General features: G+C 44.1%; 9 protein-coding genes across 23 annotated transcripts; 1 reads left to right on the forward strand and 8 right to left on the reverse strand.

The window, feature by feature from the left end:
• The first annotated feature begins 802 nt into the window (after positions 1 to 802).
• HOOK1 (hook microtubule tethering protein 1) lies at positions 803 to 68732 on the forward strand. Of its 3 annotated transcripts, none has more exons than XM_005284799.5 (22): positions 803 to 928; positions 26436 to 26521; positions 31925 to 31997; positions 32373 to 32423; positions 35385 to 35517; positions 37018 to 37085; positions 39140 to 39202; positions 40223 to 40306; positions 42542 to 42708; positions 43634 to 43774; positions 45213 to 45414; positions 46144 to 46254; positions 46635 to 46722; positions 46801 to 46861; positions 48405 to 48545; positions 50257 to 50344; positions 53052 to 53086; positions 62250 to 62332; positions 63563 to 63663; positions 64013 to 64114; positions 65254 to 65322; positions 66636 to 68732. In XM_005284799.5, exons 1-22 carry the CDS (start codon positions 818 to 820, stop codon positions 66801 to 66803), a joined length of 2226 nt encoding a protein of 741 aa, XP_005284856.3. In that variant the 5' UTR covers positions 803 to 817; the 3' UTR covers positions 66804 to 68732. The 3 variants fall into 3 exon arrangements, with proteins under 3 accessions (XP_005284856.3, XP_065409996.1, XP_065409997.1); XM_065553924.1 differs by lacking the exon at positions 803 to 928 and adding an exon at positions 13772 to 14011; XM_065553925.1 differs by lacking the exon at positions 803 to 928 and adding an exon at positions 15482 to 15536.
• A 21102-nt stretch (positions 68733 to 89834) lies between these two features.
• LOC103305685 (cytochrome P450 2J4-like) lies at positions 89835 to 119796 on the reverse strand. 3 transcript variants are annotated; one of them, XM_065553926.1, is made up of 10 exons: positions 119677 to 119796; positions 104399 to 104635; positions 101848 to 102010; positions 101109 to 101258; positions 100221 to 100381; positions 98433 to 98609; positions 97719 to 97854; positions 96489 to 96676; positions 94614 to 94752; positions 89835 to 91736 (listed from the first exon to the last, which is right to left on the reverse strand). In XM_065553926.1, the coding sequence occupies exons 2-10, from the start codon at positions 104606 to 104608 to the stop codon at positions 91561 to 91563; spliced, it is 1500 nt and encodes a 499-aa protein (XP_065409998.1). In that variant the 5' UTR covers positions 104609 to 104635; positions 119677 to 119796; the 3' UTR covers positions 89835 to 91560. The 3 variants fall into 3 exon arrangements, with proteins under 3 accessions (XP_065409998.1, XP_008166126.2, XP_042707348.2); XM_008167904.4 differs by lacking the exon at positions 119677 to 119796 and adding an exon at positions 108265 to 108543; XM_042851414.2 differs by lacking the exons at positions 104399 to 104635; positions 119677 to 119796 and adding an exon at positions 103214 to 104342.
• On the reverse strand, positions 106822 to 119814 carry LOC101931915 (cytochrome P450 2J2-like). 2 transcript variants are annotated; one of them, XM_008167902.4, is made up of 10 exons: positions 119677 to 119814; positions 118263 to 118499; positions 117691 to 117853; positions 116783 to 116932; positions 115814 to 115974; positions 114530 to 114706; positions 113821 to 113956; positions 112713 to 112900; positions 110843 to 110981; positions 106822 to 108753 (listed from the first exon to the last, which is right to left on the reverse strand). In XM_008167902.4, the coding sequence occupies exons 2-10, from the start codon at positions 118470 to 118472 to the stop codon at positions 108578 to 108580; spliced, it is 1500 nt and encodes a 499-aa protein (XP_008166124.2). In that variant the 5' UTR covers positions 118473 to 118499; positions 119677 to 119814; the 3' UTR covers positions 106822 to 108577. The 2 variants fall into 2 exon arrangements, with proteins under 2 accessions (XP_008166124.2, XP_042707349.2); XM_042851415.2 differs by having other exon boundaries at positions 118263 to 118580; positions 119677 to 119787.
• Positions 119815 to 122794: 2980 nt separating this feature from the next.
• LOC101937882 (cytochrome P450 2J4) lies at positions 122795 to 136358 on the reverse strand. Of its 3 annotated transcripts, XM_065553929.1 has the most exons (10): positions 135758 to 136139; positions 134927 to 135089; positions 134058 to 134207; positions 133172 to 133332; positions 131425 to 131601; positions 130711 to 130846; positions 129493 to 129680; positions 127616 to 127754; positions 126414 to 126630; positions 124980 to 125119 (listed from the first exon to the last, which is right to left on the reverse strand). In XM_065553929.1, exons 1-9 carry the CDS (start codon positions 135989 to 135991, stop codon positions 126458 to 126460), a joined length of 1521 nt encoding a protein of 506 aa, XP_065410001.1. In that variant the 5' UTR covers positions 135992 to 136139; the 3' UTR covers positions 124980 to 125119; positions 126414 to 126457. The 3 variants fall into 3 exon arrangements, with proteins under 3 accessions (XP_065410002.1, XP_065409999.1, XP_065410001.1); XM_065553930.1 differs by lacking the exons at positions 126414 to 126630; positions 135758 to 136139 and adding an exon at positions 136149 to 136358 and having other exon boundaries at positions 122795 to 125119; XM_065553927.1 differs by lacking the exon at positions 126414 to 126630 and having other exon boundaries at positions 122795 to 125119.
• Positions 136359 to 139968: 3610 nt separating this feature from the next.
• On the reverse strand, positions 139969 to 152156 carry LOC135972138 (cytochrome P450 2J2-like). Its single transcript, XM_065553931.1, has 9 exons — positions 151591 to 152156; positions 150341 to 150503; positions 149472 to 149621; positions 148586 to 148746; positions 147504 to 147680; positions 146791 to 146926; positions 145573 to 145760; positions 143696 to 143834; positions 139969 to 141346 (listed from the first exon to the last, which is right to left on the reverse strand). The coding sequence occupies exons 1-9, from the start codon at positions 151798 to 151800 to the stop codon at positions 141171 to 141173; spliced, it is 1500 nt and encodes a 499-aa protein (XP_065410003.1). The 5' UTR covers positions 151801 to 152156; the 3' UTR covers positions 139969 to 141170.
• Positions 152157 to 155272: 3116 nt separating this feature from the next.
• Positions 155273 to 168215, reverse strand: LOC135972982 (cytochrome P450 2J2-like). Its single transcript, XM_065553932.1, has 9 exons — positions 167700 to 168215; positions 166449 to 166611; positions 165580 to 165729; positions 164705 to 164865; positions 162972 to 163148; positions 162258 to 162393; positions 161040 to 161227; positions 159163 to 159301; positions 155273 to 156827 (listed from the first exon to the last, which is right to left on the reverse strand). Exons 1-9 carry the CDS (start codon positions 167907 to 167909, stop codon positions 156652 to 156654), a joined length of 1500 nt encoding a protein of 499 aa, XP_065410004.1. The 5' UTR covers positions 167910 to 168215; the 3' UTR covers positions 155273 to 156651.
• Positions 168216 to 171456: 3241 nt separating this feature from the next.
• Positions 171457 to 196863, reverse strand: LOC101939779 (cytochrome P450 2J2-like). Of its 6 annotated transcripts, none has more exons than XM_065553939.1 (11): positions 196700 to 196863; positions 184474 to 184607; positions 183138 to 183247; positions 182103 to 182265; positions 181234 to 181383; positions 180350 to 180510; positions 178601 to 178777; positions 177887 to 178022; positions 176669 to 176856; positions 175378 to 175516; positions 171457 to 173013 (listed from the first exon to the last, which is right to left on the reverse strand). In XM_065553939.1, exons 4-11 carry the CDS (start codon positions 182233 to 182235, stop codon positions 172838 to 172840), a joined length of 1260 nt encoding a protein of 419 aa, XP_065410011.1. In that variant the 5' UTR covers positions 182236 to 182265; positions 183138 to 183247; positions 184474 to 184607; positions 196700 to 196863; the 3' UTR covers positions 171457 to 172837. The 6 variants fall into 6 exon arrangements, with proteins under 6 accessions (XP_065410011.1, XP_065410006.1, XP_065410009.1 ...); XM_065553934.1 differs by lacking the exon at positions 183138 to 183247 and adding an exon at positions 186670 to 186934 and having other exon boundaries at positions 184474 to 184710; positions 196700 to 196744; XM_065553937.1 differs by lacking the exon at positions 183138 to 183247 and adding an exon at positions 186670 to 186934 and having other exon boundaries at positions 196700 to 196742.
• Positions 196864 to 199229: 2366 nt separating this feature from the next.
• CYP2J19 (cytochrome P450, family 2, subfamily J, polypeptide 19) lies at positions 199230 to 214600 on the reverse strand. The gene is made up of 9 exons (XM_024104853.3): positions 214206 to 214600; positions 212450 to 212612; positions 210795 to 210935; positions 209348 to 209508; positions 206447 to 206623; positions 205173 to 205314; positions 203966 to 204153; positions 202316 to 202454; positions 199230 to 201419 (listed from the first exon to the last, which is right to left on the reverse strand). The coding sequence occupies exons 1-9, from the start codon at positions 214410 to 214412 to the stop codon at positions 201241 to 201243; spliced, it is 1497 nt and encodes a 498-aa protein (XP_023960621.2). The 5' UTR covers positions 214413 to 214600; the 3' UTR covers positions 199230 to 201240.
• An 18666-nt stretch (positions 214601 to 233266) lies between these two features.
• C8H1orf87 (chromosome 8 C1orf87 homolog) lies at positions 233267 to 263740 on the reverse strand. 3 transcript variants are annotated; one of them, XM_005284923.4, is made up of 12 exons: positions 263488 to 263736; positions 261666 to 261823; positions 259204 to 259423; positions 255068 to 255196; positions 253104 to 253367; positions 251482 to 251603; positions 249193 to 249331; positions 247416 to 247513; positions 245707 to 245777; positions 239464 to 239507; positions 236964 to 237162; positions 233267 to 235516 (listed from the first exon to the last, which is right to left on the reverse strand). In XM_005284923.4, exons 2-12 carry the CDS (start codon positions 261779 to 261781, stop codon positions 235356 to 235358), a joined length of 1563 nt encoding a protein of 520 aa, XP_005284980.2. In that variant the 5' UTR covers positions 261782 to 261823; positions 263488 to 263736; the 3' UTR covers positions 233267 to 235355. The 3 variants fall into 3 exon arrangements, with proteins under 3 accessions (XP_005284980.2, XP_008166083.2, XP_008166084.2); XM_008167861.3 differs by having other exon boundaries at positions 253104 to 253364; positions 263488 to 263621; XM_008167862.3 differs by lacking the exon at positions 255068 to 255196 and having other exon boundaries at positions 263488 to 263740.
• Between the last annotated feature and the right edge of the window lie 23106 nt (positions 263741 to 286846).

Below are 286846 nucleotides of genomic sequence, written 5' to 3' on the forward strand. Positions count from 1 at the left end.
AAATATCTAGCTTGTTTTAAAGCTGACTTTAAAAGTGGTATCAGTAGAAGTTAGATATCACGAGGTTAAATCACAGCAACTGCTGACAGTGCCAAGCTACTCTTCCCCCTATCTGGAATGTTAAGGTAGGTCAAGGTGCCTATAATCGTGACTGGCACAAAAACGTAATCTGCTGATATACTATCACATGAGCTGCACCTGCACCACATGAAGAGGTTACTAGCAATGTCTATGGCCAAGGAAAAATGGGGTTTATCTTTTCTCTTAATGATTAGAGTACTTTCTTTACCATCATCACTTTTGTCCCACTGCCCTGTTCCTTCACGAACTACAGCCTGCTAGTATTGCTGTCTCCCTAATGCATACATGGGGAATGGCCACTGGGATGATAAAACATAGCTGCATAGTTTGCCAGGCAGAGGGAAACCATTTGAATTTGTAATTTTGTCTCTCGTTTCTACCTGCCGAGTTCACACATCATACGTGCAGAGTGCCTAATAATCTTGAAGGAGAGACTGTGAGCTAATGGGGGTTTAAGGGTAAAGAACTGACAATCCTATACAGCCCTGTCTCCTATACAGCTTTTTGACTCGGTTCTAGTGCCTCAGGCAGTCTCCCCTTGGAAAGTACAGTCCTTAACAGATTTCCAGCATAGCCCTCACCTATCACAGTTACAACTAATTGCCTGACTTTCAGACATTTCCTCAGCCTCAACTTTAGCAGGGGAATTGGTGCTTGGCTGTTTCTGATTAACCCCAGCCTTCTCCACACACTCTGCTATGCCACACAGCTCTGTGCAGGGCTGCCTTTTGTACTCATGGGAACAGCTGACCTGCAGAAAGACCCATATGCAGCACAGTCCCAAGGACGGAGAAGACAACACAAGGAGGCAGTAGAGGCGTCAGGCATGGCCGGCTGGAGAAAGCAGGTATATCAGGGGCTAGGGCAGGGGTTGGCAACATTTCAGAAATGGTGTGCCGAGTCTTCATTTATTCACTCTAATTTAAGGTTTCGCATGCCAGTAATACATTTTAATGTTTTTAGAAGGTCTCTTTCTATAAGTCTATAATATATAACTAAACTATTGTTGTGTGTAAAGAAAATAAGGTTTTTAAAATGTTTAAGAAGCTTCATTTAAAATTAAATTAAAATGTAGAGCCCCCCCCAAACCGGTGGCCAGGACCCAGGCAGTGTGAGTGCCACTGAAAATCAGCTTGCATGCTGCCTTCGGCACGCGTGCCATAGGTTGCCTACCCCTGGGCTAGGGTGACCAGATGTCCCGATTTTATAGGGACAGTCCCGATTTTGGGGTCTTTTTCTTATATAGGCTCCTATTACCCCCACCCCCGTTCCGATTTTTCACGTTTGCTGTCTGGTCACCCTACCAGGGGCTGACCTGGGCAGAGTGAGAGGTAAAATCTGGAAGCTGGCGGGAGAGATGGGTGGAAAGAAAGTTTCAGTAAGAGCAAAAGTGGTTAAGAAAAAACAGATACCAGCATGTTACACTTATGGCAAGGGAAAATGAATGGACGTAGAATGACAGAGAAGAAAATAGAGTAGTGAGCATATAGAAAGGGGGACGTGGCGAAATTAGCTAAAAGACTGAAAATAATTACAAAGGAGAACAAATCTTAAAACAGATAAAGGAAAAATACTTAAAACAAGGACTGTGACAGAGGATGAGGAACAAAATAAATACAAGGGAAAAACAGAATCACAGAAGGAACAAATCTATAATCTGTAAGAGAAGGGAAGACAGGAACTAAAGAAAAATAAACTAAAACATTGAAAAGCTAAGCATTTTAGAAAAAATACTGAAGAAAAATGTATGTATAGAATGGAAGAGGAGGGAAAAAAATCAACAAAATCAGAGAGATTAAGCTGTTTCAACATTTTTAAACATTACTTATACTGTTAATCATTTTCAATATAGTTCATGAAAGGCAAAATCATTTTATGTACATTGAAAAGTGTTAAAGTGCTGTGTCTCATTATTTACACATTTCACCTCCTCCCCCCTCCTAACAGCGACCCCCCCATACTTGCTCCCCTTCTCCCAACATACACACTGTGACACTCTGGTTGGGTATAATGTTAAGAGGTGTAATTTCCAGCTTTCCCTCTATGCCAGCGGTGAGCAAACTACAGCCAGGGGGCTGCATCCGGCCCTTCAGACATTTTAATCCGGCCCTCGAGGGTCTGGGGCTTGTCCCGCGCTGGCACTCCAGTCAGGGAGCAGGGTCGGGGGCTTGCCCCGCTCCGCACATACTATGGCTCCGTGCGGCTCCCAGAAGAAGCGGCTTGTCTCCCCTTCCGCTCCAAAACATATGGGCAGCCAAGGAGATCCGCATGCTGTCCCCACCCCAAGCGCCGCCCCCGCAGCTCCCATTGGCCGGGAAACAGGGAGCTGCGGGGGCGGCATCTGCAGAGGGGGCGGCATGCAGAGCTCCCTGGCCACATCTCCGCGTAGGAGGGGGGACAAGCCACTGCTTCTGGGAGCTGCTTGATGTACTCCCTGCCCCAGCCCTGATCCCCCTCCTGCCCTCCAAACCCTCATCCCAGCCCCACACCAGAGCTCACACCCCTAGCTGGAGCTCTTCCCCCCACACCCCAACCCTCTGCCCCAGCCCGGAGCCGCCTCCCACACACTGAACTCATTTCTGGACCCACCACAGAGCCAGCACCACCTCCCGCACTCCAAACCCCATTTTGTGAACATTCATGGCCCCCCATACAATTTCCATACCAGATGTGGCCCTTGGGCCAAAAAGTTTGCCCATCCCTGCTCTATACTCTAGTACAGCGGTTCAGCCCCAGGCAGGCGGCCTATAACCTGAGCCCCACCACCCCAGGCTGAAGTCCTTGGGCTTTGGCTTTGGTCCTGGGCTTCAGCTTTGGCCCCAGACAGTGGGGCTCGGGCTTTGGCTTAAGCCCCTGGGCCCCAGAAAGTCTAAGCTAGCCCTGGCGACCCCATTAAAATGGGGTTGCGACCCATTTTGGGGTCCTGACCCACAGTTTGAGAACCATGCTCTAGTACTTCTTCCCCCTTTCCAGGATTGATCAGATCAAATTTAAACTTGTCCTCATCTTCAAAGCCCTATATAACTAGGTTCCTTTCTACATAACTGCTCTTGTCTCATCACATTATTCCCTCACCTCCTCTACTCCACCAGCGAGGCCCCATTCATCTTCTACCACAAGCCCTTCTCTGCCTTTCTTCATGCTGCCTTACTGTAGATGGAAAGCCCTTTCTATTCTGATCTGACAAGCTACTGCTCTCCCCTCATTGAAAAGTAGCTCTTGAAAACTCCCTTCTTTTGCAATGCTTCCCTTAAGTGAGTTAGTTATTTTAACTATTTTATTTGTATACTTTTTTAAATGATCAAAGTGCCTTAAACTGAATAATCTTGTAGTTATATTGCGGTAACCCTCTTCCTTTCCTGTCCTACAGTCTGGCCTCCTCAGTTATTGCATCAAGGATAGTTTAAAATGTAAGTTATTTGGGGCAAGGACTATGTCTTCTTTTATAAAGTGCCTGACATGCCTTTGTGTTCTGTAAAGTAATAATTAATAATAGCAATCATTGATGCCCCTCTTTTGCCCCCAGAAGGGTAATTACCAGGTACCAAACACTACTGGGAACTCCAAAACTATGAACCATGTCAACTAATTAAAAATTAATATCCTAAACCCAGCACCATCTGGAATCAGGCCAGGACATGGGACAGAAACAGTTTTAGTGGTTCTGCTGGGTGATTTCCTGCTGTCAGTGCAAGGAAGGCAGACGTCCATGCTCATCCTCCTGGACCTCTCTTCAGCAGTCACCACTGTTGACCACAAGCTACTGTTGTCCTGGCCGGGAGAGATGACAGGGATCCCAGGGAATGCGCTGAAGTGTTTGGAGGGAAACACCAAAAGAGCAGTGATGGGAAACTGCACCACCACCATTACAAAACCTCTTATGTGTGGAGTCCTGCAAGAATCTATTCTCTGTCCTGTCCTATTCAATATTCATGTGCAGCCAATAGGTGAACTAGTCAGAATGAGCAATATGCAGATGCCCAGGGACAGCTGCTGGTGAGCCTGGTGCCTGCCCCAATGTGCAGGGCTGGGGGCAGTACAGTCACGCTGAAGGAGCTGCCTAGGTTGGGCGCTGGCTCCTGCGAGCAGCAGCCTGACATGCTGCTGCTTTCACCACTGCAGTTCCTGACCCGGTCACTGACCATGGCCCTGGTGGTCTCGCTCATTGTTAGGAGAGCCCTGCAAATCTGCAGATATGCGCTTTATATCTGTGGATTTCCACATCTGTATACATATTTAATGTTTAATGAAGACTCATACTTTGGGCAGCTAGCCTGTCCTACTGCTTGTACTACATGTCTATTTTTAGCACTCTAGCTTGATCAGTCCTATTGTGGATTTGTCTATTTGAACTAGAAATTACACCTTCAGCTCTAGTACAGACATACCCTCTGTTTTATCCTGGCAGTCAATGACCTGTCCTTGATTACAGATGCTTTCATCACCCTCCCATCTGGACTACAGCAATGCAATATACCTGGGCATGAAGCCATCAACCCTTAGGAAACTTCAACTAGTACAGAATGCTGCAGTACAGTGAGCCTCTGCAGATCTGTCTTCCCCTCTCCAGATTGGCTTCCTACAGAATACAGAGTAAAGTTCCAAGTCTCAGTCCTTATCTTAAAGGTGCTCAATGGACCAGGTCTCGCATATCTAATTGATGGCCTAAAGCTCTAAGATTAGGACTGTAGTTGACACCTCCGCTCTATAGGTACAATGGAACGTTCTATCATAAGTACTTGTGGCACCTTAAAGACTAACACATTTAGCTGCTACTCTGAAATCTATCATAAGTATATAAAGCTTGTCTGGGCAGGAGATAAAGCTTTCTCAGGGATCATGCAGAGACTGCCGAATGAACTTCTATCACAAACATCACCTACAAGTGCAAGGCACTCTTCTTCAACCTTGCCTTCTCTAATATAAACACATAGAAACTTGTACATCTTAAAAAATTACAAAAACAAAACACTGCAGTACACACAATTCTCCCTTGACTACAGATGAAAGAACAAACCATATATCACAGCTGTTAGTCAAGTCATTTAGGGTATGTCTAAACTGCATAAAAAAACAGCGAATCTCAGAGCCCAGGCCAATTGACTCAGGCTCACAGGACTCACCCTACTGGGCTAAAAATAGCAGTGTGGACAGTCCCACTCAAGTTGAAGCCCAGGCTCTGAGATTCTCCTCCCTTCCTGGGTTTTAGAGCCCAGGCTCCAGCCTGAGCGGGAATGGCTACACTGCTAAACCATAGCACAAGCCTGAGTGAGTTAACCCAGGCTCTGAGACTTGCTACCGCAGGGTGGGAGGTTGGAGTGTAGCTGTACCTGTAAAGCACTATTGAAAGGCACTCAGATATTATGATGATGAGGGCACTATAAGAACCTATGTGTAATACAATAGAACCAACTGACACATAATTAAATGGTAAACAGTATAAGAGACTGTGGGAGATGGCAATGCCTATATTCCTATGGAAAAAAATCATAGCTAAGGTCATGGGGAGTGAATACATCCTCCTTATACCTGTTCATTGAAACAACAACAAAAAAATCAATAGCTCCTAAATTTTACATATCTATGTGTGCACAAAAAGTATGTAGTCCCAGGTTGTTTTGAAATCTGTATGGGCAGTTATTATACAGCTCTCTGTGGTGACATGGCTGGTTGCACCAGCTATTACCATGTGGAGAGGAGTCTTGAGTTCAAGAGTAGAAATTCAATTCTTCTCCTCTCCAAACTCTGTCAGAGAACATTCTCTGTGGGCAACGAGAAAGTGAACAGATTGTGTCACCCTTGAGACCCTACAAACTGACAGTCTTTGGAGTAGCATTAACACCAACCGCTGAAGAAGATAAGGTATCTGTCCTCTGGGCTATACAGTGATGCTGAGTACTTGATTATAGACATTGAAGAAAGTAAGAGGAAAAAATGACAATCCAGAATGAAAAAGAGATGAGAGCTCTGTAACTATCCTCAGACCTCCCTGCACTGTTTGGGGGAAATAAGAAACAATATTAGACTTAACTAGAGTAATTCATCTATATTTTACTTCTTCAAGTATGGAATTTTTCCAACAATACTTAAGAAGCAAATTTTGTATTACATTTTGAGAAAATCTTCTATTTGCTGCTAAAACAATTATACCAACTCAACAAAACCTTAACTATTGTTGTACCACTAAGACATAATATCCAGTCTTTAGTCTGTTATGTCCGTGTTAGGTCCAAGGAAAATGGAGTACAGAACACTGTTTGGCCAGCTTAGCCAAAGTTAGGCTAACTGTAGTTGCTGGGCCATTCCTGTCTCTCTGTGAAACATGAGGACATGCTTGCTTGGGCTACAAAGAATGAGATAAAGGGGGGGACCGTATTCTTGTACCAAATGTACTAGGAACAGTTTGTTTGGACATATGGAGACTTGCAGTCTTCACTCCCTGTTTCTGTTCTTAACTCCCTACTTTCTAGTGCATGACGAAAAAGCTGATAAGCTGCTGAGGAATCATGAACTGTTTGTACTGTCAAAGAACATAGATATGCATGAATATTAGAAGCTTTTAACTAGTAAAGGGGGGTTTGGGGGTTTTAAGTTGCTTAACTATGACGCGACGGGACTGTCTATATAATCTCACTAGTTGTTGTAGAGGTGTGCTGGTTCTCCCTGGAGACGGGCCGCTCTCTATTGTTGTGTGCACTCTTCAATAAAGAGCTTGTATTGGACCTTGCTGGTGTTGCCTGTCTCTCACTCTGCGGTCAGACAACGAACCTTGCCGTCTGGGTTAAAAAGTCCCCGACAAATTTGGCGACTCCGCCGGGACTCGTCTGACTCTCCGGTGCGGGATCAGACTCCGAAGCAACGCAGCGCGCATCCTCTGGCTTCGAGGAGCCTTGCCCGGTAACCTGATCCCTGCATCGGCGATAAGGCGAGTTCTGTGAACCAGCTGAAGCCCGTAGAAACCCAGCAATGTCCACCTACCCATTGAGTAGGATCCAGGTCTTCGGGGTTCGAGTCCCTGGGGAGGTCAGGTCTTCGGGGTTCGAGTCCCTGAATAAGGTAAGCGATCGCCGGCGAGGGGTTAGAGTCCCCGGGAAAGGGGTTAGAGTCCCCAGAGAGGGGTTAAAGTCCCTGGAGAGGGGTTAGAGTCCCCAGTGAGGGGTTAGAGTCCCCGGAGTAGGGTTAGAGTCCCTACAGGCTAAATGGGACAAGTCGGCAGTAAATGCCCGGGGGACGCCCCGTTGTCTCTGGTACTTAGAAATTGGAAGGAAATCTCTGGAACAACCAGTTTGACTAAATCTAAATGAGAAACTTATGCCAAATTCAATGGCCTTCCTTTACTACTCATTTGTCCCCGACTAAAAACTGGCCAAGGTGCGGAACCTTTTCTGTTGACAGGATGGATTCCCTCAGGAATATCCTGGTTGATCTTAGACCGGGACAAATGGATTATTTATTTGTATGGTATAACTATAAACCAAAAGAAAAACTGTTTTCGGCCCCAGCTGGCTGTGAAAAAATATAGACAGAGGCAAACCAAAGGCAGTACAAGTTACAGTGCTGAGATTACATTTGCAAAGCTTAACTGTCCAGTGAGATCCAACAGTCTGCCTTTGAGACCCTGGAGCTGGTGTGGTTTGGGGACGCTGAAGAAGCCCCAGGCAGCCGGCCTGGACTAGAATCTCTGAAAGAGACACCGCAGGAGACCCCAAGGTGTAAAAGAACAGCCCTCCCAAGAGTGAGAAGTTAACTCTATAGTTGCTAGAGGGAATTAAGCAGTGAAACTTAGTAAGAATTTCTGTAAGTAATCCAGGCAAGAAGTTATTTAAGTGGAATTATTCGACTATGAATACGTTAGTCTAATTTGCTGAAGAACACTCCTGCTGTGTACAATCTGTATTTTATAAGTTTAAGATGAATTGGTATTGTTTAAAGTTGCAAAACCGAGAATACTTTTGCCAGGCACAGGAAACTAGTGTTGTTTAAGGTATTTAGCATTTAATCCTTAAAGTGACTTAATGCTACAAGATTTAAAATGTTTTAAATAAAGACCAAAAGTTGTGGCTGCAGTAGGGTAGTCAAAGCCAGAAGAATATAAGATTTAAATTTGTTTTTGGGTAACAAAATAGCAGATAAAAGATCTGGTATAGAGAAAGAAGGACAGTGCCCCTGGCTCTGTGTAGTGGAGCTGACACTTTGCTGTGGGGGCATGGAGATTTTGTAAGCATAAAAGAAACAGTTACATCTTGTGTAGAAATTGATGTGGCTAGTGTTGTGGAAATTGAATTGTGGAGAGGATGTGCATTTTCCCCAGAACATGTGCAGTGTATATTGTAGCAGAGGTAAAAGAAATGCAAACCTACCAATATAGGTTGTGTTGTCTTTTTCAGAACACTGTGCGTTTGAAAGCAGGAGTTAGAAGTAAAAGGCAATCAAAAGTCTGGGAAAGTTAATTGTGTCTTTTTTTAAAAGTAAGAATCTTTAAGCTGTGGATAGCTTTGGATCTGGAAGCAAGCCAGAAAGCATCTGTATTAATGCAATTTTCTAACTAATAAGGTAGAAGCCACTGAAACCTGGGCTGCCTATGAAACAAATACAAGGAAATATAGGGCAATTCCTTTGTTTTGTCTAAAATCAACAAAAGTATGTGTGTATATAAAAGAAATATTTTAAGTAATGACTGACTACCCAGAAGGGGTAGACCTCTGTTCTTTTGTCTTTCAGGTCATCAGAGAAAATGGATGCCAGCTGAACAGCATTAAATGTACCGTGCATTTACTGGTACAATAGGAATTATTTTTGTGATCTTTGTCCTGTCTTGTGGTGTTTGTCTTGTGGCCAGAATTGTTGGGTTTAATATTTTCATAAGACAGTCTAGTTCAAAATTAAATAAAAAGGTTAAATAAAAAAGCAGATACTTGTTTTATTCAACTTGGAATACAAAGTATTTAAATAAATCAGAAAAAATGTGATATCAGATCTTTTAATTGAAAAAAAAATGTTGTTAAAATTTGCATATCAACAGTCTTTAGAAGCAAGGACATGGAAAGTTAACCCATTCCCCATATTGCCCATGGAATCCTTCTGGCTACCTCAGATTTCTAGCCAGAGGGCTGGGGAGGGAGGAAAGCTATTGGACACAAGAGGTTGTACCGAGTGGACTCCTCAAAGGTGGGTGTGCTTGTCCTGGTTTGTTGCTCCAAAGCTCTGTAATAAAGTTATTTTACTGGAAGGGTGTACATGGCATACATTGAATAATAAGACTAATGTACTGTATAATGGCAATGTGTATGTGTTCATTGTTGGAAAAAGTGTATGAGTGAAAAGTGGAAGTTTCCTTTGTAGGTTAAAAGAAGCCAAAAAGGAAAGAAGGAAAAAGAACAGAACAAGTTAACTAGAAAAAAAAATAGCTAGCAAGCTCAGTCTAAAGATAAGATGCTGGCCCATCCAAGGGCACTGCCCACAGCTAAGACTTGGCTGACAGCCAAGAAAAGGGGGGGCCTGAATGTGCCCAAGCAGCTGGAAAATCTGCAAAACACTGCCAGGCATTAATGAAATGTGTTAGGTTTTTCTCACAGGTAAAGAAGTGCTACCTAAAGACCGTAGCAGCCCTGCCATTCATTGAAACCAGGAGACTGAGTCTACGTAAAGTCCATCAACGAAAGACTGCTTTGACCATGCTGGAAAGGCCCTTTCCAAGTCCTGTTAACCACCAACACTGCTGTAAAGTGCCAAGGACTGCCTACCGGGACTCATGCTTCTCACTGCAAAAAGACCCCTCCACCCCAGGAGGACTCTCCGACTGATGATCAGCCTATTCCTCCTTCTAACTCTGCTGTGCCTTCTGGACAGCAGGGAAAAGAAAAAAAAAGACAAGGTGAAGTGCTAGTAACCTCTCCCTTGTCCACTGACAGACCTACTGTGCCTTTGAATTTTTTTCTAAAAAAAAAAGCAAAACCCATTACAGGGTAATGTGCTAGTAACCTCTCCCCTGTATGATGCTGAACCACACTGTTTCAGAAAAAGAGAAGAAGGAACACTCGCTCCATTAAAACCACCAAAGTCCAGGAATTCCTGACTACAAAAAAAAATTTAAGAACTGACCCTGGTGAAGAAACAAAAAATTATACACTGCAAGAAGAAACTTGTGGGACCCATGCTTGGGAATGTGGTTTTGATTAGATTTTGGGGTTTATTCTACAGGCTGCGCCCTGTGTTTTGAATAAGTCCTTCAGCATGTATTGCCCTCCCTAATTGGATTTTAAATGTAAAAAGGGCTGCTACTAGATTAGCACAATAGAGGGTTTGGGTTATTTCCTCTAGAAAGAAGAGAGACTTGACCGGATCCCTATGGGATAGGGCCAATAGTACAGCAGCAGTTTAAAATATTTTAAGAACCAAAAACATGATAAGAAATTAGGGCAACTAAAGAAGGCCACAAGCCTTATTTGTGGAGCACAGCTAACCCAGGTACAGGCTGGAGTTGGTGAGTTACATGTTATCTCCGCCCTTAGTACTATGACCCAGAAGTTGCTAATAGAGATGGTATTAAATATCACTAAGGCTGAGAAGGCATTGCAGTGGGATCTAGCATGTTCAGGCTTGGCCCACTGCCCTTACAGACACATCAGGAGTACCATCTGATCTGTGGCCATAAAGAAATACTTGGAGACTTTCCTGGTGAAAGTGCGGACATTCTCAATGCTCCTTCCAAGCATATGGACCGGTTAGAGAGGTGTGGGCTCCCACATACCGAATCCTGCCGGGTCCATGGGGAGGATGCATGTGGGATTGGGTAATTCACCGAGACATCTGGGAAATTAGACTAACGCCGATGCCCTGGTGGACTTGGCAACCGCACAGAGAAAACTAAGGCAGATGGTTCTCCAGAACCACTTGGCTCTAGATATTTTACTGGCCTCTCAGAGAGGAACATGTGCATTAATTGGACAAGAATGCTGTGTGTATGTCCCAGATGTTTATAATGCCACTTGGGAAAGAGCAAACCACCTTATGGAGGTAGCAAAGGACCACGGAGGGAAGTGAATTGAATCCTGGTGGAGTAACCTGTTCAATTGGATTCCAGATATAGGTGGTTGGCTCCATAATGTACTCCGAAGCGCCGTTGTAATTATATGCGGCTTACTGGCCTTGTATGTTATAATAAAAGTTGAACATTGGATGGGCGCCAAGGTGTGTTCTGCCCAAAAGTAACTAACCCCAGTCTTTCTGCTCAGTAGTTGTCCCAGGAGTCCCTCCGAGGTACTCCAGGGACAAAGGGGGGACTGTTAGGTCCAAGGAAAATGGAGTACAGAACACTGTTTGGCCAGCTTAGCCAAAGTTAGGCTAACTGTAGTTGCTGGGCCATTCCTGTCTCTCTGTGAAACATGAGGACATGCTTGCTTGGGCTACAAAGAATGAGATAAAGGGGGGGACCGTATTCTTGTACCAAATGTACTAGGAACAGTTTGTTTGGACATATGGAGACTTGCAGTCTTCACTCCCTGTTTCTGTTCTTAACTCCCTACTTTCTAGTGCATGACGAAAAAGCTGATAAGCTGCTGAGGAATCATGAACTGTTTGTACTGTCAAAGAACATAGATATGCATGAATATTAGAAGCTTTTAACTAGTAAAGGGGGGTTTGGGGGTTTTAAGTTGCTTAACTATGACGCGACGGGACTGTCTATATAATCTCACTAGTTGTTGTAGAGGTGTGCTGGTTCTCCCTGGAGACGGGCCGCTCTCTATTGTTGTGTGCACTCTTCAATAAAGAGCTTGTATTGGACCTTGCTGGTGTTGCCTGTCTCTCACTCTGCGGTCAGACAACGAACCTTGCCGTCTGGGTTAAAAAGTCCCCGACATCCGGATCCAAAGAAGCCAATCATGCCTTCAATTAACAAAAAATATTTTCGTTAGAACAAGAAACATCAACAGAAAAAATTAATTAAGTTACCACAACATAAGATTTCCTTGTTGCAGGCTACTATTTATTCTATTCCTTGCTGCAACCAAGTTACAATGGGCAAGGCTTTTGCACTGTACCACCCAGACTGTACCACACCCGAAAGATGCTGTGTCCTGATAGTAACACCACTCATTCTTAAAAATTCCAACTAGGTCAGCCTGACTCAGCTTTTAATTAAGTATATCCCAATTTTCTGTTCACAGTATAGTGGAAGACAGTGTGGTCCAGTGGATAAGATACAGGTGTGGTTTCTATTTCCTTGTTCTGCCACTTACTTGCTGCATGACCGTAGACAAGTCATTTTGGACAGTTGTAAAGTTTGGCATCTGATTTTTGGTTGTCCCACTTGAGACACTTATGACCTCATTTTCAGAGATGCTGAGTATATACAGCTCCCACGGACATCAACTGGAATTGTAGGAACCTTAGCGCTTCTGAAAATCATGTCCAACAGTCTCTGAGTTGGCACCCAAAATCAGTGGCCACTTTTAGAGAATGTGGGCCTTGGCTTCCCTGTGCCTCCCTATCCCAACCTGTAAATTGGGAATAATGTTCGATGAACCTTTAGAGAGAGATGAGATGGGTAAAGATGGACCAACTTGTGTTATTGAGAGAGACAAGCTTTTGAGCTACACAGAGCTCTTCCTCAGGTCTGGAAAAAAGTATTCAGAGTGTCACAGCTAAGGTCAAAAAATAAATGATCATAACTAGTTACCACATATTCTAAGGGATCATTCAAGACAAAGCATGGGCGACCAAGCAACTGGTTTCACCCACAACAGACTGCTGACCATACAGAGCGGTACAGAGCCAGGTTGTAACAATTATTACTTTATAGTTAATGCTGGGAAACAGTTTTGTGCGGGGGCAGTGGCAGAGTGGATGGAGATGAGAGGATGAAGCAGTGTAGGCTGAGGGCATGTGGATGAGGTGGCAGAGGCGGTAGTGGCTAGTGGCTCCGAGGGGCCTGGTGCTGGTGAAGAGGTGGAGGGGTGTGCACAGGGTAGTGGCAATGACAGGTTGGAGGTGCAGTGGCGACTGATGGGTTGGGGGCCGATGCTGGGGCTGCAGTGGTGATGGAGGCTAGTAGGAGGTGCTGATGGGGCCGGGGCCACAGACTGATGGTGGTGGGTGATTGGTGGCTGCGGCAGTGGCCGAGGGGCTGGGTGGCGGTTGAGGAGACGGAGAGGCAGAGGGAGCTGCGCGCAGGGGGACTGGGCTGTGGTGCTTTGGTGATGGCGGCAGTGGCAGTGGCCAAGGGGCTGGGTGGCGGTTGAGGAGACGGAGAGGAAAAGCGGGCTGCGCGCAGGGGGACTGGGCTGTCGTGCTTTGGTGATGGCGGCAGTGGCAGAGGGGCTGGGTGGCGGTTGAGGAGACTGAGAGGCAGGGGGGGCTGTGATGCTTTGGTAGTGGCGGCAGTGACTGAGGAGGGGGAGGGCTGGGCGGTGGCTACAGCAGGAGGCCGGGGTGGTGCGCGCGCTGGGGCGCTCCGACGGGGTGGTTGTTTCACATGAAGGAGAATCTCCCGCTTAGACTCGCCGCCCACCCGCTCTTAGAACCCCAGCCAGCAGCTCTCCCGGCCTCCCTTGCGCGACCTCGATCAGCGCTCGCTCCCCGGCCGAACTTTCCCCGCCTCTGGGTTTCCTGATTGGTGCAAATGCGTGGTGGGCGAGGTGCTTGGAGTCCTCTCCGCCTTCCCTTGCAGTGATTGGAGGACTCCCATGTCAGTCAAGGCCCACGACAGTGGGCGGGAGTGGCTATGTGACAGTGGCGCTGCAACGTGGGGGAGGAGGTGTTGTCACGTAAACTGCGCATTGTTTTGGGCGTAAGTGAGATTAGTGAATTGAGCTGGATACGTAGCGCTCCTGAGAGAGGAGCCGGCCAGCGCTCAGAGGAGCAGGCCGCCGCCGCCGCCATGGAGGCGAAGCCCAGCGAGCTGGTGCTCTGCGACAGCCTCATGCTCTGGGTGAGTGCGCGCGGGGCGGGGCGGCCTGACCCCTCTTGGGGCGGGCGGGGGCTCTATCCTGTCAGCACGCTGCCCGCTATCCTGTATAAGCGATCCCCGTAATCTCCCCCTGCGCCCCGCATAACGCCCCTTGTTACCGTCACCAGCCTGTGCACCTGCCCCCTGTGTTCATCCCCATGCCCGGTTAACACCGCATCCCAGTTAGTGCCCCTGGACCGCGGTCCCGCGCTGTATCCTTGCCCCTCGCCCGTGGGCTCCTACCTTGTATAATCCCCCCCCTCCCCCGCTATAATGTCCGTGCCCGTCGCTGTGGCGTTCGCTACATTAGCAGCGTGGCTTGTATCTGTCACGAGTGGGTCTTGTCCCCTCTCCTCTCCTCGGGGTTTGCAGAAGGGTGTCTTTTTAAACTGCCCCCTTTATTATCTCTCTCCCTCCTATGCAATGCCTCCTTCCCCTCACGCCCTGTGTAATATCCTCTCAGCTTACACACCCTATATAGTGCATCCACGCCGCCTACACAAACAACCGGTTGAATTCTTGCTTATGACGGTGTGGTTTTTTTGTAATGTGACAGAAGCTGGGAATACCTGGACAGAGCTAGTTCTGATTTAGTCTTTAGATCTGAGGCAAACCCCCAAACCTGGTTAGTGTCCTCATCATCGTTCAATATTGTGTTAGTTTCACACTGCGATTTTAAATCCACAAAGAGTGAAATTTACCTTTACCAGCATTCCGGAAGCATTAAGCTCTTCTCTCATGCTTTAACCTGCTTTGAGGTTTGGTTTTAACTCCAGACTCTCTTGATCTGTGGCATCCAGAATCGTGTATTTGCTTTTTATTTTTTTGAGGGGAGGGGGTTCCTTTCCACCTCTTACAACCGCAGACCACAGTCCAGCTTATGAGGGTGTGATCAAAGAGGCTGACCTGCGCCAAGTGTCTCTGTCACAAGGAGAATTACACCTTCATTCTCAGGTTCACTTTAAAGCAATCTCTCGCCCTCTGATGAAAGGCTATGCAGTTCCGTGTTTGACTAAACATTTATAACTATAGCTGCTTCTAAAATAAAGTCCCACAGGAGGAAGTTTTATGTTTAAAAAAATGGAGATTGTAAATATACCTCTTAAACATATAAACATTTTGCACCCCAGATGAGGAGAGACACTGTTTAAAATTAATTCTCCTTCTCTCTCTTTAATCTGCTCCTCTCTTTTAAGTTTCTCTCCACAGCTGAGTGTGACTTATGTCAAGTCTGCCTCATCATTTAAGTTGTCCGAGATCTGCAACAGTCTTGGCTAAAATGCCAGTGGTTTTGTGCATGCCATTAAAAAACAAACAAACAAAAAACCTCTTTGGCCAGTGTCTTGAAATAATACCTGTGCAGAGTCATGTTAATTTTAAAAAAATAGTAATTTATACTTTATAATGTGTGTGTGAGAGAGATAATATTTTTAATTTTCTCTAACTATTCAGTGGAAAGAAATAGAAATCAGACTTGATATGTTCTTTTACCGGCTTCCTGATTATGGTAAGAGACTGCAGACCTCTGAATTATGCATCAGTAAGAATCATGGTTTACAGGAGTGTTTTTGTGCCCTTTTAATATGCAAAGGGAAAATACTGCTAATGCTTACCCCTCTGACCTAATAACCAAGGCTGTAAGAGATTGGGAAGGGAAATCTTAGAATCATAGACTTGTAGGACTGGAAGGGACTTTGAGAGGTCATCTACTCCAGTCCTGTTCACCCATGGCAGGACTAAGTATTATCTAGACCATCCCTGACAGGTGTTTGTCTAACCAGCTCTTAAAAATCTCCAATGATGGAGATTCCACAAACTGCCGAAGCAATTTATTCCAGTGCTTAACCATCCTGACAGGAAATTTTTTCTAATGTACAATCTAAACTGCGCTTGCTGTAATTTAAGCCCATTGCTTCTTGTCCTATCCTCAGAGGTTAAGGAGAACAATTTTTCTCCCTTTTCCTTGTAACAAACAACCTTTTATGTACTTGAAAACTGTTATCATGTCCCTTCTCAGTCTTCTCTTCTCTAGACTAAACAAACCCAATTTTTTCAGTCTTCCCTCATAGGTCATATTTTCTAGACCTTTAATCATTTTTGTTGCTCTTCTCTGGACTTTCTCCAATTTGTCCACATCTTTCCTGAAATGGGGCACCCAGAATTAGACATAATACTCCAGTTGAGGCCTAATCAGCGTGGAGTAGAGCGGAAGAATTACGTCTCATGTCTTGTTTACAACACTCCTGCTAATACATCCGAGAATGATGTTTGCTTTTTTTGCAACAGTGTTACACTGTTGGCTCTCATTTAGCTTGTGATCCGCGATGGCCCCAAGATCCCTTTCTGCAGTACACCTTCCTAGGCAGTCATTTCCGATTTTGTTTGTGTGCAACTGCGTGTTCCTTCCTAAGTGGAGTATTTTGCATTTGTCCTTGTTGAATATCATCCTATTTACTTCAAACCACTTCTCCAGTTTGTCCAGATCATTTTGAATTTTAATCTTACCCTCTAAAGCACTTGCAACCCCTCCCAGCTTGCTATTGTCTGCAAACTTTATATGTGTACTCTGTAGACCATTATCTAAATCATTGATAAAAATATTGAACAGAACCAGACCCAGAATTGATCCCTGCAGAATCCCATGCGATATGCCCTTCCAGTTGACTGTTAACCACTGAGAACTACCAGTTTTCCAACCAGTTATGCACTCACCTTATAGTTGCTCCATCTGGGTTGTATTTCCTTAATTTATTTATGAGAAAGTCATAGGAGATGGTATAAAAAGCCTTACTAAAGTAAAGATATACTACATCTACCACTCCTCCCCCCCAATTCAGGAAGCAAATTAACTGGAACTTAAATTTTTTATAGGTAGAAAAATTGCTATTATGTATAATTTGCATAAGAACCAAGTGACATTTCTTGTAACCAACAAGTCATTGTTGCAATAACAATGGTTTTGGAGCAGTGGGCAGGTTTGACCATTCTCAATACCAATATCCTATGAGTCTGATCATTATTTTTTCAGGATTAGCTTTGGTTTGGAAGCCTGTTAAATTATTAACAAAAAACAATAAAAGGAAACTTAGACCCAATTAACACTTAAAGTGCAGACTTCAGTTGACAAAAGCAAAAACGTCAGATCTTAAAATATTTAGTACAGTGATTCTCAAATTCTTCAAAATGTGCAGGGCTGCATGTGCGACAAACAATTTGATTAATCGAAATTGAACATTCCCCTTCAGTTTTGCTCATATTTTGGTTGATTTCTTGTCTCTGTAGTTCAGGACTTGCAGGTTCAAAGTGGCTTTGTCAAAAGATTTTTGGTGGAACTGTATTGTACCAAATACTGAGAGTCTTGCAGTAGGAATTATATAAAGCCAGTGTTAGGTTATACCAGGGCTGTCTGGTCCGGAATGTTTCTTTGGAAATACTAGCCAGTTGGTGGGTGCCAAATGGGAATGGGGGAGGGGAATTAATCACTCTTTAGAAGTAATTTAGAAATGCAGGGATAAAAAAATAACCAAGATAGAGACGGTTTAGCAGTACTTATAGGAAGGGGAACCCCATTTTTTACTCCTTCAACAAATTCAAACTGTGTGCATGCATATACGGAGTAAAGTATTTGTAAATATATAGGTATGTTTTATTACCGGGTCATGGAATTCAGAGTCTTATATAATAGTTTAAAAATAACTTCATGCTTTTTTCTTCACTCCATTTTTTTCTGCTAGTACCCGCATAGTGTTTTACATGTTCAACATGTTGTACAAAAATTAAATTCTGTATCTTTTCTCAGTCTCCCTTTCCTTCATCTTATCATAGTTTCAGGGTTTTTTAACTTTTTCCATTAATATACAAATAAAAATAGCCTATCCTAAGGCTCGCCGTAGCATAGGTAAGAACAACTTGAGCATATATCCAAATTCCAGAATTTTTTCTTAGTGTGGAAATGGGTGTGTCTAACTTATTTTTATTAGTGCTGCTTTAGACATTATGGGCCTAACTCTCATTTATACCTTGGCTGTTTATACAGATCTAATCATGGAAAGGGATCATAAAGTGAATGTAATTATAATTTATTTCCACATAAAGGTCCCTTTAAACTGTTAGAGCAATGTAAAGGGGCCTTAGTGAAAATGAGAATCAGGCCCCGTATGTTCATATTGTTTGTGTGTTGCTATTGCAGCATGTATGTATTACCATATATGTATTGTTGTTGTTTGTTATATTTGTTTTGTTTTTCTGGTCTAACATCTTATTTCACTGATGTAACTCATAAGTTAGTGAACGCTTAATGGTATTAATAGCCATATGCTGCTACAGTCTATGCAACTTTAATTTTCCATAACTATGTTTAATATATAATTCACTTCCAAAATAGCAGTGGGGTGGGGAGAAGATGCTTTGTATTGAAAGGAATAGTTAGAGACCTATGAGCTATAATTATCTATAATATTAAGTGGTTTCAATTATTCTGGGTAGTCATGAGAGAGAAGCTCAAGTGGTTTGTATTATCATTAGTATTACAAAGGGATGTTCACCTTATGCATAATCTTCCTTTTGGTTATGCATTTTTATTGATGCAATCCCTGTAGTATAAATACATATCCTCCATTGGGGGAGGGGAAAATGTGAATTACAAGTGTTAACTAATATTTGTACATATTGGATGCCTTTTTAATATTTCAAAGGCATCACAGAATTAGTATGTTCTTCAGTCTGCTGTGTCATGGAATGCTGTATTTTCAAATATTAAAAAGTTAGCTTACTCAAATTAACAAAAATATATTTATAAGTGCCCAGGAGAAACTGAACTTCTGTTGTCTAACACTATTACTTCCACACTAGTCGTCAAACTTAGATTTTCTGAATTGTCCCCCCAGAAAGAGAGCCTTTATTCCCTTCATATTAGGGAAACCACAATACTTTCCATTTAGATAAGAATAGAAATAATACCTGCAGCAACAGTCAGGGGGAAGCTATCTTTAGAGTAGGCTTGTGTCATGGACACCTGTGTCAGTGTCTTAGATATTTAAGTGCCTGGAACGATAGTGTATACGTAGATTCTTAACATACTAAAGCAGTTCCTTCTCTTGAATTTCCTTTAGCATTGTGCTTTATATCAGAGGAAGCATGTGGCCAAATTATGCTTTTACATAGAGTTACTTTAGACTTACACCAGGATAACAGAGCAGAATTTGACTATTTTTTTTATAACATGACAAATACATACATCCAATGCACTGACGTGCCTTTAAGATGTTCAAGCATTACTTACGCCTCTGTCCTGCAAAGACACATACTTAACTTCAAGCACATGTGTAGTTCCATTGTCTCAGTGGGACAGCTTATGTGCCTAAAGTTAAGCATGAGTGTGTTTATCTCACACTGAAGTCAAGCACTCAGGATCACGCCCATAGTCAGTAACCTACTTTCCTAGTTATGTTGACAGGAAACTTTTTTTTCCCCTCTGTTCAGTATGTACACTTCTTATAATGTCTTTTAGAAGGCTTTCTCAAGCAAAACATACAAAACTTAACTCCTGTGATCCCAAAGTAGTATGTCCTTGAGACAGTAAGTACCTAAGGAAATAGCTCGTAGCCAAGCCTTTGAGTGCTTCTACTACCCTTTATAAGCAAAGGAGGAAAAAAGTCTTGGATATCTAGAGGAGCTATTTCATCCTCTCAAGTTCTAGTAGATAGTATTGCAGGTCTGGAATAACTCCGGCAGATGAGATTGATCACCATATTCAAGCCATCTATTTGTTGTTGTTTTTTTAATTATCGTCAAGAGATTTATTTAGAATATATGGAAGTTGCAATCTTAAAATCTTATTTGGTCCCCCACAGACCCAGGGGAAGATGCAGATATATTCTGCATTATAGAATGTTGAATGGCTGCCTCTGGGGAAGAAATCCTTATTTAAGATATTCTGTACAGTAACTCCTCACTTAATGTTGTAGTTATGTTTCTGAAAAATACAACTTTAAGTGAAACAATGTTAAACGAATCCAGTTGTCCCATAAGATTTAATGTAAATGCGGGGGGTTAGGTTCCAAGGAAATTTTTTGGAGGCAGACAAAAGTCATTATACTGTATACTGTACAGTACTGTACTGTGGTTGGGAAGTGCCCCTGGCTTACCCCACACAGGCACAGCCTGCTGCAGGCAAGGACGCTAACTAGGAAGCACCTTTGCAGCAGTGGCGGCAGCTTCCCCAGGGTATGTCTATACTTACCTCTGGGTCCGGCGGTAAGCAATCAATCTTCTGGGATCGATTTATCGCGTCTTGTCTAGACACGATAAATTGATCCTGGAAGTGCTCGCCGTCGACGCCGGTACTCCTGCTCCGTGAGAGGAGTACGCAGAGTCGACGGGGAGCCTGCCTGCTGCGTGTGGACCTGCAGTAAGTTCAAACTAAGATAGTTCGACTTCAGCTACGTGAATAACGTAGCTGAAGTTGCGTATCTTAGTTCGAAGTGGGGGGTTAGTGTGGACCAGCCCCCAGAGAACAGGCTCGGATTTTGCCAGGAATGCTCCAGGCCCGCCTCTTCCTGTCCCTGCTCTACTCCAGGCCCACCTCTTCCCACCCCCACTCCACCTCCTCTCTGGAGCACGCCACATCCCTCCCCCCTCCAAAGTCCTAAATGCCGCCGAACAGCTGTTTGGTGGCAATTAGGACTTTCTGGGAGGGAGGGGGAGGAGCGGAGACACAGCGCTTCCCCGCTCCTGCCCCTCCCTCCCAGAAAGTCCTAAGCCCCACCAAACAGCTGTTTGGCTGTGTGGGAAGCGCTGGGAGGGAGGGGGAAGAGGCAGAGAAGCGGAACTTGTGCAATGCTCCTTTGTAAAGTCGCTGCTCTTCCACAGAATCTTACAAGCAGGCAACCAAACAACGTTATAAGGAAGCATTGCACAACTTTAAACGAGCATGTTCCCTAATTGAGCAGGGACGTAACATTGAAACAACGTTGAGTGGGACAATGTTAAATGAGGAGTTACTGTACTTATAGTTTCAGCCATTTGGCAGTGGTAAACATTCTTAGTGTTGACTTCCTCTCCATGAGTGGCTGAATAATGTTAGTTTGGACCATGATCTTTTCTTTCCTCCCACTTGTAAAAAATCTGTAAACATTTCTATTCAAAATCACTTTGGAGGCAGAACCTGTCTTCATAGCTTATTTAGCCATGGTAGCAGCTGGAGAGCCTCCAGCCTGGATCCTCCATCTAAGCATAGAAACCTATCTGACAACTATATATGTGTATGGTCCTACTTTAAAATGTATAGCTATTTGGTGACTGAACATGCAATATCTTAGGAGAAATCACATTAAGAATTATGTCGTAAGATGTGTACTACACCCTTCAAAGCATATGCAATGCATCAGCCTAATAGTTGTGCTTCTAAGGCAGACAGTGTTTGCCCCACCCAATGGGGTGGAGAGCAAAGGTGATTTAAACTGGATTCTGGGCTATACTGGGTGCTGAAATGGGCCCCAGCTCCAGTTAAAGCTGTTCCTGCATGCTTTAACTTGCAGCAGCCTGTCAGAGATTGCCTATGGACTGCAGTGCTTGTGGCAGCCCTACGCTGCCCCGGTCCTTTCCAGTGCCTTTGACTTCTGTAGGCTATGGGGTAAGGGATAGTATTTTCCTGGGATATATTTCTCTTCATTGTGTCAGTTTAGCAAAGTTCATGTCACTTTTCTGTAAATGATTCTACTGCAAGTAATGGATCCTGCTTCCACGGAAGTCAGTTGCAAACCTCCATTGTCTTCAGAGGTCCAAAATCAGCCTGTAAATCTATGAAAATTGCTCAGACCTGTATTATATATATATAAACCACTTGCTATTTGCTTTCATATTGCCATTACCTGCAATGATGAGTTTAAAAACACACTGCAGAAGTACCAAGTATGAGAGGGGTAGCCGTGTTCGTCTGTATCCACAAAAATAGCAAGGAGTCCGGTGGCACCTTAAAGACTAACAGAAGTAGGCTCCTCACTAGGCTGCTCTTAAACCAAACTAAATGTATATTAGCATACCTAGAAGTAAATCAAATGACAAAGATATACTTAGCAAGCACACAAAAAAAGTTCTCAAGCAAAAGTGAGCATAGCCTCATAATAACATAAACAGCTTATCTTGGTTGCCTATGTTCCTCACAGCTATCAAAAAGTGACCCTGGACAACAAAGAAGAACAGAGAGCAAGTTCTTTCTGGCGAGCGCTTCTTTCCTTTTAATCCTAATTAGTTGCTTCTATTCCAGGAGATACCAGCATGTATAAAGTAGCACTACATGTCAGAAGGCTCATAAAGGCCTTATTTACTTGGTTAAACAAGGGCTGAAGATGTTTATAGAAGTAAAGTGGTATGGCACATTGATGTGCATAGCAATCTTTAGGTCTGAATGCCCATAAACTGAAAATTTTATTCTCCCAGTATAATGGCACTGGAGGTCTGAATTCAGATTTGCCCGAGTGTGATCCTTAGCCTTCTAAGCCCATCCTTATGTTGGGCTGCTGTGTGTTGAGGGCTGCTCTGTTACAAGCTGAGACTAGTCCACAACTGTTCTAGGGCTGCTTCCTCTAACTTACCTTTTATGCTACCAGGGATTACTGACTTTTTGCTTACCTACCTATTGTAATGTAGGATAAGAAACACATCTTAATATAAAACACTCCAATTATGTCCTCTTTGTGCTTGGCCCTTTTTCTGCCTGCTTATTTCAACTTAAATGCAACATCTGATGTTCTGGGCACGTGGACAATCTTTATAAAACATAATGCATAACAGTCGTCTCATGCTTCCATAGCTTGAAACAGGGTCTCCCACCAACCCAGCTTAAATAATCACCCAAATCGTGGGAGAACAGATGACTGAATCAATATTATCCAAAGGCCGGCAAATCCATGCTTTGGAGAATGGATGGGAGAAGCAAATTCCACCATTGATAATCCTTTCCTGAAACGGCTTTATCATTTGTAAAGAGGTCTCCAAGGTAACCAGGACCTTGCATATTTTAGGGCTTTATAAATTGAAATCAACACCTTAAACTGTACTCAGAAATTAACTAGAGGCCAATCAGAGCATGGAGCAGAATTGTTGTCTGTGAATCTGTAGCAACAGCAAGAATCCACAAAGCAGGTGATCAAACACTTGGCTACTGTATCCTGGACCTTGCATGCAAAAATGTCTACTGCAGTGCTGTATTTGGCTTCACTCTCCGTGTTGGAGGTATGCCTGTAACTTCTAGGAATTTTTTTAAAAGGCTCCAGAAGCGATCCCGGCAATTACAAGCCAGTAAGCCTAACTTCAGTACCAGGCACATTAGTTGAAACTGTAGTAAAGAACAGAATTATCAGACACATAGATGCATATGATTTGTTGGGGAAGAGTCAACATGGTTTTTGTAAAGGGAAATCATGCCCCATCAATCTACTAGAATTCTTTGGGGAGGCCAACATGCATGTGGACAAGGGTGATGCAGTGTATAGAGTATACTTAGATTTTCAGAAAGCCTTTGACAAGGTCCCTCACTAAAGGCTCTTAAGCAAAGTAAGTTGTCATGGAATAAGAGGGAAGGTCCTTTCATGGATCAGTAACTGGTTAAAAGATAGGAAACAAAGAGTGGAATAAATGGACAGTTTTCAGAATGTAGAGGGGTAAATAGTGGTGTCCCCCAGGGATCTGTACTGGGACCAGTCTCATTCAACATATTCATAAATGATCTGGAAAAAGGGTAAAGAGTGAGGTGGCAAAATTTGCAGATAACTTGCTTGAGCAGTTTTGTAAGTCCAAAGCAGACTGCGAAGAGTTACAAAGGGACCTCACAAAACTGGGTGACTGGGCAACAAAATGGCAGATAAAATTCAATGTTAATATATGCAAAGTAATGCACATTAGAAAACATAATCCCAACTATACATATAGAATGATGGGATCTAAATTAGCTGTTACCACTCAAGAAAGAGATCTTGGAGTCATTGTGGATAGTTCTCTGAAAACATCCACTCAATGTGCAGTGGCAGTCAAAAAAGCGAACAGAATGTTGGGAATCATGAAGAAAGGGATAGATAATAAGACAGAAAATATCATATTGCCTTCATATAAATCCATGGTACACCCACATCTTGACTGCATACAGATCTGGTCCCACTGTCTCAAAAAACATATATTGAAATTGGAAAAGGTACAGAAAAGGGAAACAAAAATGATTAGGGGCATGGAATAGCTTCCATATGAGGAGAGATTAATAAAACTGGGACTTGTGGGCTTGGAAAAAAGTTAACTAAGGGGGGAAATGATAGAGGTCTATACAATCATGACTGGTGTGGAGAAAGTAAATAAGGAAAAAGAACTAGGGCTCACCAAATGAAATTAATAGGCAGCAGGTTTCAAACAAACAAAGGGAAGTTTTTCTTCACACAGTGCAGTTAACCTGTGGAATTCTTTGCCAGAGGATGTTGTGAAGGCGAAGACTATAACAGGGTTCAAAAAAGAACTAGATAAGTTCATGGAGGATAGGTCCATCAATGGCTATTAGCCAGGATGGGTAGGGATGGTGTCCCTAGCCTCTGTTGGCCAGAAGGTAGGAATGGGCGACAGGGGATGGATCACTTGGTGATTACCTGTTCTGTTAATTCCCTCTGAAAGCCCCTGGCATTGGCCACTGTCGGAAGACAGGATACTGGGCTAGATGGTCTTTTGGTCTGACTCAGTATGGCTGTTTTTATGTTCTTATGTTTTGTGCCTCTTCTGGTGGAGCATAACAGAACACTGTCCCTTACCCTGGGCTCATGACTTTGCAACGATTGAGCCCTTAGATTGTAAACTCTTAGGGGCAGGGATTGTCTGTCACTATCTTGTGTGTGTAGCATTTAGCACAATTGGACCTTGATTCTAATTGGAGCCTCTAGGCACTACAGTAATATAAATAGTAATTTCATTCTAAAATACACTAAAAGATGTCTAATTAGGTTGCAAACTCAAAATGGAGGTGTTAGAGCTTCTTAAAAGGTTTCAAGACATTTTTATAATGGAAAGTGTTAGGTTGCCTAACACTTCCATCTCCCCATATCAGCTCCTATAACACCAGTTTTCATAGGAGAGATGAAGGGTGGTAGATGGAATATGGGGCTGTGATGTTTATTCTTAACATAGAAATATATGAACAAAAATAAAATTATAGTTACTGTGTATCCAGCCATGAGAGACTAAATGGGAAACACTTCTTTATATACAACCATTAGGAAATTCAAATGTTCATTGTCTGTTATGTACCTTTCTCCTGGTCTTGTATTCCAGCTCTTTTGTAAAAGCTTCAAAGTACTATTATATGTTAAAGAAGGGTTTCGTGAATTTTAGTTATATGTTTGATAGGGAGTCCAAAATGTAAGGATGACTTTGGAGTCTCCCATGTTCCAAGCAAGTATATTTCCAATATGCAACACTTGCACACTCTAAGAATATGAAAACAACTAAGAATGATTGAAGAATGCGATAACTGTTCTGTATCTGTACTTTTTTTTCCCCCACCCAAAAGCACACATCTCCATCTGTTTTTATATAACTTTTTTCCCAATAATCTTAGAGGTCTTAAGGGAGGTGGACATTTATATTTAACACAGGGGTCGGCAACCTTTCAGAAGTGGTGTGCCGAGTGTTCATTTATTCACTCTAATTTAAGGTTTCGTGTGCCAGTAATACATTTTAACGTTTTTAGAAGATCTTTCTATAAGTCTATAATATATAACTAAACTATTGTTTTATGTAAAGTAAATAAGGTTTTTAAAATGTTTAAGAAGCTTCATTTAAAATTAAATTAAGATGCAGAGCCCCCTGGACTGGTGGCCAGGCCCCAGGCAGTGTGAGTGCCACTGAAAATAAGCTCGCGTGCCACAGGTTGCCTACCCCTGATTTAACATATACATTATGAAGGATTGAATTGGGATTGTTTGAAATTAGAATATTTCTCTTGATGCCTCCCTTTTTATTATTTTTAAGCAAATTTTTGATGAGGGCTTTAAACGTCCAAAATGAAAGCTTTGTCACCTAATTTAAGAAACAAGTAAATGTTACACCAGTCTCTCAAATTGATGTTAATTCACAAGTTGAGTTTACAATGAGAGATAGGAATATCACGACTATGGAAAAACACTGGGTCAGCATATTTGAACATTTTAAACCAATATTGGCAATTGCCTTTCTGTCAAAGTATTGAGCAGGAATAGTTTATTGGCTTAGTTTACAAATTATTCAGTTTGTGGAAGAGATTTTGATGTTCCAGGCTACTTAAAATAAAGAGGCATTTTACTAAAGGTTCATACTAAGGAAAAATAGAGAATTGCATCTAATTCCCTGTCTCTTTCTATGTTGAACTGGAAACATATTGTTTGCCTTTCTTTAGTTGCAGACATTTAATACCTCTGGACCCTGCAAAGATGTTCAAGACTTGACAAATGGTGTTGCAATGGCACAGGTACTTCATCAAATGTAAGTTGACAGTTGAGTTCAAAAAGTATATATCAAATTATTCTACATTCTTATTTAGGTTTCACACTCTTTTTCCAAAGTACCAGATATGCAGAATAACAAAGTATATCTTCCTAGAAAATGTTACATATCTCAACTTGTATGATACGGGTGTTATAATTGAGCGAAAAAGATGCCTTTACAGTGTCACTATGACTGAATATCAACAACACGATAGAGTGGATGGTTTGGAGTAATTTCTCCTCTCTCTTATCCTCAGAGCCTTTGGTTTGGCTTTTTTTAGTATAAACATAGTTGAAGCACGGATTTTCCCTTATATCCCGTAGATTGTTCAGAACTAATTTGCTATGGAAATTTGATTTATTACAGAATATGTTTGCAGTATTGTTGTAGTTGTGTTGGTCTCAGGGTAAGAGAGAGTCAAGATGGGTGAGTTAATATCTTTTATTGGCCCAGTTTCTGTTGGTGAAAGAGACAAGCTTTTGAGCTCCACAGAACTCTTCTTTAGGAGTTTGAAAGCTTGTCTCTTTCATCAACAGAAGTTGGTCCAATAAAAGATACTAACGCACCCATCTTGTCTCCTTATTACAGAATAGTCTAATGGGAAAATGTTTTGGGAGCATACATCTAATCTTTGGTGTGTCTTGTTCATGGTGGAAAAAATGATATGAAATACAAACTTTAGGATCATCACTGTTCTCTTTTCTGTCTGTGTCTTCATGAATTGTTTTTGTTTTTTCAGTTAATTAATTGGGATAAACTATCCCTAAATTCCCAATAGCAGTATTCATGGTGCAAGGAGTACAAGATCATCATTTCTCTTTGACACCATTTTCATGGATATCAGTGCTTGAGTCCTTGCTCTACTTTCCTTTTAGAGAGAGGAACTGGAAATGCAACCTACATGTCTTTGTGTAGTACTGCTATTGACTTTGCCCAACTCCTTGACCATTATGTTTTAAGGGTAATTGGGAGCTTTTATAGTTCAAGTATTGAAGCTGTCATGGGAAAACCCCTATTTAAAAAATGGGAGGGATATTGAAAATATTTTTCTGTCCTGCTAAGATTTCAACAGCGAATTGGGGTTGAAGTGGCAGAGTGGAGTTAAACACTAGTGGACATGTCACTTTGGTGGCATGCCCACTGTTTGAAACTGCAGTCAGCTCAGACACAAGATCAGAACATCTGACTGTCACTGAAATAGTGATATGTCTCTTTACCACTGGCTCAGATAAGAAAAGAAGGGTTTAATGCGGAGCCATATCCTGTTTTAAAACACAGCTTTGATTATTAGCAATTTGATAAGTGTAAGCAGGTGCTTTTCCCAGTGTGCTCCAAAACATAGTATGTGCATGTTATATAAGGGCAAAGATAACCACCTTCTTAGGGTTTGGCTGTAACAAAATGATTCAACGTGAAGTTACACAGCTTTAAGCTCAAAATTACTCCTTGGGTTTGGCTGCTCTTAGGGTTGCTCCCTGAGGACTGTTTTGCCTAGATCCTCTGACCAAAGGGGCAGCACCCATCTCTGTTTCTTGTCTGGGTTAACAAACTGCACCTACCACAGTCAGCAGAGATTAATTAGCATCTTCCTGCAGTAACTACATCCTCGCAGTTTGACAACGAACTATTGATAACTGCTCTTTGAGTATGGTCTCTCAACCAGTTCTTCACCCACTTTATAGGAGTTTCATCTCAACCACATTTCCTTAGTTTGTTTATGAGAACGACTTGTGAGACTGTGACAAGAGCCTTATTAAAATCAAGATGTATCATATATCCTGTTTCCCCCTCTACACTAGGCCAGTGACCCTGTCAAAAAAAGAAATTAGGTTGGTTTGGCATGATTTGTTCTTGACAAACCCATGCTGGCTATTCCTTATAACACTGTTATCCTCTACATGCTTACAAATTGATTGTTTAATAACTTGTTCCAATATTGTTAAAAGGTTCCATTGGTAAACTAATAGCATGCATATGGACTGGTCCTTTAAAGTCTCTAAATGTCTCCTAATGAAAGCAAAATCCATTCAGTGGGACAGCTTCATATTAGTGGCTCTAAAAAGAAATACAAAAAGTTATGTAAAATGACAGTCTAGAACAAATAACTTTTTCTTTCCTAATTCTTTTGACTAATTAAATTGTTATAGCATAAGTGTATAAATATGTTAACTCTAACTGTAATTGCTGTAGCTGGCTTTTGTCAGTTCAGATTTCTTTTAATTGTTTATTCTAAACATAAACATGATTTTTTTTGTCTGATGTTACAAAGCACAAAAACTAGGCTCAATAAAGAAATATTTTAGATATTTATGTTTTAATTTTAATTCACTATATCAGGGGCGGCCAACCTGAGCCTAAGAAGGAGCCAGAATTTACCAATGTACATTGCCAAAGAGCCACAGTATTATGTAATGATTATATATGTGTGTGTGTGTGTCTCTCTCTCTCTCTCTCTCTATATATATATATATATGCACACACAATCATATAATTTGATAATGTATATTTATTATGCATTTATAATATATAGTTAACGATAATAAAAACAACTTGTCTTAATGTTTTACTTAGTGGGACTTCTGGCAATCTTTGCTTTCAGCAATTCCCTTGAAGTTTGGTTTGTGTTCAGTTGTGCTCACACGCAGCAGTCCTCTTAAGTGGCAGTCTGTCAAAACGGATTGGTGCTTGGATTTCACATGTTTGAGTGTTGAGAAAACAGACTCTCAAAGATAGGTCAAGGCAAACATCGAGATTAATTTTAGGGCCGCACTTCTGATGTTGGGGTATTTATCCTTTGGCACAGATTTCCAGAAAGTAAGGGTCCCCTCTGTCTTCGGAACAAATTTCAATCTGTCATCTTTCAAAAGTTTTATTATTTCCATCTGGGATGTTGCTTTGTCAGAAACTAAAGGGGGCTTCAGACAATCGGCTTCAGCACTAAAAGGGTCAATCAGAAATCTGATTTGAGGTCTTTTCTGCTGCAAATCTTGGAATCTTTCCTCAAAACTGTCCTTAAGATCTTTAATCATGCTCGCATATCTAGTTGTGCTCTGTTTTAGGGGTTCTTATGCATCTTCTTTTGATCTTTCTGGAAGTTATGACATTGAGGGAAAGTGTGTCAGCTCTCCCTCAAGCATTTGTCTGTGAAACACCTGCAGTTTGTTCATGAACGCAAATACACTTTGCACTAGATAAGACAGCAACCGGAATTTTCGTTGTAAGTCCACGTTTAGTTTATCCAAATGCAGCAGCATGTCTGCAAGAAATGCCAAGTCTAGAACCACCCCCAGGATCTGTAAGCTCAGGATGTATTCTTTGCTTCTCCTCCATAAACAATTTTACTGGTTCCAGGAGCTCGAAAAAATGGGAAATAACTTGACCTCTCAAGAGCCATTGAACTGTGCAGTGAAATGGCAAATCAGCAGGGAAGTCGTCTTCATCCAGTTCTTTGACTAGATTTTGAAATTGTCTGTGATTGAGTGCATTTGAGCAAATGAAATTCACAATGTGCAAGACTGGTTTCATGACATGATCAAATTTGAGATTTTTAGATACGAGTTTTTCCCGATGAATAATACAGTGAAATGTCCAAAATTTGGGAAAGCTCTCGTCAGACTTACAAAGCCCTACTAATCCATTCACAGATCCCCACATGGATGGAGCCCCATCTGTTGCAATGGCAGTGAGCTTCTGTAAAGGGAAGTAGTGTTTTGCAACTAGCAACATCAATGCCTCCTTTAGATCTCATCCACGAGTTCCTTCCTTTAGTGGGACGATATCCAGGGGTTCTTCCCTTACAACACAGTCGTCAGACACAGTCCGGACAAATACCGATAATTGAGGTTTATCCTGTACATCGCACGACTCATCCAAAGCGATGCTCAAATACTCACACTGCTGAAGTTGCAAGTGCAGTAGCCATTCAGTGTCACTGTTCAGGTTGGAGATTCTGCGTTCTGTTGTGTGGCGTGAAAGCTGCAGGCCAGAAATTTTCTTCTGTAGATTCTCGTTCTCTGGTGACAAGATTGAAATCACATCAGTGATGCACATTTTTATAAACTCGCCTTCAGAGTAGGGCTTTTTTATACGGGCTATGTGCCCGGCCACATAATAGGAGGCTAAGGTTACAGTCTGCAATCGGTTGGCAAATCTGGTGAAGAATTGGGCTTCTACATCTGTTTGTTTTTTCAAAATTTTCAGTTTTAAAGTGCAGAGTTCAGAACCTTGTGGGAATTCTTGATCCATATGTGCATGGCTAGAAGCGAAATGATGCTGCAAGTTTGAAGATTTGAACTGAGAGACACACGTCTGGCAAAGAAGACACATGGCCTTACGATTATGTTCAACGAAAAAGTACTTATGCTCCCACTCCTGTTGGAAGCTTCGATTTCATCTGTGTATTTGCTTTTCCATTTGCACTTGCTTTCCATTGTTAGATGATGTAAGAAAAATTTTGATTAAAAATTTCCACACCAGCTAGTAGTCACTGTGTACTTTATTGAAGGAGACCAGGCTCCAGCCAGGGGTTGCTGGACACCTGGCTCTGCCCCAGGCCCCGCCTCCCACTCCACCCTTTTCACCAAGTCCCCACCCCAACCCTGCCCCTCCCCTTCCTGCCTCATTCCGCCCCCTCCCCCAATGAGATGTGTCCTTGCTCCTCCCTGCTCCCTCCCCGAGCCTCCTGGTGCGAAACAGGGGCAGCAGGCAAGGAGACAGAGGAGGAGGTGACAGGGGGGAGGCTGTGCACCAGGTCCTCGCTCCTCCCTCCCCCAGCGCCTCCCACCGCGATCAGCTGTTTTGCAGCGTTGAGGTGGCTCAGGGAGGGAGAGGGAGGAGTGAGGACGCACACCCAGCCCCCTCCTACCCCCCCCCCCCCCAGAGCAGCCTCAATGCCACGAAACAGCTGATCATGTCGGGAGGTGCTGGGGGAAGAAGGGGGGCTGGGTACTCCTCCCCCTCCCTCCCAGAGCCGCAATGCCATGAAACAGCTGATCGCCGTGGCGAGCGAGCAGGAGGGGCAGGCGCTGATGGGGGGGGGGGGGGGAGCGGGCATCGGCAGGCAGGAGGGGCTGGGGACTGATAGGACTACCGCTGGGTGCTGAGCACCTACCATTTTTTTCCCCAGAGTTGGCTCCTGGCAGGAGCCGCCGGTTGGCCACGCCTGCACTATATTCTTGAAGCCTCAAAATTCCTTCTGCCCAACAGAGTGGAGTGTCTTCACTACCTAGCTTTGATGTCTTATTCAGTAGAATTCACTCGCCAGGACAGAAAATTTCCAATAATGTACCTCTTCGGATACTGTAGTGAATTTTCTAATATAAAACTAACGCTGGAGGTCTGATGTTTCATTTGAATTATGCCATTTTAATGTTTAGTAAATACAGTTTACTTTTATTCTAGAGATGTTGCCTGGTTTGATGAATCATGGCTAAGCCGTATTAAAGAAGATGTTGGTGACAACTGGAGAATAAAGGTACCAAAAATGAAAGTTGGCAAAAGCTATTTGCGTTCGCTTAGGACGATGTTTCCCGAGTTTATCTAATATTACTATGTTATAGTGTTGGGGGGGGAGGGTGTCAAAAAGAGCAATAATTAACACACACATTCAAATTGTATGTAACTGACTTAAACATATTTTACCATGATCTATACTTCACATGCAGTTCCTTTCTCATCTTAATTCTCTCCCAGCATCATTACATATTTCTCATAAAACTACTGTGTAGATTTTTAAATGAAAATAAAATGCAGTCAGATTAAACTTTTTTTTGTTTTGTTTTTTAGTCGGAGAAAAGTATCTATTCTTAATAGTAGCATATAACCAATGTTATCTTTTATACACTGTTAGGCCAGTAATCTGAAAAAGGTTCTGCAAGGAATTATGGACTACTATCATGAGGTATGGAAAAAGCAGCAGTTTTGTTGGTTTTGTTAATATAACAAATAAGGATTGGTCTTTTTCGCTAAAGTTAATCCCAACTATAGAATAATACTAAACTCTTCCTATAATGATACTCTTTTTGTGAAATGTGTGTTAGAGCGTGATATAAATGAAAATTCTCTCAATAGAAAAATACTGAAGCTACATGTAAAACTTGTTTGGGTGGAGTGATGGGTATTTCTCAAACATGCTGTGACTTGACCAAGTAATGGCAACTCTGTGGAACTCAACACTGTGAATTTACACTGTCTAGTCCATTATGTTTTTAGCAGCAGACATGTTTGGCCAGCTGCAAGTGAAATTCTCCACGGCCTGATTCTGCTTTTTTACTATGACATTAATAATTGTGTATCCTGCAGAAACATGCTTGCTGCCATATAAGAAGAAAGTGAGGTTTTTGATATTGCATATTTATAAAAGCATCCTTTTGTGGGAAAGTATGCAACCTTATTTGGCTTTAAAAGCTAACCAGGGCGAGGCCTTATAAGTATTTGGATGAGAAATCCCTGGGGCGAAAACATCCCGTGAAAGATGTTGTGCTGCTGCTCTTAGGTTCTGCTAATAGAAAAAACAGATTCGCTTAGCTTTTAATGCAGCATTCTCAATATATTTTTTGCATTTTTTTTACATAAGCGAGGATAATCTTATTTGACATTTAATCACTTAGTTACTTTTCTCCACAGTAAGCTTTCAAAATCTGTATTTATTTTTGCCAGAATCCACTTACTCCTTGGATAATTTTACTTTACTCGTGACTGAGATAGTCTCTCCTATTTAAAGCTCCTTATTGTCACTTTCCAAAGCAATCTCTTAAGCTGAAATTTCTAATCTCTGTTCTAAGACCCCAGGAAAATTGTTTTGGAAAACTTGCAGGGAGGGGGCAAAAAACTTGAATAAATTGATCAGACACTTAAATAAATGCACATGCAGCTTTTGATAAAATAATAATTTGAACACAGTGCTTTTTCTGTTTGTTTGATTGTTAAGAAAAGGATACTAAATGACAACTGTTAATACACCACCCAATCTTGAGCCTTGAATTGCTATAAAGTGAGGCAGTTTAAAGTTAGGATTCCCAAAATAACCCTAATTCTGCCTGCTTGAACACCTCTTTTTTTTAAACAAAAAGATACTTCATTCTGTGATTATGTGCAGGATAACCACCTTCCATTTGACAAACACAATATAATAATGCAAACAGACTACTTTTTTATGTCCTTCTCTTCTACTAAGTTCGTAAATTGTGTTTATCTAAAACAGTGGTCACCAACCAGTTGATCATGATCGACTGGTCGATCCTGGAGGATCTCCCAGTCAATCGTGATCTCCAGCTGGGCTGCCGCTAAGACAGACTCCCTGCCTGCCCCGGTCCTGGAAGTGGCCAGGGCGGCCTACGGCCCTGGGGGCAGGGGTCTCCCTCCACACACATTGCTCCTGCTTGTAAGCACCGTCCCCGCAGCTCCCATTGGCCGGGAATGGGAGCTGCGGGGGCGGTACTTGCAGAGAGGGGCAGTGCGCAAAGCCACGTGCCACCCACTCTCCCGCCCGCCCCCAGGGGCCGCAGAGGCACATTGGCCCTTTCCGGGAGTGGTGTGGGGCCGAGGTCAGCAGGGAGCCTGGCTTAGGGGCAGCCATGCTGCGCCACCGACTGGGAGCCGCTGGAGATAAGTGCTGCCTGGTGGGAGGCCGCACCTCAGCCCTGAGCCCCCTCCCGGAGCCAGCACCCCACACCACCCCTGAGCCCCCTCCCAGAGTCAGCACCCCATACCTCCTCCTGCACCCTGAACCCCCTCCTGCACCCCAAGCCCCAGCCCTGACCCTCCTCCCAGAACCAGCACCTCCACCCCCTCCTACACTCCAGTCCTGAACCCCTTCCCAGAGCCAGCACCCCATACCCCTTCCTGCACCCCAACACTGTGCCCCAATCTGGAGTCCCCTCCTGCACCCAAACTCCCTCCCAGAGCCTGCATTCCTCACCCCCTCCTGAACCCCAACCCCCAGCCCCAGGCTCAGCCCAGAGCCCCTCCCACACTGTGAAACCCTCAGCCCCAGTCCAGAGCCCGCATCCCCTCCCGAACCCCCGACCCCAGCCCAGTGAAAGTGGGTGAGTGTACGGGAGAGCAAGTGACTGGGGAGGGAGGGGGGGAGGGAGTAGGGCAGGACTTTGGGGAAGGGGCGGGGCCTCAGGGAAGGGAAGGGGTAGATCCTGGGTTGCTCTTAACTTCAAAAAGTGATCTTGGGCGTAAAAAGGTTGGAGACCACTGAGCTAAAATTCAGAAAAGGTATTTTGTATTACTGCACACCTGTTCCACGAACATATAACTAGTGATCATATAATATTTATGTGCAAGGGGCTGAGCAGGTATAACCCCCCTGAATGTTATGCAGTTAGTGCATTGCTAATGCATATCTGTTTTAAGGAACTCATGACCGTAGTATCTAGCTGTAATGTAGGCCTTTTTGTATTAATATATAGTATGGCATATTTTCATTGGTGGTGTAAGTGTGTTTTATGTGTGTGTGTTGTTTTTTTTTAGGGGGTTTTCCTGGAGATACTGCTTTAAAGCTATACATCCCTCCAGCTATTTTGTTTTTCGAGTCCTTTTCAAATTTCTTACTATTTTTCTTCATAGTCTTATTTCCTTAATTCAGTATTGCTACCTGAGTATTACCATTAGGCAAAAGGCTGTGTGACAGACTTAACTAGTTCTTCTGTGTATAGTAACCCAAGGTAGTGTCCAGGGTCTCTCCTCATCTGTCTCCAAAGTCATATTTACCTCTAGTAATATCTCCAGTTTTTTGTCCCGACTGTGTTTCCCAGGCCAGATCTTTTTGCAGGATGGATGAATATATATATGGATGCTAAATCTTCATCATGCATATAATTGAAATGCCAAACTTACCTTTTATATTTTACAGTTTTTAGGTCAGCAGATTTCAGAAGAACTTGTTCCTGACTTAAATCAGATATCTGAACATTCGGATCCTACAGAGCTGGGCAGGTTACTGCAGCTTATTCTAGGTTGTGCAGTCAACTGTGAAAAGAAACAAGGTACATGCTGTTTTCACCTGTTGAAGATATACCTAGGAACAAACAACCTCCTCAGGCCACGCTTACTTTAGGAAATAGCAAATAGTAGCATGCATAGAGAATAAGATGGAATTGATGTCTCATTTAAAAAATACTTTCTGTTCCTGAATCAAACAGTAGGTATTAGCCTCTTTCTGCTAATGTGTTTATACAATATTATTATCATAAACTCTTTTGAAATTGGAGTTTGTGAAAACTAATAATAACTTTATAAAGTGTGTCTGCATACAGGTTCTTAATCTGGCGTCAAATATTTTTCGTTAAAAGTGGACTGGAAAGTGGCTTTTACATTTATTACTTATACTATATAAAATCCCAGATTGATAACAAAATATGTGCCCAGGCATAAAATTTACAAATGAATACATTTTAAAACTAATAGTTTAAGCTACCTCTTATTTATCTGTAAAGGTCTACGGTGGTTGCTTTTTGTTTGTTAATGCCCACATAAGCACCCATTACAGTGCAGGAAAACACTTTTTGATTATTCAATAAAAAAATAGTCATTTAATTAAAGTCTTGCATCAGTGAGTATTTAGAAAGCCAGGTGGTATCATCCTGCATTGAGAATTAAAGCATTAGTGATGACATTTTGTCTATCGCACTTTATGTGCTATCTCAGTGACAAGTTTTTCTCCACCAAAAAATTTGAAAACTCAAACAAACCAAATAAAGCTGACATAATAGGGTCAAATGAAAACTTGCAAAATTTTGGAAATGTAGATATTTAAAGGCTTTTCACTCCTTTGTATATACTGTAAATTTTAGAAGTACTTATGGAAACAAGATGTTAAATTGTTTTAATATGTCGTGTTGCACAATTTACAACTTTCATACTGGAGTGAAAAGCCTTAGTTTGAATTTTGGTCTCTTGTGAGTTTAAACGAAGCCCTTCTGTCTTAAATAGTAGTTTAATTTTGGGTTGTGAAATGCTGTAAATAGAAATTACAGCTTTTGTTCTGCATAACATAAGCTATGAAACAACAGGTGCCTTTGTGGAAAAGGTTGCATTGTAAAGCTTTAGAGCTGGTCATTCTTTCTTCTTTTTTCTTAGTTAGCAGTCAAAAACATTTTGCAGTAATATTCTAGTCCTAGAATGTTCAAAGGGCCAAATTCTCTCTGAGCTATATGCCTCCTTCGGAAGGAAAAAATTGTCCTTAATCTAATCTTGCAAACTTCCATATGATGCAACCTATTGAAATTATGTGAGTAAATGTATGAGAGAATTGGGCCTACGTATATAGGGCCTCACTCCATATTTACTAATATGTGAGCATCACTGAAACTATTCTTAATAAGAGCAATAACTTTTTTGGAAATGATTTGTCATAGAATTATCATGTTCTTTATTATCCGTTGATATCCGCTTTGCGGAAAGGACAGAACATATGCCACTTCAATCCATTTTACAGTAAATGTTGTCATAAGTAAATTATTGGAAATACTTTTTCTCCATTACAGAACATATCCAAAATATAATGACCCTAGAAGAGTCTGTTCAACATGTTGTTATGGCTGCTATTCAAGAGGCAAGTAATAATTCATATATAAATAGCCTAAAACTTTCAACAGGAAAGCTTGAATGTAAATATATAGAGCCAGATCTTTACGCCCTGCCCCTCTTCCCTCTCCTGCTGTTTTGCATTGATCACCAGCAAAAAGGAACCAAAAAGCTTCCTTACAGGCAGTTGGGCATTCCCCTTGTGTCTTGTAAACAGCTCTATGCTTCCTGTTCTCAAGTCAGCTCTTGTGCCAGAGCACACTTTGTGTTCTGAGGATTCTCATTTGAGTGTTGGTCCTTAGGGGCTGTTAAAAGCAGATGGAAGTTAGGGCAGCCCTTAAGCTGCTCTGACTTCTGCATGGGACCAGCTCTCCTGAACTTTTTCCCATGTTACCTTACCTACCAGTTCTCTGAGTTTGGTGAAGTCTGGTTTACTTGGAGCTCTTTGATTTATTTGGGGTTGGTCCTGATTTAGTTGGGGTTGGACCTGCTTTGAGCAGGGGGTTGGACTAGATGACCTCCTGATGTCTCTTCCAACCCTAATGATTCTATGATTCTACTAACACCTATCCTGCACTGAAAATATATCCAGTAATAAAACCTAATACAACTTTAGTTTCAATAGTTAAGAAACCAGTTGTGTTTAAGGGTACTAAGGTTTTGTGTGTAGATATAATTCTGCTAATCAGAATGTTGTTTGCTACATATTTTGACTAATTGAACTTTTCTTCTGGTTAAAGTCTGGGTCTATCACTATAACTTTTTTTTTTTAATCAAAAGATTTGAGTAAGAGGCAGAGCTTATTAGCTGTGATAGTTGCCAAACGCAGTATCCAGTACTCTATACTAGTCTTCCAGTTGTTCCCTCCATGACAGTTGATCTAAGAAACACTGGAGTGTGACAGCTGCTAATGCTGGTTAAACTCATTGGGTGAACATTCGTCCCCGTTGAAATTAATGAGAGTTTTGCCATTGATTTCAGTGGGACCAACGTTTAACCCATAAAGCTACTACAGCTGTTTCGTTAAAAGGACAGAGTACTTTCTCTGGGTACTGTAGATTTGAATTAGTAGTAAAGTGTAACAGTATAATAGTCAAATACTAACTGTCACAGTTTCAGAGCAACTGCATCTGTATTCCCCCTCCGTGGTCCACCAAGGGCATCTACTCTAAGCTCCCAGCCATCACCTCTCTAGCATGAAGACCCTCATCACTCTCTCCTGACTGGCGGTTCTTTTAGGCTTCATGGTTCCCTGCCTATACTGTTATCCCCAGCAAGACAGTGTCTGCACTTCGGGTTTTTTTTTTTTTTTTCCAGAAGCTATGACTAGTGCATGGCTCGCAATCATAAGTTACCACACCACTCTTTCTTTAGTCTTAATGTGAAAGCATTACAGAGAAAACATATTAAATAATAAAAGAACCTTCATGCATGCTAAAAAGTTTACCAATGGTCACTGCCAACTCCAGACTCGAGCTCTGGTAGGTTTCAGTCCTTCAGAACCCACACCTGGATTTTCTCTGGTTACAAGTTCATAGCTGTCTTAGATTCAGAACCCTGGCTTGGCAGTTCACCGTTTCTTGGTATACTTCGGGCCTTCCAACTCCTGTCTCCGGGAACAGATACTCAGCAGACATGGCCCACTCCTTAGGGCATAGTTTCAGAAGGCTGAGTTTTTGCATAAGCAGAGGTGGGAATTTGCATTAACCTCTCCCTACGTATTCCCCAGGAAATCCACTTCATACTTGCTATCCCAAAAGTCCATTCTTGTGTGGCACATTTTCAATATAATCCTTTGTACTCCCAGGCCTCACATCACATCTCCCCCTTAGAAAAGTTATGTACAGTCCTGGTTCACAATAATACATAAACCATTAATTTAATACAATGGACCCCAAAGATACTTAACCTTGATTCAATAAGGTTTCCCAAGGATATGCAGGAAACTGCTGTATCTGTCACACTAACAACTACTGAAGTTAAATTGGGGAGAGGTGGAGTCTAATTCAACACCAGAAGCCACTCACGCTATAGTATATCTATTTGCACTATTTTAATCTATGTGCCATTTTTGTTTTTTAGCTCATGAGCAAGGAAATACTGAGTTCTGTCACAAATGATACATCTGGTGAAATGGAGCAACAGGTAATTGCCTTATGTTTGTTATAATAGTCAAATAATGTTAAGAGTTTCAAAAATAATTTATTCACATCGTACCGTGCTTGTAAATTCAGAGAGTAGACACAAAGGTACCTCTCCCATCATCTCCCAATGAAAGAAGATTCAGTCCTTCATCCATACAAATTAACTTGCTTCTTGCTTTACGAGCCAGTTGTTGTTGTTTCCCTCAGACCAGCTTACCAAAATCAATGCCCAGATTTGTATTTCACAAAGGGCAGAGCAACATGCTGATGCTACACTAGGAAGTTAGAGTAAATTTAACTCTTATCTTTCATTGTCACCCATAGTGCTAGAGGTAGGTGAATGACTGAGTAAAGCAGTGCACATAAACTTAGCTTTTTTTTAAAAGACGTGAAATGGCTGATCTTATCATCTCTGTTGCCTGAGTAGAGACTGCAGGAGGATGTGACAGGAAGAGCAAAGAGTAAGTGCTATCAACCTCCATTAAGGTTAGAAAGTACAGATGAGTGCATACTGCAGAGTGATCTTAGAAAATATTTGAGTTCTGTGTCAACCCAAACACCCAGAGTTCTGTTCTTGAAGTAGAATTATCGTTAATTTAAAAGCAGTCTTTCCCCCAAGAAAGAGCTCAGATGCTTCCCCTATGATGACATTGACCTTCCTATAGCTATCAGAGGAAAGATGGTCAGTAGCCTGGTTGCTAGTCTTGTATGCTGGAGTCTCAGGTTCAATCCTCTGCCCTGCTGCAGATTCTCTCTGACCTTAGGCAAGCAAGTCACTTCGAGTACGTCTACACTGGAGGGGAAAAAAAAATGCAACCAAACAAAAACAAACACTCCTGTGGCAGCAAATCTCAGAACCTGGTTTTACAGTTTTTCTGTCTGTTTTTGCAGCAGAGATGTGCCTTACTCTCTCTGTCATATCTATCTTACATGTCCCTCCTCATACAGATAGGGAGCATATAAAATAATCTTAATTTCAATATATCTAACTTGCATGAAATCTTTTTTTTTTTTTTTAAAGATGAAAAGAGCCCTTGAAGACCTTCAAGAAGCACTAGCAGAAAAAGAAGAACTGAAGCAAAGATGTCAAGAACTAGACCTGCAGGTAAGGAGACACAAACATACTTTTTCAAATATGTGACATTAAGAAATAGAAGCTCTGTTAAACAGTTGCAAAATGCAATGTCTTTAGAGGTTAAATTTCACCTATAAGTTCTTAGCCTTTTCAGTTTGTACTGAAACAAAGCTTCCCCATGCTGAAATGCTTCATACATGTGATTGTTGGAAATATTATCCTTTAATGTAAATCCATGCTCAGCTCCCCTGCAACTATTGGAAAATATATTGCTCATCCATAGTATGAAAGATTTCTTGGTGCAATAACTTGATATCTTGCAGTTAGTAATCGGTCATTGCAATACTATAGCTATGAATAGTAAAAATGCTTATAAAAATGTTCCATGCTTATTTTCAGCTAACAATAGCTTTAGCCCTTTTAAAAATATATTAAGAACCAATTCATTATAATGGACTGATTACAGTCACTGAAGGTGAAATAATAGCACTCACTGTAAATGTATGATTGTGCTGAATTTACCAAATAGCAATGCTAGGGAAATATTTTAGCCTGTAACTTTATGCCAGCCATTTCTGCTTCAGTCCCAAATTGCCCTTTCTCCTTCTGCTATGATACCTATCATGCATCGTTTTGAGAAGTCAGAACTACCACACAGCTGTTATAGACTTCTGTTTGGAGTAGTTAACTTGATGGCAGTTCACACAAATCTGGTTGGTCTATCCTCTTTGCATGTCATGACCAGGAGTAGTCGTTAAAAGTGTGTATAGTTGAGCATGAATGTACAAATGGTAACTAAAGTTAATGGAAAGTATATTTTGTAAAATAGGTGTCCATATTTTTGAAATTACACAATACATATTTGTTCATTTCATCGTCCAATGGTGCACCATGGTTTCAGCATAATGTATGTGGTGTTGAAAAGAAGTAGGAGACAGCCAATGGGACTCTGAGGGACCTGAAATGAGGATGAAGGAAATGAATGGGACATTCAGTTAATAAACATCCTGCCTTTTAAAAGTGTTTACTGTCTCCATGATTGAAGACTGATTAGGCCTTGTACAGGGAATAATAAAAGACTCTTAAGGCACAGATTTGCTCTAGGTCTGCAAATATACAGTAAGTTGGCTTCCCAGATATTCAGAGAATAGGACCTTAAAGGCAGTAAGTACTCAGTGAAGAGGTGGGAGAGTGCTGTTGGTTTCTTTTACATCTATTTAATTATAGGCACTTGAATTGTGTATAATCATGGATGGATAAATAAAAAAATCTTTTAATATTGCCTCAGATTATTATGCTAACTTTATATCTTATTAAATATTGCCACCATGGTATGCTGCATATGTATTGAAAGTCATAATAATGACTGACCGTTCTCATTTAAACTAATTCTTAATAAATTCACTTGTAAGGTCTCAGTCTTCCTTGATATTTTCCAAGAATATAAGAAAGGTAGGTTTCCTTTATGATTCAGGAAAACATAACCCAAAGAGCACATTCTACTGTTTAAGTGCCAGTTAACTAACACATGCTATATGCTCTGATGTTTGATGAAGTATTAAAATTAACACATCATCTTTCACTAGAAAGAGCTTAAGGGTTCCGTCTTTTAACCCTTGCCCACTTTATGGCTGTTTTAATATACTTACCAACTTAGTGTAATGTTATGTTCCCATTTGCTTAGCTGTGAACACTTTCAAAATCAAACCAGTTCAGTCACTTCAAAAATGCATGCCCTATATGATGCTGTCTAGGATTTTTTGTGTGTCTGCTTATTAGCTTATGGCTCTTGGACCTGCTTTTTGCACAACCATTCATGGCTGAACGCACGGCAGTGCCGTGTTAGTGTGCTAGCCAATGCCATTCTGCTTTTTATTGTTAGTACACAAGCCAAATGGGAAATACTCTTCATCCTACTGTTATTGTTTCTGTTCAGTTTCTAATAACAACATATTTGTTTCCTTTTGTTTTTATAAAATCTGGAAATATCAGTTGCCCCCTGTATTTATTACAATGCCACATGCCCTAGAAGATAGTTTTCATTTATAAAACAAAACAAAAAGGCACACTTCCTTGGTTGACAACTTTCATACTCTAAAGCAGCTAGGTGCTTAAGGGTATTTATAAATCACTCCTAAATTTTTCAAATGCTCAACTTCTATGTAACAAACAAATTATTTGGTGGCATCTTATAATCTATTATTTTGTGTTCTTCTTGGCAATCGGATGGGACCTATAAACTTGATGTTGTGTTATGTGCACTAGGTAGCTGCCCTTCAAGATGAAAAAAACAGCTTGATGTCTGAAAACGAGGTCATGAATGACAGATTAGACCAGTTAGATGGCTCTCTTGATGATCCAAATACCGTTGTTGCAAAAAAGTATTTCCATGTACAGCTGCAGCTAGAACAACTGCAGGAAGAAAACTTCAGGTATGAAATAACTTGCAGCTTTATTTAATCTCTCAAAATGTTGTTGTCATATGTGATGGGAGTTTCTTCTAAATATGCAGGATTTTCCTTCTCAGTTCACTATTCTAAAAGCTTCTCTGTCATTGAATTAATATAAACTATATAAGGTACAGTTTAGTGTTTCCCCTAAACTTCTTCCATTTTGGATGATCATTGAGACCATTAATGCTTTTCTTTCCACCATTTTCTAAAACCGGGGTAGGCAATCCATGGCACAAGTGTCAAAGGCGGCACACGAGCTGATTTTCAGTGGCACTCACACTGCCCAGGTCCTGGTCACTGGTCCAGGGGGCTCTGCATTTTAATTTAATTTTAAATGAAGCTTCTTAAACATTTTAAAAACCTTATTTACTTTACATACAACAATAGTTTAGTTATATATTATAGACTTATAGAAAGAGACCTTCTAAAAACGTTAAATATATTACTGGCACGTGAAACCTTAAATTAGAGTGAATAAATGAACACTCGGCACACCACTTCTGAAAGGTTGTCAACCCCGTTCTAAAATATTGTGGGTCTGATGGGAGGGAGAAAGGCAGGACCAAGAATAAGAACTGAAGCACATGTTTCATGTGGTGATTTGTACTAATAAAAACCCAACATTGTCTGGGTCTAAGTGATTCATACGTTCTTTTAGGGCAGTTATAAATTAACCAGAAACTCCTTTGAGTAAAATATTAACACAGTAAACTAACAGATCTGTTCATATGATATGGTGTGGTTGTAGTAAATAGCCTTGTGACAATACTTTTTTATTGTGTGTCTGCTACGTTTATGTATTTTGAATATTTTTTTACTGTTTCAGTAGAAAGCGGATCATATTAGTTACGTGAACAAAAGATAGGAAAATATATTTTCTTAACAGCTTCTTATTTACAAAAAGGCTTGAAGCTGCAAAGGATGATTATCGTGTTCACTGTGAAGATCTGGAGAAACAACTGATTGAGCTGCAACATAGAAATGATGAGTTGACCTGTTTGGCAGAAGAATCTAGGGCCCTAAAAGATGAAATTGACATTCTTAGGTATGTAGTAGACATAGTTACCATTCAGACTGAAGGTTCTGAATGATAATGCCAAGGATCCATATTTAAAGATAGACATTTCTGTATAAAATTACACAGTTTATGTGTTACTACAAGCAAACTTGAAACTAAATGGAAAAAAGGACCAGAGTGAAAAATAAAACTGGAAGGTGAAATGTAAGTTTATGACCACAATAAGTACTCTGCATATCAACATTATTCTGCAAAAGACTCCCACATGAAGCAGGACTTTCTCCTCCTGATATAGAAAACATAAAATACCCTAGGAAATGAGAATGTTGTAATCATAATGGATTTTATTACCAACAGGATATTTTTATTGGCAAAGGCCCGCCTTTTCTGATACAGAAAAAATGTAATTGCCCAAATATAAGTCTCAAAACCAAGTGAAAATGAAACTTAACTATTGCATCAGTATTTTAGTTAGATTGTATGTTCAGGATTACAAGACTAAGTAGGGGCAAAACACAACAAGCATGATGAGAATTTACCATATTGAGTTCAGTTCAACATATGTAAACTAAACTGGTTACTAAAAAGTACAGAAAGTAAATATGGTGCTATAATATTTCTAGAAATATAACCATGTAAAGTCACTTTTTTATTGTTATAATAGATAATTTAATATAGAATAAAATATATTCCAATCTTACATTATATCAAGGTTCATAGAAGAGCATCAGGTTAAGGATAAGAGACTGGATTTTGCAATTACTTCTATGCTAATTTTTAATTTTGTAAGATGCCAGACAGTAAAGTGACTCAATGTTTAGTTTAAAGGTTTGTTAATTCTTTAGTGCCAGTAAAATGAAGATCCATTTCTGTATCAAAATACCTTGATATCATTTGGACAGAACACTTTCTGTCTTATATACCTTTTAAAAGGAACTGATCAATTTGTCTTCCTTGGTCATGCCTCCTGGCAAAAATACCCATAGGATAATGATCTCCAAAACCTATCTGTGTAGTAATATACCTTTGTACCTATTCCTGCTAGATAGAGGCACCGGTATTTTGCAGGCTTACTCAGCTGCAGGATCAATCTGTAGCCTAGAGCATAGTTCACTTGTATTAATTCCAACGCCATCATGAATGTGTGGGGGCCATTTCATATACTGTCTACAAGGCATATGTCAACACACAGTTTTGTGGGGCTGCACCTCCACAATGACTACTTTTAAAACTAAACTTTGCATTTATGAGTCTATATCAACCCTACAGCTAAGAATTAAAATAATGCATTAGTTTTACACAGAGGACGTAACTCTAGCCTTGGATATATGCATGCATCTCCCTGTCTAAGCTAATTGGAACCATCCTTGCAGATGAGGGCAGAACTTATTGATTTGCTTAGTTGTAGTTTGTTTGTGTGAAAAATGCATCTTACTGTTTATGTAATTCATTTTTATTCTTGTAGAACTTTTGCAGATAAGGCAAGTAAACTGGAGTCAACAGTTGAAGTGTATCGTAAAAAACTGGAGGACTTGAATGACTTCCGCCGACAGGTGAAGTCTCTGCAAGACACCAACATGATGTATATGCATAATACAGTCAGCCTAGAGGAAGAGCTAAAGAAGGCAAATGCAGCACGTGCTCAGCTGGAAACATACAAAAGGCAGGTAAGGCAACAACTGTACTCAACATCTTAACTATTCTCAGGTGTATTTTTATAAAATATGATTACAGTTGACTGAAAAAAATTGGGCTGTTTGATCTAACAATTGTTGAGCTGGTGTCAAGACTGTTTATAAGGAAACTTTCAGCTCTGCAGTGTACTCTGTCTCCCCTTTTCCCTTCCAAACTCTCACCAGCTGGCTTAACTGAGGTCATTTCTTGACCTGCAGTTCACGGCACAGTGTGCAACCTATCGGTTCACTGAGTGAAGTGGTGATCAGGTGTCTTGTTTTGTTTAATGTGTAGCTGACATCCTCTAGGTATGATATACTATCTTACTGATTTTAAAAAAAAACTTTTTAAAAATATCTTGTTTTCATTTTTGGAAGTGCATAACAATTTGCTTCTAAAAGTTCCAAACTAGTCATCAGAATTCCTATCCCTTTTATTTAAGGGGAAAAAAGCTGCTGGCCAAGATGAACCATGTGTGTTGGTTGCATTCAGCAAAGAGACACACATTTTTATTTCTGATTAAATTACAACAACCATAGAAACCTACTTTATTAGGCTTCTGAGACTATGTGAATAACGAACTACTTGAACATAATCTCCTTCCTCTTCTTAATCCAGCCCTCTTCTTCCCCACCCATAAGAGTGCCAGAGTTTAAAAAAATTATATCAATAAAATCTTAGAACATACACTAAATATAATGCCTATGTCATTATCATTCAAGGTCCAGGAGCTTCATAACAGACTTTCGGAGGAGTCCAAAAGAGCTGATACTTTAGCATTTGAATTGAAGCGACTTGAAGAAAAGCATGAAGCTTTATTCAAAGAAAAAGAGGTAAGTCTTATGCATGAGTGTTACTCAAACTCACTAGAAAGCCTCTCAGATTTTTTATTTTGTGTGCTGGCCTGGCCAGAATTTTTCACTGTGGTCACCTTGAGAATAATTTCTCAGGTGCTCTTAGGCATCAGTAGTGCTACCATAGGGATGAGACTTAGCACTAGAAATTATATATAGTTGCTTTAATATACTGGTCTTTGAAATTTGGAAATTGATAGGTCAGCATTTCGTATAAACATTATCAAAAGCCTTCAACATTTAACTCATGTCCTGAAAATAGTGTTATAAATGATAGATCTTTCATTCGTAATGGAATGTGCCAACATGAAACAATTTTGTCTTATTTCTACCTTAAATGTGCTTTGACCTTTTCTTAGAGACTTATAGTACAGCGTGATGCTCTGAAAGAAACTAATGAAGAGCTCCGGTGTTCTCAGATGCAACAGGATCGCCTGAATCAAGCAGGTACTTTCTTGATGTTTTTTTAAAATAGATTGGAATGTTATCTGGAAGTGAATTTGTCAATTTGTCATGTCTTTTCAGATGCATCTGCTGTAAAAAGTCATGAGAATCTTGCTGCTGAAATTCTACCAGTGGAATACAGGTAAGGAAAGAGCTCACTTTGAGCAACACCCTTCTCTTTCAAAAGTTCCGTGTCTCAAACAGGTTTTTTTTTTTTTTTCCCCAACTAAAAAACTAGCATTTTGATGTTCTTATAGGGAAGGTACTAGTAAAATGACAAGTTTTTCTCCACCAAAAAATTTGAAAACTCAAACTCAGACATTAAATTAAACTTTGCAACACACTGTATAAGGTAGGAAGGTATCCTCATTTTGCAGATGAGGAAACTGAAGCAGAGTGGTTAAGAACTTGCCATGGTTATATGGAAAGTCTGGCAGAACCAAGTTAGGCAATCACATAAACTTGCAAAGTGCAGGTTCAGCCCTAAATAATGTGGTGTTATATGTCTTACTAATACTACAGTAAATGTGTTTTCTTCTCATAGAGGAATTGAAAGAAGACGTTTAGAAGTAGTCTAATAGTATTATAGGCAGGGTGGTAACACCACCTATTATTAAGGTTGCTCAACACTTCCCATTATAAGACCCTGTTTTCAGTTGACCAATCTTTAATCTTTTGAACTGAAATTTTATATGCAGGTGTCTGCCACAGGATTGTGGGTTTTTTTTTAGGGTCAGCAGTTTCCAAGAATGAGGCTGGGGGAAGTACATCACCTTGGAATTCACAGTGAGCCCAAAGGGGGATACTAGGACTGGCTGGGCCAGGAGACTGGGAGTTGGGGCTGGTCTACACTGGGGCGTGGGGGATCGATCCAAGATACACAACTTCAGCTACGCAAATAGCGTAGCTGAAGTCGAAGTATCTTGGATCGAATTACCTGGGGTCCAGACGACGCGGGATCGATGGCCGCGGCTCCCCCGTCGACTGCGCTACCACCGCTCGCTCTGGTGGAGTTCCGGAGTCAACGGTGAGCACCTTCGGGGATCGATATATCGCGTCTTAATGAGACGCGATATATCGATCCCGGATAAATCGATTGCTACCCGCCAATATGGCAGGTAGTGAAGACGTACCCTAAGATGAGAAGCCCAGGTGGACACTGGGATGGGGTAATCCAGGAGAATGGGACTGGGACAAAAAGACAAGGGTAGGGAAGAGACAGGACTGGGACAGTTTAGAGGGGGGTGTAGCAGAAGGGGTCAAGCTTTGGGGAAACTGGCTGAAGTCTGGCCACTAGAGAACACTCCCTTCCAAAGCCTGGAATGGAACTTAGGATTCCTGAGACTTATGCCTTTGCTATCAGCAAATAGCTGAGAAACTCACTGACAGAGTGTCTCATGCCCCTCTAGCCCACATAAGGGATGATTGTTGGCTCAAGTGGAAGAGGTGTGAGTGTTGGATCTAGAGGTTCCAACTTTGCTGATGATCTTTGAAGGTGTTTGTTTCAGGTTGTTTTTGCTAACGCTGTACTATGACACTTGTGTTTATTGAAGAACATTCAGTACAGTGGCATCTTAGTGACCTGGAATGCCACCTCTTCTGCAAAATTACTTTCTTTTTAGTTAGTCAAGAACTATTTATATAAATCCTTCACAGAATGGAGACTTTTTGTTTTTGACCCATAGAGAAATGTTTATTCGACTGCAGCATGAAAACAAGATGCTTCTCTTGCAACAAGAAGGTTCAGAAAATGAACGTATTGTAGAACTCCAGGAACAGCTAGAGCAAAAGCATCGGATGATGAATGAACTGGAAACAGAAAAAAGGTGATTTTGTTTTCCTGGTTTTTTTAACCTTCTGTTATAAACCTGAGAGCAGTTTGGAGTAGGCACCAGTCAGACAAAACAGCAGCTAATCGCACTGCAGAGAATAATCTCAGGACTGAAACCTTAGAAGGGAGGCAGTGTGACTTGCCTTGCTGATCCAACACTAGTTGAAGGTAACCACTTGTCCTGCCCTTTGGCTAATGGAAGCATTGATGCATTAATTACAAAGAGGAAGGGGTAAGGAAACTACCAAGAACATAGAAATTGTAAACCTGCAAAAAAGATGTCAGCAGGCCAAATGTGGCTGCTCCATGCTTTGGTATTCTTTGAAGAGGATATTCTTTAGGACTCATCTCTGGGTGATTCTTGATAGTCCTAGAGTGGGTGAAGAAAATCGGTCACTATAGTTTTACATTGCTCAAACTGTAGACCTTTGGGCTGGGAAGCCAGAGTTGTGGTACTGGGTGAATTTCTCCACTGATTAATGCTGAATGAAGTTTATCTTAAGCTATAACAATTTAGGAGTAGTTTAAGTTGCTAACATTTTTAAGAGTACTGCAGACACTTTTGCTGAAAACCTATGAATATGCTTGTGAGATCCACAAATAGGAGACTATATGTAGGCCATTTTAAAATGGTCCAGTTTTATCCCCTCTCTTCTTTCCCTTACGTTTGCAAAGGTTTTTTTTAATGGGATTGAAACTTTGCATTGTCTCAGCCCAAAAGCTAAGGTTTCTTCAAAACAAAATACATCAGCTCATACAATCTTGCCCAATAAAGTATCCAAATACTTAATATTTTAGTATAAGATAAATCATCTGCAGCAGGAAGGAAAAAATGCAATCTTCTACCCACCACTTCCAAGAAGGAAGTTTTCCCTGCTCAGTTGGGAGACCAGTGCCATCAACATCTGAAGTCTGTCTTCATTTAAAAAAAATACTAGCCCTTATGTTTTTAAAGATCATCAATCTCATTAGTTTTCATGCTTGTTGTTTAGAACACTGAGGGCACCAATTACTTGGACAAGAAGCATGTCCAATTCACTGCTGCTGCTGCTTTGGGAAGCTCCAAATACAGACCAGCATTGGAGGCAGTAGAGGCTGTGAGGGGCTAGATTAGTAGACACCCTATGTAACAGCCAGAAGGAGATGAGAGAGAGAGAGTAGTAGTAGAGACGCTCCCCATTGTTAGAAGCCAGGAGGCTTTGTGGTATGGGGCAGAGTGCTCAAGGTAATAGCAAAAGAGCAAGTAACGTCCCTTGTCCTACAGCCAGAAGGGGTTAGGGTGGAGAGGAGGGACTTCAAATTTATCAGACTCCTTTAACCAAAAGCTGATACTGAAGATGAAGCCCTGAAATAGTCTAGGGGCAGCATTCGGGCAGGAATCCCAGCACTTTCTCAGGTACCACAGACACTTCCCTTCTCTCCAGGTAGGCACTGTCCACCACCTATACAGCCCTCCCACCCCCCTCCAAAAAAGTAAGTTTTAGCACACAGGCTACTAAGTGTCCAGTAAATGTTCCAAGCACCTGCCTGCAGCATCTATGATTAGGTCTGATACACAAACAAAATATATATTGACTTCAGACGCTTCTATTTTGTGTAACCTTACTGAAGAATTATAACCCAGATGTGTAGGGGAATAACTTCACTCTACATGTCCTGATTATTAGAAGACGGATGAGTGACTGAGTTCTTTTACCTTCTAACAGGCTAAGCAATGAGCGTATTGGAGAGCTGCAGCAACAGATTGAGGATCTCCAAAAGGCTTTGCAGGAGCAAGGATCCAAGACAGAAGGAGTAAGTGAAAACTAGTGGTTCTCAAACTTCTTGAAGGTGGAGACCTCTGACCAGTTTTCTCAAAATTCTTGTGTGTTAATGTCAGACTTCCTTTAAATGTAATCAGAATGGTGCCCCTTCTCCCTTTCAGTCTTGCTGGTGCTGATAATTATTGTAACAACAACAAGGCTGTGGCTTGATGGGGTTTTTATTAGCCTAAGAGATAGGATTTATTCTCCCTGCTGAAAATTACTTTGTTCAGGGTTTGGGTCCATCTTCCTTGTAATTTTTTTTTTTAAATAGACAAAATAAAATAAAACCCTCAAGCCTGATAAGTCCTCACTTAAACTCACCTGGCAAAGTGTTGCAAATTAACTCTCACAGTGTGCCCACAGGGATAGTAGGTGCACTGCCTGCCATTCTGCTCCTGCCATGATGGCTCCTTAGGGGGCTTCCTCTCATCAGAAGGATTGGCCTTGAGGACTCATAGAAAAGGCAAGAAAGGACCATTGTGACCATTGTAGTCTGACTTCCTGTTTAACACAGGCCATAGAACTTCGTATGAATTAATTCCTGCTTGAAATAGAGCATGTCTTTTAGAAAAACATAGAATCTTGATTTAAAAATTTACAGTGATGGAGAATCCACCATGACTAAGGCTACGTTTTAGTCGCAGATATTTTTAGTAAAAGTCATGGACAGGTCACGGGCAGTAAACAAAAATTCCCGGCCTGTGACCTGGGGTCCATGACTTTTACTAAAAATACCTGTGACGTAAACTTGGGCAGGGACCACGGGTACTCTGGGGGTGGGAGTGGTCCAGGGGCACCACAGGTGCTGGGGCAGGTGGCCCGGGGCTGCCTGCCGCTGGTGCTGGAGGATGGAGACCCTTGCTGGTGCTGCAGGGGAGGGATTGGAGGGGCTGACAGTGGCTCCCTACCCGGCTCAGTGTCCCTGCAGCTTCTAGGCAGTGGAGGAGCACAAGCGCATCGACTGCTGCAGCTCTCATTGGCTGGAAACGGCAGCCAATGGGAGCTGCGGGAGCGGGGCCGGCAGGCAGCGTGCTGCACGGAGCCCCCCCCCAGCCCCTCCGCCACTTAGGAGCTGCAGGGCCTTGGCAGTAGGAGCCCCTCACCCCAAGGTAAGAGCCTGCTGCACCCCCTAACCCCCCTGCCTCTAGCCTGAGCCCCCTCCCACACACCCAAACTGCTGCTACTGGCCCAGGGGCTGCCCAAGCTGGAATCCGTGACTTCCGTGACAGACTCACAGCCTTAACCATGACCCTTGGTAACGTGTTCCAATAGTTAATTACCATCACAGTTAAAAATTGTGCCTTATTTCTAGTCTGAGTTGGTCTAGCATCAGCTTCAAGCTGTTGGATCTTGTTATACCTTTTGTCTGCTGGTCTGAAGAGCTTTTTATTATAAAACTTCTGTTTGCCATGTTGGCATTGGTAGACTGTCTTAACAAAGAGAAGGTTGCGGGAAGACTTAATCACAAAACAGATTGACCTCCTTAGAGTCTTTCACTGTAAGACATGTTTTATAATGTCTTCTGTCTGCCAATCCCCTTCAAAAACACGTTTTTGTGATATAATTGTAATTATTTAAGATTACAATTTTTTAAACCATTTAATTAAAATTAACAGTTTACATTTAAGTTTTATTTACTTGCATCCTTGCTTTCAGGAGTGGTAAATTCAGGTTAGGATTGATAGGTCGTGAAAATTATGACCCAAAGCACAGCAATTGTGGGTGTGTGTGGTTTTTATGTTTTTTATTTTGTGTTTGAATGACAGGCTTTAATCATTCTAAGGAATTCCCTATAACAGAATAAGCTTAATAGAGTGATTCAGATTCTGAATTTGTACTCACAGAATTGCCTCTGGATTTTTATTCCCTTTGGGATTGGGGAGATTTTCTTCTTGTGGAAGTGGCAAGTAGTTCTTTCCCCAAATCCTACTAGTTGCAGAATCTGGGAAGACCAATACTGCCTATAAATCACCCTGGCAAATGATACGTTTTTTTTTCTTAAATTAATCACATTAGCCTTGCTATTTTGAAGCTGAAAGTCCTGCCAGTTGAGGCTACAGTTCTTCCTAGTAAACAGTGAAGCCCAAAGTTACTACTAGTGTTTTCATAAACTGAGGGGCACTCAAAATTTAGATGGAAATCCTATGAATTGGCTTCATTTAGACTATTTTTTGGTAGGGGGAGCAGGTTAGTTTTTTTTGTTTTTGTTCTAACAGTTTCAGAGTGAATTATTTCAAATGTAGGAAAATATTATTATGTATTTTAAAATAAACCTATTTTAAATTTCTAAATGTTCTAATACTCTAAATTGAGATGTAAAGTTAATGAATGAAAAATATTTGGAGTCTGCTTTTGTAATCATATCTTCTTTGTTTCCTTCTTTCTGCCTCCTTCTTTGAATTGTCTCAGCCTTTCCACTTCTGCTGCTAAATGGTTCTATAGCAAGAAGTATACTATAAAATCCAGAATGTCAGAGTGATGCAAAGAATATGAATAAAATTATCTAAATGCATAGAGACTATTATACTTCTGAATTGTGCAGTAAAATACACATGGTAAAAGTATCTGAAAAGTGAAACTTTTGAAGAAAACTATTTGTAAAAGTTGGAGCTCCCTTTTGTATATGCACCTAGAGTTATATTTTTAATTTTCTGGATTATGTATCTAAATTCATTTTAATTATCTTACCTTTATAGTCCAGCAAGCTGAAGCAGAAGATAGAAGCACAAATGTAAGTAAATCTAACTGATATTTATATACAGCCAAAAAAGAAACGGACCTCTAATTTAAGTTTTTGATATAAGCAGTAAATGCATATAAGCACTATTAAAGGTCAGCCTTATTTCCGCAGATGGGAAATTCAGTTAAAACTGCCACTCTGTCCTTCAGTCACCTCATCTGGGCTCCCAGGTGTCACACATGTCGCGTGACAGTCACTCATTTGACAGCTCTGTGACACCTGCCTGTGGCTCAGTCTGAATTTCACACTTCTGGTTGAGCTGCAAAAACTCTGCCTTTTGGTCCCCAGGGACATTGCTGCAATGTTGAGTAGTCAGCCAGGCAGGCATCTTTTCTCTCCTTCCTCTCCTTGCTGGATTTCAGTCAGGAAGGAATTCCCAGGATGGGCAGTGGTTCTCAGCCCCGCAAAGAGAGGCCATAAGGCTCCCTTTAACTTCTTTCTCCCTCCTGTGTTCCTGCAGCCAACTGCACCTAGTTTGCCCTACTTCCTGAAGAGCAGCCCCCTGTGAGCCCCCTACTCCTTAGAAACCCCAGCACTCATCTATGCCAGCCAAACCTGCCAGGTTTTGCATAGCTCCATGTCCTACCTCTACCATTGCTTGGGGCAGTGTGTGTTGACCACAAGCTCAAGTTTATGATTCTATGCGAATTAGCTCACTAAACTTGCAAACAGTATCTGCACAAAACTTGGCAGTTATGCTTCAAAGTGATATGAGCCTTGTTTTTGCCAGCCACTGTTTTGAGATCCCTTGAAAACAGTGTATTAGGCAAACAGGTGAATATACATATTCTTCTCCTTCAAGTGTTGTCCACATTGATCCCCCACTTTTGCAACATGCATATGTAAGTTTCAACTTTCTGAAAAGCAGCATCTGGGGCTGGACATATCCTCACTAACAGATCTGAAGGCTTAGTGCTCTATCCCTTTATTTAAGCTTGCACCGAACTGCCCTGCTGTCCCAGCACCACAGACTCTTTAACTATTGTGATGGTTGTTCTTTGAGTGATTGTGCATATATACAGTCCACTGTAGGTCCATTTGTGCCCAATGCATTCAAGTCGGAGACTCTTGCTGGCAGTGTTAGCAGGTAGTGCATGCACCCCTGCTTTCCTTGCACACAGAGCCGAGGGCAAAAGGGGTATGGCCACCACCTCTGCCTCAGTTCCTTCTTACCACTCGCGGCAAGAGTTGGAGCTCCCCATTGCTCTTGAGCTTCAGTTTGTTTAACTAACTTTACTGAAAAAAATCTTTGTGTACATAGTTTTTAGAGATTTTTAGCATTGGTTAGTATTAGAGCATACTATTAGTTATGAGAGTAGTTTTTAGTAGCTTATTTATTGGTGCAGGGTGTCTTTCATCATGCAGAGATCCCCAGGGTTTAAACAGTGTGTTACTTGCAGGGCCATGATCCCTGTGAATGATAGCCACACAAGTTGCCTAATTTGTTTAGGCCAGGGACATGTTAAGGACAAATGTTCCATTTATACCTCTTTTCCTATGACGACAAAGAAGCAAAGGGAATTCTGCCTTAAGGTACATTTATTTGAAAAGTGTCGTCCTTCAGAGCCTGATCCCAGTCCTGAGAAGATGGAGAGTTCTTCAGTGCCTTTCTGGCTGCTTCAGTCCCAAAGCCAAAATCAGGAGAAAAACGATGTTCTTCTCCTGTGGCCTTCTCTTAGCCTTCAATACAGTCTTCATTTTCTGAGGCTGTCACAGTCCAGATTGCATTCTTCATCTCAAAACGGGGACAGATCTGCTAAAAATGCCTCCAGTATGGGAGTCAAGGTCTGGTCATAAACACCAACATTCACCAGTACCGTCTGAGGCAGCACCATCAACTCCGGCTCCAGCAGGGCCATCGAGACTGGGGGCTTCACCTTCTCTGTCAGCGATATCTACAACACTGGCACTGCTGGTTCCAGTGCCACTTGCGTTATCTGAGGAGTACTTATCTCTGCTATGTGTACTGTCTATGTCCCTGCAGCAAAAGCCCTCATGTGCATCCCTGTGCTTGACTCTCCTTTTCATCACCATCTGGTACTGATTACAGTAGCTTCAACTACATTGGCATGAACAGCACCATTTTTTTTTTCACTGTACCATCAACACACTTTTGCCAGCATAGCTGCTAATGCTGGTACATCATTCTGCATTCAATGGCCACCTGCCCTGGCCATACTGACCCCCTTGAACTGCTCCCAGAGCTTCCAGATCACCATTTGCTATGCAGTCTAGGAGCAAGTGACCTTCTCCAGTGCCTTTGTCTATCAGGGAACATCTTTCAGTTCGTCAGCCATATCCAGTTTTGGAACCGGCAGAGGAAGGGAAATCTAGGGATGAATCGGCACGTCTTTCTTTTCACATTCTTCTTTCCCTGATGAGTCCATAACTCTTGAGTCATCTTCACCACTGTCCGGAGACTTCAAAGTCTTTCAAAACCTCACAAGGTGTGTAGTTGTTAGGAGTACAGTCGAAAATTGTGCATGACAATCCGCACTAGTTTTTAGGTATTTTACAAGCTCCAGCCCTGGGAAGGGTTGTCCTTCCCATGAATGAAGCCCTATTAGATCCTGCTGAAACCTTTTGGCAAACCCCAGCTTCTGTTCCACCCACTGCCAAACACATGGGCAGGTGTTGTCATGTTCCCCAGCAGGAATATGATTTTTTTTTTTCCCACCCACCCTGTCCCAGACTCCTTGATAATCATGGCAGCCTACCCCAAGGACAAAGAATGTAAGCAACTTATATATACCACCACAAACCTTCAAATAATGGTGTCAAATTATTAAGTATCATTGTCCAGATATGTATGTTAATTTGTTAGTATTTGAAAAATCTGCAAATTGCGTGAAGAATACAAGGACCAGTTTATAGCAGTAGTCTCAGAAATGCCTATCTCCAAGCGACCATTGATACATCAAACACCACTTTGCACTCGATGGCTGCAGCCAGTTTGATGAGGCAGTCTTGGTTACAGGCCATAGAGAGCTGTATAACCAAATGGAAGGTCTTTGATTGTAAGATTCTAAATTGTTTTCTCGAATGACTGATAATGCCATGTATACGTTAAAAGAAGAACAGGAGTACTTGTGGCACCTTAGAGACTAACAAATTTATTAGAGCATAAGCTTTCGTGGACTACAGCCCACTTCTTCGGATGCATGTGGGCTGTAGTCCACGAAAGCTTATGCTCTAATAAATTTGTTAGTCTCTAAGGTGCCACAAGTACTCCTGTTCTTCTTTTTGCAGATACAGACTAACACGGCTGCTACTCTGAAACATGTATACGTTAGACTCCCAAGCAACTCTCTCTTCTCTGGGAGTTTGTATTCCAGCAACAAAAACTCTCTCTTCTCTGGGAGTTTGTATTCCAGCAACAAAAAGAAAACAGGTCAAACCTCAGACACACTATCGATCTTCATTCTACCAGCTCAGACTTCAGGATGCTTCGAAGATCTAAACCATCTAGATGTTGGACATCAGCTTCGTCCTCAGCAGGCTCTTCTTATCAGACTTCCGCATTGAAACAGTCATGTTGATATTTTGATCAAGGACAGCACACCAACCACATCTCACCTCCTAGAGCCAGAACCACTTTTTGGAAAGTGCCTCCCTCTCTCTTTTGCCAGGCATGGCCTGAGATCACATCAGACAAGTGAGAGCTCAGCACTGTGAACGAGGGCTATGTTATCCTTTCTGCTGCCCTTCCCTCAACCCATCTTCCCCATCCCTTCTCAGGAACCCATCTCACAAAGCTGTTTTACTTCAGGAAGTATAGTCTCTTTTTGGAATTGGGAGCAATAGAGGGAAATTCTTTATCAACACAAAGGGAAAGGTGTCTGTTCCCATTACATCCTGATTTCCAAAAAGTGAGGTGGTCTAAGGCCCATTTTGGATTTGACAAAACAAGTTTAATCAAGAAAATCAAATTCAGGAGGGTCAGCCTCACATCTGTTATCCCTTCCCTAGTGATTGGTATGCTGCCCTCGATTTGTAGGATGCTTACTTTCATGTGGCAACACATCTGGACCACAGAGTGTGTCTTCAATTTGTAGTTGGGAACAGGCACTGCCAGGACACTACCCCCTTGCCTGCCCTCTGCCCCAAAAGTGTTTACCAAATGGTAGCAGCCCATCTTCATCATTCCGGAGTTCAAATATTTTTCTACCTGGATCATTGGTTAATCCAAGAAACCTCAAAGGGATGTGTCCAGAACAGTATTGTTATAGAATACACCCCTGCACTCACACCCTACACACTTTTATAGTCATCTTTGTACAAGGTGTGCCTTGTAAGGTATCATTTGAAAATTCATAATTTGTTGGTCAGTATTGTCCTGACAAAAGGTGTGGCAACATGATTCCCCTCTATGATGTTAAAAATACATGTTCAGATTCATGTAGCACCAAACTGGTCAAACACACTCCTTCGTTCAAGACAGATCTATGTTTGCCTTAATTTGCATCTAAGCAGTAGGCAGAATCATCAAGCTGGAAGGGAAACAAAGGAAGCTCAAATAGGTGAAGAAGAACAGCAGGGATCATCCTTCCACACAGACTTTGCCTCTCAGTTCTCAACTGGATATGTTTTTCAAGAGAGGGACTGGAACTATAAAAAGCAGGGACAAACACCCCAAGGCACCTGTCCCCCCCTCCCACTTTATTCTCAACACTTTAGAAGACAAAAGGAAACAGCCATAGGACTCTGGGGGAGGAGGAGAAACCTTTGCCAGATCATAGCAGAGCTGAAAGTTTGCTCTGTAATCCGCTGGAGCATCTGGTGACACAGTTTGCTTTGCAACTAAGAGATTCTTAAGTAGATATTAGTAAGTGTTTAATCTTTATTTTTCTTCTAAGCTTTTCTGGGTTTTATGCCTCATTACTTATACCCACTTAAAATCTCTGTTTGTAATTAATACACGTGTTTTACGGTTTTATCTATCCAGTGTGTTTAAGTTGAAGTGTCTGAGTAACTACTTAAGGTAATGAAATGACATTATTCCCTTAAAGCAGGCCTGTACAACTCGTAAAGCGGCGAGGGCCATATTACTCCAAAGAAAACAGCTGAGGGCCGAACCCCGCCCCCCCCCAGCACCGCCGAATTCTCCCCCACAGGCGCCGCCGAACTCCCCCCCCCCCCCCCAGCGCCTCCTAGCCCCCCGAAACATAACCTCTCCCCCCCCCCCAAGCGCCGCCCACCATGCGGAAACAAACCCTCCTTCTCCAGCTCCGCCCCACCGAAACAGCGGTATTGAACCTTGGTAATATGTTATAGCGGGCCCCTAAGGTAGTATAATTAAGGTAAAAGAAAAATGTCTTTATGCTAGAAGTAGAATAAATAAGGTCTTCCCCCCACTTTGTAATCAGTTGCCCTGTTGAATGAATGAGGTGTGAATGAGGAAGGCACGCACCTCCAGACAGCTGCAGCCCTTGGAGAGGGGATGGGAGCCAGACCAGATCAGTAGAACAGGTCAGCCCCCGACTCGTAGCTCGCCGCCTCAGTCCCCCGCTGCCCGCTCGCCTCCTCAGCCCCCCACCCGCCCCAGCTCGCCTGCCCCCCCCGCTCGCTTTCTCAGCCCCCCCTTCCCGGCTCGCCTACTCACCCCCCGCCACTGGTCGCCTCCTCAGCTCCCCACCCTTCCGGCCAGTGATGAGCTGCCAAAATCTAAAAAAACAGTTCCCTCCTCACCCGACAAGGAGGTCATGGCCTGCCCCCCTCCCCCGCCGGCACTCCTGCCCCATCCAACCCCCCGCATTCCTTGACACCCCCCCCCCGAACCCTTCCCCCATCCATCCCCCCGTTCGCGCCGGAAGTCTGGGAGGGCTGAGAAGCGGTGCGGCGGCTTTGCGCTCAGGCCCAGGGAGATGGAGGTGGAGGTGAGCTGGGGCAGGGGGGCGCGAGGAGGGCGCGCGTTCAGGGGAGGAGGTGGAGACGGAGCAGCGGTGAGCTGGGGCCAGCCACTGGCTCACCTGCCCCCCCGCCACTGCCCGCCCGCTCGCTCGCCTCCTCAGCCCCCCTCCCTCACCCTCCGCCGCGGGCCACACAGTGAGCCCACCCGGGCTGCATGTTGTGCAGGCCTGCCTTAAAGGATAAGGAATAATGCACTTAATATATTTGTACTGTCTAGGAGAGAGCTGCACGCTAATCTCCAATCTCTCCACCTCATAGCCTGAATGATCTCTGGCTAAGTAATGTTGAAAAAGTCTGTTCTCTGGAGATGCAGGCCATTTTGGTCAGCAACAGAACAGACTATTAGAGCCACTATTGCAGTTAAGTGAACCTAGGCCAGATCTCATCAGTTATCACTGAGTCGCACAGAGATAAGACATACCTAGGTTTACCTATTACATCTGAAATCTTCTGGTCTCTCCATCAGTTCAGTGAGAGTCTGTTTAGCAGCTATATCTGCATTACATATGCTGATGGAAGGATGTTCTATCTCTTCACATACTTTGGTAACCAGGCTTTTAAAAGGACTTATTCACATTTGCCCTCCTATCTGCTCCATACCAGCATGGGACCGGAATTTGATGGTCACACTTTATTGGGTTCCCCCTTTGAACCATTGGCAACAGCTTCTTTACCATTGCTATTAATGAAAACAGCATTTTTGGTAGCAATTATTCCCACAAGGAGGGTATCAGATCTTCAGGAGCTTCTTATGTGATATTCCACAAAGACAAGGTCTCAGGATGCACCCTCATCTTATTCTTAAAGTTGTCTTGGTATTCCACCTCAACCAGATCATATATCTCCTAGTATTATTTCTGAAGCCCCACTTTTACAAGACTGAGGAAAAGCTTCATGTTCTTGACATTTGAAGGGCTGTATCCTTTTATCTGGGTCACACTTGGAGATCATCTCCCAGACTTTTTGTAGCTTATGTTAGAAGGATGAAAGGACAACCTGTTACAGCTGAGCATATATCCCAGTACATTAAGCCTTTTTGAGCAATGTACCATTAGTGAACATTTTGTTAAGCAGAAACAACTTTATATACCTTCTCCAGACACTGTGCAATTACGCAAGCTTCTCAAACGGATGCAAACTTTGAACTGCTTGAAGAAAGACTGCAGCACTGACTTGCTGAAGTCCCACCACATTCAAGCAAACTATTGCTATTTGCTATTTCCACCCAAGGTGGAATGTATATATGTGCACAATCACCGGAAGGAGAAAAAAATGGTTACTTACCTATCTAGTAACTCTTGTTCTTTGACGTTTTATTCACATATACATTCCATGACCCTGGTGCTTTCCCTACTTCCTCTGATGTTCATTACATGTCACAGGGTTCACGCACTGCTTGCAGCACCTCCTGCTGGCCATCTTGGGAATTAGCTGTGCCAGCTTGCACTGTCCCTCCAGTAGCATCTTCTCCCGTCTTGTCTCACTCTGCTGCTGCACTTATTCCCAGATCTGCAGCCTCCTCTTTGTGGCTTGGCCTTCCAGCCAGACCACTAAGGTCCTCCCCTTCCAGGGAACTCAGTCTTTCCAGACCTGCTGTCTGGCTGGCATCTCCAAAGCCCTTGCCACTCCCCAATGGCTGGTAGGGGAACCCAGGCCTGCCCTCTACACTGGGTTCCAGCCCAAGGACCCTATAACAAGCAGCCTTGGTCCCTGTCCCTGGGCTTCTTCCAACATATCTATCTTCCTCCGTCTCTGGGTTTGCCAGTCTGCAACTCCCTCCGTTCAGTGAGCAACTGCAGATTACTTCCCTGCTGCCTTTCCCAGCAGCAGCTGCCCCCATCTGCGGGCAGCTACCTGGCTTTATACATCCTCTTCCCCGTTCCTGCACAGGTGAGCCTGTCCTTAATAACTGCCTCCAGCCTAAAGCTCCCCTGCTTACAGATCAATTACCTATTGGGCCCACCTAGCCTAATTCAGCTCTTGCTGGGCTGGTGTGGGGAGCACACCCCATCACACCATGGCAGTGTGTCCCTTTATATTCTCTGCTTCGGGCATGAGGATGGCAGGGTTGCATGCGCTGCCTGCTGTTACTGCTAGCAAAAAGTCTCTAACTTGAGTGCATTGGGTGCACAAGCGCCTACAGTGGAATGTATATGTGCACAATGCATTTTAAAGTACAACAGGTGCTGTACAGGTAAGTAATTTGTCCTTTTTTCTAGGACAGTTTTTCTTTCATAACCATGATTTTTTTTTTTTTTTTTTTTGGTCACTGCCACAGCCCCCTCAGCTTCCTGAAAGAACTCCTTTCAACCTCTATAGTCCCTTTCCAGAGGAGGATAGTGTGCTCTTGTTTAAGTTTGGAGTTAAATATGCCTTTTTCCAAGTCTCTCAGCTCAGAGGTGGTGACTTTTTTCACTTTTTTTAATACTTTTTTTTATTTTCAGTTGAGAGAATAGTTTGATATTTCAACAACAAACCTTTTACCTGTATTATTTTTCAATATATTTATCATCACACTGAAGAATTTTCATACAAGTTTTCAGTTACTAGAGTGTGAAATGCTAGCATTAACCCAGAGGTGGGCAAACTATGGCCCGTGGGCCACATCTGGCCTGCAGGACCATCCTGCCTGGCCCTTGAGGCTAGCCCCCGGGCCGTCCCCTGCTGTCCTCCCTCCCCCGCAGCCTCAGTTCACCCTGCCACCAGCGCTCTGGGCGGAGGGGCTATGAGCTCCTGCCAGGCAGCGCGGCAGCGTGTCTGGCTCCAGCTGGGCAGCGCGGCTGCTAGTCCTGCTGCTCTGAGCGGCATGGTAAGGGGGTGGGGAGTGGGGGGGTTGGATAAGGGGCAGGGGGTCCCGGGGGGCAGTCGGGACAGGGAGCAAGGGGTGGTTGGATAGGCGTGGGAGTCCCGGGGAGCCTGTCGGGGGTGGGGATGTGGATAGGGGTTGGGGCAGTCAGGGGACAGGGAGCAGCGGGGATTGGATAGGGAGTGGGGTTCTGGGGGGGGTGGATGGGGCAGGGGGTCCTGGGAGGGTGGCGGTCAGGGGACAAGGAGCGGGGGGTTGGATGGGTCGGGAGTTCTGAGGCGGGTGGGGAGGGGGCAGGGGCCAGGCTGTTTGGGGAGGCACAGCCTTCCCTACCCGGCCCTCCATACAGTTTCGGAACCCCAATATTGGCCCTCAGGTCAAAAAGTTTACTCACCTCTGCATTAACCTAACCTCTGGATCAAATCTCTGAATCCATAGGGAAAAACTGAATGAAGTCCATGATGTGTTACAGAAAAAAGAGGCACTTTTTGCAGAGCTCCAGCCAGATGCAAATCAGAACTGTAAGTAGCTGCATGAGGTTACATAATATTTGCTCCTGAAAGTACCTCTGTAGTCATAATTGCCTCCATGCACGAGATACCATTTTCATACCAGTTTAACTTGGAAAAGTAAGGTAAACTTGAAACAGAAAAAGAAAAAAGAGAGAGAGTGTTTTGTGTGTGTGTGTGTGTGTCCATTACAATGGGACTTCAGTCTTGGGACCTTTAGTGTTAATGAAATATAAATAATTTCCTGGAAATAACTTCTCACCTGCTCTATCATTTGTCTCTCTCTAAATTATACTGAAATATTGATATGGCCTAGAACTCTTCAGGAGCCTAACGATTACATCATAAATACAGAGCTCCTGGGGGAATTCTGTGCCAAAAAAATAAAAATTCTGTGCAGACTATTTTAAAATTCTGCAAATTGTATTTGTTAAAATAACACTAAATAATCATGCCAGTTTCCATTATTTTGGTAATTTATTTCAAAGTACCTGTCAGCAAGTATGTCTGTAACAATACAGACACACAACATTTTCCCCCAGGAGTGAAGAGTTAAAGAAACCCCTACAACAACACAGTTCCTGCTTCTCTGCCCCCATCTCCCCCAGAGTCCAACTGGGGGGTGGGGGCAGACACTCACATACCCTTCCCCCCCAGAGCCGAGCTGCGACCCCGCCCCCCAGCCAATACACCCGAACCCCCTAACTCCCAGAGCCCAGCCTAAATACCCACACACTCCTCCCCTCTCAGAGCCTAGTTGCGGGCCCCCACCCGGCCCAGATACCTGCACCACCTCCCCCTCAGAGTCCAGCTGTGTGGGGTCCCCCCAGCCCAGACACCCATCCCCCTACCCCTTAGAGCCCCAGGATCCAGAGGGAGAAACAGCCTGATGCTCCATCCGGGGCTTGCACAGAGTTTCCTGCGCGCAGCTCTCTCCTTCCCTCAGGGCTTGCGGCAAACCCTTTAGCTCTCGCTCCCCCTCCCTCCGGCAGTGTCTTCAATGTGTGAGCTGGGCTCTGCTGCGTCCAGCAGCCCCTACTGGCAACCAGCAGCACTACAGCCCATTTCTGTGGGAGAAAGAAAATTCTGTGCAAAAAACATTAATTTCCACAAAATTCTGCATTACACCGTGGTGCAGAATTCCCCCAGGAGTAATACAAGTAGAATATTGATGAAGCTTTAAAAATACCTAGTCCCTGTCATTTTGGTATTTTTAAAATGTTTTTTTTTTTTTCTAAATAGCTCAAAAGATTGATGAGCTGGAGGCAGCTTTGCGTAAAAAAGACGAAGACATGAAAGCAATGGAAGAAAGATATAAAATGTACCTGGAGAAAGCAAGAAATGTGAGTGGTACATTTCAATATAAATAAAGTCTCTCTTCTCTCCCCTCCCCATCACCCCACCTCTGTGAATCAGTGATGCTGACAGGCTTCTCAAATATCCTGTATTAAAAGTGGTTTTATCTTACATTTTTAGGCCAAATTCCTTGGTTATTGTAACTTGCATGCAGCATAGTGTAGAATGTAATCCCAAATACGAAAAGCTTATTAAAAACTTCCTTCTTAATTGGCATTTTCTGTCATACTTGTGTCCTTCATTTGGATTTCACTGTTGCATGTTTTATTTCCAGCTGAGATGTGAGGTTGTTGAAGATGAAACATCAAGTATAATATATTCATTTTCTTTATACAGGTGATAAAAACCTTAGACCCCAAACTAAATCCAGCATCAGCAGAAATTATGTTGCTGAGAAAGCAGCTAATAGAGAGAGACAAAAAAATTGAAGCACTGGAGGTAAAACTTATATCTATTCTTGTTTTTCTTTTTAAAATCCTATTGTATGTCCTAAGTGGAAATCTCACTTGTGTGTGAGACACTGCAAAGTTTCTTTGATTCAATTGCCTTTCTATTACTCAAATTGCTCAACCTATCAAGCACAGAGATTTGACCTTGATTTGCTGACATTCTGTCCTGAGGTGAATCTGTCAAGACTGTTCGTGTGTGTGTGTGTGTATGTATATGTGTGTGTGTGTGTGTGTGTGTGTGTGTATATATATATATATATATATATTATAAAAAAGGTGTTTATTTTTAAGGTTAAGTGTTTTATTCCTTATGAAAAGTAATGTGTATGAATTTAAAACATCTCAGAGGTTAAAGTAAAATGTAGTTTAACTATAGTGCCACCAGTGCACTATGGTAATTAGAAATCTGTATAATACCACGCATTGTTGAATGGAAAGTGTGACTTTTTCAGTATAATTTAGTCTGTTGCATGTAATGAGTTATATATTTTGATATAGAGTTATTAAAATAATATTAGAGACACTAAAATATTATACAGGTTATACTAAAAATGCTGTTCCTAGTGACAGCTACTTGGGTAAATATAAAATTTCTAAACACAGTTTTTAAATCTTTAAGGGCCTGATCCTGCATTTGTTATGCATTCAAAATTCCCATTGACTTTTCTGTGTACTGAAAGTAGACTAGGACCCTAGATTGTTAAATCAGTGGGGATAATTGCACATTTATGGCTGCTAATGCAATGGAATTATGACTTTTTCTGAAATATTTGCACTGAACGTACTCTGGATTATATATCCACAAAAAAGTTTCCTTTTTACAGTGATGTAGTATTTAAAATTTTTATCCATCTGTCCTGGTAGGGTGTTTCCTTTTCTTGCAATAGTCTATTATAATAATAAACAATTTCATCACTTTGATAGTCACTTTTGAAAATCCATATAATTGTTTACGCTGTATTAGTTGCAGTATTTGTCTATCACACTACTGTATGTGTTTTATCTCAGTCAAGTCCTCTCAGGAGAGTGGACTCTGATAAAGTTTATATAATTATCTACACTTTTCAGAACTTTTGTGTAGTTAAGATTCCCTTGTCTATTTTTAAATCTGTTTATCTTTCTCTCTAGAGTGAATGTAAGATTGCCAAGTTGCGTGATTATGAAGAAAAGCTAATTGTATCTGCGTGGTATAACAAGGTGGGTCGAAACAATCCACTCGTCTGTCAGTATGGTAACTTACAAGTCAGAAGTACTCAGGATGAGCTTATAAACAATTTGAAACTATAATTTTCTTGCCATTTTGGTCTGTTCCATACTTAAAGCCTGTTTCATTGAATACTACTGAGGTGATTTTGAGACATGGATTACCGTTTTTAGATGTGTTACAAATTTGGTTACCTATGGGAGGAAAAACCCATTTCTCTACAGTTATCTTTGCACAGACATCAAGGATGAAGGCTAAAATAGCCTCTTTCTAAAACAATAACATATATGATAGGTGGGGCTATTAGCACCGCCTAGTATTAAGGTTGCCTGACACTTCCCATTAGAAACTTGTATTTTCAGTTGCTTAACAAGTTTTTTTTGTTATCTGCCAAACTTTTTAACTCAAATTCTGCATACTGATCTGTGAAGAAAGGTTAAAAAAGCTGGGCATGTTAGTCTTGAGAAAAGACAACTGAAGGAGGACCTGATAAGTCTTCAAATATGTTTAGGGTTGTTGTAAAGAGGATGGTGATCAATTGTTTTCCACGTCCACTGAAGGCAGGACAAGAAGTAATGGGCTTAATCTGCAGCAAGGGAGATTTAGGTTAGATATTAGGAAAAAAAACTATCTAACTATAAGGGTAGTTTCCTACTGGAGTAGGCTTCCAAAGGAGGTTGTGGAATCCCCATCACTAGAAGTTTTTAAGAAGAGGTTGGACAAACACCAGTGAGGGATGGTCTAGGTGTACTCAGTCCTGCCTCAGCGCAAGGGGCTCAACTTGATAACTAATTTCTCAAGGTCCTTTCCAGCCCTACATTTCTATTATTCTGTGTTGCAACTCCCCCCCTCCCCCCCCCCCAAAAAGACTTTTTCCTCTGAGAACCTCTGGTAGCCCCATGCTTTGGAGCAGGATCTTGAACTTTGGCACAGGGGTGGCCTTTGCGTTAGGGAATATGCCTTTTGCTGTCTCCGTGAAAATCCATTCAAATTTGGCTAAGTTATAAGCCTTTGAAATGTTTCAATTCCCACGTGCTCATAGAGAAGACTTCAGAGATTTTAGCTGCTTAAGATTCCGTCTTCATTGAGCATGCTCAAGACCCTCACAGTTCCTCCATGTGGCTAGGGAAAAGAAAGAAGTGGATTGGGACAAGAAGACTGGGAAAGATGAGGAGAAAGAAACTTGACTGAAAGCCAGGGATGGGGCAGGGAGTGGGAAACGGGACTTGGACATGCAATGCAAAACTTCAGCTACTTTTGATGATGTGAAAAAGATGTCTCATTCGCTTATTTTATTTCTTCACAGAGCCTGGCTTTCCAGAAGCTCAGTATGGAATCCAGACTGGTGGGTAGCAGTACCTGCAAAGACCCTGGGTCATGTCCTCCTGGACGCTCTTTTCTAGCACAGCAACGACATGTCACCAACGCCAGACGGAATCTCTCTATTAAAGTACCTAATGCAACATCGGATTAAACCACAAAGGAAACGTTTACACTAAAGTGTCCTTAAAATATTTTGTGGCTTCCATTGTATCTACCTGACCGAGGAAGAGGTTGTGATGCTGGGCTTCAGCTATTTTAACATCAAAACTTATTGAATACACAGTGGTAAATTAATTTGGTGAATGGTTTCTAAACATCATCAGCACACGTAGTCTACTAAAGACTGTTGCGCCAGCAACCTTTTCTAAAAAGCAGCACCTAGATGGAAGTAGATTTGAATAACTGAAGTATGTGTTTACAAGCACAGCTTTAAAGGTTTATATTTGTCTTCATAGTATATTGTATATAAATACAAAAAATTGGCAATATATATTATATTTAATATTTTTAGTCTGGAATTGACTGATTTTTTTTAACAGAAGAACAATTTTTGGAAAACATCAGAAAATTGATAATACTAAGTATATTTGCTGGATCTTTATAACATAAAGAAAAATCAGTCCTTTGGCTAGAAGAGTCCATAGTTTTAAAATGATGCATTTGTGAATCAAGAGAATTTTGGCATTCCAAAACTGTTTAGTGACTTCAGGACTTAACTTTTAAGACAGAAAATATATCACTATCTCAATCAAGAAGCAGAAAGTTTCAATCTACTTAAAATGGTAACTACTTAATTTGTTTAAATTTGTGTATATACTTCTTAAGGAAAATCTGTCTTTAACGTGCTGAATTCACTAAAGCCAAAAAGTCTGTCTGTTTGAATTAATGTAGTAGTCAATAATGTTTTTTTAAAAAACAACACTTTTAAAATGTAGTTGTATTATATAATTTTTATTACAGTCTTTGGGAGGGGGGAAATCCCTAATATTTATTCAGTTCAGTTAAACAGCTTTGCGCATAAAAATCACTCTTTCATTCCTCAGGTTTTTATATATTTTCTTTAATTACTGTGAACTAATCACATCAAGCAGACAGGCTAATGGAGAGATCTTTGCGCATGGTTAGTAACATTGTTTGGCATGGAAAAGATAAAGGTACAAGACATCCGGTATCCCAGACCTCGGAAGATGAACATAGCTAGATGGATTGGTGTGAAATTTATCTGTATCATTAAATTTATTAAATGTAATTTGGGATATTGCAGATTATGTACTATCTGTATTTTATGACTACTAAACCAAACTTTGTACTTTGGGATAATTTAAGCATTATACCCAGATGTATAGACACTCTTTCCTTAAACCTGTTTATTAGATCATTTTAACAGTAGCTTTAATAAAAATTTGTTTCACACCTATCCATACAACACTTCAGTTGACATTTGTTTACAAAATGGCTATTTTCACATCAAAAATTTACAAAAAAGCACCTTTAAAAAAGATTTTTTGAATTTTCCATGATCTTTATAAACTGACTAGTCACATCAATAGTAAAATAACACAGTGAATAAAGTCACAGCAGACTTAAAAGAAACCTAATCTAGCAAACTAAGGTAAAGATGTGAGGCTACCATACCTATAGTATAGTAAACATCACATGCTTGGATTCAAAGAATGTGTGTATCTTTTCAATATTAAAGCCATATTAATTTGAAACCTGGACTCAATTTTGCTTGCAAAATTCAAAATTAGGTCTTTTTGAGTTTGTAATGAAATATGAATTTTGAGTAGCTTTGCATTTCATTAGATACTTCACAAGCCTCTAAATAAGGCTTATCTTTTGATCTCTTGCTGCCCTAAGGTTTTGATCATTCTGGAAATGGACCTCCTGCATGTTTCCACAGGAAAAGTCTGTCCACTCGTTCAGTTTGTGTTTCTTTAAAAAAGTGTTTTGCTCTCTTTACAGTATTATAAATATCAGCACTCAATTTGATTTCCTCCTAAAATGTTTATCAATAGAGAAAGCTGAAATCTAACCGTATACTACACTTATTTGTAATAAATATTCTAATTGAATTATTGATATTTTGTCTTTCAAGTTCTGTCCTGCAGAATTCTGTGCTTCTGTTGATGTCTCTTAGTGATGCATTGATATTGCTGGATTGTGTTTTTGTATGTTTCTAAGCTTTGATTGCCTACTATTTGATTGAAATGGGTGGGTGGGTGGGAAGGCAACTTTTGCAGATGTCTTAGCATGACTCTTTTATGTTCAAAAGGTTTGGTATTTTAGTATGTTCTTTGTGAAATGTGGAACAGAATTATCACTAATATCATTGAATAGGTGTTTTTCCCTGTAAATGCGATTTCACAAACACGGTAATTCTTCGGCTTCCTTTTGAAAGCAATCATCTAGAATATAATCCTAATGGATTCTGTCATATGTTATCACATTAGTGTTGCAGTGTCAATATCGAAAGTCAGGTGCTAGTAGGAATAGAACCCTTTCACCAACCCTTCTCAAAACTGCAGCCCCAGTTCCAAAGAACTTGAATAAGGAATATGATCCCTTTTACTTAGCTGAGGCTGTGTCAGCTAAGTAGCAGTAAGCATTTTAGTGGTTACTCAAGGACAGCTTGGATCTTCAGAGAAGGATTATCTGTATGAGGTGTTTCTGGGATGGCCATCACTATGTATTTAGCGGTCAGATGAAATTTTACTTAGAATTATTGGAACTGGTAAAGCAGTATGTCACTTCTTATCACTAACACTATCTGTTCAGGACTAGTTAGAAGTTGTAGAAGAACTATTTTCACAGGTCTGGTTAAATTTGGACCTCCACCTGCAAGTGAGGAATTGATCAACAGACCTCAGTATTTGATCACAAGCCATTAATCTACTATTCATTTCCACTTGTTTTAAGGTGGTATAATAAAAAATGCAGTAGGATTAACCTTTATATTGAGCATGTTTTGAGAATCTTTATTGATGGCACGCTCTTTAGAAAAGTGTTGAACTATTTAGCTACAAATTACTGAGCTATGTACAATTGGTATTGTTTCCCAGATTTACTTAGTGTGGACAATTGGGGTGATCCAGAGACTAGGGCTATTGGCTGTCTCGTGATAAATCTAATTTATGTTGTGTCCAGATGTCACCACTATAAATGCACACAGATTATTAAATGAGATAATTGACTCCTGCTGTATTTCTCCAGTACAGCTAATAATGTTGGAAAGAAGTAACTTTCTAATAAAGCTGGTAATATAGATCCAATGATGAAAGAAAAAATCCTCTTTGCACCCAATGTTGTAAATTACTAGAGCGTTGTTTCATGGATGGTTTTGGGGATAGAGATTTCACTTGGTGTGAGACCATTTAATTTAATTTGTAATAAGATATTCGTATGGGATTAACTCTGCCCCTTTGGTTGAAATATGGGTGTGCTGGTGGTTCCCATTAATAATTCTAATTTTGGATTATTAGATTTCTGTCATTCCTAGGTGTATCAGGCAGCTTTAATACACCTATATTTTAAGAGCTTAAGATACATTCAGTGAAATTAATGAAAATTTCACCTAATATTGGTTTTTTTCTTAACGAGAAATATGCAAAAGTATTCTGTTTTCTATCATAAGCATTTACTTGGTGACAACTAGTAGAAGCAATACTAATGTTTTATTAAGCAGTCCTAGATTAGGATTTTTTTTTAAATAACAAATCTACTTAGTTAATGATGTCTAATAAAGTAACTTTCCCAAACCTTTTACTTTTGTTTCCACTCGTTCTGCCAGGTTTGAGGTTTACTGTGTATCAATGTCTAAATTTTTGTTTTTAAAACAAACGTAAAGACTGTGTTATCACATAGAACTGGAAAAAAAATTGCACTAATTTTAAACTCTGGTTTTATTCTTTCTCTGGAAAATATTATTTTATATTCACATAAAGATTTTTAAAATGAATTCAGTGGTCTCTTTATTTTAAATACAGCATTTAGTAGTCCTTCTACCATAAATTCTTTGTGATAGGAGCCGTGTCTATCCCTTAGTTTGTACAGTGTCCTGATCAGCACCTTTGGGTGCTGTCATAATTACTGTGCCTAAAATGTAGCTTACAAGCTATAGATTTGTTTAAATCAACCTCGAGCTTCTCGTTCTTGCCATCAAAGTCCTGCATAACTTAATTCCTCCCACCTTTCTGCTCTTGTTTCCATTTAAGCTACATTATTAACTTTTCTTCAAGTGATTGTCCATTTGTATTCCACTTTTAGCAGTGCACTTGCAACTCATGCACATGAGATTGGATTATTTTGTCCATTTGGGACTGCATCTACACCCCACATGCCCTCTGGTGTTTTGTAGCCAAGGGTATAAAGGGCAGACCGGCCACAACTGCCCATCACTTCTCCTTGCCTCCTGGTGGCAGTGAGACGGAACTCTTTCAGCATCCATGTCTTTCTACAAGTGTTCTCTAGTTTAGTTTTGAGTTTAGTATTCCTTAGTATGGTATTCCATTTTTATTTGTGTGTTGGCAAATTAAAAATAAAAAGACAAGATCTTCAGCTTCAGGAGTGCATGGGTACTGGACCCCACAGTTCCCAAACCATGGCAGAGTCTAAATCCCTCCTGCAAGGCAGCTGTTCATATCAGTGATGGAGAATCAAAATGCTGCTTCTGCCTCAATGAAGCATATATAGCACTTAAGTGCTTAGTTTATTGCCTTTTTTAAAAAAGGACACCAAAAGTGATGGAATCCTTCCAAAAAACGTTTTTCCTTGTGAAAAGATCTCTGAATGCATCTTCTGTGCCATACGAGGAAGAAACTGGACCAGATCGTGTCTGCTACTGCCTCTGTTAGCCCCAGGACCACCACAAGCTCCAGACTTTATATGTTTATGGAATTGTCAAGAGCCTCCACACCCTTCTCAATGCAATCTTCTGAGGAGAGAGGGAGGGAAGAGCACTGCTCAGAGTGATAAGAAATGAACCTCTCTCTAACTGGCACCAACTAGAATGGCAGGCATTTTGAGGCCCAGATCAGGTACTGCTGACTGACACCTGAGCACTGATTGGTCACCAGACACCAGCCCGTCGGGAGCCAATGTGTACCTCTTTTTCTATACTAGCACCTAATATTGGAGTGCTCTGTGCCCTCATCCACTACACCTACCATGCAACCAGCCAATGTTGAGGGAAACACTCCTAGAACTGACTTTCTTGGTACCAGGAAGATTCACGGTATTGCATGACTTGGAAGTAACCAAACAACCAGAGTCGTCATTGCTGGGTGTTGTAAAGAAATTCCTAGTACCGGTGCCATCTGCCTGTATCAGCCATCTCAGTTCCTGCACGGGACAGTTCAGGATCCTCTAGAACTCCAAGAAGGATGGCTCAGCCTATGGAGGAAATGTATTTTCTCCTCCTCTGCATCATAGCAAAGTGGAGACATGTTGCCCATGTACTTACCACACTCTCCTGGCTATGAGCCAAATTACTCCAACAGTGAGTCCAGAGGATACTTTTTCAGAAGGGGACATCAGGAGATGTGTGACGAGCCCCTTTCCTGTTAATCTCCATGGCCAGCAATACCAAACCTGTCCAATTCATTCATGGCCATTGGGGGCCCTTTGGGGGATGCCACCAAGAAGAAAGACTTCAGCAGGTGCTCCTGCCTCCACAAAGTGGGTCTCCTTGACCTCTTGAGACCTCAAAAAGGTTAGCTGGTCCACCATACTTCTCAACGTCGGACTAGGACACAGCAGGATGATGGTGGCTGTCCACCTTATACCAGTGGCAGTATCATTTGATGAGGCCATCACCCCAGCTTTTCCAACCCAGTCAGATGACTGCCAGATCCTCCAAAAGCTTTTCGGGTGACCAGTACCCTGAAATTCCAGTAGGCATAGTGCAGGAGAAGTTACACAAATTTGTCGACATTGTGCAGTCCCCAGAAGCACCTGCCACCTTTAGTGACTCCAGTAGTATGTATTCTAGATTACTTGCTAGCTCTCAAGTGTTTTTGACTCTCTAGCTCTATAAGAGTCCATTTGGAAGCTATTTCCTCTCATCATGCAACCAAAAGTCACGCCCAGTGGTTCCTAGATTTCTCAAAGGCCTCATTCATGTCTTTCCAGTAGTCTGAGACTTCACCCATCTGAGACCTCAGTGTAGTATTATCACATGAAAAGGCCCTGCCTTTGAACCTTTAGCAATCTATTCTTTGTACCACCTTTTTGTGAAGACAGCTTTTTGGGGCATGTCTACACTTACAGCATTGTAGTGGTGCAGCTGTACTGGTGCAACTACACCACTTCATTGTGTGTGGTGAAGACGCATTATGCCAACAGGAGAGAGCTCTCCCATTGGCATGAAAAAACCCACCCCCGCAGAAGGTCTCTCCCCAACCTAGCGCTCTGAGTGACGTAAGTTTTTTGCTGACACAAGTGGTAGTGTAGACATAGACCTAGTGCCTAAGAAAGAATAGGAGAGATCCAAACCTCCATATACAGCATTCCAAAAGGACAAGATGACATTAAGCCCTCACTCAAAATTCTTACCTAAAGCTGTCTCCGGATTTCACCTGAATCAAGTGATCCTCCTGCCAGTTATTTTTCCCAAGCCTTATACTAGTCAAGGGGAAGCCAGACTCCAAACCTTGGATATTATCAGGACTCTCGCCCACTATTTGTCTTGAATGAGACCATTCAGAAATTCTCCTAAACTGTTTCTGGCCTCTGCTACCAGCATGAAAGGTCAGCCTGTGTCCTCTCAAAGACTGTCTAAAGGGGTTTCAGACTGCAGTAGAACTTGCATACACTAGCATAGACAGACCCACATATGCAAATTAAGGCCTATTCCACCAGAGCTCAGGCAGCCTTAGCAGCTTATCTAAGAGGCATTCCAGTCTCAGAGATTTGAAGAGCAGCTGTCTGGACTTCACTTCACACCTTCACTCAACATGACTCCTTGGTGGAGGGCTCCAGGTCCAATGTGCACTTTTGGCAGTCATTTTACAGTTATTGTTTCAGAAGCCTTGGAGTAACCACCTCCAGGACCTGAACACTGCTTGTTCTGAGGTAGTCTTAAGTATAGCTGGTGATAGCATGCCAGCTATTCTATACAATAGAGTAACAAATGCTCAATACATAAGTATAACATGTTTTACTGGAATTGTTAACTGCTGTTGAAATGCTGGGCTGAAATACAACAGCTATTTACCATGTGTGTGACCTCAAAAAAGTTTTTAAAAAATAAAATACAGTGGATGTGTTTTAATGCGGGGTATTTGAGAGAGGCAGGATGCAGCTACCTAAAAACAATTGGTCAGGCGAATGGGGCTAGCCCACCTACCTGCTAACAACTAAAACTCTTTCATGTATTTTCTCTATATCTTTACACAGTAACAAAGTGTTTTGGCTTTAGGATGCCTGTTACTGACACCTACCTGATCCAACATGCTCAGCGTTTATTACAATGCATGCAAATTATTTGCCTGTATTCATTCCCCCGTTTCTTACTTATTTACCGTCCTCACCCATAGGTTTGGCATTAGGTCAAAAAGCAGCAGTGTGTCTAGCCTCATTATCCGCCCTCAGGATTTGATAAAAGACTCCACTCGTGTATAGCCTTAGCAGTCTCTTCTGTGGCTGCAGATTTTTTTTTCCAGCTTTTTCTGAGACTAAAAATAAAAAAAGTTGAGATAATATGGCTTCCTCCACCCTTGAATCGTTCTTCTTCAATGTCACTGACCCAGGGGCGGCTCTAGGCACCAGCAAAGCAAGCAGGTGCTTGGGGCAGCCCATTTGCAGGGGCGGCAGGGAGCCAGCATGGGAGCTGAGAACCAACAGGGGACCCTGTGAGCTGTAGTTCCTTGGTTAGCCCCCTGCCTATAGAGCCAGCCCTGCAGCAGGGAAAGAACTACATTTCCCAGCATTCCCTTGGCCACTACCAACAGGAAAGGGGGGGAGGGAGTGAGGAAGCTGAGACCTCATGCTGCAGCCTGATGTGAATGGAGAGCTACGCTGTGAGTAGGGATACCATATTTTAACATTCAAAAAATTGGACACTCCATGGGAAGGGTAGCCCCACCCTGCCACCATCCACTCCCTCTGACTGCCCCCCACAGAAACCCCAACCCATCCAACCCCCCCTGTCCCCTGATCACCCCCTCCTGGGACCCCTGCCCCAACTGCTCCCCAGGACCTCACCCCCTATCTAAGCTCCACTGGTCCTTGTCCCCCGATTTCCCCCTTCCAGGACCCCACCCCCTATCCAAGCCTCCCTTCTCCTTGTCCCCAACTGCCCCCTCCTAAAACCCTCCCCCCAAGTTCACCCCTAAGACCCTACCCCCTACCTGTCCCCTGACAAACCCCTGGGTCTCCCATGCCTATCCAACCGCTGCCTGTCCCCTGACTGCCCCCCCCCCCGAACCCCTGATCCATCTAACCCCCCTGCTCCCTGTCCCTTGACTGCCCCCCTGGAACCTCCTACCCCTTCTCCAACCCCCCAGCCCCCTTACCGTGCCACTCAGACCAGCATGTCTGGCTTCGTACAGCACCAGACATGCTGCTGCATATGTGCTGCCGTGCTCCCCTGCGGAGCCACAGCCCCCGCCCCGCCCAGCACCTGCCTTCCAGATTTGAACACCTCAAAATTCAGGAGTGCTCAAGCTCAGTTTGGGCAGCTGTTACTTCATTTCTCCCAAATCAAATATACTGATCCACTGTAACTTGCTGTAGAAAAAGTAGGATAAAATTGAGCAAGAAATGCTTCCCAGTGGTTATTAGGACTGGAATGGCTATTTTCAACAGCCATTGCCTTTTTTTTTGTTTGTTTAAAAGGAAGACAGTGATATTGCATTGGCAAATTCCCCATAGAGAGAAAGAGTGGAACAAAAGAATAATAAAGGCACCTCAACTTTTCCTCATTTATGGAGGACAGTCTTATAATATGCATCCAGATATCCTCCAATCACACAAGCTGAAAATTGTTCCACTTTACTGCAGTTCTGTAACCATATGGGAACCAATCCTGTCTCTGTTCTGTGCACATCTAAAATTCCTGCTGAATGACCTGCCGTGGGAGCAAGTTACCAGTGACCCAGGGCTGCGGCGGAAGGAGGGTGCAGGTGTGGGGTGGGAGAGCCCAGGGCTGGGGCAGCAGGGGGTGTGGGGGGGGGAGAGCCCAAGGCTGGGGCAGCAGGGGGGTGCAGGTGGGGGCGTGAGAGCCCAGGGCTGGGGCAGCAGGAGGTGTGAGTGGGGGGCAATGGGGGGAGGGTAGGGGGGAGCCCAGAGCTGGGGCGGCAGGGGGTGCGGGTGTGGGGGGTGAGAGGCCAGGGCTGGGGCGGCAGGGGTTGCGGGTGGTGGGGGAGAGTCCAGGGTTGGGGTGGCAGAGGGGTGCAGCGAGGAGCCCAGGGCTGGAACGGGGGCAGCAAAATTTTTTTTGTTTGGGGCAGCAAAAAACCTAGAGCTGGCCCTGCACTGACCTCTCCTCATTGAATTACACTGGGCTAGGTTGAAATTCACGCACCATCTGTCTCCCTGGTCCCGCCCGTCTGTTGCTGATTTAGTAATATCCACTTTCATTTCCTTCTATCCCACTCATTTCTAACTCACCCTTCAGAATAGTATCTGGCAGTGGACTCGGGCCAGGGTGCCACTTAGAGAAGTGCCTTAGGGTGCAGGCAGGGAGTAGCTATGGGCTGTGTGCTGGGAGGGGGTGTAGTTCAGGGTGCAGGCGAGGGTAGCTAGGGGTGTTGCTCAGGGTGCAGGCAGAGTGCTAGCTAGGGCCAGGGTTGAAAACTTTCTAATTGCATAAAACCGAACACTGTTGCCGTGCCCCACCCACATTCACTCCAGCCTCCCTCCATCGCTTGATCTACCCCCACCCTCTCTCACTTTCACTGGGCTGGGGCAGGAGGTTGGGGTGTGGGAGGGGGTGAGGGCTCCAGGTGGGGTGTAGATTCTGGGGTGGGGCCAGAAATGAGGGGTTCAGGATGCGAAAGGGGGCTCATGGCTCAGGTAGGCGGTTGGGGGTGCAAGCTCCAGGAGGGGGCTCAGGGCTGGGGTAGGGGGTTGAGGTTGGGGTCTGGGAGGAAGTTAGGGCACAGGAGGGGGTTCTAACATGGGGCAGGGGTTTTGGGGTGCTCCCTTCCTGCCCTGGCTCTGCACTGCTCCCAGAAGCAGATGCAGGTCCAGGCTGTAGGCTGAGGCACAGCCAGGCGACTACCCAGTGTATGCTGCCCATGCCCACAGGTGCCACCCTGGCAGCTCCTACTGGCCGCAGTTCCCGGCCAATGGGAGCTGCGAAGCTGGCGCAGGGGGTGGGGGCAGCACGCTGAGCTTCCCTGATCACCCCTGTCCCTAGGGGCTGGACATGCCAGCTGCTTCCAGGGAGCTGTGCAAAGTCAGGGCAGGCAGGGATCCTGCCTTAGCCCCGCTGCGCTGCTGACCGGACTTTTAACGGCCCAGTCAGTGGTGCTGACCGGAGCCACCAGGGTCCCTTTTCGACCGGGTGTTCTGGTCGAAAACTGGATGCCTGGCAATCCTAGCTACGGGCTGTGTGCCAGGAGGCGGTGTAACTCAGGGTGCAGGTAGAGGGTAGCTAGAGCCTGTGCGTGGGGAGTGGTGTAGCTCAGGGTGCAGGCAGAGTGGTAGCTAGGGGCTCTGTGGTGGGAGTGGTGTAGCTCAGCGTACAGAGAGACATGTAGTTCAGGGTGCAGGCAAGAGTAGCTTGGGGCTATGTGCAGCGAGGGGGCCAGCACGGTGCTGGTAGGTGATAGCTGCGGCTGTGTGCTGGGAGGAGGTGTAGTTCAGGGTGCAGGCAGGGGGATAGCTAGGGGCTGAGTGCTGGGAGTGGGGTAGCTCAGGGTACAGAGAGGAATGTAGCTTAGGGTGCAGGTGAGCGGGGTAACAGAGGTCTGTGCATTAGGAGGGGTGTAGCTCAGGGTGCAGAGAGGGGGTGTAGTTCAGGATGCAGGCAGGGGGTCGCTCAGGTTGTAGGTAGGGGCTGTGTTCTGGGAGGGGTGTAGCTCAGTGTGCAGGCTGGAGGTAGCTAGGGGCTGTCTGCCAAAAGGGGTGGAGCTAGGGTGCACGAAGGAGCTGTGGCCGAGGGCCCAGGGGTGCTGTTGCTGCAGGGCTGCAACTTTGCTGGACAGGGGCTGGGGTGAGGGGGTGTACTCTGCCTGCCTGAATACATGATGGGCAGGGGGAAGGGGATACCCTGACCTCAGTCCTCACTCGGCTTTGCACAGCAGTTCAGGAGGCAGGGTCCTGGTCCCAATCAGCTCTGCCAGCGGCAGCTCCATGGCGGAGGTGGGGAGGGGCAGCATGGTGGTAGTGGAGCAGGGCAGTGGGGAGTAGGAGAGGCAGCATCCCTGTCCTGGGGCAAACTTCATCCAAATGTGGTATGAAACACCCCCTCCTGGTACCCACCCCTAGCTAGCCCTTCCCGCCTGCACCCGCTCCCGGCACACACCCCTAGCTAGCCCTTCCCGCCTGCACCCGCTCCCGGCACACACCCCTAGCTAGCCCTTCCCGCCTGCACCCGCTCCCGGCACACACCCCTAGCTAGCCCTTCCCGCCTGCACCCCCTCCCGGCACACACCCCTAGCTAGCCCTGCCCGCCTGCACCTCCTCCGGGCACGCACCCCTAGCTAGCCCTGCCCGCCTGCACCTCCTCCGGGCACGCACCCCTAGCTAGCCCGACCCGCCTGCACCCCCTCCCGGCACGCACCCCTAGCTAGCCCTGCCCGCCTGCACCCCCTCCCGGCACGCACCCCTAGCTAGTCCGGCCCGCCTGCACCTCCTCCGGGCACGCACCCCTAGCTAGCCCGGCCCGCCTGCACCCCCTCCCGGCACGCACCCCTAGCTAGCCCTGCCCGCCTGCACCTCCTCCCGGCACGCACCCCTAGCTAGCCCTGCCCGCCTGCACCCCCTCCCGGTACGCACCCCTAGCTAGTCCGGCCTGCCTGCACCCTCTCCTGGCCCGCACCCCTAGCTAGCCCTGCCCGCCTGCACCTCCTCCGGGCACACACCCCTAGCTAGCCCGGCCCGCCTGCACCCCCTCCCGGCACGCACCCCTATCTAGCCCTGCCCGCCTGCACCTCCTCCCGGCACGCACCCCTAGCTAGCCCTGCCCGCCTGCACCTCCTCCCGGCACGCACCCCTAGCTAGCCCTTCCTGCCTGCACCCCCTCCCGGTACGCACCCCTAGCTAGTCCGGCCTGCCTGCACCCCCTCCCGGTACACACCCCTAGCTAGCCCTTCCTGCCTGCACCCCCTCCCGGTACACACCCCTAGCTAGCCCTTCCTGCCTGCACCCCCTCCCGGTACACACCCCTAGCTAGTCCGGCCTGCCTGCACCCTCTCCTGGCCCGCACCCCTAGCTAGCCCTTCCCGCCTGCACCCGCTCCCGGCACACACCCCTAGCTAGCCCTTCCTGCCTGCAACCCTCCTGGCACACACCCCTAGCTAGCCCTGTCTGCCTGCACTCCCTCCTGGCACACACCCCTAGCTAGCCCGGCCCGCCTGCACCCCCTCCCGGCACGCACCCCTAGCTAGCCCTGCCCGCCTGCACCTCCTCCCGGCACGCACCCCTAGCTAGCCCTTCCTGCCTGCACCCCCTCCCGGTACACACTCCTAGCTAGTCCGGCCTGCCTGCACCCTCTCCTGGCCCACACCCCTAGCTAGCCCTTCCCGCCTGCACCCGCTCCCGGCACACACCCCTAGCTAGCCCTTCCTGCCTGCAACCCTCCTGGCACACACCCCTAGCTAGCCCTGCCTGCCTGCATCTCCTCCTGGCACACACCCTGAGCTGCCACCCTGCCCACACCCAGCCCCTAGCTATTCCCTGCCTGCCTGCTGAGCTGCCCCCTTCCTGTGCATACTCCCTAGCTACCCCTTTCCCTACATGCTGAGCTACATCCCTCTCTGCACCCTGAGCTACATCCCTCCCAGCACACAACCCTAGCTACCATCTGCCTGTATCTGAGCTACATCCCTCCCAGTACGTAGCCCCTGGACCCTGAGCGACCCCTCCCCACTCCCCCACCTCCTGCACACAGCCTCTAGCTACACCTCTCCCTGCACCCTGCCTCCTCACAGTCCCTAGCTACACCTCTCCCTGCACCCTGAGCAGTTTTCAAGCTCTGTGAGCTGAGCCCTCACCCGCTTTGCATATAATTTTTGGTTGCCCCCCAGGCATTAGCTGCAAGAAACCGACAGTTTGCAGGTGCCTAAGTAGCCCCTGGAATCATGGTTAAAGTTGCTCCCCCAAAATCTGATATGCCCCCCCGCCCTGGCCAGTGGCACCTCTATCCAGTGAACTAGGATCTTGAAAATCTACACACTGACCTGTTCAAACATGTGTTGATTAAAGCCTGTAGCCAATGGCACTTTCGGATATTAGGGTTTCGTACTCCCACACATAAAACTCTACCTGGTCATTACTTTCTGCTTTTGGTAACTCAACCAATTCTGCAGTCATACAAAGCCAATGATTTCTGTCCCCAATGGTATTGTGTCTTTTGCTCTTTACACAACCCATACAATGAAGGCGTCACACAGGCAGGGTGCGGCCCAGATAACACTGTTTACTAACAATATCCAACGTGCCAGGCGTAGCTGCATATACACACGGCTAATGTAGGCGTCTAGGGGCACCTGCATCACAGCACGGCGAGCACCACTAGAGGGGTCTGAACTGTTTAAAGGGATACTATGCTAGTCCTATGTATGACACATGCTTATTAGTGTGTGCACACGCTCGCTATTGCTTGCTAGAAATCCAAGACCAAGCACGGTGACAGCAATGTAGCTAGTGGGGAGAGTTTAGGTTTCTATTTTCCTCAGTTAGGCCAATAGGCGCACGGTAGAGGCAATCCCTGGGGCAGGAGACGAATGCCTTGGCAAGCGCTTGCGCAGCATCCTCCAGCTTCCATAAAACATGAACTGCGTCCAAAGCTCCAGTGGCAGGTCCCTGAACTGTATCAGTAAATGGATCATTGCACGTGCTGGAATAGGGCTGCCGTGTGACACCATTCCACCTCCCAGACTGCCAAGAGCTCTCGATATGTTGCAGGAGGAGAGGCAGGGGGGTGTGTGTGTGAGAGAGAGCGCGAACGGATGTCATGTGCTTTTTGTCTTGCTCAAGTCCCACAGGTTCTAGAAGCATCATAACCCTCCTGCCCCATATTTCAAGCAGCCACACAGACCACTGTTGGCACATGCTAGTCACTCATTGAGCATGGCTGGAGGCTGCAGGGCTAGCCCCCTGCCAGCAGGACAGAACCATAGAAATGTAGAGCTGGAATCATCAAGTCCAGCCCTCTGCACTCTGGCAGGACAAAGTATATCTAGAGCATCCCTGACTGGTGTTTGTCCAACCTGTTCTTAAATACCTCGAGTGATGGGGCTTCCACAACCTCCTTTTGAAGTCTATTCTGCCTCTTAACTACCCTTATAGTTAGACAGATTGTTTCCTACTATCTAACCTAACTCTCCCTTGCTATAGATTAAACTCATTACATCTTGTCCTGCCTTCAGTGGACATGGAGAACAATTGATCACCAGCCTCTTTATAACAGCCCTAAACGTATTTGAAGACTTATCAGGTCTGCCCCTCAAGCTTTTCTCCAAAATAACATGCCCAGCTTTAATCTTGCCTCCCATGTCAGGGTTGTTAAATCATTTTTGTTGCTCTCCTCTGGACCGTCTTTCCTGGTTGTCCACATCTTTTCTAAGGCGTGGTGCCCAGCTGTGGACACAGTACTTCAGCGGAGGGCTCACCAGTGCTGAGCAGAGATGGACAGTTACCTCCCATGCAGACATGCCAAACCTACCCCAAAAAAAAAAAAATGCAGAAATTGGGCTTGTTTTTGGCTTAATTGGCTTCTGAGTTGCTCGTTGGCTAGTTTTTGGCTTGTAGCTTGTTTGGCTTGTTGCTTCTTTTTTTGATCAGCTCCTGGCAAGTGGGGGGCAGGCAGGGGCAAGTGGGGGGGCAAGGAAGGGAGAGAGTCAGGGGTGCACAGCAGGTCCACCACCATCCCAGACTGCATGCTGCGGGGGAGGGAAGAGGGAGGAATCTAGTCACATAGTGTGTTGGGGTTCTTAGGGATTGGCTTGTTTTGAAATGAGATTAGATTGATTTTTGTCTTATTATGAAAGTCGGGGTGCTTATTTACCACATGAAAGTTGGCAACTGTGCTCCCATGTCCAGGAGTGCTGCCAGCTTTTCTGCCGCCCTAAGCGGCAGAAGGGCCCGCCCTGAAATGCTGCCACGGTCGCCGCCCCCCCAAATTGTAGTGCCCTAGGCAACCGCCTAGGTCGCCTAATGGGTTGCGCCGGCCCTGCCCATGTCTTACATACAAAACACCTGTTAATACACTCCAGAATGATATTAGCCTTTTTCGCACCTGCATCACATTGTTGACTCCTATTCAATTTGTGCTGCCCTATAATCCCCAGATCCTTTTCAAACAGTTCTACTGTCTAGCACGTTAGTCCCCATTTTGTAGTTGTGCGTTTGATTTTTTTTCCTTCCTAAACGACGTACTTTTCATTTGTGTTCAATTTCATCATATTGATTTCAGACCATTTCTCCCAATTTGACCTACCTTCCATCACTGCTGCTGAAGAACAGTTGCCAGCTAAGAGCACTTCAAGGACCCTCCATGAGGTAATGGGACAGAAAGCACATTGTGGCTTGAGAGGTATTGACACCAGGGCAGGGACATAAAGGCTTGATGGGTTTTGATGAGGTAGCGAATGGGCTGGGTGGCACTTGTGGAGGAAGGAGGAGAGATTTTAATCCAGGTGATGTCACATACATTAGCACTGAAGTGGACAGTTTTTAGAAGGCTGCTCTCGTTAAAACAGCAGCACATCACTGGCTAGCTGGGGTTTTTTTAGTCAGTATCTCAATGTATGTGTTTAATACTATATTGGCAAAGCTAGTAAGCAATGACTTTCCTGTAACTTATTATTGTCACCCCCTTTTTGGCCTGAGAGGTTAGCCAATAGACAGGTGGCCTTGAGGGATGTTTCCATCTGGAGGAGAAATTGATCAGGCCGGGTTGTTTTTCATATATATATATAGACACACAATCCTGTTTATTTGAAAAGAATGTGCAAAGTCCTGTTTCCGTGAATACTGGATGATCATACAAGTAGTTTCCTTGCTTATAATTCCAAGGCTTCCTTCCAGCCAGCACACTGCCCAAAAAGCACTCTTGTCTTTCTCTTAGGGCAACTACTAGTGCTTCTCTGGCTGTCTTGTTTGTTTTCTGGTCCTCGCCACTTGCTTTCTAGCTGCTTCTGATTGGTACTGACATATAGACACACACGTCTCCACCCAGTTAATCCCCAGCTGCCATATTTGCATTAAGTCTAGTCTTGGGCAGTGATGTTTATCAGTCTCCAGGGAGGCCTCAGCCAGAACAATGGAAACCATTGAACCAAAGAGCCATTTAACTATGCCCTCATATAGAGTGAATGAAATGTAGCTGTTATGATAAACAGCTTCAGCAAAATCTGGGACTTCCCCTAGAGCTAAGACACTGCTGTTAGCCACCCAACCTCCAGTTTAACATTATATTTAATACTGTAAGTGCATAGCCAAAAGTGCAGTTCTGATTCTCCCTGATAAAATACTGCACAATGACAAGTACATTAAAGGATCCAGATACTCGTGACGTGTTTACAATTTTATTTTAGGAAACTTGTAAAAGTATAACCACAACTATCTAACAAACTAAAAATGAACTAGACCTAAAATAATCTGTTTAAATGTGTACAGCTGATTCACAGTCCTGGACCACACTCTAAATAATAGATGATGCTGAGGTCCAGTGCGCACTCTCAGGTGGCATAAATATGCAATTACATAACAACCACTTTCTACAATGGCTGTAAAATTAAAACTAGATTGGGGTATGTTCGCCCCTGTGGTGCCTTGGGGTAGGGGTGGGGCATTTTAAGAGGAGAAGTGAGGGGAAGGGCAATATTCCCCCTAATCGTACATGTTTTGTATGCCTCCTCAGTCACTCTGTAGAACAACTCTGAGCAGCAGAGTAACTCCTCTTGTAGCTTTTATGCACACCAAAGTGTGTGTGTGTGTGTGTGTGTGTGTGTGTGTGTGTGTGTAAGTAAAAACAGGGCTAGCTAATGATAACCCAGCAGACACAAGAGAACAAGTGCTGCAGAGAGTGGTATAGGGGAAAGCATAAATGGGCCAAGATCCATGGGAACTGGCTTGCTTTCCATGGAGCTCCATCTTATGCTTGAACTATTGTCAATTCTCCCTTGACTGCTCTGCCCTGCCACCAGTCCTGTCTCCCGGAGGGCAGAATATGGTGGAATGGACACCCACCATTGAGGGCTCATGGCTCCTCTTCATGAAGGGGAATGTTTGGCCCCAACATACAAACATGCTTTATTTATTGAAATAGCAGAAGTGCTCTTTGTGCATGGTAATGAAAAGCTGTCGTGCAGCCAAAGACAATGTTGTTTGAGAAAGCTAGGAAAGAAATGTCTTGGTAGGTTATATATAAACATGATGTGGGTTAGGGGGTATTGAGAAAAGTTGAGAGGAAGTATGATCTTATGGTCCAGCCACTGGACTGGGATGCAAGACACATGAGTGCAATGCCCTACACTGCCAAGGTCTTCCTCTGTGGCCTTCAGCAGGTCACTTAGTCTCTCTCTTCTCCTCAGTTCCCCATCACTAAAATGGGGATCAGAATATTCTCCCTCATGCCCCCACTCTGTCTATCTTGTTTGTTTTAACTGTTAGTTCTCCAGAGCAGGGACTTTGGGGTGTTGTCCCAACTGGAATTGGGGCCTCCTGTATTACAATACTCCTGTATTACAAACTGTTATTAACAGTTTTTACATTGTGATTATCAAGAAAGGGAACAAAACGCCCCCAACGCTGTTATTCCAGAGTCGAAATGCATTTCCTAAGTCTTTGTGTGGCATTGCCATTGAACTTCCCACCAGTTACGTTTTGGGCTGAGAGCCTGTCATGCATTTAGCTATTGGCAACATTAAGAAATGTGAGGAACCTGGCTAAGGACTCAAGATTCTCACACCTAAGGGTAGGTCTTCAGGATGAGTCTGTAGGCACATCAGCTCTCCATCTGCCAGCAGCTAGGCTGCCAACGGCATCAGATTGTTTGTTCGTTTTTTTCTCTGGAAGCAACCATGATTGGGACTAGGTGACTCCGTCTGGCAGCAGTCCAAACCTGCACACCTTCTGTAACGGTCTCACCACATCTCCGCCAACTGCGAGCCAAATTTAAACCGTGGAATGATGTGGCTTGCTTTGTCTATGCGATGAGAGTAGCCAATAAAGAGGCCCCAGCTGGCATGGGCCATGCAAAGCATCAAAAGCTGGGGAGAAAAGAAGATGCACTAAAGGGGGACAACAGCGAGCAGGCCAAGCAAAAGCAGAAATGGCTTGTGGCACAGTATGGCAGAGATCTGTTACAGGTAAACATGGCCACCATCCTCAGTTATGCTACGCATCGATAATGAAATGTTCATTTAGGATGCATGTACAACATAAAATACAGAGAGACAGCTTCCTAATGTAACGAGGGGTATATGTCTTGTTCTTTTCTTACTAAATGAATATATACTTACAATGTTTTAAAAACCTTCTAGGATACTCATGTACTGTCCAGCTAAGGGAGACAGATTGGGGAACACCTATTATGTGGTGCATAGCGAGACTTATAGGGGAGGGTTATGGCCTTAGTGCCTCAAGATGGGGAAACCAGCCCGCGAATGGAGGGGAGAGGTACTGAAATGTTCCAGTGGGTGACGGGGCTAGGCTAGAGGGCAGAATCCTAATGCAACTGAATAGCTTCGTGTTTGCTAACAGCCCAGTGTGTGTTGTAAGGAACGTAGAAATCAGGGCTTGAAGTGTCAGGGGTGAGAAAGGGCCCTAACATCTTAAATGAAGGCTCAACGGGGTAGATTCTATGTAACCAGTGTTTGAAGTGTAGACAGACCCTAAGGCAATAGCGGCACATCAGGCTAGAGGTGTAAATCCACCTGGCAGCAGCATAACTGTGCTAGTTCTGTTCATGCAAGCACACTGAAAATAGAGGGTAGCCACGTCTCGAGGGACTAGCTGCCCAACTGCGTGCCAGGTGTCTGGTGGGTACATTCCTGAGCCGCTAGGCCCTTCTGCCAGGAATTCCCAAAGAGATTGTATTAGCCCAAACTCTATTAAAATAAACCAGGAGCACCTGAGTCAAATAGAAAGGCTGTGCTAAGCCTTTTGGCATACATTTGTGGTGGGAAGCGGGGGGGGGGGATGTAAGCAGAGGGCATGGAGCAAGTGGTAAAAGATGTGAGTCACTCAGTGCAATAGAGGCCTGTAAGCGTGCGGGACTCACCCCTGCAGCACTTCCTGCTGGTACCTTCTGGGAATTAGCTCTCCAGCCGTTGGAGCACCCTCTGCAGGCCGGTGCCCCGCTTTCACCAGGGCACTCATGTCCGTCACGGACCCAGTGCCTCTTGCATGCCGGGGTGCTGCGCCCTGGCAGTACATCCCTCAGTCTCTGGGTCTCCCCTCCTGGGGAACCCCCTCCCCCTATCCCCATCTCACCTCAGTCGTAGGCTTCTGCCAGTCACCAACTAGCCCCCGCTCCCTGGGGCAGATTGCAGTATAAGCCACTCATCGCAGGCAAGGTTGGGTTTGGACCTGCTACCTCTACCTATAACGGAACTGCCCCTTGGCAGCCCTAGGACCCTCAAGGGGGCCCTTCCTTTGGCCTGCAGCCTTGTGCTCCGCTAGGCTTGCGCTCCCCAGCCCTTCCCCAGCACTGCTCCACCCTTGGTACCTTCCTCAGCTCCCCCAGGCAGCCTGGTCCCTCCCTCTCCAAAGGCTAGAGAGAGAGGCTGTCTGCTCCTGGCCCACTGCCCTCTTATAAGGGCCAGCTGAGCCCTGATTGGGGCATGGCCACACCTGAGGCTACTTCCCCCAATCAGCCTGGGAGCTACTTACTCCAGCAACAGCCCTCTCCTGGGCAGTTTTAAGCTCTTCCAGGCAGGAGTGAGTGACCACCCCGCTACAAGACCTCACTCAGTTGGCCTTGACCAGCAGGACAGATCCATGAGTAGAATCTTGCTTCACAATATAAAGAAGAGAATTCATGTTCTATCTATAAATGTATTAGCTCAGACCCTCTGGTGCCATAAAGCAACCTTAGAGCCTGCTAGCTTGACTAGAGAGGGAGTCCTCTGCCCTGGAAGAATCCCTGGGTGCCAGAGAGTCAGAAGTTGGCTCTTAATTGTGAACATTCTGGTTTTAGCCAGACACTGAACTTTATTTGAAATTGTTCAGTAGATACTTAGCCACAGCTGCACTAAGAGTGGAAGAACAATCTGAACTGGAGCCTAAGTGATATGCATGAAAAAAAATCTGAAATGCTAGAAGAGCCATCACAGAACAGCCTTCTATGCAAGATACTAACTATGTGGGTGTGGGGAGTCGAGGGGAGGGAAATGTCTTGCTAAGCAATTATCGAATAAGACCCCTGGAATGCAGGGGTGTTGTTACCCCAGACTTTGATCAAGCTAACTGCAACCATATTGTGCGGATTCAGCAACCATGAATTAATAAAATAGAACAACTAGTAGAGGGTTCATATGAAGAAGCAGGACTTCTGGAGGTAAGGTCAAATGCTAGCTGCAGGCTTGCGATTCCTGCTAATCAGAGTGGGAGGAGGGGAGAAAAGAGTTAACAAATTGAGACTGAAAGGAAATAAGTGGATGGAGACCTTGAGGTTGGGCGTGTTTTATATAGAAGCTTATTATGATTACGATTGTTAGGAATGTTTTGTGGATAAGTAGTTTATTGAAGTTAGGAGAGGTGATGACCCAGTAGAGGTCACTATAAGCTCTGTGTTGTGTAAAAGGTAGCTATAAAAAGACTAGGTAATAGAGTGTACTTCGGAGCAGTTCTCTGAAGCTATCCCGAGAGAATTTCTTGACATCATACTCCCCACTGGGGAAAAGACAGGCCATCACAGACATGCTGCTAGTTTCTCAATACCAGCTCAGCTTCTAGGTAATTATCTGGGATGTTCTAAACCTATTGCTTATGTGCGAGTGTGCTTACATCTAATACATTGTTGTTTTAGATAAGAGCACTCTTACTCATATCAATTTTTCATCAGCCGGAAGTGCTGCGTTCCCACTGATTTATTCCTGACACCGCCTGGAGTGAAACAGTGACGTTACCACTGCTTTGGGCTCTGAAAGCCTTGGGTAACACAAGATGCATTCTTTGTGCTCAAGGTGAAATTAAACAAATGCACGGTGAAGTACATCAGCAGTAAGTGAAACAAGCAGCAGGAGAAAAGGCCTGGAGCCATAGCCAAGACTTGCAAAATAAACTGGAAGAAACCTGCAACTACACAACCCGCCGGAGATTATTTTGCACATAACCTAACCTCATCTCCAGTATCACTCTCCTTCTCCCCCAGTGCCCCAGCAAACATTTGTAATTGTGAGTTTGTTAATCTATGGTGTGGCCCAATCTCCCCGGGCAAATATAAGTTTAGAGAACATGAAGGTACAAGCGGAACTCATGGTTCTATGACTGGCTCCAGCAGATATTCTCCCTTTATGCTGAGGAGAGGTATAATAGATGAAGTTGCAGTGAGAGCTACCATGGTGCAGATTCACTGAACTCCAGAGGCTTCGGCTTTCTTGGGGGGGGGATATATGGTGGGACCTGCGTTTGCACCCTCAGGCGGGGCAAACATGAGTAGAAATCCTTGGAAAACCCTCCCTGCTTGGCAAAATGATTACATGGAAAAATGTACATTTACTTCCTTTGGAGGCAGGGGGTGGGTTCGCTTTGAGAAGGAACTCAGAGAAATCTTCTTTTCTAATGTAAGCAGAGTAAGTGGATCTTAACTGTAGTCACGCCTTTGCTTTTACTGTTCCACTCTCACCCTTTGAAAGAAGCAGCAGAGGAAATGTAATAGGAGAATAACTGACAACGCGTAAAAAGCCCATTCCCCTCACATACACCTGGTTTCTAAACTCCAGCCTATTTTCTGCTTCATCCCCAAAGTTGGGCTGGGTGCTGTGCAATGGCTGCTTACTGGCTGTCATCAGCACTGGCCGTGCTTCAGCAGGGGATTGTGTGTGTAAGTAAGTCTCTTGGGGATCCTTGGGGCTGAAAGGTGATAGATCAGTGTCTGATGGTGGGGTTGTAGTACACTAGCACTAGGCCCCTCTTTAACCTACCCTTGCCCCCTTAGCAGTCCTTGTGAAGTTGCCAAATGAACTCAGAAATACACACCCTCTGTCTGAGTTTGAGACCGAATCTTCCAATGAAAGCAAAAGTCTCTTCTTGTGTCATTAATGCCATCATTAAGGAGCCCATCCAAATCGCCATCAGCACTACATTGCATCCATCATAATTGTATTAACTATTTTTCCTCACCAGCCTCCCATCTGGTTCAGGATTAGGCTGGTGAGGTTTTGGAGCAGAATAAATGGGAAAAGCACGATGCAACTTGACTGGGGAAGAAAAATGTCCTGAACTCTAATGCCATTCCACTGACGCCTTGGGTTTTTAGCAGGTGGTTGGGCGGAGGTTGGGGGGGACTGGTGAAAATGGCTGGCTTCATGAACCACCGTTCACAGAAATCCGATCCAATTTCAGGAAGTCAAGCGACCTTATGAGAGAAAACAGGGACACGCATGCATGCTCAGGCACACAAGCGATAGGGGAAGAAAAAGAAGGAGCCCAAGGGAAATTGCTTTTCAAATAACGGTGATTATATTTACGTGAACTAAGCATCTACTATTGCAAGTGCAGGATAAATGGTCTTTTCATGTAGGCACAGTAGTGGGAGCCAGGAGATATAGACTCTACAGCTGTATACATAGCTTCTTAGATAGGAGATCTAGAGAAGGGAACAGTGCTTCTTGTGTTCAGGGGGTGTTGTGTACAGTGACAGCACTGGGACTCTAGTAGGGGATTTTTCGGGATGGTGGGGTTATACTCATGTTGCTGTTAGCGTAAGGCTCTCAGTGAATCAGTTACAAGGGTCTCTTAGGTGTGCATTGCATTTTGTCCTGGGTGCTCAGAACCTGGGCTTGGTGCTCTTTTATCTTGTTAGTACAACTCTCAGTAAACAAGTTAGCTATGAAAATAACAATACAAACAAGTGCTCTTTATTAACTTTAAAATGTCAGTTATTGGAACTTTTTTGCAGAAAGTTATCTTTAAATTTAAAAAAAATTAATAACTCCTTTTACTCTTAGAATTTCTTGAAGAATCGCTTTTCAAGGATGATAGGCCCAAAATCCAACATTGTTCAACAAATACTTTTAAATTACCTTTGAAAATACTATCCACATTGCAAAATAAGGGCTATAACTGCTCTTTAACTACATTGATCCTCAGCCAGCCAACAAAATATCTGCCCTCTGAAGTATTTCTAAAGCACCTAAACACCATAAAATAAACACCAAATTTAAAATTAAGAACCACGGTAAATTTGCCTATGAAATGTCGTTCAACTACAAGTGCACTAAACCAACCCCATCAGCAACCTGGCCGTTCCAACTGGAATAGTCGATATGTTAATACTCTGCCCTAGTTCCCTTCCTGGCCCACCATCTAAAGGCCATGAGGTTTCTCAGCAATACTCATGGCAGCAGGGTTGAGCACTAGTACTGTTATATAGGTTAGGAATTCAAATCCCAATGTGGGCAGGTTTTAAAAATGTATTAGTATTAACTTTTTTAAAGAGTCAGGAGTTCTCTTCTGGTTGTGTTTTTTTCACACCAGTGAAATTTTTTCAACAAAAACAGTTTTGAAAAGTTTCCATTGAAAAACTAAATATTTCATGAAAAACTGCAAATGAAACAAAATGTTCCTTTTGAAAGAATTCATGAAATATACTTACCTTTTTTCAACCAGATTGATATGGGAGTGAGAATTCCTAGGCCATCCTGAGTGTGCATGCACACAGACTGGTGTGGCAGGGACACCAGGAAGAGCTGCCATCATGGTAGGATGCATCATAACAGCCACAGCCCCTTCCAATATCAGCTTCCCAAATCATCCAATTGCTGATATTGGTCCCCTGTTGGGTTATAAGAACAGAGGCAGGCAGGGAGATTTGGAGACTTAAGGTATGTCTACACTTGCAGATTTTTTGCAGTGATAGGGAACCAGTGAAAGTAAAGTGCTGGTTTGTGTACTCACTTAATTTCTTAGGCATCAGAGAGTCTTTACATTTGCAGCACTTCCATCATGATGAGAGCAACACTCTAGGGCAGCTATCCCACAGTGCAGCTCTCTCCAGTTTGACGATGGGTCTTGTGGGAAGGGGCGGGGAGGTGATCATGGGGCATCCTGGGTTCGTGTGTAGCCTCCTCTCCCCAAACACTAATAAGCGCCATTAGCTCAGCATTGCTCCAAGCAGGGGATCGTTTGCTCCCTGGAGCAGGCATTGTCACCTGGCCAGATAAGTGAGCACTTACGGAGAAAACAGGAGGGGGAGTTTCAAAGTTCCTAGGGCTTTACAGGGGGAGGGGTGGATGTCTGTTTACCTGGCAACAGAGCTGTTGGCTAGAGTGGTCAGCTAGGCACTGTGGGATATCCTGCGGAGGCTAAAAGCTGGGTAAACAGGAAAAATGTGTCTTCACTTGCATATCAATGCAAAAGCATCACTGGTAAGAGCTGTTCACTCAGAAGTTTCACCGCAAAAAGAAAACCAAGTGTAGACGCTCCCGTGGTTTTTGTGCAAAAAAGGGGCTTTTTCCGCTTAAATGGCAAGTATAGACATGCCCATAGTGAACTGCAGCCCTATATACAAGCACAGCAAACTAATTATTTTGAGAAATGGGGCAATGACAAAAATTTCCTGGCTTTCCCTACCGAGACAGCGCACAGATCTTGTATGGCTGTGGGCAGAGAGTAAGTCCCGTTCTGAATTTAAGGCTTAGCTTCACGTCCTTTGGAGATTGGAATGTGAATTTCTGAAGGAGGGCAGTGAAGAACAGGAACAGCTCTATTCTAGCCAGCGGCTCGCCAAGGCAACCGCGCTTTCCTGAAAAGAAGACAGTTGTGCACATCAGCCAGAGGAGTCTTGTCAGAACAGTTTGGGTCTCAGGACAAATGAGGAATTAATTTTCCACAGCAGCAATTTCGGGAACAGCGAGGAAGAAGAGATGGTTTTTTCATCAGTTCCAACCTTCGGAGGAACTTTTTCCTGCTTTTAGTACTAAATTTTCCTTCACTTATGGAAGTGGATGCTAAGGTTTACATTAATTATAACAGTACTTCGGTAATTCCTTCTACTAATAGAAACAGTCATGTTTGAGAGCTCTCGGATGATCAACCACATCTCTGCATAGCTATCGAAGGCCTGATCTACAACATTTTTATACCAGTATAACGATGTCTCTATACTAGTGCCTAATCTCAGTGTAGATTATTCCCCTTCCCATAACTGCATCCACATTAGAAAGGCTGTGATGTTTTAACTTATATTGATTAAAAAAAAAAAAAAACCCACACACACCTAACTAACAGAAATCTAGGAGCGTGTATACTAATATAGTTAAAGCACTACAATTTCTGTGTCTAGCTAATGTCTTACTTCCCTAATATTCTCAGCTACACACAGTTGTGTTATTTCTTAATTAAAAAGTTAAAATTAAATAACATAGGTGAGGTGTAATCTTTCTCTGGCCTAGCTTCTCCATGACATAGCACATGGCCTGCTGAACACACACAGATCTAGTCAGCATTATTACTAAAGAAGGGAGCCGTGTGTCCCTGAATCTTAGTTTCTTGATAGACCACTTAAAAAGAAAAAGGTATTACATACTTTCCTTAGCCACACACAGCGAATACGAATATTGCTGGTTCTTTTCATTTGCAAGAAAGCCCTGATAAACCTGTATAAAAACAAGGCTTCTGCAAAACTGACTCCTTGATTCACAGGCATTTTTGTTTCAGGAAATTTTGTTTGTGAAATTTTTTCTCTCTTTAAATTTGGCATATCATATCAGATGAAAAATAGGCGTTTGTCTCGAAAAAAAAACCACAAAAACAAACCACAGAACCTCTAGTTTTCATGTATATTCATGTGAAAATTGATCTGTGAATGAAATTTTGAATGTCAAAGCTTTTGACATTCTCTGGGCCATGTTTGGTGAAGATGGGTCTCCAAAGTCCCCCAAAATGGAATTGAACAATCTTTACACCAAGTAAAAACAAAAACACAAAAATCTCAAATTGCCAAGACTTTTGAATAAAAAATAACTGGAGACAAGCCTGACCTTCAAAGTTTGGCGTTAGAACTGAATTTCCCCAAAATATGTGGTAATTTGTGGTTATCATAGAGCACAGCATTTTGAACCTCCCCCAGTCTTGATTTAGGATCTGATCCCATGTCCAAGGAAGTTAATGCTAAAGCTCTTATAGATTTAAATTGTGTGGGACCAGCCCTTAATGAGTCCAAGTGATGGAGAATACACCACATTCTATGGTAAAATGTTCTAAAGGTTGATTGGTTTTTATGAGGTTGCTTCAGGGACCGCCCACACTTTTATCATCTTTACCATGTTTATTCCCCCTGCTGACTCTCCCTACAAGTGAAAAGAAGCGGTAAAAGGTGAGGAGCGCTATTCCTTCTGTCCTCACTCCTACATTCCCAACAAGTGAGGCAGGCTACTGTCTCTTTGTGCCTGTAGAACGTCTGGACTCACCCCTGCAGCACCTCCCTCTGGTCGTCCAGGGAATTAGCTCACCAGCCTCTGGAGCACCCTCTGTAGGCTGGTGATCCGCCTTGTTGTCTGCACTGGCCCCCGTGTCCCTCCCAGGACCCCGGTGCCCCTTGCTCTGAGTGCTGCCCCCTGGCAATACCCACACACAGTGGGTCTCCCCTCCCAGGGGAACCCCCACCCACTAACCCCACCTCACCTCAGGATAAGGCCACTGCCAGTCACCAACTAGCCCCCTCTCTCTAGGGCAGACTGCAGTATAGGCCAAGGGGGGTTTGGACCTGCTGCCTTGGCCTAGCCCTGGGCTGCGCTCTGCAACCCCCGAGTACCCCTTAGCCTTCTCCTAGGCTGCTATCCAGAGCTATCCAGGCTAGAGCACCCCAGCTCCTCAGCCTTTCCCCAGCCCTGCTCCACTCAGGTACTCTGTCTCTAGCTCACTGCAGCCAGGCCCTTCTCTCTCTGCAGACAGAGAGAGACTGTTGGGTTCCTGGCTCCCAACCTCTTTATACAAGCCATCTGGGCTCTGATTAGGGTGTGGCCCAGCTGCAGCTACTTCCCCAATCAGACCAGTAGCTGCTTCTCCCTGCAACAGCCTTCTGCAGGGCTTTTCCAACCCCTCAGGGCAGGAGCGGGTGTCCGCCCAGCTACAATGCCCACCTTAGGGTATGTCTACACTGCAGCTGGCGCACTAACACTAGAAATGTATCCGTGGTGGCATGAGCGGCTAGCCACCCAAGTATATTCTGAAGGTCTCGGAAGGGGGCGTACTCGGGATGGCTAGTCCATCCAGCTGCATGCACCACCATGGCTACACCTCTATTTTTAGCACACTAGCTCGCTTCGAGGTAGCATGGGATTATCACCCCCAACAAGAAATTACACCTCCAGCTCCAATGTACACATACGATTAAGGGTAGCAGAGCTCATACCGCTCTTTACTGTTGTTGTGTCGAGCCTTGTTCTAGGAGAGAGCACTTGCTCAAGAATGACATGCCCTCTACCTATGAAAAAATTGCACAACCCAGAACCCCAGCCCTGGGACACAAACTCTGGCCATGATTTTCATTTCTGAGCTTTACCATTTTTCATTGTGCCTCTGTCACTAATAAATGCTGTGGGGTTTTTCTAAACTGAAAAAGGAGAGAGGCCAAGACTTGGTGCTATAGTGCGAATGGACAGAGTCAGACACATCTCACCTGCAGAGAATGGCAGGAAAGTTTCTTTTTTCTTGAACTGACCATCCTCCAGGAAATGCTTAGGATTAAAAGTATGAGGGGTTTCCCACTCATTCTTGTCAAACAGCACTGATGTCAAATTGGAAATCAAAACGGTGCCCTAAAGAAAGAGAAAGAAAGGAATTTAAACCTTCCCCAATTCCATTTTTAAATTGTGACCCGCAAAGAGGCAAAAAAGAAGAGGTCATGCCTTTCAATTTAATCTTTTATGATGTACAAAGAAGGCACAAAAGGATGGTTTTTTTTCAAAAAGGACAATTTTCCAGCCAGTTCTTTACCTTAAATTTATCTAGAATTTCAAATCTGGCTTTCCCTGGTTTTGCTGGTAGTGTCTCTGGAGGTCCCAGAGAGAGAAGAATGAGAGCCATCACAGACTTTAGATGAAGGTGCGGGGTGTTAATCTTTGAAGAAAGAGAGCTTTTCTTCCAACCGGTTTTTAAGAATTTGAGTTAAACAGGTGTTAATATCACAACAGACAAACAAACCAAAAATGGACACCAGTGTGACTAAAAATCACTTCCCATCTCAACAAAACAGGTTCGTTTCCTTCACAGGTGTGATGTTATACACCTACTAGTTCTCCTGCATCTCCTAGGAAAAACAGGGTAGGCAAGGTTGAATTTCTAATAAAAAAACCAAGCAGAAAAAATAGAAACTCTCAGGCATTCTTTATACATAGTAAAGCATCAAAAAGGAGCACAACCCATCCACCCACCTTTCTTTTTTAAGGACCAAATTTTCAGGGATGTGGTGGTGGTTGGCCTCAAATGATGTATATGTGTATAGTATATACCTCTAGGCAAATCCAGCAAGTGCTCCTGCAAACTAACACTCGTGTGAGTTAAAGTTCTTTTTTGCACTCCTAATTGCTGTCTGCAGATATAATGCACTCTCCCCCTGCTACTGTGTACACACATTTCCCGTAATTTATATTAATGAAGGGTTACTGTCAGCAGAATGGAAGGTTGCCACGGGCAATGGTCTCCTTCAGCACACTTGCTGTTAGAATGGTCCTCTGCCTGCCTGAGCTCCAGAATGAGCTCACTGCCCTTGAGCCTGTGTTTGTCCCCATCTCACTGAGGATCAGTCCACAGGCTGGAGAAGAAGAATGCGCCCATGTGTTAGGACCTGAGGAGAGCTTCCGCTGAACATACTCCGGGAACGCTGGGGTAGGAATTCCAGCCTGCTCCCTTCCATGGGGAGAAATTGTGGCTCAGCAGCACGGTTAGGTGGAGTCAGAAATGCTGCAGCTTGAGACGAAAGCAGTTCAGAATTCTGGAGCTGCTGAAGATGAGATACGCCCCACCCGTCAAAAGAAGCAGCCGCTCCCATCTGCAGACACCAAAGGCCCAGACCCTGAAAAGTATTTAGGCACATAACTCCCATTGATTTCCAAAAGAGTTAGGTGCCTAAATACCTTTAAGTCTTTGTGTCCAAGAGCCTGGTTGATCTTTCATGAATCAATAGCCACAGGGGTGAATTTGTGCTGGACCTACTTCTTAGTCCTCCTTTTACTATGGTTTCATGCAATTAAAAATTAACAACTTACATCTCGTTTTATGAAGACAGACTGCAAAAGTCTGATCTAGATTTCAACTTCCTCAAATAATGTGAGCATCCAAGGTTTTGGTTAAGGAATTTTAGCCCAGTATAGAAATAGGGGCCACCTGTAAAATTCAGCTCTGGATCTGGGTTGATTCCCAAAATGGGTTCCGATTCAGAACTGGGTCCTCCGGGGTGCGAAGGTGTTTCTATCTGGGCCTTTGGTTTGGGCTCATCTCTATTAATTTCTTAAACCAAGATAAGAAGTGAAAACTACATTTCTGTCCAGCTTACTTTTGGCACATAGAATCCGGCCAGTGTTGTGTCACTAGTTGCCATTCTGGGCACACTTAAAGGCAAGATGTTGCTTATCCTTTGCACTTCATGAATAACTGCATTGGTGTATGGCATGTTGTCCCTGTCGTCCATGGCTGGCTGGCGAGACTGGCCAATCACTGCATCAATCTCCGCTTGCACTCTCTCTGTGAAAAGAGCAGAGTTCATTATTGTTCCAAGAATAATACGTTCTTGAAACAACAGACTTAAGTTGTGCAGAGTTTAGAGTTCATTGATTTTAAGGCTATACCTAATAAAGCTCGATTCAAGCATTGGAAACAGCATCAGTGAGTAATGTAGAGATCTGAACATACAAATACATAAGAAAACTACTGCTGGTTAGCCTGAGACAAATGCAGTGGTGAGGAGGTGAAAGGAATTTTAAAATATAATTAAGGCATAATAGGAAGACCTCCTTTAATACCTATACGGAAGACAAGAGGCGTTTACTCTGCTTCTCAAAATCAAATGTAAAGGCATTATCAATACGTATTTTGTCCCTGTTCAAAATAGCAGGGTCAATTACTGGGCTGACCCAAGAGATACCTGAACATGAAAATATTTATCTGCTGGTTTTCTCTGTCAGGCAAGACTCTCAAATTTTCTGGGCACAGGGATCTTCCAGCAGTTTGCCAAGACTCCAAGGACTGCACATATTTTGCATTAAATGAAGCAGATTATATCTGCCATTATTTTCAACACAGTTCCCCCTCGTAGCCTCCATGGGTCACATCTCAAGGCTGAAGAGGACATTGACCATGGACCACCTTTTAAAAATCCACAACCCACATTTACAAGCACGGAGGTATTAAATGATTTGCCCAAGGTCACCCAGGACGTCTGAGGCAGAGCCTGGACTAGGACTTGGGTATTCTGAGTCCGAGTTCTGTTAATTAACCACAAGGCCAGCTTCCTCTTTAATCAAGGGTATTGCAGCTGTGGATTGCACTCCTTCCCTTGCACTAGTTGCTGGAGGTGTAACTGAGGGTAAAGAAAAAGAAACAATTCCAATAAAAGAAAGGGTTTCTGAATGGGGAAAAAAGGTTAATGTGGGAAGAAAGCACCTTTGAACAGAGATTTCCTAAATCAACATTCTGAGTTCTGTGAAAAGTCCCCGATGTGGCACGGGTTAAGGGTAGAAATTGAAGAGCTATTAAGAGATTAGAAATATAAACCATTACCATTTACCTTGAACGTCAGGATATAGGGCCATGTACAGCAGAGCCCAGCGGATGGTTGTAGACGTTGTCTCAGTTCCAGCAAAAAAAAGATCCAGTGTGGAAAATACGAGATTTTCTTCATGGAAACTAGGGTCGGCATCGGCCTTAGAACAAAGATATATGTGGGTGGGACTAAAAAAATATTGATTACTATTATACAAAGCCATGGAAACATCATTCCAGGCTCAATTGTGCAAGGTGCTGGGTGCCCTGAATTTCCATTGCCTTCGGTGAGAGTTGAGGGTGCCAGGACAGCACATTAGATAGAAAGACTGTGCTTTTAGCATCATTCTTGAGAGTGAAAAGTTTGAACTGATTTTAGGTCTGAGCAGAGGGCCTGCTGAAGTAAATGAAAGACTCCCATGCACTTCAACTGGCTTTGGGTCTGGCCCCTAAAGCACAAGTAACCTTACATTTTTAGGCCCCAATTCAGCAAAGCACTCAAGCATCCGAGTAGTCCCACTGACTTCAGCGAGCCTGCTCTTCCCTGCTTAAAGGAAAACATGTGCTTAAAGGCTTTGCTGAATCAGTTCCATCCTACCTTGGGTTTCTAACTGTTAACTAATGGAGGGTCAGATGTTCAGACAACTCAACTGGTGAGCCCTGTTACTGTCATTCTACTTCTAATTTTTAAAACAAAAACATGGTTTGTTTCTGTTCACTTTGTTCTTTGCTCTCTTACCTTTGCTATTTCCTTCAGATAACAGTCAATGAAGTCTCTGGGTTCAGATGGATTCCAGTCCTCTTTGTGAATTGCAATAATTTCCTTCACAAAACTCTTCAGTTTTTCCCAGTTTTTAAAAATTGTGTTATGGGGTCCAGGTATCCACTTCATTATGGTCGGGAAGGAGTCATACAGCTTTTGACATACAAACAGAACACAATACATTTTAGCCTAGCTTTAGAAACATGCATGTTGCAGTTTAATACACCCACATGCATTCTGCTCAAGAGCCTGCATTTATTAAATCAGATTAATACATAATTGTATTATGGATGTGTTCAGAGCCCTCAACTAAGATCAGGACCCAAGTGTGGTAGGCACATGACAGATACATATCAGTGAGTCCCTGACCGGAGGAGCCTAGAATCTAAAGAGACAGGAGAGACAAAGGGTGCGAGAAAGGAAATATTATCGCCATTTTACAGAGTGAGAACTGAGGCAGAGAGAGATTAAGTGACTTGGCCAAGACCGCACAGGCATCTGTTACAGAGCCAGAAAGTGAAGCTAGGTGTCCTGAGTCTCAGTGCAGCGTTTTAACCACAAGCCCATTCTTTCTCATTAAGATACGGACTGTCTTCTCTCAGCCCTCTGCTGTGACTGCTGGGCTGGTCACGAGCTCCTGCTCCTATTGCTTTGGTGCCCCCTACAGGACAATGTGCTGTATTGCCTGAGGCAGTGTGTTAGTAGTCACTTCAGACGGCTGAATGGCCACCCTGGGAACGATTCGCTGATTTACAAGTGAGGAAGGATATAAAGGTCACAACGCCAGAATCTGGCCTCACATTCCGACACATGATGTTGATAATATTGATGTTCCCACAGTTTTTATCGGAGATTAGACTTTGGTATTGGAGGGTTGGTAAAACACATGGAGACTGCCTGGTCCCAGCCCCATGAGCAGATAGACGCAGACACTGTGTTTTGCCTCTCAACATGACCGCTGCTGCAGTAGCAGGATTATGTCTCATCTCACCCAGCCCGCTGTGCTGAACTGGGAGGTAACAAGAGGAGAAAGGTCCAACAAGCTTTGGGTAACAATGTTGTGTCCCTGGAAACCATGATTGCCCCTGTTTTCAGGGCCTGTGTCAGTGAGCCATCACCATTACGAAACACCGTGATTTGTCCCTGCAAATGGGGCCACCTGAAGACACTGCCAGCTGGACGAGCCCTTGACCTTGATGGGAGGTTGGCCGTGCCTCCGGGGGTCACCTCCCACCAGGCATGTTGCGTAATGACACCCTGCCATCCTCAGTGCTGCAAGGGTATCCAGCGAATCTACCCCTGCCACACAGATCCTTGAGCCAACCCTCCCCTGAGCACAGAGTCTAATGCACAGTGTGTTAGCAAGGAAGGGAGTTGCTTGGGAGCAGTGAGGATTTGGCATCTTTTCTTCTTCCCCTCTCCTACGCACACCTCCCTGATGCCCATTGAAACCCCCCAATGGGTTGTCAGTCCCATTAGAGATCACATTAAGTGCCTGTGGGGTGGCAGCACTGGTCTAGAGAAGTCAGGTTTGAGAATCTAGCACGATACCTTCAGGAGGGCCAGGTGAAAGAGACTAGCCGGAGGGGGAACTGAGGTGGAGAGAGATTTGTTGGGGAAAATGAGAGCATGGATGCCCCACTCAGGCTATGGTAGAAGTGAATCTGGGACGACACTGTCACACTCAGCCCTGCTTCCAATGAAACTACTCGGGGTTTTGCCATTGATTTCATACGTTTAAAGTCAAAATTAAACAAGCTCTACCTGGCTCCAAATAGTTCCCTGGAGGTACAAAGTCTCATCAATCAACCGCAGTAACTTCTGGAAGTGACTGTCATGATATTCAAACCGGTCCCCAAAAGTGATGGAACAGATAATGTTGGAAACAGCATTATTAATTTTAAAGTGAGGGTCAAAAGGTTGCCCTGGAAGAGAAAAGGGGAAAAATCGGTGTCCTTCTGGTTTCTTAGAAAAGGGGAAGAAAGTTGTTGACAGACAAACTATTTGATGTGTATGAAATCCATGAATAAAACCTGAACATATGCATATATCACACCCTCCCACACACCTTCATACATATCCCTTGAGCAAAGTTTGCTGCATTGTCACCTATCTGAATACTGAAAAACTGTTAAACACAAAGATGGGATGAGCTGCATTTTGATGCATGCAGCATATCAAAACTACCAGTTCAAGTCAGTCTTTGCTATGTATAGAGACATTTATATTTTTTCACACGGGTGTCTCCCTTTGTTATAGTGTAGGGAGGTTTTACATATATGTGATTTGGAACTACTTTCTCTCCATGGTCATTCATCTTGGCAATGAACACTTTTGTGGGACTGTTTTGTAAATTTGTGTGGCTACATGGAGGCTGACAACTCAGCATTTAGTGCCATTACTGACCGATGATAAAACATGAATCCCAAACACCAGCAAATTTTTGGATCTGTATGCAGATCTGAACTATGGCATCAAGGTGCATATACGTCTAATGGGTTAAGCCAAATCCCTCATCTGAACTGAGCATTAGGAAAGACCTGGATTCAAACATCATGTTTCAGGCACATCTTTGTTATTTCATGTTCATTGCCAAACAAGAGCCACAATTTTTGATAGAACAATTAAAGTGACATTATCTCTAGTTCTAACCTTTTTCTTCCTCAATTGCATCTGTGAGGTATCTGCTCTCCTCCTGTATTCGTTCTTCTAAGCTCCTCTTCCCCAGGCCAAAGTTTCTTAGAGTTGATAAAGCAAATCTTCTTTGTTGTTTCCAGCTATGTCCATTAGAGGTGACTAATCCTGGGGGGAGAGCGGGGGGATGGTGAAAAATGACATCTGGTATATTGTAATGGTCATTAGAAGATTAGAAAACTTTAATACTCCTTTCCTTCTTCAAGTTTAAGCGAGGCCTGGCTATCTTTCCACAGGATATTTTCTTCTTCACTATTATATCAGAATTCCTGGGCTCTAGCAATGGTGGGGTCATGTCCAACATGCAGAAGGTACCCTTTTACAGAAGATGTATAGAGCTGAGGTTCAAGGAAGTAGGCCGCAATGCTGACCACGAATGAGGTTGGAAGATGCAATTTTGAGGGATTTCAGAAGCCTGAATCCTCCCATACTGACTCTTGCTGAAGGAAAACTTGCAAGGGACCATCCAGGATGGAAGTCCATTCTACATGCCATCACAACTACATGGTAGCCATGTGAATCTGCTGCTGCTGCTGCCAGGGATATGGCAGTTGGGATTAGAATAGGGGACGTCAATGAGATATGAGCACATGTGTAAATCACTAAGGCCCAGATAGTCAAAGGTATTTAGGTGTTTGCAGAAGCAGTGCCTTGATTATTAAAATACTTGAAGAAAGAGATAAGAAAAGAAACTCACCAAATGGACCGAAGATTTCGTACATAAGAGGAATTTGTGGGCGACCAAGAAAGTATTCACCCTGATGGACAAGCACTTCCTTCACCAGCTGGAATCCATTTACAATCACAAATGTCAGGTTACCAAGCTGCAAGCTGAAAATGTTGCCATATTTTCCAACAAGCTGGAAAAAAAAAAAGAGCATGTGGTTTAGTTCCTATTTAATTTGTTTGAGAACCAGAACTAGAGCCCATGTAATGACTACTTGATTAATAATAATTATTATATAAAAAAAGTATTTGTATTACAATAGCAGTCAGGGGCCCGGCAGTTCAAGCACTGATTTAAAAGACAGTCCCTATCCCAAAAGAGCTCACAAGTGAATATAACAGGTGAATGAAGCATATAAATGGGGAGGAAAATGAGGTAACAGTAAAACAAGCATATCCAAGGACAATGAATGCCCTGTGCCTTTTCCTAGGGGATGTCAAAATAAAACAGACCTACTGGTAAATAATAATTATTGACAATCAGCCCACTCTAAGTGACAGGAACAGACACCTTCCTGGCTGGTAGCAATACTGACTGCAGATATGTTGCCCTTCCCATAGTGAAGAAATTAACATTCTGGTTTAAACAAAACACACTCCAGTTCTGTCAAAAGTACCCCTTCCTTCTGGCCTACACGCACCTCACAATAAACTACGTAGCTCCCTGGGGCACTCAGGGGGTGTGACTGAAAGCTGCGGAGAACAAATTACTGGCTTCCACAGAGGCCTGTGTGAAAGAAACCCATTCTAGCCCTTGCAAGGGGACGGCCCTCACAAGTAACCTTCGAAACTCCCTTAGGCTTCGTAGGTCGCTTTCTAACCCTTATGAGCTCCCACTTAATCCAACCCTTCCAGGTCTTGCTTCCAACCCTTGCCCAACTCCCCATGCTCCTTACAAGTTTTTACCAAGCCTGCATTCTTTGCAAACCTGTTTAAAAGCCTGTAATTAAATTCCCTCAAGCCCCTGTGAAATGTCACTGAAAATTCCCACAAAACCTACTTCCTTGTGAGCTCTTTCCAACCCCGATGAGCACCAACTCAAACCCTACACAGCCCCTTCCACGTCTCAGTCCTTCTATACTTGGTAACTTTTTATGAGCCTGTTCTTACCTGGTAAGTCCTTCTGGGCCTGCTCCTGCACTGCCCAAGCCCCTGCACACATTGCAAGCCCCCTGTCACACTCACTACTCCCCACTCGCTACCTTCAAACCATGGTACATTGTGTACTCCATCAGACACTGCCATCCACATGTAATCAGGCCTCAATTCGCTGATACGTCAAATCTAATTTAAACTGTACCCCAGCACAAAGCAGAGGTAAACCTGGAGGATCCTACCTCCTGAGGATTTCCATTGGAAAGGAATCCACAGATGGGACCCCCATATCCTAGACACTGGCTGAGGGAAAAGGGGTTTGACCAGAGGTTTTCCTGTGCTCTGGTGATCCCGGGCAGCAGGCTTCTGGAATGGCCCACTGGGACTGTTAGTAGCTGGTACAACTCAGAGCAGTGTAGAGATGGCTGTAATTTATGCCAGGGGCCAGAGCAGCACCAGGAGAACCCCAAGGTCATGGCAGTGCAGAGGTGGTGCCATCATGAGCTGTGCCATACATTCTTCAGGTGCAGCTGAGGGTCTGACCCAGCGTCTCTCTCACCCACCACTCCCTGGTGAAAAAATCTCTTGCAAATAGAACTCCTATAAAAAGAACAAGGAGTCCTTATGGCACCTTAGAGACTAACAAATTTATTTGGGCATAAGCTTTCGTGGGCTAAAACCCACTTCATCGGATGCATGCAGTGGAAAATACAGTAGGAAGATATCTATACACAGAGAACATGAAAAAATGGGTGTTGCCATACCAACTATTACGAGACTAATCAATTAAGGTGGGCTATTATCAGCAGAAGAAAAAAAGCTTTTGTAGTGATAATCAGGATGGCCCATTTCCAATAGTTGACAAGAAGGTGTGAGTAACAGTAGTGGGACAAAAATAGCAGGGGGTCTGTAATTGAGTGACGAGGGAGGTTGAAGTGTTCTCAGACTGGTTTTTGAATGTTATAATTCTTGACATCTGATTTGTGTCTATTTATTCTTTTGCGTAGAGACTGTCTGGTTTGGCCAATGTACATGGCAGAGGGGCATTGCTGGCACATGATGGCATATATCACATTGGTAGATGTGCAGGTGAACGAGCCTCTGATGGGGTGGCTGATGTGATTAGGTCCTATGATGGTATCCCTTGAATAGGTATGTGGACAGAGTTGGCAACGGGCTTTGTTGCAAGAATAGGTTCCTGGGTTAGTGTTTTTGTTGTGTGGTAGTGTGGTTGCTAGTGAGTATTTGCTTCAGGTTGGGGGGCTGTCTGTAAGCGAGGACTGGCCTGTCTCCCAAGATCTGTGAGAGTGAGGGATCATCCTTCAGGATAGGTTGTAGATCCTTGCTGATGCGCTGGAGAGGTTTTATTTGGGGGCTGAAGGTGACAGCTAGTGGCGTTCTGTTACTTGCTCCCCTCCCACACTTACCTTCTCTACAGTCCTATGGGGCTGTTTGAAATCCACATGGAGCAGGTGGCCCAGGAACGGCAGGGGCAAAGGTCCTGGAGGGAAATTCTTTGGCCGTCTCCTTTCCATGCAATCAGCAATCAGCAGGAACAGGCCTAAGAACATGACCAGTGTCTGAAAGGGCATGTTCTGCCAGAGCCACATTAACCCAGGGACAGTCTGCAGTGGCATCTTCCTCGGCCAGGTGCACCCCCACAGCTGGAAGAGGGAGGAGTGACTGGGGTAGAGGGAAACCTGATAGCAGCAGGCACAGCCCTGCCCATCCACTTGCTGCTGACGCTGGCGGAGGACAAAGTTTACAAGTAAAATCAACAAACGCTCAAACAGCTACACAAGAGCTTTCCATGCCAGAGTCCTAACCCGGAAACCCTGCTAGGGCCCCCTCTCCTGGTTCCTTCAGCTCATCAGCAAAGATTTTTCCTCAGTGTAAGGGGACCCTTACTAAAACTCAGTGGGGGTGTTCTGGTTGGCTATTGGGTGACCAGATGTCCTGATTTTATAGGGACAGTCCCGATATTAAGGGCTTTTTCTTATATGGGCACCTATTTCCCTCCACCCCCGTCCCGATTTTTCACACTTGCTATCTGATCACCCTAGTTGGCTAGCTCCCAGTACGAAAAGAAAGGAGAAGGGTCGATGGGAAATCAGGTCCCTGAGACTGACAGTCCCCAGGAACAATGGGGAGAGGCCAGTGCTCCAGATCAGCCTGATTGACAGGGCAGGCAGGCTAATCAGGGAGTCAGGAGGCCAGGGGGTCCAGTTCTCCAGGTGAGCTGGAATTGCCTGGGTCAGACAGAGTGGGGCCGAGCCAAGCAGAAAGGATGGGGCCCAAGCTGAGCTGGGGAGCAGAGCCGGGCCAGCCAGAGGGGCCAGAAAAGCAGCCCAAGAAGCAGGTCAGTGCCGGGAGCAGAGCCAACGAAGCAGCCCACAGAGCAGACCTGTGCTGGGAGCAGAGCTGTAGCAACCAGAGCCAGAGGAGCAGCGCAGGGAGCTGGAGGCAGAGCAGCAGCAGCGCTGAGGCCGAGTGGAGCTGGAGCCGGGGCTGGAGCTGGAGCTGGGGCTGGAGCAGTCCGGAGCTGGGTGTGTTGAGCAGCTGGAGAGGGCGAGGGGGACCCTGGGCCCAGTGCAGGGAGATGCCCCCAGCCAAGAGGGCTTGCAGGCCAGACTTGGAGGGAGATCATAACCCTGACTGGGCAGGGGCAACGCTGGGAAGAAGGGTCCTGCCACCTAAAGCCTGAGGTACCTTGTCTCCATACACTTCTAGGAGGAGTTCAGATACCTTTTCCACATCTTTCTTGTCTGCCATTGCCATGAACTTTACTGTGGCCTTGGCCTGGCCCTGGAGGTGTTCCTCTATGAAGTCCACACAATCTTCTTCAGGTACTCTCAGCACACGCAGAGCTGCCTTCACAGACCTGAACCACTCCTCTACCGTAATGTCTCCTGGTCTTGTTGGGAAGCCACCAAGCTTCACTGATTTAATTTCCAGAAACGCTGCCATGGTGCTGTTGGTAATGTTCCCCCTATAGTGTTGTGTGTCCATATTTTCCCATATGTGTACTACCAATTTGCTGTATTTAAACACACACACACAGAATCTAAGTTTGAAATGGTTTCATAAGAATATTTACATTTTTAAGAAGTGGACACAGGGCCGGATGTGCAAAGCGATCACAAGCTGGCTTCAATTTGAGTGCAATGCTATGTTGCACATTCACTTTTGGAAAACTAGTACCTGTGTGTGCAATACAGAGCCTTTACACACACAGGCTATGTGTCAATTGCAAAACTTCTGGCCAGACAGCTGTTTCTGTGCATGCATGTACCATCTTTGGGGAAATTTGGCACATTGTGGTGAGTGCGACCATTAATTAGGAGCCAAACACAGGAGAGTGGATCCATTGATTTCAAAGGAATTACTCACGTGATTAACTATTCAACAAAGTCAGTGAGAGGTTTAAAAATCTAACCCTAAATGTTTGTATTTTTTTTAATGATTTTTTCCTGTTATCAACATTTTTTTTTTAAGAAAAAGTTAAATAATTTCTTCTTTGCTAAAGAAAAGTTTCTTTTTTAGCCTCCCATCTGGCTCAGGAGTACGCTGATGACATTTTGGAGTAGAATAAATGGGAAAAGCACGACGCAACTTGACTGGGGAAGAAAAATGTCCTGAACTCTAGTGCCATTCCACTGACTCCTTAGGTTTTTAGCAGATGGTTAAGGGGAACTGGTGAAAATGGCTGACTTCATGAACCACCATTCACAGAAATTTGACCCTATTTCAGGAACCTGAGCAACCTTTGAGAGAAAATAGGCACAGGCACATGCAAGCAAGCACAGACACACAAGTGATAGGGGAAGAAAAAGAAGGAGCCAAAGGGAAATTGCTTTTCAAATAACGGTGATTATATTTACGTGAACTAAGCATCTACTATTGCAAGTGCAGGATAAATGGTCTTTTCATGTAGGCACAGTAGTGGGAGCCAGGAGATATGGACTCTACAGCTGTATACATAGCTTCTTAGATAGGAGATCTAGAGAAGGGAAAAGTGCTTTTTGTGTTCAGGGGGTGTTGTGTACAGTGACAGCACTGGGACTCTAGTAGGGGATTTTTCTAGATGGTGGGGTTATACTCATGTTGCTGTTAGTGAATCAGTTACAAGGGTCTGTTAGGTGTGCATTGCATTTTGTCATGGGTGCTCAGAACCTGGGCTTGGTGCTCTTTTATCTTGTTAGTACAACTCTGAGTAAACAAATTAGCTATATAAATAACAATACAAACAAGTGCCCTTTATTAACTTTAAAATGTCAGTTATTGGAACTTTTTTGCAGAAAGTTATATTTAAATTTGCAAAAAAATTTAATAACTCTTTTTACTCTTAGAATTTCTTGAAGAATCACTTTTCAAGAATGATAGGGCCAAAATCAAACATTGCAAGAATAATTTAAAAGTATTTGTTGTGTAAACACTATCCACGTTGCAAAATAAGGGCTATAACTGTTCTTTAACTACATTGATCCTCAGCCAGTTAATAAAATATCTGACCCTCTGAAGTATTTCTAAAGCACCTAAACACCATAAAATAAACACCAAAAGTAAAATTAAGAACCACGGTAAATTTGCCTATGAAACGTCCAGCTCGCCTTCGTTCAACTACATGTGCACTAAACCAACCCCATCAGCAACCCGGCCGTTCCAACTGGAATAGTCCATATGTAAAATTCTGCCCTAGTTCCCTTCCTGGCCCACCACCTAAAGGCCATGAGGTTTCTCAGCAATACTCATGGCAGCAGGGTTGAGCACTAGTACTGTTATATAGGTTAGGAATTCAAATCCCAATGTGGGCAGGTTTTAAAAATGTATTAGTATTAACTTTTTAAAAAGATTCAGGAGTTCTCTCACCACAAAAACTTCAGGCAGGAGAGGTGGATAGAATTCTCATCAAAGATCATAGAGGGTGAGAGAACAATGGTGGTTGGCAAGATTCAGAGGCAGCAGGATGCATCTAAAACTGGTTGTCGTTTTTTCAGTAAAAAAAACCCCCTCTTTTTGATAAAAAAAAATCCTGCAGAAATATTTCAATCTCGGTTGAAATTTTTCATTTTTCAAAGAAATTTCATTTTTTTAATTTTGTGTTGGTAGGGAAAATCACACTTTCTCGCCTGTCTTTAAATTCTCCCTACCCCTCATTAAACAGTGAGAGAAAAGGTCATGTTTTTTTCACACCACTGAAATTTAATAAAAAATGTTTTGAAAAATTTCTATTGAAAAACGACATATTTCATGAAAAATGTTCCTTTTGAAAGAATTCATGAAATATACTTACCTTTTTTCAACCTGATTGATATGGGAGTGAGAATTCCTAGGCCATCCTGAGTGTGCATGCACACAGACTGGTGTGGCAGGGACACCAGGAAGAGCTGCCGTCATGGTAGGATGTATAACAGCCACAGCCCCTTCCAATATCAGGCTCCCAAATCATCCAGTTGCTAATATAGGTCCCCTGTTGGGTTATATGAACGGAGGCAGGCAGGGAAATTTGGAGACATAGTGAACTGCCGATGCAGCCCTATATACAAGCACAGCAAAGCGTAATTATTTTAAGAAATGGGGCAATGATAAAAATTTCCTGGCTTTCCCTATCGAGACAGCGCACAGATCTTGTATGGCTGTGGGCTAAGAATAGCTCCCATTCTGAACTGAAGGCTTAGCTTCACGTCTTTCGGAGCTTGGAATGTGAATTTCTGAAGGAGGGCAGTGAAGAACAGGAACAGCTCTATTCTAGCCAGCGGCTCGCCAAGGCAACCGCGCTTTCCTGAAAAGAAGACAGTTGTGCACATCAGCCAGAAGATTCTTGTCAGAACAGCTAAGGTTTACATTAATTATAACAGCACCTCCGTAGTTCCTTCTACTAATAGAAACGATCATGTTTGATAGCTCTTGGATGATCGACCACTTTTCTGCATAGCTGTCGAAGGTCTCATCTACACACATTTTTATACCAGTATAACATCTTCATACTAGTGCCTAATCTCAGTATAGTTTATTCACCTTCCCATAACTGCATCCACACTAGAAAAGCTGTGATGTTTTAACTTATACTGATTTAAAAAAAAAATCACACCCCTAACTGACAGAAATCTAGGAGGTGTGTATACTAATATAGTTAAAGCACTACAATTTCTGTGTCTAGCTGGTGTCTTCCTTCCCTAAAAAGAAGAACAGGAGGACTTGTGGCATCTTAGAGACTAACAAATTTATTAGAGCATAAGCTTTCGTGGACTACAGCCCACTTCTTCTTATGCATCCGAAGAAGTGGGCTGTAGTCCACGAAAGCTTATGCTCTAATAAATTTGTTAGTCTCTAAGGTGCCACAAGTCCTCCTGTTCTTCTTTTTGCGGATACAGACTAACACGGCTGCTACTCTGAAACCTTCCTTCCCTAACATTCTCAGCTACACACAGCTGTATTATTTCTTAATTAAAAAGTTTAAATTAATAACATAGGTGAGGTGTAATCTTTTCTTGGCCTATCTTCTTAATGACATAACATATGGCCTGCTAAACACACACAGGTCTAGTCAGCATTAACACTAAAGAAGGGAGCTGTGTGACCCTGAATCTACACTGGGTGGGTGTGGTGGGGAATTTCAGCTACATGAATAATGTAGCTGAAGTAGACGTACTTAGACCTGTCTAACTACGGTGTCTTCACTGCAGTGAGTTGACTGCTGCCGCTTGCCCGTTGACTCTGCCTGCGCCTCTCGTAGCGGTGTAGTACAGGAGTCGACGGGAGAGTGCTCGGGGGTCGATTTATCGTGTCTAGACTAGATGCGATAAATTGAACCCCGCTGGATCAATCGCTGCCACCGATCCGGTAGGTAGTATAGACATACACTTAGTTACTATATAAACCACTTAAAAAGAGAAAGGTATTACATATTTCCTTAGCCACACACAGCGAAAACTAATATTGCTTGTTCTTTTAATTGGCAAGAAAGCCCTGATAGACCTGTATATAAACAAGGCTTGTGCAAACCTGTGAACCGCTGATTCACACGCATTTTTGTTTCTGGAACTTAATGCTAAAGCTCTTATTGATTTAAATTGTGTGGGATCAGCCCTTAATGAGTCCAAGTGATGGAGAATCCACCACATTCTATGGTAAAATGTTCTAGAGGTTGATAGGTTTTTATGAGGTTGTTTCAGGGACCTCCCACACTTTTATCAGCTTTACCATGTTTATTCCCCCTGCTGACTCTCCCTACAAGTGAAAAGAAGCGGTAAAAGGTGAGGAGCGCTATTCCTTCTGTCCTCACTCCTACATTCCCAACAAGTGAGGCAGGCTACTTTCTCTTTGTGCCCACCTTAGGATATGTCTACACTGGAGCTAGCGCACTAACATTAGAAGCGTATCCGTGGTGGCGTAAGCAGCTAGCCACCCAAGTATCTTCTGAGGGTCTCGGAAGGGGGTGTACTCAGAATGGCTAGTCCATCCGAGAGCACGCACCACCATGGCTACACTTCTATTTTTAGTGCGCTAGTTCACGCTGAGCTAGAATGGGCTTATCACCCCCACTAAGAAATTACACCTCCAGCTCCAGTGTACACATACCCATAAGGGTAGCAGAACTGAGGCCGCTCTTTGCTGTTGCTATGTCGAGCCTTGTTCTAGGAGAGAGCACTGCCTCAAAGACAACATGCCATCTATCTATGAAAAAACTGCACAAGCTGGAACCCCAGCCCTGGGACACAAATTCTGGCCATGATTTTAATTTCTGAGCTTTCCATTTTCCATTGTGCCTCTGTCACTAATAAATGCTGTGGGGTTTTTCTACACTGAAAAAGGAGAGAGGCCAAGACTTGGTGCTATAGTGCGAATGAACAGAGTCAGACACATCTCACCTGCAGAGAAGGGCAGGAAACTTTCTCTTTTCTTGAACTGACCATCCTCAAGGAAATGCTTAGGATTAAAAGTATGAGGGGTTTCCCACTCATTCTTGTCAAACAGCACTGATGTCAAATTGGGAATCAAAACGGTGCCCTAAAGAAAGAGAAAGAAAGGAATTTAAACCTTCCCTGATTCCATTTTTTATTGTGACCCGCAAAGAGGCAAAAAAGAAGGGGTCATGCCTTTCAATTTAATCTTTTATGATGTACAAAGAAGGCACAAAAGGATGTTTTTTTCAAAAAGGACAATTTTCCAGCCAGTTCTTTACCTTAAATTTATCTAGAATTTCAAATCTGGCTTTCCCTGGTTTTGCTGGTAGTGTCTCTGGAGGTCCCAGAGAGAGACGAATGGGAGCCATCACAGACTTTAGATGAAGGAGCGGGATGTTAATCTTTGAAGAAAGAGAGTTTTTCTTCCAACTGATTTTTTAGAATTTGAGTTAAACAGGTGTTAATATCACAACAGACAAACAAACCAAAAATGGACACCAGTCTGACTAAAAATCACTTCCCATCTCAACTAAACAGGTTAATTTCCTTCACAGGTGTGATGTTATACACCTACTAGTTCTCCTCCATCTCCTAGGAAAAACAGGGTAGGCAAGGTTGAATTTCTAATAGAAAAAACAAGCAGAAAAAATAGAAACTCCCAGGCATTCTTTATACAGCATAAAGTATCAAAAAGGAGCACAACCCATCCACCCACCTTTCTTTTTAAGGGCCAGATTTTCAGGGATGTGGTGGTTGTTGGCCTCAAATGATGTATATGTGTATAGTATATACCTCTAGGCAAATCCAGCAAGTGCTCCTGCAAACTAACACTCGTGTGCGCTAAAGTTCTTTTTTGCACTCCTAATTGCTATCTGCAGATATAATGCACTCTCCCCCTGCTACTGTGTACAGACATTTCCCGTAAGTTATATTAAAGAAGGGTTACTGTCAGCAGAATGGAAGGTTGCCACAGGCAATGGTCTCCTGCGGCACACTTGCTGGTAGAATGGTCCTCTGCCTGCCTGAGCTCCAGAATGAGCTCACTGCCCTTGAGCCTGGGTTTGTCCCCATCTCACTGAGGATCAGTCCATAGGCTGGAGAAGAAGAATGCGCCCATGTGTTAGGACCTGAGGAGAGCTTCCGCTGAACATACTCCGGGAACGCTGGGGTAGGAATTCCAGCCTGCTCCCTTCCATGGGGAGAAATTGTGGCTCAGCAGCACGGTTAGGTGGAGTCAGAAATGCTGCAGCTTGAGACGAAAGCAGTTCAGAATTCTGGAGCTGCTGAAGCTGAGATACGCCCCACCCGTCAAAAGAAGCAGCTGCTCCCAAATGCAGACACCAAAGGCCCAGACCCTCAAAGGTATTTAGGCACATAACTCCCATTGATTTCCGATAGACTTAGGTGCCTAAATACCTTTAAGTCTCTGCGTCCAAGAACCTGGCTGATCCTTCATGAATCAAAAGCCACAGTGGTGAACTTGTGCTGGACCTACTTCTTAGTCCTCCTTTTACTATGATTTCATGCAATTAAAATAAATAACTTACATCTCGTTTTATGAAGATAGACTGCAAAAGTCTGATCTAGATTTCAACTTCCTCAAAGAATGTGAGCATCCAAGGTTTTGGTTAAGGAATTTTAGCCCAATATAGAAATAGGGGCCACCTGTAAAATGCAGCTCCGGATCTGGGTTGATTCCCAAAACAGGTTCAGATCCAGAGTTCCGTCCACCTGGGTGTGAAGGTGTTTCTATCTGGGACTTTGGTTTGGGCTGATCTCTATTAATCTCTTAAACCAAGATTAGAAGTGAAAACTACATTTCTGTCCAGCTTACTTTTGGCACATAGAATCCAGCCAGTGTTGTGTCACTAGTTGCCATTCTGAGCACACTTAAAGGCAAGATGTTGCTTATCCTTTGCACTTCATGAATAACTGCATTGGTGTATGGCATATTGTCCCTGTCGTCCATGGCTGGCTGGCGAGACTGGCCAATCACTGCATCAATCTCCGCTTGCACTCTCTCTGTGAAAAGAGCAGAGTTCACCATTGGTACAAGAATAAACAAAAGGCTTAAATTGTGCAGAGTTTAGAGTTCATTGATTTTAAGGCTATATCTAATAAAGCTCAATTCAAACATTGGAAACAGCATCAGTGATCAATGTAGAGATCTGAACATACAAATACAAAGACAAGAGGCGTTTACTCCACTTCTCAAAATCAAATGTAAAGGCATTATCAATACGTATTTTGTCCCTGTTCAAAATAGAAAAGTCATTTACTGCTCTGATCCAAGAGATATCTGAGCATGAAAATATTTATCTGCTGTTTTTTTCTCTCTGGCAAGACTCTCACATTTTTGGGGCACACGGATCTTCCAGGAGCTTGCCAAGAGGCCAAGGATCGCACCTATTTTGCATTAAATGAGGGAGATTATATCGGCCATTATTTTCAACACAGGTCCCCCTTGTAGCCTCCATGAGTAACATCTCAAGGCTGAAGAGGACATTGACCATGGACCAACTTTTAAAACTCCACAAGCCACATTTTACAGGTACGTAGGGATTAAATCGTTTGCCCAATGTCACACAGGAAGTCTGAGGCAGAGCCTGGATTAGGACTTGGATATCCTGAGTCCCACTCCTGTTAATTAGCCACAAGGGCAACTCCCTCTTTAATCAAGGGTATTGCAGCTGTGGATTGCACTCCTGCCCTTGCACTAGTTGGTGGAGGTGTAACTGAGGGCAAAGAAAAAGAAACCATTCCAATAAAAGAAAGGGTTTCTGAATGGGGAAAAAAGGTTACTGTGGGAAGAAAGCACCTTTGCACAGAGATTTCATAAATCAACATTCTGAGTTCTCTGAAAAGTCCCCGATGTGGCACGGGTTAAGGGTAGAAATTGAAGAGCTATTAAGAGATTAGAAATATAAACCATTACCATTTACCTTGAACATCAGGATATAGGGCCATGTACAGCAGAGCCCAGCGGATGGTTGTAGACGATGTCTCAGTTCCAGCAAAAAAAAGATCCAGTGTGGAAAATATAAGATTTTCTTCATGGAAACTAGGATCGGCATCGGCCTTAGAACAAAGATATATGTGGGTGGGACTACAACAATATTTATTAGTATTATACAAAGCCATGGAAACATCATTCCAGGCTCAATTCTGCAAGGTGCTGGGTGCCCTGAATTTCCATTGCCTTTGGTGAGAGTTGAGAGCACCAGGACAGCACCATTAGAGAGAAAGACTGTCCTTTTAGCATCATTCTTGAGAGTGAAAAGTTGGAGCTGATTTTAGGTGTGAGCAGAGGGCCTGCTGAAGTCAATGAAAGACTCCCATGCACTTCAACTGGCTTTGGGTCTGGCCCCTAAAGCACAGGTAACCTTACATTTTTAGGCCCCAATTCAGCAAAGCACTCAAGCATCCATATAGTCCCATCAGCAAGCCTGCTCTTCCCTGCTTAAAGGAAAACCTGTGCTTAAAAGCTTTGCTGAATCAGTTCCATCCTACCTGGGGTTTCTAACTGTTAACTAATGGAGGGTCAGATGCTCAGACAACTCAACTGGTGAGCCCTGTTACTATCATTCTACTTCTAATTTTTAAAACAAAAACATGGTTTGTTCCTGTTCACTTTGTTCTTTGCTCTCTTACCTTTGCTATTTCCTTCAGATAACAGTCAATGAAGTCTCTGGGTTCAGATGGATTCCAGTCCTCTTTGTGCTTTGCAATCATTTCCTTCACAAAACTCTTCAGTTTTTCCCAGTTTTTAAAAATGGTGTGATGGGGTCCAGGTATCCACTTCATTATGGTGGGGAAGCCGTGATACAGCTTTTGACATACAAACAGAACACAATATGTTTTAGCCTAGTTTTAGAAAAAGGCATCTTGCGGTTTAATACGCCCACATGCATTCTGCTGAAGACACGGCGTTTATGCTCAGAGCCCTCAACTAAGATCAGGACCCAAGTGTGGTAGGCACATGACGGATACATAACAGTGAGTCCCTGACCGGAGGAGCCTAGAATCTAAAGAGACAGGAGAGACAAAGGGTGCGAGAAAGGAAATATTATCGCCATTTTACAGAGTGAGAACTGAGGCAGAGAGAGATTAAGTGACTTGGCCAAGACCGCACAGGCATCTGTTGCAGAGCCAGAAAGTGAAGCTAGGTGTCCTGAGTCCCAGTTCAGCGTTTTTACCACAAACCCATTCTTTCTGGTTAAGATAGGCACTGTCTTCTCTCAGCCCTCTGCTGTGACTGCTGGGCTGGCCACCAGCTACTGATCCTATTGCCCCCTACAGGAAAATCTGCTGTATTGCCTGAGGCAGTGTGTTAGTAGCCACTTCAGACGGCTGAATGGCCACCCTGGGAACGATTCGCTGCTTTACAAATGAAGAAGGATATAAAGGTCACAAGGTCAGAATCTGGCCTCACATTCCAACACATGTTGATAATACTGATATTACCGCAGTTTTTATCGGAGATTAGACTTTGGTATTGGAGGGTTTGTAAAACACATGGAGACTGCCTGGTCCCAGCCCCATGAGCAGATAGACGCAGGCACTGTGTTTTGCCTCTCAACATGACCGCTCCTGCAGTATCAGGATTATCATCAGGGGGGAGGGATAGCTCAGTGGTTTGAGCATTGGCCTGCTAAACCCAGGCTGGTGAGTTCAATACTTGAGGGGGCCACTTAGGGATCTGGGGCAAAATCAGTAGGATACCTTCATGGGGGCCAGGTGAAATATACTAGCCAGAGGGGGAACTGAGGCAGAGAGAGATTTGTTGGGGAAAATGAGAGCATGGATGCCCCACTCAGGCTATAATAGAAGTGAATCTGGAACAACACTGTCACACTCAGTCCTGCATCCAGTGAAACTGCTCGGGGTTTTGCCATTGGTTTCATATGTTTAAAGTCAAAATCAAACAAGCTCTACCTGGCTCCAAATAGTTCCCTGGAGGTAAAAAGTCTCATCAATCAACTGCAGTAACTTCTGGAAGTGACCATCATGGTAGTCAAACCGGTCCCCAAAAGTGATGGAACAGATTATGTTGGAAACAGCATTATTAATTTTAAAGTGAGGGTCGAAAGGTTGCCCTGGAAAAGAAAAGGGGAGAAATCGGTGTTCTTCTGGTTTCTTAGAAAAGCGGAAGAAAGTTGTTGACAGACAAACTATTTGATATCAGAGGGGTAGCCGCGTTAGTCTGGATCTGTAAAAAGCAACAAAGAGTCCTGTGGCACCTTATAGACTAACAGATGTATTGGAGCATAAGCTTTCGTGGGTGAATACTATTTGATGTGTATGAAAACCATGAATAAAACCTGAACATACAACTATATCACACACCCCCGCACACACTCATACATATCCCTTGAAAAACTGTTAAACACATAGATGGGATGAGCTGCATTTTGATGCATGCAGCATATCAAAACTACCAGTTCAAGTCAGTTTTTGCTATGTATAGAGACATTTGTATTTTTTTCACACATGTCTCTGCCTTTGTTATAGTGTAGGGAGGTTTTACATATATGTGATTTGGAACCACTTTCTCTCCATGGTCATTAATCTTGGCAACGAACGCTTTTGTGGGACTGTTTTGTAAATTTGTGTGGCTACATGGAGGCTGACAACTCAGCATTTAGTTCCATTACTGACCGATGATAAAACATGAATCCCAAACACCAGCACATTTTTGGATCTGTATCCAGATCTGAACTATGGCATCAAGGTGCATATACGTCTAATGGGTTAAGCCAAATCCCTCATCTGAACTGAGCATTAGGAAAGATCTGGATTCAAACATCATGTTTCAGGCACATCTTTGTTATTTCACGTTCATTGCCAAACAAGAGCCACAATTTTTGATAGAACAATTAAAGTGACATTATCTCTAGTTCTAACCTTTTTCTTCCTCAATTGCATCTGTGAGGTATCTGCTCTCCTCCTGTATTCGTTCTTCTAAGTTCCTCTTCCCCAGGCCAAAGTTTCTTAGAGTTGATAAAGCAAATCTTCTTTGTTGTTTCCAGCTATGTCCATTAGAGGTGACTAATCCTGGGGGGAGAGGGGGGGGGGGGATGGTGAAAAATGACACCTGGTATATTGTAATGGTCATTAAAAGATTAGAAAACTTTAATACTCCTTTCCTTCTTCAAGTTTAAGCGAGGCCTGGCTATCTTTCCACAGGATATTTTCTTCTTCACTATTATATCAGAATTCCTGGGCTCTAGCAATGGTGGAGTCATGTCCAACATGCAGAAGGTACACTTTTACAGAAAGTGTATACAGCTAAGGTTGAAGGAAGTAGGCCGCAATGCCGACCACAAATAAGGTTGGAAAATGCTATTTTGAGGGATTTCAGAAATCTAAATCCTCCCATACTGATTCTTGCTGAAGGAAAACTTGCAAGGGACCATCCAGGATGAAAGTCCATTCTACAGGCCATCACAACTACATGGTAGCCATGAGACTCTGCTGCTGCTGTCACCAGGGATATGGCAGTTGGGATGTGAACATGAGAAGTCAATGAGACATGAGCACATGTGTAAGTATTTGCAGAATTGAGGAAGTTACTAAGGCCCAGACCCTCAAGGGTATTTAGGTGCCAAACTCCCATTGACTTTACTAGAAGTTAGGCACCTAAACACCTTTGAGGCTCTGGGCCTATCTTACTACCCCAGAGCAGACGTCAATGAGACTGTTCATGTGCATAAAGTGAAGTCCATTTGTAAGAGTTTGGAGGATCTGTGCGTTGATTATTAAAAATGTTACCTTGAAAATATTTAAAGAAAAAGATAGGAAAAGAAACTCACCAAATGTACCAAAGATCTCGTAGATAAGAGGAATTTGTGGGCGACCAAGAAAGTATTCACCCTGATGGACAAGCACTTCCTTCACCAGCTGGAATCCATTTACAATCACAGCTGTCTGGCTACCAAACTGCATGTTGAAAATGTTGCCATATTTTCCAGAAAGCTGGAAAAAAAGAGCCTGTGGTTTAGTTCATATTTAATTGGTTTGCTAACCAGAACTGAAGCCTATGTGATGACTTCTTACTTTTTTTACAATTATTATTATTCATTATTTGTACTACAATAGCAGTCAAGGGCCCAAAAGAGCTCACAAATGGATATAACAGGTGGATGAAGCATATAAATGGGGACAAAAATGAGTGTAGAGCTGGCTCTAATTTATGTCAGGGGCCAGAGCAGCACCAGGACAACCCCAAGGTCATGGCAGTGCAGAGGTGGTGCCATCAAGAGCTGTGCCATACATTCTTCAGGCGCAGCTGAGGGTCTGATCCAGCATCTCTCTCACCCACTACTCCCTGGTAAAAAAAGCTCTTGCAAACAGAACTCCTTTACTTGCCCCTGACCACACTTACCTTCTCTAAAGCCCTATGGGGCTGTTTGAAATCCACATGGAGCAGGTGGCCCAGGAACGGCAGGGGCAAAGGTCCTGGAGGGAAATTCTTCGGCTGTCTCCTCTTCATGCAATCAGCAATCAGCAGGAACAGGCCTAAGAACACGGCCAGTGTCTGAAAGGGCATGTTCTGCCAGAGCCACATTAACCCAGGGACAGCCTGCAGCGGCATCTTCCTTGGCCAGGTGCACCCCTACAGCTGTAAGAGGGAGGAGTGACTGGGGTAGAGGGAAACCTGATAACAGCAGGCACAGCCCTGCCCATCCACTTGCTGCTGATGCTGGCGGAGGACAAAGTTTACAAGCAAAATTAACACACCCTCAAACAGCTACACAAGAGCTTTCGATGCCAGAGTCCTAACCCGGAAACCCTGCTAGGGCCCCCTCTCCTGGTTCCTTCAGCTCATCGGCAAAGATTTGTCAGATTTTTCCTCTGTGTAAGGAGATTGTTGTCCCCTTACTAAAACTCAGTGGGGGTGTTCTGTTGGGCTAGCTCCCAGTACCAAAGGAAAGGGGAAGGGTCGATGGGAAATCAGGACCCTGAGACTGACAGTCCCCAGGAACAATGGGGAGAGGCCCATGCTTCTGGTCAGCCTGACTGACAGGGCGGGCAGGCTAATCAGGGATTCAGGAGGCCAGGGGGTCCCGTCCTCCGTGTGAGCTGGAATTGCCTGGGTCAGACAGAGTGGGGCCGAGCTCAGCAGAAAGGATGGGGCTAAGCTGAGCTGGGGAGCAGAGCCAGGCCAGCCAGAGGGGCCAGAAAAGCAGCCCAAGAAGCAGGTCAGTGCTGGGAGCAGAGCCACCGAAGCAGCCCACAGAGCAGACCTGTGCTGGGAGCAGAGCTGTAGCAACCAGAGCCAGAGGAGCAGCGCAGGGAGCTGGAGGCAGAGCAGCAGCAGCGCTGAGGCCGAGTGGAGCTGGAGCTGAGGCTGGAGCAGTCCGGAGCTGGGTGCAATGAGAAGCTGGGGAGAGTGAGGGGGACCCAGGGCAGTGGGCCCAGTGCAGGGAGATGCCCCCAGCCAAGAGGCTCTGCAGGCCAGACTTGGAGGGGGATCGTAACCCTGACGGGCAGAGACGATGCTGGGAAGAAGGTTTCTGCCACTTAACCCCTGAGGGTTTGTGGCCACTGCCAGAACAAGTGTCCGACCCGCAGCATCCCTGCAACACAGCCAGGGCCTGAGAGGGCGGCCAGGGACTTGTGAGGAACAGACTAGGGTTACCATATGTCCGGGTTTCGAGTCTTTAAATAGCCGTCCGGGGGGAGTTTGTAAAAAGCTAAAGATGTCCAGGATTTCCCCCCGGATGGCTATTTAAAGACCCAAAAGCGCTGACAGGGCAGCCGCGCTGGGGGAACCGTGGCAAGCCGGCGCCACTCACCTTTCCTCCCTGGGCCCTGGGGCAGTGTGCAGCTGAGAGCTCCCCGCGCGGGCCCGCCACCCAGCAGGATACACCGGCAGGAGCCTGCAGAGCGCAGCCCTGCCCCTGCCCCGGTACACAGAGAGGCAATGAGGAGGTCTCGCTCCCCTGCGTGCTGCAGCGGGGCGTGGCCTGTAGACTTGGGCAGAGAGACCCCTGCCCCGCCCCTGCCCCCCCAAGACCCGACCCAACTGTGGGAAGGAGCCAGAGGGACTGGGAGGGACCTGCCTGCTGGATGCTTCCTGGGAGCCACTCCAGGTAAGCACTGCTGGGCTCACCTGGCCCCCTGGCAGGTCCCTCTGAGGGGGCTCCCCTCAGCCCCCACCCTGACCCTGTTCCGTCAGCCTCTTCCGCAGTCCCCCCTGTGCCCTCACCCTCAATCTACTGCCCTCAGCCCCCTTGACCCTGTTCCCTCTGCCTCCCCCACAGTCCCTCCCCTCCCCCCTGATCATCTCACCCGACCCATTGCCCTCAGCCCCCATCCTGACCCTGTTCCCTCAGCCTCCCCTGCAGTGTCCCCCCTGTGTCCCCACCCTCAATCCACTGCCCTTAGCCCCCCTGAACCTGTTCCCTCTGCCTCCCCCACAGTCCCTCCCCTCCCCCCCGATCATCTCACCCGACCCATTGCCCTCAGCCCCCACCCTGACCCTGTTCCCTCAGCCTCCCCTGCAGTGTCCCCCCTGTGTCCCCACCCTCAATCCACTGCCCTTAGCCCCCCTGAACCTGTTCCCTCTGCCTCCCCCACAGTCCCTCCCCTCCCCCCCCGATCATCTCACCCAACCCACTGCCCTCAGCCCCCACCCTGACCCTGTTCCCTCAGCCTCCCCCGCAGTGTCCCCCCTGTGTCCCTCACCCTCAATCCACTGCCCTCAGCCCCCTGACCCTGTTCCCTCTGCCTCCCCCACAGTCCCTCACCTCCCCCCCCCAATCATCTCACCCTGCATGGATGTGGAAATCTGTCCCGGATTCCAGGCTCTCATTAGCCCCTGGGGCAAAAGATCAGCAGAGGTTTCCCAAGTGAAGTTTGCAGCCTTTGCTCAGACACAGACATTTTCACTTAAAAAAAAAAAAAAAACCCCATCCTGACACCCATCTGCTCTGTCCAGATTTGCTGTTATCCCTGTTGAGGCCAAAGTGGTTTGAAAAATTAAAAATCTGTGACACCATTGTGTTGCTTCCCTCTGTGTTGCTCCTTAATCTGATGGACCTGCCGATAATGAATAAAGATGAATGCCCTGGGAGGAATGTGTCAGGCAGACAGTTTGTCAAGTAGGAAAGTGAATGCTGAAGTCCTCACAAAATGCAGAGGCTTTTCTTAACCTGAGCACTGAAAAAGAGCCAGATACCCTGCATGGGTTTGAAAGTGACAAGAGCCTAGCGACTGACCAGAGCAGCGCCAGGTTTGAAGTGATGAGGGTCTGTGGCATGAAGTCTGCATTTCCACTGAGGACTCTTCCATCGCCAGGGTAGCGCTGGTGCAGGTCTGCCACCCGGCACAGCAATGCTGAGAGGTGCCAGTGTAGACCTGACCCACTGCCCTCAGCCTCCACCCTGACCCTGTTCCCTCAGCCTCCCCCGCAGTTCCCCCTGTACCTCCCACCCTGAACCCACTGCCCTCAGTCCCTGCCCCTGTTCCAACAGCCTCCCCCACAGTCCCCCAGCTCCTCCCAACCCACTGCCCTCAGCCTTGCCCTACCCCAAATCTCTTCTTCAGCCTCCCTTGTCATCCCACCCCCATCACTCCCCCTGCTGTCCCACCCCCTCAACTTCCCCCCATTCCAGTCCTGCTCCCCTCTGTCTCATCCCCCTCCTGACCCTATCCCTCTCCCCAACTACCCGACCCTCCCCAGCCAAGCCCCATTGTCTTCCCCGCCCCGCCCCGCCCCACTCTACACAGCTCTCTCTATCCTGTCCCATTCATGCTCCCCTTAGCCCCTACCCTACTCCCCCCCATCCCAGACCTGTCCCATCCCCCTAAGATCCCCCCAGTCCCAGTCCTGTCCCCCTCAGTTTCTCCACCCTGCTTCCCCCAGTCCATCCCCACACACCCACCGACTCCCTCGACCTCCCTTCCCCAATCCCACTGCCTGGACCCACCCCCGTCCCACTCAGGACATGCATGAGAAAGAAGCAATGGGCTTAAATTGTAGCAAGGGAGATTTAGGTTAGACATTAGGAAAAACTTCATAACTGTAAAGGTAGTTAAGCACTTGACAAATTACCTAGAGAGGTTATGGAATAGCAGTCAGTGGAGTTTTTTAAGAAGTTAGACAAACACCTGTCAAGGATGGTCTAGTTGTTATTACTCAGTCCTGCCTCAGCGCAGAGTTTTGACTAGATGACCTGTTGATGTCCCTTCCAGTTCTACATTTCTGTGATTCACACTGTGCCACTGTCTAGTAGTAGTGGCACACAGTTCTCTGACATGCAGGTTTACAACATTGTAGTTAATATACAGGTTAGAGCATAGCAATTTTAAAGCTCTGCATGTTCAGACCAACTGAGCTGAAAATTGTGATCTTGTATTCAAAACTATTAAGATGTGGGCTGAAATAAAATCAGCATGAATTGCTCAACAATATCAATGGAATCAGCATTGTGCTGCTATGTATTGTAAAACATTACAGTGAAATCTTGCAAGTATTACATAGCACGCCACCTTGCCCAAGTGGTAACTAAGCATAACATTTTCCTGTTTCAACATTCTTAACTTGTATCCCTCCTAGAAGGTTTTTTTTTTTTTTTCAAACACCGAATGCTGCTAAGTTATGAGTTTTAACAGTTTTTTTTTCTTTTAAACCACACCACTTTGCCTCAGCTCCAGCTCCACTCTGCCTCAGCATCGACCCTTCCCCTTTCTTTTGGTACTGGGAGCTAGCCAACCAACATACCCCCACTGAGTTTACAGTAGTCCTCTTACACTAGTTATAATTTCTCATTTTCTCCTAGTTCTTTTAAAAAATCAATTACAGATTCCCTCCTGCCGTATCCTCTGTCGTGAAAAATATCCAGTAAAACCAGATTCTCTACAAATCTGATAGTCAGGAACGCAAACGATCTTTTTTCAATAGGTGATAAATGTTTTGAAAGCATCATTTTTATTGCAATTAGTGTTTTGATGGCTTACATTCGAGCCTGATGCTGCGCACGCTGAGCAATCAACTCCCATTGTCCTCCATGACGAGGTTTTTTTCTTTTTTGGCTCCAATCACCAAAGTATTGGGGCACTTTGTAATTATACATTTACTGGCCATTTCATTTACAAATGTAGGCCCCAGGCCTGCAATCAGATCAAAGATGGGGCCACAGTGATTATGTTACATTATTATAATTGAACATACCAACTGCAGTAGTGCCAAGAGGCCAATCAGATGGGGGCCAGTTGCACTAGCTGCTATACAAACACATAGTAAATGACAGTTCCTGCCCCAAAAAGCTTTCAGTAAAAGGCCGCAGTTCAGGAAACGGTCCATAAGCACGTGCTTAAAGTTAAGCATTTGCTTGAGTCCACTGAAATCAATTAAGTAGGTGCTTAAAGCTAAACAAGTGTGTAACTCCTTTCCTGAAGCAGGGTCTAGAAGCCCAACCAGCAAAGGAGCTTCAGTGATTTAATTTCCAGAAATGCTGCCATGGTGCTATTGGTAATTTCCCCGTATATTGTTGTGCGTCCATATTCTCCAATTTGTGTTCTACTTTGTCCTCTGGAATACACAGCAATTTGCTGTATTTAACAACTCTCTCTCACACACATACAGAATCTAAGTTTGAAATGGTTTCATAAGAATATTTACATTTTTAAGAAGTGGACACAGGGCCAGATGAGCAAAGCGAGCACAAGCTGGCTTCAATTTGAGTGCAATGCTATGTTGCACATTAACTTTTGGAAAACTAGTACCTGTGTGTGCAATACAGAGCCTCTCCACACACAGGCTGGACAAATGGTTGGGTAGGTGTCAATTGCACCACTTCTGGCCACGCAACTGTTTCTGAGCGTGCATATACCATCTTTGGGGAAATTTGGCACATGGTGGGTGCCACCTTTAATTAAGAGCCAAACACAGGAGAGTGGATCCGTTGATTTCCAAGGGCTTACTCATGTGACTGACTATTCAACAAAATCAGTGAGAGTCTTAAAAATCTAACCCTAAATGTTTGGATTTCTTTTTTAAATGTTTTTTTTCCTGTTATCAACAGCTTTTATTAAAAAAAGAAAAAGTTAAATCAATTCTTCTTTGCTATGAAATTTAATGAGAACGCTAAGGACTATTTTATTTCCCTGGTGTAAAGACACACTGTGGGCCTGATCAGCAATGGGACTACTCACATGAGTAAACTCACACGTTTAAGCCTTTACAGGATCAGACCGTTACATTTCAAAACTTTTTCTTCTTCTTGTAATTGATTCTCTGTCTTACTTTGCCTATGAGTGATGTCAAGAAGAAAAAGTTATAGTAATGTGCTGGTTCAGTGTTTGAAGTAGGAAATGCAATAGACCAGATTTTGCATTATGGGCTACATTGGGCCTCAAACAAATTGTGTGCATGTATCATAGGTAAGGTTGCCATCTGGATGGTTTTTAATCGACCTGGCTGGTATTTGTAGTGCCTTTGTGATTAAAAGCTTTAATCTGCCATTTGTGTTTCAATCTTGGTTGAAATTTTTCATTTTTCATTTTTCAAAGAAATTTCATTTTTTAAATTTTGTGTTGGTAGGGAAAATCGCACTTTCTCTCCTGTCTTTAAATTCTCCCTACCCCTCATTAAAAAGTGAGAGAAAAGGTCGTATTTTTTTCACACCAGTCATATTTTTTTTTAAATTGTTTTGAAAAGTTTCCATTGAAAAAGTAAATATTTCATGAAAAACTGCAAATGAAACAAAATGTTCCTTTTGAAAGAATTCATGAAATATACTTACCTTTTTTCAACCAGATTGATATGGGAGTGACAATTCCTCGGCCATCCTGAGTGTGCATGCACAGAGACTGGTGTGGTAGGGACATCAGGAAGAGCTGCCGTCATGGTAGGATGTATCATAACAGCCACAGCCCCTTCCAATATCAGGTTCCCAAATCATCCAGTTGCTGATATTGGTCCCCTGTTGGGTTATATGAACGGAGGCAGGCAGGGAAATTTGGAGACATAGTGAACTGCCAATGCAGCCCTATATACAAGCACAGCAAAGCGTAATTATTTAAGAAATGGGGCAATGACAAACATTTCCTGCTTTTCCTAGCGAGACAGCGCACAGATCTTATATGGCTGTGGGCAGAAAGTAATTCCCATTCTTAATTTAAGGCTTAGCTTCACGTCCTTCGGAGCTTGGAATGTGAATTTCTGAAGGAGGGCAGTGAAGAACAGGAACAGCTCTATTCTAGCCAACTGCTCGCCAAGGCAACCGCGCTTTCCTGAAAAGAAGACAGTTGTGCACATCAGCCAGAGGAGTCTTGTCAGAACAGTTTGGGTCTCAGGACAAAAGAGACATTAATTTTCCACAGCAGCAATTTCAGAACAGTGAGGAAGAGGAGATGGATTTGTCATCAGTTCCTCCCTTCTGAGTCACTTTTTCCTGTTTTTAGTACTAAATTTTCCTTCCCTTATGGAAGTGGATGCTAAGGTTTACATTAATTATAACAAAAAGAACAGGAGTACTTGTGGCACCTTAGAGACTAACAAATTTATTAGAGCATAAGCATAGATTCATATGCATCTGAAGAAGTGGGCTGTAGTCCACGAAAGCTTATGCTCTAATAAATTTGTTAGTCTCTAAGGTGCCACAACTACTCCTGTTCTTTTTGTGGATACAGACTAACACGGCTGCTACTCTGAAACCTACCATTAATTATAACAGTACTTCGGTAATTCCTTCTAGTAATAGAAACAATCATGTTTGAGAGCTCTTGGATGATCAACCACATCTCTGCATAGCTATTGAAAGTCTGATCTACACACATTTTTATACCAATATAACAATGTCTTTATACTAGTGCCCAATCTCAGTATAGCTTATTCCCCTTCCCATAACTGCATCCACGTTAGAAAGGCTGTGATGTTTTAATTTAAATTGGTTAAAAAAATATCACACACCTAACTGACAGAAATCTAGGAGGCATGTATATTAATATTGTTAAAGCGCTACAATTTCTGTGTCTAGCTGATGTCTTACTTCCCTAACATTCTCAGCTACACGTAGCTGTATTATTTCTTGATTAAAAAGTTAAAATAAAATTACATAGATGAGGTGTAATCAGGGGCAGCTCCAGGCACCAGCGCAGCAAGCGCGTGCCTGGGGCGGCAAGCCGTGGGGGGATGGCCTACCGGTCGCCGTGAGGGCGGTGGTCAGGCTGCCTTCGGTGGCATGCCTGCGAGCGGTCCGCTGGTCCCGTGGATTCGGCGGCAATTTGGCAGTGGGGCGCTGAAGGCGCGGCACCGGCGGACCTCCCGCAGGCATGCCACCGAATCAGCGTGACTAGCTGAATGCCCGCAGGTGCGCAGCCAAAAGCCGCCTGACTGCCATGCTTGGGGCGGCAAAAAACATAGAGCCGCCCCTGGGTGTAATCTTTCCCTGGCCTAGCTTCTCAATGACATAACACATGGCCTGCTGAACACATGCACGTCTAGTCAGCATTATTACTAAAGAAGGGAGCTGTGTGTCCCTGAATCACTAACATAGCTGAAGTCGACGTACTTAGATCTACTCACTGTGGTGTCTTCAGTGCGGTGAGTCAATTGCTGCCGCTCCCCCGTCAACTCCGCCTGCACCTCTCACGCAGGTGGAGTACAGGAGTCGATGGGAGAGCACTCGCGGGTCGATTTAGTGTGTCTAGACTAGACACGATAAATGGACTTCCGCTGGATCGATCGCTGCCCGCCAATCTAGTGGGTAGTATAGACATACCCTTAGTTTCTAGATAAACCGCTTTAAAAGAAAAAGGTATTACATACTTTCCTTAGCCACACACAGCGGATACTAATATTGCTTGTTCTTTTCATTTGCAAGAAAGCCCTGATAGACCTGTATATAAACAAGGCTTGTGCAAACCTGTGAATCCTTGATTCACGCGCATTTTTGTTTCTGGAACTTAATGCTAAAGCTCTTATTGATTTAAATTGTGTGGGATCAGCCCTTATTGAGTCCAAGTGATGGAGAATCCACCACATTCTATGGTAAAATGTTCTAGAGGTTGATTGGTTTTTATGAGGTTGCTTCAGGGATCTCCCACATCTTTTATCATCTTTACCATATTTATTCCCCTTGCTGACTCTCCCTACAAGTGAAAGGAAGCGGTAAAAGGTGAGGAGCGCTATTCCTTCTGTCCTCACTCCTACATTCCCAACAAGTGACGCAGGCTACTTTCTCTTTGTGCCCACCTTAGGGCATGTCTACACTGGAGCTGGCGCACTAACACTAGAAATGTATCCGTGGTGGCATGAGCGGCTAGCCACCCAAGTATATTCTGAAGGTCTCGGAAGGGGGTGTACACGGGATGGCTAGTCCATCCAGCTGCACGCACCACCATGGCTACACCTCTATTTTTAGCGCACTAGCTCGCTCCGAGGTAGCATGGGCTTATCACCCCCACCAAGAAATTACACCTTCATCTCCAGTGTACACATACCGATAAGGGTAGCAGAACTGAGGCCACTCTTTCCTGTTGTTGTGTCGAGCCTTGTTCTAGGAGAGAGCACTTGCTCAAGAATCACATGCCCTCTACCTATGAAAAAACTGCACAAGCTGGAACCCTGGGACACAAATTCTGGCCATGAATTTCATTTCTGAGCTTTCCATTTTCCATTGTGCCTCTGTCACTAATAAATGCTGTGGGGAGTTTTCTAAACAGAAAAAGGAGAGAGGCCAAGACTTGGTGCTATAGTGCAAATGGACAGAGTCAGACACATCTCACCTGCAGAGAAGGGCAGGAAACTTTCTCTCTTCTTGAACTGACCATCCTCCAGGAAATGCTTAGGATTAAAAGTATGAGGGGTTTCCCACTCATTCTTGTCAAACAGCACTGATGTCAAATTGGGAATCAAAACGGTGCCCTAAAGAAAGAGAAAGAAAGGAATTTAAACCTTCCCTGATTCCATTTTTAAATTGTGACCCGCAAAGAGGCAAAAAAGAAGGGGTCATGCCTTTCAATTTAATCTTTTATGATGTACAAAGAAGGCACAAAAGGATGTTTTTTTTTCAAAAAGGACAATTTTCCAGCCAGTTCTTTACCTTAAATTTATCTAGAATTTCAAATCTGGCTTTCCCTGGTTTTGCTGGTAGTGTCTCTGGAGGTCCCAGAGAGAGAAGAATGAGAGCCATCACAGACTTTAGATGAAGGTGCGGGGTGTTAATCTTTGAAGAAAGAGAGCTTTTCTTCCAACCGGTTTTTAAGAATTTGAGTTAAACAGGTGTTAATATCACAACAGACAAACAAACCAAAAATGGACACCAGTGTGACTAAAAATCACTTCCCATCTCAACTAAACAGGTTCGTTTCCTTCACAGGTGTGATGTTATACACCTACTAGTTCTCCTGCATCTCCTAGGAAAAACAGGGTAGGCAAGGTTGAATTTCTAATAAAAAAAACAAGCAGAAAAAATAGAAACTCTCAGGCATTCTTTATACAGCATAAAGTGTCAAAAAGAAGCACAACCCATCCACCCACCTTTCTTTTTTAAGGGCCAAATTTTCAGGGATGTGGTGGTTGTTGGCCTCAAATGATGTATATGTGTATAGTATATACCTCTAGGCAAATCCAGCAAGTGCTCCTGCAAACTAACACTCGTGTGAGCTAAAGTACTTCTTTGGACTCCTAATTGCTATCTGCAGATATAATGCACTCTCCCCCTGCTACTGTGTACAAACATTTCCCGTAAGTTATATTAATGAAGGGTTACTGTCAGCAGAATGGAAGGTTGCCACAGGCAATGGTCTCCTGCGACACACTTGCTGGTAGAATGGTCCTCTGCCTGCCTGAGCTCCAGAATGAGCTCACTGGCCTTGAGCCTGGGTTTGTCCCCATTTCACTGAGGATCAGTCCACAGGCTGGAGAAGAAGAATGCGCCCATGTGTTAGGACCTGAGGAGAGCTTCCGCTGAACATAGTCCGGGAACGCTGGGGTAGGAATTCCAGCCTGCTCCCTTCCATGGGGAGAAATTGTGGCTCAGCAGCACGGTTAGGTGGAGTCAGAAATGCTGCAGCTTGAGACGAAAGCAGTTCAGAATTCTGGAGCTGCTGAAGATGAGATACGCCCCACCCGTCAAAAGCAGCAGCCGCTCCCATCTGCAGACACCAAAGGCCCAGACCCTGAAAAGTATTTAGGCACATAACTCCCATTGATTTCCAATAGACTTAGGTGCCTGAATACCTTTAAGTCTCTGCGTCCAAGAACCTGGCTGATCTTTCATGAATCAATAGCCACAGTGGTGAACTTGTGCTGGACCTACTTCTTAGTCCTTTTACTATGGTTTCATGCAATTAAAATAAATAATTTACATCTCGTTTTATGAAGATAGACTGCAAAATTCTGATCTAGATTTCGACTTCCTCAAAGCTTGAGAATGTGAGCATCCAAGGTTTTGGTTAAGGAATTTTAGCCCAGTATAGAAATAGGGGCCACCTGTAAAATGCAGCTCTGGATCTGGGTTGATTACCGAAATGGGTTCCGATTCAGAACTGGGTCCTCCGGGGTGTGAAGGTGTTTCTATCTGGGCCTTTGGTTTGGGCTGATCTCTATTAATTTCTTAAACCAAGATAAGAAGTGAAAACTACATTTCTGTCCAGCTTACTTTTGGCACACAGAATCCAGCCAGTGTTGTGTCACTAGTTGCCATTCTGGGCACACTGAAAGGCACGATGTTGCTTATCCTTTGCACTTCATGAATAACTGCATTGGTGTATGGCATGTTGTTCCTGTCGTCCATGGCTGGCTGGCGAGACTGGCCAATCACTGCATCAATCTCTGCTTGCACTCTCTCTGTGAAAAGAGCAGAGTTCATTATTGTTCCAAGAATAATACGTTCTTGAAACAACAGACTTAAGTTGTGCAGAGTTTAGAGTTCATTGATTTTAAGGCTATACCTAATAAAGCTCGATTCAAGCATTGGAAACAGCATCAGTGAGTAATGTAGAGATCTGAACATACAAATACATAAGAAAACTACTGCTGGTTAGCCTGAGACAAATGCAGTGGTAAGGAGGTGAGAGGAATTTTAAAGTGTAATTTAGGCATAATAGGAAGACCTCCTTTAATACCAATATGGAAGGCAAGAGGCGTTTACTGCACTTCTCAAAATCAAATGTAAAGGCATTATCAATACGTATTTTGTCCCTGTTCAAAATAGCAAATCAATTACTGGTCTGACCCAAGAGATATTGGAGCATGAAAATATTTATCCGCTGGTTTTCTCTGTGAGGTAAGACTCAAATTTTTTGGGCACAGGGTTATTCCAGCAGCTTGCAAAGAGTCCAAGGATCGCACCTATTTTGCATTAAATGAAGCAGATTATATCTGCCATTATTTTCAATATTGGTCCCCCTTGGAGCCTCTCTGTGTTAAATCTCAAGGCTGAAGAGGACACTGACCGAGGAACACCTTTTAGAAATCTATAAGCCACATTTACAGGATTAAATGATTTTCCCAATGTCACACAGAAAGTCTGAGGTAGAGCCTGGACTAGCACTTGGGTATGCTGAGTCCCAGTGCTGTTAATTAGCCGCAAGGGCAGCTTCCTCTTTAATCAAGGGTATTGCAGCTGTGGATTGCACTCCATGCCCTTGCAGTAGTTGCTGGAGGTGTAACTGAGGGCAGAAAAAAGAAACAATTCCAATAAAAGAAAGGGTTTCTGAGTGGGGAAAAATGATTACTGTGGGTAGAAAGCACATTTGCACAAAGATTTCATAAATCAACATTCTGAGTTCTGTGAAAAGTCCCCGATGTGGCACGGGTTAAGGGTAGAAATTGAAGAGCTATTAAGAGATTAGAAATATAAACCATTACCATTTACCTTGAACGTCAGGATATAGGGCCATGTACAGCAGAGCCCAGCGGATGGTTGTAGACGTTGTCTCAGTTCCAGCAAAAAAAAGATCCAGTGTGGAAAATACGAGATTTTCTTCATGGAAACTAGGGTCGGCATCGGCCTTAGAACAAAGATATATGTGGGTGGGACTACAACAATATTTATTACTATTATACAAAGCCATGGAAACATCATTCCAGGCTCAATTGTGCAAGGTGCTGGGTGCCCTGAATTTCCATTGCCTTTGGTGAGAGTTGAGGGCGCCAGGACAGCACCATTAGAGAGAAAGACTGTGCTTTTAGCATCATTCTTGAGAGTGAAAAGTTGGAGCTGATTTTAGGTCTGAGCAGAGGGCCTGGTGAAGTCAATGAAAGACTCCCATGCACTTCATCTGGCTTTGGGTCTGGCTCCTAAAGCACAGGTAACCTTACATTTTTAGGGCCCAATTCAACAAAGCACTCAAGCATCCGAGTAGTCCCACTGACTTCAGCGAACCTGCTCTCGCTGATTAAAGGAAAACATGTGCTTAAAGGCTTTGCTGAATCAGTTCCATCCTACCTGGGGTTTCTAACTGATAACTAATGGAGGGTCAGATGCTCAGAGAACTCAACTGGTGAGCCCTGTTACTGTCATTCTACTTCTAATTTTTAAAACACAGAAGTGGTTTGTTCCTGTTCACTTTATTCTTTGCTCTCTTACCTTTGCTATTTCCTTCAGATAACAGTCAATGAAGTCTCTGGGTTCAGATGGATTCCAGTCCTCTTTGTGCTTTGCAATCATTTCCCCCACAAAACACTTCATATTTTCCCAGTTTTTAAAAATGGTGTGATGGGGTCCAGGTATCCACTTCATTATGGTCGGGAAGGAGTCATACAGCTTTTGACATACAAACAGAACACAGTACATTTTAGCCTAGTTTTAGAAAAAGGCATCTGACGGTTTAATACACCCACATGCATTCAGCTGAAGACACTGCATTTATCAAACCACATTAATCTCAACTAAGGTCAGGACCCCAGTGTGGTAGGCACTTTACATATACATAACAGTCAACTCTGACCTGAGGAGCCTAGAATTCTAAGAGACAGAACAGGCAGAGGGTGAGAGAAAGGAAATCTCTCCATTTTACAGAGTGAGAACTGAGGCAGAGAGAGATTAAGTGACTTGGCCAAGACCGCACAGGCATCTGTTACAGAGCCAGAAAGTGAAGCTAGGTGTCCTGAGTCTCAGTGCAGCGTTTTAACCACAAGCCCATTCTTTCTCATTAAGATACGGACTGTCTTCTCTCAGGCCGCTGCTGTGACTGCTGGCCTGGCCACCAGCTCCTGATCCTATTGCTTTGGTGCCCCCCTACAGGAAAATGTGCTGTATTGCCTGAGGCAGTGTGTTAGTAGCTACTTCAGATGGCTGAATGGCCACCCTGTTAATGATTTGCTGATTTACAAGTGAGGAAGGATATAAAGGTCACAACGCCAGAATCTGGCCTCACATTCCGACACATGTTGATAATATTGATGTTACCACAGTTTTTATCGGAGATTAGACTTTGGTAATGGAGGGTTTGTAAAATACATGGAGACTGCCTGGTCCCAGCCCCATGAGCAGATAGACGCAGGCACTGTGTTTTGCCTCTCAACATGATCGCTGCTGCAGTAGCAGGATTATGTCTCATCTCACCCACTACGCTGTGCTGAACTGGGAGGTAACAAGAGGAGAAAGGTCCAACAAGCTTTGGGTAACAATGTTGTGTCCCTGGAAACCATGTTTCCCCCTGTTTTCAGGGCCTGTGTCAGTGAGCCATCACCATTACGAAACACAGTGATTTGTCCCTGCAAATGGGGCCACCTGAAGACGCTGCCAGCTGGACGAGCCCTTGACCTTGACAGTAGGTTGGCCTTGCCTCCGGGGGTCACCTCCCACCAGTCCTGTTGCGTAATGACACCCTGCCATCCTCACTGCCGCAAGAGTATCCAGCGGATCTACCCCTGCCACACAGATCCTTGAGCCAACCCTCCCCTGAGCACAGAGTCTAATGCACAGTGTGTTAGCAAGGAAGGGAGTTGCTTGGGAGCAGTGAGGATTTGGCACCTTTTCTTCTTCCCCTCTCCTACGCACACCTCCCTGATGCCCACTGAAACAGCCCACTGGGTTGTCAGCCCCATTAGAGATCACGTTAAGTGCCTGTGGGGTGGCGGCAGTGGTCTAGAGAAGTCAGGTTTGAGGACCTAGCACGATACCTTCAGGGGGGCCAGGTGAAAGAGACTAGCCGGAGGGGGAACTGAGGTGGAGAGAGATTTGTTGGGAAACAGAGCATGGATGCCACAATCAGGTTATGGTAGAAGTGAATCTGGGACAACACTGTCACACTCAGCCCTGTTTCCAGTGAAACTGCTGGGGGTTTCCCATTGTTTTCATATGTTTACAATCAAAATCATACAAGCTGTACCTGGTTCCAAATAGTTCCCTGGAGGTACACCGTCTCATCAATCAACCGCAGTAACTTCTGGAAGTGACTATCATGATATTCAAACCGGTCCCCAAAAGCGACGGAACAGATTATGTTGGAAACAGCATTATTAATTTTAAAGTGAGGGTCAAAAGGTTGCCCTAAAGAGAAAATGGGAGAAATCCATGTTCTGGTTTCTTAGAAAAAGGGAAGGAAGTTGTTGACAGACATAAACTATATGATTTGTATGATATCCATTAATAAAACCTGAACATATGTATATATCACACACTCCCGCACACACTCATACATATCCCTTGAGCAACATTTGCTGCATTGTCGCCTATCTGAATATTGAAAAACTGTTAAACACATAGATGGGATGAGCTGCATTTTGATGCATGCAGCATATCAAATCTACCAGTTCAAGTCAGTTTTTGCTATGTAAAGAGACATTTGTATGTTTCCACACAAGTCTCTGCCTTTGTTATAGTGAAGGTGGGTTTTACTTATATGTGATTATGAACTACTTTCTCTCCATGGCCATTAGTCTTGGCAATGAACACTTTTGTGGGACTGTTTTGTAAATTTGTGTGGCTACGTGGAGGCTGACAACTCAGCATTTAGTGCCATTACTGACCTATATAAAAACATGAATCTCAAACACCACCAAACTTTTGGATCCGTATCCAGATCTGGACCATGGCACCAAGGGTCATATATGTCTAATGGGCTAAGCCAAATCCCTCATCTGAACTAAGCGTTAGGAAAGATCTGGATTCAAACATCATGTTTCAGGTACATCTCTGTTATTTCACGTTCATTTCCAAAGAAGAGCTACAATTTTTGATAGAATAATTAAAGTGTTATTCTCTCTAGTTCTCACCTTTTTCTTCCTCAATTGCATCTGTGAGGTATCTGCTCTCCACCTGAATTCGTTCTTCTAAGCTCCTCTTCCCCACGCCAAAGTTTCTTAGAGTTGATAAAGCAAATCTTCTTTGTTGTTTCCAGCTATGTCCATTAGAGAAGATTAATCCTGGGGTGAAAAATGACACCTGGTATACTGTAATGGTCATTAGAAGATTAGAAAACTTTAACACTCCTTTCCTTTTTCAAGTTTAAGTGAGGCCTTGCTATCTTTCCACAGGATATTTTCTTCTGTTCTGTTTGTCATGCTCATCACTATTATATCAGAGTGCCTGGGCTCTAGCAATGATGGGGTCATGTCCAACATGCAGAAGGTACACTTTTACAGAAGATGTATAGAGCTGAGATTGAAGGAAGTAGGCCGCAATACCGACCACAAATGAGGTTGGAAGATGCAATTTTGAGGGATTTCAGAAGCATAAATCCTCCCATTCTGATTCTTGCTGAAGGAAAACTTGCAAGGGACCATCCAGGATGGAAGTCCATTCTACATGCCATCATAGCTACATGGTAGCCATGTGAATCTGCTGCTGCTGTCACCTGGGATATAGCAGTTGGGATGTGAACATGAGAAGTCAATGAGACATGAGCACATGTGTAAGTATTTGCAGAATTGAGGCAGTTACTAAGGCCCAGACCCTCAAGGGTATTTAGGTGCTAAACTCCCATTGATTTTACTAGAAGTTACTACCCCAGAGCACATGTCAATGAGACTGTTCACGTGCATAAAGTGAAGCCCATTTGTAAGTGTTGGCAGGATTGGTGCCTTTATTATTAAAAATGTTACACCTGAAATACTTGAAGAAAAAGATAAGAAAAGAAACTCACCAAATGTACCAAAGATTTCGTACATAAGAGGAATTTGTGGGCGATCAAGAAAGTATTCACCCTGATGGACAAGCACTTCCTTCACCAGCTTGAATCCATTTACAGTCACAGCTGTCTGGCTACCAAACTGCATGCTGAAAATGTTGCCATATTTTCCAACAAGCTGGAAAAAAAAAGAGCACGTGGTTTAGTTCATATTTAATTTCTAACCATTAGAGGAGTGAAGTTCTGGAACAACCTTCCAAGGGGAGTAGTGGGGGCAAAAGACATATCTGGCTTCAAGACTAAGCTTGATAAGTTTATAGAGGGGATGCTATGATGGGATAGGCTAATTTTGACAATTAATTGATCTTTGATTATTAGCAGGAAAATATGCCCAATGATTTGTGATGGAATGTTAGATGGGGTAGGATCTGAGTTACTACAGAGAATTCTTTCCTGGGTGCTGGCTGATGAGTCTTGCCCACATGCTCAGGGTTTAATTGATCACCATAACTCTTGCAAGCCCCCACCCAACCTACTTCCTTGTGAGCTCTTTCCAATCCTGAGGAGCACCAACCTGAAACCCTACACAGCCCCTTCCACGTCTCAGTCCTTCTATTCTTGGTAACTTTTTATGAGCCTGTTCGTACCTGGTAAGTCCTTCTGGGCCTGCTCCTGCACTGCCCAAGCCCCTGCACACATTGGAAGCCCCCTGTCACACTCACAACTCCCCACTCGCTACCTTCAAACCATGGTACATTGTGCACTGCATCAGACACTGCCATCCACATGTAATCAGGCCTCAATTCGCTGATACGTCAAATCAGACATAAACCTGGAGGATCCTACCTCCTGAGGATTTCCATTGGAAAGGAATCCACAGATGGGACCCCCACATCCTGGACACTGGCTGAGGGAAAAGGAGTTTGACCAGAGGTTTTCCTGTGCTCTGGTGATCCCGGGCAGCAGGCTTCTGGAATGGCCCACTGGGACTGTTAGTAGCTGGTACAACTCAGAGCAGTGTAGAGATGGCTGTAATTTATGCCAGGGGCCAGAGCAGCACCAGGACAAACCCAAGTTCATGGCAGTGCAGAGGTGGTGCCATCATGAGCTGTGCTATACATTCTTCAGGCGCAGCTGAGGGTCTCACCCAGCGTCTCTCTCACCCACCACTCCCTGGTGAAAAAAGCTCATGCAAACAGAACTCCTATTCTTGCACTTGCTTCTCTTCCCCACTTACCTTCTCTATAGATCTATGGGGCTGTTTGAAATCCAGATGAAGTATGTGGCCCAGGAACGGCAGGGGCAAAGGTCCTGGAGGGAAATTCTTCGGCCGTCTCCTTTTCATGCAGTCAGCAATCAACAGGAACAGGCCTAAGAAGACGGCCAATGTCTGAAAGGGCATGTTCTGCCAGAGCCACATTAACCCAGGGACAGCCTGGAGCAGCATCTTCCTCGGCCAGGTGCACCCCTACAGCTGTAAGAAGGAGGAGTGACTGGGGTAGTGGGAAACCTGATAGCAGCAGGCACAACCCTGCACATCCACTTGCTGCTGACGCTGGCAGAGGACAAAGTTTACAAGCAAAATTAACACACCCTCAAACAGGTACACAAGAGCTTTCCATGCCAGAGTCCTAACCCGGAAACCCTGCTAGGGCCCCCTCTCCTGGTTCCTTCAGCTCATCGGCAAAGATTTGTCAGATTTTTCCTTCTTAGTTATAATTTCTCATTTTCTCCTGGTTCTTTTAAAAAAATAAATTACAGATTCCCTCCTCCCGCATCCTCTGTCATGAAAAATATCCAGTAAAACCAGATTTTCTACAAATCTGATAGTCAGGAATGCAAAAGATCTTTTTACTATAGGTGTTGTGGGGGAATAGGCCTGGCTGGCCTCCCTTGCATCAATCAGAACATTGGTGAAGACTTGTCATATAGGCCCGCCCTGCAGGCCACAAGCCTGAACTAGGCTAAGTGACACAGTCTCCTGCCAAACTCGGTCAAGGGTCATGACCAGAGGAGGGGAGGGGGGCCAAGGAGGGAAAGAATAAAAAGCCACAGCAGCAGCACTAATGAAATATGTTCATGGCTGATAAAATATAATAACCGCTTGTGTAAAGCAATAGGTAACTTTAGCTAAATGCAAACTGACTAAATGCAGCTTCTCCTTTGGGTGATCTGTGACCCTCCCGCCCCCCGTGATTCCAGCTAACTGCCAAACTAGCCAATCATATATCTTCTTTGGGCGTTCTGGGATAAACCCCTATGCCCTTAACCGTAAAACCCCAGAAAAACAATATGTACCCTGACTAGAAAAACACTCCCACTGGTGCCACGTACCACCCATGGCGGAAACCACCCAATAGGCACCCAATTCTCGTAAATAATGACGGAGTTACCTGGCAAAAGGGACAGACCCCTACTCTTATTTTCGCATAAATGATGTATTTGTACTATGCTTGCGGTTTGATGGAATAAAGCAGCCTGCGAGCTGCTGCTAGGTGTAGCATTTTTCGGACTCTTACCCCAACGCATTGGTGTGTATTGCAATAAACTGGCCTCAGGCTTGAGTCTGTGAACTAAAATCAATGTGTGGGTGATTTTTTCCACAACAATTTGGGGGCTCGTCCGGGATCACTCAACGTCCCACCGGACCAGTGGTCCGTGGACTGCTCCCACACCAATCCCAGGCGCCAGGTAAGAGACCCTTGTCTCTGTTTTGGCTTCGGTGGGGAGCTGCCCATAGGCTCTGCGTTCAGGTAAGGGCGCGCTGTGATCTAAACCTTTTGAGGCTAGACTCATTTGCCTGACATCTATTCGTTTTGTGTGTGTCCATTCTGTAACTTGTCTGTGTTGGGTTTTGTTTGTTTTGTGTTAGTTAGCTGCTTCGTGTGGCTCGGCCTTCGGGGATTGGTCCCCCCAGAGGACGATTGACCGGCTGCTAGGAGACCCTGGGAAAGTGGACCCTACCGTGGGTGGGGCGGAATCCAAGATATCCCTGGACTCTACAGTGGGTGGGGCAGAATCCAGGGAATCCCGGAGCGGCCGAGGGGATTGGCAGGGCTCCCACCAGTAATAGGTTAACTGGTGGCCTGGTGAGAACTGCCGGCGGGGCTCCCACCAGTAATAGACTGATGGACTGGTGAGAACTGTCGTAATAGAGATCCCTCCCGAATTAGGTGTGCTGTGTGATTGTGGGCCGTAAGGTGATCCCACCCCTGTTTTCCTTGAAGTGCTGAGGAGCCCCTCCTTGCTCGGAGAGCAGGGAGGCCCCGGGAAACCGTCCACGTACTCCTAGGCAGTAGAGTAACCCATCCCGTTCTCTTGAAGGCGGGTCGATGTTCTCTGCCCAAGGAGGGGTGTGCGGGGACCGAGCCTTTCCTGACCCTTCTGTGTGGTTGACCTATGACCAAAACCTTATCCCAGATCTTCCATTTGAAGCTCTCAGATCTTCCTTTTGGGGTTGTGGGCTCCCTCCCCTTGCTCGGAGAGAGGGGAAGTCCCTGGAAATTGCCCGCCATACCGGAGGCAATAGGGTATCCTAGCTCGTTCCTTTAAAAGACGGGCTGGTGCTCTTTGCCGGAAGGGGTGTGTGCGATGACCTCCCTTATAAATCCTCCCCACTGGTGTGAAAGTTGAGGAGTTGGCCTCACCTGGATAAGGAGGCTTGGGCAGTTGGTCTCGCCTGGAAAAGAGACCAAGGCTTACCGCAGTGTTCTAGTGGCTAGGATTTAGAGAAATATTGCTTTTAATAGCCAGGAAGTGGTTTTTTTATAGCAGTTGCTTTATTAAATAATGAATCCTCCCCTACGAGGAAGGGGGGTTGCATCGTCTAAATTTAATTTGGATTTTTTTCAAAATGATTTTTTCCTGTTATCAACAGCTTTTTTTAAAAAAAGAAAATGTTAAATCAATTCTTCTTTGCTATGAAATTTAATGAGAATGCTAAGGACTATTTTATTTCCCTGGTGTAAAGACACACTGTGGGCCTGATCAGCAATGGGACTATTCACATGAGTAAACTCACACGTTTAAGCCTTTACAGGATCAGACCGTTACATTTCAAAACTTTTTCTTCTTCTTGTAATTGATTCTCTGTCTTACTTTGCCTATGAGTGATGTCAAGAAGAAAAAGTTATAGTAATGTGCTGGTTCAGTGTTTGAAATAGGAAATGCAATAGACCAGATTTTGCATTATGGGCTACATTGGGCCTCAAACAAATTGTGTGCATGTATCATAGGTAAGGTTGCCATCTGGATGGTTTTTAATCGACCTGGCTGGTATTTGTAGTGCCTTTGTGATTAAAAGATTTAATCTGCCATTTGTGTTTTCATGTCATATTGCTCTACAATTCACACCCCTGTAGTCTGCACTGCGGTGATGTGTTAGGATAAGGTAAGACACATGATCAAAATAACCTAAAAATACACATACATGCATGTGTATGTGAACACGGTGTTTCTCTAAAACATTTTAGTAATAATTAGCCATAGTCAGCACTAGGGAAAACTATTGTTCCTCACCAGCGTCCCATCTGGTTCAGGATTAGGCTGATGAGGTTTTGGAGCAGAATAAATGGGAAAAGCACGATGCAACTTGACTGGGGAAGAAAAATGTCCTGAACTCTAATGGCATTCCACTGACCTTGGGTTTTTTAGATGGTTGAGCGGGGGTTGGGGGGAATTGGTGAAAATGGCTGGCTTCATGAACCACCATTCACAGAAGTCTGATGCTATTTCAGAAAGTCGAACAACCTTATGAGAGAAAATAGGCACAGGCACACGCAAGCATTCCCACACAGAAGCGATAGCGGGGAAAAAGAAGGAGCCAGTGCTTTTTGTGTTCAGGGCGTGTTGTGTACAGTGGCAGCACTGGGACTCTAGTAGGATTTTTCGGGATGGTGGGGTTATACTCATGTTGCTGTTAGCGTAAGGCTCTCAGAGAATCAGTTACAAGGGTCTGTTAGGTGTGCATTGCATTTTGTCCTGGGTGCTCAGAACCTGGGCTTGGTGCTCTTTTATCTTGTTAGTACAACTCTCAATAAAAAAGTTAGCTATGAAAATAACAATATAAACAAGTGCTCTTTATTAACTTTAACTTGAAAATACTATCCAGCTCTTTAGCTACACTTAGCCAGCCAAAAAAATATCTGCCCTCTGAAGTATTTCTAAAGCACCTGAACACCATAAAATAAACACCAAAAGTAAAATTAAGAACCACAGTAAATTTGCCTATGAAACGTCCAGCTCGCCTTCGTTCAACTACATGTGCACTAAACCAACCCCATCAGCAACCCGGCCGTTCCAACTGGAATAGTCGATATGTTAATACTCTGCCCTAATTCCCTTCCTGGCCCACCATCTAAAGGCCATGAGGTTTCTCAGCAATACTTATGGCAGCAGGGTGGAGCACTAGTACTGTTATATAGGTTAGGAATTCAAATCCCAATGTGGGCAGGTTTTAAAAATGTATTAGTATTAACTTTTTAAAAGATTCAGGAGGTCTCTCACCACAAAAACTTCAGGCAGGAGAGGTGGATAGATTTCTCATCAAAGATCACAGTGGGTGAGAGAACAATGGCGGTTGGCAAGATTCAGAGGCAGCAGGATGCGTCCAAAACTGGTTGACGTTTTTTCAGTAAAAAAGTCTTTTTGATTAAAAAAAAAAAATCCTGCAGAAATATTTCAATCTCAGTTGAAATTTTTCATTTTTCAAAGAAATTTCATTTTTTAAATTTTGGGTTGATAGGGAAAATCCCACTTTCTCTCCTGTCTTTAAATTCTCCCTACCCCTCATTAAAAAGTGAGAGAAAAGGTCGTGGTTTTTTCACACCAGTCATATTTTTTTTTAATTGTTTTGAAAAGTTTCCATTGAAAAAGTAAATATTTCATGAAAAACTGCAAATGAAACAAAATGTTCCTTTTGAAAGAATTCATGAAATATACTTACCTTTTTTCAACCAGAGTGATATGGGAAATGGAATTCCTCGGCCATCCTGAGTGTGCATGCACACAGACTGGTGTGGCAGGGACACCAGGAAGAGCTGCCCTCATGGTAGGATGTATCATAACAGCCACAGCCCCTTCCAATATCAGGTTCCCAAATCATCCAATTGCTGATATTGGTCCCCTGTTGGGTTATGAGAACGGAGGCAGGCAGGGAAATTTGGAGACATAGTGAACTGCAGATGCAGCCCTATATACAAGCACAGCAAAGCGTAATTATTTAAGAAATGGGGCAATGACAAAAATTTCCTGGCTTTTCCTAGCGAGACAGCGCACAGATCTTGTATGGCTGTGGGCAGAGAGTAATTCCCATTCTGAATTTAAGGCTTAGCTTCACGTCCTTCGGAGCTTGGAATGTGAATTTCTGAAGGAGGGCAGTGAAGAACAGGAACAGCTCTATTCTAGCCAACTGCTCGCCAAGGCAACCGCGCTTTCCTGAAAAGAAGACAGTTGTGCACATCAGCCAGAGGAGTCTTGTTAGAACAGTTTGGGTCTCATGACAAAAGAGACATTAATTTTCCACAGCAGGAATTTCAGAACAGTGAGGATTTGTCATCAGTTCCTCCCTTCTGAGTCACTTTTTCCTGTTTTTAGTACTAAATTTTCCTTCCCTTATGGAAGTGGATGCTAAGGTTTACATTAATTATAACAGTACTTCGGTAATTCCTTCTACTAATAGAAACAATCATGTTTGAGAGCTCTCGGATGATCAGCCACATCTCTGCATAGCTATTGAAAGCCTGATCTACACACATTTTTATACCAGTATAACAATGTCTTTATACTAGTGCCCAATCTCAGTATAGCTTATTCCCCTTCCCATAACTGCATCCACGCTAGAAAGGCTGTGGTGTTTTAATTTATATTGGTTAAAAAATATCACACACCTAACTGACAGAAATCTAGGAGGCATGTATACTAATATAGTTAAAGCACTACAATTTCTGTGTCTAGCTGATGTCTTACTTCCCTAACATTCTCAGCTACACGTAGCTGTATTATTTCTTGATTAAAAAGTTAAAATAAAATTACATAGGTGAGGTGTAATCAGGGGCAGCTCCAGGCACCAGCGCAGCAAGCGCGTGCCTGGGGCGGCAATCCGTGGGGGGACGGCCTGCCGGTCGCTGTGAGGGCGGCGGTCAGGCTGCCTTCGGTGGCATGCCTGCGAGAGGTCCTCTGGTCCCGCGGATTCGGCGGCAATTTGGCAGTGGGGCGCTGAAGGCGCGGCACCGGCGGACCTCCCGCAGGCATGCCACCGAATCGGCGTGACCAGCTGACTGCCCGCAGGTGCGCCGCCGAAAGCCGCCTGACTGCCATGCTTGGTGCGGCGAAAAACATAGAGCCGCCCCTGGGTGTAATCTTTCCCTGGCCTAGCTTCTCAATGACATAACACATGGCCTGCTGAACACACGCAGGTCTAGTCAGCATTATTACTAAAGAAGGGAGCTGTGTGTCCCTGAATCTTAGGCCTGGTCTACACTGGGGCGGCGGGGGGAGGGGAGAAGGGAATCAATCTAAGTTACACAACTTCAGCTACGTCACTAACATAGCTGAAGTCGACGTACTTAGATCTACTCACTGTAGTGTCTTCAGTGCGGTGAGTCAATTGCTGCCGCTCCCCCGTCAACTCCGCCTGCACCTCTCACGCAGGTGGAGTACAGGAGTCGATGGGAGAGCACTCGCGGGTCGATTTATTGTGTCTAGACTAGACGCGATAAATGGACTTCCGCTGGATCGATCGCTGCCCGCCAATCTAGTGGGTAGTATAGACATACCCTTAGTTTCTAGATAAACCACTTTAAAAGAAAAAGGTATTACATACTTTCCTTAGCCACACACAGCGGGTACCAATATTGCTTGTTCTTTTCCTTTGCAAGAAAGCCCTGATAGACCTGTATATAAACAAGGTTTGTGCAAATCTGTGAATCCTTGATTCACACGCATTTTTGTTTCTGGAACTTAATGCTAAAGCTCTTATTGATTTAAATTGTGTGGGATCAGCCCTTATTGAGTCCAAGTGATGGAGAATCCACCACATTCTATGGTAAAATGTTCTAGAGGTTGATTGGTTTTTATGAGGTTGCTTCAGGGATCTCCCACACTTTTATCATCTTTACCATATTTATTCCCCTTGCTGACTCTCCCTACAAGTGAAAAGAAGCAGTAAAAGGTGAGGCGCGCTATTCCTTCTGTCCTCACTCCTACATTCCCAACAAGTGAGGCAGGCTACTTTCTCTTTGTGCCCACCTTAGGGCATGTCTACACTGGAGCTGCGCACTAACACTAGAAATGTATCCGTGGTGGCATGAGCGGCTAGCCACCCAAGTATATTCTGAAGGTCTCGGAAGGGGGTGTACACGGGATGGCTAGTCCATCCAGCTGCACGCCCCACCATGGCTACACCTCTATTTTTAGCGCACTAGCTCGCTCCGAGCTAGAATGGGCTTATCACCCCCACCAAGAAATTACACCTTCATCTCCAGTGTACACATACCCATAAGGGTAGCAGAACTGAGGCCACTCTTTCCTGTTGTTGTGTCGAGCCTTGTTCTAGGAGAGAGCACTTGCTCAAGAATGACATGCCCTCTACCTATGAAAAAACTGCACAAGCTGGAACTCCAGCCCAGGGACACAAATTCTGGCCATGAATTTCATTTCTGAGCTTTCCATTTTTCATTGTGCCTCTGTCACTAATAAATGCGGTGGGGTTTTTCTAAACAGAAAAAGGAGAGAGGCCAAGACTTGGTGCTATAGTGCGAATGGACAGAGTCAGACACATCTTACCTGCAGAGAAGGGCAGGAAACTTTCTCTCTTCTTGAACTGACCATCCTCCAGGAAATGCTTAGGATTAAAAGTATCAGGGGTTTCCCACTCATTCTTGTCAAACAGCACTGATGTCAAATTGGGAATCAAAACGGTGCCCTAAAGAAAGAGAAAGAAAGGAATTTAAACCTTCCCTGATTCCATTTTTAAATTGTGACTCGCAAAGAGGCAAAAAAGAAGGGGTCATGCCTTTCATTTTAATCTTTTATGATGTACAAAGAAGGCACAAAAGGATGGTTTTTTTTTCAAAAAGGACAATTTTCCAGCCAGTTCTTTACCTTAAATTTATCTAGAATTTCAAATCTGGCTTTCCCTGGTTTTGCTGGTAGTGTCTCTGGAGGTCCCAGAGAGAGAAGAATGAGAGCCATCACAGACTATAGATGAAGGTGCGGGGTGTTAATCTTTGAAGAAAGAGAGCTTTTCTTCCAACCGGTTTTTAAGAATTTGAGTTAAACAGGTGTTAATATCACAACAGACAAACAAACCAAAAATGGACACCAGTGTGACTAAAAATCACTTCCCATCTCAACTAAACAGGTTCATTTCCTTCACAGGTGTGATGTTATACACCTACTAGTTCTCCTGCATCTCCTAGGAAAAACAGGGTAGGCAAGGTTGAATTTCTAATAAAAAAAACAAGCAAAAAAATAGAAACTCTCAGGCATTCTTTATACAGCATAAAGCATCAGAAAGGAGCACAACCCATCCACCCACCTTTCTTTTTTAAGGGCCAAATTTTCAGGGATGTGGTGGTTGTTGGCCTCAAATGATGTATATGTGTATAGTATATACCTCTAGGCAAATCCAGCAAGTGCTCCTGCAAACTAACACTCGTGTGAGCTAAAGTTCTTTTTTGCACTCCTAATTGCTATCTGCAGATATAATGCACTCTCCCCCTGGTACTGTGTACAGACATTTCCCGTAAGTTATATTAATGAAGGGTTACTGTCAGCAGAATGGAAGGTTGCCACAGGCAATGGTGTCCTGCAACACACTTGCTGGTAGAATGGTCCTCTGCCTGCCTGAGCTCCAGAATGAGCTCATTGCCCTTGAGCCTGGGTTTGTCCCCATTTCACTGAGGATCAGTCCACAGGCTGGAGAAGAAGAATGCGCCCATGTGTTAGGACCTGAGGAGAGCTTCCGCTGAACATAGTCCGGGAACGCTGGGGTAGGAATTCCAGCCTGCTCCCTTCCATGGGGAGAAATTGTGGCTCAGCAGCACGGTTAGGTGGAGTCAGAAATGCTGCAGCTTGAGACGAAAGCAGTTCAGAATTCTGGAGCTGCTGAAGATGAGATACGCCCCACCCGTCAAAAGAAGCAGCCGCTCCCATCTGCAGACACCAAAGGCCCAGACCCTGAAAAGTATTTAGGCACATAACTCCCATTGATTTCCGATAGACTTAGGTGCCTGAATACCTTTAAGTCTCTGCGTCCAAGAACCTGGCTGATCTTTCATGAATCAATAGCCACAGAGGTGAACTTGTGCTGGACCTACTTCTTAGTCCTTTTACTATGGTTTCATGCAATTAAAATAAATAACTTACATCTCGTTTTATGAAGACAGACTGCAAAAGTCTGATCTAGATTTCAACTTCCTCAAAGCTTGAGAATGTGAGCATCCAAGGTTTTGGTTAAGGAATTTTAGCCCAGTATAGAAATAGGGGCCACCTGTAAAATGCAGCTCTGGATCTGGGTTGATTCCCCAAATGGGTTCCGATTCAGAACTGGGTCCTCCGGGGTGTGAAGGTGTTTCTATCTGGGCCTTTGGTTTGGGCTCATCTCTATTAATTTCTTAAACTAAGATAAGAAGTGAAAACTACATTTCTGTCCAGCTTACTTTTGGCACATAGAATCCGGCCAGTGTTGTGTCACTAGTTGCCATTCTGGGCACACTTAAAGGCACGATGTTGCTTATCCTTTGCACTTCATGAATAACTGCATTGGTGTATGGCATGTTGTTCCTGTCGTCCATGGCTGGCTGGCGAGACTGGCCAATCACTGCATCAATCTCCGCTTGCACTCTCTCTGTGAAAAGAGCAGAGTTCATTATTGTTCCAAGAATAATACGTTATTGAAACAACAAGCTTAAATTGTGCAGGGTTTAGAGTTCATTGATTTTAAGCCTATACCTAATAAAGCTCGATTCAAGCATTGGAAACAGCATCAGTGAGTAATGTAGAGATCTGAACATACAAATACATAAGAAAACTACTGCTGGTTAGCCTGAGACAAATGCAGTGGTAAGGAGGTGAGAGGAATTTTAAAGTGTAATTTAGGCATAATAGGAAGACCTCCTTTAATACCAATATGGAAGGCAAGAGGCGTTTACTGCACTTCTCAAAATCAAATGTAAAGGCATTATCAATACGTATTTTGTCCCTGTTCAAAATAGCAAATCAATTACTGGTCTGACCCAAGAGATATCGGAGCATGAAAATATTTATCTGCTGGTTTTCTCTGTGAGGTAAGACTCAAATTTTTGGGGCACAGGGTTAATCCAGCAGCTTGCAAAGAGTCCAAGGATCGCACCTATTTTGCATTAAATGAAGCAGATTATATCTGCTATTATTTTCAATATAGGTCCCCCTTGGAGCCTCTGTGTGTTAAATCTCAAGGCTGAAGAGGACACTGACCGAGGAACACCTTTTAGAAATCTATAAGTCACATTTACAGGATTAAATGATTTTCCCAATGTCACACAGAAAGTCTGAGGTAGAGCCTGGACTAGCACTTGGGTATGCTGAGTCCCAGTCCTGTTAATTAGCCCCAAGGGCAGCTTCCTCTTTAATCAAGGGTATTGCAGCTGTGGATTGCACTCCATGCCCTTGCAGTAGTTGCTGGAGGTGTAACTGAGGGCAGAAAAAAGAAACAATTCCAATAAAAGAAAGGGTTTCTGAATGGGGAAAAATGATTACTGTGGGAAGAAAGCACATTTGCACAGAGATTTCATAAATCAACATTCTGAGTTCTGTGAAAAGTCCCCGATGTGGCACGGGTTAAGGGTAGAAATTGAAGAGCTATTAAGAGATTAGAAATATAAACCATTACCATTTACCTTGAACGTCAGGATATAGGGCCATGTACAGCAGAGCCCAGCGGATGGTTGTAGACGTTGTCTCAGTTCCAGCAAAAAAAAGATCCAGTGTGGAAAATATAAGATTTTCTTCATGGAAACTAGGGTCGGCATCGGCCTTAGAACAAAGATATATGTGGGTGGGACTACAACAATATTTATTACTATTATACAAAGCCATGGAAACATCATTCCAGGCTCAATTGTGCAAGGTGCTGGGTGCCCTGAATTTCCATTGCCTTTGGTGAGAGTTGAGGGCGCCAGGACAGCACATTAGATAGAAAGACTGTGCTTTTAGCATCATTCTTGAGAGTGAAAAGTTGGAGCTGATTTTAGGTCTGAGCAGAGGGCCTGCTGAAGTCAATGAAAGACTTCCATGCACTTCATCTGGCTTTGGGTCTGGCCCCTAAAGCACAGGTAACCTTACATTTTTAGGGCCCAATTCAGCAAAGCACTCAAGCATCCGAGTAGTCCCACTGACTTCAGCGAACCTGCTCTCGCTGATTAAAGGAAAACATGTGCTTAAAGGCTTTGCTGAATCAGTTCCATCCTACCTGGGGTTTCTAACTGATAACTAATGGAGGGTCAGATGCTCAGAGAACTCAACTGGTGAGCCCTGTTACTGTCATTCTACTTCTAATTTTTAAAACACAGAAGTGGTTTGTTCCTGTTCACTTTGTTCTTTGCTCTCTTACCTTTGCTATTTCCTTCAGATAACAGTCAATGAAGTCTCTGGGTTCAGATGGATTCCAGTCCTCTCTGTGCTTTGCAATCATTTCCCTCACAAAACACTTCATATTTTCCCAGTTTTTAAAAATGGTGTGATGGGGTCCAGGTATCCACTTCATTATGGTCGGGAAGGAGTCATACAGCTTTTGACATACAAACAGAACACAGTAGCCTAGTTTTAGAAAAAGGCATCTGACGGTTTAATACACCCACATGCATTCAGCTGAAGACACTGCATTTATTAAACCACATTAATCTCAAGTAAGATCAGGACCCCAGTATGGTAGGCACTTTACATATACATAACAGTCAGCCCTGACCTGAGGAGCCTAGAAACTTTGGGTAACATGTTGTGTCCCTGGAAACCATGATTGCCCCTGTTTTCAGGGCCTGTGTCAGTGAGCCATCACCATTACGAAACACAGAGATTTGTCCCTGCAAATGGGGCCACCTGAAGACGCTGCCAGCTGGACAAGCCCTTGACCTTGATGGGAGGTTGGCCTTGCCTCCGGGGGTCACCTCCCACCAGGCCTGTTGCGTAATGACACCCTGCCATCCTCACTGCTGCAAGAGTATCCAGCGAATCTACCCCTGCCACACAGATCCTTGAGCCAACCCTCCCCTGAGTCCAATGCACAGTGTGTTAGCAAGGAAGGGAGTTTCTTGGGAGCAGCGAGGATTTGGCACCTTTTCTTCTTCCCCTCTCCTACGCACACCTCCCTGATGCCCACTGAAACAGCCCACTGGGTTGTCAGCCCCATTAGAGATCACGTTAAGTGCCTGTGGGGTGGCGGCGCTGGTCTAGAGAAGTCAGGTTTGAGGATCTAGCACGATACCTTCAGGGGGGCCAGGTGAAAGAGACTAGCCGGAGGGGGAACTGAGGTGGAGAGAGATTTGTTGGGGAAAATGAAAGCATGGATGCCGCAATCAGGTTATGGTAGAAGTGAATCTGGGACAACACTGTCACACTCAGCCCCGCTTCCAGTGAAACTGCTGGGGGTTTCCCATTGTTTTCATATGTTTACAATCAAAATCAGACAAGCTGTACCTGGTTCCAAATAGTTCCCTGGAGGTACAAAGTCTCATCAATCAACCACAGTAACTTCTGGAAGTGACTATCATGATATTCAAACCGGTCCCCAAATGTGACGGAACAGATTATGTTGGAAACAGCATTATTAATTTTAAAGTGAGGGTCAAAAGGTTGCCCTAAAGAGAAAATGGGAGAAATCCGTGTTCTCGTTTCTCAGAAAAGGGGAAGGAAGTTGTTGACAGACATAAACTATATGATATGTATGAAATCCATTAATAAAACCTGAACATATGCATATATCACACACTCCCGCACACACTCATATATATCCCTTGAGCAACATTTGCTGCATTGTCACCTATCTGAATATTGAAAAACTGTTAAACACATAGATGGGATGAGCTGCATTTTGATGCATGCAGCATATCAAATCTACCAGTTCAAGTCAGTTTTTGCTATGTAAAGAGACATTTGTATGTTTTCACACAGGTCTCTGCCTTTGTTATAGTGAAGGCGGGTTTTACTTATATGTGATTATGAACTACTTTCTCTCCATGGCCATTAGTCTTGGCAATGAACACTTTTGTGGGACTGTTTTGTAAATTTGCGTGGCTACATGGAGGCTGACAACTCAGCATTTAGTGCCATTACTGACCTATATAAAAACATGAATCTCAAACACCACCAAACTTTTGGATCCGTAACCAGATCTGGACCATGGCACCAAGGGTCATATATGTCTAATGGGCTAAGCCAAATCCCTCATCTGAACTAAGCGTTAGGAAAGATCTGGATTCAAACATCATGTTTCAGGTACATCTCTGTTATTTCATGTTCATTTCCAAAGAAGAGCTACAATTTTTGATAGAATAATTAAAGTGTTATTCTCTCTAGTTCTCACCTTTTTCTTCCTCAATTGCATCTGTGAGGTATCTGCTCTCATCCTGTATTCGTTTTTCTAAGCTCCTCTTCCCCAGGCCAAAGTTTCTTAGAGTTGATAAAGCAAATCTTCTTTGTTGTTTCCAGACATGCCCATTAGAGGAGATTAATCCTGGGGTGAAAAATGACACCTGGTATACTGTAATGGTCATTAGAAGATTAGAAAACTTTAACATTCCTTTCCTTCTTCAAGTTTAAGTGAGGCCTTGCTATCTTTCCACAGGATATTTTCTTCTGTTCTGTTTGTCATGCTCATCACTATCATATCAGAGTGCCTGGGCTCTAGCAATGGTAGGGTCATGTCCAACATGCAGAAGGTACACTTTTACAGAAGGTGTATAGAGCTGAGATTGAAGGAAGTAGGCCGCACTACCGACCAGAAATGAGGTTGGAAGATGCAATTTTGAGGGATTTCAGAAGCATAAATCCTCCCATTCTGATTCTTGCTGAAGGAAAACTTGCAAGGGACCATCCAGGATGGAAGTCCATTCTACATGCCATCACAGCTACATGGTAGCCATGTGAATCTGCTGCTGCTGTCACCTGGGATATAGCAGTTGGGATGTGAACATGAGAAGTCAATGAGACATGAGCACATGTGTAAGTAGTTGCAGAATTGAGGAAGTTACTAAGGCCCAGACCCTCAAGGGTATTTAGGTGCTAAACTCCCATTGATTTTACTAGAAGTTACTACCCCAGAGCACACATCAATGAGACAGTTCACGTGCATAAAGTGAAGCCCATTTGTAAGTGTTGGCAGGATTGGTGCCTTTATTATTAAAAATGTTACACCTGAAATACTTGAAGAAAAAGATAAGAAAAGAAACTCACCAAATGTACCAAAGATTTCATAGATAAGAGGAATTTGTGGGCGATCAAGAAAGTATTCACCCTGATGGACGAGCACTTCCTTCACCAGCTGGAATCCATTTACAATCACAGCTGTCTGGCTACCAATCTGCATGCTGAAAATGTTGCCATATTTTCCAACAAGCTGGAAAAAAAAAGAGCACGTGGTTTAGTTCATATTTAATTTCTAACCATTAGAGGAGTGAAGTTCTGGAACAGCCTTTCAAGGGGAGTAGTGGGGGCAAAAGACATATCTGGCTTCAAGACTAAGCTTGATAAGTTTATAGAGGGGATGCTATGATGGGATAGGCTAATTTTGACAATTAATTGATCTTTGATTATTAGCAGGAAAATATGCACAATGATCTGTGATGGGATGTTAGATGGGGTGGGATCTGAGTTACTACAGAGAATTCTTTCCTGGGTGCTGGCTGGTGAATCTTGCCCACATGCTCAGGGCTTAATTGATCGCCATAACTCTTGCAAGCCCCCACCCAACCTACTTCCTTGTGAGCTCTTTCCAATCCTGAGGAGCATCAACCTGAAACCCTACACAGCCCCTTCCACGTCTCAGTCCTTCTATTCTTGGTAACTTTTTATGAGCCTGTTCGTACCTGGTAAGTCCTTGTGGGCCTGCTCCTGCACTGCCCAAGCCCCTGCATACATTGCAAGCCCCCTGTCACACTCACAACTCCCCACTCGCTACCTTCAAACCATGGTACATTGTGCACTGCATCAGACACTGCCATCCACATGTAATCAGGCCTCAATTCGCTGATATGTCAAATATAATTTAAACTGTACCCCAGCACAAAGCAGAGGTAAACCTGGAGGATCCTACCTCCTGAGGATTTCCATTGGAAAGGAATCCACAGATGGGACCCCCATATCCTGGACACTGGCTGAGGGAAAAGGGGTTTGACCAGAGGTTTTCCTGTGCTCTGGTGATCCCGGGCAGCAGACTTCTGGAATGGCCCACTGGGACTGTTAGTAGCTGGTACAACTCAGAGCAGTGTAGAGATGGCTGTAATTTATGCCAGGGGCCAGAGCAGCACCAGGACAAATCCAAGTTCATGGCAGTGCAGAGGTGGTGCTATCATGAGCTGTGCTATACATTCTTCAGGCGCAGCTGAGGGTCTCACCCAGCGTCTCTCTCACCCACCACTCCCTGGTGAAAAAAGCTCATGCAAACAGAACTCCTATTCTTGCACTTGCTTCTCTTCCCCACTTACCTTCTCTATAGATCTATGGGTCTGTTTGAAATCCAGATGAAGTATGTGGCCCAGGAAGGGCAGGGGCAAAGGTCCTGGAGGGAAATTCTTCGGCCGTCTCCTTTTCGTGCAATCAGCAATCAGCAGGAACAGGCCTAAGAACACGGCCAATGTCTGAAAGGGCACGTTCTGCCAGAGCCACATTAACCCAGGGACAGCCTGGAGCAGCATCTTCCTCGGCCAGGTGCACCCCTACAGCTGGAAGAGGGAGGAGTGACTGGGGTAGAGGGAAACCTGATAGCAGCAGGCACAACCCTGCCCATCCACTTGCTGCTGACGCTGGCGGAGGACAAAGTTTACAAGCAAAATTAACACACCCTCAAACAGGTACACAAGAGCTTTCGATGCCAGAGTCCTAACCCGGAAACCCTGCTAGGGCCCCCTCTCCTGGTTCCTTCAGCTCATCGGCAAAGATTTGTCAGATTTTTCCTTCTTAGTTATAATTTCTCATTTTCTCCTGGTTCTTTTAAAAAAATGAATTACAGATTCCCTCCTCCCGCATCCTCTGTCATGAAAAATATCCAGTAAATCCAGATTTTCTACAAATCTGATAGTCAGGAATGCAAAAGATCTTTTTACTATAGGTTTTGTGGGAGAATAGGCCTGGCTGGCCTCCCTTGCATCAATCAGAACATCGGTGAAGACTCGTCATATAGGCCCGCCCTGCCGGCCACAAGCCTGAACTAGGCTAAGTGACACAGCAATAGGTAACTTTAGCTAAATGCAAACTGACTAAATGCAGCTTCTCCTTTGGGTGATCTGTGACCCTCCCGCCCCCCATGATTCTAGCTAACTGCCAAACTAGCCAATCATATATCTTCTTTGGGCGTTCTGTGATAACCCCCTACGCCCTTAAACGTAAAACCCAAGAAAAACAATATGTACCCTGATGAGAAAAACACTCCCTCTGGTGCCAAGTACCACCCATGACGGAAACCACCGAGAAACCCCTCACCCAATAGGCACCCAATTCTCATAAATAATGAAGAAGCTTCCGGGACAGACCCCTACTCTTATTTTTGCATAAATGACGTATTTGTACTATGCTTGCGGTTTGATGGAATTAAGCAGCCTGCGAGCTGCTGCTAGGTGTAGCATTTTTCGGACTCTTACCCCAACGCATTGGTGTGTATCGCAATAAACTGGCCTCAGGCCCTGAGTCTGTGAACTAAAATCAATGTGTGGGTGATTTTTTCCACGACAATTTGGGGGCTCGTCCGGGATCACTCGACGTCCCACCGGACCAGAGGACCGTGGACCGCTCCCACACCTATCCCAGGCGCCAGGTAAGAGACCCTTGTCTCTGTTTGGGCTTCGGTGGGGAGCTGACCATAGGCTCTGGGTTCAGGTAAGGGCGCGCTGTGATCTAAACCTTTTGAGGCTAGACTCATTTGCCTGACGTCTATTCATTTTGTGTGTGTCCATTCTGTAACTTGTCTGTGTTGGGTTTTGTTTGTTTTGTGTTAGTTAGCTGCTTCGTGTGGCTCGGCCTTCGGGGATTGGTCCCCCCAGAGGACGATTGACCGGCTGCTAGGAGACCCTGGGAAAGTGGACCCAACCGTGGGTGGGACGGAATCCAAGATATCCCTAGACTCTACCCTGGGTGGGGCAGAATCCAGGGAATCCCGGAGCGGCCGAGGGGATTGGCAGGGCTCCCACCAGTAATAGGTTAACTGGTGGACTGGTGAGAACTGCCAGCAGGGCTCCCACCAGTAATAGACTGGTGGACTGGTGAGAACTGTCGTAATAGAGATCCCTCCCGAATTAGGTGTGCTGTGTGATTGTGGGCCGTAAGGTGATCCCACCCCTGTTTCCCTTGAAGTGCTGAGGAGCCCCTCCTTGCTCGGAGAGCAGGGAGGCCCCGGGAAACCGCCCACGTACTCCTAGGCAGTAGAATAACCCATCCCGTTCTCTTGAAGGCGGGTCGATGCTCTCTGCCCAAGGAGGGGTGTGCGGGGACCGAGCCTTTCCTGACCCTTCTGTGTGGTTGACCTATGACCAAAACCTTATCCCAGATCTTCCTTTTGAAGCTCGCAGATCTTCCTTTTGGGGCTGTGGGCTCCCTCCCCTTGCTCGGAGAGAGGGGAAACCCCTGGAAATTGCCCGCCGTACCGGAGGCAATAGGGTATCCTAGCTCGTTCCTTTAAAAGACGGGCTGGTGTTCTTTGCCGGAAGGGGTGTGTGCAAGGACCTCCCTTATAAATCCTCCCCACTGGTGTGAAAGTTGAGGAGTTGGCCTCACCTGGATAAGGAGGCTTGGGCAGTTGGTCTCGCCTGGAAAAGAGACCAAGGCTTACCGCAGTGTTCTAGTGGCTAGGATTTAGAGAAATATTGCTTTTAATAGCCAGGAAGTGTTTTTTTTATAGCAGTTGCTTTATTAAATAATTATTCCTCCCCTACGAGGAGGGGGGGTTGCATCGTCTAAATTTAATTTGGATTTTTTTCAAAATGATTTTTTCCTGTTATCAACAGCTTTTTTTAAAAAAGAAAAAGTTAAATCAATTCTTCTTTGCTATGAAATTTAATGAGAACGCTAAGGACTATTTTATTTCCCTGGTGTAAAGACACACTGTGGGCCTGATCAGCAATGGGACTACTCACATGAGTAAACTCACACGTTTAAGCCTTTACAGGATCAGACCGTTACATTTCAAAACTTTTTCTTCTTCTTGTAATTGATTCTCTGTCTTACTTTGCCTATGAGTGATGTCAAGAAGAAAAAGTTATAGTAATGTGCTGGTTCAGTGTTTGAAATAGGAAATGCAATAGACCAGATTTTGCATTATGGGCTACATTGGGCCTCAAACAAATTGAGTGCATGTATCATAGGTAAGGTTGCCGTCTGGATGGTTTTTAATCGGCCTGGCTGGTATTTGTAGTGCCTTTGTGATTAAAAGCGTTAATCTGCCATTTGTGTTTTCATGTCATATTGCTCTACAATTCACACCCCTGTAGTCTGCACTGCGGTGATGTGTTAGGATAAGGTAAGACACATGATCAAAATAACCTAAAAATACACATACATGCATGTGTATGTGTACACGGTGTTTCTCTAAAACATTTTAGTAATAATTGGCCATAGTCAGCACTAGGGAAAACTATTGTTCCTCACCAGCGTCCCATCTGGTTCAGGATTAGGCTGATGAGGTTTTAGAGCAGAATAAATGGGAAAAGCACAATGCAACTTGACTGGGGAAGAAAAATGTCCTGAACTCTAATGGCATTCCACTGAGCATGGGTTTTTAGCGGGTGGTTGAGCTGGGGTTGGGGGGAACTGGTGAAAATGGCTGGCTTCATGAACCACCATTCACAGAAATCTGATGCTATTTCAGAAAGTCGAACAACCTTATGAGAGAAAATAGGCACAGGCACACGCAAGCATTCCCACACAGAAGCGATAGGGCGGGAAAAAAGAAGGAGCCAGTGCTTTTTGTGTTCAGGGGGTGTTGTGTACAGTGACAGCACTGGGACTCTAGTAGGGGATTTTTCGGGATGGTGGGGTTATACTCATGTTGCTGTTAGTGAATCAGTTACAAGGGTCTGTTAGGTGTGCATTGCATTTTGTCCTGGGTGCTCAGAACCTGGGCTTGGCACTCTTTTATCTTGTTAGTACAACTCTCAGTAAACAAGTTAGCTATGAAAATAACAATACAAACAAGTGCTCTTTATTCACTTTAAAATGTCAGTTATTGGAACTTTTTTGCAGAAAGTTATTTTTAAATTGGCAAAAATTTAATTAAATCCTTTTACTCTTAGAATTTCTTGAGGAATCACTTTTCAAGAATGGTAGGACCAAAATCCAACATTGCTCAACAAATACTTTTAAATTACCCTTGAAAATACTATCCACATTGGAAAATAAGGGCTGTAACAGCTCTTTAGCTACACTTAGCCAGCCAACAAAATATATGCCCTCTGAAGTATTTCTAAAGCACCTGAACACCATAAAATAAACACCAAAAGTAAAATTAAGAACCACAGTAAATTTGCCTATGAAACGTCCAGCTTGCCTTCGTTCAACTACATGTGCACTAAACCAACCCCATCAGCAACCCGGCCATTCCAACTGGAATAGTCAATATGTTAATACTCTGCCCTAATTCCCTTCCTGGCCCACCATCTAAAGGCCATGAGGTTTCTCAGCAATACTCATAGCAGCAGGGTTGAGCACTAGTACTGTTATATAGGTTAGGAATTCAAATCCCAATGTGGGCAGGTTTTAAAAATGTATTAGTATTAACTTTTTTAAAAAGTCAGGTGTTCTCTCACCACAAAAACTTCAGGCAGGAGAGGTGGATAGAATTCTCATCAAACATCACAGTGGGTGAGAGAACAATGGTGGTTGGCAAGATTCAGAGGCAGCAGGATGCGTCTAAAACTGGTTGACGTTTTTTCAGTAAAAAGTCTTTTTGATTTAAAAAAAAAAATCCTGCAGAAATATTTCAATCTCGATTGAAATTTTTCATTTTTCAAAGGAATGTCATTTTTTAAATTTTGTGTTGGTAGGGAAAATCCCACTTTCTCTCCTGTCTTTAAATTCTCCCTACCCCTCATTAAAAAGCGAGAGAAAAGGTCGTGTTTTTTTCACACCAGTCATATTTTTTTTAATTGTTTTGAAAAGTTTCCATTGAAAAAGTAAATATTTCATGAAAAACTGCAAATGAAACAAAATGTTCCTTTTGAAAGAATTCATGAAATATACTTACCTTTTTTCAACCTGATTGATATGGGAGTGACAATTCCTCGGCCATCCTGAGTGTGCATGCACACAGACTGGTGTGGTAGGGACATCAGGAAGAGCTGCCGTCATGGTAGGATGTATCATAACAGCCACAGCCCCTTCCAATATCAGGTTCCCAAATCATCCAGTTGCTGATATTGGTCCCCTGTTGGGTTATATGAACGGAGGCAGGCAGGGAAATTTGGAGACATAGTGAACTGCCAATGCAGCCCTATATACAAGCACAGCAAAGCGTAATTATTTTAAGAAACGGGGCAATGACAAACATTTCCTGGCTTTTCCTAGCGAGACAGCGCACAGATCTTGTATGGCTGTGGGCAGAGAGTAATTCCCATTCTGAATTTAAGGCTTAGCTTCACGTCCTTCGGAGCTTGGAATGTGAATTTCTGAAGGAGGGCAGTGAAGAACAGGAACAGCTCTATTCTAGCCAACTGCTCGCCAAGGCAACCGCGCTTTCCTGAAAAGAAGACAGTTGTGCACATCAGCCAGAGGAGTCTTGTCAGAACAGTTTGGGTCTCAGGACAAAAGAGACATTAATTTTCCACAGCAGCAATTTCAGAACAGTGAGGAAGAGGAGATGGATTTGTCATCAGTTCCTCCCTTCTGAGTCACTTTTTCCTGTTTTTAGTACTAAATTTTCCTTCCCTTATGGAAGTGGATGCTAAGGTTTACATTAATTATAACAGCACCTCCGTAATTCCTTCTTCTAATAAAAACAATCATGTTTGAGAGCTCTTGGATGATCAACCACATCTCTGCATAGCTATTGAAAGTCTGATCTACACACATTTTTATACCAGTATAACAATGTCTTTATACTAGTGCCTAATCTCAGTATAGCTTATTCCCCTTCCCATAACTGCATCCACGCTAGAAAGGCTGTGATGTTTTAATTTGTATTGGTTAAAAAAATATCACACACCTAACTGAAATCTAGGAGGCATGTATACTAATATAGTTAAAGCACTACAATTTCTGTGTCTAGCTGATGTCTTACTTCCCTAACATTCTCAGCTACACGTAGATGTATTATTTCTTGATTAAAAAGTTAAAATAAAATTACATAGGTGAGGTGTAATCAGGGGCGGCTCCAGGCACCAGCGCAGCAAGCGCGTGCCTGGGGCGGCAAGCTGCGGGGGACGGCCTGCCGGTCGCCGTGAGGGCGGCGGTCAGGCTGCCTTCGGTGGCATGCCTGCGGGAGGTCCGCTGGTCCCGCGGATTCGGCGGCAATTTGGCGGCGGACCTCCCGCAGGCATGCCACCGAATCGGCGTGACCAGCTGACTACCCTCAGGTGCGTCGACGAAAGCCGCGTGACTGCCATGCTTGGGGCGGCAAAAAACATAGAGCCGCCCCTGGGTGTAATCTTTCCCTGGCCTAGCTTCTCAATGACATAACACATGGCCTGCTGAACACACACAGGTCTAGTCAGCATTATTACTAAAGAAGGGAGCTGTGTGTCCCTGAATCTTAGGCCTGGTCTACACTGGGGCAGCGGGGGCAGGGGAGGAAGGGAATCGATCTAAGTTACACAACTTCAGTTACGTCACTAACATAGCTGAAGTCGACGTACTTAGATCTACTCACTGTGGTGTCTTCAGTGCGGTGAGTCAATTGCTGCCGCTCCCCCGTCAACTCCGCCTGCACCTCTCATGCAGGTGGAGTACAGGAGTCAATGGGAGAGCACTCGCGGGTCGATTTATTGTGTCTAGACTAGACGCGATAAATGGACTTCCGCTGGATCGATCGCTGCCCGCCAATCTAGTGGGTAGTATAGACATACCCTTAGTTTCTAGATAAACCGCTTTAAAAAAAAAAGGTATTACATACTTTCCTTAGCCACACACAGCGGATACTAATATTGCTTGTTCTTTTCATTTGCAAGAAAGCCCTGATAGACCTATATATAAACAAGGCTTGTGCAAACCTGTGAATCCTTGATTCACACGCATTTTTGTTTCTGGAACTTAATGCTAAAGCTCTTATTGATTTAAATTGTGTGGGATCAGCCCTTAATGAGTCCAAGTGATGGAGAATCCACCACATTCTATGGTAAAAGGTTCTAAAGGTTGATTGGTTTTTATGAGGTTGCTTCAGGGATCTCCCACACTTTCATCATCTTTACCATATTTATTCCCCTTGCTGACTCTCCCTACAAGTGAAAAGAAGCGGTAAAAGGTGAGGAGCGCTATTCCTTCTGTCCTCACTCCTACATTCCCAACAAGTGAGGCAGGCTACTTTCTCTTTGTGCCCACCTTAGGGCATGTCTACACTGGAGCTGGCGCACTAACACTAGAAATGTATCCGTGGTGGCATGAGCGGCTAGCCACCCAAGTATATTCTGAAGGTCTCGGAAGGGGGCGTACTCGGGATGGCTAGTCCATCCAGCTGCACGCACCACCATGGCTACACCTCTATTTTTAGCGCACTAGCTCGCTCCGAGCTAGAATGGGTTTATCACCCCCACCAAGAAATTACACCTTCATCTCCAGTGTACACATACCCATAAGGGTAGCAGAACTGAGGCCGCTCTTTCCTGTTGTTCTGTCGAGCCTTGTTCTAGGAGAGAGCACTTGCTCAAGAATCACATGCCCTCTACCTATGAAAAAACTGCACAAGCTGGAACCCCAGCCTTGGGACACAAATTCTGGCCATGAATTTTCATTTCTGAGCTTTCCATTTTCCATTGTGCCTCTGTCACTAATAAATGCTGTGGGGTTTTTCTAAACAGAAAAAGGAGAGAGGCCAAGACTTGGTGCTATAGTGCGAATGGACAGAGTCAGACACATCTCACCTGCAGAGAAGGGCAGGAAACTTTCTCTCTTCTTGAACTGACCATTCTCCAGGAAATGCTTAGGATTAAAAGTATGAGGGGATTCCCACTCATTCTTGTCAAACAGCACTGATGTCAAATTGGGAATCAAAACGGTGCCCTAAAGAAAGAGAAAGAAAGGAATTTAAACCTTCCCTGATTCCATTTTTAAATTGTGACCCTCAAAGAGGCAAAAAAGAAGGGGTCATGCCTTTCATTTTAATCTTTTATGATGTACAAAGAAGGCACAAAAGGATGTTTTTTTTTCAAAAAGGACAATTTTCCAGCCAGTTCTTTACCTTAAATTTATCTAGAATTTCAAATCTGGCTTTCCCTGGTTTTGCTGGTAGTGTCTCTGGAGGTCCCAGAGAGAGAAGAATGAGAGCCATCACAGACCTTAGATGAAGGAGCGGGGTGTTAATCTTTGAAGAAAGAGAGCTTTTCTTCCAACCAGTTTTTAAGAATTTGAGTTAAACAGGTGTTAATATCACAACAGACAAACAAACCAAAAATGGACACCAGTGTGACTAAAAATCACTTCCCATCACAACTAAACAGGTTCATTTCCTTCACAGATGTGATGTTATACACCTACTACTTCTCCTGCATCTCCTAGGAAAAACGGGGTAGGCAAGGTTGAATTTCTAATAAAAAAAACAAGCAGAAAAAATAGAAACTCTCAGGCATTCTTTATACAGCATAAACCATCAGAAAGGAGCACAACCCATCCACCCACCTTTCTTTTTCAAGGGCCAAATTTTCAGGGATGTGGTGGTTGTTGGCCTCAAATGATGTATATGTGTATAGTATATACCTCTAGGCAAATCCAGCAAGTGCTCCTGCAAACTAACACTCGTGTGAGCTAAAGTTCTTTTTTGGACTCCTAATTGCTATCTGCAGATATAATGCACTCTCCCCCTGCTACTGTGTACAGACATTTCCCGTAAGCTATATTAATGAAGGGTTACTGTCAGCAGAATGGAAGGTTGCCACAGGCAATGTTGTCCTGCGACACACTTGCTGGTAGAATGGTCCTCTGCCTGCCTGAGCTCCAGAATGAGCTCACTGCTCTTGAGCCTGGGTTTGTCCCCATTTCACTGAGGATCAGTCCACAGGCTGGAGAAGAAGAATGCGCCCATGTGTTAGGACCTGAGGAGAGCTTCCGCTGAACATACTCTGGGAATGCTGGGGTAGGAATTCCAGCCTGCTCCCTTCCATGGGGAGAAATTGTGGCTCAGCAGCACGGTTAGGTGGAGTCAGAAATGCTGCAGCTTGAGACGAAAGCAGTTCAGAATTCTGGAGCTGCTGAAGATGAGATACGCCCCACCTGTCAAAAGCAGCAGCCGCTCCCATCTGCAGACACCAAAGGCCCAGACCCTGAAAAGTATTTAGGCACATAACTCCCATTGATTTCCAATAGACTTAGGTGCCTGAATACCTTTAAGTCTCTGCGTCCAAGAACCTGGCTGATCTTTCATGAATCAATAGCCACAGAGGTGAACTTGTGCTGGACCTACTTCTTAGTCCTTTTACTATGGTTTCATGCAATTAAAATAAATAACTTACATCTCGTTTTATGAAGACAGACTGCAAAAGTCTGATCTAGATTTCAACTTCCTCAAAGCTTGAGAATGTGAGCATCCAAGGTTTTGGTTAAGGAATTTTAGCCCAGTATAGAAATAGGGGCCACCTGTAAAATGCAGCTCTGGATCTGGGTTGATTCCCCAAATGGGTTCCGATTCAGAACTGGGTCCTCCGGGGTGTGAAGGTGTTTCTATCTGGGCCTTTGGTTTGGGCTCATCTCTATTAATTTCTTAAACCAAGATAAGAAGTGAAAACTACATTTCTGTCCAGCTTACTTTTGGCACATAGAATCCGGCCAGTGTTGTGTCACTAGTTGCCATTCTGGGCACACTTAAAGGCACGATGTTGCTTATCCTTTGCACTTCATGAATAACTGCATTGGTGTATGGCATGTTGTTCCTGTCGTCCATGGCTGGCTGGCGAGACTGGCCAATCACTGCATCAATCTCCGCTTGCACTCTCTCTGTGAAAAGAGCAGAGTTCATTATTGTTCCAAGAATAATACGTTCTTGAAACAACACGCTTAAATTGTCCAGGGTTTAGAGTTCATTGATTTTAAGGCTATACCTAATAAAGCTCGATTCAAGCATTGGAAACAGCATCAGTGAGTAATGTAGAGATCTGAACATACAAATACATAAGAAAACTACTGCTGGTTAGCCTGAGACAAATGCAGTGGTAAAGAGGTGAGAGGAATTTTAAAGTGTAATTTAGGCATAATAGGAAGACCTCCTTTAATACCTATATGGAAGGCAAGAGGCGTTTACTGCACTTCTCAAAATCAAATGTAAAGGCATTATCAATACGTATTTTGTCCCTATTCAAAATAGCAAATCAATTACTGGTCTGACCCAAGAGATATCGGAGCATGAAAATATTTATCCGCTGGTTTTCTCTGTGAGGTAAGACTCAAATTTTTGGGGCACAGGGTTATTCCAGCAGCTTGCAAAGAGTCCAAAGAATGCACCTATTTTGCATTAAATGAAGCAGATTATATCTGCTATTATTTTCAACATAGGCCCCCCTTGGAGCCTCTGTGTGTTAAATCTCAAGGCTGAAGAGGACACTGACCGAGGAACACCTTTTAGAAATCCACAAGCCACATTTACAGGATTAAATGATTTGCCCAATGTCACACAGAAAGTCTGAGGTAGAGCCTGGACTAGCACTTGGGTATGCTGAGTCCCAGTCCTGTTAATTAGCCGCAAGGGCAGCTTCCTCTTTAATCAAGGGTATTGCAGCTGTGGATTGCACTCCATGCCCTTGCAGTAGTTGCTGGAGGTGTAACTGAGGGCAGAAAAAAGAAACAATTCCAATAAAAGAAAGGGTTTCTAAATGGGGAAAAATGATTACTGTGGGAAGAAAGCACATTTGCACAGAGATTTCATAAATCAACATTCTGAGTTCTGTGAAAAGTTCCCGATGTGGAACGGGTAAAGGATAGAAATTGAAGAGCTATTAAGAGATTAGAAATATAAACCATTAGCATTTACCTTGAACGTCAGGATATAGGGCCATGTACAGCAGAGCCCAGCGGATGGTTGAAGACGTTGTCTCAGTTCCAGCAAAAAAAAGATCCAGTGTGGAAAATACGAGATTTTCTTCATGGAAACTAGGGTCGGCATCCGCCTTAGAACAAAGATATACATGGGTGGGACTACAACAATATTTATTACTATTATACAAAACCATGGAAACATCATTCCAGGCTCAATTCTGCAAGGTGCTGGGTGCCCTGAATTTCCATTGCCTTCGGTGAGAGTTGAGGGCGCCAGGACAGAACCATTAGAGAGAAAGACTGTGCTTTTAGCATCATTCTTGAGAGTGAAAAGTTTGAACTGATTTTAGGTCTGAGCAGAGGGCCTGCTGAAGTCAATGAAAGACTCCCATGCACTTCAACTGGCTTTGGTTCTGGCCCCTAAAGCACAGGTAACCTTACATTTTTAGGCCCCAATTCAGCAAAGCACTCAAGCTTACGAGTAGTCCCACTGACTTCAGCGAACCTGCTCTCGCTGATTAAAGGAAAACATGTGCTTAAAGGCTTTGCTGAATCAGTTCCATCCTACCTGGGGTTTCTAACTGATAACTAATGGAGGGTCAGATGCTCAGAGAACTCAACTGGTGAGCCCTGTTACTGTCATTCTACTTCTAATTTTCAAAACACAGAAGTGGTTTGTTCCTGTTCACTTTGTTCTTTGCTCTCTTACCTTTGCTATTTCCTTCAGATAACAGTCAATGAAGTCTCTGGGTTCAGATGGATTCCAGTCCTCTCTGTGCTTTGCAACCATTTCCCTCACAAAACACTTCAGATTTTCCCAGTTTTTAAAAATGGTGTGATGGGGTCCAGGTATCCACTTCATTATGGTCGGGAAGGAGTCATATAGCTTTTGACATACAAACAGAACACAGTACATTTTAGCCTAGTTTTAGAAAAAGGCATCTGACGGTTTAATACACCCACATGCATTCAGCTGAAGACACCGCGTTTATTAAACCACATTAATCTCAACTACGATCAGGACCCCAGGGTGGTAGGCACTTTACATATACATAACAGTCAGCCCTGACCTGAGGAGCCTAGAATTCTAAGAGACAGAACAGGCAGAAAGTGAGAGAAAGGAAATCTCTCCATTTTGCAGAGTGAGAACTGAGGCAGAGAGAGATTAAGTGGCTTGGCCAAGACCGCACAGGCATCTGTTACAGAGCCAGAAAGTGAAGCTAGGTGTCCTGAGTCTCAGTGCAGCGTTTTAACCACAAGCCCATTCTCTCTCATTAAGATATGGACTGTCTTCTCTCAGCCCTCTGCTGTGACTGCTGGGCTGGCCACCAGCTCCTGATCCTATTGCTTTGGTGCCCCCTACAGGACAATGTGCTGTATTGCCTGAGGCAGTGTGTTAGTAGCCACTTCAGACGGCTGAATGGCCACACTGGGAACGATTCGCTGATTTACAAGTGAGGAAGGATATAAAGGTCACAACGCCAGAATCTGGCCTCATATTCCAACACATGTTGATAATATTGATGTTACCACAGTTTTTATCAGAGATTAGACTTTGGTATTGGAGGGTTTGTAAAACACATGGAGACTGCCTGGTCCCAGCCCCATGAGCAGATAGACGCAGGCACTGTGTTTTGCCTCTCAACATGACCACTGCTGCAGTGGCAGGATTATGTCTCATCTCACCCACTACGCTGTGCTGAACTGGGAGGTAACAAGAGGAGAAAGGTCCAACAAGCTTTGGGTAACAATGTTGTGTCCCTGGAAACCATGATTGCCCCTGTTTTCAGGGCCTGTGTCAGTGAGCCATCACCATTACGAAACACAGTGATTTGTCCCTGCAAATGGGGCCACCTGAAGAGGCTGCCAGCTGGACGAGCCCTTGACCTTGATGGGAGGTTGGCCTTGCCTCCGGGGATCACCTCCCACCAGGCCTGTTGCGTAATGACACCCTGCCATCCTCACTGCTGCAAGAGTATCCAGCGGATAAACCCCTGCCACACAGATCCTTGAGCCAACCCTCCCCTGAGCACAGAGTCTAATGCACAGTGTGTTAGCAAGGAAGGGAGTTGCTTGGGAGCAGTGAGGATTTGGCACCTTTTCTTCTTCCCCTCTCCTATGCACACCTCCCTGATGCCCACTGAAACAGCCCCATTAGAGATCACGTTAAGTGCCTGTGGGGTGGCGGCAGTGGTCTAGAGAAGTCAGGTTTGAGGATCTAGCACGATACCTTCAGGGGGGCCAGGTGAAAGAGACTAGCCGGAGGGGGAACTGAGGTGGAGAGAGATTTGTTGGGGAAAATGAGAGCATGGATGCCGCAATCAGGTTATGGTAGAAGTGAATCTGGGACAACACTGTCACACTCAGCCCCGCTTCCAGTGAAACTGCTGGGGGTTTCCCATTGTTTTCATATGTTTAAAATCAAAATCATACAAGCTGTACCTGGTTCCAAATACTTCCCTGGAGGTACAAAGTCTCATCAATCAACCGCAGTAACTTCTGGAAGTGACTATCATGATATTCAAACCGGTCCCCAAAAGTGACGGAACAGATTATGTTGGAAACAGCATTATTAATTTTAAAGTGAGGGTCAAAAGGTTGCCCTAAAGAGAAAATGGGAGAAATCCATGTTCTGGTTTCTTAGAAAAAGGGAAGGAAGTTGTTGACAGACATAAACTATATGATTTGTATGATATCCATTAATAAAACCTGAACATATGTATATATCACACACTCCCGCACACACTCATACATATCCCTTGAGCAACATTTGCTGCATTGTCGCCTATCTGAATATTGAAAAACTGTTAAACACATAGATGGGATGAGCTGCATTTTGATGCATGCAGCATATCAAATCTACCAGTTCAAGTCAGTTTTTGCTATGTAAAGAGACATTTGTATGTTTTCACACAAGTCTCTGCCTTTGTTATAGTGAAGGCGGGTTTTACTTATATGTGATTATGAACTACTTTCTCTCCATGGCCATTAGTCTTGGCAATGAACGCTTTTGTGGGACTGTTTTGTAAATTTGTGTGGCTACATGGAGGCTGACAACTCAGCATTTAGTGCCATTACTGACCTATATAAAAACATGAATTTCAAACACCACCAAACTTTTGGATCCGTATCCAGATCTGGACCACGGCACCAAGGGTCATATATGTCTAATGGGCTAAGTCAAATCCCTCATCTGAACTAAGCGTTAGGAAAGATCTGGATTTTTCAGGTACATCTCTGTTATTTCACGTTCATTTCCAAAGAAGAGCTACAATTTTTGATAGAATAATTAAAGTGTTATTCTCTCTAGTTCTCACCTTTTTCTTCCTCAATTGCATCTGTGAGGTATCTGCTCTCCACCTGTATTCGTTCTTCTAAGCTCCTCTTCCCCAGGCCAAAGTTTCTTAGAGTTGATAAAGCAAATCTTCTTTGTTGTTTCCAGACATGCCCATTAGAGGAGATTAATCCTGGGGTGAAAAATGACACCTGGTATACTGTAATGGTCATTAGAAGATTAGAAAACTTTAACACTCCTTTCCTTTTTCAAGTTTAAGTGAGGCCTTGCTATCTTTCCACAGGATATTTTCTTCTGTTCTGTTTGTCATGCTCATCACTATTATATCAGAGTGCCTGGGCTCTAGCAATGATGGGGTCATGTCCAACATGCAGAAGGTACACTTTTACAGAATGTGTATAGAGCTGAGATTGAAGGAAGTAGGCCGCAATACCGACCACAAATGAGGTTGGAAGATGCAATTTTGAGGGATTTCAGAAGCATAAATCCTCCCATTCTGATTCTTGCTGAAGGAATACATGCAAGGGACCATCCAGGATGGAAGTCCATTCTACATGCCATCACAGCTACATGGTAGCCATGTGAATCTGCTGCTGCTGTCACCTGGGATATAGCAGTTGGGATGTGAACATGAGAAGTCAATGAGACATGAGCACATGTGTAAGTATTTGCAGAATTGAGGCAGTTACTAAGGCCCAGACCCTCAAGGGTATTTAGGTGTCAAACTCCCATTAATTTTACTAGAAGTTACTACCCCAGAGCACACATCAATGAGACAGTTCACGTGCATAAAGTGAAGCCCATTTGTAAGTGTTGGCAGGATTGGTGCCTTTATTATTAAAAATGTTAAATCTGAAATACTTGAAGAAAAAGATAAGAAAAGAAACTCACCAAATGTACCAAAGACTTCGTAGCTAAGAGGAATTTGTGGGCGATCAAGAAAGTATTCACCCTGATGGACAAGCACTTCCTTCACCAGCTGGAATCCATTTACAATCACAAATGTCAGGTTACCAATCTGCATGCTGAAAATGTTGCCATATTTTCCAGCAAGCTGGGGAAAAAAAAGAGCATTTGGTTTAGTTCATATTTAATTTCTAACCATTAGAGGAGTGAAGTTCTGGAACAGCCTTTCAAGGGGAGTAGTGGGGGCAAAAGACATATTTGGCTTCAAGACTAAGCTTGATAAGTTTATAGAGGGGATGCTATGCTGGGATAGGCTAATTTTGACAATTAATTGATCTTTGATTATTAGCAGGAAAATATGCCCAATGATCTGTGATGGGATGTTAGATGGGGTGGGATCTGACTTACTACAGAGAATTCTTTCCTGGGTGCTGGCTGGTGAGTCTTGCCCACATGCTCAGGGCTTAATTGATCGCCATAACTCTTGCAAGCCCCCACCCAACCTACTTCCTTGTGAGCTCTTTCCAATCCTGAGGAGCACCAACCTGAAACCCAACACAGCCCCTTCCACGTCTCAGTCCTTCTATTCTTGATAACTTTTTATGAGCCTGTTCGTACCTGGTAAGTCCTTGTGGGCCTGCTCCTGCACTGCCCAAGCCCCTGCACACATTGCAAGCCCCCTGTCACACTCACAACTCCCCACTCGCTACCTTCAAACCATGGTACATTGTGCACTGCATCAGACACTGCCATCCACATGTAATCAGGCCTCAATTCGCTGATATGTCAAATCTAATTTAAACTGTACCCCAGCACAAAGCAGAGGTAAACCTGGAGGATCCTACCTCCTGAGGATTTCCATTGGAAAGGAATCCACAGATGGGACCCCCATATCCTGGACACTGGCTGAGGGAAAAGGGGTTTGACCAGAGGTTTTCCTGTGCTCTGGTGATCCCGGGCAGCAGACTTCTGGAATGGCCTACTGGGACTGTTAGTAGCTGGTACAACTCAGAGCAGTGTAGAGATGGCTGTAATTTATGCCAGGGGCCAGAGCAGCACCAGGACAAACCCAAGTTCATGGCAGTGCAGAGGTGGTGCCATCATGAGCTGTGCCATACATTCTTCAGGCGCAGCTGAGGGTCTGACCCAGCGTCTCTCTCACCCACCACTCCCTGGTGAAAAAAGCTCATGCAAACAGAACTCCTATTCTTGCACTTGCTTCTCTTCCCCACTTACCTTCTCTATAGATCTATGGGGCTGTTTGAAATCCACATGGAGCAGGTGGCCCAGGAAGGGCAGGGGCAAAGGTCCTGGAGGGAAATTCTTCGGCCGTCTCCTTTTCGTGCAATCAGCAATCAACAGGAACAGGCCTAAGAAGACGGCCAATGTCTGAAAGGGCATGTTCTGCCAGAGCCACATTAACCCAGGGACAGCCTGGAGCGGCATCTTCCTCGGCCAGGTGCACCCCTACAGCTGGAAGAGGGAGGAGTGACTGGGGTAGAGGGAAACCTGATAACAGCAGGCACAGCCCTGCCCATCCACTTGCTGCTGACGCTGGCGGAGGACAAAGTTTACAAGCAAAATTAACACACCCTCAAACAGCTACACAAGAGCTTTCCATGCCAGAGTCCTAACCCGGAAACCCTGCTAGGGCCCCCTCTCCTGGTTCCTTCAGCTCATCGGCAAAGATTTGTCAGATTTTTCCTTCTTAGTTATAATTTCTCATTTTCTCCTGGTTCTTTTAAAAAAATGAATTACAGATTCCCTCCTCCCGCATGCTCTGTCATGAAAAATATCCAGTAAAACCAGATTTTCTACAAATCTGATAGTCAGGAATGCAAAAGATCTTTTTACTATAGGTTTTGTGGGGGAATAGGCCTGGCTGGCCTCTCTTGCATCAATCAGAACATCGGTGAAGACTCGTCATATAGGCCCGCCCTGCCGGCCACAAGCCTGAACTAGGCTAAGTGACACAGCCTCCTGCCAAACTCGGTCAAGGGTCATGACCGGAGGGGGGGGTGCAAGGAGGGAAAGTATAAAAAGCCACAGCAGCAGCACTAATGAAATATGTTCATGGCTGATAAAATATAATAACCGCTTGTGTAAAGCAATAGGTAACTTTAACTAAATGCAAACTGACTAAATGCAGCTTCTCCTTTGGGTGATCTGTGACCCTCCCGCCCCCCATGATTATAGCTAACTGCCAAACTAGCCAATCATATATCTTCTTTGGGCGTTCTGTGATAAACCCCTACACCCTTAAACGTAAAACCCAAGAAAAACAATATGTACCCTGATGAGAAAAACACTCCCTCTGGTGCCAAGTACCACCCATGGCGGAAACCACTGAGAAACCCCTCACCCAATAGGCACCCAATTCTCATAAATAATGACGAAGCTTCCGGGAAAAAGGGACAGACCCCTACTCTTAGTTTTGCATAAATGACGTATTTGTACTATGCTTGCGGTTTGATTGCATTAAGCAGCCTGCGAGCTGCTGCTAGGTGTAGCATTTTTAGGACTCTTACCCCAACTCATTGGTGTGTATCACAATAAACTGGCCTCAGGCCTTGAGTCTGTGAACTAAAATCAATGTGTGGGTGATTTTTTCCACGACAATTTGGGGGCTCGTCCGGGATCACTCGACGTCCCACCAGACCAGAGGACCGTGGACCGCTCCCACACCTATCCCAGGCGCCAGGTAAGAGACCCTTGTCTCTGTTTGGGCTTTGGTGGGGAGCTGCCCATAGGCTCTGGGTTCAGGTAAGAGCGCGCTGTGATCTAAACCTTTTGCGGCTAGACTCATTTGCCTGACGTCTATTCATTTTGTGTGTGTCCATTCTGTAACTTGTCTGTGTTGGGTTTTGTTTGTTTTGTGTTAGTTAGCTGCTTCGTGTGGCTCGGCCTTTGGGGATTGGTCCCCCCAGAGGACGATTGACCGGCTGCTAGGAGACCCCGGGAAAGTGGACCCTACTGTGGGTGGGACGGAATCCAAGATATCCCTGGACTCTACCTTGGGTGGGGCAGAATCCAGGGAATCCCGGAGCGGCCGAGGGGATTGGCAGGGCTTCCACCAGTAATAGGTTAACTGGTGGACTGGTGAGAACTGCCGGCAGGGCTCCCACCAGTAATAGACTGATGGACTGGTGAGAACTGTCGTAATAGAGATCCCTCCCGAATTAGGTGTGCTGTGTGATTGTGGGCCGTAAGGTGATCCCACCCCTGTTTCCCTTGAAGTGCTGAGGAGCCCCTCCTTGCTCGGAGAGCAGGGAGGCCCCGGGAAACCGCCCACGTACTCCTAGGCAGTAGAATAACCCATCCCGTTCTCTTGAAGGCGGGTCGATGCTCTCTGCCCAAGGAGGGGTGTGCGGGGACCGAGCCTTTCCTGACCCTTCTGTGTGGTTGACCTATGACAAAAACCTTATCCCAGATCTTCCTTTTGAAGCTCGCAGATCTTCCTTTTGGGGCTGTGGGCTCCCTCCCCTTGCTCGGAGAGAGGGGAAACCCCTGGAAATTGCCCGCTGTACCAGAGGCAATAGGGTATCCTAGCTCGTTCCTTTAAAAGACGGGCTGGTGTTCTTTGCCGGAAGGGGTGTGTGCAAGGACCTCCCTTATAAATCCTCCCCACTGGTGTGAAAGTTGAGGAGTTGGCCTCACCTGGATAAGGAGGCTTGGGCAGTTGGTCTCGCCTGGAAAAGAGACCAAGGCTTACCGCAGTGTTCTAGTGGCTAGGATTTAGAGAAATATTGCTTTTAATAGCCAGGAAGTGTTTTTTTTATAGCAGTTGCTTTATTAAATAATTATTCCTCCCCTACGAGGAGGGGGGGTTGTATCGTCTAAATTTAATTTGGATTTTTTTCAAAATGATTTTTTCCTGTTATCAACAGCTTTTTTTAAAAAAAGAAAAAGTTAAATCAATTCTTCTTTGCTATGAAATTTAATGAGAATGCTAAGGACTATTTTATTTCCCTGGTGTAAAGACACACTGTGGGCCTGATCAGCAATGGGACTACTCACATGAGTAAACTCACACGTTTAAGCCTTTACAGGATCAGACCATTACATTTCAAAACTTTTTCTTCTTCTTGTAATTGATTCTCTGTCTTACTTTGCCTATGAGTGATGTCAAGAAGAAAAAGTTATAGTAATGTGCTGGTTCAGTGTTTGAAATAGGAAATGCAATAGACCAGATTTTGCATTATGGGCTACATTGGGCCTCAAACAAATTGTGTGCATGTATCATAGGTAAGGTTGCCGTCTGGATGGTTTTTAATCGACCTGGCTGGTATTTGTAGTGCCTTTGTGATTAAAAGCGTTAATCTGCCATTTGTGTTTTCATGTCATATTGCTCTACAATTCACACCCCTGTAGTCTGCACTGCGGTGATGTGTTAGGATAAGGTAAGACACATGATCAAAATAACCTAAAAATACACATACATGCATGTGTATGTGAACACGGTGTTTCTCTAAAACATTTTAGGATTAGGCTGATGAGGTTTTAGAGCAGAATAAATGGGAAAAGCACAATGCAACTTGACTGGGGAAGAAAAATGTCCTGAACTCTAATGGCATTCCACTGAGCATGGGTTTTTAGCAGGTGGTTGAGCGGGGGTTGGGGGGAACTGGTGAAAATGGCTGGCTTCATGAACCACCATTCACAGAAATCTGATGCTATTTCAGAAAGTCGAACAACCTTATGAGAGAAAATAGGCACAGGCACACGCAAGCATTCCCACACAGAAGCGATAGGGGGGGAAAAAAGAAGGAGCCAGTGCTTTTTGTGTTCAGGGGGTGTTGTGTACAGTGACAGCACTGGGACTCTAGTAGGGGATTTTTCGGGATGGTGGGGTTATACTCATGTTGCTGTTAGTGAATCAGTTACAAGGGTCTGTTAGGTGTGCATTGCATTTTGTCCTGGGTGCTCAGAACCTGGGCTTGGCACTCTTTTATCTTGTTAGTACAACTCTCAGTAAACAAGTTAGCTATGAAAATAACAATACAAACAAGTGCTCTTTATTCACTTTAAAATGTCAGTTATTGGAACTTTTTTGCAGAAAGTTATTTTTAAATTGGCAAAAATTTAATTAAATCCTTTTACTCTTAGAATTTCTTGAGGAATCACTTTTCAAGAATGGTAGGACCAAAATCCAACATTGCTCAACACATACTTTTAAATTACCCTTGAAAATACTATCCACATTGCAAAATAAGGGCTGTAACAGCTCTTTAGCTACACTTAGCCAGCCAACAAAATATCTGCCCTCTGAAGTATTTCTAAAGCACCTGAACACCATAAAATAAACACCAAAAGTAAAATTAAGAACCACAGTAAATTTGCCTATGAAACGTCCAGCTCGCCTTCGTTCAACTACACGTGCACTAAACCAACCCCATCAGCAACCCAGCCATTCCAACTGGAATAGTCGATATGTTAATACTCTGCCCTAATTCCCTTCCTGGCCCACCATCTAAAGGCCATGAGGTTTCTCAGCAATACTCATGGCAGCAGGGTTGAGCACTAGTACTTTTATATAGGTTAGGAATTCAAATCCCAATGTGGGCAGGTTTTAAAAATGTATTAGTATTAACTTTTTTAAAGAGTCAGGTGTTCTCTCACCACAAAAACTTCAGGCAGGAGAGGTGGATAGAATTCTCATCAAAGATCACAGTGGGTGAGAGAACAATGGTGGTTGGCAAGATTCAGAGGCAGCAGGATGCGTCTAAAACTGGTTGACGTTTTTTCAGTAAAAAGTCTTTTTGATAAAAAAAAAAAAAATCCTGCAGAAATATTTCAATCTCGATTGAAATTTTTCATTTTTCAAAGGAATGTCATTTTTTAAATTTTGTGTTGGTAGGGAAAATCCCACTTTCTCTCCTGTCTTTAAATTCTCCCTACCCCTCATTAAAAAGTGAGAGAAAAGGTCGTGTTTTTTTCACACCAGTCATATTTTTTTTTAATTGTTTTGAAAAGTTTCCATTGAAAAAGTAAATATTTCATGAAAAACTGCAAATGAAACAAAATGTTCCTTTTGAAAGAATTCATGAAATATACTTACCTTTTTTCAACCTGATTGATATGGGAGTGACAATTCCTCGGCCATCCTGAGTGTGCATGCACACAGACTGGTGTGGTAGGGACATCAGGAAGAGCTGCCGTCATGGTAGGATGTATCATAACAGCCACAGCCCCTTCCAATATCAGGTTCCCAAATCATCCAGTTGCTGATATTGGTCCCCTGTTGGGTTATGAGAACGGAGGCAGGCAGGGAAATTTGGAGACATAGTGAACTGCCAATGCAGCCCTATATACAAGCACAGCAAAGCGTAATTATTTTAAGAAACGGGGCAATGACAAACATTTCCTGGCTTTTCCTAGCGAGACAGCGCACAGATCTTGTATGGCTGTGGGCAGAGAGTAATTCCCATTCTGAATTTAAGGCTTAGCTTCACGTCCTTCGGAGCTTGGAATGTGAATTTCTGAAGGAGGGCAGTGAAGAACAGGAACAGCTCTATTCTAGCCAACTGCTCGCCAAGGCAACCGCGCTTTCCTGAAAAGAAGACAGTTGTGCACATCAGCCAGAGGAGTCTTGTCAGAACAGTTTGGGTCTCAGGACAAAAGAGACATTAATTTTCCACAGCAGCAATTTCAGAACAGTGAGGAAGAGGAGATGGATTTGTCATCAGTTCCTCCCTTCTGAGTCACTTTTTCCTGTTTTTAGTACTAAATTTTCCTTCCCTTATGGAAGTGGATGCTAAGGTTTACATTAATTATAACAGCACCTCCGTAATTCCTTCTACTAATAAAAACAATCATGTTTGAGAGCTCTTGGATGATCAACCACATCTCTGCATAGCTATTGAAAGTCTGATCTACACACATTTTTATACCAGTATAACAATGTCTTTATACTAGTGCCTAATCTCAGTATAGCTTATTCCCCTTCCCATAACTGCATCCACGCTAGAAAGGCTGTGATGTTTTAATTTGTATTGGTTAAAAAAATATCACACACCTAACTGACAGAAATCTAGGAGGCATGTATACTAATATAGTTAAAGCACTACAATTTCTGTGTCTAGCTGATATCTTACTTCCCTAACATTCTCAGCTACACGTAGCTGTATTATTTCTTGATTAAAAAGTTAAAATAAAATTACATAGGTGAGGTGTAATCAGGGGCGGCTCCAGGCACCAGCGCAGCAAGCGCGTGCCTGGGGCGGCAAGCTGCGGGGGACGGCCTGCCGGTCGCCGTGAGGGCGGCGGTCAGGCTGCCTTCGGTGGCATGCCTGCGGGAGGTCCGCTGGTCCCGCGGATTCGGCGGCAATTTGGCGGCGGGGCGCCAAAGGCGCCGCACCAGCGGACCTCCCGCAGGCATGCCACCGAATCGGCGTGACCAGCTGACTACCCTCAGGTGCGTCGACGAAAGCCGCGTGACTGCCATGCTTGGGGCGGCAAAAAACATAGAGCCGCCCCTGGGTGTAATCTTTCCCTGGCCTAGCTTCTCAATGACATAACACATGGCCTGCTGAACACACACAGGTCTAGTCAGCATTATAACTAAAGAAGGGAGCTCTGTGTCCCTGAATCTTACGCCTGGTCTACACTGGGGCAGCGGGGGCAGGGGAGGAAGGGAATCGATCTAAGTTACACAACTTCAGTTACGTCACTAACATAGCTGAAGTCGACGTACTTAGATCTACTCACTGTGGTGTCTTCAGTGCGGTGAGTCAATTGCTGCCGCTCCCCCGTCAACTCCGCCTGCACCTCTCATGCAGGTGGAGTACAGGAGTCGATGGGAGAGCACTCGCGGGTCGATTTATTGTGTCTAGACTAGACGCGATAAATGGACTTCCGCTGGATCGATCGCTGCCCGCCAATCTAGTGGGTAGTATAGACATACCCTTAGTTTCTAGATAAACCGCTTTAAAAGAAAAAGGTATTACATACTTTCCTTAGCCACACACAGCGGATACTAATATTGCTTGTTCTTTTCATTTGCAAGAAAGCCCTGATAGACCTGTATATAAACAAGGCTTGTGCAAACCTGTGAATCCTTGATTCACACGCATTTTTGTTTCTGGAACTTAATGCTAAAGCTCTTATTGATTTAAATTGTGTGGGATCAGCCCTTAATGAGTCCAAGTGATGGAGAATCCATCACATTCTATGGTAAAATGTTCTAAAGGTTGATTGGTTTTTATGAGGTTGCTTCAGGGATCTCCCACACTTTTATCATCTTTACCATATTTATTCCCCTTGCTGACTCTCCCTACAAGTGAAAAGAAGCGGTAAAAGGTGAGGAGCGCTATTCCTTCTGTCCTCACTCCTACATTCCCAACAAGTGAGGCAGGCTACTTTCTCTTTGTGCCCACCTTAGGGCATGTCTACACTGAAGCTGGCGCACTAACACTAGAAATTTATCCGTGGTGGCATGAGCGGCTAGCCACCCAAGTATATTCTGAAGGTCTCGGAAGGGGGCGTACTCGGGATGGCTAGTCCATCCAGCTGCACGCACCACCATGGCTACAACTCTATTTTTAGCGCACTAGCTCGCTCCGAGCTAGAATGGGCTTATCACCCCCTCCAAGAAATTACACCTTCATCTCCAGTGTACACATACCCATAAGGGTAGCAGAACTGAGGCCGCTCTTTCCTGTTGTTGTGTCGAGCCTTGTTCTAGGAGACAGCACTTGCTCAAGAATGACATGCCCTCTACCTATGAAAAAACTGCACAAGCTGGAACCCCAGCACTGGGACACAAATTCTGGCCATGATTTTCATTTCTGAGCTTTCCATTTTCCATTGTGCCTCTCTCACTAATAAATGCGGTGGGGGTTTTTCTAAACAGAAAAAGGAGAGAGGCCAAGACTTGGTGCTATAGTGCGAATGGACAGAGTCAGACACATCTCACCTGCAGAGAAGGGCAGGAAACTTTCTCTCTTCTTGAACTGACCATCCTCCAGGAAATGCTTAGGATTAAAAGTATGAGGGGTTTCCCACTCATTCTTGTCAAACAGCACTGATGTCAAATTTGGAATCAAAACGGTGCCCTAAAGAAAGAGAAAGAAAGGAATTTAAACCTTCCCTGATTCCATTTTTAAATTGTGACCCGCAAAGAGGCAAAAAAGAAGAGGTCATGCCTTTCATGTTAATCTTTTATGATGTACAAAGAACGCACAAAAGGATGTTTTTTTTTCAAAAAGGACAATTTTCCAGCCAGTTCTTTACCTTAAATTTATCTAGAATTTCAAATCTGACTTTCCCTGATTTTGCTGGTAGTGTCTCTGGAGGTCCCAGAGACAGAAGAATGGGAGCCATCACAGACTTTAGATGAAGGAGCGGGGTGTTAATCTTTGAAGAAAGAAATCTAAAAATCACTTCCCATCTCAACTAAACAGGTTCATTTCCTTCACAGGTTTGATGTTATACACCTACTAGTTCTCCTGCATCTCCTAGGAAAAACAGGGTAGGCAAGGTTGAATTTCTAATAAAAAAAAACAAGCAGAAAAAAGAAACTCTCAGGCATTCTTTAAACAGCATAAAGCATCAAAAAGGAGCACAACCCATCCACCCAACTGTCTTTTTTAAGGGCCAAATTTTCAGGAATGTGGTGGTTGTTGGCCTCAAATGATGTATATGTGTATAGTATATACCTCTAGGCAAATCCAGCAAGTGCTCCTGCAAACTAACACTCGTGTGCGCTAAAGTTCTTTTTTGCACTCCTAATTGCTATCTGCAGATATAATGCACTCTCCCCCTGCTACTGTGTACAAACATTTCCCGTAAGTTATATTAATGAAGGGTTACTGTCAGCAGAATGGAAGGTTGCCACAGTGGTGAACTTGTGTTGGACCTACTTCTTAGTCCTTTTACTATGGTTTCATGCAATTAAAAATAAATAATTTACATCTCGTTTTATGAAGACAGACTGCAAAAGTCTGATCTAGATTTCAACTTCCTCAAAGCTTGAGAATGTGAGCATCCAAGGTTTTGGTTAAGGAATTTTAGCCCAGTATAGAGATAGGGGCCACCTGTAAAATGCAGCTCTGGATCTGGGTTGATTCCCAAAATGGGTTTCTGAATTCAGAACTGGGTCCTCCGGGGTGCGAAGGTGTTTCTATCTGGGCCTTTGGTTTGGGCTCATCTCTATTAATTTCTTAAATCAAGATAAGAAGTGAAAACTACATTTCTGTCCAGCTTACTTTTGGCACATAGAATCCGGCCAGTGTTGTGTCACTAGTTGCCATTCTGGGCACATTCAAAGGCACGATGTTGCTTATCCTTTGCACTTCATGAATAACTGCATTGGTGTATGGCATGTTGTTCCTGTCGTCCATGGCTGGCTGGCGAGACTGGCCAATCACTGCATCAATCTCCGCTTGCACTCTCTCTGTGAAAAGAGCAGAGTTCATTATTGTTCCAAGAATAATACATTCTTGAAACAACAAGCTTAAATTGTGCAGGGTTTAGAGTTCATTGATTTTAAGCCTATACCTAATAAAGCTCGATTCAAGCATTGGAAACAGCATCAGTAAGTAATGTAGAGATCTGAACATACAAATACATAAGAAAACTACTGCTGGTTAGCCTGAGACAAATGCAGTGGGAAGGAGGTGAGAGGGATTTTAAAGTGTAATTTAGGCATAATTGGAAGACCTCCTTTAATACCAATATGGAAGGCAAGAGGCGTTTACTGCACTTCTCAAAATCAAATGTAAAGGCATTATCAATACGTATTTGTCCCTATTCAAAATAGCAAATCAATTACTGGTCTGACCCAAGAGATATTGGAGCCTGAAAATATTTATCCGCTGGTTTCCTCTGTGAGGGAAGACTCAAATTTTTTGGGCACAGGGTTATTCCAGCAGCTTGCAAAGAGTTCAAAGAATGCACCTATTTTGCATTAAATGAAGCAGATTATATCTGCCATTATTTTCAACATAGGTCCCCCCTTGGAGCCTCTGTACGTCAAATCTCAAGACTGAAGAGGACACTGACCGTGGACCACCTTTTAGAAATCCACAAGCCACATTTACAGGATTAAATGATTTGCCCAATATCACACAGAAAGTCTGAGGTAGAGCCTGGACTAGCACTTGGGTATGCTGAGTCCCAGTGCTGTTAATTAGCCGCAAGGGCAGCTTCCTCTTTAATCAAGGGTATTGCAGCTGTGGATTGCACTCCATGCCCTTGCAGTAGTTGCTGGAGGTGTAACTGAGGGCAGAAAAAAGAAACAATTCCAATAAAAGAAAGGGTTTCTGAGTGGGGAAAAATGATTACTGTGGGAAGAAAGCACCTTTGCACAGAGATTTCATAAATCAACATTCTGAGTTCTGTGAAAAGTCCCCGATGTGGCATGGGTTAAGGGTAGAAATTGAAGAGCTATTAAGAGATTAGAAATATAAACCATTACCATTTACCTTGAACGTCAGGATATAGGGCCATGTACAGCAGAGCCCAGCGGATGGTTGTAGACGTTGTCTCAGTTCCAGCAAAAAAAAGATCCAGTGTGGAAAATACGAGATTTTCTTCATGGAAACTAGGGTCGGCATCGGCCTTAGAACAAAGATATACATGGGTGGGACTACAACAATATTTATTACTATTATACAAAGCCATGGAAACATCATTCCAGGCTCAATTCTGCAAGGTGCTGGGTGCCCTGAATTTCCATTGCCTTCGGTGAGAGTTGAGGGCGCCAGGACAGCACCATTAGAGAGAAAGACTGTGCTTTTAGCATCATTCTTGAGAGTGAAAAGTTGGAGCTGATTTTAGGTCTGAGCAGAGGGCCTGATGAAGTCAATGAAAGACTCCCATGCACTTCATCTGGCTTTGGGTCTGGCTCCTAAAGCACAGGTAACCTTACATTTTTAGGGCCCAATTCAGCAAAGCACTCAAGCATCCGAGTAGTCCCACTGACTTCAACGAACCTGCTCTCGCTGATTAAAGGAAAACATGTGCTTAAAGGCTTTGCTGAATCAGTTCCATCCTACCTGGGGTTTCTGACTGTTAACTAATGGAGGGTCAGATGCTCAGACAACTCAACTGGTGAGCCCTGTTACTATCATTCTACTTCTAATTTTTAAAACACAGAAGTGGTTTGTTCCTGTTCACTTTGTTCTTTGCTCTCTTACCTTTGCTATTTCCTTCAGATAACAGTCAATGAAGTCTCTGGGTTCAGATGGATTCCAGTCCTCTTTGTGCTTTGCAATCATTTCCCCCACAAAACACTTCATATTTTCCCAGTTTTTAAAAATGGTGTGATGGGGTCCAGGTATCCACTTCATTATGGCGGGGAAGGTGTTATACAGCTTTTGACATACAAACAGAACACAATACGTTTTAGCCTAGTTTTAGAAAAAGGCATCTGACGGTTTAATACACCCACAATCATTCAGCTGAAGACACCGTGTTTATTAAACCACATTAATCTCAACTAAGATCAGGACCCCAGTGTGGTAGGCACTTTACATATACATAACAGTCAGCCCTGACCTGAGGAGCCTAGAATTCTAAGAGACAGAACAGGCAGAGGATGAGAGAAAGGAAATCTCTCCATTTTACAGAGTGAGAACTGAGGCAGAGAGAGATTAAGTGACTTGGCCAAGACCGCACAGGCATCTGTTACAGAGCCAGAAAGTGAAGCTAGGTGTCCTGAGTCTCAGTGCAGCGTTTTAACCACTAGCTTATTCTTTCTCATTAAGATACGGACTGTCTTCTCTCAGCCCTCTGCTGTGACTGCTGGGCTGGCCACCAGCTACTGATCCTATTGCTTTGGTGCCCCCTACAGGAAAATGTGCTGTATTGCCTGAGGCAGTGTGTTAGTAGCCACTTCAGACGGCTGAATGGCCACCCTGTTAATGATTTGCTGATTTACAAGTGAGGAAGGATATAAAGGTCACAACGCCAGAATCTGGCCTCACATTCCGACACATGATGTTGATAATATTGATGTTCCCACAGTTTTTGTCGGAGATTAGACTTTGGTATTGAAGGGTTTGTAAAACAAATGGAGACTGCCTGGTCCCAGCCCCATGAGCAGATAGACCCAGGCACTGTGTTTTGCCTCTCAACATGACCACTGCTGCAGTGGCAGGATTATGTCTCATCTCACCCACTACGCTGTGCTGAACTGGGAGGTAACAAGAGGAGAAAGGTCCAACAAGCTTTGGGTAACATGTTGTGTCCCTGGAAACCATGATTGCCCCTGTTTTCACAGCCTGTGTTAGTGAGCCATCACCATTACAAAACACAGTATTTGTCCCTGCAAATGGGGCACCTGAAGACGCTGCCAACTGGACGAGCCCTTGACATTGATGGGAGGTTGGCCTTGCCTCCGGGGGTCACCTCCCACCAGGCCTGTTGCGTAATGACACCCTGCCATCCTCACTGCTGCAAGAGTATCCAGCGGATCTACCCCTGCCACACAGATCCTTGAGCCAACCCTCCCCTTAGCACAGAGTCCAATGCACAGTGTGTTAGCAAGGAAGCGAGTTGCTTGGGAGCAGTGAGGATTTGGCACCTTTTCTTCTTCCCCTCTCCTACGCACACCTCCCTGATGCCCACTGAAACAGCCCACTGGGTTGTCAGCCCCATTAGAGATCATGTTAAGTGCCTGTGGGGTGGTGGCACTGGTCTAGAGAAGTCAGGTTTGAGGATCTAGCATGATACCTTCAGGGGGGCCAAGTGAAAGAGACTAGCCGGAGGGGGAACTGAGGTGGAGAGAGATTTGTTGGGGAAAATGAGAGCATGGATGCCGCAATCAGGTTATGGTAGAAGTGAATCTGGGACAACACTGTCACACTCAGCCCCGCTTCCACTGAAACTGCTGGGGGTTTCCCATTGTTTTCATATGTTTAAAATCAAAATCAGACAAGCTGTACCTGGTTCCAAATAGTTCCCTGGAGGTACAAAGTCTCATCAATCAACCGCAGTAACTTCTGGAAGTGACTATCATGATATTCAAACCGGTCCCCAAAAGTGACGGAACAGATTATGTTGGAAACAGCATTATTAATTTTAAAGTGAGGGTCAAAAGGTTGCCCTAAAGAGAAAATGGGAGAAATCCGTGTTCTGGTTTCTTAGAATAGGGGAAGGAAGTTGTTGACAGACATAAACTATATGGTATGTATGAAATCCATTAATAAAACCTGAACATATGCATATATCACACACTCCCGCACACTCATACATATCCCTTGAGCAACATTTGCTGCATTGTCGCCTATCTGAATATTGAAAAACTGTTAAACACATAGATGGGATGAGCTGCATTTTGATGCATGCAGCATATCAAATCTACCAGTTCAAGTCAGTTTTTGCTATGTAAAGAGACATTTGTATGTTTTCACATAGGTCTCTGCCTTTGTTATAGTGAAGGCGGGTTTTACTTATATGTGATTATGAACTACTTTCTCTCCATGGCCATTAGTCTTGGCAATGAACACTTTTGTGGGACTGTTTTGTAAATTTGTGTGGCTACATGGAGGCTGACAACTCAGCATTTAGTGCCATTACTGACCTATATAAAAACATGAATCTCAAACACCACCAAACTTTTGGATCCGTATCCAGATCTGGACCATGGCACCAAGGGTCATATATGTCTAATGGGCTAAGCCAAATCCCTCATCTGAACTAAGCGTTAGGAAAGATCTGGATTCAAACATCATGTTTCAGGTACATCTCTGTTATTTCACGTTCATTTCCAAAGAAGATCTACAATTTTTGATAGAATAATTAAAGTGTTATTCTCTCTAGTTCTCACCTTTTTCTTCCTCAATTGCATCTGTGAGGTATCTGCTCTCCTCCTGTATTCGTTCTTCTAAGCTCCTCTTCCCCACGCCAAAGTTTCTTAGAGTTGATAAAGCAAATCTTCTTTGTTGTTTCCAGACATGCCCATTAGAGGAGAGTAATCCTGGGGTGAAAAATAACACCTGGTATACTGTAATGGTCATTAGAAGATTAGAAAACTTTAACATTCCTTTCCTTCTTCAATTTTAAGTGAGGCCTTGCTATCTTTCCACAGGATATTTTCTTCTGTTCTGTTTGTCATGCTCATCACTATTATATCAGAGAGCCTGGGCTCTAGCAATGGTAGGGTCATGTCCAACATGCAGAAGGTACACTTTTACAGAAGGTGTATAGAGCTGAGATTGAAGGAAGTAGGCCGGAATACCGACCACAAATGAGGTTGGAAGATGCAATTTTGAGGGATTTCAGAAGCATAAATCCTCCCATTCTGATTCTTGCTGAAGGAAAACTTGCAAGGGACCACCCAGGATGGAAGTCCATTCTACATGCCATCACAGCTACATGGTAGTCATGTGAATCTGCTGCTGCTGCCGCCAGGGATATGGCAGTTGGGATGTGAACATGAGAAGTCAATGAGACATGAGCACATGTGTAAGTATTTGCAGAATTGAGGCAGTTACTAAGGCCCAGATCCTCAAGGGTATTTAGGTGCCAAACTCCCATTGATTTTACTAGAAGTTACTACCCCAGAGCACACGTCAATGAGACTGTTCACGTGCATAAAGTGAAGCCCATTTGTAAGTGTTTGCAGGATTGGTGCCTTTATTATTAAAAATGTTACACCCGAAATACTTGAAGAAAAAGATAAGAAAAGAAACTCACCAAATGTACCAAAGATTTCGTAGATAAGAGGAATTTGTGGGCGATCAAGAAAGTATTCACCCTGATGGACAAGCACTTCCTTCACCAGCTGGAATCCATTTACAATCACAAATGTCAGGTTACCAAACTGCATGCTGAAAATGTTGCCATATTTTCCAGCAAGCTGGAAAAAAAAAGAGCATTTGGTTTAGTTCATATTTAATTTCTAACCATTAGAGGAGTGAAGTTCTGGAACAGCCTTTCAAGGGGAGTAGTGGGGCAAAAGACATGTCTGGCTTCAAGACTAAGCTTGATAAGTTTATGGAGGGGATGCTATGATGGGATAGGCTAATTTTGACAATTAATTGATCTTTGATTATTAGCAGGAAAATATGCCCAATGGTCTGTGATGGGATGTTAGATGGGGTGGGATCTGAGTTACTACAGAGAATTCTTTCCTGGGTGCTGGCTGGTGAGTCTTGCTCACATGCTCAGGGTTTAATTGATCACCATATTTGGGGTCGGGAAGGAATTTTCCTCCAGGGCAGATTGGCAGAGGCCCTGGAGGTTTTTCATCTTCCTCTGCAGCGTGGGGCATGGGTCACGTGCTGGAGGATTCTCTGCACCTTGAGGTCTTTAAACCACGATTTGAGGACTTCAGTAACTCAGGCATAGGTTAGGAGTTTGTTACAGGAGTGGGTGGGTGAGATTCTGTGGCCTGCGTTGTGCAGGAGATCAGACTAGATGATCATAATAGTCCCTTCTGACCTTAAAGTCTATGAGTCTATGAGTTTGATAACCCGAACTAGAGCCCATGTAATTACTACTTAATTAATAATAATAATAATTGTAAAAAAAAGTATTTGTATAACAAGAGCATTCAAGGGCCTGGCTGTTCAAACACTGATTAAAAAGAATGAGCTCACAAGTGGATATAACAGGTGGATGAAGCATGTAAATGGAGAGGAAAATGAGGTAACAGTAAAACAAGCTTATCTAAGGATAACAAATGCCCTGTGCCTTTTCCTAAGGGATGTCAAAGTAAAAGAGACCTACTGGTAAATAATAATTATTGAAAATCAGCCCACTCTAAGCTGATAGGAGCAGACACCTTCCTGGCTGGTAGCAATACTGACTGCAGATATGTTGCCCTTCAACGATCGTTCCTATAGTGAAGAAATCAACATTCTGGTTTAAACAAAACACACTCCAGTTCTGTCAGAAGCACCCCTCCTTTCCGGCCTACACCCACCGCACAATAAACTACGTAGCTCCCTGGGGCACTCAGGGTGTGTGACTGAAAGCTGCGGAGAACAAATTACTGGCTTCCACAGAGGCCTGTGTGAAAGGAACCTATTCTAGCCCTTGCAAGGGGACAGCCCTCACAAGTTACCTTCCAAACTCCCTTGGGCTTCAGAAGTCGCTTTCTAACCCTTATGAGCAACCACTTAATCACATCTTCCCGCCTAGGGCAGGGTGCTTCCAACCCTTGCCCAACTCCCCATAACTTCTGACTCTTGCCCAACTCCCCATGCTCCTTACAAGTTTTTACCAAGCCTGCGTTCTTCGCAAACCCGTTTAAAAGCCTGTAATTAAATTCCCTCAAGCCCTTTTGAGTCACTGAAACTTCCTTGTAACTCTTGCAAGCCCCCACCCAACCTACTTCCTTGTGAGCTCTTTCCAATCCTGAGGAGCAGCAACCTCAAACCCTACACAGCCCCTTCCAAGTCTCAGTCCTTCTATACTTGGTAACTTTTTATGAGCCTCTTCTTACCTGGTAAGTCCTTCTGGGCCTGCTCCTGCACTGCCCAAGCCCCTGCACACATTGCAAGCCCCCTGTCACACTCACTACTCCCCACTCGCTACCTTCAAGCCATGGTACATTGTGCACTGCATCAGACACTGCCATCCACATGTAATCAGGCCTCAATTCGCTGATACGTCAAATCTAATTTAAACTGTACCCCAGCACAAAGCAGACATAAACCTGGAGGATCGTACCTCCTGAGGATTTCCATTGGAAAGGAATCCACAGATGGGACCCCCACATCCTGGACACTGGCTGAGGGAAAAGGGGTTTGACCAGAGGTTTTCCTGTGCTCTGGTGATCCCGGGCAGCAGACTTCTGGAATGGCCTACTGGGACTGTTAGTAGCTGGTACAACTCAGAGCAGTGTAGAGATGGCTGTAATTTATGCCAGGGGCCAGAGCAGCACCAGGACAAACCCAAGTTCATGGCAGTGCAGAGGTGGTGCCATCATGAGCTGTGCTATACATTTTTCAGGCGCAGCTGAGGGTCTCACCCAGCGTCTCTCTCACCCACCACTCCCTGGTGAAAAAAGCTCATGCAAACAGAACTCCTATTCTTGCACTTGCTTCTCTTCCCCACTTACCTTCTCTATAGTCCTATGGCTTTGTGTGAAATCCAGATGAAGTATGTGGCCCAGGAAGGGCAGGGGCAAAGGTCCTGGAGGGAAATTCTTCGGCCGTCTCCTTTTCATGCAATCAGCAATCAGCAGGAACAGGCCTAAGAACATGACCAGTGTCAGAAAGGGCATGTTCTGCCAGAGCCACATTAACCCAGGGACAGCCTGGAGCAGCATCTTCCTTGGCCAGGTGCACCCCCACAGCTGTAAGAAGGAGGAGTGACTGGGGTAGAGGGAAACCTGATAGCAGCAGGCACAGTCCTGCCCATCCACTTTTGCTGACGCTGGCGGAGGACAAAGTAAAGTTAACAAAGCAAAATTAACACACCCTCAAACAGGTACACAAGAGCTTTCGATGCCAGAGTCCTAACCCGGAAACCCTGCTAGGGCCCCCTCTCCTGGTTCCTTCAGCTCATCGGCAAAGATTTGTCAGATTTTTCGTTCTTAGTTATAATTTCTCATTTTCTCCTGGTTGTTTTAAAAAAATAAATTACAGATTCCCTCCTCCCGCATCCTCTGTCATGAAAAATATCCAGTAAAACCAGATTTTCTACAAATCTGGTAGTCAGGAATGCAAAAGATCTTTTTACTATAGGTGTTGTGGGGGAATAGGCTTGGCTGGCCTCCCTTGCACCAATCAGAACATCGGCAAAGACTCCTCATAAAGGCCCGCCCTGCAGGCCACAAGCCTGAACTAGGCTAAGTGACACAGCCTCCTGCCAAACTCGGTCAAGGGTCATGACCGGGGGAGAGGGGGGGGCCAAGGAGGGAAAGAATAAAAAGCCACAGCAGCAGCACTAATGAAATATGTTCATGGCTGATAAAATATAATAACCGCTTGTGTGAAGCAATAGGTAATTTTAGCTAAATGCAAACTGACTAAATGCAGCTTCTCCTTTGGGTGATCTGTGACCCTCCCGCCCCCCATGATTCCAGCTGACTGCGAAACTGGCCAATCATATATCTTCTTTGGGCGTTCTGTGATAAACCCCTACGCCCTTAACCGTAAAAGCCCAGAAAAACAATATGTACCCTGACTAGAAAAACACTCCCACTGGTGCCAAGTACCACCCATGGCGGAAACCACCGAGAAACCCCTCACCCAATAGGCACCCAATTCTCGTAAATAATGACGAAGCTACCGGGCAAAAGGGACAGACCCCTACTCTTATTTTCGCATAAATGATGTATCTGTACTATGCTTGCGGTTTGATGGAATAAAGCAGCCTGCGAGCTGCTGCTAGGTATAGCAGTTTTCGGACCGTTACCCCAACGCATTGGTGTGTATTGCAATAAACTGGCTTCAGGTTTGAGTCTGTGAAGTAAATCAATGCGTGGGTGATTTTTTCCACGACAATTTGGGGGCTCGCCCGGGATCACTTGACGTCCCACCGGACCGGAGGACCGTGGACCGCTCCCATACCGATCCCAGGCGCCAGGTAAGACACCCTTGTCTCTATTTGGGCTTCGGTGGGGAGCTGCCCATAGGCTCTGGGTTCAGGTAAGGGCACGCTGTGATCTAAACCTTTTGAGGCTAGACTCATTTGCCTGACGCCTGTTCATTTTGTGTGTGTCCATTCTGTAACTTGTCTGTGTTGGGTTTTGTTTGTTTTGTGTTAGTTAGCTGCTTCGTGTGGCTCGGCCTTCGGGGATTGGTCCCCCCAGAGGACGATTGACCGGCTGCTAGGAGACCCCGGGAAAGTGGACCCTACCATGGGTGGGACGGAATCCAAGATATCCCTGGACTCTACCGTGGGTGGGGCAGAATCCAGGGAATCCCGGAGCGGCCGAGGGGATTGGCAGGGCTCCCACCAGTAATAGGTTAACTGGTGGACTGGTGAGAACTGCCGGCAGGGCTCCCACCAGTAATAGACTGGTGGACTGGTGAGAACTGTCGTAATAGAGATCCCTCCCGAATTAGGTGTGCTGTGTGATTGTGGGCCGTAAGGTGATCCCACCCCTGTTTCCCTTGAAGTGCTGAGGAGCCCCTCCTTGCTCGGAGAGCAGGGAGGCCCCGGGAAACCACCCACATACTCGTAGGCAGTGGAGTAGCCCATCCCGTTCTCTTGAAGGCGTGCCAATGCTCTCTGCCCAAGGAGGGGTGTGCGGGGACCCAGCCTTTCCTGACCCTTCTGTGTGGTTGACCTATGACCAAAACCTTACCCCAGATCTTCCTTTTGAAGCTCGCAGATCTTCCTTTTGGGGCCGTGGACTCCCTCCCCTTGCTCGGAGAGAGGGGAAGTCCCTGGAAATTGCCCGCCGTACCGGAGGCAATAGGGTATCCTATCTCGTTCCTTTAAAAGACAGGCTGGTGCTCTTTGCCGGAAGGGGGTGTGTGCGAGGACCTCCCTTATAAATCCTCCCCACTGGTGTGAAAGTTGAGGAGTTGGCCTCACCTGGATAAGGAGGCTTGGGCAGTTGGTCTCGCCTGGAAAAGAGACCAAGGCTTACCGCAGTGTTCTAGTGGCTAGGATTTAGAGAAATATTGCTTTTAATAGCCAGGAAGTGGTTTTTTTATAGCAGTTGCTTTATGAAATAATTAATCCTCCCCTACGAGGAGGGGGGGTTGCATCGTCTAAATTTAATTCACTATATGTATATAGAATTAAGGTGAATCGAGCCCTTCATGTTGTTCCCGGTCGGGGTGCTGCATCTAGTACTGTTGATATCAATAGGCCCTTTGATAGAACAACGTCTTCCTCCTCAGCCCTTGTTCCCCCGTCAACCTCCTGGGAAGGGATCTGTTATGTAAATTGAACTGTTCTATCTTTTGTACTCCTAAAGGGGTGTTCCTGGAGGCTCCAGAGACCGCACAGCACGAGGTCTTGGGGGTCCTGCAGGCGCACTCCCTTGACAAAACAAGCCCAGATCTCTCCCCAGTACAGAAAGAAATATTGGCCCAAGTTCCCCCAGCTTTGTGGGAGGATCATCCAAATCAAGTGGGTTGTATAGCATCAGAACAGCCCGTTAAAATTCAGCTAGATCCTACTAAGCCCCTTCCCAGGATTCCACAATACCCCCTTTCTAAAGCAGCTGAGGAGGGGATCAGGCCAGTTTGGGTATCCCTGATTCAACAAGGAGTTATTGTTCAAGCTAGTAGTGACTGTAATACCCCAATCCTGCCCATCCGAAAACCAGGAACAGGGAAATGGCACTTTGTTCAAGACCTGCGAGCTGTAAATGCAGTAGTCCACCCCCTGTTCCCGGTTGTGCCCAACCCTGCAACCATTCTCTCTTGCATCCCCCCCTCAGCTACCTACTTCACAGTAGTAGATCTATGCTCAGCCTTTTTCTCTAGCCCCATTCACCCAGAAAGCCAGTATCTGTTTGCCTTTACTTTCCAGGGCCTGCAGTATACCTGGACCAGACAGTGCACGATTATGGGCAACTCTGGAAGTACCGTGGGTTCCTCACTTCTGCGGGGACTCCCATCCGAAATGGGCCTTATGTTAATGCACTTCTTAATGCTCTTTTACTCCCTTCTGAGATAGCCATTATAAAATGCGCTGCCCATCAAATTCCTTGTGATGAGGTCACACGAAAAAATGCTCTGGCTGACGGATCAGCCAAGCAAGCGGCCCTTTCCGGGTCTCCGGCTGAATTTTCTGCTATTTGTTTTATAGCCCTAGCTAACTGCAACCTAGGCCTGATCCCCGTCGAATCATCTTCTCCTGACATGCCCCCAACCCTCATACGAGACTCGGCGGACATGCAGGAGTCGGCAGAGGAAGGGGAAAAGAACTACTGAAGAGCAATGGGTTGTGAAAAATCTCCCGACAACATATGGCGCACTCCGGATGGTCGCCCGGTAGCACTTGGAGGCTTGCTCCCTTATTTGGCCCGCCTGGCCCACAGGCTAACCCATGTAGGGAGCAGGGGAATGGTACAATCAATCGAACGTCATTGGGTGCCCCACATTTTGCAGCAGTGGCACAACAATGTGGCACAACAATTGTGGCACCTGCCCGGTGTGCCTTGCTCATAATGTCAGAAAGCCTGTGAAACCCAAGCCTGCAGCCCATCCCTCCCCATAGGGCCCTTTTGTAAATATACAAATTGACTTTATCAGCATGCCTAAATGCTGCTTGTTCAAATATGTATTGGTGTGTGTCTGTAGATTCTCAGGGTGTGTTGAGGCTTACCCCGTGTCAAAGCCGACTCCCTCACGGTGGCAAAGAAACTGCTAGATGAATTCATTCCCCGGTTTGGACTGCCCCTTTCTATCAACAGCGATCAGGGTACTCATTTCACAGACCAAGTCGTGCAGCAAATCTGCAAGGCACTAAAAATCACTCAGCACTTTCACTGCGCTCACCACCCCCAAAGTGCTGGGGCAGTGGAACGGGAAACGGGGTGCTGAAAAACAAAATTGCTAAAATGTGTTCAGAAACCAACCTTAAGTAGCCAGTCGCCCTACCCCTGGCCCTAATGGAAATGAGGAGCACCCCTGCTCGCAAGCATGGTCTTTCCCCCCATAAAATTGTAATGGGCAGGCCAATAAGAATACCAGTGGCCCCTCCTATAACACCCAGTTGCTTAGATACACAGCTGACAAATGAGAGGGTCCTGATATATTGTAAAAAACTCATGCAACGTATTAAGTGTTTACACAAACAGGTTCAGTGTGCCTTCCCTGCTCCAGTGGACTCCTCCTGTCATGACTTGCAACCAGGAGAGTGGGTATATATCAAAAAATATCAACGAAAGAATTGCTTTGGAAAGCCCCGTTCCAGATATTGCTAACCACCCACACCGCTGTCAAGTGCCACAACCTGCCCAACTGGATCCACGCCTCCCAGTGCAAGTGAGTCACAACCCCAGTTGACACCAGAATCTCACCTCCACTCTGGGAAGCTGCGAAGGAGGCCCAAGACCTCTCCTAAAAACCCTCGCTATTCATTAAGAGGAAGAAAAGGAAAGGCCAAAATAAAGCCTTCCAAAAATCCTGTGGCGAGCCAAGCGCCCGCAGGTACAACCGTGTAACTATGACAGCATTAAGGAGTCTGCTCAAGTACGGAAATGGCTCATGCCATCCATCTGGTTTATGTGCGTGACTATGCTATTGCTGCTAATCCTAAACTTTCATGATTCGCTTATTTTCTTTTGGACTTCCGGGTTGACTCCTGCTCCAGCCTCAACCCTCAAACCAGCACCCTCTACATCCCAGCCCCAGGCTTCCCAGAGAACCCGAGTCACCCGATCCTTGGATGCCCTGAAGGAAAAGAGGCTGGTTACAACAGAGGACATTAAAAACTTGCCATGGTACCAATGAAGAAATATTATTACCTGGCAGGGAGGGACATGTGGTATGACTTCCTGGAAATGTGGGACTCAGTATTACCTAGGATTTCTCCCAGGGGAAGCCCCTTGCCGCTACCCCCAGGTTCCTTCCTGATGCACTGCACTCTCCAACTGGGTAGACGAGTCAGTTACCCGTCAGACTGTCACCCCTTCCCCTCTAAGCCCCGTGGGCACTCCCCAAGCTAGATCCCAAGATACTTTTGTAAATGCTTCCAACTGGCATAGGCCAGAAGGTCCCTTTTTACTTGGGAAATTTTGTTCCGGCCTGTTTTCAACAGGACCTGATGGCCATCTGTATGACCACACTATCAAGTGGCGTAAAAACAAAACCGTCATCAAGGCATCCTTTCCCTTTTCCCTTACCGACACCAACTTTGAGGCTCTGGAGGAAAACTCCCATGCAGGGATTGACATATTAGCAACAGCTGGCACCTGCGATTCGTCTTTTGGTATGGGAACTTCCATGCAATGTTTTGTAATCAGTTACCTACTTTTTGGTATTCTTACCACTTATTTTGGTTGTCACCCTAAGTTTACTTTCACCTGCAGGAGGGGGACCCCCTCTCAACATGACTGTCTCCTAGCCCATCGCTACAATCCCCATTCCCCAACTTCTTCCCCTCATATCCTTCCCACCTCCCATACACACCTGTCTAATCGTGGCCTGAGAAAAATTCAGGTCTCGGATCACCAAATGTGGTACAGCCCACTCTACCAACAAAATTTCCGTTACCAACGGTGGATGGTGCTAAATGCAACTATGGGAACCATCACCGTCTCATTTCCCATTTCCGCCTTCCAAATAACTACCCTATACCCCAATTGTACCCAAGGAGTGGCCATTCGATTAGCCCAGCTTGTGCAGTGGGAAAATTTTTGGAGAAAAAGAGGCTTGCTGGAAGGGGCCTTGCATGGTCTAACTGGAGCAGCCACTATCTGAACTATAGACAAAGCCCAGGACCATGAGCAACGCCTGGGGAATTTGGAAAGGGCATCAGGCCTCCTCACTGGGGCAGGGTTAACCAGCACCCACTCAAATATAAAACCCCCCCATGCCCTATCAGGACTGGGAACCACAACCCAAACCCTCATAACAAAATTAATAAACACCCTCGTTTTAATAGGGAAAGACATCGGATGGGATTCAGCTTGCAGCCAAATGCAGGATTTCTTTAATGGTCTCTTAGCAGAAATGCGGAGCGATGTCCTCAGTCAGCGATGGCCCAAGGCCCTTAACTACTACAGGAGTGCCACCCGAGCTATGGAAATGGAGGCATACATGGGCATTGCCAGGATGGACCTGCGACTCCTCAAAATGCTCTTTCCAGGCTTTGGGGCCTGTCAATGGCACATGGGCCCCAGTGCACTTATTTTTGCCAGGACCCTGGGCGGGCTATCTATGGGACTGGGTCATCAGCCAGCAGGTATGGGAAGTCAAGCCACCCCACGGACCTAGCCGTTTTATCACCACTCCCCATGGTTTTGCTGCTCAACACGTCTGGGTAGGAATTGGAACCTTGTGGTCCTTATGGCCCTTGGAACCCCCACAATTATTTTGTCTCCGTAAATTACAACCTGGGGAAGTACTGAACACCTTTGATACAGTTTGTTGGGAAGGAGAAGCAGTAGGTAAGGCCCCAGGAGGAGAACCCCTGTTTGGGAAAAAGGATAGTTGCGCCCTGCCATCCAATCCCCACACCCCTCTTCCTTTTCACCTTAATTTGACCACTGCTCAAGGTAGCCGCTTTATCACATGGCCTGCTAATCCCCAAATCTCTGTATCCCTCCACCCAGCCGTCCCTCTTACCTTCGATTGGACTTCCCTCATCCCAAACCACTTCTTAAATTTAACTTTTCTATTTTCCCTCCTCTCCAACCTATCTTACCTCCAAGACCAAGTACATGTAATTGAGGTTGAATACAACAAAGAGGCCAAAGCATTTCAGGCCGCTTATAGGGTAGGGACCGTATGCTCTTCCCACAACGTTTTGTGTTTTGCCTCTAAGGAAATCACCCAAGCCACGCCCAGTCTCTTCACTTCCTCAGTCTTAAAAATACTAGCTGGTATAATACTGGCAATTTGTTGTTGTTTATTAATTGCCTCCCTCTGCTGTCTTTGCAAGGTATGTCGTTTACCCCCTCAGACCCAGAAATAAGTCACCTTAGTGTCAAGTCTGTCAGTGCTCCCAGTTTCGTGTCCGCTAATCCCCCCTTATCACCAACTAAGTCTGGGTACTGCACTATGGCCCCTTTAGCAAATTATAATAATGATGCCTACATACCCAGCTAGGGCCCCCATTCCTGGTTCCTTCAGCTCATCGGCAAAGATTTGTCAGATTTTTCCTTCTTAGTTATAATTTCTCATTTTCTCCTTGTTCTTTTAAAAAAATAAATTACAGATTCCCTCCTCCCGCATCCTCTGTCATGAAAAATATCCAGTAAAACCAGATTTTCTACAAATCTGGTAGTCAGGAATGCAAAAGATCTTTTTACTATAGGTGTTGTGGGGGAATAGGCCTGGCTGGCCTCCCTTGCACCAATCAGAACATCGGCGAAGACTCGTCATATAGGCCCGCCCTGCAGGCCACAAGCCTAAACTAGGCTAAGTGACACAGTCTCCTGCCAAACTTGGTCAAGGGTCATGACCGGGGGTGGGGGGCAAGGAGGGAAAGAATAAAAAGCCACAGCAGCAGCACTAATGAAATATGTTCATGGCTGATAAAATATAATAACCGCTTGTGTGAAGCAATAGGTAACTTTAGCTAAATGCAAACTGACTAAATGCAGCTTCTCCTTTGGGTGATCTGTGACACCCCCTCCTCCGCCCCGTGATTCCAGCTAACTGCCAAACTAGCCAATCATATATCTTCTTTGGGCGTCCTGTGATAAACCCCTATGCCTTTAACCCTAAAACCCCAGAAAAACAATATGTACCCTGACGAGAAAAACACTCCCACTGGTGCCAAGTACCACCCATGGCGGAAACCACCAAGAAACCCCTCACCCAATAGGCACCCAATTCTCGTAAATAATGACGGAGCTACCGGGAAAAAGGGACAGACCCCTACTCTTATTTTCGCATAAATGACGTATTATTTGTACTATGCTTGCAGTTTGACGGAATAAAGCACCCTGCGAGCTGCGGCTAGGTGTAGCAGTTTTCGGACTGTTACCCCAACGCGTTGGTGTGTATTGCAATAAACTGGCCTCAGGTTTTTGTCTGTGAACTAAAATCAATGCGTGGGTGATTTTTTTCCACGACCGTGTTAAATGTTTTGAAAGCATCAGTTTTATTGCAATTACTGTTTTGATGGCTTACGTTCGAGCCTGATGCCGCATTCTCTGAGCAATCAACTCCCATTGTCCTCCATGACAAGTTTTTTCTTCTTTTTTGGCTCCCATCACCAAGGTATTGGGGCACTTTGCAATTATACATTTAGTGGCCATTTCATTTAAGAATTTAGGCCCCAGGCCTGCAATCAGATCAAAGAGGGGGCCACAGTGATTATGTTACATTATTATAATTGAACATAGCTATTATAGTAGTGCCAAGAGGCCAATCAGATGGGGCCCTGTTGCACTAGCTGCTCTACAGACATACAGTAAATGACATTTCCTGCCCCAAAAAGCTTGCAGTAAAAGGCGGCAGTTCAGGAAACGAGCCCTCTTCAGAAATGGTCCTTAAGCTTAACTTTAAGCACGTGCTTAAATCCACTGAAATCAGTTAAGTATGGGCTTAAAGCTAAACAAGTGAGTAACTCCTTTCCTGGCACAGGGTCTAGAAGCCCAACCAGCTCTGGCGTTTCCGTGATTTAATTCCCAGAAACACTGCCCTGGTGCTGTTGGTAATGTTCCCACTATATTGTTGTTGTGTCCATATTCGCCCATATGTGTTCTACTCTACCCTCTGGCATGCACAGCAATTTGTTGTATTTAAACATAAACACACACACACACACACACACACACAGAATCTAAGTTTGAAATGGTTTCATAAGAATATTAACATTTTTAAAAAGTGGACACGGGGCCAGATGTGCAAAGTGAGCACAAGCTGGCTTCCATTTGAGTGCAATACAGAGCCTTTACACACACACAGGCTGGACAAATGGTTGGATTTGTGTCAATTGCACCACTTCTGGCCATGCAGCTGTTTCTATGCGTGCATATACTATCTCTGGGGAAATTTGGCACATGGAGGGTGCCACCGTTAATTAAGAGCCAACCACAGGAGAGTGGATCCATTGATTTCAAAGGGATTACTCACGTGATTAACAATTCAAAGTCAGTTAGAAGTTTAAAAATCTAATCCTAAATGTTTGGATTTTTTTTTAAATGATTTTTTCCTGTTATCAACAGTTTTTTTTAAAGAAAAAGTTAAATCTATTCTGCTTTGCTATGAAATTCAATGAGAAAGCTACGGACTATTTTCATTTCCCTGGCGTAAGGACACACTGTGGGCCTGATTGACAATGGGACTACTCACATGAGTAAACTCACATGTTTAAGCCGTTACAGGATCAGACCATTACATTTCAAAACTTTTTCTTCTTCTTGTAATTGATTCTCTGTCCCATTTTGCCTATGAGTGATGTCAGGAAGGAAAAGTTATAGTAATGGGCTGGTTCTTTGTTTGAAATAGAAAATGAAATAGACCAGATTTTGCATTGTGAGGTACATTGGGCCTCAAACATGTTGTGTGCATGTATCATAGGTAAGGTTGCCATCTGGATGGTTTTTAATCGGCCTGGCTGGTATTTGTAGTGCCTTTTTCAGGGCCGGCTCCAGGCACCAGCCTAGCAAGCAGGTGCCTGGGGCGGCCAATGAAGGGGGGGGGGGCGGCACGTCCGGCCCTTTCGGCGGCAATTCGGTGGCGGGGCCGTCACTCCCTCTCGGAGCGAAGGACCTGCCGCCGAATTGCGGCAGTAGAGTTGCCGCCGCGATCGCAGCCTTTTTTTTTTTTTTGGTGCTGCTTGGGGCGGCAAAAATGCTAGAGCCGACCCTGGCCTTTTTGATTAAAAGAGTTAATCTGTCGTTTGTCTTTTCATGTCATAGTGCTCTACAATTTGCACTGCTGTGGTGCTGTGTTAGGATAAGGTAAGACACGTGATCAAAATAACCTAAAAATACACATACATGCGTGTGTGTGTGTGTGTGTGTGGGTAAACTGTGTTTCTCTAAAACGTTTTAGTAATAATTAGCCATAGTCAGCACTAGGACCCTTTTTATTGTGGGGAGAAGTGGGAGTTGGCCAGTGGCTGGTTTTTCTTTGCCTTAGGTCTTTGCCATCCAACCCCCTCTGCTCCCTGACTGCCTCCTCCAGAGACCCCCCCCATCCAACCCACCCTATCCCCTTTCAGAAGCGGTGTGCTGAGTCTTCATTTATTCACTCTAATTTAAGGTTTCGCGTGCATACATTTTAATGTTTTTTAGAAGGTCTCTCTCTATAAGTCTATATATTATATAACTAAACTAGTGTTGTATTGTAAAATAAACAAGGTTTTCAAAATGTTTAAGAAGCTTCATTTAAAATGAAATTAAAATGTTGATCTTACACCACTGGCCCGCTCAGCCCGCTGCTGGTCTGGGGTTCTGTTCACCTAGGCCGGCAGCGGGCTGAACGAGGCCTGCGGCCAGGACCCTGGCTGGCAAGGGTCCGGCAGCCAGAACCCCAGACCAGCAGTGGGCTGTGTGGGGCCGGCAGCCAGGACCCCAGACTGGCAGTGGACTGAGCGGCTCAGCTCACTGCCGCTCAGGGGTTCCATCCGCCGGCTCCTGCCAGCCGGGATCCTGGCTGCCAGATTCACTCAGCCCGCTGCCAGTCTGGGGTCCCGGCCCACCCCACATACAGTGGGTACCTACCTTCTCCCTGTTTCAGAGTAGTAGCCGTGTTAGTCTGTATCCGCAAAAAGAAGAACAGGAGGACTTGTGGCACCTTAGAGACTAACAAATTTATTAGAGCATAAGCTTTTGTGGACTACAGCCCACTTCTTCGGATGCATCCGAAGAAGTGGGCTGTAGTCCACGAAAGCTTATGCTCTAATAAATTTGTTAGTCTCTAAGGTGCCACAAGTACTCCTGTTCTTTTTTTTACCTTCTCCCTGGTTCTGGCCCATTCTCTTCCTCTCTCTGAGCTGAGGGTGGGAGTGCACTGAGCACAGGGCTGGGGGTGAAGGGTCTGGCCAGGAGCTAGAATGAGGGAGGGGGCTCAGGGTTGGGGCAGGAGGTTCGGGTGTGGGGCACTTACCTGGGCAGCTCCCATTTGATGCGAGGAGTGCAGATGGGAATGTGGGGGGGGTGTGCAGGATCTCCCGTTTGGTGCTCCGGGTGGGGGTGGGGATGTGGCGGGTGCATGCAGTGTGGGGGGGCTGGGGATGTGGGGCGGTGCAGGTGTCAGGGCAGAGCGGGGGCTGGGGATGTGTGGGGGTGTCAGAGTCAGGGCTAGGCTTGTGGGGGTAGGATGAAGGAGTCAAGCAGAGGGCTGGGTGTGTATGAGGGAGGTACAGGGCTCAGGGCAGGGGTCTGGGGTGTGTGCGGGGCTCAGGGCAGAGGGCAGGGTGTGTGTGTGTGGGGGGGTCATGGCTCGGGAGAGGGCTGGGTGACTGCCGCCCTAAGAACTCCCAACCCCCCAGCTCCTTGTCCCCTGACCACCCCCTCCAGAGACCTCCCACCCTAACTGCCCCCCCAGGACCCTCCTTGCTCCCTGTCCCCTGACTGCCCTGACCCCTATCCACCCCCCGCCCCCTGATAGACCCCGGGACTCCCATGCCCCATCCAACCCCCCCTGCTCCCTGACTGCCCCCTCCAGAGACCCCCCCATCCAACCCACCCTGTCCCCTGACCGCCCCCACGCCCACCCCTTATCTAACCCCCCCGGCCCCGGACCCCTTACCATGAGGCTCCACGAAGAGCCTGAGAAGCTGCCCCGCGGGAGCACGCAGCCTCGGCCCCCAGAGCTCTGCGCATGCGGCGGCAGGGCTCCAGGTGAGTGGGGAGTGTCTTTCCCTCCCCGCGGAGCCAAACACTGCCCCGCAGGAGCGTGCAGCCCCTACCCCCAGAGCGCGGCGCGCGCGGCGGCAGAGGTCCAGGGGAGGGGAGAAGGCGCGGGAGAGGCTGGCAGCTTGCTGCGCTCCAGCCCAGAAGCGCGGACCCCACGGCTTGCTGTACCGGGAGAGTGGGGTCATTTGCCCACCCCGTGCGCACGGCTATGCTTCTGCTCCCTGCCCCCGCGGGGGGAGCGGAGGGCAGAGGAAAGCAGGCCGGGCTGGGCAGGATTTTTAATGGCACGCTGGAGTCCCAGCAGGCTCCAGCATGCCATTAAAAATCGACTCGCGTGCCGTCTTTGGCATGTGTGCCATAGGTTGCCGACCCCTGCCTTAGGTGCTAACCCTAATCATAGGTCTCAATTGGACTCACATGAAATCAAACATATATAGTGAATGCGAAGTGTATCCCTTAAAACTTCTGGAACATCCAGCTCCCTTACATTTTCTCTTTAGAAAAATTATGAGATTCTAACCACAAAGCCTTAATTAAAAATGAACTAGGGTTAAAATGATCAAAGTACAGCTCATTCACAAAATCCCCATCTCTGAATAATAGATGCTGTGCTGAGATGTGCTGAGGACTCTCCCATGTGGCATAAACGTGCAAGTACACAATAATTGCTCAGCAACAACAGCCAGATTATTGTATTCCTTGAGATTTCTAATGAAAGTCAGTGGAAATGTGCTTTATTTACTCTGTTATTTTTCCTATTAATTAGTGGGTGTCTCATATCAAAAGAAAATGCCACTTATGAAAAGTAGAAAATCCTCATGGTATCTATATTCTAAACCTATTAGCAAACAAAAGGCAGTCCATTTAGCAACAGAAAAAGCTTTTTTTTTTTTTTTTTTTTTAAATTTATCAATATTTTGGCCACATGACTAGGCAAAATCTCGACAAATTGCAATTCCAAATTATAGGGGGGTGGGTTTCTAAATAATGAATAGTCTTTAATAATAGCACTAAGAATTGAGAACCCTTAAAGAGATAGACCGATATAAACACAAGGCCTTTCACACAAGAGACATTTTTAAATATGTTACTTATTCACCTCCTTACAAGTTCTTTACAGCAGAGAAAATTTCTTCTGTATGGGCCACTATTACTTCTGGCATACGGAGTCAGAAGAGGGCCAGGGGATCGTATATAGGCACTAGGAAAGGAGACAGTGTGATCTACTGGATAGAGCACTGGACTAGGACAAAGGAAACATGGGTTCTAGTTTTGGCTCTATCACGGGCCTGCTGGATACAAGTCACTTCCCCACTATGTGCCTCAGTTTCCCCATCTTTAAAATGGGGAATAATGACATTAACTTCCTGTGTAAAGGGCTTTGGGATCTACTGATAAAAAAGTCACTCTATAAACGCTTGGTATTATTACCATAAGGCTTCTGCACGACTACCTCCGTCTTATGCAGATGCCTCATGATGATCTTAGGGTATCCACGGCAGATGAGGAGGGCTACTCTACCACTGTTGGGTGAAAACCTTGCTCCTGCAAGATGTGGAAATTAAATGAGTTGAAACAAAGAATTCCCTATGTGCGCTGCCTTCGCCTGCAGGCACCGCCTCTGCAGCTCCCATTAGCCGCAAGTCCCGGCCAATGGGAGCTGTGGAGCTGGCGCTCAGGGTGGAGGCAGAGTGCAAAGCTGCCTGGCCACACCTCCGCCTAGGAGCTGGGGGAGGGGGGATGTTGCTGCTTCCAGAGAGGCGTGGAGCCAGGTAGGGAGGCGTGGAGCCAGGTAGGGAGCCTGCCAGCCCCACCATCTGTCCCCTCAGCACCTGCGCCGGTCCCGGGCCGCACCTCACCACCCATCCACCCCGCCCCAGCATCGGGGGGGGGGGGGTCTGCTCCCCCTCCCTGCAGCACACATGGCGCCCTCCCCCAGCACCTGTGGCACCCCCGGGATGCCCGCCCCCAAGATTTATTCGGGTATATAGTTCGAGTCATGGACAGGTCACAAGCCATGAATTTTTGTTTACTGCCCATGAGCTGTCCATGACTTTTACTAAAAATACCCATGACTAAAACATAGCCTTAACAGCGATACAATGACCATTGATGAAGCACTAGAAAGCAAAAGAGGAAATTGCACCTGCTTCTGATTTTCTACTGCAAAGTCTGCAGACAGAGCTATGGCTCTCCACTGCTACTTCCTTCCCCTACAACCATCATTTGCTCTTGATGACAGACACATTCTATTATGGGCTCACCTACTGAATTCTGATTAGCCCCCTAAGAAGTGTCTTGTCAGCATGATTATATTGGACACCCAAATCTCAAACCTACTATCTCAATGCCAAGTCACTGATTTCTTGAAGTTGTTATTTTTTCAGTGTGCATTTTATTATTTGAATAAATGCTCCCTCGTTAGACAATTGCAATATTACATTTTTACAATGAAATTCAATCACACAGGAAGAGTGCAGCTGTCATATAATCCTCGTGACTATGGCCAAAGCATAGTTTATGTTTATACCATACTGTAATTTCATATTTATTCTGCATACAGCGATGAGATAGTAAATGAAATGTTGCATTTCCAGTGTTTAAAGACGGATAACCATCCTTGCTTAGGAATAATCATTAATTCAGTACAAAACTCTAATGCAACATAGAATCATAGACTCATAGAATTTGTCTAGGTCCCTCTGTATCTGATCCCTACCCTCCAGCGTATCTACCACGCCTCCCAGTTTAGTGTCATCTGCAAACTTGCTGAGAGTACAGTCCACACCATCCTCCAGATCATTAATAAAGATATTAAACAAAACCGGTCCCAGGACCGACCCTTGGGGCACGATTTCCTCATGGACGACTGACATGCCAAGACTGAACTTAAATGAAGCAGATTTTTGAAGTGGGCTCACAAAAATAACACTTTGAAAAATAATTTAAGTGTAAAATACTCATAACCTTGGATAATGCCCAAATGACCAGATATAATTATAATTAACTTTTTAACGGATATAATGGCTTGGGAGTCTATGGCACTCCCCACGCACTTTGGAAGCATTTGTTAATGAAGCTTCACAACTGGGTTGATTGAAAATTTTGCATTTCATTTTTTTATGGAAAATTTGGGGGTTTGACTAAGCTGAACTTTTTGCAGAAAGTGTCTGCTTTCCATGGAAATTTTTGATTTTTCATTTAAAAAAAAAAACCCTCCTGAAAACCAAAATATTTAGAGTTGGATATGCTTCTGCAGTGCATTGTGGAAGTTGTAGTTTGGCTGGCTCATGTTTCCATTTTCCTTTATGGGCCAGGCTACATTTCCCATGAGCCACCATGACTAGGGACTTCCATGATGCATCGCCTCTTCCTCCAAGAGGGGAAACCATGGTACATCATAAGAAATGTATTTTAGTCAGAGAGTCCAGCCAAGAAAGGAGAATGGGAGCATGAGCTACATGAACTAAAACTCCCATGAGACACCACAGCAGCATTACCAAGTTGAAACGTTACTGCTTTCCAGCAACATTTTTTGGGTTTGGCTAAAATATTTTGATATTTGACTTTTTGCAAAAAAATATGGAATGTCAACAGGAAAAAAAAGCCCTATTATCTAACCAGACATCATTTGTGTGAGTCTAGTAATAGCTAGTAATATAACCATTTCTCAAGGTGATTAACAGAGGCCCAGAGTGGATAAGGCCAAAATGTTCAAAACTGGCCTCTGATTTTGGCCTCAATTTTTGGGTGCCCATTTTCAGTTACCTTTCTGACTTGCCCTCCATGTCACCCAATGAAGTGCTTTACCAAGATGAGACATCTCAATTCAGCTACACCAAATCAGAGGCTACCATACCCGTCAGTGGCAGGGTTGGGAATGTAATACAGGAACCCTGACTAGAGTCTGCCAAAGGTTTGACTAGATCCCTGACCCAACCTGAAATCTAGGAGATCTGGGTTCTAGTGCTACTTGTGAACTCCATCCACCTCCACAATTGTTTAAGAATCATATTTCCCACCACTGGCAAGTCCAACTGCTGCTTTCATGTCCCAGGCTCCCAGCTGTGTCTGAGTGCTTTCACTGCCATAATGGTATCAAGTGGTGGTTCCCATTGTCTTGTCACTTTGAGACAAGGGGCATCAAGTAAGAGCCATTCCTTGGCAGACCTCAGGGAGAATCAGGCTACTCCCACCAAAGGGCAGTGTACACTAGGTAACATACCCATTACTGCTGCCCGGAGCAACCTCAGGGGCCCAGATGTCCCACAACCCATAATCTGGTTGCTAGGAATCTCCTGGCACAAAATAATTTGGGGGGAAATGATAATAGAGAAAACTAAAGTAATGGGGCGGACGGGGAGGGAGGGGAGCTTTGCTGCATGAAAAGCAGGTGTTTAATGAGAAGCAAAACCAACAAAATCTTCCTGATCTTCAGCAGCGAGAAACAGCACAAATCTGGAACGGCTTTGGACAGCGTGTGAGGCTTATTGTGAATTCAAAGTTTAACTCCACGTTCTCCGGAGCTCGGAATGTGAATTTCTGAATAAGGGTGGTGAAGAAGATGAACAGCTCTGTTCTAGCCAGCTGCTCTCCAGGGCATACCCGCTTTCCTGGAAGGGGAAGAAAGAGCAGCTGATGGATTACTGCTACAATTACAGGGTTACGTGATCGCAAACAGAGTTCTGTTCATTAAAAATTCACTCATATGGTAAGTTCCCTGAAAAACTTGCCCATTGCCTTACTTTAATCAGTACTATTACTATGGTGTTTGCCATGTTCTTTCTAAGATGAAAAAATGCTATGTAAGATTTGGGGACTATTATTATTATAAAATGTACTGATAGTCTCAGAGGAGCTCTAGACATCTCTAATTATACCCACATTACCACTGTGGGTCTTTGAACCCCTCTAGTGGCTGGACTATGAGTCTGCTACTACCTCTGAGCTAATACTGTACAGACAAATCCCCACTATAAGAAGCTGAATAGGACTTTATGATCATCCTTTGTACTTAGCTAGAGTTATGATGGCTCCTAGATATCCTCTTCCCTATATTTCCTCCTCTCGTATGTCCATTGAACATTCTCCTGCATGAGACATCTCTTCGTAGACAGTGGGGAGGGAATGTTCTCCAACAAGATTGTGGGAACTGTCCTCAGAGCTTTACCACTTAATAAAAATGTTGGAGATTGTTCTTAGAGGCAAACTCTGAAAACCAGTTAACAGCTGACTTACACTATTAATGAATACAGTAAAAAAGCCTGCATTGGTAGATGGAGTGAGGAGGGAATTTTCCTTTGTGGTACGGTGTTGCCCGGTTAGTACTGCCCATTACCAGGATTTAAGTTTTCCTCTGAAGCATCAGGTAATGGCTAGTGTCAGAGACAGAATGCTGGACAAGATGGACTATTGGTCTGTCCTGGGATGGCTCTTCCTAGCTTCATCTATTTTTAAAATATGACATTGGCCTTTTCATGCAAAAACATTCCCTCACACATGATCTCACCTGCAGAAAAAGGCAGAAAGGCTTCCCGCTTCCTAAACTGGCCATTTTCCAGGAAATGCTCAGGATTAAATGTATCAGGAGTTTCCCACACATTCTTGTCGAACATTATTGATGTCAAACTGGGGATCAAAGTGGTACCCTGCAAAAGGAGAGGAGGAGAATGGGAACTAAAAACAAGTTGGTGAGCATGCTCAAAGGTTACATATTGAGCCATTTTGTTTTTAAAACTATTTTATTACTTCTCTTAGACCTGATCTACACACACAGTGGAATTGGTTTAATTAAAGGTGTGTTTCTTTAACAATTTAAGGTTTGTCTATACAAGGACATCCAAGAAAATTAATCCAAATTAACTAAAGGTATGAATTTGAAGTGGACTAGTTAAATTACTTAAACCCCTGAGTAAATGCACTAATTCAGAATTAAAGTGGATTTCATTCAGTTTAATAACAGTGTTCACACAGGGATTTAGGGATTTAGTGCTAATCCACTTCAAATTCACCCATTTAGTTAATGCAGATTAATTTTCCTGTACTGCCTTGTATAGACAAGGCCTTCATTAAACCAGTGCAACACCCTGCACAGACACTTTTTGTTCGTTTGCAGTCTGGTTTTTATTGGTTTGGCTTGTGTCAATAAATTACAATTATGTTAGTACAGCTAAACCAACAGAATCCAGTTTAAAACCAATAAAAGTGTGTCCACACAGGAGTTTGTATCAGTTTAACTTTTCAAATTGATTTTAAACTAGTTCAATTTCTGTGTGTACATAAGGTTTTAAACTAAAACTTGCTTCACCTGTGCTTTTTCTTTCTTTTTTTCCCAGCTAGCTAAAATTGCTACCATATAACAAGAAACTTCCCACCCTCCACCAAAGAGGGGCAAACACTGCAGTCAAGTTATAGGATTGATTGTACAAACATTAAGAAGTCAGCTCTCTCCATGAGGCAACTGATCATGTTAGATGTAAGAAATAACAGGCTGTTTGATATTTACTGTCATAATGAGAGCTTGGTGCTTGTGTGTGTGCTGCTAAAAACTAGCTTTTAATTAGTGCTATTTATTTATCATAGCGGAGTTTCCTAAGACACTTAAGCCTAACATATCAAAACTCTATGTCCTCTTCCTATTGGCTCCCATGGTCTCTGGGTCTCAGTTTCATATAATTCATGAAATTACCCTAGATTGTATTTTTCTTAACACCAAAACTGAAGTCTGTGCAGTGCACAGAAAAAAATCAAGGAATTAAATGAATATTTTAATTTTTTGTAAAATGAGAATGAAGCCCTTTTTAGATAGTTCCTTTCTCCAGAAAATTTACCTTTATAGAGAACTTCTGTAGAACTTAATAGAAAATTATAATTTGTCTATGGAATTTTAGATCCATCATATATAATGTAATGAAGAATTATATTACTGCTATAGAATTCTATAGGATGGATTTTAAAAGTCATGAAAATGATACCAATCTCTATTAAATTCTTTTAGTTTTTAGAGACATTTCTAAAGTACTCTGTCAAATTGCTATTGGAGCCTAATGATTTCACCCCCTTTTAAATTATATGAGATTTGCCATAAAAGAATTCAAAGTTAGATCTAACATCAAACCAACAGAAGAATAAAGGAAGGCTTAGTTTCCTTTCAGGTTACTTTTGGCAAATGGAATCCTGCCAGTGTAGTGTCACTGGTTGCCATTCTGGGCACATTTATAGGTACTACGTTGCCCATCCTTTGTACTTCATTGAGGACTGCGTTGGTATACGGCATATTCTCTTTGTCATCCATCATTGGTTGCCGGGACTGGCCAATCACTGTGTCAATTTCTGTTTGCACTTTCTCTGAAAAGAAGCCAATAGCCACGTTAACAGTTATGACAAGGAGGAGCAGTTTTCTATTTAGAGAGCCTTCAATTGTTCAGATTTTCATCTGCATTTTTATTTTTAAAGTGCTTTGAGTGACAGGTGCCGCCTTTCAAATCCTGGACGTAAATGCTGTGCGTAGTCACAGAAAGGTACAGCATCGGCAATAGCAGTGCAAGGCTCCCTCGCATTGCCTTGCCAACCTGCCTTGACCATGCCTGCAAGGAATTAGCTCTAGACCTCAAGTGGTGGAAGGTAAGTCAGGACCTGGCTCAAAGCCCATTGAAGTCAATGGGAGTCTTTCCACTGACTTCAATGGATTTGGGGTCAGGCCTTCATTTTTCATGACCACTCTGTCATTGGGATGTCTGCGGAGGCTGTGAGAAAAAGTGCCAATTAATAATAAATCATCATACATTTATAGAACTTTCTATCTCAAGATTTCAGTATGCCTTTCAATATTAATTAATTAATTAAGCATCACATTACCCCAGTGAGGTAGCTAAGAATCATTATTCCCATTTTACAGATAGGGAAACTAATGCAGAGAGGTGAAGTGACTTGTCCAAGGTCACACATGAAGTCAATGCAAAGCCAAGAAGAAGTCAGTTCCCAGGACTTCCAGTTCTGTGCATTTACTACTAGACAGTCCTTTCCCTCTCATAGTTGTGGTGGTTATTCTGCAGTGACCTTTGCACTTGGAACTGCAAAGACACCACTAGCTTGAGGATTTCCAGTGCTGAAGCTCAGATCTAGCCAGTACAATAAGCCTTCATTTGTTGTTCTCAGTGCTATTCCCAGGGAAGTGAGAAAGCCAATCTTTCAGCTACTGGGGCTCACTAAGGAATTTAAGGGCAGAACATAAGGCCTGATTCAAAGCTCACAGAAGTGAGTGGGAAGAATTCCACTGGCTTCAGTTGGCTTTGGATCAGACCTCTAGGGAATAAACTGAAATGAAGGAAGGACAATTTCAATTTTAAACCATTACAAAAATCTACCTTGAATTTTGGGATACACTGCCATGTAGAGCAGAGCCCAGCGTATGGTTGTGGCAGATGTTTCGGTCCCAGTTAAAAACAGATCCAGTGTGGAACACAGTAGATTTTCCTCATTGAAATAAGAGATGGAATCATCTTTAGACTTTAAAAAATGTAAGTGGAAATATATATATATTAGTTATATGTGGTAAAAACCCATCTTTATCGCATGGACAGGCAAATTATCCCCCCCAAAAGAAAACCTAAGGCCTCCCCAAATTGATGTCATTGTTAAATTAAGAGAAGATGTGTGTCTAATCTACTACACTACCTCGGAAACCTCAGTCTTGGCTTTTTCATATATCTAGGGTGAGAACTGCACCCCACTGCCAGCCCCTTTACTTGGGGTAAGAAGGTCAAAGCAGGGGGCCCCAAAAGCCCTGGTGACACCTGGAGGAGGATCCCCCCAATAGAGGCAATGGGACAGATGGTTGTCAGGCTGTCTTCCCAGGACTGCTTTCCTAATCCCAGGGCAGGAAATGTGTCAGGAGCAGAACCACAGCATGAGGCAGTCGGTTCAGTGCTGCGGCCCATAGAGCCACCCAGGAAGGCTGCTGTAACTTAGGCCCCCGGGGCTGTCAAAGTTACTCCGGGGGCCTTTCTGGCACCTAGAGGAGGAGGGTGCAAAGATGACTTAAATGCACCTTAGCACCCCACACCCACCCGCCATTCCTTCTGCGTTGCAATCTTGTAAATCATAGTCATGTTAGAAAACCATATTCAGTTGAACAGTCCTATTGATGTCTTTGATATTACTCATGTCCATCAGAGTTTCAGGACTGGGCCTCTGATTTACATTCATTAGTTTGGGATACGTTCTTAAATCCCCTAGACCATTTTGAAAATCCCATATGCAGTATGGCAGGGCAGTGACTTTTGGCAAATCAAGGACTGCATTTTTTAATGTTAAATTTCCTTAAAAAAATGTCTTTGAGAAATCTCATAGATGTTAGATTAAGTGACCTTCCAAGTGCTTTAAAACAGCATGCTGCACATAAGCTGAGCTTTCTCTCCATTTTAAGTACTTTTAAATGAAAAATAACTATCCATTCAAACAGCTTCTGTTAGAAAGTTTTGCCCTAAAAGTGAGCACCAGGCAATTTAGAATGGCAAAATCTGAATGACATACACACCTCCAGATAGTTTGTCTGAGCAGCTAGTATCTAAATTCTGAGTGTTGTCTATTGATTTCTTTCTGTTGCACAGTAAATTGTTGGTCCTCGTTGTCCTCTTACCTTTTCTATTTCCTTCAGATAACAGTCAATGAAGTCTCGGGTTTCAGATGAATTCAAGTCCTCCTTGTGCTTTGCAATCACTCCATTCACAAAATATTTAAGTTTCTTCCAATGTTTGAAAATTTTATTATGGGGCCCTGGGACCCACCTCATTAGCCAGGGGAAAGCATTATACAGCTGTTAAGATGTAAGATGAACAGGACAAATTAACACCTCTTAGATCAAGAAAAAATCTATTACAGTGTAACACATCTAGGATTAGCCTGATCCTCCAAACATTTACACCAGTACAAATCAGGAGTTATTCCACTGAAGTTAATGGAGTTACACTGGTGTGAAATTGGTGTGATTCAGGCCCACTGTTTTCTGATAATAAAAGTTTATTTTTTTAGAACTCATGCTGGCCAATAAAGTCCCTTAATCTGAAACAAAAGCTTAAAAAAAACCAACCAGAGTCTCATGGTGTAGACCCAGAATAATAAATCAATTGACCGTGGAGTTCTACAGATGTAACTGAGATCAGAGTCTGACCCACATTGTGCAGAACTGCATAATCTATTCACGGTTAAACTCCAAATCAGTCAGTATTGGCCTGATCTGGTTATAGATCTGGAAACTCAGGCCAGCCCACTAACAAATAATAATAATTAATGTCTAGTTCTTGTAGAGTGCTTTTCATCAATAGATCTCAATCACAGTCTTAAATGTATTTATTATCACAACACCTCTGTGAGGTAGGTAAGTGCTATGGTCATCCCCAGTATGATTCACAAATAAAGCTGGTTAAAAACTGGGGGGGGGGGGGGAGGGGAAATCAGCAGAAAATTTTAAGGATAATTTTGTCCATTTTCCATAGAAACTGTAGAAGTTTATGAAATTTCCCAGATACATCTATTGATAAACCTTTTAAATGAACCTGACTTGATACAGGATTTGTATCATGACCACACATTTGTGTTTTCATGTGGCTTGGATGTGAAAAAAACATCATACTTGGTGGTTTCTTTCTGTCTTTCTAGCACCCACACCATATTATCAAAGTGTGGGATTTTATGTGAAAACTAGGGCTGTGAAGCGATATAAAAAATTAATCGTGATTAATTGCATTGTTAAACAATAATTATTTAAATATTTTTGGATGTTTTCTACATTTTCAAATATATTGATTTCAATTACAACACAAAACACAAAGTATACAGTGCTCACTTTATATTTATTTTTGATTACAAATATTTGTGCTGTAAAAAACAAAAGAAATAGTAATTTTTCAATTCACCTATATAGGTACTGTAATGCAATCTCTTTATCATAAAAGTTGAATTTACAAATGTCGAATTATGTACAAAAAATACCTGCATTCAAAAATAAAACAGTGTAAAACTTTTGAGCCTACAAGTCCACTCAGTCCTATTTCTTGCTGTCAGTCACTCAAACAAAAAGTTTGTTTACATTTGCAGGAGATAATGCTGCCTGCTTCTTGTTTACAGTGTCACCTGAAAGTGAGAACAGGTGTTCACATGGCACTGTTGTAGCCGGCATCGCGAGATATTTACGTGCCAGATCCGTTAAAGATTCATATGTCCCTTCACGCCTCAACCACCATTCCAGAGGATATGCATCCATTCTAATGACAGGTTCTGCTCAGTAACGATCCAAAGCAGTGCAGACCAACGCATGATCATTTTCATCATCTGAGTCAGATGCCACCAGCAGAAGGTTGATTTTCTTTTTTGGTGGTTCGGGTTCTGTAGTTTCCGCATTGGAGTGTTGCTCTTTTAAGACTACTGAAAGCATGCTCCACACCTCGTTCCTATCAGATTTTGGAAGGCACTTCAGATTCTTAAATCTTGGGTCGAGTGCTGTAGTGATCTTTAGAAATCTCACATTGGTACCTTCTTTGCGTTTTGTCAAATCTGCCGTGAAAGTGTTCTTAAAATGAACAACATGTGCTGAGTCATCACCCAAGACTCCTATAATATGAAATATATGGCAGAATGCGGGTAAAACAGAGCAGGAGACATACTATTCTCCCCCAAGGAGTTCAGTCACAAATTTAATTAACCCATTTTTTTTTAATGAGCATCATTGGCATGGAAGCATGTCCTCTGGAATGGTGGCCGAAGCATGAAGGGGCATACGAACGTTTAGCATATCTGGCACATAAATACCTTGCAATGCTGGCTACAAAAGTGCCATGCAAATATCTGTTATCACATTCAGTTGACATTGTAAATAAAAAGCTGGCAGCAGGATCTCCTGTAAATGTAAACAAACTTGTTTGTCTTAGTGATTTGCTGAACAAGAATTAGGACTGAGTGGACTTGTAGGTGCTAAAGTTTTACATTGTTTTGTTTTTGAGTGCAGTCATGCAATAAAAAAATCTATATTTGTAAGTTACACATTCACGATTAAGAGATTGCATTATGGCATTGTATGAGGTGAACTGAAAAATACTATTTCTTTTATCATTTTTGCAGTACAAATATTTGTAATAAAAATAAATATAAAGTGAGCACTGTACACTTTGTACACTTTGTGTTTTGTGTTGTAATTGAAATCAATATATTTGAAAATGTAGAAAAACATCTAAAATATTTAGTAAATTTCAATTGGTATTCCATTGTTTAACAGTGCAATTAAAACTGCGATTAATCATGATTAATTTTCTTAATCGCAATTAATTTTTCTGAGTTAATCATGTGAGTTAACCGATTCATCGACAGCCCTAATAAAAATCAGAATTAAGGAAGCGATACTCACGTGAAGGAATACATGGTCATTTCCCATATAGCATTATACTTTTTTACATAGGAAAAGTTAGATTCACCTCTCTTGATTCTGTTCTCACTCTAACTACTTTACTTTTCAGGTGTCTGAAGTCAAAAAACAAACCAGCTTTACCTGGCCCCAAAAATTTCCTATGAGGAGTAATGTCTCAGCAAGCAAATGCAGTAATTCTTGGAATTGACTGTCATGGTATTCAAAGCGCTCCCCAAAAGTGATGGAACAGATAATATTTGAAACAGCACTATTAATTTTATAATGAGGGTCAAATGGTTGCCCTGGAGGAGAAAATATAGGGACAGTGTCAGTTTATAAACATTCCAGACTAGTGTAATAATACCACCCTAGATTCTTAAAACTGAAATATTATTTTAAATCCAATTTACTTTTCACCACTTATACTGTTTTGGTTTTGTGCTACATTCAGTGTGGCAAATGAATAGGGAACCCTGGGTCCTATTTCTAGCTTTACACTGGCTTGTTAGCACCTGGGGCAATCCACTGAACCTCTGTGGACTTCAGATTCCCATCTGTTAAATGGGGTTAATATTTGCTTACTCATCCACTGAAAGCATATTAACATCTACATATGGAAAAGCTCTACATAAGGTCTAAATATTCTTATTTTCTAACAGTTCTATAGTCAGTTTCTAGTCAATTTCACTTTCAACTTTTGTGCACTAGCACAAAGCTAACACGTCTGGGTTTTAAATATTGCATGGGAAACCCAACTAAAGTATCCAGGAAAACATTTATAATATTAATATAGTCTTAGGTTTTGTACATTTTAATAACATTTTCTTATTGGTCCTAAACAACCAGACTGCATCCCTTTAAAGATTAGCTCTCCTCTACACATTGCATACTAACTGTATTCCACAAAAACCACAGGAATGGATTTCTTGGCATGCCTATATACCTGTAATTATAAAAGACAAATAGAAAGTTATGGGAGGATAACAAGTCTGGATGGCTGCTTAAAAATCCATTATTTGATAATATAATACATATAAATCATGTGCTTTTTTAAAATAAGGATTACATCATGCATTGCATGCGCTATTCTGTTATTTATCCAAATACTATTGAAATCTCTTATGTTTATTTTCCCAGTACATATAAAACATATTCTCTAGCACAAAGAAGCCTTGATTCTTGATTGGAGCTCCTAGGCCCTATCATAATAAAAATAATAAAAAGAAAATAATAGATAAACCTCTGGTATGGGCAGATTATTGCACAATTGTCCATTATGGACCTCTTTGCACTTCCTTCTGAAGCATCTTGTGCTGGCCACTTTCGGAGATAGGCTATCAGAGTAGATAGAGCCCTGGTCTTGATCTCATATGGCAATTTCTATTTTCCTATGTTTATTCCTTTCACTGGTGCCATCATGGTGCATATATTTACGAGTCACAACCATTCCAGTTGTTTCTGGCCTAGGCTCACCAAAGACCATGGGTAGGGTTGGCGCTGATCAAGGGGGCTGATCAAGATGTCTGTGTGATTGTCCTGAGAAAAGCATAGCTAGAATCTTAGGATAAAATGTAAGTTCATTTCTTACCCTTCTCTTCCTCTATTGCTTCAGTAAGATATCTGCTCTCTTCCTGTATTCGTTCTTCAAAGCTTACGCCAATGCTTTTCAGAGCTGATAAAACAAATTTTCTTTGTTGCCTCCAGATATGTCCATTTGATGATATCAGCCCTGCAGTGAAAAAAACATGATATGTTTTGCCGTATGCAGGAAACAGTTTAAAAATGATTTAGAATATTAAAAAAAACACCTTATTTTTAAATTACATTTTTGCATGGGAATTAAAACCCAAAAGAAATCAGCTTACACTCAGGAGCTAGCTTTATAGATTTGCTTTAATCTGCCTTTTCCCCCTTTTCTCTTGTGCTTTGTGTGAATAAAAGGGGTAAGCACAAATAGTTTACTGTTAGTACTATTACAGTGTTGGGAGACCTGCATGTGGGATGTGATTTTCTTTGTAAGCTTCAGCTGCGGTGCTGCGTGCAGCTGGAGGAGAGAAAAGTAATGGGGGGAATAAAAAAAAAAGTCACAGAGGCTGGTCTACACAGAAAACTTACATCAGTGGAGCTAAAAACATCTCTCCGGGATGTGAAAAATCCACACTCCAAAGAGATAACCTCTAGATCATCTAGCCTGACCTCCTGTATATCACAGTCCACCAAGACCACCCAACAACTGAAAGAGACCAAAGTATTGCAGTCCACAGGAGACTAGACTGTTCTGTGCTATAGGAGGGACAGAGGGGGACCAGTCCTTGCAATGGCAGGGAAATGATTCAGTGAGATATACCCACAAAACCTTGGCAAGTGACCTACACCCACATGCGTTAGAAGGAAGCAAAAAAACACAAACCAAAACCCAACCCATGGTGACTGCCAATCTGACCTGGGGGAAAATTCTTTCCAGACCCCAGATAGGCAATCAGTTAGATTCTGAGCATGTGAGCAAGAACCAGCCAGCCAAACACCTGAGAGAAAGAATGCTCGGCGCCACCTCAGAGCTCTGGCCACCCCTCCCAATGTCCCATCTCCGGTGAAACTCTTGAAATGTGTCTGGCCCCTTGCATTTATTTAGCTCCTTTCAGCTTAATAGATCCCCAGGTATAAACAGATTCTAGGATATTTGGGCCGAATGCTGAGGTGATTACTAATGGCCTGATTGCACCAGCCTCACTCACACTGAGTAGTAGCTGTTTGTGTGAGCAGTCCCATTGACCTTAGTGGACTCCTCCTGTAAGTACTACTCAGTCTGAGTATAGGCAGCAGAATCAGACACTCCGTTTGTACTGACAGACTCCCATTATCTTCAGTGGCAGCTGTGTCTGGGCCCTATTCAGCAAAAGTGCTTTATATGTTATGGTGTCCAGCTGACCCAAGTAGGAAGGAGCTGTTTACACTCCATATTATCTCTCATGTTAAATTCAGTGAAACCAGTCAGAACGATCCCATCTCCCAATCTTTCAGAGAAAGAGAGAGAGAGAGAGAAAAAGAATATTTCCCCATTGAGATTTAGAAACATTGGAACAATTCCAGCTCTCCTGTGCATCTGTGAATCCCAGTTAAAGTTGCTGGGATTGTAGCCAAGGGCAGAATTCAGCCTATTTATTTATTTGTTTATTTACTGAATGGTCATGATGCCAATCAGGCAAAGTAGCAAACAATGACAACCACATCACGGGAACTCACCTAGGCCTTTAAAAATTTCACGCAGAAGTGGTATATGTGGTCGATCTGCAAATACTTCAGCTTGATGGACAAGAGCTTCCTTCACTAATTGGTATCCGTTGACCACCACAAATGTCAGATTTCCAAACTGCACACTGAAAATGTTGCCATAACGGCCAATAAGCTGAAAGACACATTCCTCTGATTTAGTTACCTTCTGTGTCAAACTAACCACTGGAAGGATGGAGATGGTACAAAAATACTGGCAAGCTGTAGTGTAGGAGAGATGTCTTCTTAGCAAGCTGACCATAGGCATCGCCTAAAGCTCTGCTCTGTATAACTTCAACATGACTCTTTCACACTGGAACACTAATGCTAGAGGATGATCCAGATGGTCCTCCTAGAATGTTAGGTCACATATGGGACCAATGTTGGGCCAAAGTTGTCATCAAAAAAAGATCAACTCCATTATAATGGTTCCTCATCATCGCCATTGCCCTCCCCCCGCCCCAACTTTTACACACGTAGAACTAATCCTAGGCGGTTAGAACTTGAACTTTGCATATTGGCTTATGCAGCATCTGCCAAGGCCTGGATTCTCCATGGCACATTCCCTTACCAATGTGTGCATATAGTGTCTGTATGGACAGGGTTTAAGACACCTGCCACCACCAATCAGAGTCAGACTGTGCTTAATGTTTAGGTCAGCCCTTATCTTCCTCAGCAGGTTAATACCTCCTTCATTGAACATTAGCTTTTGGTCCCACATGTTCTCTTTTCCCAGGAATGGAAGATACCGTTGCCATTTAGGATCAGGAATGTTTTCTCCATGAGATTATAACAGTGCTGAGTGGGAAGAAGAGGACAAATCAGAGGCCTAAAAGCATTGATAATGCCCTTAACGCTTTGCCCGAAAGGGATGTCTTTGTTATTTGTAGGCTCCTTCTTCGGCCCAGCAAAATGAGTACAAGGAATTATAAAGGGCCCTTGTGTTACAAGTGTAATTGTTATTTTGATGACTTAAAGCTACCAGGCATGTCGCACTCCCAATAAGTGTTTCCCAAGTTCCCCCAGGCTTCACTGAAGAGGAATGGGAGCCTGTGAGAACAGCACCCAGGCCTAGGCTGGTTGCAACACAAGTGAAGGCACATTTTAAAGTAATAGCAAAAGAAAACAAGCCAGACCCTGGAGGGATGTTACTTTGCCCAGCCAGTTAGAATGGAGGGTAAGCCCCCTCCTCCACTTTTTGGGGGGAAGATCCTCAGCTGGTGTCAATAGTCATAGCACCACTGACTTCACCGGCAGTTAGGACTCTTGGATGCTATTCCTGGCTCTGCCACTGCTTCTCTGTGTGACCCTGGTCAAGTCACATGGGCACTTAACTTCTTTGTGCCTTAGTTTTTCCATCTGTAAAATAGATGGAATGGGACAAATCCTGGACACCAGAACAAAGGCAAAGTAAATGGACAAAGGCTCTTCATAAGTCTGCATAGCTGTGGATCCACCAATCACCTATCGTCCCTTCCCCAATCTGGCTCAGCCCTTCCGTGATACCACAGAGAGGCAGAGGTGGGATGGGGTCAGCCTGTAAACACCCTCTCTGCTGGAGTTCTGTTGCATTTAGGTCCCTTCTGCACCCAGGGAGGTCCAGTAACAGTTACCTACATCACAGGCTGTTGTAAGGCTTACTGTCTGTAAAGCATTTCCAAGGGTCTGCTACAGAACACGCTCCGTACGTGCAAAGCATTAATACGATAAATCTCAGTCAGGCTCTTACCTTCTGCAGAGCGAGATGGATGGGTTGCTTAAAGTCCACCACAGTGCCAACGAAAGGAAAAAGTAGTGGCCCAGGAGGAAAATTCTTGGGACGTCTCTTTTTCACATGATCAACAATCAAAAGAAGCACAACCAGAATGACGAAGAGAGTCTGAGCAGTCATCTTTTCCCAAAGGGAAGTTAAAATGAACCACAAGCGCAGCTGCATCTTGACTGTCAAAGGACAGATTTTTTTAATCCCCAAAGGGACCTGGGCTCTGACCCTTGTCTAGTCTTGCTGAGATGGGAGGTCGAGGTGAGTAAAGTATACTGGCTAAGATGCCAATAATGGCCTGGTTGGCAGGACTTGCCAAGGGAGTGCTGCTTTCTCACGAACGTCCTTTGTCAGAATGCTCACAAAATAAGCAGGCAGGGCCGGCTCCAGGCACCAGCAGATAAAGCACGTGCCTGGGGTGGCCCATTGGTTGGTTTTTTTTTTTTTTTTTGCTTCGGCAGTTCGGAAAGCAGAGTCCAAGCGGCTTTTTTTTTTTTTTTTGCTTGGGGCGGCAAAAATGGCTCTGTCACGGCAAATAAAATCCCGATTATTCAGCTAAACATAAGCAGGCTTGCAAGCTTATTTGCAGCTTTACCCTTCTGACAGGTCCCTCCGTTTTTTTTGCTGGAAAACCATTCCCCCTCTCTGCCTTTAATTAACAGTGAGCTCCTTTAGACAGATACCTAATTGGGATTATAAGCATTACAAACATTTTAGGTTACAGTGAAAGCAGCTTACTTCACTAATTACATATGTAGGGAGTTATATAATTTAAAAACTGTAAGGCACCTGAGGTGATGGGCGCCATACAAATGCCCAAGGGGCTGATCCTCTTAAATGCTGATCACCATTTATGAGGTGCTGTGCATCTTCAGCTCCCACTGCAGCCTGGGAAGCTCCCTGAAGTCAAAAGAAGTTTAGTCTGAGGAAGGCTGGCACAAGTAGGCCCTGAGAGCCCAATCCTGTAAGGTGCTGAGTGCCCTAAACACCCACTGACTTCAGTTGACGTTGAGGTGGCTCAATACCTCACATGATTGGGGTTTGTGCACCTAAGTCTCTTCAGCCTTTTGTGAATCTGTCCCCTAAATAAATGCCCACACTCTCCAGGGTGAGTAGCAGGATGGAGCAGCAGTGAATTAGCTCATCCCTTACTGGCTAAATTTTAACCAACATTTCTATGGAAATTCTTTAAAAAGTTTTTCATCTACCAAAACTCAATTTGCAGTCAAGTAAAAATGTCAATTATGATTTTTAAAATGATTTTGGTAAAAATGTCAGGAGCAAATATAATGCAAAATTTCGTGGAAAATGTTGATAATATTGTGAGCGTTTTAATTTATGAAAAAAGGTGCCCTGGTCTAGGAAAAACCTTTTGTGCAAAGTCTTTTCCAGATCTAATTTCTGCTGGGCTGCTATTCATTGCTGTAGCTGGAGGATTGTATACATTAGTGGCTATTTTAGAAGTATATGTCGTCTATGTGCTAAACTACAGTAGTAAGTGTAATGAACAGTAATACTTTTTTTGAGCTACAGCCTAATCGGAACCCAATTCTGCTCTATCCCTTGTGAGAACAGTTTTTGAATCCTACAGTGAGGAGCAACGTTGCAAGTGGTACACTACATCACAAGCTGCAGGTTAGCCAGGGCCGGCTCTGGCTTTTTTGCTGCCCCAAGCCAAAAAAAAAAAAAGAAAAAAAAAATCGGGGCAGCCAGAACGGCAAAGCAAAAAAACCCCGAAACCCTGCAGCCGGAGCGGCAAAGCAAGAAAAAACAAACAAACCTGCGGGGCGGCCGGAGCCAGGGTGCAGGGGGACTCCCTGTGCTGCAGACATGCCCCAGCTAGCGGGGGGAAAGGGAGGGAGCGGGGTGGGGGGAAGAGAGAGAAGGGTGGCGGCCAGGGCTTCAGCAGTGCACTCGCCACGCGGCCCTGACCGCCGTGCCGCCTGCCGGGAGGGCTCCGCGCCGCTCCACTCGGCGGGGAGGGAAGGACGCGGGCTGCCCTGCCGGGCTTGCTACCGACCTGGCACCGGCTGGGACACCCTACAGGGCGGACGGATCGGCGAACAAAACAAAACAAAAAAAAGCAGCCATGCTACCCTAGGATCGGGCGGAATGCCGCCCCGTAGAATCTGCCACCCCAAGCACGAGCTTGCTCGGCTGGTGCCTGGAGCCGGCCCTGAGGTTAGCTTCAATGTAAATACCATCCATCAGCCTGACAGAGCCATCAACACAAACGAAGCCAGGCAACAAGCTAGCTATTAACTTTGCCAACAGATCAGCTCTTTTGCTTGGGCAGACACTTGCACAGCTGAATTTGTGACCAGTGCAGAGACATCAGCATACAGCAAATGTATTTTTGCTTATGGGCCAGTTTCTCAAACGTGGGCCACTGGGTTTATACTCAAGGGGACACTACAAAAGCCCACAGTTGCACGCCTTGCGACTGCATTCCACAGTTTGTCCTCTCAGATGGAGGCTTTGATGGATACAATGGTCCCCTCCCCCCCATGCTATTTTCTGTGACATTCTGGTTTTACAGTTTGTACCTAAGTATCTACTAGCACTATCCCATGCTGTGAGTTCATAGAATATCAGGGTTGGAAGGGACCTCAGGAGGTCATCTAGTCCAACCCCCTGCTCAAACAGGACCAATCCCCAACTAAATCATCCCAGCCAGGGCTTTGTCAAGCCGGGCCTTAAAAACCTCTTAAGGATGGAGATTCCACCAGCTCCCTAGGTAACCCATTCCAGTGCTTCACCACCCTCCTAGTGAAAACGTTTTTCCTAATATCCAACCTAAACTTCCCCCACTGCAACTTGAGACCATTATTCCTTGTTCTGTCATCTGCTACCATGGAGAACAGTCTAGATCCATCCTCTTTGGAACCCCCTTTCAGGTAGTTGAAAGCAGCTATCAAATCCCCCCTCACTCTTTTCTTCTGCAGACTAAATAATCCCAGTTCCCTCAGCCTCTCCTCATAAGTCCTGTGCTCCAGCCCCCTAATCATTTTTGTTGCCCTCCGCTGGACTCTTTCCAATTTTTTCACATCCTTCTTGTAGTGTGGGGCCCAAAACTGGACACAGTACTCCAGATGAGGCCTCACCAATGCCAAGTAGAGGGGAATGATCACATCCCTCGATCTGATGGCAATGCGCCTACTTATACAGCCCAAAATGCCGTTAGCCTTCTTGGCAACAAGGGCACACTTGAAAGAGACTGGGATTATAAATCACCAACTTCCATCATTATGCTGGAAGCCCAGTTTCGCTCCTCTGTTGTTAGATAGATGATATGATTTATCAGCATGGAATAGAGTATCAAGCGAACTGGGATATGTGTGAAGCTCAGTTGTGAAACGTTCTGTAGTATGAGGGGGTGAATCATGGCTGGGGAAGGTGTCACGTGAGGAATGTTATTTTCTGCATCATGAGTACATTTGCTTGCAATTACCTGTGCCCTGTCAGTCAGAAATGTCAAACGTCTCCGGTTTTGCTTGTCCAAATGTATCTCTCCCCATGGGGCTTAATGAGCCTGCTGCAAATTTTGAGGGAGTGTTACAATTTCACCATAGTGATCCCATTCTCATAAACCAGCACCTTAGAGTGTTGCATTGTGATAACAGTATTTCTGACACCAACACAATGCATGGTAGAGTGAAGGCTTCAATTATAACACATTTTTCCTGCACAGCAATCTATACAATAGCTACTCACCTTAGATACTTAAATAGTCCCCATTACCATAGTGTCTGAGCACCTCACACGCTTTAATCCTCATAACACCTCCTGTGAGGGAGGGAAATATTATTATCCCCATTTTACAGATGTGGAACTGAGGTGCAGAGGGATTAAGTGATTTGCCAAAGGTCACCCAGGACATCTGTGACACAGCAGGGAATTGAACCCAGGTCTCCCACCAGCATCCTAAACTCTGGGCCATCCTTCCTCTATGTGATGATCCATTGTATGCAACTTTTTGACCAGGCTAGCTGGACTTGCAGATATGAGTGTAGAAGGACCACAAAGAATAACGGTATTGAATGGACAAACACAGCTGCTTATACACCAAAGCATCTTGAACAGCCAACAGACAGCAATTGGCCCATATGCTTTCTACCTTCTTCCCTGGCTAGATGTCTAACTGTTTGCAGAAGGTTTTGAAACATTCTGTTAAAAATGTAATTGCCATTTGTTTTTTTGAGATCTAGTATCCCAATATCTTTTCCGGGGAATGAAATTCAATAAGGTAATAACAGAATGTAGTTCAACTGTTACCGTATTTTAAGAACATTATTTAAGTGACAGAATTTCTTAATGATTAGAAACATATGTAGGGAAATAACTTGATATTGAAAATAAGTGGATACAATTTTTGTTCCAAACCATTTTTATTGACTCAAATAGCAACATATTAACCATTGCAATTCACCTTTCAAGCCTTTGCAAATCAGTGACGTGACATACAATATGAGTCAGATTTCCACAAGTCGGTAGGGCCAGATTATTAGCGGATTTAAATTGGCATAGTTCCAGTGAACTTAGAACCACACACTGATTTACAGCTGTTGAGCATCTCACCCTTATTTTCTCCCTGCACCTGATGCCCCGCTGGTCAATGCCAGTCTTGAACAGTAATGAGATAGCAAACAACTTTTATGGCATTTCAGACTTCTTATTGTTTTGATCCCTATCTTAGGCCCAAATCCTGAAAGGGGTTTCACACCCGTAGCTCCCATTTTAGGGCCACTACTGCTAGTGGCTGATTGCACTCAACCTCCGGTGCCTTGAAATGAGCACCCACAACTGCCGCTAATGCCCCATTTGCTACATGGGGCATGACCCAATGCCCCTTAAAGTCAATGGGAGGCCTTTCATTCATGTCAATGGGCATTTGATGAGGCTCTTGGTAAGCTTTGCCTCCCTGAGTAAACTGAAGCAAGATACATTTTAATCCTTACTTTGGGTAAAACTTTCAGAAGCATAAGTGACTTAGGAAGTTCTTCACTCCACTTATGTGATTTTGGAAATTTTAGCGCTTGTGCTTTGGTGGATGATACTTTAACACCTCCTGGTTTGTGTCTTCTTTCTCTCTCCAATCTAATAGTCCCTATGAAATTAATCTTTCTGGGAATCTAGAGTTTTGCCAACATTATCTAACCCTGTGAAGAAGGTAAATGCTGTTACATATGGGTAAACTGAGGCAGTCTGAGGTCAAGTCAGGTGTTTTGCCTGGGCTCACACAGGTAGCCCATGTCAGAGCCCAGCGTAGACTCCAGCAGGTCTGACTCCAGTCCCCTGCGCTATTAGAATACAATCTCTCCCTACAGAAACAGCTGATAGTGATGAAGTGATTTTTGTATGAATTTATAAGCCAGATAACTAATACTAGATAGAAAAAATAAAAGAATTGGACTAAATACCATTGTTTGCAAAATTATAAGGCTTGATTCAAAGCTGGGCATGCAGGGGCTGCAAATGGCAGCTTAGACTCTGGCCTCTGAAGTCAATTTAAAGACTCTCATTGGCTTTGGTTTGGGCCCCATAGCACTCCTTGACACAAGATCCTTGGGTGATACAGAATATTGCCTGGTGCCATTCCATCTTTCCTCCCAAAGTGACTGTGGTCACATCATTGTCTGCCCCAGACCTTTATGGCCCACACTTGTGCCACTCCAACCCCTCTCCACGTAGATATTCTGCTGCCTTATGCCACAGCCTCGCTTCCACTGGCAGAACCCGGTAACAGTAAGTGTTGCCATGGCAATCATTGTACCTAAAAATCTCTTATTGTTACTCATATTGTCCATTGTGAATATGCACCTTCTCAGTATTCACAGAGAAGAGTACAGTCACACATTTCTTTCAATGCCACAAGGACTTAACTGGAGATAAAATGTCATTTATGTACATATCACGAGCGGTTTTTTTAGGCACAGATGTCTTTCTGGTGCCAATATGCTGTTTATGTACTTATCTGTCACAAGCACATGTCTATGTACATATGCCTTGCTGGCACAGGCCTAGTGCATTTCAAAATTCTTATTAGACTGCTAATAAATAATATGCATACAAAGGAAAAACCAGAAGGCGGAATCTATCAGTAACAGCATCTTTCTTAACTACCTTTTAATTATAGGAGAGGAAGAAAAAGATGAGTTGCTACGCAGGCATCTGTGCAGGCCTGGATGGAAATGTCAAATGCAATCATTTTACAACTGGATTTTCACAGGTTTGAGGGTGTTTGGGATTTTTTGTTTTTTTTTTAATGACACAGATTATTACAAATCCTGGTGCTGATGATGTACAGGAGTGTGATTGTCACCAAGGAATTTTGAAAAGCCAGAGCAGATGTTTGGCATATTTTCAGCATGAATTCTGAATATTCAAAATGCAAATTAGAATATTAAATGGATCAATGTGGAGTAGGCTTACCTTTTCCTCGGCTATACTCAAAACCAGTCAATCTGAAAATCCATTCAGAATAGGAATATTGTTCCCTTTCCAGGCAGTTGTCTCTCTTTCTACCCAGAGGTCAAAATGATGCCCCTTGAGGCAGAGCTACTCGAGAATGGAAATGGAGTTCCGCTGCCCTGGGCACTGGAGGAGGCATTCAGATTACTCATCTCCATTATGCCCTTGCTGTAATGAGCACAGCAGGCTGAAATCAGGATGAACAACCATGTCCTGGTAGAAGTAAGAACCAGCGGGAGGAGACCAGATCCTGTCAGCCAGTTGCAATACTAGACCAGGAAGCAAACTGGGATTCATCAGCTAAAGCAACCTGTGTGAGGCTCAGGTGCCTTGCACCAGGCTTCATCTTACATGTTGTGTGGAATGAAGCAAGCATCTGGCAGACATTTTTCTACTTCTTCTCTTTCTCCTCCTTTGTGTTATGACTAAGTGAGTTACTAAGCCAAAATTCTAATTTGACCAGCCCCTTCTGCCCAAAAAGATGTTTATGATGAAAAGAGTAACTGAAAATCCTAAACAAGAGGCTTTATGCAATTGCCAAAGGAAAGACAGGGGAACCTTTCCAAAATGATTGAAAATGCCACCCAAGATTTTTAAAAATGACTCATGACTGTGGGTGTCCCAATCTCTGGGGGCCCAACTTGAGATCCCTTAAAATGGCCTGATTCTCAGAGAGTGCTGAGGAGTTACCCTCTGTAAATCAGGACCACCCCATAAGGGGTCTCAAGATGGGCACTAAAAATTGAGACATCCACAATCCCTTGTCACCTATGAAAATCTTGGCCATAACTTATAATTCCCAGGGCCAAGACTTTAAAAACATCCATCTCAAGGCACCCAAAAATGTGGTCTGACTTTCAAAAGTGATGCAAACCCAAGAGTTCTTACTGCAGTCAATGCATGCAGTTGGGGGCATGGCATTTTTGAGGGTGAGGCCATTTATTGAGGTGGCACTGGCTATATTTAGATGTAGGAGCCCACTGTTAGGAATTCAAGTTTGAAAATCTCATTCTAAGTATTTTCAATCTTCCTTGTTTTGTTTCTTTTCTTTGTGTGTTTCATAAACACTGAAAAGGATTTTTAGGTCAGGGTATTTGTTAAAAAAACACAAGGGCTTTGGGAGCCTTCACAAAAACCCATTAACCATAGATTGTAAAATTCTAGCTCAGGCTAGTAATACAGATATCTCAGTGGTTTGAGCATTGGCCTGCTAAACCCAGGGTTGTGAGTTCAATCCTTGAGGGGGCCACTTAGGGATCTGGGGCAAAATTAGTACTTGGTCCTGCTAGTGAAGGCAGGGGGCTGGATTTGATGACCTTTCAGGGTCCCTTCCAGCTCTATGAGATGAGTATACATCTGAGAGAGAACCTGCTGGGCTAGGTGCTGATCTCCTTTACACAGAGGTAGCACTTGGTTAATGGGGTTAACCCTAGACTTAGATAAATGTAACCAAGATCAAAACCTGGCGTTACTATGTTATTGAAACATCAGGATGGCTTCAGAACACTCAGTCACTGCCTAGCATGCCAACAACCAAGATTGTCTAATTGTTTCCTCATCTGTCTGTCTCCACCTTGTCTTATACTTAGATTGTAGGCTCTTTGGGGCAGGGACCATCTTTTTGGTCTCTGCTTGTATATTGCCTAGCACAATGGGGTCCTGAGGCACCTGAGTGGGGTTTCTAGGGCTACCACAATACAAATAATAGTGTCACAGAGCCTAACTGGCAAACAGTGTTACCTGGATGCCCTCTTTAGGGCTTGTATTTTACACCCATATCAGTTCTTTGGTACATAAAGTTGGGTTTTTAATCCAACAACTTGCTGATTTACCTGATTTACTAAGTGAATTACTTGGGATTAACTGGCTCGTGGAATTAGCAGTGGGATGAGATGCCTTTTAACTCTAGCTCACTGGGCCAAACCTAAGGCAGGCTGGTAGTGATCGAAACTCATTACCAAACTATGCAATGATCTAATTTAAGGCCTAATCCTGCAATCAGATCCACATGGGTAGAACATTGTGCCTACGTGGAACCCCAGTGATCCAGCTGCAGGAGTTAGTGGTTAAACATGTAATTTGTTTGAGTCCAGTTGCCAATGGACAGGTAGTCACGTTAAAAAAACCAGTAGCACTGGCCACAATTGACATCTTTGCTGTAGATTACAGAGAAGTCACCCATTGAAATGCAAGGAGTTGCTTCCATTGACACCTGTTTGGAATTTGACTCAAACCTTTTCACCACCAGGTCACAGCAGATGCATGTTGGCAGCGCAGTATGGAAAAATGTGCCATGGGGCAGCTGCCCTTTCTGTGCATAGTATTTGGATAAATAAAATTCAATCAACCTTCATAAATTTGCTTTCATAAATAAACTGTGCATTAAAAAAACATATTTGACTGCAGCCAGGTTAACTATAATAAGACCTGCAGGTGACATCCTGGGCTCATTGAATTCAATGGGAGTTTGGCCATTGACTTCAATGAGGCTAGAACTTCCCTTTGTATGGGTTATTAAATGCACTGCAGAATTTTTGACTATTGAATCTCAGCCAATAAATTCAAATGACACTGTTTATTTTACAAAAAAATAGGGTAATACCCTATCAGTCTGTAACAACATATATAGACACTTGCTTTTATATATGCTAAGACACAGGAGTTCAGAAACCCCAGTATCTGCTGAATTTCACTTAAAAACAATAGTTCAAAGAATGAGTTCTCGATCCTGCAGCCTCTTATGTCTTAGTGGATTAGTGGATTCCACTGCAGGATCAAGGCCTTAGAAACAACTTTGTAAAAAAAAAAAAAAAGAGAGCGAGAGCGGGGGGGGGGGGTTTGTATCAGGGGGTAGCCTTGTTAGTCTGTATCCACAAAAACAACAAGGAGTCCGGTGGCACCTTAAAGACTAACAGATTTATTTGGGCATAAGCTTTCATGGGTAAAAAAAAATCATCTGACGAAGTGGGTTTTTTACCCACAAAAGCTTATGCCCAAATAAATCTGTTAGTCTTTAAGATGCCACAGGACTCCTTGTTTTTTTAGAGAGGGGGTAAAGATCAAGAAATATCTCTATGTGTATTTTCTAATTTGGTCTGGCAAACTATCTATCTTACTACCTATCTGATTTATCATTTTTCTGAGGGCTTGTCTACACTGGCAAGTTTCTGTGCAGTAAAGCAGCTTTTTGCGTTTAAACTGCAGCCGTGTACACACTGCCAAGCCACTTTGTGCGCGGGAACTCCTCAGTTGCAGCGCTGCAAAAAACCCACCTCGACGAGAGTCGTAAGGCTATTGGCGCAGAAGCGCCAGCGCTCTATTGCCAGTGTAGACACTTGATTGCTTTCTGCGCTGTAATTGGCCTCCGGAGCTGCCCCATAATGCTTCAAGTGACCATTCTGCTCATTGTTTTGAACTTGGCTGCCCTGGAGACATGTGCCCCTTCCCTTTCAAAGCACCGTTTCTGACTGTCCTTTTGAGCTGTGCTGATCTGCTCTGGGACACAAAGCAAACCATTAACGTGGAATGATGGTGCTGTTGAACAAAGAGGCAGATGTGTGTGTGTGTGTGTGTGTGTGTGTGTGTGTGTGTGTGTGTGTGTGAGATTGCTGTGCAGAGAGCCCAGGGAGGGAGGTGGGGGCTGATGTTGGGGTTTCCCCCTCCCCCTGCCTCAGGACTGGTTGCTTCCTGCCGCTGTCTGAACTTACAAGACAGCATGTTGACTCTCTCTCCCCCCATACACACACACTCCCCATCACACACTCTCCCCCCCCCCCCCCCCCACACACACTTCAGTTGAAAAGCAGGTGGCAATGTAGCAGGATGCCCATGGAACAACGGCCTTGGGAATCCTGCATCATGTGACACTGTGCCTGCCCCATGAGGCATTGCAAACCCTTCCCAAAGCACCTTGCAACCAATTGCGCAGTGGGAGAGCTACCATAATGCACTGCTGTCCTTGCCGTTGCAAGAGCTGCTAATGTGGATGCACTCCAGCATCCCAAGGAGCACAGTGTGGACACGCAACAGCGGTTTAATTCCAGCACTTTAATAAAAGGGGTATAACATGTGGTTCAGAAACTTGCCAGTGTTGACATACCCTAAGACACTGTGATATCTAATCACCTTAAGGTAGCACTGACTGCACATTATAGGGAGTGTTCCCACAGCCTCTCTTATTCCTGGCATGCACATTTAGCCCCCAGTATTGCAAAGGCATCCACATAATTGGATGCTCACATCTATGCAGAGCCCCTCTGAAGTCAATGCCCACCTAGCTTTCTTTGCAGGATCAGAGCTTCAGGGGGGTTGCTTTTTCTTTTCTCACCTTCTTTTCTTCTTCTTCTTCCCTATTTCCTAGCACTTCTAATCCCTCCAATTGTGGACTGGCCCTGGCAAGGTGCTTTTACAGGGGGAAGGCCTCATTAGAGAGATGGATCTTGCTTTTATACATACAGGGTTGAGCTTGGTCTGCTCTCATCTGGGAAAGTAGCCCTCAGCTTTGGTCTTGCAACTGAAAATGCTTCTCTCCTGGCACCACAGAGATTTAGCCTGGGCCATTCTAGCTGAAAAGTGGAGCACAGCTGCCTTGGCAGGTCATGAATGGATGTTTTTAACCTTGTGCTGAATAACAAAAAACGTTTTCTGCGAATAGCTGTTTCTCTAGTTGCAGCTGGAAAAACAGACACTTGACAGCCCTAAAATAAAACCTCTTTCCTCTCCTTTGCTAAATGAAGGATCCAATCACAATCCAAAGAAAAGGAAAGGATAACAATAAAAGTGCATTTAGAATTCTTGAGACTATCGCAACAATAGAATCACTCAAAATTTGCCCCTGCTGGCAGTCTTTAGAAGGCAATGATTGCAGGCAATCACATATAGGAATACAAAAAAAAAAAAAAAAAAAAAAAAGTCATGTGGCTAGGTGGCAGACTTTCCCAACGCATTTTAAAATCTCTCTTAAGGACATGATTTGCAAGCTTTTCTTCAATCTCCCACTTACATAAAAAGGGAATTTTAAAAATAGATTAATGCAGTTTTTAGATATTTTCCAAACTCCCAATTCTTCTATGGAATGAAGTATTTCCACAAATCGAAGAGCCATTTGGGCCTGGAGAGATGCAAAGTGACTCACTGCTTTGTTCTCGTCTTGTAGTAAAAATGATATAGTCCTTAGAAGAACTCTTACCTGTATCTGTGGGCCAGTTATAGAGGGATGACTCAAATCCAACTTCTGATCTATCTGTAATAAGTGAGTCTGAAGAGTTTTTCCCAGTTGATCAGATACGGGCTGGGGATTGCGCGAAGCACCTTAATCATTAGCTAAAAAGTGCATAGAGGCTATGCTTTCCTCAGTAGCTGAAGGAGTTAAATCCTGAAAGGTGGCTCAGTGCAGATTTCTGCAGAGAAGGGGTCATCGCCTCGACGGTAATTTATTTTTTTAATTTTAAAATGATCCATTCCTGCTTGCCTTGCACTACTAGAATCTCTGAATGGACTGGCAGGGTCATTGTGTAACTACATCGAAGCAATTAAAAACCCACTGGGTTTTTATGCTGAGGTCACATCACTGGCACAAAATTGCCCTGGAACTGGCCACGGGGGGGGGGGGGGTTACCGTGGTGGAGAGAGAACCTATGTTGGCATAACATTGATGTAGCCAGGAGGAGAAGGAACATGGCTAGCATGCACCTACATCCTGCTGATTCCCAACTGCTCTGTTGGGCACTTAGAGCCTGGGGTATCAGCAGTACAAGAACAACCTCCAGGTTCTGCTGATGTGGGCAAGGGAACTAGCTCATTGCTCTGCTGGCCCAGAAGTGGTGGAATTGTGACACACCATCTGACACTATTATGGCATGCTTCTCAGTCCTAGCCAGACCCACTGTCCTTGGATAAATAGTTGATTAGCTTGCCTAATCTTCATGCTTTCTTATGGTCTGTGTAACAAAGGGTGTTGAAAGAGGCTCTTTTAAATTAAGCTAGCTCAGTTGAGATACAGTAACACGACTGAAACCTCAGACCACCCTCACCACATGAGCACGCATGTGAACACGCCTTAACACCGCTCTAGAGGTACGTTAGCTGGGCGTGTTGTACCCAAGGCTCCCAGCAGTTGCCCAGCCTTGCAGAGAGGACACCTTGTGGGGTCCTGTGCTGTGTCCCTTCTAGGGAGGCAGAAATCACCAGAGGCCCTCAAGGGCCCCAGCCAGCATTGCCCCTTACTACAAGCTGTGGCCAGATGTCACAGCCTGGTGGGAAGAATTATTTAACTGAGACAGAAGACAGGTGTGGGGGAATAGGCTTGGCTGGCCTCCCTTGCACCGATCAGAACATTGGTGAAGACTCATCATATAGGCCCACCCTGCAGGCCACAAGCCTAAACTAGGCTAAGTGACACAGCCTCCTGCCAAACTCAGTCAAGGGTTATGATTGGGGGGGTGGGGAGGGGGCCAAGGAGGGAAAGTATAAAAAGCCCCAGCATCAGCACTAATGAAATATGTTCATAGCTGTTGAAATATGATAACCGCTTGTTGATGAAGTATAATAACCGCTTGTGTGAAGAAATTAGTTCTAGCTAAATGTTAACTTCTCCTGTAATTCCAGCTAAATGCAAAACTAGCCAATTAGATACTGTGACAAAGTTCCTCCTCTACTTTGGTGGGTCCTGCGCTTATTGGCGGATTTGCTCGCTTCACAGATTCACCCTGTGGGTCAGGAAACAGTCCAGAGACCTCCCCCTCTGGTAGAAGCTATAGTCCAGGTCAATTCCTCCTGTGTTTGATCAGGAGTTGGGAGGTATGGGGGGGAACCCGGGCCCACCCTCTACTCCGGGTTCCAGCCCAGGGCCCTGTGGACTGCAGCTGTTTAGAGTGCCTCCTGATAGAGTTGCATGACACCTACAACTCCCTGGGCTACTTCCCCAAGGCCTCCTCCCAACACCTTCTTTGTCCTCACCACCAGACCTTCCTCCTGATGTCTGATAATGCTTATACTTCTCCGTTCTCCAGCAGTACACCTATTCACTCTCAGCTTCTTGCACACCTCTTGCTCCCGGTTCCTCTCACACTCTTCCTCTCCTCTGGCTCCCTCACTCCCCCTGGCTTGACTGGAGTGAGCCCTTTTATAGCATCAGAGGGGCCTTAATTAGAGTCAGGTGCTTAACAGCCTCACCTGACTCTTAGCAGGTTAATTGGAGTCAGGTGGTCTATTAGCCTGGAGCAGCCCCTGCTCTGGTCACTCAGGGAACAGAAAACTACTTATCCAGTGGCCAGTGTATCTCCCTTCTACTACTCTGCTGTTCCCAACTGGACTGGGTCTATCACAATACCTTCTTTGGGTGTCCTGTCAACCCCTCCCTGGTACACTGACCATAACGCCCGGAAGGTACCATGCACTCTTCCGAGAATGTACTCTAGCTGGTGCCAAGTTTTGACTGCATCAGGCTTCTCGAGAAGCCCCGCACCCAATATGCACCCAATTCTCGGAAAAATAATGAGGAAGGTACCAAAAAAGGGAACAGACCCCAACTCTTTTATTTTTGTAAATGACGTATAATTTGTACTATGTTTGCGGTTTGTAAGAATAAAAGCAGCCTGCGAGCTGTGATCGGGGGTGTAGTTTCTGACTGCAACCCCAACACGTTGGTATGTATTGCAATAAACTGGCCTCAGGCTTGAGTCTGTGAACTAAAATCCATGCGTGGGTGACTTTTTCCACGACACATGAGAGGAAGGAGAAAATTAAACCAGCATTCTAGGCCCAGCGCTGCATTCCTTGCCTACACAAAACTCCCATTCACTTCAATGAATCCGGCTCAATATGTGCATTTAAGGGGTAGATAAAACCCCTAGGTCAGAACAGAATGAAAACCATTTCAAAAAGGGATTTTTTAGAAAATGATCTGCCTTGTTACATACAATAATCCTGGGAGGGGGAAAATATTCCTTTTCAGTCGCCCCTTATAAACAACCTGAACAAGACCCTGAGACTTCAGGAACAGATGGGAAAATGGGACGAACAGATGGAAAAACTGTTTCTGGAGGGAATGAAAAGAAAAAAAGGTCCATTTGTAAACTGGAGCTGCTTTGAATGTCAGTTTCAAAATTAGGGAGCTGAGGCATCATACAATTCATAAGAGGGTCATAATTTCATGCATCTTAGATGGCTATAATGGCAATTCTTTTAGGCAGGTTAATAATGTGTGTTTTTCAAACAGCCTATTTGCATTATTTATGCATATTTACGCATTTATTCACATGGCTCCTTTGCAATGCTTGTGGTCCATTTCTTATTCACTTCCTGGAAAAATAGCTTTCAGCCTTTTTATGTCTTCATTACATAAAAACAAGAAGAAAAAATGAACCCCAAAAAACTCAAAAATAGGGCCTGATTCTGCTGCCAGTCAAGTCATATTGACTTCCTACTGACAAAATGTGGGTCATCAGCAGGTTTCAGACCCTCAGCTCCACAACACAGACCTCTATTACTTGATCAGGTAGTAGCAGTAGTAGGCTGTTATCCTCTATGTGGACCAGTCTTGGGAGGCAAGGGGAGACGAGACACAATTTTGTCAGTGGGTTTAACAGCTATTTGCTGACAGCAGAGGAACGTAGAGGCTGAGGACTCCTTAATTCAGTTCTAGGTTCTACAAGGGCATGTCCTTCTGTGGTTATAGGTGCTACTACCCCTGTAACCCCAGCCTGTCTCTGTCTGCCTCTGTTCTCATCCACCCCATATCCACACACATCCCTCCTGGCCCCCACTCCTATTCACCCCCTTCCCTGGCTCCTGATCCTCTCACTCCTTTCCAGCCTCCTACACTGCCCTGCTCCTGGGTGAGTTTCCACAGGGACAGCAAAAGGCACATCCAGGGCAATCCCTCTGCTGCATTTCATATCTCTGCTTTAAATTAAGCAGGCACTAAAGCTTCTCCACAAAACAGCTGTAAGAAAAATTTTAACATGGGCAAGTAATATATTTCCCCAAATCTCATTCTTGGAAATGACTGACACATGGTTAAAGTTACAAGCCATTGAAAACAGGGTCTTCTCATGGGAAGTGTTGGGCAGCTTTATATATATATAGGTGATGCTACCAATTCCACCTATAATATGTGATAAATTGATTCTCCCATTAACTCAGATCTACCAGTCTACGTATGTCTTTCTTTTCTTGAAAAATATCAAAACTAGGTACGGTTGTCGGATGAGCTAGTGTTACCTTCTGTTACTAAGAGGAGTGGGGCAGATGAAATAGTTTTAACTTCTGGTGATATAATTCTGCTAATCAGGATTAAGGCCCAGTCATAATCTGACCTGGAGAGATATAAAGCCAAATTGTGCTCTTGGTTACCCCCGTGTAATTCCATTAACTTCACTGTAATTACTCCAGAGTTACACTGGGGTAACTGACAGCCCGTACTGAGCCTTTGACGGTCCAGATCATCCGGTCATAGCCTACAGATCCCCCCTCTTGGGTGGATAATGAAAGCAATGAGTTGACATGGGGGCATATGAGTTAAGTATTCAAAAGCTAGTTAGGTGTCGTGTGAATTTATGAGTGTCTGAGCAATGATTTAAAAACCGTTAAATGTGCTGGATCCAAGTGAAAAAGTGACTAGTGTTAAAAGACGAAGCCCATATAATGGTCAAGCTTTCCCCCCAACTCCACCAACAAAACATTTTTTCTGTTGTTGTTTGGTGTGGCACTTATTTTGGGTCACTTCTTTACTGGCAACCCAGGGCTTTTAAGGACTGTGTCCCATATCTGGGTCTTAGCAGATTGGCCTGAATGGGCCTCTGTGACTTTAAAGCATCTTTAGCACATATGTTCCGCATCAAAGGGGAGGGATGCCAAAGACTCATCTGCTAATGACTGAGAAAGAGAAAGAATTTGCTTTTGAACCACATTTTTACATTTGGGCATCTATACTTCAGCTGCAGAGGTCAGAGCCAGACCGGACGCTGACTGCCTCAATAGTGCAAGATTTTTAGCTCAGAGGTTTTTGTTCAAACCCACTTCTAGTTTTAGGAAATCCAAATTAGGCTCGTAAATGAAAAAACTGAAACCTCCCTCTTATGCACCCACATTTGAAATATGGGCTCAGACTGCCAGTGAAATCTTGCCATCACTTTCCGAATAGCCCTGCGCAACATGCACATTTCTGCCCATTGAACAAACTTCCCCCTGCAGTTTCAACTGGATACGGGATTCTTCATTCCCCATATAGAAAAAAGAAATTTCCAGAATGAATCAGACCAGTGGTCCATCTCCTGTCTCTGACAGTGGCGAAGACCAGCTGCTTCAGAAGAAGGCACAAAAAATTGGAGAAGGAAGTGATGGAATGACCTGCCCACAAGGGAAGTCTCGTCCTAACTCTCGACGCTTGGCTTATGTCCTGAACCACAGCAGTATATGTTTATAAGTTGTTCTGTAGGGCTGCTAATCAGCTACTATCTTTCACCCCAGCAATGGCTGCATTTCAGTGGTGGGTTAAAGTAACTCGTGTGAAGTGCTTTGAAGGGTAAGGACTGCCCTAAAAATACCAGACATGGCAGGGAAAGAGAGTGTGCAGCAAAATGAAAGGAATAGAAAATATAAAAAAGGCCATTTGGTCTGTCCAGATGTGTGCGGTGTCTGCATAATGTTTGTGATTTTAATTTGTAAAACCAATTTAAAAACATTTGTTATTTCCTAGAACGTGATATAAATACCATCTATGAAGCAAGACACCAGTGTAAAGAGAGGCCTCGTGCAAAGTTACGTGTGCTGCAGCCGATGACTTCAGTGGGAGTTGGATCGGGCTCAGTGATGATGCGTGAAAAGGAGAGAAATTTAGCAAAGAAATTCTTGTTTTCATGGCCACATGATGCACACAAAAGTCACGAGTCGTGAGGACAAATGCCTGTGCAACTCTTCAAGGAACAGGGGTAAATGTGCAAACTGAAGCAGGAACTGGCTGCATGCAGCATGGATCATATACTTTAACAGGGCCTGATCCTGCACACCAGGTAGGGAGGAAGAAGGGGAAATGGGGGAAAGGCGGTGCACCTGGGAAAAGGAATGAGGACAAATGAGGAGGAGGCACTGCTGGAGCCAGGAGGTGGAGAGATGAAATGGGGAAGAATGCAGGTGGTCCTACAGGAAGAGATGAAGTGGGAGGGGGTGAAGGGAGCTGGGTAGCCTCCCCCCCCCACACACACACACACCAGTTGCAGCTGGGGTAAGAGCCACTGTAATGCAACTGGTGGATACAGCCTAAAGCCTGCTGAGTTGTACGAACTGCAGAGACGCTGGCCCCTGAAGTGCGAAAAGTGGGGGATGGAGATCTGTGGGAGCCTCAGACTCGTTATTTCTATGTTCAACTGCCTTAATTGCTACATGTCAGCTGCCTGTTAGAAGGAACTATGTAACTGTGGCCTCCGGACTGGGAATTCACGGTGATTAATGGTCCTGCAGGGACTGACCAACCAGGAAATGTTAGAAGTAGTAGAAGTATATGAAAGATACAAGCACCATGTAGGAAGAGGAATCCTTTAGGATGGCCCAAGAGCCCTACAGTCACCAGGAGTGTACACTGAGCAAGGGAAATGTAGGTTAGATATCAGGGGAAACTATTGAATGAGGAGATCTATGAGCCAGAGCAGCAGTTCTCAAACTGTGGGTCAGGACCCCAAAGTCGGTCGCGACCCCATTTTAATGGAGTCACCAGGGCCAGCATTAGATTTGCTGAGACCAACAGCTGCAGCCGAAGCCTGAGCGCCATCCCCACCCGGGGCAATAGGGCTCGGGCTGCAGCCCCCACTCCCCCCACCTGGGGCAGCAGGGCTTGGCCTGTGACCCCCTTTCCCCCTGACTTGGAGAGGCAGGGCTCGGGCTCTGACACCCCCGCCCCCCAGGGTCATGTAGTAACTTTATTGTCATAAGGGGGGGGTCGCAGAGCAATGAAGTTTGAGGTCCCCTGAGCCAGAGCAATAATTTCCCAGCACTTGAGACCCATCATCTGACCCATTTAAAACAAGACTGAGACCAAGAATGGAGAACAAGGTGTATGGGACAAATGAGGCTGACATGACAATGGACTTTACCAGGGTGGTTCCGATCTCACATCAGTGTAATTTTGTTACCTTCTGTGGAGCTACTCCTGCTTTACACCAGTGTTATAAAGACCAGAATTAGGCTCTGGGGCCCAGATTTGTAAAGGCATTGCTCCACTCAGCGTTACAAGGCCCAGGTGACTTAAATGGCTAAGTCACTTCTGAAAATGGGAATCTGCCATTTAAGTCACATAGATCTTTAAAAGAATCTGGGCCTAGGTCTCTTCCACCTCTAATTTCTATGGGCCAAATTATGAATCCCTTCCTTACGGGAGAGCAGTATCCCCATGAGTCATTGCAGAGGCTAAGATTGAGCAATAGGTTCACAGACTAGCCCGATTCCAAGCTTTTCCAAGGCTACACTGAGTGTCCAGCACTCAGACCTCTCCTGGACTGGCACTCTATAAAGCAAAAATACAAACCCTGTTTTTCAAAGAACACAGCACAGAAACACAGGTAGACAATTGCTCAAGCATAAGATTTAAAAAAACCCTATTTCTTAGATAAGAACATCACATGACTGCACAACAGAACATGCACGTTTTCATACAAACTCCCCGTGGGACAAGAATATCTGCATTTTAAAAGAAAAGCAGGAGGGGAGGTATTGGTACAATTGTAAATTCAGGGTCTAACACGGCTTTAAAACACTGGATATCAGACTCTACAATATATTGTGCATCCCAAGTAAGTTCAATATTAGTAACTTCATTTCATTCATTCAGTTCTGACACACAAGCTTTTAGGCTAAGAAGTTCAAAATCCTACTGGAATTGAATGAGAGTTGGGCACTTAACTCCCCTAAATATCTTTGAAAATCCCATCCTTTAATCTTAAATGTAAACATCACACCCTACTAATGACACATGTTAAACTTTATGCAGATAAAGAATGTTACTGTTAGGTCCTGCCCTAGGAAACATCACACACTTCACCACCATGTTATGAATTAAGCAGAACAGCAGCTATGCAACGTATTATTATTACTATCTATATAGCATCTTACATAGATGTGTAAGATGCTCTGCAGATTCCCCACCCCAAAGAGTTTACAATCTATGGACATGATGCTGCAGACGCTCACTACCAAGTATGATGCATACTCCCAAAAGTACAGTATCCCACTCACTTCACTGACTACTCATGCAAGATGTGCTGACCTGACCCTGTAAAACATCCTTCTTTGGGATGGGCACTTAAGCACACGCTTAACTTTCAGCATGTGTGTAAGTCCCATTGAAGTGAATGGGACTTAAGCCTGGGCTTAAAGTTTACATCATGTACTTAAAGGTTTTCCCGAATTGAGGCCCATGCTAAGTAAGGTTTTCAGAATTTGTTCCTAGAGTAAAGACAAGAACAAGAACAGGAGACATCATTAGGGAGAGGGGTTGGGGTTGCAGAAGAGGAAGCTAAGGACAATGAAATCATGAAGGCACTTGGGTGAGTCTTCAGGGTTACAGTTTTGGGCTATTTTCCGCAATGTTAGTATATGAAGACTATACTTTATAGCCCTGCTTGAATGACCTACAGATGTGCTTAAAAAGTCTCACTGGTTTGAAAGAGTCTACCGGTTCTAGAGAGCGACCCTGTTATTAAGATGGGGAATTCCTTTAGAATCAGTAGAATCTTTCAAACAGGTGGATGTTCTTAAGAGTGACCACTTTCCCATTTTCTTGATTTAAAATCTCACTGAAATCATCTATCAGTTTTATCACCATAATCAACAGAGATGGGGCCCAAATTTGAACACTCACTGAACACCTGACGAAGTGGGTATTCACCCACGAAAGCTCATGCTCCAATACATCTGTTAGTCTATAAGGTGCCACAGGACTCTTTACTGCTTTTACTGAACACCTGGACAGTGTTCAAAATCCAGATGTAGCCCTTCATCCAAATATTGCTATCTTTACAATGAGCGGAGCCAGAATTCCAATCTAGATATTCTCAGGCTTTAGGTTTAGAAATCCAGAACTACATCAGTCTCTGAGTTCTGAAGCTTGAGCTCATCTCTAAGGGCAGGTCTTCACTACGGGGGCGGGGGGGGTCGATTTAATATACGCAAATTCAGCTACGCGAATAGCGTAGCTGAATTCGACCTATCGGAGCCGACTTACCCCGCTGTGAGGACGGTGGCAAAATCGACCTCCGCGGCTCCCCGTCGACGGCGCTTACTCCCACCTCCGCTGGTGGAGTAAGGGCGTCGATTCGGGGATCGATTGTCGCGTCCCAACGAGACGCGATAATTCAATCCCCGAGAGATCGATTTCTACCCGCCGATTCAGGCGGGTAGTGTAGACCTAGCCTAAGTATCAGAGCCAAAGCCCTGACTCTTCATGGCCATTTAGTTTTATTTCAAACCCAGCAGCTTTATTAACGTTTCACTCAGGTACAAGATTCAGCTGTTTCTGGTTTTGCTTCCTCTTTTTTAGAGTATGGAGAGTTACTAACATGCTGTAGTAATTAGGACATCACCAACATTCAGTCTGAGAGAAATTTGACATTGGGTGAAAAACAGAACTCGTGAGAATGGTCTAGTAAGTATTTGTTACAACTCTTTTAAATACTGCAGCACCGGCTGCAATGGCATGTTTTCTCCACAGCGGAAGTTTCGGAAAGCTTGATCAATTTTCAGAGGACTCAGGGATAGATCATAGATGAGGTTGTAGTTGTGGATTAGACGCTTTGCTTTTTCCTTTTCCAGCATGCCTACATTTAAAAAAAAAAGACTTTAAAAAAAACCGGTTCATTTTTCTACAGATTATCAACTCATTTCCTTTGGCAAAATCAAACCCTTTGATGACTCTTGTTCCTGATTAGAATATGGTTCCCAAATATCATAAAGGTGATATATTCCCCATTTATAAGAGGGTCAAAGAGGCATGAAAGAAGCCATCATAGTAAATTGTTACTTAGCATGTACTCAAAGCATGTACCTCATTTTGCCAAAAAGGCAAAGTCCAGCAAACCAAAGAGGACTTTGGTGATGGGAGACAGGTGAGTATCCCGTACAGGGAAGGAGCCTAAATGTTAGCACGTTTGATTCAAGCTCATCTTTGAGCACTGTGGAGTGTGATTCATATGAAGGGTGGAAAGTTACAGAAAGGTCTCATAGCAGACCAAGATTATATGTTTAGCAAAAGACTTGGTGAAACAGAGAGATCTATGGAGAGTCACAATACACTCCCTGGATAGGAAATTATTGAACATTCAGAGCCAGGGAATAACCAACAAACCAACCACTGCAGACTGGTCACCAAAAGGGAACAGTTGAATCCTCTCCTTTCCCTGCCCTGCCTAACTGTGCCAGTGAAATTCTTTCTTGACTGGATGTGTGTTTGTGTGACCAAAGGCGAAAGAGAGGTATGTTGTTATGTACAGTCTTTATTATGGGACAGTCGTTGCCTGGCAAATATCTGTGCATTAATCCAAGGACACTGGCTAAGCATCAGGTATTTAACAGCTTGGAGACTGGCCAGTCCTTAAACATTAAGGTGCAGCCAGGAGCAGAGGCTGTGTTAGGAGGAGGGAGGCCATTTGGGCTCTAGGCAGTGTTGATGGGATGGGATCTTTTACTGGTGGAAAACCCCTCTTGCCTGCTGGCAAAAATCCTTGTCCTCATCCTGCCCAATTCAGCCCTCCCTCAGGCTGGGAACGAGCCAAGGAGCTAAGGGGATCTATCAGGATGTCTGGCTGGTGGCAGGGAGGAACCACAATGGAGATGACAGCAGATAGCTTGTAAACCCAAAGGAGCCCATATGTGCACCCAAGAGCAGAGTATGACCCACCCGACTTTCAGACCCTTCCTTCTGGCTTCAATAGTAATTAATATTTTTTCTTTTGAGATGTATTTATTCACAGGCATTCCTAGGGCACTCCTTGGCAGAATATTCAAGAGCACCCCACACCCCTCTGACGGTGGGCAGTATTATTAGCTCTATTGTACATATAAGGAAAATAAATCACAGAGACTTTAAGTGACTTGTCCAGTATCAAGCAAGTAGTTCATAATGGAGCTGGGAATAGAACCCAAACTGACATCCATCTGACCTCGAGTGTTTTAGAAAGCGAATTACTTTCAAATAATAGCTCTGATCCCTTACTCAGGTGGGTGGTTGATTGAGTAAAGCCTACAGGCTGTCTTTTAAAACATTACCTGTGTTTTTAATATCACACAAATAAAGAGCTCTCTCTAGTTTTCTGAACCGGTCTATCCAGGCCTCCTGCTCTTCAGAGTCACTGGAGTCAGTCGGACTGAAGAAAGACTGGATCGCTGGTCTTTCTTTTCCTTCAGTGGCGGGATAGTTTCGAGCCCAAGTCTTGGAAGCAAGAATTTCATGCTCTTTGGTGTTTTCCTGCAAAGGAAAGGACTGAACAGTGTAAATCAAAGACTAACCACTAATAGTTTTCTACAGAGGGAAGATAGAGTTGATCCTAGGGAGAGGCGAATGGAGGTAGAACAAATCTCCCTAGGCTGGTGTGATTCCACCACAAGGCATTGCCCAGCACAGCACACCCCTCCTGCTCAGTCTGACTATCCTTACTTGGAAGGAAAAACATAACAAGGCCCAGCGTTGCCCAGAACTCACTTAATGGGTTTTCTGATAACCAGCTTCCTCACTTCACTGGGACAGTTGCCAGGCTAGGTTTACAGTGCATTGCATTTCAGTGACTGGCTACATCGCAAAGTTGGCACAACAGGTTATTTTCAGGCCTACTCACCATAGTTTAGAGCTGTGACCTGAAGACAGCCAGCATACATTTGCTAACTCAGATCCCTTCCCTGATTTCCGGCCTATTCCCTGGCTACTGAACAAATTAGTCACATTCAGTTTTTCCTTTGACCATCCCCTCTCTGTTTTAACAGTTCATACTATGGCTATTTTTAAAGTTATCTGTGAAGTTCCTCTCTTTCCCTTCTGCAAGTATTCCTCTCAATGGCGGAGTCTCATGATGAATGGCTAATTAGCATCCTGTTCCACTAGGGGTGCCATAAAAGCAATTTGTTATGCCAGGGAGGTCCCCACCCACAATAATCTATGGTATGGTGTCAAGCAAAAGAATGAGGCCTACTGAGAAACTGGTAGCACTGTATGGGGTCTAAAGCGGTGGTTTCCTCCACACAAGAATTCTTTTCAGTCAATGGCGAGTGCAAAGAAAATTAAGTCCCTGCTGTTCAGTCACAAGTCACTACTAAGAAATTTAAATGGAAATGTAAGATTAAAACTATTAGCGACAGTGTAATGCTGGGTAAATGGCAACAACAGAATACTTCTGTGTTTAAGGCAGCTATGAACACCACAGTCGTGGGCTTGGTCTAGAATGTTGTCTACCTCCGGAAATAGCCCCAACTTAGCCATTGCTGAAGCTGCACTTGTGCTGACCCCCACATGTAGACTAGGGCAAGCATTGGATTCACTAACTGAGGTCGATTTCTGCCCAGTCAGTACCCGTTGTCTATGCTTCCGGGGTATGCACTGAACTGACTGCTGACCACCAAAGGCCAAGTCTGGGCAATTTCCAAGTCTGGATAGCCTTAAGACACCCTCGCCAGCTGGTGGAGGCTTCAGTAGAAACACAGCCCAGCAAGTGTTTACCCTCAAGGAATAATGGGCCAAAACTTTCAAAACTGGGAGTGTAAAGTTAGGCTCCTAAATCCACAGTGAAGTTCTTAAATATGGATTATTATGGAGCCCAGATCCTTAAAGTTACTTAAGTGCCTATATCCCATTGAAATCACATTGACAACCAAATATTAAATCACAAGGAAATTAAAAACAAAGCAACCAAACTTCATCAATTCCAAGACCAGCAGGGACCACTCTGATAATCTAGTCTGACCTGCTGTATAACATAGGCCAGGGAACTTCCCCAAAATAATTCCTAGAGCAGATCTTTTAGTAAAACATCCAATCTTGATTTAACAATTGTCAGTGATGGAGAATCCACCATGACCCTTGGTAAGTTGTTAATTACCCGCACTGTTAACAATGTAGGCTTTCTTTCCACTCTGAATTTGTCTAGCTTTGGCTACCAACTATTATACCATGTAGCGTCACTGCACTTTTCCACAACCTCATTTGCAATAGTAGTCAGAAGACAGCTCTCAAGCCAAGACTGAGGGGATTTTGTCATTATTTCCTTTCACATGGGCGGCCAATATTGATATTATTTTCTGAAGTGTTTTACAGCAGGAAGCAAGTGTAGCGAGAGGCTGGGTCACTTTTAATAATAATAATAAATACAGACGCTCCCCGACTTATGCAAGCATTCCGAACACAAAGGAAAGACTGGGCATGTCCTTTCCCGTTAAGTCATAGGGCCCCAGTTCACTAACTTGTGCAACTTTAAGCATGAAAGTCATTCCTCTGAAACCAATAGGAGTACTCATATGCTAAAGTTACACATGCACTTTGGTGCTTTGCTGGGCTGAGTTTTAGGCATTGAGGCCAGGAAAAGCCACTAGTGACTTCAGTAGGCACTGGGTCCGGCCCATGCTGTTGACTGGATATTAATATTTGGTTTATTAATTAAGAAAAAACAAGTTACAGACTTGCCTTCTCCATTGTAGAGACCGTTATATAAAAGATCATCTGTAACATACCAACCAAAGATACTTATCAGCTATTTGGCTATATCCATTCTATTGAGCATACCAGACGGGCAGCCACATCATCGCCAATTTCCTCTTTGACTTCCCCTAAAATGGAAACATTTGTAAGAATTTCTTGCATCTAGGTGCTCCATAAAAATAATCACAACAATGGGTTTTGGAAACTACGAGCCCAATGCAATGCTCATTGAAGTCAATGGAAATAACTTCACTTGAGCACTGGATCAGGGCCTGAATAAACATGAAGGACTATGTCACCAATGCTTAGTGCAATACACACTTTCAAGTACATTTTTAAAATATGAGCAAATGCTTGGGTTCAAATGCCCAACTGGCCTGGCTGTTATTGATGATCTCGATACTCAATTTGCCCACCACTGCGCAGGGAATGAAGGTGCTACTTTTAGTTTTTCAATCACTCTAGTAAGTTTAACTTCTCTCATAGGCAAAAGCTGCCCCCACCATTGAGAACCAGTACTTTGCTGCTGTGCAAGTGAGGTGGTTGTGTACCACCTTCCTAAATTCAGTGAGTATCTCTGGAGGGGATCCCTGTGTGGGCAAGGACTTTGAAGGATTCTCCAGCAATGGGCATGGAGCAGTCTCCACAGAGCAGCTCTGCTACTGCTTTGCACCCTCAGTGGATGGTGAGAAATCCCTCCCTCTATTCAAGTGGGTCACACAGGAATCCAGCCCCGCTGCAGCCAATCACAGCAGAAACACAACTTGTCAATTGTATGGGAGCTTTCATGCAAAGCCACCACAAAATGCTTTGCAGGCAGTTACATTCCAATCGATGTAAAGTAGGTAGGTCACAGCTCGAGCTGAGTGAATTTCAGCAAGGAAGCAGTCAGAATTGTGTTGATGTGTTGTAGTAAGTGCAGCTGGTCAAAATTTTTCACACAAAAATATTCCTATCTGGAAACCTGGCTTCATCAACATTTTGAGTGAGAACGCAGCAACGTGGACAACATTTTTGGCAATTTTCTAATCATAAGAATTAAAACAAAATATGTTGCCATGTTTAAAGGCCCACCAATTTGCATTTTGAGATTTCTGATATGGAATATTTTGTCACGTTTCATCCAGTGAAGTTTTCCAATATTTCCACTTTCTGGGCCGATTCAGAATGGAACCTGACTTTGGAATGTCAACGTTTCCTGTCGGAGAAACATTCCATTTCCTAGCCAGCCCTAACAGAACGATGGTTGGGAGACCCATTTGAAGGAAATTATGACAGAACTAGGAGTTTATGCAAGGTTGCTTTGGGCAGAAATGGAGAGGAGGGCACAAAGATATGGGCCAAAACAGATCTGTGTTGCCTGGATTCTGTAGATACAGTGTGTTAATAAAGCACCCACAGAGGTTGCCATTAATGAAATAGCAGCATTTGCCAAAAACTATTACCCAGTGATATCTAAGAGACGGCCACCATTTCCTGTTCTAAATACAGGGAATTAACTGAGGCATGTCAGTTACCATTGTGTCATCGCTGTTGGCTAACAATGACCTTTTAATGGAAACACCTGTACATAATTTTCTACAGTTCTGCATCTGTTTCCATGGAAATGGAACCAGGCACAGCAGCTGAGTCTGAAGATTTTGATTATGCAGATTTCAGCTGTGGCTACCAGCTGGGCTCTGTGAGTACCATTTTCCAAACAGCACCTGCCACACTTTAGGGTCCCATATGCTCCTAAAGTCTCCAGAGCCAGATTCTGCTACTAGTTACACATATATAAATCCATAGTGACTCCACCTAACACCATAGAATCACTCTGGATTTACATTGGTGTAACTGAGTGCAGGATCAGGCGTTTAGGTGTTGGAGGGGGTGGAGAAGGATAGAGTTTTAATGTTAATTTAAAAAAAAAATCATAAAGAATCATAAAAAATCTTTCCCCTACTTTTACCAAATATGTGCCCTTCTCTGTGGGGTGAACTGGCTCAAACCCTCATCTTGTTACACAGTTTTCCCAGGTGCACTGCATACAAGGGCAGTCGACTGTCTCATAACCCTCATCTATCTCAATACTTTGCATTGGTGAATTCTGTGCCTCGATTCATTGCCTTTGCTATAGTTTTATGGGAACTTTTTTTAAAATTCAAGATTTTAGACAGACATACAATGCAGCCAAGAGTGATGTTAAAACTCCTCTTTCTCCCCCTCTCTTTAAGGGAAAATCTGGCCTTTGTAGGTACCCTTTCCACTCCCACTGGGTCAAATTCCGTGATGACCCCATGCAATTCCAGTGATAGACACACACCTCAGGGCTCAGCTTCTCGAATCCCGCTCATTACCATGGCATTTGGGTACCTATCACTAGATTGTTACCAGTGGTGTTTATTCCCAGTTTCTAATCTCTGTTACCATCTTTTATTTTACTGCTGTATGTGTCCTATCCAGCATGTGTAAAATGTGCAAGGGTTTGAGAGGCCAGTTTTTTCCCCAGTTTTAGTTCACGTGTGTTCACTTTCCAGAGCTGGCCAGCTACAAAGGACTGCACATACCGCACCCCATCAAGGGATTATTTGGCAGGCATGGTCTCTCCTCTCTGTCCCCCACACCTACGCACTCCAGTAAGCTTTCCTCTATGCAAGGGGATCAATGCTAGCAGGCCCAACCCGTCCCTGTGTTTTCACAGTTACTCTGTTACAGCTTAAAATTCAAGCCCTTGTACGTGATTCTTTGGCTAAGCACTGTAAATCAATTCTCTTCCAATACCTGCTTAATATCCATCTATTTGGAGATTACACTGATTTATGCACAGCAAGATGGATTGCAGCATAACATTTCAATGGTAGGAAAGATGAATTATCACCATGAATGAAGGGTGTTTATAGTTCAACAGACAGCTGGTTTGTCTCCAACCAGATGGTCATAGGTTCATGTCCAAACTTAGAATCCTGAATATGCTTCTATGCTATGAGTATGATTGGAGGAACACAGGGTTTGGCCATCATGTGAATATTAAAAACCCCATAACACTTTCTAAGGATTATTAGATTAGTGTAGGATCCCTGTCAATAGCTCACAATCCAGCCTTCATTTCAGCTTTGAAAAACCAGAAGCAGGAAGAAGTAGCCCTCAAAAACCAGCTGCCTCTATCTAAGCAAACACATTCATTATTAAAGCCGGGCCCAAATCCAAATGATGGATCCTACCTCACCCATCACGGTCCTTGAGGACATTCAAAATGTGGAGCTGGATCCAAATTTTGCAAATACTCATTAGCTGCACCAAACCCCTCCTTACAAACACCCCAGACATTTTAGGGTTTTAAAATCTGGATTGGGATATAAATTTTGTGGTTTGAGACAATCTTCACTAATTATTCAACTAGACTTTATATTATTTGTTTATATTATATTATTAATAATTATATATTATATATTATTCAAGTCTTTTAAAATGAATAATTTTTGTTTCACACTACAGTTTGGAAATAGCTTTTCCAAACAGGACAAACTATAAAGAAGTATTAACATGTCCTGGAAAATTTTGAACACTAGGCATTCCACCTTTTTTTTAATTTTAATTTCTGTCTTCATCCCAGTTTTTCTCTTTGAAAGAATCTGAAATTTCAAAGCAAAACTTACCTGAAACAATCATGTTTTTTGCACAAAACCATTGTCCTGAAATATAGCTTCGGTTCACCTGATATATTGGTTCTCCAGAAAGATTTGTGACTACAGCCAGCCAAAAATTCAGTAGAACCAAAAGGAACTGATGAGTTTGAAGGAAATCTACCTGGTTTTTTTTTTTTCAGTCAAGTTAGACAGGGAAGTAGGAGACCATATTAGGACAAATGAAAGAGAAAAAGCAAACTAGAGTAATTATCAGGGCCAAGTGAATTTTTATAAACGACTGTGATTATCTATGCACATAAATGCTCTGGTGATTATCTATGTGCATAAAACATGTGCCTCTCAGGAATGCACAGTCCAGCTACTGACAGCCAAGAATGTGCTAATTAACTGTCTGAAATAAGCTCTGGACAGGAAGATCAAAATTCAGAAGTTCGTCAATGTGCGTAGAAGAATCTAAAGGAGTCTAAGCTGCTGTGATTTACAGTTGCTTCTAGCCCCCTCAGTGTGCAAATTACTCTGACTTGCACTCACAGATTCCCTCCGAATGAAGCCCATTACCCAGGTGTAACTTACACCTATTTGCACAACTCCTTAGAATTTGGCCCTGGAATCTTAGTGAGTCTAAACTAGTTTGACTCACCTACCAAGAGCCTACAAGAGAGGATTGGTAGGAGCAAAAGCAACTAACAGGAAAGTGTAATTAGCTACAAATATAAAAGGTTGGGCTATTGTAATTTATGCCATTTGCACTGCTCTCTGCTATCTCTTAGTGTGTAAATTATGCCTAATTAGACTCCCATGTACTCATCTCCTAATCTGGCTCACTTAGGCCAAATTCTGGATTTACATGCCTGTGAGTCACTACTATGAATTTCAATGAGAGCCCCATCAATGCATCCAAGTCTAGAATTTGGCCTATAGCAGGGGTAGGCAACCTATGGCATGCGTGCCAAAGGCGGCACGTGAGCTGATTTTCAGTGGCACTCACACTGCCCGGGTCCTGGCCACTGGTCCGGAGGGCTCTGCATTTAGATTCAATTTTATATGAAGCTTCTTAAACATTTTAAAAACCTTATTTACTTTACAATAGTTTAGTTATATATTATAGACTTATAGAAAGAGACCTTCTAAAAACGTTAACATGTATTACTGGCACACGAAACCTTAAATTAGAGTGAATAAATGAAGACTCGGCACTCCACTTCTGAAAGGTTGCCGATCCCTGGCCTATAGCATATAGGTGGAGCTTGGAAGGGAAATCTGCAATACGGCTGCGCTTTTCTAGCATTTTGTAGGCTATTAAATGAGCAACAGACACAGGCAAAATACTGAGCAGTGCCGGCTCCAGGGTTTTGGCTGCCCCAAGCAGCCAAAAAAAAAAAAAGCCGGAGTGAGGGACCGTCCGCCGAATTGCCGCCGAATAGCTGGATGTGCCGCCCCTCTCTGGCGTGGCTGCCCCAAGCACCTGCTTGACAAGCTGGTGCCTGGAGCCGGCCCCGGTTCTGAGTGAGGCTGATTACACTGTGGGATCAAGGAGAGTGTTAAAAAAGTACCACTCCTCAGTAAACACAGGAAAAGATTATTGAAAATGAATCCCTGATGGTACCCAGACAGCGAAGGTAACTGGAACAAGAGAAACATGTTGAAGATTTCCAAACATGGGCTAGAATATAGGGTGAGCAGACTTCCTGTACAGATGCGCCAGGCAAATGGAATCTACCTGAACAACAGATCCTTAATTAGTGGCTAGATTGTCCCTGAAATACTGCATTTATTTTGCCATTGTAACTCTGGGTCTTCTTTTCAGAGGGGCCGAGCACCAACAGCTCCCAGTGACGTTGATGTGCTTGCTCAGCAACTCTGCATGGAAAGGGTCTGATTCTGCATTGACCTGCACCATGTGTTGTTGTTTGCACCAATGCAAAGTGAATGTAAAATATTCTCATAATTTGGTAGCAGGTGACACCCACTTGGCACTGGTGTAAATGCCTACATAAGGTGTCAGGCAGCGGAGCAACAGGCCCCATGTCTTCTTTGAAGCCAGGATAATTACTTTCTGAGCATAATGGAGCCAGATCCTCATTGGTTTAAATTAGAATAGCTCCCTTCTGGATACTCGAGTGACATCAATTATCCCAGCTTCAGATCTGGCCTATACGCTGCACTATTTCTTCATTTTCTCTAAGTTGAAAATTCTGCAACACAAGCTGGAAAACCTGCAAAAAAGAGAGGTTACATGCAGCCAAATAGGTGCATGCTACCTGCTAGAGAGAGAGAGAGAGAGAGAGGGAGGAATAGCTTTTGAATATCAAACTAGTGAAATTCCTGTACTGACAGCATGGATCCAGGAGTGCACAATGATTATGCACAATTTTCCTTTGGAGAATATACATTGTACTGCTCTTTAAAGTGAAGAGAAACATTTACTGAACTTGCTTTGGCGGTGGTTGGTTGTGGGGTTTTTTTCTTTGTTGTTGTTCCAGACTTGCGAGACCTTTTTATTTCTTAAAAACGAGGCCAATGCTCAGCATGGCACTTTGACAGGGTGGCATTATCAACAGCAGGACACTGGTTGGAAAAAAGCTCACTATGTAGGATGAAGATATTTCAGGGAACTTTGGTCTTGGAAAAGGTAGTGTTTTCAGGGTGCTTGTTATATCTCCCGGGTGTGATTTAAAGTGACAGCCACTTCACTTACCCACAGGAACAGGCAAATTAGGAATCGCATCAGAATGAGCTTTCTTGAGCAACTCCATAAACTTCTTCCACCTGCATGCGCAAACATTTTTAAATGAAATATAATATTTGAAAACAAACTCCAAACAGTCTGACTTCCAAGAGCTATGTAATGGAGGTCAGAGACATGATTAAAAATAAACAATAAATTTACAAAAAGGTTTTTTGAAATAAAGAAAGAAATGACATTATAAATATGCAGCAGAGCATACCACAATCACCAGCATGAAGCTTAGCTTGTGCACATAAATGCAATACATCACACGATGCACTGTCTACACATTTGGGACAACATTTTCCAAAGGACAGACTCTCTATTTGCCAGGGCACTTTGCAGCTCTAGGATTTTTTAAAATACTATCTATCTACAACTGAAGCAAAGGATGGACACAAACTTGGCTTTATGGGCCACATCCTCAGTGTAGAGAGGTGAAGTCAACAGAGCTATGCCAATTTCCACCAGTTGAGTTAATCTGCGGCGGCTTTTTGGTGGTGCTACAAAAGCTTTATCTCCCCAATCCTGTAACTTCCAGAAACTGAACTGATCACCTCACTTCTCCAGGAAAAATAAATTAAAGAAGAGAGGTAGAAAAATCTGCATAGAAATATCAGGCATTCCTCCTCCGAGCCCCCATTTTTCTTGTTGACAAGTTACAGAGAGGACATAACTTGTTCTGCTTTGTTCGACAAGGCTAATCTCACGTGACTGTAATCACTCATGGTGTTTTATTGATTTTAAGCACATTTAATCAGAAAGTGGCTCAGAGCTAGATTCCTGCTAATTACTTGAGAAACAGCCTCCCGAATGGCTTCACAATTGGACTGCAGATTAGAATGGACAGTATATACTAAAACAATGATTCATGCATTCAGCTTCCTAGATTTATTTTGTTTATATTGGATTTTTTAATCTCTAAAGGGACGTAATTCAGTCTATGGGCAAGTGGCATTTAAAGTCCTTAACAAAATGGCTTTAATTTAACAAGCAAGGCCTTAGCCAAAGATGGTATGTGTGTGGAAGAGTTTATCCTTTACAAATGTAATTCCTCACTGCAAGTCATAGGAGTGAAGGTGCCCTTCATCACACCATGCTGTGACATGTACAGCATTGGAAGGTAAGCCTTGAGAAGTCCGTGCTTTGCTGAGAGCCAAGAGAGTCCTGCTAAATCAAGACATGAGAATCCACACAAAGACTCCTCTACAGTTAGGTTAAGATCTTTGCTGCAGGCTAACGGCAAATTAGCCTCGTATGGGCTAAGATACTTTGATTTCGTTGTAAGGTTCTCCTAAGGTCTGCTTATGTGAAAAGGGTTTTGTGTTGGTTTCTTCTTTCCAGTCATGCTATGAAGAGCTCTACCCTGTATATGTGACCGAAGTCAGCCCGATTTTGATCTTATAACTGGCAAGGTCCCAACTAAGAGTGGGACCTCAAGCCCCTAGGAAGGGGATACGGAAAATCAGTGAGTGATCTCCCATTTCAGTGTCTCTGCCAGAGCGAAGATTGGGCCAGCCTGTGAATTGCAAGTCTCCATGACACACCTAAAACGGGGGGATGGGAGAGCCCCATGCACAGAGCAACTGGCTTTGTAGCTTGTGTGTGAGGCTGACCCTGTACAATCAAATGTCTGTTTTAGAAGGAATGATCAAGTCTGGATGGTATTAAAAACTTACTGTATTTTGCCTTGTTTGCACAAATCATGGTTGTTGAGCAAAGCTTCCAGCAATAAAGGAGTTAGAGTTAGTCTATGCTTCTGGCAAACAGTCTCAATCTGGAAACAAGATAAGATTTCCCACTGAAATTTGGGGTATCATTATCTATGGCAAAGCAACTGAGAGGAGAAGATTTTATTATAAATCCAGTGCACATCACAGCCATCAGCTCCAGTACAAAAGATACATGGCAAAGTGTTTTCAAACAGTCTAGTAAAACAGCATATACACGTATGCAGTTGTGACCAGGACTGAGCCATTTCTTCTTGTGAGCCTGATTTTGCAGTCATTTAACATGCCAAACACCATGTGCAAATTCTGCAAGCAGAATCAAGTGACTGCAAAAAAATTACCAGCAGATCTTATTAAGAATTAGGTCTGGCTGAAAAATTTCCTTCAAAACCATTTCTTGGATGGAAAATGGGTTTTCAACTAAATGAGAGTTTTCACAGAAAGCATCCAATTTCCTTGAACATTTTTGTTTTGTCATTGGAAAGCTGAAAACCGCAAAGTTTGGGCAGATTTGGCAGTTTTCTGCCATACATTTTCAGGTTTTGGGGGGGGGGGTTGACAAAAGATGAAATTTTCTACAGAAAAAAATCTCCCATTTTCCAACCAGCTCTACAATAATTCTTAAACATAACTCATAAATCTTTTTTTTAAAAAACAACAACAGATGAGCTCAGAATTCTGTGCTGAATGCCCCCAAACTGAACAACATTCAACACAGTTCATCTAACTCATCCCTTCCTTTTTTCAGACCTGTGACACCATGGCCCACTGCTCATTACTGCCTCCTGAATGGTATGAAGCCTCAAGCATTCACTCTGCTTAGAAACTCATCTCAGATTCACCACTGAATTTCCAAGGAGCCAACCTGTAGGCACGAGGCACGTCATTTATCATTGAAGATGATGTACTGTTTTCTAAAGCCTTTCTATTATTTTAAACCCTGTGGGAGTCTCATAGGAATGCTCTAAACTTGACAAAAGCCACAAAGTATAACAAATCCAGGATTTAGCTTTTAGCCTCTTCACCCATCCCTCTCTCCAGCTCTTCCCACTCCACAGACTTTCAATTCTTTACCTTAACGAAGATGTGGGATCACTGCTGTTGGGATACTGCAGAGCAGTAATCAAAAGCAATATAAGCCCAGCAAATTCTGCAAAGTATCAAGTGTTCTCACCTCCCATTGACTTCAGTGGTTTTTGAGGGTCTCCTCACTTCTTAAAGTCTGTGTCTCTAGATATGTCTGCATTGCACTATCTGGGGCTGGCCCAGGTCAGCTGAGTCAAGTTTGTGGGGCTTGGGCTGTGGGGCTATAAAACTTCAGTGCAGACATTCAGGCTTGGGCTGTAGCCTGGTCTCTGAGATCCCACAAGGGGAGAGGGTCCCAGAGCCCGGGATCCAGACCAAGCCTGGATGTCTCCACTGCTGTTTTATAGCCCTCCAGCCCATGCCTTGTGACACAAGTCAGCTGACGTGGGCCAGCCACCAGTGTTTAATTGCAGTGTAGACATATCCTTTTAGACCAGTTCTGAAGGATTCACATTCTTTTCTTATTTTTAAGAATAAAAATATAGCTTTGAAATGCATTCTGCAATAGTAACAGGATCTATGCATATAACTGACTCAAATGGTCCATTTATGGCTTTAAGTGTGTTACACTGCTATTAAATGAGAGCGGTCTACCTGTGATTACATGACTAGACTGAACTCTGTTCTGAGGCCTATTTACCTCATAGAGAGAGAGAAGGCCGGAGAAAGACTTATCTTCTTTTTGAAAACTCAGGCTCAGTTTCTCCATGTCTAGTTCCCCCTTATATTCCTCCAATATTTGCTTCAAGATCTGTAATGGGTCTTCAGGAGCCAGAGAGCTGGAGGATCAAAATATAGAGATTACCATAAAAATAATACATAATGCTTTCCAGTTCACCTGGCCCCACAAAGGATGCCAAAGTGTTCTACGAGTATACTGCCCTCCCAGGCCATATAGAACCCCTGAGGTGTTCTGAGGCAGCTGTTTAACTGATCACAGCAACAGAACAAAACAGGCTTGGGTAGGAAGCAAAGAAAAATAGCAAATCCAGCTAAAATGCCATGGTAAGGAAAACATAATTACCTTTTGGCTGGATTATCAGGTTTAACACTGTGATTCATGTGAAAAAGGCCTTAAGATTTTTTTAATGGTATACGCACCTTGGATTTTTTGTTTCACCTAAAAGATGGCACTTCTAAATGCCTCCTATCTCCATGATGGGGCCTGGTTCAATACTGACTCAGAAAGAAGGAGGGCCATCTACTGAATCACCAATAATGCTTCCTGAGGTTTCCTTGGAGGTTTCCCATTCAGTAATCAACCAGGCCCGCTGTTTTTAGGATCTGATCAAAGCATAGGTGAGCTGATGTGGCTGCCGGCTGTATATCATAAATACCTGCCTGATCTTCACCTCAGACTTTTTCTGGTAGAGCATAGCTTAATACATGAGTAAATAAAATGACATACTTGTGTATGGCTCCTAACTTTGTTACATTGTTGGTACTGCGTAATGCTGCCGTGCCACATAGTGACTGGAATGTACAGTAGAAGGGGTGGCTCAGTGAACTGATAATACAGCAAAAGATAATCAGTAACTGAGCTTTTTGATTGTCTGTCAGTTGCAAAAAAAAAAAAAAAATTATTTCAGGTCCACCCACAATGAAAAGTTTCTGAAATTTTCAGCAAAGTGAAAAGTAAAAAAAAAATGTTTTGGGTTGAATGAAACATTTTGTTTGTCCCAAAAGGTAATGTTTTGTTTTGATTTTGAGCTCTTTTAAAAATAAATAAATAAATAAAATTGAAGGAAATTCAAACCAAAAAGTCATTTTGAATCAAAAATCAAAACAATTCATTAAAAAATGAACAAACAGGTCCTTTTCATTTTTTCATAATTTTTGTTTATTCGATTAAAATGAATTGGTGAGTTTGACACAAATTCACAAAAGGTTTTGATCAATCTGTATCTGCATTTTTTGCTGAAAAAGAGTTTTGGTAAAAACTTCTCCCAGCTCTACAAAAGATTTCACCATAGGCCTTGGGTTCTAAAATCCAGCCTTGGCTAGCGGTGACAGAAGTCTGTTGCTCTCTGTTGGCTGCTCAGTGGACTATAAGAAATGAGATGGTGGTCTCAAATCCAATTTCCAGTGTGCCGATGTTCACATCACATAAGGTCACAGTCACTATCAACACCCTTGTTGTCAATTTCAGCAGTGCGATCGTTTGCTCTGACAGTGGGAGCCTTACTCATCCAGATGAGTTACGTTGATGGGGGAGTATGTACTGTACTTATTCTGTGCATAGACTACTTCAGTCTCTGGTGATTTCAAAACAGCATTTCTCTCATATTATATATATACACCTCTACCCCGATATAACGCTGTCCTTGGGAGCCAAAATTTTTTCCCGCGTTATAGGTGAAACTGCGTTATATTGAACTTGCTTTGATCCACCAGAGTGCACAGCCCCCCCCCCCCCCCAGAGCACTGCTTTACCGCGTTATATCCGAATTCATGTTATATCGAGTCGCGTTATATCGGGGTAGAGGGGTGTGTGTATACACACACACACACACACACACACACACACACAATTACACACACAAGGATAAAAAGGCAATTATTAAAATTGTCTCTAATTGAAACTGTTTCCCTTGCCAAAGTTAAGTAAAGGGGAGTCTGCATGATCTCAAATGATGCTTCTAGCAGTATGTAGTGTAGGTGATCAGCGACCCGAAACATGTAGTGGTTTGAATGGTTGCAAGAGAAAATCTGTGCTCTTCTACTCTATGTAAAATGCTTTTCAATCTCATAATTGAAGAACCAGTTTTGCTTTCAGAATCCTCAGTGAAAATAGCAGGCTTGAAAACATTCTGAAAATTCAACACCTACAAGACTTTTACCAAATGAAAACCAAGAAAAGGAGGATTTCTCAGATACTTTTCTCATTTGTTTAGAGTAATAAATACATTAAAAAAAACAGAAATAGAACCTTTTGCTTTGATCCTTTAAAGTTACACTCTTTGCTTGAAGACCCAGATCACATGTCTTGATAGTCTGCATTTCAAGTGCTGCAGCTAGTCTTAGAAACTGAATCAGATTTTCAGAATTTACCTAAAAAAAGAGATAGGTACAAACACAAGCAAAGGGCATAGGAAAATGTCAGTCTGTTACAACCTCTCCCTTAAATTGCATCTTCCTGAGAAAATTAAAGTGAAAATAAAGTGCTTTAGGGGGGGAAATCACATTTAATTTTACTTACAAAGTTAAAAGGTGTCTCACACATGAAAAATATTGGATTTGTGCCTTTTTATGTTTGTATATGATGTATAATGAATCCCCTGAAATGAATAGTTAAGACCAATGAAGTCCATTGAAATCAATGGGAGTCTTTTCTCTGACTTCACTGGACTTTGCACCAGGCCCTTATAGGCCAGTGGAGGGCAAGAGGAGAAGAGGGAGACAGGTCGCTAGGATTAGTGGATTAGCAGCCCAGCGTTTAGCGGGATAAGAAAGAGTTTGGCAGCAGGAGGTCTTGTGTGTGTATGGGGAGATCTGGCAGGAAGAGCTGGGTGAGGGTGTGCGTCGGAGGACTGATTTATAGGGCTACGGCAGTATTACAGAAATGACTCCATGAGACAAGGGCTCCCGTGTGCCTCATTCAGCAGACCCCTAACAAGACGCAATACACGCCGCACCGCTAAACTGACTGAGCACTCGCGCAGCACAGCTGCCTTCCTGCTAATTGTTATTTAGAAAGTGCTAATGTTAAAACTGAGGAGCAAATCCTACCCCTGCGTCCCCTGCACAAGAGAAGGCATCATTCGGGGGGACCGGGAAAGGGGTGCAAAGTAGGTTGTAAATGTAAACGTAAATGTACTGGTATGAGAGAGAGTGGAATATGCGGACAGTGGTCATAGGTGCTGGAACTAGGAGTGCTGGGGGTGCTGCCACCCCCTGGCCTGAAGTAGTAATAACAACCCAAATACATGGTTTCCGCCTTCAGCATCCCTACTAACAAAATTGGTCCAGCACCACTGAACGTAGTAGCATGATACTTAGCACACAAGGCGCAAGGCGGTGGAACATCAGGACCATTCCCTAAAATAATACACATCTCTACTACCTGAGCTGAAGAAGAATCTCCATTAGCGGTTGTGTTGGAGCCAATGGGTGGGATTTGCAAAAAAATCAATGTTGGACTAACACTTTACTCAAGTCAAGAGTAAAACTTCCAGAATTAGGATGACGCTGAATGATTCTGAAAATCCCATCTGATTACCTCTGTAGTTCAATCACTACGGGCAGTGATACATAAGCAAAATTGCCAGTATATTGCAACTTCCTTTCTGCTGTCAGTTACTGTAATCAATTACAGTAGCAACACTGGAGACATGTTAGAAGACAGAAAACGTCTAAAACACAGAGGTCGTTTCGGCCACATTTGCTGATTAATCCCCAAATAGCAAATAAAGCCTAACTAACATATGAGAATCTCTAAGCTAAGGAAGTTACTGCTTATTAACCTCTCTCTTCTATTTACTTGACTTGCACGGATAAGTGAAAAAGACTAATTGATTTTTCCCCCCAGTTAAGACATTCAGATGAACATACCAATTCAGAGTCATTTGCCTCAGAAAACCTCTCAAAGAGGCGCTTGACAGTTGGTAATTGTAGAGGGACTTCATGCTTCAGAAGGAGGGAGCTCAGCTGGGACTGAGGAAGAAATCCAGAGATGGGATCCAGAGTCTTAAGCTCTCTCTGCAGCTTTTCGAACCCGGCTAACCTAACAGGACGCAGCCGGAGTTCATTTCTGACAAGAGCCAGGAGAGAATCCTCTTCCTCGGGTGACTCTGATGGCCCTCGGCATATGATCTGCTGGAAATCATTTAGAAAAGAAACATCTGGTTATATAATATACAGTAACTCGAATGAAGAATGGTAAAGCAGATGGTTGAATGGAGAGTGCTTTACAACATCGTTACAATGGCTGTGCTGAGCAAAACAGCAGTCTACTCAGGCCCCTGGCTGCATGCTAAAGCTGCGCAACAGAAGAAAAGCTGCCCTACATGGACAGCTGAGGATTCCATTTGTCACAGAGGAATCCTGGGATTGCACAAAGCTGGCAAAGCTGTTCTGGTATAGGAGACATGCTAGGGTCAAATGTTGGAGGATGGGAGCTTGTGGTGGTTTCCAGATTCTCAGCTGCTGGTGATGTAATTTAGAGCAGCCCTGCAGCTGCTCTCATTTACACCAAAGGCTATTTTGTCTGGCTCAGGATCAGGGAGATAAAAAGGTGGCTTAGCGTCCCCCTCCCCCTGGCTCCTTTCCCCCTCACCTGTTCAGACTGTAAACTTGGTCTAGCTGAGGACTGAGCCCATCATTAGCAGGCCAACACTTGAACCAAATTGTCATTGAAAATATTTAATAGATGACCAGTTATGGCAATATTTCATAGAATCATAGAATCATAGAATATCAGGGTTGGAAGGGACCTCAGGAGGTCATCTAGTCCAACCCCCTGCTCAAAGCAAGACCAATTCCCAACTAAATCATCCTAGCCAGGGCTTTGTCAAACCAGGCCTTAAAAACCTCCAAGGAAGGAGATTCCACCACCTCCCTAGGTAACGCATTCCAGTGCTTCACCACCCTCCTAGTGAAACAGTGTTTCCTAATATCCAACCTAGACCTCCCGCACTGCAACTTGAGGCCATTGCTCCTTGTTCTGTCATCTGCCACCACTGAGAACAGCCGAGCTCCATCCTCTTTGGAACCCCCCTTCAGGTAGTTGAAAGCAGCTATCAAATCCCCCCTCATTCTTCTCTTCTGGAGACTAAACAATCCCAGTTCCCTCAGCCTCTCCTCATAAGTCATGTGCTCCAGCCCCCTAATCATTTTTGTTGCCGTCCGCTGGACTCTTTCCAATTTTTTCACACCCTTCTTGTAGTGTGGGGCCCAAAACTGGACACAGTACTCCAGATGAGGCCTCACCAATGTTGAATAAAGGGGAATGATCACATTCCTCGATCTGCTGGCAATGCCCCTACTTATACAGCCCAAAATGCCGTTAGCCTTCTTGGCAACAAGAGCACATTGTTGACTCATATCCAGCTTCTCATCCACTGTGACCCCTAGGTCCTTTTCTGCAGAACTGCTACCTAGCCATTCGGTCCCTAGTCTGTAGCAGTGCATAAGATTCTTCCATCCTAAGTGCAGGACTCTGCACTTGTCCTTGTTGAACCTCATCAGGGTTTTTTTGGCCCAATCCTCTAATTTGTCTAGGTCCCTCTGTATCGGATCCCTACCCTTCAGTGTATCTACCACGCCTCCCAGTTTAGTGTCATCTGCAAACTTGCTGAGAGTGCAGTCCACACCATCCTCCAGATCATTAATAAAGATATTAAACAAAACCGGCCCCAGGACTGACCCTTGGGGCACTCCGCTTGAAACCAGCTGCCAAATGGAGGCATTGATCACTACCCGTTGAGCCCAACAATCTAACCAGCTTTCTATCCACCTTACAGTCCATTCATCCAGCCCATACTTCTTTAACTTGGCGGCAATTTCACAACATTTACCTGGTGATGTCCTACATGTTGTCTTAAAGACCGAGCTCTAAGGGATGGCTTTTGGAGGGCATGAATGTAGGACAAAGACTGATCTCCCGATGGGACAGACACACAATGAATATTTGGTGGTTTTAAAACCTTGAAGAACAAGACATTAGAATTAGACATAAGGCAATCAAAGAAAAATAAATAGTTGTGTTCTAACCAAAATATACTCTGAGTACAAATATTGACATACACAAATATTTCGTCATATAAAATATATGCTGGTGATTCCTTTTTAGAAAGCAAACATGTTTAAACTCCAACAACAATACATCCTGAAGACATATTTAACTGGAACAGCTATTAAATTAGTTCTCATTTTATTAGTATAATTAGCTCCTTCAGCTCTGAAAACATTCCCCTACCACTTAAGATGAAGGAAACTCTCCATCAGCTGCTGGCATTATAGTGTCTATGACTCATAGATGTGCCGTTCTAATTCCACCTGGTAGAAGGCAGTGGTGCTCCCAAACACTAGCCATTTTGTTACCATCATGGAATGCATTCAACTTTCCAGTAGCAGGGTTAGAAAGTCTCATTGTTTAGTATTTCATACTGAGCATTAGAAATGCTCTCCTGCATTAGAGATTAGGGTTAACAGTCCTCATTATTTTCAGTAAGAGATTAATTAAAGCCCAACATTTCTAAAAGCAACCTGGCATAAATGAATCAGTTCATTGCACAAATATCTGAATTGGTAACGTCTTTCCTTTATTCCTCTACTGAAGTCTAAACCTACCCTGATGTGGAAAGAAACGAATGCCAGGAGCTGCCTTTTGCAATAGGTTTAAAACATAAACAAATGATTAGCTACTTTCAGTTCTGATGGTCCCCAAATATTACCCTTCCTTATAACTACTGAACATACGACCATCCTCCCCACACACTGCATTCCTAATCTCCTACCACCTGAAATGGTTTGCTTTGCATTAAAAATACAGTAGGTCCCAAATATGAAAACGATGACCCAAATATCAGCCTTTCAAAACAGGGGCTGAAGTGGTTTATTTATGAAATTCCTAGGGATGGAGGGGAAGCTGCACAAAGACCGCAGAGTTGGACATGGAACAATGTAGAGCATTGTTAGGTATTTAGCAAAGAACACTGCAAACCAAAGGAGAGAGGAAGAGAAGGAAGAAATACGTTTCCTGACTGGGAAGTTATTGAACATACTGAACAGGAAACAGATACATTCTCTCTCTGGGGCGGGGAGAAATATCTGTAGCTTCTCCTGTGGAAATTTGTCTCTGGTCTTAAAACCAAAGGGCAGGACTGTGACCCTGTGCAGTGGAATAAAGGCAAATAAGATCCCTTCCACCCATATGGCCACATGAGCGCTCCCTTCATTTTTGCTCTTGGCGCAGGGGATAGAACATGGGGGATAGAACACGGACTGTGAGTCTGGTACTTCTCCAAGCAAGAGGCAGAGAGAGGGTCAAAGGGGCAGGGACTAGGCAGAGTTAACATGCTGAGCTGGCACAAATGGGGAAGTCAGCTGTACCTAGTAAAGGGCTCCAGTGAGTTATTTCCCCCGAGCAAGGGAGCAGCACTCAAAAAGGCACAATTCCCCCCCCAGGACAATGCCGTTATGCACTGTCCCATGCATGAGGCAGAGTCTACATTTTTAAAGTCATACGCCCCCTAAGCACAACCTCTAGGCCTGACTCAGTTTGACTCAGGGGTGTACAGCACCTCTCAAAGTCAGGCCGGGCATTCCAAGCCGTGCACCCACAAAGGGAGGTGCCCAAAATTACTGAACAGGTCTAAAAATCTAGGGTCCAGATACAGCTGGGCAAAGAATGGATTTTTTGGTTCGCTAGCTATTCTGAAGAAAGAAAGAAAATAAATATTTCTTTTGACCGAAAACAAAATGTTCCATTTCAATTTCAAGCATTTTTAATGTTTCTGAATTTTTTAAAAAATAAAATGGAAGAAAATTTCAAAAAGAAAACAATAATTTAGAACTGAAAAATTGAAGAGGTTTGATTTTTTCTAATGTTGGGGGGCGTGGGTAGGTTCCAACACAAACGATATGGGAAAACCAACATGAATTGGCAAAAGATTACAGTTAGACTACCTCTATTTTTTTGCCTGAAAAAAGTTTTGTCCAGAAAATAGGGCTGTCAAGCGATTAAAAAAATTAATCGTGATTAATCGCACTGTTAAACAGTAACAGAATACCATTTATTTAAATATTTTGGATTTTTTCTACATTTTCAAATATATTGATTTCAATTACAACAGAGAATACAAAGTGTACAGTGCTCGCTTTATATTTATTTTTATTACAAATATTTGTGCTGTAAAAAACAAAAGAAATAGTATTTTTCAATTCACCTCATCCAAGTAGTGCAGTGCAATCTCTTTATCATGAAAGTTGAACTTACAAATGTCAAATTATGTACAAAAAATAACTGCATTCAAAAATTAAACAACGTTAAACTTTAGAGCCTATAAGTCCACTTAGTCCTACTTCTTTTTCAGCCAGTCCCTCAGACTAGCAAGTTTATTTACTTTTGCAGGAGATAATGTTGCCTGTTTCTTGTTTACAATGTCACCTGAAAGTGAGAACAGGCATTCTCATGGCACTGCTGTAGACGGTGTCACAAGATAATTACATGCCAGATGAGATAATGATTCATATGTCCCTTCATCTTCAACCACTATTCCAGAGAACATGCATCCATGCTAATTACGGGTTCTGCTCGATAATGATCCAAAGCAGTGAAGATTGACACATGTTCACCTTCATCATCAGAGTCAGATGCCACCAGCAGTTGATTTTCTGTTTTGGTGGTTCGGGTTCTGTAGTTTCCGCATTGGAGTGTTCCTCTTTTAAGACTTATGAAAACATGCTCCACACCTCGTCCCTCTCAGATTTTGGAAGGCTCTTCAGATTCTTAAACCTTGGGTCAAATGCTGTAGCTATCTTTAGAAATCTCACATTGGTACCTTCTTTGCGTTTTTTCAAATCTGCAGTGAAAGTGTTCTTAAAATGAACAATATGTGCTGGATCATCATCCGAGATGGCTATAATATGAAATAATGGAAGAATGCAGGTAAAACAGAGCAGGAGACATCCTATTATTTTTTTAATGAGCATCATCAGCATGGAAGCATGTCCTCTGGAATGGTGGCCGAAGTATGAAGGGACATATGAATGTTTAGCATATCTGGCACATAAATACCTTGCAATGCCGGCTACAAAAGTGCCATGCAAATTGCTGTTCTCACTTTTGGGTGACATTGTAAATAAGAAGCAACCAGCATTCTCTCCTGTAAATGTAAATAAACTTGCTTGTCTTAGCAATTGGCTGAATAAGAAGTAGGACTGAGTGGACTTGTTGGCTCTAAAGTTTTACATTGTTTTGTTTTTGAGTGCATTTATGTAACAAAAAAATCTACATTTTAAAGTTGCACTTTCACAATAAAGAGATTGCACTACAGTATTTGTATGAGGTGAATTGAAAAATACTAATTCTTTTGTTTATCATTTTTACAGTGCAAATATTTGTAATAAAATAATAATATAAATGAACACTGTACACTTTGTATTCTGTGTTGTAATTGAAATTAATATATTTGAAAATGTAGAAAAACATCCAAAATATTTAATACATTTCAATTGATATTCTATCGCTTAACAGTGCGATTTAAACAGCGATTAATCGAGATTAATTTTTTAATTGTGATTAATTTTTTGAGTCAATCACGTGAGTTAACTGCGATTAATCGATAGCCCAATCAGAAAATTATGCCTAGCTCTTGTTCAAACTTTTGTGAGCCAGTTTATCCATCTGTGAGATGGGTATAATCCTGCTGATTTATCTCATGGGACACAGTGCAGCTGAATTAACATCAGCAATGCCTTTTGAGATCCTCAAGGTACTAAGGACCTGAGTGCAAAATTCTTATTCAACTCGACTTCAGCAGGACTATTTTCATGGGTAAGTGCTCACAAACATAAGAATTGCATAACTAGGTTCCTAGTGCACATATTTATATTGCTGCAAAGAGACCTGGTTATTTCAACATTAAGTATTATCCATGGATCGTCCCTGCAACTCAAAATGTTGCGGCTACAGTTTATAGCAACTTACTTTACCATCCAGAAATCTGCTGTTGCTTGTTTGTGCTTGTTTAGACTCGTGTTCTTTCTGTTTGTCTCTGCTCCGTCTTTCATAATCTAGGTCATAACTGATTTGTTGACAAAGAGGGTTATTGAGACCCAGAGGATTTCCATGTGTCTGTATTGTATTACAAGTGGGCAATTTCCGGAGTGCAGACTGAGTTTCCACTTTCGTGTCCTCCTTTGCCTTGCTGCAAAAAACAGGAGCAGAGACATAGCCTTATGCAAATATATTTTCCATTTGCATGTAGATTAGACAGTAACGTACAATATTCTGCTCTTAGAAAGTTAGCTGCTTGGATTGAAGCCCTCAGATCAGTGGAATCTAGATTCATATCTTTTAAAGCCAGACAAGACCATTAGATCATCTAGTCTGACCTCCTGTGTAACAGGCTAGAGAATTCCATCCAGTTAGTCCTATATTGAGTCCCGTTACTTGTAGACAGGGGTGAAAGCATCTTAAAGGACTTACCGGTACGCAGGGCGACTGGAGTCCTGGGCAAGGTGGGGGGGGGGGGGGGAAAGAGGGCTGGAAGGGCGGGGCCTCAGGTGGAAGGGGCAGGGCTGGGGCCAGACTTCCCCAGCCACCCCTTCAGCGCTGCCTGGCCCACGCTACCTGGGGCTCCAGCAGCCATTTAAAGGGCCTGGGACTCCAGCAACTGCCGTGGTAGCGGCCGAAACCCCAGGCCTTTTTAAATCGCCGGGCCCCAGCAGCTTCCCCTTTTGCCTCTCCCACTCCCACCCCCGCCCGCTCCAAATGAATATTTACCACACCATGGGACAAGTTCACCTCAACTGTCAACTTGGCTCAGGTCTAGTGAACATCGCTGAACCACTGACCTAACTGGAGTGGTATTATCCTGTCGCAGGAATGATTTCGACCTCACACAGATGGCACAGAGAGGTTAGCCAAACACACTTGTCTCTGGGTGTTCTAGAATGTAAAATGGATCTTTGCTTAAAGGTTCCATTGGGTTTATACACAGTTTCCCTCACTCTTTCACTGATGTTAGATTGGACTTTCAACAACTAGACTCGTAGTCTGTTAGTAATCATCAAGTTGGGTTTCCTGTGTAAGGCAGGTCATTTCTTATACCTCACTGTAATGTCCTAGAAGAAGGGACTATTCTTCCCTGCTGACTGGGTGAGATCATCAAATGTATTTTCATTAAGACCGCAGGTTACACTGAATTGGAAGACAGACCATTCAAATTCTTCTGAATTTTCTTTTTGATGACCAGCCCTTATGGCAAAGGAAGAAAGGCAACGCTCATGGAAAATTCTTACCATTGATAATCTATTATTAATATCCTTCTTTTTTATGCACAATAAACAAGTTAACTAAACACCACCATTAAATTACTACATGTGATATATTATCAACTAGATGAGAAGAACCAGTGGTAAGTCATTAATTTTTATAAATGTCATGTGTCCGCATTTTCCAGTCTAGTTCACAAAGAGAAATATAGGATTGGGTTTTTAAAAGAGAGTCAGTGGAGGTTTTTTTGAAAGCACAACTGCAGAAAAACGATCACATTTCCTGTGAGTGCTGCTATTTTGCCTATAATGCTACCTAACTAATCCTTGATTAATTTAGTTTTACTTGCACGTACTATAAAATGTTTTCTATTGCTAGATTTAGAAGTTAGATATTAACATCTCTCTTTTCAAGTAGCCAATTCCTATTTGTCATCCAGCTGTCTCTTTTTTAGGCCAAGGTTTTCAAAACGGGGGCCTAAAGTTAGAAGTGGGATTTTCAAAATCATGAAGGGATTCAGACACCTAATTCCCATTAGAAATAAACGGGAGTTACAATTTTCAAAAGTGCTTAACGCCTACTGACTTTCAATGGGAGGTAGGCTCCTAAATCACTTAGGCACTTTTGAAAATGTTGCCCTGGGTTTCCACATATGCTGGGCAGCTTTGCAACCCCAACCCCTAAAGGCCAGATTTTCAGAGCAGATTACGTCCCATTTAGGTCACTAAATTAAGTGGCCAGCTCCTTAAGCATACTCCGCTTTTGGCAGCTCCCAGTGGCCTCAGTGGAAACTAGTGGGTGCTGAATACTTTTGAACACCTCATTTTTTGCTGAGCTCTTTTGATAACCTGGACCATATTTTCACATGCAAAGCACCTGATTTTCAAAAGTGCTGAATACCCAGGAGCTCCACTGGAATTTAATAACATCTGCACAATCTGAAAATCAGGCTGCATACTTAGATGCTTACATATGGATTTATAAGCCTAACATTAATCACCCACTTTAAAAAACATTCTTGGCTCTAAGTACTTATAGGCTACAATTTGCGGTCTTGTTTTTATTTTTATTGTAGTCTTAAACCTATCCAGCATTTCAAATTCCTTCAGTGATGCTTCCTGAAACAAACAATTACATGCATATGTTATAGAGTTCTTCAGCATCATACTTACAGTTTTGGTTTTTCCACAGTGCACCGGACATACTTGCTCCCAATGATTTTTACAATAGTCTCAGTACGTGCATCAGCCCCATAGGGAACATTCCTGACTGAAGACATGATTGGCATCAAGTACAACTAGCAGTCTATATATTGTCCATCCCCACTCTCCTGTAACATTAAACAAGATGTCATCACCAACTGTATTTGACTGGTAAGAGGGCGGTGGGACAGAGTAAGTCACTTCTCTCCATTTATGAACAGAATTGTAAATGGGGTGGGGACAGAACCTCAACTGGTGTATATCGGTGTAGCTGCATTGACTTAGATGGATCTATGCAGATTTACCCCAACTGTCCAGTGTGCCTGTACAAACTCACTCCTTCCTGGATTGCCAATTCAAAGCCAAATTTTCTTGGTAGGAAAAAAAATAAAACCCAGGTTCTGATAAACAATCATGTTGGCAGCATTGGAAGGAATCAGCTGAGCAAAGATCATATCAGGATGTTTCATGGGCTAGGAAGAGGAAGGAATGGTTTTCCCTCTGAAGAAAACTACAGGGCATAACAGGGCCGGCTCTGGCTTTTTTGCTGCCCTAGGCAAAAAAGCCACCCACCCAGGCACAGCAGGGGAGGGCGCCGAGCCCGGCCGGGGCTCTCCGCTCTCCCCGGTGGCCAGAGCGCCGGGAGCAGGGCGGAGAGCCTGGCTGGGGCTCTCCGCTCTCCCCGGCGGCCAGAGCGCTGGGAGCAGGGCGGCGAGCCCGGCCGGGGCTCTCCACTCTCCCTGGCGGCCAGAGCACCATGGGGAGGGCGGAGAGCCCTCGGCGGCCAGAGCGCCGGGAGCAGGGCGGAGAGCCCGGCTGGGGCTCTCCGCTCTCCCTGGCGGCCAGAGCACCAGGGGGAGGGCGGAGAGCCCCCGGCGGCCAGAGCACCAGGGAGAGGGTGGAGAGCCCCCGGCGGCCAGAGCGCCGGGAGCAGGGCGGAGAGCCCGGCCGGGGGTCTCCGCTCTCCCCGACCGGCCGGAGCGCCGGGGGGAGGGCGGCGAGCCCGGCTGAGGCCCCGCCGCACCGCCCCCCTCCAGGCGCCGCCTCAAGCACATGCTTGGTGGGCTGGTGCCTGGAGCCGGCCCTGGGGCATAAAGGCACCTGGTATACAGATAAGGCTCAGCTTCTCAGGAGCCACTGACATGGCCCTTCCTGATGCCCTCTCTCCCATAGGCGGTGAGTTATATGGGCCCGTGGTGCCCGTGCTCCACCAATATTTAGGAACTTGGGCCGGCTCCACCAATGTTTAGGCTTACCGTGCTTTGGGGGGCCCTGTGCTTCAGGGGGACTTGGGGTCCAGGGCAGCCTGGCGGGTTAGCAAGGGGCCTGATGCTGGCAGCAGCTAGCGACCAGGCCACAGCCCGCCCCGCTCCGCCGGCTCCCAGCATCGCTTGGGGGAGGGGGCGGACGGAAGCCAGAAAGAGGTGGGGCAGGGATTTGGGGGAAGGGGTGGAATAGGGAGCAGGGAGGGGTGGGCTGGGGTTGGGTCATTCGCTGCAGCTGGTGCCAGGCCCCCCAGGTTGCCCTGGTCCGCCCTATGGACGGGATGGCTCTGCTTGGACCTGTTCTGGACACCACCAAAAATGATACAAACCTGGGGCCCCTGCTGCTCCCTCCCTCCCACGCGCTGTTCATCTACCCAAACTAGAGAGGGAAGAGCAGTGGCCCCACTGCTGTCCGGCCCGTTTCCGTGTGACCCACCCCGGGCAGCGCACAGCCCGCACAGGGGCAGGGAGGATCCAAGCAGACACAGCTGCATCATCCCCAGGGAGACACCTCTGTCCCCGCTCACCTAGGAGGCTTCTTCTGCATCCCCACCAGGGCTTGCAGCCCCTGCCTGGCTGCGTCTGTCCGGAGGCTGCCGAGCGGGGGGAGAGCCCAGGGGAGCTGTCTGGCAGCAGGCGGCGGCTGTTGCTAGGGACGCGGAGCGCTGTTGCGGGGCCGGGCCGAGGCTGCGGCTCCGCCGGGAGGCAGTGGGAAGATGGGCTGAGGCGGTGCTCGCTCCATTGCAGGCACCCCGGGCCCGTGCAGGGCTCGCGCCGGCTGATCAGCTGAGTGGCGCAGCCCACCCGATGCACCAGCCACCCCCGGACAGGACTAGCCTGGTTGTGTGCATGTGCCCAGGTGGGATGTATACAGAACCGAACCAAAAACACACGCCTCCCCCCCAGGCACATACCTGTTAATATAGATCTGCTGTAGTGGCCTGACCCAAAGCCCAGTGAAATTAACGGGAGTCTTAACCTTGGCTGAATCGGGGCTTTAGGTCATTAGTGGCACTAAATTTAAATGGGAATTTGGGGGCACACAAGAATGCAGGATCGGGCCCAGGGATAGACCCTCATCCTTGTCACTGAATCCCTGACCTGGAGTAGCATCACTATAAGTCACCAGGATAAAGCGTTCACTAAGCACACTCAATTTACCATGTGTTGTGAAAAGGAAAGCCGTGAACAGCGGTAACAAGTGAATTAAAAATTAGCCCGTTTTAAACCTCCCCTTTCGTGTTGAAATGGACTCGGTATAAAAAGAAATCCAACTCCTATGGAGAGATAGAAAAGTCAAAATACAACACATTTCTTTACAGGCAGTTACTAAAACCGTTCTGCCAGAAAGTTTAATTACAGAACTATTTCAAAGGTTGGCTATTTTACATTGGGATGAAGTCTGCGCTGAGTGTGAACAAACACGGGTGTTAAAGCCACAGTGCAGAGATCACAGCACATTCCAGTTTTTGACAAGCATATACATGTAAAAAATCCCATCTCCTAGAACTGGAAGGGACCTTGAAAGGTCATCAAGTCCAGCCCCCTGCCTTCACTAGCAGGACCAAGTACTGATTTTGTCCCAGATCCCCAAGTGGCCCCCTCAAGGATTGAACTCACAACCCTGGGTTTAGCAGGCCAATGCTCAAACCACTGAGCTATCCCTCCCCCCCAGGACGGAATGCACAGAGAGAAAAAAGGTGTAAGGTATGTTTGCAATGGTTTCTTGACAAGCGCATTTCTTTTTTAAACAGAAACACTCACTAGAAGGCAAGTTGACATCCTCAAGATAAGCAGCTGATACCATTGCCATAATAATAGCCTACTAGACATAACAGATCCCTGGTGTTGGAACTAAGGGGCGTAGGGGTGCGGCAGCTGGCTTGAAGTAGTGATAACAATAATTAAATATGTGATTCCACAGTTTCCATCATCAGCACCCTCACTATAAAAAGTGTTCCAGCACCCCTGAACAGATCATTGTTAAAAGCCAGTTCTTTCTTTTACTACTAGAACGTTCAGTGCAGCCCAAAGTAGTAAAATAAAAATGTTGTGAACACTTACATTTACTATGTCAATAGGCCAGATTCCCTGTTGGTTTAAGTAGATTCATATGATTGATTTTTCACAATATATACAGCTGGAAATGGGTCACAACTTGAACCATTTATGCAATGCACCAACTTCCAGACTTGGTGGTTAGGATAAAACGGGATCAAGTTTTGATTTTGCAACATCAAACCATAACTGATGAAGTTTTTCAAAACTATATCCATTCCCAGTTTTGCACATTTCTAATGTAGTAGTTGATGACATGAGCAACCAAGCGTCTGAAGAAAGTTCATTAGCAATCACAGTTCAGTCCTTTTCCAGAGTGCTGGACAGCAAGTCCTGTTTTTTACAGAGAAGATAGATTCATGAGTGACTCTGACTCCCAGTCTCTGCCCTTCAGGGACTGATTCAGTGGTTCTCAACCTGCAGCCCTGAGCTGCGGCCCATGTGACATCCTCACAGCCATATAGGTAGTATTGGATGTGCCCCACATAACACTTTGTGGGCCGCATATGTGGACCACAATGGAAAATAGGTTGAGAACCACCGATGATTGAATCAGGAAAATGTTACTCTTATTACACTTCCTTGTCTGCTAATCCATAGAAAAGCTATGATAACACTATAGAAAAGACATCGGGGGGAAGAGGGGGAATCACATAGGCTGCTTCTGCTATAAAAATGAGGCAACATCCCCTCCCCAGAAAAAAAAATAGGTCATATCCCTAGATGAGCTGAGACAGACCTGCCAGAAAAAAATCCAGATCAATTTTAGGTTGCAAATATCATAGCATATATTAAGATTTTCCCAGAACACTTACAAAACAGCGTGGTAACTTGCTTTTCCTTTTCCACAAATGCAGCCATTTTTACAGTCAAGGTCCAATCCATGCAATATTAATTGAAAATGCCTTTGCATTTCATGTCTAGTACGCATTACATTTGAATGAGTGGCAAGTGTTGTAACTATGAAACTGGAAACTGCAATTCTAGTTCTGATCACTAGATGGCACTACAATAGAAATTTCGACCAAAAAAGAAAATCAGATTAGAATTTAATGAAGGCACATGCAATGTGAAATATTGTAATGTAGCATTTGATACATTCGCAGAGCTAAACTTGATAAACATAATGGTTACATGAATAATGGACAATTTAAATAATTTTCTTTTCTGGATTCTTTGTGCATGTATGTTACTACTGCATAGAAAATACCTTGTAATAAAATAATTGGTCCAAAACATGCTTTTTCATTATTTTTCTATGATCATCAGCACATAAATCTTTCTTAATTGAAAGCACTATATATAAACAATACAGTCTACTGTTAGCTCATTAATCCCATTTCAAAAGAATACATCTATAAGGAGCTAATGTACACTCCACTTGTGCAGCCTTTTAGCTTTTTCTATACAAAGCTCATTTTAAATGTAGATTTTCTTTCCCTACAAAAGCACAGCAGTTACTCAAAAGGGTTGCCAAGCATTTATATTCCTGGAAAATTAAAATAATGTCTATAACAAAAGGATAGTTGAATTCAGACAATATTTTAAATACATAAAATCTGGAAATTCTGAGGTTGCTGAAACAGTGTATTCAGTTATAACCTTTTATAAACCATGAAATCACAGCCTTTTCAGCTTTGCCTTGGCACATGTACCGGAGTGTAAAGTCGAATGGCAGTATTGATCTGCATATCATTGCTTTTGAAAGCTCAGTTTACCGTGCTGTTCATGATAATTTTCTATGTATATATTTGCTAGAATATTTGGTGGGAATGTTTTGAAAATAAGTATTGAATTTTCAGTTGACAAAATAAAACAATCTTACATTTTACATAATACTTTTCACCCCCAAAGGATTTTAAATTGCTTTACTCTGTGTGTGTGTGTGTTATATATATCATAGGTGGGATTGGACGCATGGCCCATTATTAAGGCTGTGAGTGCATCACGGAGGTCATGGAAGTCATGAATTCCGTGACTTTCCGGAACCTCCATGACTTCTGCAGCGGCCAGTGAGGCTGCCCGAGCTGCTTGGGCAGCCCTGGAGCCAGCTGCACTGGCTGCTGCTGGGGCAGTCTCGGGCCACTGCAGGCCCCCCCCAGTAGCAGCAGGACTTGGGCCACTGCGCCCCCCCCCCCATCCCTCAGCAGCAGCAGCTGGGCCACAGGCCGCTGCCCGCCCTCTCCCCCTGCCCCCTGAACACCCAAAATTTAGTCAGGGGTATATAGTACAAGTCATGGACAGGTCACAGGCCGTGAATTTTTGTTTACTGCCCGTGACCTGTCCATGACTTTTACTAAAAATACCCATGACTTAAACCTAGCCTTACCCATTATTAAGGTTGCCTGGTACTTGCCATCATAAGACCCCATTTTCAGTTGCTTATAACTTTGCCAAACTTTAACCATTTGGCTGAAGTTTTCCATGCCATGTATCTCCCTCAGATTGATTTAAAAAAATATATTATTATTTTGGAAAATTTCATCCAAAACAGTCCCACCATTTCCAAGAATGAGGCTAGGGAAAAATATGTTGCTTTGACCATGTTAAAAAATTATTGAGACCTATATTTTGAACTGCTATAGCAACCCCATGCTTTGAAATTTGGTGGTGGGGGGGGAGTATTATGCCTTTTGCCATCGATGAAAATCTGCCCAGATTTGTCCGAGTTAGAAAGATCACACTTCACACATGCTCAGGAGAAACTTTTTATGTTAGTAGCTAAAATCTCTGAAGATTCCTTCCTTACTGAGCATGTGCCAGCCATTTACAGCGCCTAATGCGCCATCCGACTGAGCATGGTCTAGCCCAGGGCTAAGTCAGACTTTCCCGGTTTGCTTCTCCCAGCTGGCGCTGGACTGGATCAGGGCCGCCCAGAGGTGGGGGCAAGTGGGGCAACTTGCCCCAGGCCCCGGGCCCCCACGAATCCTGGCCTGGCGGCGGTCTGGGTCTTTGGCGGCGGCGGGTCCTTCAGTGCTGCCGAAGACGCGGAGCGACTGAAGGGCCCCCCGCCGCCGAAATGCCGCCAAACACCCGGACCGCCGCCGGGTGAGTTATAAGGGCCGCAGCTCCCCCACTTTGCCCCAGACCCTTGAATCCTCTGGGCGGCCCTGGATTGGACACTGGTACTGAAAGCAGGGATCCTGTTTCCTCTGTACTTTCAGTGACCTCTCTGCTGGTGCTCAGGCAACATGGAGAAGGAAGCCTTTTGATTCCAATGAAGAGGGGAAAACAGCAGAACTGGGAAGAGGAAAAGGAATGGATTGGGCCAAGGAATCTGGTGACACTGGAACTAGAGGGGGAGGAGAGCAACCGTGATTGGGAATTGGGTGGAGAGACATGGACTGATTAGGCAAGGAGACTGGAAATAGGAATTGTGGAGATGGAGTCTGGGACTGGCTGGGCAAGGAGACTGGTACTGGGAGCTTTGGGGGAGAAGAGACTGGGACTGGCTGGGCAAGGAGACTGGGAGCTTTGGGGGAGGGGAGACTGGGACTGGCTGGGCCAGGAGACTGGGACTGGAAGCTCTGCGGGAGTGGAGACTGGGACTGGCTGGGCAAGGAGACTGGGAGCTGGATGTGGGGAGAGACTGGGACTTGGAGTTGGTGCGGGAAATGGGGAGGGGATTGGAAGCCAGTTGGCTGGGAACAGGAAGGAACAATGAGACTGACAGAGGAGCTGGGAGAGGAGGGAGACTGGGAGTAGGAACCAATGCAGGTAATGGGGATAGATCTGACAAAGTGTGTGTGGGAAAAACTGGGAATGGCTGGAAATTGAGAATGGGACAAAGAGCTAGGGATGGGGGGGACACTGAGCCAGGGAAGTGGTTGGGGGAAAGACGGAGATTGAATGAGAAGCCCAGGGAGGCAGATGGGAGAAACTGATCACAAGAGGAGTCGAGAAGGGAGAACTGGGATTGGCTGAGCCAGGAGACTGGACTAAGTATGGGGAGAAGGAGAGACTGGGAGTAATGAGGGAGACTGAGACGCTGACCACACCATCACCACAGGGCACGCTCCTCTCTACCTCCGCAGCTCCTGCCCATGACCAGACTGCACGTGTGTCCTGTTGAAAAATTATTATATAATGTAGCTAAAGACTAAATCATAATGTACATGCACAAAGGGACTGAAATAAGGTTTTGCAGCCCCAGTTTCACAAGCATAATTTTGAACTGCAGTTGTACACTCACAGTTGAATTTGGTATTTACAATCTGCCTGATTGTTGGTATAGAACAGGTAGAGGTGACTACAACGTTCAAATAACCAGCAAATAGCTTCAGACCTGGGTTGGTGTAAGTGTGAGATGCCACCAACAAATGGGCAAAGCAGGTGCTGATTGACAGTGCTTATGCCCACAATTCAGATGGTGAGTAGAAATGTACCCTGCAAAATGTGGAGAGCTGGCCTCAAGAATTTTGCCCAATGTACCCTTAAGTATTTTTCATAATGCAAATTTCCTGAAGACGCACAATGTGAGATGTGTTTTCTGCTTTGTTCATGAACCAGCTAACATCAGAAGTTAACAGCTGCTCAAATGATTTGCACACAGTTTTCTACATCTGCCAAATGAACTTGATTCTTAAGGCCTGACTCATTAAAACTGAAAGGCCTGACCCATTAAATTTTCATGTCTGTGTGAGCTGTGTCAGGAAGCACTTGCCACGAGCTATCACCTTTGTGGCATATCCTTACACCACTTACAATGAGTTCTCTTTCCAATGACATTGGAGCCAAACAAAAAAATACAGTGAAACATACAAGAGGGCAGGGCTGCCTAGCAGCATTGTGAAAAACCCCTTTCTCCCTACCCCCCCAAAAAGAAAATCAACCTGTGGGTTCCCCCCCCTTTTTTTTTTTAATTTTCATCACTTTGAACTGTTCACATGAACATAAACTGCATTTGAAAATGTTTTGATGCTATAAACTTTAGGCTCTAATTTCAAGTACATGAAAATGTTAACTCTTCTTGAAAGTTCTGAGGGCATCAAGGTTCTTGTTATGCATATGAAGAAACCATTTGAAAGTTATAGAACTATCCACAAAAGGAAGGAGAAGAAGAATGGGTGGAGTCATTGGTAATTGGATAGAAGGGTATAGCAAGTGAATGGTATTTTTATTCTCTTCCTGTCGTAGAACATACGTTTTTGTGTTGCGGTAAGCTGTTAAACAGCTGCCACATTTCACCCCAGAAAGGGTTGCACTTCAGCAGTGGGTAAACTGATTTGTGTAGGTGCATATTACACACATATACATAATATATTAGAACAACATTTTTAAGGTTACAAAGTCAAGCTTTCAAGGTAGGAAATGCTACAATGAAGCTTGCCTGTGCAAACTAAGCTCCCCTTTGAAAACCTGGCTTTTACAGTGCTGCTTATATAAAGAATGTGGACAATTTGTAGAAATCCATCTTTTCCTCCTCGAGCTTATTTATAACTTGCTAATAGTTTTTTATTTCTTTTAAAGAGAGTTCACCGTGTCCAATTTAAGTAAAAATTTAATTACCCATACAGTAATTCATTTAAGAATACAACTTCAAGAAACACTGTAGCATAAGCCCTTGTCCTTGGCTGTGGTACAATGATTGATCAACTTTATTGAAAAATAGGATTGGGTGAGTCGATTTGCATAAAATAAGAATAGACACAAACCTTTTCCTTAGATTAAAATGAATCTGAACTGATCATTTCAATAGAATTGGGGCTGAATGTTGTGGCTGTCCTTATTTCTTTACTGGGCTAAGTTAACCCCTAGATCCAAACACTATGGGAAATTTTGACTCCAGATCTTTATGTTGTAGGTTGGACTCGTGTAAATCTTAAAAGTTACTGCAGCTGTAACATCACCCTCAGCCACAAGAAGACTCTTGATAAAGGACAACATTCTTCTCAGTAGATACGCAGCTCCCAATGGCCCATAGCAGAGGCAGCAGTGGGTCAAGACTTTCAGCAGGGCACTATAATGTGTTATAGCTGTATGGGTGCTCATTAACAGGGCACTTTTCAAAGTGTCTCTCAGTGCAATGTAATAGCTCACAGGCTGTTCAATTAATTATTTGTTCTGAAGATACTTCCTGGATCATGCACTCTACAGAGTCGTTGTCCCTGTATGGATCCAAAGTCATTTGGCTGAGTCATTAACTGTGGATGACAAACAGAAGTGCAAGGATGGTAAATCTATTATTTTTGCACATACTTTTTCTGGGTTAGGCATTGCTCTAAGTGTCCCAATGGCAGACCCTCCCAGTGAACCCAAGGTGACTAAATAAACCCTCTGCAAAATGGCATGGCCTGCAAACGTCAGCCCAGTTTGCCAGAGAGTTAAAAACAAAGCAACCCAAGCTGTTCTGGGAAGCCCCAAACCCATGGATATGCAGAAAAGGAGCCCCTGGCAGCCAAAAGTCTATTGAACAGCGCACAAGTAGCTCCAACTGTATCTATCTGCACTTCTTTCACACACTCCTGCCAAGGATAGTAACTGCTATGAAAAACACCATGAACCTAGCATTACCAGCATATCGCCACTGGCCAATCACCAGGGACCAATTAGATTTGTGGACCCATTTAATAGCAGCTGTGATCTGTGTGCATACCTTCCCTGCATATGATTATGCCGAACTTTTACTCCACTTCATATGTCCTCATATAGTATAGGCAGAATGACCTGCACAAATGTTTGTTGCTTTTTGAAGGACTTTATAATGATGGATGATCAACCTTTTACATCACTCACTAACTTACCAACACATTAGCAATTTTCATTTTACTCCCTGTACAGTAGAAATGGCAAGAGATGAAAGAAACCCTGTGCTGTCACAGGAGGGTTAACTGGTGGGTTGGAGTGGGCCAGTAGAACAGGGCAGATGTGTTTGTTGGATACTCCTGCACAGTTTGTCTGAAAATAGAATATTGAATTGGAATTGCAGGCTGAAGTGTTCATGTGTTAACTAGTACAGACTTGCTATCACTTGCGCTGAAGCCACCGAGGGAGACAGCTGTCTAATATCCATGAATATTAATGGAAATTGTGTATCCAAATCCCTGAGACGGCTTTGAAAATCTCAGTCCTGATTTCTCTGTGCCTCAGTTTCTCTTTAAAAAGGGGCAATGGCACAAACCTGCTTTTGTAGAGTGTGTTGAGATCCTTGGATGAAAGGGGCACTTCAGGTGCCAAGTATTATCCATTGTTATCTCACAGTAAAAGGAGACTGAAGAGCAAAAATAAAACTAGAGGGCCAGACTTTGTTGGTGTAAATGGATGAAATGCCATGGAAGTCAATGGAGCTGTATCCATTTACTCCAGCAGGGAATTTGGCCCAGACATGGAAGATTTCTTAAGCTGCCACCTATGAGAAGTTATGCAATCCTGATGAAGCACACCAAGGCTTCTGCAGCACTGAAGGATACAGTAGATTAGGGCAGGATTTATTGGTATTGATCCTAGCAAGGACAGTAAAGCTGCAAGTATCAACTTTACTGGAGAACAGGTTTGTGGTAATGGATTAAAAGATAAACAGATTAGATGGCTGGGTTGATGGAGCAGCACACCAGATACAAAGCAGAAGTAGGAGGTACAGAAGTACTCTAAAAGGCATTTAAAAGTATGCACCTGGATATGTTCTGGTTAAAACTGGGGAGAAAGAACACTTAAAAACCATGCCTTTACCGTAGCTGTGCTGGGTATATGCACTAGAAATGAGGCCCTGTTCCTCTTCATTTCACAGAAAACATGTTGGCAGCCGCAGCTGGGTTGTCTGAGCCATTAAGGAATGTGCTCTTCAACTCAGTCCAGTGTTACTGCATTCCAGTGTGCATTCAGACCAGCAGGATAGGTATAGTGAAGTTCTCAGGCATCCAAGACAGCAGCCAGACAAGGCAATCTGCAGGGAATTAGAGTGAAAAGTTACCTTTCCCAGACTTGAGCCCTCTGATGCACAGAGCAAGAACATATGATAACAGTTTCTTCCCACACAAGAAAGGTGCAGAGAGGATGATGGGAAGAAGCCACGTCAGCCACATAGCGAGACTAGACAGCAAATGTGAAAAATCGGGACAGGGGGTGGCGGGTAATAGGAGCCATATAAGAAAAAGACCCAAAAATCAGGACTGTCCCTATAAAATCGGGACATCTGGTCACCCTACAGCTACAGTAACAAATTCTTTGTCTTACTGTGTGCTGAATCTGCAAATTCTTTCTGAAAGAACGGAGAGGGAGAATATAAATTCCGTTACTGGATCTTTAAGGAAGAGCTGGATGAGGACTAATGTGGAAGTTTCAAATTTTGTGCTATTAACTTGATTTTTGAAGGCAGATACATATTTCTGAAGATCCAGGTAAAATTTTGAAGCTACCATAACTGATCCATAGAGAGGAAGCATTAGCACTTTTGACTGAATTGGGAAATCCAGGTTTAATTCCCAGCCTACCTCAGACTCGCTGTGTGATCTTGTACTAATCCTTAATCTCGCTCTGCGTCAGCGCACCCATGTAAAACAGCATGAATAGTTTGTCCTTTTAAATAGATGCCCCTGCCCTGAAGAGTTTACAAACCAGGGTAAGCTTACAGCATCTTAAACTGTACCAACAAGTCTTATGAGCAATCCACCTTGATACTCATAGCAACATTTTATGTTCCTTTATGGAGAAAACCAAATTCTTTGCTTAAAAGAAACAAATATTGTATCTACTGTCTATTCTCCTTTGTGGGTCAAGACAAAACCAAATTTAAAACAAAACAGCATAGTACAGAAACGGTTTAATTAGGTTAGGAAACAGTCAGCATGAGTACAAAATACCCTTGTGCCAGACCCTCTATAACCAAACACGGTCCTTTAGGAAACTCGGCATTCCTTCCAGACTGTGTGTCAAGGAGATTCAGAAACTTTACATCAACACAACATGGATTTTCCTTCTTCCAAACTACTATGCAATCTGTAATTTTTAACCTCACAAGTTTGAGATTGTACCTTCACATTTGCAGGAAGCAGATGGCTTCGGCAAACTGCCAACCTGTTGTTACAAAAGCATCATCCAAGAATTGTTTTCTACCCACAGTCGCTAACCATAATTAACCTTTCATATGATTTAATAAACAGAAAAAACATTTGCCATATCATATTAATAAAGAGAGCTCTTTAGGACACAGGGTTTTTTTTTCTCCTCCAGAGCACAGAAGCTGTTGCTGTCATTCTTTTGTGCTTATTTTGATGGCTTTTAAACTATTTAAAGACATAGATTAGTTATAAGAATTAAAAATTGCACATAGGTGAAGTACTAATAGGCATGCATGGAGCACCCTCTAGAATGAAACAGAATGGCCCTCTACTAAGGCACAAGCATTTAACAGTGAGACTAATTATCCAGTGGAACAACTCACCAAAGATTGTGTTGGATTCTCCATCACTGGCAATTGTTAAATCAAGGTTGGATGTTTCTCTAAAAGACATGCTCTAGTTCCAACAGGCATTAAAGTGAGGAAAATCCTATGGCCTGTTTTATGCAGGAGGTCAGACTAGATGATCACAGTCGTCCCTTCTGGCCTTATAATCTATGAAAAAAATTAGAGCTTTAAGACCATGGTAGAGATTATAACTGCCAACCAAAAGGGAGTGCACAATGACACCCCTAAGACACTGCTTTCATTTTACACCTTTTCCACTATTACAATTTTTATGCCTTATATATATCTAAGTGATAGTCCTGTAGTGTTCTGACCTTTTCAATATTCTGAAAATTTACTGACTGGTCATTTTTGGATGGAAGGCACTATCTATACACACTGTGGTGATGGGCACCTAAGATAGAGATAAGTGCAAAGTATTTTTATTATTTTATTATTTTACTAATGAAGGAAAGAAAGGGGAGATATCAGATAAGACCTTAGCTCATATTGTGGTGGGAAATTAAATGACAGGAGCAAATAAAACACAGGCATTGGGGATTAAAGTACAACCACCAGATTTCTATGGGTAGATGTTTTGCTTTGGGTTGTGACAGCGAGGGCTTTCTGAGGAGCTGAACACAAAGGAAATGTTCACTTGCCTTAACCGATAGCCATATTGGGGATCAGGAAACACTCTTCCTCCTAAGATACATTGCCTAGGATTTCTTTTTTTAATTAAGGTTTCTTGTGAGCATTGAGTGGGCATCATCCATTAATATGATTATGCCTACTGAAAATTACCAATACAAATTCTCATGCTGACTGCTTGCCCTCCCTAAGATACACCAGTGACCTCTTTACCAGGTGTAAGGGGACTGTTGCCCCCTTACTAACATTCAGTGGGGGTGTTTTGGTTGGCTAGCTCCCAGCACTAAAAGGGGAAGGGTCAATGGCAAATCAGGAGCCTGAGACTGACAGTCCTGGGGAACAATGGGGAGAGGCCAATGCTCCAGATCAGCCTGATTGACAGGGCGGGCAGGCTAATCAGGGAGTCAGGAGGCCAGAGGGGTCCCGTCCTCTGTGTGAACTGGAATGGCCTGGGTCAGACAGAGTGGGGCAGACCTAAGGAGAGAGTAGGGGCCTGAGCTAAGCTGCTGGGCGCAGAGCTGCAGCCCCAAAGCCAGAGCACAGCCCAGAGAGAGCAGACCTGTCCTGGGGGCAGAGCTGTAGCAACCAGAGCCAGAGGGGCCAGACAAGCAGCCAGGAAGCAGGTCAGAGCCGTGCTGAGGCCGAGTGGAGCTGGAGCTGGAGCTGGGGCTGGAGCAGTCCGGAGCTGGGTGCGGTGAGCAGCTGGGGAGAGTGAGGGGGACCCAGGGCAGTGGGCCCAGCACAGGGAGACGTCTCAGCCAAAAGGCTCTGCAGGCCAGACTTGGGGGGGAATCATAACCCCGACCGGGCGGGGGCGACGCTGGGAAGAAGGGTCCTGCCACCTAGAGCCTGAGAGCGTGTGGCCACCGCCAGAGCAAGTGTCCAACCCACAGCGTCTCTGCAGCACAGCCAGGGCCTGAGAAGGAGCCTGGGACCTACAAGGAACAGACTGTGACCTGCCCTGACATCCCAGAGACACTGTTTGTGATGTTCCCGGCCACAGAGCAGGGTGATGTGTTTTTCTTTAACTTTTCCCATTTTTCCTTATTCTTTTTTTAAATTAATTGTTAATTAAACAACTTGTATTTGCATTAAATTGTATGAAATGATTAGTGGGTCAGGGAGGTGCCCAGTGCAAAGAGAGTACCCCGGAGTGGGGACACCCTAGCCCCTGTCCTGGGTGACCACAGCAGGGTTGGGGGTCGAGCCCCCCAGGAATCCTGGGCCCAGCCTTGTTGGGGGTTACAAGGACTCTGCCAGACAGGAGAGTGGAAGGGGAGTCCTCAAGGACAGGGAGACCTCTGGGTAAAGGGAGTGGGAGCGAGGACTCAGATCCTTTCGCTAGCCCACTTCACCGGGGTAGTGCAGAAGCCAGGAAAGTTCCCCACATTCCCCCGCTTACACAGGCCACAGAATCATAGAGGGTGACCAGATGTCCTGATTTTATAGGGACAGTCCCAATTTTGGTGTCTTTTTCTTATATAGGCTCCTATTCCTCCCCCCCACACCAAACCCTGTCCCGATTTTTCACACTTGCTGTCTGGTTACCCTACATATAGAGAGGGCGAAATTCGGTTCCATTGACTTCCAGATTTACACCATTGTAGCTGAGAGATGAATGCGGCAGGAAGTGTCTCTTTAAGCGTAGTAGGTGAACCACTGTTGACTAAATGTGGTTATTTTGTTCTCACTCACTGTCAGCGTGCTGCCAAAATTAACATGGAACAAATGGGATTGTAAACACTTGGATGGCAGGTTTACACTGTCTTTTGGTTCTGTGTTTGTACAAAGCCTAACACAATGCAGTCCTGATCCATCACTAGAGTTCCCAAGTGCAATGATACCACAAATAATAAATAATAGCATGAGTTAAAAATGGTTAGGCAGCGTTTTATGCAAACCCAGGGAGAGTCATGTAAATGGATTTTATTACTAAATGAAAAGCAAACAAAACTTCTAAACTGGGGACTCACTACAGATTTGCTTTTAGAATGTACCACAAATTAAACAAATACTTTACAGACTTTAGGACCCTGAGAAATCCTCTTATCTGTAGTCCTTTTTGCTATCCTGGCAGCAGTTTCAAGTCAAGAGGCTGTTTAATTGATTGATTGAGTTTAGAGAGAATGCAGTTTTGTCCCAGAGATGTTAAAAAACATTGTTATAATCGAGTATAGTTCTATGGTGGCTTCCCTCCAATGATAGCTAAATGCCTTCCAAACATTATAGAATTTTGCCTCAAACTCCCCTATAGAAGTAAATAAACATTTCATTGCCATATTTACAGATGGAGGAACTAAGAGATTAAAGCCCATATTTTCATCAGTGGTCTATTTGGGGTGCCTGCATTTTTGGATGGTCGGTGTGAGACACCTGGGGCCTGCAGTGTGCAAAGTACTACTACTGTGTAGCATGCCAGACATGCAAAAATCAATGGCTGTTTTTTGAAAATTTGGTCCTAAGCGACTTGCTGAAGTTTATACAGGAAGTCCTGGGCAGAACGCAGACCTCCCTACCCAACATTTTGCCTTAACCACAACATCATGCTTCCTCTCATCCTTTCTTATCAAAATGGAGATTTGATAGACCTTTGAAGGTGTGCTTGCAGAGAAAGAAGTAGGATATTTTTAAGTGCTACCAGTTTTGGGGAAAACATCTGCATTCTTCTTGAGCCACCGATCTTTCAAAAGCAACAAAGAGTCCTGTGGCACCTTATGGACTAAAGGATGTATTGGAGTGTAAGCAGAGTCAGGATGAGCTCTACCCTGACATCTGGTGGTGAATTATGGCGAGTGTGGAAAAGAACTCCAGGGGCTGATCTGGTTTGCATAGGCACACCCACTCGCCTGGCATGAAACAACAGCAACTCAAAGTGGTTACTTTGGCTGGTGTGGGATCCCCAGTTTCTCTGTTATTGGGGCAGGAAGAATAAAGTTTAGTTACCCTGATTCTGTGAATCAAGGCCAGTGGAACTGTTGTATGACAGAAGGACTGAGTGAGTCTTCACCATTACCTAAGTAGCACTTGCTTGACAAGGGGCATGGGTTACAAAATCCAGTGAATGGAGAGAGGATGTGAACAGGTATTTATATCTGATGGTATGGGCCCTCTTTGAGGGTTTGAAACACCAATTGCACTGTTTTCTCTCTCTACTGTTGAATGTCAGAGCTAACTTTGATTCCATTAGGAGTCTATTTACAGGCTGCTGAGCTGAATTCACTTTGGGCCAATGGTGCACTAGCACTGGGGCTCCCCTACTATGAGCTGAAATCGATAAGATCATAGCTGAAATCACAAAAGAGCTAAAGTTATTAAGAGCTGAGCTCACTGAGACTGTGTTAACTAGTGGGGGAGCCTGAAGCTATATTGCTAAGCGGCTGGTGGAGCCGCTAGCAGAGTGGAGCCTCACGGGATGGTTGGAGCTGAGCGACTCACAGGTCGGTGAGCAGGGTGGAGTGGCTGGAGAAGCAGCGAGCAGAGCGGAGCCTTGTGGGAGTGGCCCAAGGAACGGCTGAAGTGGAGCAGAGCTGAGCGGCTCACAGGTTGGTGAGCAGAGCGGAGCAGCTGCCAGAGCAGTTCGTGGATGGTGGGAGCGGCTCACGGGACAGCTGGTGGAGTGGCTCATGGAGAAGGCTGCGGCGGAACCCCACGGAGAGGCAGCCGGTCGGCCTCGGGTCACGTAAGGTGCCCCTTAACACCCTGCGTGCCCCCCCCCCCGGCTTGAACTCTGGGGCTGCACTGACCAGGGACAGAGACTTTGGGGGGTTGTCGGACTTTTGGGACTTTGGTGATCCTTGGGTTGCTGGGCCCAAGACACTTTGGGGGGGGTTGTTGGACTTTTGGGACTTTGGCGGTCCTTGTGTTGCTGGACCCAAGAGACTTTGGGGTTGTTGGACTTTTGGGACTTTGGTGATTCTTGGGTTGCTGGTTTCAAGAACCAAAGGGAAAGGACACAGCCCAATTTGCTGGGGTGGGTTTTTTGCTCATGAAGCCTGTTTGTGGTGTTTTTCCAATTTAATGCTGATGTTGTTTACCTCATGTTATTAAACATTTTCTGTTACACTCAGACTCCGTGCTTGCGAGAGGGGAAGTATTGCCTCTTAGAGGCGCCCAGGGGGTGGTATGTAATTGTCCCAGGTCACTGGGTGGGGGCTCGAGCCGGTTTTGCATTGTGTTATTGAAACGGAACCCCTAGATACAGAACCCAGCCCTTGTTGCTGCCAACTTAGATGGGCAGAAGGGTTACCCACTTCGTATTCACCCACGAAAGTTTATGCTCCAATACATCTGTTAGTCTATAAGGTGCCACAGGACTCTTTGTTGCTTTTTACAGATCCAGACTAACACGGCTACCTGTCTGATACAATCTTTCAAAGGTACTTATATATCCATCTTTTATTGTGGTATCTGAGCACCTCCCAGATTTTAATGTGTTTATCTCCACAACACCCCAGTGAAGTAGGGAAGTGCTATTATTCCCATTTTACAGTTGGGAAATTGAGGCACAGAGAGGCTAAGTGAATCACCCAAGGTCACACAAAAAGTCTGTGGTAGAGCAGGGACTTGAACCCAGGGGTTCAAAACTCATGCCTTAACCACTGGACTATCCTTCCTCTGCTCTTCTACCCTATCCTCAGTCACCAGTCTGTCAAAATTAGAAGTGGTGAGCGTTGTCACCTCTGGCGATTTTATTGTGATGCTCACGACATTTGGTGCTTTTCTTAAAGCTCCATGTCCTCGGAGTCCTGTGATTATGGCAGAGTCTCAGCTTTCATTAACAGGAGAAGTAGTTTCTAGCACTCATGATTGTACAGAAAAAGCTTTGAAAATATGACTCCAAAAGGCTCAAACCCCAGAAGGTTATTAGAAGAACCCAGCACTGACTCTATTTTAGAATCTAATGCGTTTTAAGTAAATCCCATGATTTTCGGGGGCCTGACTCAGGGTTTTTTGCAGTTGGCACCCACTGTACAAATTGCTGCCAGTGTGCTAAAAATAAAGAAAAATGTTCAGCTTCTAGCAGGTCTTAAAAAGCATAGTGGCAATTTAATTTTTACCTCACATTAGCTAAATTAAATCACAATAAATATCAGTGGAAGTATCACACAGAACATAAAAACTATCCATATGTGCTCTACCCATATGCTGCTTTATGAGCAGTTATTGTGTTTTACTTATGTTCAAGCTGTATACCAGCAGTCTCCACGACATGTGGCCATAGTAAGGAGTAGAGTCATCTGTGTGCTGGAGGCATTCGTGCTTCAAATACCACACTCCAGGGTCTGCCTATGCATCACTGTAGCTGCACATTGTAGCAAGGTTATTACCTATGTATAGCATCCATGTTCATACAGCTGGGTTCCCAGCACTGCAGACATCTTTGGGTTACCCAGAGCATCGTGCTGTGCTTGCTTGCTACTGGAGTTGTCCCTACTGAGTTGGTGGAAGGGATTACTCGTTGTAGACAACACTCCTGTTGGTGGCAACCATCTGTGGGGACTGGCTCTTAATGAACTTTAAAATGCATTTCTGCAAGGAAAAATAAAAGGAAACTAGATTAAAAGAAATTTAAACAAATCAACTGTATTTGAAGATTGTGCTCAAACCTAGAACACATTGTCACATACATTAATTTATTTCTTGGGGATTCCAAATGTTGGTACATTATCAAGATCAGGGGTTCTCCAAACTGGGGGTTGGGACCCTTCAGGGGGTCGCGAGGTTATTACGTTGGGGGGTTGTGAGCTGTCAGCCTCCACCCCAAACCCCGCTTTGCTTCCAGCATTTATAATGGTGTTAAATATATAAACAAGTGTTTTTAATTTATAAGGGGGGGAGTCACACTCAGAGGCTTGCTGTGTGAAAGGGGTCACCAGTACAAAAGTGAGAGAACCATTGATCAAATAAACTAAATGAATGGTACCACTACTTTAGCTATCAAACCGACAGCACAACAGCCCCCCATAGGTTTAATGCTCTGCATGGAATACTGGGTAAAGATAGGATAGAAAATGGTGCAGTGGAAATTTCTCAGGGATCGTTTTGACTCAAATTGGTTTTAGAAAGTGAATAATTTGTGCTGGTTCAGAAACATCAACGGTGATTTCTGTGTTAGAAGTCAATGTATTTAAAGATAACTTGATTGGGACTAAAAATTACACATCTCCTTATTGTTTAGCTGCTTCATCTCAAATGCATAGGTTTTGAGGGGAGGGGAGTTGGAAATTACACACGCAGCCAAATTTCTGATTTCCCCTTCACCAGGGCATTGCGGAGAGTTATTACTCTTTTCGAGGGGCATTGCACTCTCCTTGATTTTTGTTTCAAGCAGTGGAATGGCATGTCATCAAATCCTGTTAATTGGTTTAGCATTAAAATGCAAGGTCATATCACTCTCTTGATTAATCAGCAGCGAAACGGCTTCTAACGATCGTTTCTGAGGAAAGAGAAAAATAAAGCATATAAGGGAAGCTCTAGGCTTCTTCAATAAAATGCACAGGGAACTGCTTTTAGAAAAAAGTACCATAGTTTTGTCTTTCATCATTTAAAAGGAAGCACTACAAAGAATAGAGATATTTGGAAGCAGAGAATGTTGTTTTATTTTGTATGTGTATGGTGCTTGGCACAACTGGGCCCTGATTGGGACTTGCAGGGTTTACCTCAATACAAATATTTATTAAATAATAATAATAATAATAATAGAGGTAAGAACATTTCCATGCGAGTTCTGCCCTCACTGACACTGGTACACCTCTGAAATTAATGGAGCAGTTTTGGTGTAATGGGGGTAGAGCCATTCACACCTACCTTGGGTGCAGAGCCAATGAGTATCCAGTTGCTCCAAAGCAAAAATGTTCACTAATACAAAAAGAGGATGTGAGTCAGGGTCCAGAAGCTGAGTCTGAAATATAGTTTAAGGTCAGAAAGAGAACATCTTTCTTCTGGCTGGTCACAGGCACAGAAAAGTTTCCAGCAATGAGGTCCAAGAGCAAGATAAAGAGGAAGGGAATTGATACATTCACAGGGCTCCCTACCCATACTAACTCCCGTTTAATTATGCAGCTCCCATGGTGGATTACCACTTCAAGACACTGAAAGAGTCCGGATACTTTTCCTAATCTCGTGTTATCACATTCTGAGCAGTATACAGCAAAATTCATTTTAAACAATGAATTAACTCTATGATTCAAATAGTAAACTCAACAGCTGGATAGTGGATGGACTGGGAGATTTCCTATCTGAAAAGACAGCATGTTTTTAAAAAGATTTTCCCTGTTCCAATATTTAATCTCTTTTGGTTCCTGCTTTCCCCTGAACAGCTGAAGATTTAATTTCCAGGGAATTAAATGCACAATTTGCATCATTGTTAATGGTAACTGTGCAAATGATTTGCCATGCCTAGTCCTGAAAAACATTCTGAGAGCTCCCAAAACACTTCCTAGATTTTCTTGGCATGGTAGCAGCATTATTGTTGAGGTATTGATGCATTTGACATATCTTTGAACCTGGATCCCAGAAAAGAGGAGACTGGGATCAGCCATAGAAAGGAAAAAAAGAAGAAGAAGAAAGGATTCTTCCTGCCTGCCAGGTTACATTCAATAGACAACTGTTCAGAAGCTTTAATGGGCCTTTGTGTCCCCCTATGGAGATTTGTTCTGGTTAGCTTCTAGAACTCTCAGCGGGTATGGGCTTGATCTGCCCTCTCTCTTTCTCACTACGCGCCATATTCCAGCCAGATGCTGAAAAGAAATGATGGCCTTAGCATGACCACTCTGCTGCAAACAAATATGCCTTGTGTAATACCCTGGAAAGATACCTTTTGTGGACCTGCACCATTGAAGTGTATGAGTTTTGCTATTGACTTCAAAGGGAGCAAGATCTCACCTTTTGTTCCTGATCATGTCCTTGGAACAACCAAACAAGAAACAGACCTCAGAGATCCATCCCAGGTTTGATCAGAGAACACTTCAGACACTATGGCATTGGGGAACATATTAGTACCTAAATAGATAGAAGACAAGCTCACAGGACAAGACATTGAAAGTTTTCTTTGGTTTGCATGTAGACCACCAGCAATTCTGCATGTATCCAGAAAATCTGTTTGTTCTTTATATAAGAACATAGAACATAAGAACAGTCATACTGGGTCAGACCAAAGGTCTATCTAGCCCAGTATCCTGTCTTCCGACAGTGGCCAAGGCCAGGTGCCCCAGAGGGAATGAACAGAACAGGTAATCATCAAGTGATCCATCCCCTGTCGCCCATTCCCAGCTTCTGGCAAACAGATTGCATCATGGCAAACCATGATGTCGAAGCTTTGGTGTGTTTATTAAAAGCAACCTGAGACATAACACCTTGTTGAAATCTTTCATGGGATTTTTCTGGGCATCATTAATTTAGCAGGGTTATATATATTGCACTAAGTCCTTGGGAAACACCCTGGTATCTAGTATAGGACAGGACTGAAATTTCCCTGGAGGTCCTTGACCATCCTAAGAATATTTCCACATCACAAACTATTAAAAATATTTCCTCTAACACCACAAGGGAAAAGTAGTTCAGCACATTTGACATTTAGAAATGCACTGAGCTTACTTTTACTTGCTTGTAAGACTACATACCAAGACAACCAAAACATTCTGCATACATGCTAAACAGTCATCCCTTAAAATCAAATGTCACATTTTGGACATCAACTGCTCAAGTACTACAAAATTCCAACCAGTTAATTAATATGCACATATATTTAAATATCAATGAAATATACTGAGACTTGTTATTTATAGTAAACTGAGACACCTAAAAAATGTTTATAATGAATTTGCTCTCATCCTACCAACATTTTATTTATTTTGCATATACAGTACATATACATATCAGAGCTAACGTTCACAATATTGTAATGAGAGATATATTTGTAGACACAAAATGCATGTATAACATTTAATACATGTATAACATTTAAGGCAGTGACTTTAAGCAATAAGCTTTGGAACCAGAATCTAATTTTGTGAAGTAGTAAACACATATAGAAGGGTCTTAAGCAAGGGGAAAGGATGTCTGGTTTTACATTAACTAATAAATGCCCAAGCTCAACCCCAAAGGTAGATGGAAGAAATCTACATCAGGGGGATGCAAAAGGAGTGAAATTATCTCCTCAAACTAAGCAGAAAACATAACATTTGAGGCTCTTACATCCTTATATTTTCAATTTTCATCTTCTCTCCACCCCACATTTCAGGCAGTTTCTTTCTATGCTTTCCTTTGTTCAGACACCAGATTCCTGACAAGATTTAAAGAACGAATATAATCTGAAAAGTTACTCCATAAAAATAACATTGCATGGTTCCATCTCTATTGCCTTTACACGATTCCGTTTCAAAATAGCCCAATTCACAAGTAGAAAAAAATGAGTTTTGTTTAACTGCCGTGCACCCTGTAAACTCTCCCTGGGATTCGAAAGTCAAAATATGTTTGTCCTGGCTCTCACATCATCAGTAATAAATGTTCTGCAGTTGGAACCTAGTTAACAATTCTGTGGATGTGTGAGCCTGTAAAGAATCTGGCTCACTCTCCCAGTTGCCTGGCATTTGCAGTACTAAGAGGAGTGAAAAGCGGTAAAATCTTATTTCAGTCAATAAAATCAGCAGAGATATTTGCAGCATGCAGAGGGAGCAGATCTCTTGAGTAAAATGGAGCAATTATTAAAATAGTCACTTTTCTAACCAGAACCACAATTTAAATTCTATGGTTTTGGTTTGCTGAGAGTTACTGAGTAGCTGTGGTTTGTACTCTAGTGATAATCACTGAACTCCAAGGCTTGTTTTGAGAGTTAGAAGTGGCAGAGCCATGTGTTTTGAATTTAAAGTCTTAAAATTAGAGGCTCAATGTTATTCCAGCAAAGATACTGCCAGTGTCTCTGTGGACCATAGTTTTAAATCATCTGGAACCTGAATACTACTCATTAATGATTAAAGGGAACAGTAATGAAAGTGTGGTGAGGGGGGAATAAATATGCAACTATATAAGCAACGGTGTGTATTTTAATGTAGAAAAAAGAATGTTATTACCAGTCTGACAGAGGACAATAAACATATCAAGCTAACTCTCTTCCTTCATTTAAGAATGCAATCTTATTAAAGTAACAGAAATTCTAGACAGCAGCAGGGTAACTTTACAGAACTTTCAGTCTAGGAATGGAGCATTCCCATAAACGTGTTATTCGTATGCTATCCTAGCAGAGTTAACTGGGTTTTTACGTTCCACTTTTTTAAGAGTGAAATTATCCTGAGCAGGAAAGATTCGGTGGATTGGTATTAAGATTTTTACTCAGACATCTAATCCATATCTAGTCCATACAATAAGCCAGTGGTGAACAACCAGGGCAAGCCACTGGCGGGCTACCAGACTGTTTGTTTACTTTTGCACGGCCGTTCGCAGCTCCCAGTGGCTGCAGTTCGCTGTCCCTGGCTAAAGGGAGCTGCAGGAAGTGGCGCAGGCCTGGCCCAAACAGTCTGGCAGTCTGCCAGCAGCTTGCCCTAACTGGCCACGTATGGCCCGTGGGCCGCAGGTTGCCCACCACTGCAATAAGCTGTTGTGCTGTATGTTCCTGATTAGGAGTTTCCTGTCTTTCATATGAGGAAGCAAATATGGATGAGCAATAACTGTTTCCACTGAGCATTTAATTGTGGGCCTAAGAGGAACACAGACACCTAAGTGAAGGCTTATTGCATCTCTGCATGAGCTTAGGGCCTACTCTGCTGCACCAGATTTTCTAAATCTTTATTGACTCCTGTCCTGATAATGGGATACTGTTCCATTTGATGTTATGCATGAGACCCCATACTCTTTACACTGGGGCCTAATGCCCTTGTTGACTTCAATGGCAAAACTCTCATTAACTTCAATGGTGCAGGATCAGGCCCTTGAAGAGCAAAATTCTAGAGGCCTGTGCCACGTCTGAGTAAATGGACCTTGCACAGGTGATGGTTACATGAGCAGAGGGCGATTAAATCCTTTCTTTCCCAAGGCAGCGGGCACCAGCACAACTGGGTACTAGGTTCTCAGCACCCACCCCTTATCATGGGAACTTAGACCAGTGGATCTAGGTAACTGCAGACACTAGTGAAGTTGAGGGCAAATGAAATTTACCCACTTCTCCTTTGGGGAATGTGGAGTTTAGTTTAGACGTTTACCCACTTCCTTTTCTTTTTTTTTTTTTTAAACCACTACAGCACTGGTTGCTGAGCCACTGCCCATACTACTGACCTGTGCCCAGCTGCCTCTAATAACGTGGTAGGGCTAATTACTTCCAAATGGTAAAGGTAAACGTTTAAAGAAAGACCACTGTGAGCTGTCAGGCAAATTTATGGGGAAATGCATGAAATCCCGCAGCGAGTTAAAAACCTGTGCACTTCTCAGCTTGTCCATTGTTTTTTATCAGCTCTGGCAAGGTTTAAATGGATTTAGCTCTCCAGAAGGAAAATAGAGATGGATTTAGAATACTTGCTAGAATACTTTCCTCTATTAATATGGTATTTAATATCATTCTGCTAACAGCTTTTCTTTCTAGATTGCAATGACTTTGCTGACCATGTACCACCTCCATCACATCCCCCTTTTTCCAAAGCAGATACTGGGATATTTGAAAACTTGGGGTTCTGAGAGGTAAGGTCAGTTAGCAAAGGAATAGAACAAACATATGTGTCTCTGTGATCCTGCTTGCACTGTCTTGTCACCCATTTTTCCTTTTTTGGGGGGGGTACAAGAACACATCTCAGTTGAGCTGTTTGGTT

Source organism: Chrysemys picta, chromosome 8, assembly GCF_011386835.1.
Source record: "Chrysemys picta bellii isolate R12L10 chromosome 8, ASM1138683v2, whole genome shotgun sequence".
In the NCBI taxonomy this organism is placed as follows: domain Eukaryota; kingdom Metazoa; phylum Chordata; order Testudines; family Emydidae; genus Chrysemys; species Chrysemys picta.

Coding starts and splice junctions, on each gene's coding strand:
- LOC101937882 (XM_065553927.1), bottom strand. CDS start 135,991: ATGAACTTGGGTTTGTCCTGGTGCTGCTCTGGCCCCTGGCATAAATTA. Junction 134,208..134,926: donor CGAAATCTTTGGTACATTTG/GTGAGTTTCTTT, acceptor TTTTCACCCCAG/GATTAATCTTCTCTAATGGA. Junction 127,755..129,492: donor CTGGATTCTGTGTGCCAAAA/GTAAGCTGGACA, acceptor CTCTTTCTTTAG/GGCACCGTTTTGATTCCCAA.
- LOC101931915 (XM_008167902.4), bottom strand. CDS start 118,472: ATGCCGCTGCAGGCTGTCCCTGGGTTAATGTGGCTCTGGCAGAACATG. Junction 116,933..117,690: donor CGAGATCTTTGGTACATTTG/GTGAGTTTCTTT, acceptor CTCTCCCCCCAG/GATTAGTCACCTCTAATGGA. Junction 113,957..114,529: donor ATCTGAAGGAAATAGCAAAG/GTAAGAGAGCAA, acceptor CTTTGTTCTAAG/GCCGATGCCGATCCTAGTTT.
- HOOK1 (XM_005284799.5), top strand. CDS start 818: ATGGGAACAGCTGACCTGCAGAAAGACCCATATGCAGCACAGTCCCAA. Junction 35,518..37,017: donor CAACTGTGAAAAGAAACAAG/GTACATGCTGTT, acceptor TCTCCATTACAG/AACATATCCAAAATATAATG. Junction 37,086..39,139: donor TTATGGCTGCTATTCAAGAG/GCAAGTAATAAT, acceptor TTTGTTTTTTAG/CTCATGAGCAAGGAAATACT.
- LOC101939779 (XM_065553933.1), bottom strand. Junction 180,511..181,233: donor TGCAATTGAGGAAGAAAAAG/GTGAGAACTAGA, acceptor TTTTCTCTTTAG/GGCAACCTTTTGACCCTCAC. Junction 175,517..176,668: donor CCGGATTCTATGTGCCAAAA/GTAAGCTGGACA, acceptor CTCTTTCTTTAG/GGCACCGTTTTGATTCCAAA.
- LOC103305685 (XM_042851414.2), bottom strand. CDS start 103,447: ATGACCTTGGGGTTCTCCTGGTGCTGCTCTGGCCCCTGGCATAAATTA. Junction 97,855..98,432: donor ATCTGAAGGAAATAGCAAAG/GTAAGAGAGCAA, acceptor CTTTGTTCTAAG/GCCGATGCCGACCCTAGTTT. Junction 94,753..96,488: donor CCGGATTCTATGTGCCAAAA/GTAAGCTGGACA, acceptor CTCTTTCTTTAG/GGCACCGTTTTGATTTCCAA.
- LOC135972138 (XM_065553931.1), bottom strand. CDS start 151,800: ATGCTGCTCCAGGCTGTCCCTGGGTTAATGTGGCTCTGGCAGAACGTG. Junction 147,681..148,585: donor AGGGAACTATTTGGAACCAG/GTACAGCTTGTC, acceptor GTATGTCAAAAG/CTGTATGACTCCTTCCCGAC. Junction 143,835..145,572: donor CCGGATTCTATGTGCCAAAA/GTAAGCTGGACA, acceptor CTCTTTCTTTAG/GGCACCGTTTTGATTCCCAA.
- CYP2J19 (XM_024104853.3), bottom strand. CDS start 214,412: ATGCAGCTGCGCTTGTGGTTCATTTTAACTTCCCTTTGGGAAAAGATG. Junction 205,315..206,446: donor ATCTGAAGGAAATAGAAAAG/GTAAGAGGACAA, acceptor CATTTTTTAAAG/TCTAAAGATGATTCCATCTC. Junction 204,154..205,172: donor AGTGTATCCCAAAATTCAAG/GTAGATTTTTGT, acceptor GCTTCTTTTCAG/AGAAAGTGCAAACAGAAATT.
- LOC135972982 (XM_065553932.1), bottom strand. CDS start 167,909: ATGCCGCTCCAGGCTGTCCCTGGGTTAATGTGGCTCTGGCAGAACATG. Junction 164,866..165,579: donor TGCAATTGAGGAAGAAAAAG/GTGAGAACTAGA, acceptor TTTTCTCTTTAG/GGCAACCTTTTGACCCTCAC. Junction 159,302..161,039: donor CCGGATTCTATGTGCCAAAA/GTAAGCTGGACA, acceptor CTCTTTCTTTAG/GGCACCGTTTTGATTCCCAA.
- C8H1orf87 (XM_005284923.4), bottom strand. CDS start 261,781: ATGCCAATCATGTCTTCAGTCAGGAATGTTCCCTATGGGGCTGATGCA. Junction 247,514..249,192: donor GCCTTCTCTCTCTCTATGAG/GTAAATAGGCCT, acceptor TCTTGTTTCCAG/ATTGAGACTGTTTGCCAGAA. Junction 237,163..239,463: donor ATGATGTGGCTGCCCGTCTG/GTATGCTCAATA, acceptor TTTCCTTTGCAG/GAAAACACCAAAGAGCATGA.